The sequence below is a fragment of the Aulonocara sp. 'chitande type north' Nkhata Bay genome, linkage group LG20 (genome assembly GCF_057382095.1).
Source record: "Aulonocara sp. 'chitande type north' Nkhata Bay isolate Kocher_YH1m ecotype deep benthic linkage group LG20, A_spYH_male_GT1.1, whole genome shotgun sequence".
NCBI lineage: Eukaryota > Metazoa > Chordata > Actinopteri > Cichliformes > Cichlidae > Aulonocara > Aulonocara sp. 'chitande type north' Nkhata Bay.
Genome location: NC_141363.1, coordinates 22,127,573 through 22,375,035, shown reverse-complemented (window position 1 = coordinate 22,375,035; position 247,463 = coordinate 22,127,573). Strand labels below are relative to the sequence as shown.

General features: G+C 41.6%; 10 protein-coding genes and 1 long non-coding RNA gene across 20 annotated transcripts; 7 read left to right on the top strand and 4 right to left on the bottom strand.

Moving 5' to 3' along the window:
* Window positions 1-5,877: 5,877 nt before the first annotated feature.
* Window positions 5,878-13,563, bottom strand: LOC147305579 (erythroid transcription factor-like). Of its 4 annotated transcripts, none has more exons than XM_086277202.1 (7): window positions 12,934-13,563; window positions 11,883-12,042; window positions 11,730-11,780; window positions 11,510-11,649; window positions 7,885-8,010; window positions 7,590-7,768; window positions 5,881-7,446 (listed from the first exon to the last, which is right to left on the bottom strand). In XM_086277202.1, the coding sequence occupies exons 1-6, from the start codon at window positions 13,012-13,014 to the stop codon at window positions 7,607-7,609; spliced, it is 720 nt and encodes a 239-aa protein (XP_086133328.1). In that variant the 5' UTR covers window positions 13,015-13,563; the 3' UTR covers window positions 5,881-7,446; window positions 7,590-7,606. The 4 variants fall into 4 exon arrangements, 3 of the variants coding, with proteins under 3 accessions (XP_086133328.1, XP_086133326.1, XP_086133327.1); XM_086277201.1 differs by having other exon boundaries at window positions 5,886-7,446; window positions 11,730-12,042; window positions 12,934-13,024; window positions 13,111-13,563; XR_015126601.1 differs by having other exon boundaries at window positions 5,878-7,446; window positions 7,875-8,010; window positions 11,730-12,042.
* A 137-nt stretch (window positions 13,564-13,700) lies between these two features.
* cdk20 (cyclin dependent kinase 20) lies at window positions 13,701-18,802 on the bottom strand. Its single transcript, XM_086277199.1, has 8 exons — window positions 18,136-18,802; window positions 17,880-17,993; window positions 17,117-17,305; window positions 16,767-16,888; window positions 16,116-16,178; window positions 15,366-15,489; window positions 14,525-14,680; window positions 13,701-14,308 (listed from the first exon to the last, which is right to left on the bottom strand). Exons 1-8 carry the CDS (start codon window positions 18,208-18,210, stop codon window positions 14,117-14,119), a joined length of 1,035 nt encoding a protein of 344 aa, XP_086133325.1. The 5' UTR covers window positions 18,211-18,802; the 3' UTR covers window positions 13,701-14,116.
* Window positions 17,937-23,998, top strand: uxt (ubiquitously-expressed, prefoldin-like chaperone). Of its 2 annotated transcripts, none has more exons than XM_086277203.1 (7): window positions 17,937-18,101; window positions 19,468-19,593; window positions 20,947-21,028; window positions 22,114-22,181; window positions 22,366-22,473; window positions 23,058-23,121; window positions 23,477-23,998. In XM_086277203.1, the coding sequence occupies exons 1-7, from the start codon at window positions 18,097-18,099 to the stop codon at window positions 23,537-23,539; spliced, it is 516 nt and encodes a 171-aa protein (XP_086133329.1). In that variant the 5' UTR covers window positions 17,937-18,096; the 3' UTR covers window positions 23,540-23,998. The 2 variants fall into 2 exon arrangements, with proteins under 2 accessions (XP_086133329.1, XP_086133330.1); XM_086277204.1 differs by lacking the exon at window positions 17,937-18,101 and adding an exon at window positions 18,478-18,826.
* Window positions 23,999-30,163: 6,165 nt separating this feature from the next.
* Window positions 30,164-69,369, top strand: elk1 (ETS transcription factor ELK1). 4 transcript variants are annotated; one of them, XR_015126586.1, is made up of 12 exons: window positions 30,164-31,254; window positions 44,451-44,659; window positions 44,751-44,936; window positions 45,029-45,202; window positions 46,124-46,270; window positions 46,921-47,343; window positions 47,430-47,580; window positions 47,723-47,871; window positions 49,586-49,669; window positions 51,357-51,458; window positions 57,190-57,455; window positions 69,173-69,369. XR_015126586.1 is itself a non-coding variant. In XM_086276811.1 (12 exons), exons 2-12 carry the CDS (start codon window positions 31,230-31,232, stop codon window positions 57,286-57,288), a joined length of 1,749 nt encoding a protein of 582 aa, XP_086132937.1. In that variant the 5' UTR covers window positions 30,164-30,825; window positions 30,921-31,229; the 3' UTR covers window positions 57,289-66,466. The 4 variants fall into 4 exon arrangements, 2 of the variants coding, with proteins under 2 accessions (XP_086132937.1, XP_086132936.1); XR_015126585.1 differs by lacking the exon at window positions 69,173-69,369 and adding an exon at window positions 57,551-66,466; XM_086276811.1 differs by lacking the exon at window positions 69,173-69,369 and having other exon boundaries at window positions 30,164-30,825; window positions 30,921-31,254; window positions 57,190-66,466.
* A 1,120-nt stretch (window positions 69,370-70,489) lies between these two features.
* Window positions 70,490-85,712, top strand: LOC147305575 (leucine-rich repeat neuronal protein 1). Its single transcript, XM_086276749.1, has 13 exons — window positions 70,490-70,695; window positions 78,436-78,598; window positions 78,691-78,836; window positions 79,760-79,861; window positions 80,161-80,345; window positions 80,859-81,101; window positions 81,505-81,627; window positions 81,757-81,879; window positions 82,139-82,553; window positions 83,732-83,861; window positions 83,955-84,133; window positions 84,743-84,901; window positions 85,164-85,712. Exons 2-13 carry the CDS (start codon window positions 78,517-78,519, stop codon window positions 85,710-85,712), a joined length of 2,436 nt encoding a protein of 811 aa, XP_086132875.1. The 5' UTR covers window positions 70,490-70,695; window positions 78,436-78,516.
* Window positions 85,713-96,205: 10,493 nt separating this feature from the next.
* Window positions 96,206-135,563, top strand: otud5a (OTU deubiquitinase 5a). 2 transcript variants are annotated; one of them, XM_086276621.1, is made up of 9 exons: window positions 96,206-97,052; window positions 103,822-103,912; window positions 123,028-123,092; window positions 123,180-123,336; window positions 123,412-123,560; window positions 125,079-125,264; window positions 126,789-126,993; window positions 127,135-127,206; window positions 133,620-135,563. In XM_086276621.1, the coding sequence occupies exons 1-9, from the start codon at window positions 96,465-96,467 to the stop codon at window positions 133,751-133,753; spliced, it is 1,647 nt and encodes a 548-aa protein (XP_086132747.1). In that variant the 5' UTR covers window positions 96,206-96,464; the 3' UTR covers window positions 133,754-135,563. The 2 variants fall into 2 exon arrangements, with proteins under 2 accessions (XP_086132747.1, XP_086132744.1); XM_086276618.1 differs by having other exon boundaries at window positions 96,207-97,052; window positions 103,819-103,912.
* A 2,537-nt stretch (window positions 135,564-138,100) lies between these two features.
* Window positions 138,101-141,824, top strand: pim2 (Pim-2 proto-oncogene, serine/threonine kinase). Its single transcript, XM_086278118.1, has 7 exons — window positions 138,101-138,598; window positions 139,082-139,182; window positions 139,296-139,346; window positions 139,876-140,084; window positions 140,184-140,353; window positions 140,468-140,644; window positions 140,765-141,824. The coding sequence occupies exons 1-7, from the start codon at window positions 138,541-138,543 to the stop codon at window positions 140,935-140,937; spliced, it is 939 nt and encodes a 312-aa protein (XP_086134244.1). The 5' UTR covers window positions 138,101-138,540; the 3' UTR covers window positions 140,938-141,824.
* Window positions 141,825-144,484: 2,660 nt separating this feature from the next.
* Window positions 144,485-157,114, top strand: slc35a2 (solute carrier family 35 member 2). Of its 2 annotated transcripts, none has more exons than XM_086277131.1 (6): window positions 144,485-144,981; window positions 146,713-146,895; window positions 147,572-147,723; window positions 148,166-148,288; window positions 148,623-149,206; window positions 155,282-157,114. In XM_086277131.1, exons 1-6 carry the CDS (start codon window positions 144,918-144,920, stop codon window positions 155,307-155,309), a joined length of 1,134 nt encoding a protein of 377 aa, XP_086133257.1. In that variant the 5' UTR covers window positions 144,485-144,917; the 3' UTR covers window positions 155,310-157,114. The 2 variants fall into 2 exon arrangements, with proteins under 2 accessions (XP_086133257.1, XP_086133256.1); XM_086277130.1 differs by lacking the exon at window positions 155,282-157,114 and adding an exon at window positions 149,792-153,683.
* An 8,438-nt stretch (window positions 157,115-165,552) lies between these two features.
* Window positions 165,553-211,830, top strand: slc6a8 (solute carrier family 6 member 8). Its single transcript, XM_086277534.1, has 13 exons — window positions 165,553-167,178; window positions 182,338-182,469; window positions 185,668-185,938; window positions 186,663-186,795; window positions 194,829-194,963; window positions 195,444-195,547; window positions 195,760-195,884; window positions 199,396-199,508; window positions 199,840-199,977; window positions 200,194-200,296; window positions 200,627-200,727; window positions 201,091-201,261; window positions 206,428-211,830. Exons 1-13 carry the CDS (start codon window positions 166,821-166,823, stop codon window positions 206,560-206,562), a joined length of 2,019 nt encoding a protein of 672 aa, XP_086133660.1. The 5' UTR covers window positions 165,553-166,820; the 3' UTR covers window positions 206,563-211,830.
* On the bottom strand, window positions 200,772-215,708 carry LOC147305570 (uncharacterized). Its single transcript, XR_015126624.1, has 3 exons — window positions 215,612-215,708; window positions 206,440-206,811; window positions 200,772-201,291 (listed from the first exon to the last, which is right to left on the bottom strand). It is a non-coding gene; the product is annotated as an uncharacterized LOC147305570 (long non-coding RNA).
* A 4,327-nt stretch (window positions 215,709-220,035) lies between these two features.
* On the bottom strand, window positions 220,036-246,536 carry bcap31 (B cell receptor associated protein 31). The gene is made up of 8 exons (XM_086277155.1): window positions 246,389-246,536; window positions 242,850-242,949; window positions 240,550-240,650; window positions 239,503-239,647; window positions 230,508-230,643; window positions 221,662-221,788; window positions 221,432-221,532; window positions 220,036-220,905 (listed from the first exon to the last, which is right to left on the bottom strand). The coding sequence occupies exons 2-8, from the start codon at window positions 242,939-242,941 to the stop codon at window positions 220,879-220,881; spliced, it is 729 nt and encodes a 242-aa protein (XP_086133281.1). The 5' UTR covers window positions 242,942-242,949; window positions 246,389-246,536; the 3' UTR covers window positions 220,036-220,878.
* Between the last annotated feature and the right edge of the window lie 927 nt (window positions 246,537-247,463).

Here is a 247,463-nt window from a genome sequence, read left to right as displayed (position 1 = left end):
TGCTCTTTTTACAAAGACAGGGACAGATTCCTACTGAGCATGTGCACTGGACTAGCTTGTTCCTGCCTGGTGAAATTAATTGTCCATAGCAGCACCTCCTGCCTAATGATCCTTCGAGGCTTTGATTTTTATGAAAGCTTAATTTAAACTCCAGAACAAAATTCTGAAAAACAGTTTCTCTGTGTGAATGTAAATAACTTTTTAAACTGTGAACAGGCAGGTAGCGTACTGAAAGATAGAAGATGACACCACACCATACAGCACCATTGATAAAACTCTTTATATCAAAACTTTTACATTTGTTTTTAAAAGCACAGATTCTCCCAAAACTCTTTAAACTCACTGTTACAGATAAAGATATTTCTTCACTGAACTTTATTTACATGGTGCAACAGGACTTTCTGACACCAGAACATTCACTGTCCAAACACTTTTGACATTCCTGCTTTCTTCCTGCTTTAAATGAAAATAAAATGTTTACAGCTCAAATGTTTTTCAGGTTTTTGCAGAAGAATATATAACTGCTCTGCAGAGTAGAAAGAGCAAAAAGGAAGGAAATCAGCATTATCTAAACAAAACACGATGAACCAAACTAAGAGATCAGGTCTGTTCCAAACACATCAAGGTAGAAATGTTCTGACATTAAAGCTGCTGAAGAGCACCGAGGATCAACAGAAATCCTGTTTATCTAAGTGCTGCAGGAATTAGTCTATAAACATGGAAAACTCTTTGGTAAGATGCCTGAAATAAGCTTTTAAAATTCCACAGATGGTTTAAATACATATATGAACACTGAGCTGCTGCTTTTGAAGCTGAACGAGTCATAAACACGGGATTTTCAAACAAGCATCTTAACAAAAGAAACTCCAGGAGTTTCGTCACAGGAGTTTCAAAAAAGTTTTATGTTTTGGGAAGTTAAAGTCATGCATCCATGCTGTAGTGTGTTTCTGATTTGTTTGCCCTTTTCACTGCTTCAATACTGCTCGGTGACTAGTTGGCACCGATTGTAGGCAAGTCAACATCTTCTACGCAAACTATGACAACTGCAGCAATCTGCTTGCAACCAGAGCAATCACACGAAGGTTTTTAGTGAAGCACAGCAGACGACTGGTTTCACCTAAAAACAAAAAGCAGCTTCCAGCGGCCTCTCGCCAACCGGTCGAGGGATAAACATTTGTCCCCAGTGGTTGTGGTGGAGTCACCAACCGGGCTCTAGGTCTGTACGATTTTGAAGTTTCTGATGGAGCTCGTGTAACTTTTCGTCCAGAACATTCTTAAACTGAGCAGCTTTAAACACATTATGTAAAAATATATTTTATACATAAATAGAATTTACAATTTTTAGCTATTTATACAAAAGCTGCATTCAACAGGTTTTATATTAAAGGTGGGGAGATTTATCAGGTAAATAAAATAATATGATATAAGAATGATGGGAGTCCACAGTCCTGGATCCTCTTTGTTGTATTTCATTTCATGATGCTTCAAATGCTCTCACATGGTGAAAGGTCTGATCTGCAGGCAGGCCAGTTCAGCACCACAACTCTTCTGCTATGAAGCCATGATGCTGTTGTAGATCCAGTATGCAGTTCAATATTGTCTTGCTGAAACATGCAAAGACTTCCCTGAAAAAGATGGCAGTATATGTTCCTCTAAAACCTGTATATACTTTTCAGCATTGATGTCCGCAGACAGGAATGTTTACGATTATACATTGAAGGCATCATCAATAAAGCGCTCCTCACAGCCACAAAGCATGCGCAGTCCTGCAAGGAATCAATCATTTAGTAAATTATAATAATAATAATAATGGATTGGATTTATATAGCACTTTTCAAGGCACGCAAAGCGCTTTACAATGCCACTATTCATTCACTCTCGCATTCACACACTGGTGGAGGCTACAGGTGTAGCCACAGCTGCCCTGGGGCAGACTGACAGAAGCGAAGCTGCCATATCGCGCCATCGGCCCCTCTGGCCAACACCAGTAGGCGGTAGGGTAAAGTGTCTTGCCCAAGGACACAACGACCAGGACAGAGAGCCCGGGGATCGAACCGGCGTCCTTCCGGTTACAGATGTGCTTCCAATTAGTGATAAAGTCAAGCAGAAAGAGAACTGAGGCAATTGACTGAGTATGCGCTGCAGCCAGGGCCACGGGAACATTTCACTATTAGAAGGGGAAGAAGTTACAGGAGAAAAATCATGAAGCCGAAGATGAAAAGAGGATGACTTCGTCTTGTTGTCGATTCTGAGGTGGGCTCAGTGACTTCAGGCGCTTTCACAGTCACTCGACCTGAAAACATCCAGAGAACATCCTGTGGATTTAATAAGGACAACCTCAAAGAGAAAACTAACGGGAAAGGTGCAGAGACCATAGCAGTCACCAGGGGGCGCCCTTCACTGTAACTTCAACTGCAGCCATCCATCCTGCTCTTTTCTGATTTAAATCAAATTCAGTGGCAGATCTAGAAAGTTTTACATGGAGGCGGGGTCAAAGGAGGGGCAAGAGGTCTAGGCAGGTGGCACATACCTCTGCAGGGAAGTATGAGAAAATGCCCTATATGTAAATGCAGTCAACAAGATATCCACAAAAACCTTTAAAACTATTTATTGTTTCATCATCTCTTCTAAGAAAACAAAGTCAGGGTGATTTTTTACAAGCAAGTAGAAAAACTTTGTTCATTACCTGCAAAACTCACTGGCAAGACATTAACAATCATGCGCAGGTCAAAAGTCTATGAAGGTGGCCCTGTCCTGCCCTGTGCTCGCATCTTATATATCAAAGCAGAATAATCAGAAAATCCTCACTATAGAGGACAGAGATCAGTTATAAATAAGTTATTACGATAAATAAATAATTAAGACACATTAAAAATAAACTGCTGAAGTAGAATCCATCCATGCATCCATCCTCTTTTGCTTAACCAATTCAGGGTTGCGGGTGAGGATGAGTCAGTAAGTGGACAACTTGGACCAAGGTAGAGTGACCAGGTATCCCTCCTTACGATTTACTGCACAGCGATTTTATCCCCCTCTAGACGCTCTAGTTTCCAAAAATCATCACTGCAAGACAGACCTGTCACGAAAGTCTGGATCTTATTGAATGACTGTGAAGAAAGCAGTAAAGATCATCACGGGCCTCCTGCACTTTAACATGTCTGCATGTACGCAGCAATTCTCCACAGTGGAAACCTACAAATCACAAGCTACTCAGATGTTTGTGGAACATGAAAAACTGCCAAAAATATCCGTGTAGGTTGTGAAAATGAGAAACAGCTACGATGCAGACAAGAAAACTTTTACTGGCTGGTGGAACATGAATGTAAGAAAGGCTTTTCTCACGTGAGCTTCACAGCTGATCGATGCATCCTCACTGAAAGCCAAATGAGACTTGAACCAGACTGAGAGGCTCCTTTCATTACCAAGAAGCTCATTCAAATAAAATATGTGCTTCAAATGCCAAACTCCTGTGTCACACACACTCTTTGTTTTTTACATTTAGTTTTCTGGGATCTCGTCACAATACACACAGCCTGTGTAACCTACCAACTGTGGTGACCTGGTGACCCCTCCCTCTGTCGCCACCTTCAGGACAAACTCAGACTTCATGTCCTGGAGGACCTCTGAGTGTAGCAGTCCACTCTGAGAGAACAAGATGTCAACATCTGCTGCAGCTGTTCACTCCCCAGCCGTTTACTCTGTGTGTGTGTGTGTGTGTGTGTGTGTGTGTGTGTGTGTGTGTGTGTGTGTGTGTGTGTGTGTGTGTGTGTGCGTGTAACCAGCACTAACGGCTAACGGATGCCTCTGTGAACATCTGTAAAAAAAGTGTGGGTTTGCTGTGGTTTCTGATGTTTCATGACGTTCATCTGTACTGTTATTGCCCGGACCCCTCAGACACACACAAACAGACACACACATTCAAGGTGGTGGAGGGAGGTAAGGCATCTTTGGCCGGCCTCAGACCACCAACCGCCCTCTCTTTATCTCCTTTTTCCTCTCTTAGCCTTTTTTTCTGGCTCCGGAAAACCAGAAGCCTCCTGCGTTGCACAATTTCGGCCCTCAGCAAGCAGCCAGCAGGAGGCTCTGAGTGGGTGGGGGCCAGGGTGGGAGTATGGTGTATTATTGTCTGATAATAGCATATGATGCTCTGTGACAGGCTGAGGCCTCTGTTAGCACTGCTGACATCTCACTGTGGAGTTTGGGTGATATGTCCCATTAAACCTGCGGGACTTTCGGGGCCTCCGTGACATTCAGTGACCCCTAAAGTATTCGTAACGTTGTGTTTATTTAAATGTAACTTTACATGGAAAGACTGAGATTTTTTCCATCAGTTTACATTCAGTAATCAGCAAGTCAAAGCGTGTTTCTAGCAGATTTGATGGAAAATCAAAAAATGAAATCTCTCATTGATGAAGGTGATCAGACACTTTGCTTTGGCGGCTTCCTGTTGGCTTTGCTAATCCAGCACATGAAGACACACGGAGCAGAAACAACACACTTCAGAGTGAATCAAAAGCAGACGATCGTAAAAAATAAAATAAAATAAAATAAAGTGCAAAGTAAAAACAAAGTCAGCCGTGTTTACACTAAACAGGCTCTCTGCTTGCTACTGCTGCAGGCGACGATCTTTACTGTGTCTAATGACTTGGTGTATTAGTGATTTAACATTTTTGTGGTTGTTGTGCATTGGTTTTGCTGTTTTTATATTGTTCTTTGTGGATGATTGCTTCAGAGTCTGTCTGTTTCCAATAAGGGGCAATAAAATAACTGACCTGAACAGTGACATCAGCACCCAGAGGTCACTCACGGTCATGTTAGAGTTTCTTATGTGATTTAAAAAAGCTCAGGAAGTTAAAAAAGAAGAATGAGTGATTCATTTGGAGATTGAGCTTTTTGGTATTTCGACAAACTGGATTATATTTTTATCACTGATTGATATTATGCATGATTATGTTTAATCTGACAAGTATTTTCTGTTTAAGTTCTAACTATGCCATCCACTACATTGCTGTGCCGGCATGAACAAACTGAATAATACTTCAGATTACATTTATTCCATTCATTAATATACAGAAAACATACAAATATAGTACTTTTTAGTTCTGCTTTGTGGATATTATAAATGGAATCCAGATTGAAGGCGAAACAACAATTCTTAAGCGAGCAAAGATCCAGATACAAACAGGCAAAATAAAGAAGAAGAAGAAAGAAGAAAGTGTACTTTATTGATCCCCGTGGGGAAATTCCTCTCTGCATTTAACCCATTCACTCTGTGAAGCAGTGGGCAGCCATTGGGGGCCCAGGGAGCAGTGTGTGGGTACGGTACCTTGTACACAGTATATATATATATATATATATATACATATACATATCCTGTGGGGATCAATAAATAGATAAAAGCCACTGACATAAAGACAAGAAAGCTCCTTACCATGCATGGAGGGTTTCACCCCAAGTCCAGCACCCTGAGGCTGTACGCTAAGCGGAAGGAAGGGGGCCGGGGACTGGTGAGTGTCAGCACCACAGTCCAGGATGAGACAACGAACATCCAAGAATACATTGGGAAGATGGCCCCAACTGACCGAGTGCTCAGTGAACACCTCAGGCAGCAGAAACCCAAGAAAGAGGAGGGAGACGAGGAACCATCATGGAAGGACAGGCCCCTGCACGGTATGTACCACCGGCAGATAGAGGAGGTGGCTGATATCCAGAAATCCTACCAGTGGCTGGACAAAGCTGGACTGAAAGACAGCACAGAGGCACTAATCATGGCAGCACAAGAACAAGCTCTGAGTACAAGATCCATAGAGGCTGGGGTCTATCACACCAGGCAAGACCCCAGGTGCAGGCTGTGTAAAGATGCCCCAGAGACAATCCAGCACATAACAGCAGGGTGCAAGATGCTAGCAGGCAAGGCATACATGGAACGCCATAACCAAGTGGCCGGCATAGTGTACAGGAACATCTGTGCCGAGTATAACCTGGAAGTCCCGAGGTCAAAATGGGAGACACCCCAAGGGTGGTGGAGAGTGACCGAGCTAAGATCCTGTGGGACTTCCAGATACAGATGGACAAAATGGTGGTGGCTAACCAACCGGACATAGTGGTGGTAGACAAACAGAAGAAGACGGCCGTAGTGATCGATGTAGCGGTTCCGAATGACAGCAATATCAGGAAGAAGGAACACGAGAAGCTGGAGAAATACCAAGGGCTCAGAGAAGAGCTCGAGAGGATGTGGAGGGTGAAGGTAACGGTGGTCCCCGTGGTAATCGGAGCACTAGGTGCGGTGACTCCCAAGCTAGGCGAGTGGCTCCAGCAGATCCCGGGAAAAACATCGGAGATCTCTGTCCAGAAGAGCGCAGTCCTGGGAACAGCTAAGATACTGCGCAGGACCCTCAAGCTCCCAGGCCTCTGGTAGAGGACCCGAGCTTGAAGGATAAACCGCCCCCAGGGGCGTGCTGGGTTTTTTTATATATATATATAATAGTAATATATAGTAATATAGTATAGTAATATATACAGTAATATATATATCTCGGTCGTTGTGTCCTTGGGCAAGACACTTCACCCGTTGCCTACTGGTGGTGGTCAGAGGGCCCGGTGGCGCCAGTGTCCGGCAGCCTCGCCTCTGTCAGTGCACCCCAGTGTGGCTGTGGCTACAATGTAGCTTGCCGTGAATCTGTGTGTGAATGGGTGGATGACTGGATGTGTAAAGCGCTTTGGGGTCCTTAGGGACTAGTAAAGCGCTATACAAATACAGGCCATTTACCATTCATTTGTCAAGAAATGTAGAGGGAACATTATTATTTTTTATTATTACATTAAAGTTGAAAGTCTGCACTTCAAGCACATATTGACTGCTTAATGTAAAATCCCAAAACTCAGAGTTTCCCCACGTAAGGATGAATCAGATATTAATAATTAATCAATAACTGATCAGACTTTATGTTAAACTGAGTTTTTTCAAACCTGTTTTCTGGAACGGGTCCTGGATTTAAAGCCATTTCTAAAACGTTGAGTTTTACGTGTGTGAGGCAGCTGAAACTAAACCCAGGCTGTTAATGTTTATGCATTGGATCACATGAGTGATGAGTTCGTCCTGGTAGCTGTCGATAAATGCTGCTGTCAGAAGGAGGGGGGAGTGGAGGAGTGGGGACCCAAATGTAGGAGGCAAAATAAGATGTGTTAAATAACAAAAAGTGAGTCATTTATTGGGCTGGAGACAAGGTCCACAGTAAATACAGCCAACAAAAATCTAAAAACACAGGTGATCACAGAGGACGGCACACAGGAAGCAACAACAGCAGACACGTCTGAAAAGCTTTACCCTCACAAATTTCTCTTCAAGGTTGTGCGAGCAGCTCCTGTCTGCAGAGGTTCATGGATTTATTTATTCACTCGATTGTTCTGATAATGAAGAAGAAGGTCCTGAGCTGATGTTTTCCTCTGGTGGATTTATGAAGGTTCAAAACAGAGAGAGATCAGAGGTAATGAGATCCTGAGAATCTAAACATGCACGTTTCTTGTATTACAGTTTATCTGTGACTGAATTCTGACAATAAAACCTAAACTGCTGCAGATCGTTTTACCTGCAGCATCAGGTCACCTAAAACCCGACAACACTGCTGTCAGCTGCTGTGACATCACTGGGCTGGACACCCTTAGGCAGCTTGGTCTCTGATTGGTCAGTTTTCCTCTTATTCTTAGTGACCACTTTCCGTTTTCTGGTTTGGATTCCATCTTTCTTCAAGGCCAGCGGGCGATTCACCTGCAAACATTTAACAAAGACTCAGCCTCAAAGTACAAGGAACACCTTCTTTGCTGTTTTACTCTTACTAGAGGAAGTAAAGCATGTGGCCAGAGCAGTATTTTACTTTGTAGTACCCGGTGTAGTCTGTAGTAGAGTCCGCAGGCGTTGCAGACGGCTTCTCCTGCAGAGTTTCTCCTCCACAGCGTCGTGTGCTCAGTCAGACAGTTGACACACTGAGTTCCTTTCCTCTGAATCCTGCTCTGGAATAACACACCATACTGTTTTGAAATATATTTTGAGGTAATTTAACACAATTTTCTTTTTCAAACACGACGTTTTAGAGGGAACAAGAACAAGTTTCCCACAGGAAATCTGAATTTTTCAGTAATAAATAAGAGGAAGAAAACTGGCAGGACTTTCAGTGCATGCCCCTCATCCAGCAGATGGTGGTGGATCTGTTCCTGTTGTTCAATTATTTTCTTAAGCAAAAGCCTCAAAACCAGAAGTTTTACCATCAGAATATAAATGAAGTACCTAAAGTAAAAGTACTCAGTCTGCTGAATCACATTCATCATATTAGAGGATCAGAATTACTGATCGGTTATTGTGTCACTTTATTGTTTCAGCTGGAGGTGTTTTCCATTACTTATATGGGCAGGGTTAAATATAATAATACTTAATAAGAAGAAGAAGAAGTAGCTAAAAATTTTAAATAATGGTATGGAGTACAAAGTACATTAAAAATAGTATTTTCAATTTAATTTTATTTATACAGCGCCAAATCACAACAACAGTTGCCTGAAGGTGCTTTATGTTGTAAGATGGACCCTACAGAGAAAACCCAGCATTCATATGACCCCCTATGAGCAAACACATTAGCAACAGTGGGAAGGAAAAACTCCCTTTTAACAGGAAGAGACCTCCAGCAGAATCAGGCTCAGGGAGAGGCGGGGCCATCTGCTGCGACCGGTTGGGGTGAGAAAAGGAAGACAGGATAAAAGAACAGTATAACAGCATCTAAGTAAAAAGTAGTAGAAACGTGTCAATAAAGTAAAAGTACATTAAAATTGTGCTTCAGTAAATGTACTGAGATACATTCCATCACTGGTCTTGTCAGCAGAAATAAAAAGGTTTACAGCCTGATCACAGCTGTTTTAATGACCTGCTCACTTTTGAGTTTGTTAGTTTCATGACTGCTTTGACTGACCCAGCACAGGCGGGCGTCCGCTGGGCTTCACCTCCACTCATCTGAGTCTCTACAATGAACCTCTAGACCTTGTTTTTGTATGAACAGACCATCGGAGCAGTCTGTGCTGCAGTGTGACTGAAATTTTGTGTTTTTGTTTCTGAATCTGCGACCACGCAGGGGTCCACATGGGTCCAACTGACAAAACTGATGTCATCAAATGGTGAGCATGAAGCTCCGCGCAGACGTCCAACTTTTTAATGACTGCTTGGACTCTTTCACGCAAACATAAAGTGCACCCAAATGCCCTTTGAGCTGACTTCAAGCAGACTTCAAATAAGTATAACAGAAATAACTCATCCATCATCTATGCAGTCGTTCTGGTTTGAAACCGAATGTAACCCCTAGTTATGTGCACAAATTAGTTAACTAGCATTTAACTAATGATCTCTGTGTCTGTGCACTGCCCCTGTACAGCTTAAGGATGCTGCTTACTAATGCAGCAGCACCAGCTGCTGAACAAACGAGCATTTGAAACGTGTTCCCTTCTAACTCGAACCAACCAAATAAAAACTGTAAAAAAACAAAAATGCAAAGGTCCCGACGGCACAAACCGGAGCGAAGCATCTTTGCGTCTACGTCCATCTTTTATAAACAGTCTAGGATTTTAACCCCAACCACAATCTTTTCCTCAACCTCAGCAAACAGCAAAAGCAGAAGTAAACAAGGAGTGAAAACAAAAGTCTGCTGTGAGTGAAACCGAACACAAACCGAGCTCCCCAACGGCGCACTACACCTGCCTTCTTACACTGTTACCACCATTGCTTACACATTTACAACAGCACTCCAAATAATCGTTATCAATTAGTTTCCAAAGCAATAATTAGCTCTTAATATTTATATTTTTATTCCTCGTGAACAGTAAAAAAAAAAAAAAAAACAATTACCCAAAATTAACTTGAAGTTTTATTATAAAGTGTTAGATGGTGTTGTTCATATTGTTCATCACTGGGCATCATAAATAGTTAAGAATTAGTCTGTCAATCAGAGGAGCCACTGAGGCAGGCAGCTGTTCAGGGCCCACGCCAGTAACTTCAAACTACAATGACCTGATCTCCCTAAGAATGCCTGAGCTGGAGTTTTGATCAAACCTGATAACTGATGCGATCAATGAAAATGGTAAATGGCCTGCATTTGTATAGCGCTTTACTCAGTCCCTAAGGACCCCAAAGCGCTTTACACTACATTCAGTCATTCACCCATTCACACACACATTCACACACTGGCAATGGCAAGGTACATTGTAGCCACAGCTGCCCTGGGGCGCACTGACAGAGTGAAGAGGGGAAGAAGAAGAAAAGAGGAAGATGAGAAAACTTTGGCTTTAAACAGTGATTTAGCAGCCACACCAGGCAGAGCAGCCTGGTGTGTTTATCTCCGCAGGCTGTCACATGACTGAGTTGAGGGTGTATGGCGGGAGTCAGAGTCAGAACACCACCGGTACACTGTAGACCGAAGGAACTAGGAAATATGGCATAAATATCTTACAACCAGCCAGCTTGGTCCTGGCATCATTACTGAGCTAAACCTGGTCTCTTCCATTTCTACAGTTGCTGGTTTACTCTCTGTTTTATTGGGCACCAGTAACAGAATGAAAACTGCCATCTTGAACAGTTTTCTCTAGTTCACTGATGACAGCTGTGTCTGCTGGGGCTAACTGCCAAAGCTGTGAATGCTAACTTATGAAACTGAGACGCAAAGAAATTTGGATGTGTATGCTAAGGTACTCTGATTACTCTGATGTACTGGTGTAAATTACTGTGCTGTGTGTACTTTATTGTCCATTCATCCATTCTCTTCTGCTCATCCTCATCAGGGTCACCCATCCCAGCTACCACAGGACAAACAGAGAGACGACAACCGCTCACACGTACATTCACACGTATGGGTAATTTAGAATTCTAATTCTATAATGTGAAATAATTTACTACATCCCTTCATTAAGTTTTCTCAGAATGATTACGTTTCTGGCACCAGCAGGAAAGAGAAGGGTTTGGTCCAACTTTTAAACGTTAACTATAGGTTCAGGATTCCACTTTTAACTGATTATACTGTATGTACAACGTGCTCTGAAGAGTCCCCATGACAGGACGTCATGTTCCCGTTTGTCATGTCAGTTCAGTCATCAGAAACAAAAAAAATGATCTTTGAAAGTGATATACTTTCTCACTTATATTACTATTTTTAATGTGAATTTCTGCCAAAGGCCCCAACAGACACCAGAATCATCAATGACTGCAGCTTTGCAAGCAATTTTTATTATATAAAAGATAAATTAAAATAGATACAGATGCCTGTGAGGGACTTAATTAAAATTAAAACAATAATGTAAACTTCAAAAAAACTCTTCATATATCTATATAAAATGTTATATATAAAAGTCCTACCTGCTGTACAGTGTAGAATTTTAATTTTCTGATGCTCATTTTAAATTGGTGCAATATTATCAATAAAACACGATTTTCAAATTAAAACGTTAATACAATTTTTCAAATACGTGTGTGTCATCTTACAGCTCGTCTCTTCGGTCTCAGCAGCGGTGTGTTGTTGGCTTCCTGTCCGAGGCTGCAGGTGTTACACAGGAGTCGACCTGCAGCGTCTCGCCTCCACAGGGGGGCGCTCTGCGTCCCACAGCTCACGCACTCGCGCTGCTCTGAGCAAACGATGACAAATTACACATCAGCACAAAAGACACACACGCAGATCTACTAGCACAGGCAGGTAATTACTCACCTGGTCCACATCCCTGCACCCAAGACAGACTGTCAGGTAGCATCCAGTCACCTGCAGAGGGGGAGGAGGGTGTGTACAGGTTGCCATGGTAACTGTTACATCCAGGTGTTGAGGAGAGGAGGTGGGTGGGGAATGGAATCAGAGCATGATTACTATACAAGGATGAAGAAGATGGAGGTGGGATGTAAGCAGGGCTCGGTGACTGACAGCTGGAATCATTCAGCCAGAGGCAGGGGGTGAGGAGGAGCGAGGGAGGGGCCTCTTGGGATGTGCATGGTGATTGGAGGAAAGTGTCTGAAAGGACAGGCCCCACCTGAAAAGAGATCATATCAATGTAAGAGAAACCTGCATCTGACATCTAACAGATCAGCTCATATCAAAACTACCACAGGCTCCCTGACCCCTGAGGAGCCCGGCTGTGGGGTCAGTGACCTAACAGAAAAGGCGTAACAAGAATAAATAAATATATCATATATACATCAATATATAAATCAACTAAATATCAGATGAGGAAACTTTGTTATGTTTGATGAAGGTCAGGCGCTCTGGACGCGTCACAAAAGAAGAAACAAATAATTTCCTGTAATTACTTTTAAAATGGCCTCAGAAGGCCTCGTTCTTTGAGGAATATCAGGAATTTTTGTAAGATCAGGGCCACATTCATCGAACCGAGCTAAGCTGCAACCCCTTTAGTCCCCGGGTACCATCTCTGATACACACGTTTTTTGGGTGTTTTTGAGACATCTGCATCATCAGTGTGATTTCTTTCCCCTGAAAAGCCTAAATAAATTACACAATACTTTTTTAAACATTTTTTTAAATGCCAGACGTCGCAAATACGATACAAATGTAAAGTCATATGCAGAAATTCAAATTTCAAGATTTTTTCAAACTAATTTGTCAGATGTTTCAATAAACTCTCCATTTTCCAAAAAAAAAAATTCAATCTTCTTTCAAAGAGCTAAACGTGTGCATAAGAATCACCAAATAATTTATGGCGAGCCAAATAACATTTGTCAATAACATTATCAGGACGGCACTTTTTACTTCTGTACAGGTAAAAGCACATTAAAGCAAAAACATTAACTACTTATTCAGAAGAAAGAAAACCCCACTCCATATGTTTATTGAACATCAGATTACATACTTCCATACTTGATTACATTTTGACTCCATAAGCAGGAATATAATAAAAGACTCTCACCTTCGTACTGAAGCTTGTTTCAGATCTGTTGGACGTCACAGCAGAAGACCAATAAGCTAACGGCAAATAGTTTGACATCATCGCTGAATTTCTAAGAGGAGGAAAGAAAAATTAAAGACTGAGTGAGTGCTCTCTCTAACACAAAGGATCACTGCTCTATTTTCTGATGGTACTCACAGAGGCTGAAGAGCTTTGAGGGCTTTAACTTCCTCTGAATGCTGCTCTGGGGTCTGAAGGAGGGCGACCAGGAGGAAGAGGAGGTGTCTGACTCCTCCTACAAATTCTGACGTGGGTTTTTTGAAGGGGATTTTTTTTATTATTGAAATTTTGAGTTTCCAGTGTTTACATAGCTGTTATCATTTACTGCTGTAAACATGGTATAATATGAGATCACTGTCAGACTACTGGAGTCCAGGTTCAGCCCACAACTGGCCTCAAAAACACATCAAAAAGTATAGAAAAGAAAAAAATTCTTCTTCTACTTTTCCTGGTCTGCTGTTCCAGTTGTGGACGCTCTAGTTAAACATCGCCACACACAGTACTGAGGTCAGTGTGTGTACAAATAATCACTAATCCACAGGTTCAGTCTGCTCTTACACTCCGTTTCAGTCAGTTTTCTTTACTCTTGGTTCTGTAAGATGTCAGTGAGTGCATTCTTTGATATGGTTGTCTCAGGCACACAGCTCACGCTGTAAACACATCATTATTTTCAAGATTAATCCTCAGAAATTACATATTTAAAGGGAAAAAATGGTCAGGAACCAACCCAACTTCTCCACACTTTACTTTAAATAAAACTCACAACATGTTTCATAAACAGAACAGAAACAAATATTTTTAGAATAAAAATCTGCTTGATTTCGTGTGGGTTTTTTTTTTCATTATTCCATCCTTTTACCAAATGGAGACCCAGTGGAGCTAAACATTAATTCCTTTTAGTCGATAAATTCAGTGTGTGGAAATTTAACTGTATTAGGTCATTTTCTCACGGTTATAAGTGGTTACAGAAGAGGTTCAGGCTCAGGAAAGACCGTCAGAAATCTTCTGTGTGAGCTAAAGTTCATAAAACAATGAGGATTCAGTCCGAAGGAGAGGATTTAGTAAACTAGATAATAAATAAATATATAAAACAAGATTAACTGGTATAAGAGCAGCTGAGAGATGGTAAAGATCAGCGGTCAGTTCAGAGGCAGGAAGCGTATCCCTGTATTAGGGCAGGGTCTACCATACTGTTCTGCAATGGTAGGTCCACTGAGAAGTCAGTGGGCGGAGCCTGGAAACGTTGGCGGGGGGGTCGCCCTCCCCTTTCAGGGATGGGCAGCTCTGAGTGGTGAGCAGGAATTGGCGAAGTGAAGAAATATGGATGGAGGAGAGCCTGCAGTAAGGAGGAGAGGACATGGAGAGCACCGATCAATAATCAGGTTATTAACCTTTATCTGAGTGATAATGGGTGATAAACAGACCACAGTGATCAGGGAAAATATAACGGCTATGTCCCAAGAAATGATTCTTTATGTAAAAATGAGAGGACCTCTGACCGAGCCCTGAGGAACTCCGTTTTTAAACTTAAGCTCTGCTTCAGGTTTCTTACCTCTCTGGCTGAGCAGCGCTGTTTAGATGGATACACCAGGAACTTATAGAGCAGGTCCACTGCCTGAGGGGGCGTGTCAGGGATGATTTCCTCCAATGGGATCGCTGGATTCTCCTTAAAGGTGATTTTATTGTAATCTGGCAACTCCACTATCTCCTGGAGACAGACAGGAGAGGGATTAAAATGTTTTAACCAGTTTCACAGCCATAAAAGAAAAGAACAAGACAAAATTAAACTAAAGCATTATTTTACCTCAGCCTTCAGATAAAATCTCACACAGACCACAAAAATGGCACCAGACTTCAAACAGTTGTTGGTTTTTAGAGTAAATTACACAGGATCAATTTTAGGTCCAGTTTAATTTCTCTACATATTTATCATAATTTACTGCTAGTCTACTGGATTTCCTTTAATCTTAAAGCTAACTGGAGACCAACCAATATTTCAGGCAGATGATTGCAGGCCTATCACATATAATAATATACTGATGATGATTATAATGTAGACTATGCACTAAAAAAAATTATTTTTAAAAAATAACACATTTCGTCTTTTTAGCACATTTAAATTTAATGAACGTGGATATCGGCGGATATTTATATGCACTATGTGCAAAGATGAAAGAGTAAACACTGCCACTGAGTGAATACATGTGGAAATTAGGCATCCTCATTGTGTTTACATTTTCAGAATATCAATTTATATAAAAGGCAGAATGTGTGAGATGATAATTTGATATAAAGCTTAATAGTTTAACCTAATACAAAAAGATCCCTAAGAGAATGAATGTATATTAATGTAACGTCCCCTGAAGTGATGGAAAAACCAGTGTGTGTCTTACAGGCCAGCTGTCCTGAGTCGGGGTTCCCAGCACTCTGAGGACACAGCAGAGCTGCTCGATGTCGTTCTCTCCAGGAAACAGAGGAGACGAGTTCAACAGCTCCCCAAAAATACAGCCGACTGCCCTAAAACACACACACAAGCACTCACACACGGACTAAACAGAAAGCTGTGACTTCAGACTGCTGCTGCCCCCTGCTGTTCATCTCTGATCACTGGACCCATTTACACCTGAGCAGGAACTGTGAACACTAACAGAGTGAGTGTACGGAAGCTAAAGCTTACTCTTTCTATGTTACATGGTCCCATGTTACATAGTATGTTAAAGAATAATATATAATAAAATACGCTGATACAGGAAAAGAATACAAGCATGCACAACAGAAACAAAAGCATCCAGGTTTATTGAGTAAAAGCTAAACAGCGGAGGATTCACAGTAGATAATCAAATCAAATCAAATTTATTTGTATTGCACATTTAAAGACCAAAGTACACCAAAGTGCTTTCCAGTAAAACCATGATACAGATAAAATCACAATATAAAATATGAATTACAGATATAAAATAATTACATAATATAAATGCAGAGCCAGGTGAAAAATCACACTAATTAGCCTCGAATGCCTGGTTAAATGTAAGTCTATGTAATGTAAATCTATATAATGTAATGTAAGCTGTAATGGTCGAACAACAGCAAAAAAATAATACTGTGGGCGCTACTTTTAGCAGCATTTTCAGGGTTGTACTTACCACAGGTCGACTCCCTCGTCATACTTTCGGGCTCCGTACAGCAGCTCAGGGGCTCTGTACCATCTAAACACACAGTGGTCAAATGTAACTGAGCACATTTACTGCACATTACTGATAAAGTACTGATGTCCAGTTGAAAGTGGTGATTATTTTAGAATGAACTGAACCAGCAAGTCACATGACATGGCGACTTTAACATGATTATTATTCACAGGCGTAATGAGCACCTCAAATCTGAATATGTGAATCTGTTCTGTGACACATTTGTTCACCAGTCGAGCTTTAAAGCAAGTCTGAGTGAATATTTAAAGTATCATCTGACTGCATTTTACATGTCACCACGTGGATTTTTCCCAGCAGCACTAAAGCTAATGCTGTGTTAGTGCTACTTTACTTTATAGAGCCATTTTCTGTATTACATTCAGCCTTTTAGATACTGCATTACTGCATTTTATATACAAAAGTACTTACTTTTAGGTTCATTATATTGCATTTAAATTTTCACTCGAGATCTTTCATTTTACTGTCATTTTTCTATTTAAATGAGCATTTTGCTCTTCGTGTTTTGTACCTCACTGAGTTCTTTTGGTAAGTCATACTGTATTTTATTTTGATTAGCTAAAGCTAGCTGCTAAATAAAGTCATATTTACCTGGTGGCCACCTGGTGGCTGTACAGCCTCTCTCCCTGCTCGCTGAATAGCCGGGCCAGACCAAAGTCTGCAATCTTCAGGTGGCCTGAGGAGCTGATGAGCAGGTTTGCTGGTTTCAGATCCTGCAAACACACAAACGTCACTTTATAATGGTTTGATTTATTTTGTTAAAGCAAAAGAAACCCAAACTCTCCACATATTTCACATATTTTCAGCTTTTCATTTATTATGAATAACCAACAGTATTTAAATATCCTTGTATGTTTAAGTGTTGCTTGTTACAAACGCAGGATTCACTGAGAAAACAGTCAGATGACTCATTAATGATAATAACTGTTAGCTGCGCTCACCCGGTGCATGACATTGTTGTGATGCAGGAAGGCCACACCCTTCAGCAGCATCATCATGTAACTTTTGACCTGCGCAGGGGTCAGAGGGCGCTGGGAATTCCTGATGACCTCAGAGAGGTCAGACAGCATGAAGTCGAACACCAGGACAAAGCCCGTGCCGTGAGGAAAGACGTCCTTCAGCTTCACCACCTGAGGAGGAAGTCACAGAAAGAAGTCCTGCATCCCTTCAGACTCCAGACACTCTGCAGCTTCTTATAATTTTCTCATATAGCCTAATCTCCTTTTTATTAACATGTCTGTTATGCTCGGCTCTGTTCTTGCTGCTCTGCTCTGATTGTCTATGTTTTCCATGTACGAATTTTTGGTTTCTGTTATATCTTGTTTGTGATATCCCCCCAGCCACCAGGGGAGCTGGAGTGTATCCCAGCTACCATAGGGGAGAGGCAGGGTACACCCTGGACAGTCTGTTGCAGGGCTAACACATAGAGACAGACAACTATTTGTACTCACATTCACACCTATGGGCAATTTAGAATTACCAATTAACCTAACCCCACTAACTGCATGTTTCTGGACTGTGGGAGGAAGCCAGTGTACCCGGAGAGAACCCAGGGAGAACACGCAACCTCCACACAGAAGGGACTCATACTCAGGACCTTTTTGCTGTGAGGCAGCAGTGCTACCCACCGCACCGCTAAACACTAATCAAATTTTAAGATTAAAATGACTCTTATCTGTAAAAACTCTCTGCACATTCACTCACATGCTCGTTGTCCTTGATCTCCTGCAGTGCTTTAATCTCCCTCAGAGCCTGGTTCGGAATGCCGTCTTCCAGCCTCCTCAGAGCCACTTTCTTCAGAGCCACCGTCTCCCCTGTCTAACACACAAGAGCATTTCCATGTCACATTTCTAAGCCGCTGAGGTTAGACTCCAAATTTAATGCTGATCGGATTACACAAAGAAAAGGGGGGGGGAAAGAAATGAGGTAAGATGCAGACATAAAAGCACCAGTCCGTCACCTCAATATGTTTGGCCTTGAAGACTATGCCATGAGCTCCTTCTCCTGTCCGACCCAGAATGTTGTACTGCTCCATGTTTTCATGAGCGTGTAAAACAGCTTCAGTTAATCTGGATTTAATCTGGTCACAACTCTCACTGATTTTTTTTTTTAATTCAAAGAGTGGTTTGAAGTAAACCCCCAATGATGTACAAATTAGCTCCTTGGAGCAGAAAACCAGAGAGAGGAACGCCAACCTCGAACTTCACTCATAAATTAAGCTGTTCACGATGCTGCGCACGTTTTCTCAATAAGATATAGTTATTAAACTATTATCTTAAGCCCAGTAAAAGTTTAAACCGTTAACTTACATTCGGCTTGTATTACATATGCAACAACAAACAGCTGTAAAGAAAAGTCTCTCAGAAAATAAATCCTGAGACAGCTAGCTGTTGGCTAACGTTGCCTTGGCAACGTCTTAACTCCGATTACCCAGCTAAAATTTTAAAACTTGTCACTGTTTAACTTCTGCTCCCGGATTGACACGCACGCTTGTTAAGAAAGAAACTACAAAAACGACGATATGTAATTTTTTAATACGCATTTTCATTTAGGACGTTTTAATAATTGTTTCGTGTTACAGATCCGCCCGTGGTCTGCCATGTTTGTTTACAGTGACGTCATGAGACAGGACCACCATAGAGCCAGAGCAGGTAGAAAGCATTAGGCAGAAACAATGTTTTATTTTATTTTATTTTATTTTTGATTCTTTTTTGTTGTTCTTGTTCGCTGTTTCATTTTTTTAACGTTCAACTTTGTTTTTCACCCTAGTTTATAAAGCACGTCTTTTGAACTGTATAGAGATGTACTTGATGTGTCTAAAATTTAAAATCTGCTCAGGCAAATCCTTCTAATTTCCCTGACCGACAGACAGACTTTTTTTAATCCAATTGGGAAATTCTTTTTTACAGCAGCACGATAAAGAATAAAAAATTATTCACTCCGTACTGGTATTGTACATAACGAAAAAGGCTTTCTATTCTAGTATATTAAAAAAAAATAAAGTAAGGCTTTTTTAGAAATTCCGAATTTATGCTATCATTAGTTGACAAGCGTTTGCTGTCGTTTTGTCTTTTCTGTTCTCACTGTTCTTTGGGTTTATTTGGAAACCCGGAAGTACTTGTTCACAGTTTCTTCCCATCCGGTGTAGAGTGGCGTGTTTACGTCCTGTGTTAAGCATGCTAGCCGGAGAGTTTGGTGTCCAGAAACATTAACGTTTACGACAGAGAAATCGGGTAGTTGGCAGCTGGACTTTATCTGCAGCTCAACCGGATGTTTTTTCGGTTGTTTGTAGCTTCTTTAAAAGAGAAGACAGTGAAGAAATGTCTGCTCCCGACAATGCCACAGCTAGACCTAACGTGGACCAGAAGGTGCTGCAGTATGAAACCTTCATCAATGAAGTCCTGAAGAGAGACTTACAGTAAGAAGACACTACCGCTGATGTCTGAACACAGTTTATTATGTCCGTACAGAAAGCTTTATTCAGTTACAGAACTTTAAAAACTAAAGTAAAAGAAATGTAATCTGTAGTTAAAGTAGTGCAAAATACTTGTGTAGATAGATAGATGTAGATATGAACTCAGATTTTTTTCCTGGCAGACTTTGAGCAGGTAGTAGAGGCGATATGAAGGTCAATGAGGAGTGACTACAAATTAAAGTAATTTAAAGCTTAATTAACAGCCTAATAAATGTCAAGTCTCACAGCTGCTGATTGTATAATAGTGCTGGTGTCATTTTTGGTCCCCCTCTGTGCCTTAATTACTTGCAGACTGATTATTAAATACTTACACTCACAGGTCACTTTATTAGGAATACCTGCTCAACCCAAATATCTCATCAGCGATTCATATGCCAGCAACTCAATGCATTTAGGCATGTAGACGTTGTCAAGACAGCCTTTGCGTGCAATGTGTTTTTAATACAGTGGGATTGTCATACATGTCACTGCTGTGCCAGCACTGCAACAACTGGGTCAACAAACCAGACAGAACTGGAGCGTTTTGACCACACTAAGAGGAAACATCTCAAATACCGTACTGCTTCACATTCTGCAGCCTGTACTGCAGAGCAGAGCTCAGCATGAGCTAACAAAGTGCGAAGCACATCCAGTTATGTTAATTTACAGCTTTATATTGTTATTCTTGCACACTATGACACTAGAGTAGCTTTGCATGATTCATAGTAATCATGCAAAGCTACTAATTATTACTAAAATAATTTTTTTTTTGCCTTTGACATGTGGGTGGGCTATATTGGGGATATCTCTTCTCAATGACATCATACAGATTCAAGACTTGGAAAAGTATTTAGAGGAATCTAAGGCCTTAGCCTTTGGTTCACATGGGTTACTTGTACATGCACAGACCCGACTGGTTGTGTTTAATGTGAACACTGAGAATTTTATTAGGGTGTAAGAAAAGAAATACAGAAATTACTTTGTACAGTTACAGAACAAAATGGTGCAAAAATCTAAAAACTACACTTAAGAAGGAGCTCAGTTATATAGAAGGGATACAATAATGAGCTTGAATCTGTTGTAAGTACACATGTGTGATGGATAAGAAGGGTAGATCTAATCTTACAGGTATTTATGTGGTTCTTCAGGTTGGCATCTGACTGTTTGGTGACACAGACTAAAGAGCTCAGGTGTCTGAAATGCTGTTTGGTGCTTTGAATCAGATTTTCTTGGCGCGTTTAGGCTGTTTGAATTATTTTGGTCCATCTGAAGGCGTTAATGTTCTCTGTAAATCAAGTGACGGCTGTCGTTTGGCAGGAAGGTGATGGAGCAGAGGGATCAGGTTTATGAGAAGATCTCTCAGTACCTGCAGCTGAAGAACACCATACAGAGTCTGCAGGTAAACGCACACAAAATGTATTGTGTTATTTTGAAGGCCTGTAGGTTTTTCAGTTTAGAAAAGAAGAGATTTCCACATTAAACTGGAGATCGTTGTAGTGATTCCCAAGTGTTTGTGCTGGCTGTCATTCTCTGTTAATGTTAAACGCTTCAGTCTGCTGGTTAATGAGCTGCAGACTGAACTCTGCTGATATAGACATCTCTCTCTGTAGCTTCTCTGTGTGAGCTGTTTCTGTAATTCAGCACACTCTTCTGTGAGGAAAGGTGGAGGAGCTTATCGCACCTCCATCAATACAGCTGAGCCTCACTGCAGCTGTTTATCCAGCAGATCAATACGTGTGGCTCATTAGGCCGAGAGCTGTGAACCCAAACCTCCATCGTCTGGATCAAAGAGCCTGAAACTACAGCTGGAAAAAAAAAACCATTCAGACATTTTGCCTCCACTTTTCAGATATTTGAAAAGATACTTTTTTATTTGTTTTTATTTTATTTAGAGGATAGAAGTTTTAATTTTAGTTTTCAGATATTTTTTAAATCATTTTCATAATCATTGATGTCTGTGTAGGTTTTCAGTCATCCGGGTCATGGCAATCTAAGGAGCTTGGAAAGAAAAGCGACTCAACTTCTTTAAGTTTCTTGAAGACGTTTCATCCAAGAAGCTTCTTCAGTTCTAAAACCAAACAGTGGAGAGTCCCAGGTATTTAAGTCCTAGTGGGAGTTGTCCCATAAGAGGGTCGTTGACCGACTATTGATCGTGTGCCTCATCACACACCTTGGCTCATGTGATGTAATATTTTGAATTCTCCACTATTTGGTCTTAGAACTGAAGAAGCTTTCCAGATGAAACGTCTTCAGTCGCTTTTCTTTCCAAGCTCCTTACATATTCAGTGATATATTTTTCTGCGGAAACCCCTCCAAACAAGCCAAACTCATTCAGTCTCTTTTCTAACTGTCATGTCATGAACTTTAACCTCTAACATGCTAATTGAGGCCTGTAGATGCTGAGATGAGTACTTTTTTTCTCTGAGCTTGGGCCGCCTGTTCCACGAGTGAATGAAAGTCACACTCTTCTTTGTGTTCCTGCAGGAGGCGGGCTCTCAGCAGCTGAAGACTGACGTTGATCTTGGCTGTAACTTCTACGTTCAGGCTGAAGTGTGAGTTGCTGACACACGAAGGTCATCAGCAGCTGTTCTGCATTCAAACAGGCACAAATGCTGCATTTAGGCTAATGAAATGTGCTGCGAGACTCCAGAGAGGCTAGAGGATCCGTGCTCTGTGTTTCCGAGAGGAATTCACTTCCTGTTTAAACTCAGTTCTCGTTTTCTTCTCCTCCATCAGCGAGGACTCATCCAGGATGTTTGTGGCCGTCGGTTACGGTTTCTTTGTGGAGATGACTCACGACGAGGCTCTGAGGTTCATCGAGAAGAAGACGAGTCAGCTCACAGCGTGAGTTCATTGTCACTGTAACACTATTAAGATTAAAAGTAGGAGAAAAAAGCATAAAAAAATTAATTGTGTTTCAGATATGTTTCAAATGAAGGTCAGGATTTCACTTTGTTGTGAAATTATTTGAAAAAAATATGTTAGAACTATTTATTTTGAAATGTCCTGATTTTGTTTTTAGATATTTTTGGTGGGTTTTCTGAACATCTATGATTTTATTATTAATTTTATCTTTAGATATTTCTCAAGTATTTTTTTCACACTTAAATTTTCCAGTTTAAAACATTGATATTTTTGTTGTATTTTTTTTTCTGACAAATTCCTGTTTTTATTGTACTTAAAAATTAAGTTTTATTAGTTTTATTTTATTATTTATTTATTGGAATTATTGCTAATTATTACTATTTTTTTATTTTATATCTTTTGTAAGATTTTTTTTAATTTTTATTATTATGATTGATTATTTTTTTATGATTTGTTGTTGCAGACTAATGTCTATTAGCTAGCTCATGTTAGCTCTTTGCTAGCACTGTCACTTTCTCTGAATGAGAGATGCTAGCCATGCTAACCCTGTGTTTGTGTTACAGCTTCACTGAGCAGCTCACAAAAGACTCTGCCAAAATAAAAGCCCACATCCGCATGGTGCTGGAGGTCAGTTTCTTCTCAGGCGGATTATAGGACAGTTTTTATATAATAATAGTTTCTGTTGGGTGCAGGAGTTTTCCTCTGGCTTATACTTAAGTACTAAATAACTTGTTACTCATTTCTGAGGATTTTACAGTCAGTGAAGTTTGAACATTGAACTGGAAATAAAAAGTTTTGCCCACCTGATGAAAAATAATCAAGATCAGATTTGAATATGTTCAGTTAAAAAACTGTTTTTCAGTATTTACTGGTGACAAAAGGGTTAAAATAGTCAGATTTATCTGATTTATAATCAGATGTTAAAGAAGCAGGTAAAGAATCTGATTGGCTGCTCTTTTCTTCTTCATGTTTCCCTCCTCAGGGTTTGAGGGAGCTGCAGGGCCTGGGCGACCTGCCAGAGAGCAGAAGAGGAGACGTTTTTTAGACTTTCCCGCCTGACCAGCTGCAGAGGACGGGTTAACGAAAGCCGGCTGCTGATGTCAACGGTGTGCTTTGGGAAAACAGGGTCGAGGAGAAGGAAAGGCTTCAGGTCTAAAGCCTGAAAGTCGTCACAGAGCTGAAGAGGAGGATTAGTGCCTGAGCCTTCTCAGAGTCAAAACTCACAGTCATGAAACGCCTACACTCGACGTGACTTTGTGTCTTTGTGAAACTCGTCTGTTGAAAATCAGAGAATATTCCTGTTTTTTGTTTTTTGTTGTCTTCAGTGTCACATTGAAAAGGGGGCTGCTCAGAGATGATCCTGCAGCCTCTAAACAGACACTTTCAGTCAATGTGACAAATTCAGGTTCAAACAAACCTGATCTCATAGGTTGAAAACAATGTGACAGGAAGTGAGTGATGTTTCACTGTTTGGAGTTTGAAATAAATTGTTTTGTGAAAATGATCCAGACAGCTTTCCTTCCTTCAGTTTGTTGGACCTGTGCTCAAGGTGTTTCCTGGGCTTTCATAGAAATTCTTTGGATGTTTTACTGAATCTTTGAGGATTTCACTTTTTTTCCCCCTGACTAGCTGTTTTCTAAAGTTCTTTGAGAATGATGTGTTTATTCAGGTGTTTCAGGACTTTTAGCATCTTCCAGCCGCCTCCTGGAAACCCTGCTGAGGCTGATCCGACACCAGGATGGGTCCACATTAACGGGTGGATACTCTCCTCTCCTGGTTCTCTCTTGAGCCATCTTGAAGTTTTCTCATCTGTTTCAGTGGTAATACAGATGTCTGTTCTCCTTAATCTTCTCTTTAATGTCGAACAAGTTGAAGGCTTTAGACGCAACACCTCCTCATCCGGCCTCCACTGGGAGACACTTTGCTCTCCATTCAGCTTGCTGACAGCCGGCCTCTTCTACGGCGGTCAGCCATCCTCCAGGAGTGGGGCTGGTGACTCCCCTTTGCCAAACACGGTGTGTCTCTGGTTTCCACAGTTCGGTCCAAGTTCATGTTCTCTTTGATCCTGCTGCCTCATTCCCACCATCTTCCTCCTCGACTGCTGTTCTCTTCCTGGACTAAGCAACACGTCTTTCGCTTTGATGATGTCACGACAGGAAGCTGAAGAGGCTCCCAGACCAGCCCTGGCTGTTGTCATCACTCCCACCTGCTGCAGTCCGCTGCTCAGACAGCCTCCTCTGCCCCCCGCCTCCTCCCTGTCCCCACTTCACGCTCAGCTTTGGCCATATTTGGATCTCTGTACTGCCACACTTCTCTGGCTCTCCCCACTTTGAGCTTTTTGTACTATTCCTTTGTACGTTATTCCTCATGATAAACTTTTTACATGTCAGTAATTTTTTCAATAATATTTTTAAATGATGTTCATTCATTCTATGGACTAATAAGCTTCCAAAACAAGTTTCAGTTATTTTAATATTTTTGAAATATTTATTTTGCTGAACATGTGTCCATATTTGTCTTATTTTCTTATTGTTAGTACAAACGTAGTACAATTTTCTCTATGTTAGTACTTTTTAATTATTTCTACTTTATTTTTATAAATATGTTTCAGACATTTTACTGATTTAAAAAAACATATTTTACTAATATAATATTTATATGGAGTAATTTAAAAGATGAGTACAGCGACTGTGACTCACGTCTTTCCACCATTATTTCAATCAGAATGCTTTTGTTGTTATCACATTATAAAATACAAAAAATCGAGTGCGAGTTCTGTCTCAAAAAAAGAAAAGTCAGCAGAAGATGATAAATAATGATCAATATTAAGGTGTCAAGCATGAAAGAGACGGTGCTTTACAGTATTCGATTTCAGACAGTAACTGCACTGTTTGCCTTTGTTTTGATGGACTTTTACCTTCAACCACCGGGCAACAGGTCAAGCAGAGTCCAGAGTGAGAAAACTTCTTCTGCTCACCTTCAAGGCCATTCATAACCTCACACCTCCTTACCTGTCTGACCTGTTAAGCACCACCTTTTCTGTCCACTCGCTTTGATCTTCTTCTTCTATCCAGCTTTCTGTGCCTTCCTTCCGCCTCACCGCCATGGGCAGCAGAGCTTTCAGCTGCTCTGCTCCCAGGCTGTGGAGCTCTCTGCCCCCAGATAAAGGAAACACTGGTTCTCTCCCCCAGTTTAAATCCCAACCCAAAACCCATCTGTTCAAATCTGCATATTCACTGTGAGCCCACTGTTTGTTAATTTTATCTTGTGCTTTTGTTTTTTTATTGTTCGTCATTGTTCTATTATGTGTTTTTATCTATTGTACAGTGTCCTTGGGTGTCTTGAAAGGTGCTTTATAAATACAATTTATTATTATTATTAATCATATTTAGTGATTATAAGGTGATATTTTGCATTAACAGCTTCTTGTAGGGAGGGGAGTGTGCAGCCAGCAGTCTTTGGTAATGTGTTTGTTATTTCCTTCTGATTACCCTTTTTATCTGCTGCAGAGCATCCGGCTGTTAGGCAGTACACCGGGATGCTTTCTACACATAATAAAAGGCCACCAGCAGTTTGCCATGCACACAGTTCCTCTCCAGCAACCTCAGGAAGTGAAGTGCTGCTGAGCTTGTTAATGTTCACAGACCAGGTGAGTTTGTCAGAAATGAGGGTCCTTCTCTACACGGTTCTTACTATTAAACAAATAATTGAATAATCTTAGAAAGAAATCTTTCATTTGGGAGATAAAAGGTTGTGCCAGAACAGAAACATCCTGCTCCGAACGGGTGGAAATCTCTGCAGCAGGGTCACACGTGATCCACTGTCCACATACTTTTGGAAATCCTCCGATGAGATGCGATTGTGCGTCGAACTGACGCACAAACAGACCCTCAGCATATGTAACGATTATTGAAACAAGATGTAGCGGTGCTTGGCCATTAGCTCAGCTGCTTTTTAGAGATGCAGCGCCATAAAGAACCTGTTGCCATGGAAACTGGATGCTGAATAGAGGCAGTGGCGTAAAGAAACAGAGGGAAAGAAAGAGAAAGATGTGATGCCGACTGAATGGCCAGAGCTCGGCCAGCATGTGGTCGATTCTAGCTGCAGTCAGACAGGAGGAGGTGATTTCAGCCAACGTCTTTAGAAGAAATCCTTAATGAGAGTCGCTGTAAAACAAAATAACGAGTTTGAAATCAAGATTCAAACCCTGTTACTCTGAGTGAAAGACGTCATCCCAGTGCACTGCAAGAAAGGATCTGTGGACATTTGCTCTCTCTCTCTCTATCCTTCTTTTATCGATGTAAAACCTTCAAGATTCAACTTCAGGAGCCAAAAGCTTTTTAATCTTAGTCATTTTCGTTATTTTTATTGATGTATTGCAGATCTACAGTATTTTAGTTTTAGGTCTTTAAAAGAAATTAGAAACAGTTAGAAATATTCCGTTTTGCTTGCGATGCTTTGGGAATTTATTTAAACATTCCTCACAACAAAAAGACAAATCTGCAGCACATTGCTGAACTAGAACACCACCTGGGTGTAACAAGTGAGAAGATCTGCCTTTAAGTTTGCCATATGTTATTAAAAACAGTCTTTATACTCCAGTAAACTGCTGATACTGAGAGGAGACCAAAGAGGACACTCTGCAGGAGTGAGGCTCACGCTCACATTTGGACTTTTTTGAGCTTTTCAGGAAACAGGAAGGTGGCTTGGGTTTCCCCCAGTCTGAATTATACTTTGCTGATATATAAATACATTATCTTTGTGGCGTGGTTGATTTCCTGGCACTAACCTAGATGAAAATGGCTGTTTGGCTGTGGATTGAACACATGTCCTGCAGGCAGACGTCTCTCACATCACTCCCGAACAGTTAGACTTTTACAGTGAGAATCCTAGAGTGCAACACCCATTAAAAGTCTGGTCTCAGATGCTCACTATACTGACAAAAATCTATATGCTGACACACTGATATGCTTTAATCATGTATAGCAGGTCTGGAGGAGCTCGTCTTTAAAGTCTAGAAGCAGAAGGGTAAGAGTATGAGGTATTGATGGCCAGCTACAGCAGACGTTTTAGTTTTCACATTTGCATTTATTTTCATTTTTAGTTTGAAACAACTCTAAAAGTCACGTCCCAAAGTATGAACAGAGACCTCTTCATGCAGCTTTACAGTGTCCTGAATAATCAGACGTCTTCCAGTGAAGCTGTAAAGCTCCATCCTCGGGATCATTCCGACTAGACTGGAATGAAGAAGTGGACGCTCAGATCGCTGATGAAGTCTGGGAAAAATCTTTGGAAAAAATTGGTGGTACTTCTATAAATGCTCACGTTCAAAACCGTCCACAGACTACACTTCTCTCCATCCAGATTACATAAATTATTCAAAGACATTCCACCTCTGGGTGTGAAAGTTCAACAGAGAAAGGAACCCGATCTCATCAGTGTAACAGATTACAGACTTTGTCACCAAGGATTTAAACAGGGGGGGCTTTGTTTGGCCCCTCTTACAGCACAGTGTAGGGTGATGATTCGAGCAGTGTGGAGGATTAGCACATTTCCTACAATCCAGGAAGTCTGAGACGCCTCCAACAAGTCAAACAATGCAAAGGCTGAAAAGTTGAACTGAAACTTTTTTGGTCTTATTGATGATGTCACACTGTCCTATAAATATGTATAACAGGTAATAATGTAATTGAGTCTGTATGCTAACACCATAAATACTAACACCTAAATCCTCCTTAAGTACCTTTTTTTTTTTAGCTCTCTCAGAGACCTTGTAGTTTAATCTACCTGATGTTTTATAAAAAGATAAAATTATAATTAATTGATTATTATAAACAATATTATACTTCTTATAAAGTGAATATTATGAATAATTAGTGCTTGAGATTATTGCTGCATTTTAATTTTGCAACATGTTTGCAGTTTTAGTTCAATATTCCTTTCAGCTTTGATTTCATTTTACTGTTTACTGAAGACAGAAATATTTTGATAGCATTTTTATAATATTTTTCACTGCTTTCCTCCTTAAACGTAAATGAAAGATTACAGTAGTACTGTCAGTAGCAGTGCTCACACGATGTTTACCATGAGTATAGGTCAGGGTCACCTCATGGCTACAGCTGGTTCCTAGTGACAGACTTCAAACTTCAAAACAAAAAGGTTTTCATCTGAATTATTAGAGAATGAGCTTTTTAACAAAAATAACGTCCAGTTTATATAATTTTGTCACAACCCGGTTCTTAAGGATATGACAAAGAGGCGGACACACCTTTAAGAAAATAGTTTATTAAGAAATTAAAGAGAAACTAATTCAGCACACGGCATGGTGGCAGGGAGAGAGAAACGCGGGAGTCCCAGCCACAGATTTATAGTCTGGGAACACACCTTCCAGGTGTGTTCAGGAGCCCCGCCCACCGAAGACCTGAAACACATGTAGAGAGAAAAGCCTGGGAACAAGGGACAGAGATTTAACTGTGAAAACCTGTGAACAAATTTAGACTTACCTTATTTTATCACAGTACCTGAGATACGAGCACTATTCCCTGTTTCCAAAATGGGATTGGCCGTGCGAGCGGTTATCTTTGCAAAGACCGCAGCGGTGCGATGAGAGTGCAGATCTGACATCGATAAGATGCGTTTCACTGAGTTCGTTCAGCAAAGTTTGGCGGAGTTACTCAGAACTCCTGTCCATGGAGCGCACAGCCGTCGTGACGTCACCCCCCGTTGCTGCAGAAACGGCGCTTTCACTCACCGGAATTCAAACAAAGCGCGAAAGGATGTTCTTCAAAATAAGAGCACATAAAACCCGCAAACCTTTCATTTGAAAACGTAATTCCACACAGATTTATGATAATATTCATTGGCTGATTCGGTCACTGATTCGAGGTTTAAAAACAGGGCAAAAACCCCAAATATATAAAATAATTTTGCTAAAACCCAGACAACGAGCTGATGCGGAACTTTGAGAAGCAAGTCTGCACTCAGAAACCTCATTTTAATGGTTAATTAACCTTAATGTCAGTGGTCAATGAGACATGAAAATTACACGTGTGCACTCATCAGTCAAATATGAAAAGTTTGTCTGTTGTGAAGACTTGAGACTCCTCTAAACACTCTTTTACCTACACTGTCTTTTCTTTCTTTGTTTTTTACTCTTTTTTTCTATGAGGAAGTGTCTCTAATGACACTCTCAGGCAGAGAAGCCTCCACCAACAATTACAGCATTACAAAGTGCAAAAATATTAAAACAAGTCACTGTAACTGTTCTTTAACCAGTTAAATGATCAAAAATCTTTATATTTGTCAAGCTCTGCAAAAGGTGAATACCTTACTAGGTATTTAAAAAATGTGAGTAACTCAAAATTTTGAGATAATAAACTTAAATTTTGGCATATGGCTAGCATTAAATAAATGAATAATAAAATAAATAAGTAATAATGGTAAAAAAAAATACATTTAAATTAAAAAGTGCTGGAAACAAGCTTCCATTCCTGAGTTTAGGCAAATAATCGATTTTAAGTAATCTAAAAATATCAAAGTTACAAGGCTTGTTTAAAAAGATCTATGGTAGCAATAAGAATGAAAAACGATCATTTCCTACAGAGAGAGCGTGGGGCGCTTGAGCCATTTTAGTTTTAATCTGAAGGTACACCGGAAGTGATGCCGTTTGTGTTGAGGCTAATCTGACGAGAATGGAAGCGTTGAGGAGGCGTGTGGTTCCAAACAGGAAGAAACTGGGAAAACACGCATTAAATACGATATCCTCGGACACAGCCTACTAACAGCCTGGGGCAGATGGTACAAACTACTTTTTCTCCATGCCGGAGGCCTGTGGACCGTTCCTGGTGTACTTCTTTTAGATCTGTCCCGCAGTCGGAGGGGCTGTTTGGGGGGGCTGACGCACCAGCAGAAGCGCAGGAAGGCGGGGGGCTGTCATAGCAGCAGGCTAGGCTAGGCTAAGCCTGGCTAAGCTAACCTAAGCGCTGCAGCCCGGAGAAACCTTGAACTTGTGTAAACTTTGTGGAGTACAACACCGGAAGTAGCATCACCGGAGTGGTTAAACGACAACCACGGACTCCACAGATGAGACAAATATACACAGACGTCTATTATTTTTATAGGTTTTTTTTTCCTAAAAAGTGTTAGCCTGGCAGCGGACTTATAGCCAGTTAGCTGTTGAACACATCCAGGCTCTGGCAGAGGGACGTGAGCGGGAGAAAATCGCCTCAGTTTGCCCCATGCACATCCGCAGAATGGATCTAATTTGCGTTGTTAACCAGTGAAAAGCTATTGGACGCTAACTAACACAGTGGATGTTAATTAATCACTGAGGTATCAGCGGATGAAGATTGTTTTTTGACACATAAGAGGGACTTTTTTTCTGTTTTGTCATATCGGTTTTTGTGATAACTTCTGCTTTCCGTTAGTGTGGTTATCATGGAGGTAGGGGAGCCTGGCAGCGGCAGCTCGGAGCGGTTACATAACGCCAGCAGGCCGGTAGAGAAGCTGCTGAACGTCGCCTCCTCTTCAGCCTCCTCAGCCTGGCTCTGACAGCTGTAAACCCCCTCCAGCGCATACACACACACACACACACACACACACACACACACACACACTAACAGACTCACAGACGCACAAACAAACACAGACAGACTGACAGCAGGACAGCAGCATGGAGGTGGTGTGAGGCATCTGGGAGATAGAAAACAGCAACGAGAAGGATCGTTTTGCTGAAGATGGAGTCCAACCCACTGATTAACGGTGAGAAATACTGCTGCAGGATACAGTTGCGTGCGTGCGTGTGTGTACCGCAGTCCTGCGTGTGTTTCTGTGCACTTTGGAGGGAAGAAGCAGCAGCTTTGCAACAGGTGTGTGGAAGCTGCTGTGGCCTGCAGCTGGGTTGGACCTGAATTGTTTTCATGTTGCTGCAGGCGTGTACAAACTTGCAGCCTGAGAGAGAAAATCCACACTAAATGCTCTTTAACTATTCACAGTAGGGGGGCAGAAAGTCACTGCAGGGGGGATGGTGTGTGTTTATATGTTTACTGTTGCTACAGCACTAATACCGGTTTATGATTTGGAGCAGAGCACACTACTAGAGATTAATACAGGGGTTATGAAAATGACAGTTTCTGCTTTATTTTATCAATTCATATGAACATAAATGGAAATGCAGCATGCTAAAAAAAAACATTGTCAATCAGTAACTTCTGAGATGGTATTGCATAGTGAATCGAAATCTATTTGTACGTCTCTGCAGTTTTAATTACATCTTTTTTGAAAAGATCAACACCACTGGTTGAAATACAGTTCCAAACCATGACAGAGTCTCCACAGTGTTTTACAGGTGGCTGTAGACACTGTTGTAGCTTTCTCCTGACCTCCTTCATACATACTGATGATGATTTGACTCAGAAATATCAAATTTGGATTAATTGCTCAATTAGACCCTTTGTCAGTGATTTTCACTTGAGTTCTTGTGTAATTTTCATACATCAACCTTTCCTTTTCCATTCCCTTTCACTGCTTTCTTGACTGCCACCCTTCCACTGAGATCATTGCTGAAACTTCAGTGATCTCTCAGGTCCTGTGTCAGGTTTTTGCTGGATTTGTTTTAAGGACGTGACTTTCACATGCTGTCTGTCTGATGTAAACAGTTTCTTAGTTCTGCGAGTTTTTCTTTTGTCCTTAACTTGTCCACTTTCTTAGATTTTTCAAGGACATGCTGCACACCATGGCGAGATATAATGCAAGTGCTTGGCAATGTGGTCGAGCAAAAATACTACAGTATGCACTACAGTTTTACAGTACTGTGCAAAATGGAACAACGTTGTGATGATACTGATTGGTTTTGGGCTGCAATTGAGGTTATCGATTGCTTCCATGTGTTCTGCTTTTGCTAGTTGGCACCAGAAATACCTGTTGGCTAAATGAATGATTTTTGTTTTATAATGTACAACGGCAGTATCTATTCGTTCAAAAATGACAAAACTTCATTGACCACTAGCCAGAGCAAAAGCCCTGACACATAGCTGTGGCCCATCTGTCTGATCTGACCCATTTTTCCAATCCGATGCCAACTTTCTGGCTGTGAGTGTGTGATACAGCATACCTGTTATCAGCATTAAATTAATAAACCGTGTGTAACCTTGGCTACGTTCACTTTGCAGGTCTTAATGCTCAATTCCGATTTTTTGATCAAATCCGATTTTTTTTGTCTGCTTGTTCACACTACGAATAAAATGCGACAGCAAACGTGCTCTAGTGTGAACGCTCAAAGCGGCCCGCATGAGCAAAAGATGTCACACACAACGCGCTCTGTTTAGACCCAGACCAAACAATATTGTTTGACTGATGGCCCTTAATATAAAGACTTCGGATTTTACGTTTCCCAATTTTTGCTTTAAGTTATTTTGTTATTTACATAATAATGTAAATAACCTAATAATGATCCTTATTGCTGTTTTAGAGGAGCGGTGCTTCAAAGGATAGTTGCAGATTTCTGTCAGAATCTGCAGATTATACAGTACAAATAAAATGTTAACGTTGTCTTCCCAACAGTTTCATTGATATCTACTCTGGATGGCCAGGAAGCGTTCACGATGTGTTCTCCAGCGCTGATAATTAGCATCTGTCTTGTGTCAGTGACATAAAAGACGGATTTAATGCGACATGACTATTCAAACAGCAGTCGCTTTCTAAAACATCGGATATGTATCGGATTCAGTACCACATATGACAGTGACCCAGATCGGATTTGAAAATATCGGATTTGTGCCGTTCACACTGTCACACCATGATCGGATATGGGTCGCATAGGGTCAAAAAATTCGGATTTGATGTGCCACAGCCGCTCTATCACGTGACACATACTGCTCCGACGGGCTAAGGTTATGAGCTGAGTAGGGCTGCCACGATTAGTCAACTAGTCACGATTACGTCAACTATCAAAATCGTCGACGACTGGTTTAATCGTCGACGCGTCGTTTGAAGCTTTGTAAGATCACAAAAGACGCAGGAATAAGTAGCATGATTTAAGAGTGCAATAACGGACTGAAACAGAAGATGGCAGCACTGCATGTACAAGGATGCCAGCTGCCGTTAAACCCTGAAGAAGAAGAAGCAGTGTCCCAGAATTCATATCGCAGCCCAGCTCAGTTTCCAACAATGGCGGCAGCTAGTTAGTTTTAATATTACTCTTATTATTCTTTCTGGGTCACAAAATAAATGTTTAGCATATTTTCAGGCGAGAATGTAGCTGTGTAAACCTCAAATATCTGCTCAGTTTATCAAGACACTAGGGCTGCTCAATTAATCGAATTTTAATCACGATTACGATCTGGGCTTTCAACGATCATTAAAAATGACTGAGCCGATTATTAGCCCCTCCCTCATTTATCCGCGACACCTTAAAGGCCGGTCCGTGAAAATATTGTCGGGCATAAACCGGTCCGTGGCGCAAAAAAGGTTGAGACCGCTGATTAAGAGGACCCGAGGGAAGCTCGGAAAGCTAAGCAGAAGTTATTTGGAGAGGAGAGTGACTGCTGTTGGTTGAAAAGAGAGGTAAAAAAAAAAAAAAAAAAAAACTTCAGTGGTGTTGCACACTATTTTATATTATTTTTTAAAGTCATTATTCAATACATTGTTATTGTTAACCCTTTAAAGCCGGTCAGAGCAGCACGCTCCGTTTTGTGTAACTATTTTTAAATCCCTGTAGAACCTGAACCGTGTAAGCTAGCGCAATAATTTGTTTTGCATATGAAACCGGAGGAGTTGTACTTACATCTTATGTCATCAGCTTGTCCTCGGTCACGGTTTCCTTCCACATAAATTGCATAAAAAGCGCTTGCAGGAACAAAAACATAATATTCCAGAAACACGCTTTGCCGATCCGATCAGCTGTTCGTAACACTTCGCACATTGAAACAGAAGTCACCGCTAACTATCACATGTCCGCCATTTCCTGCCCGAAACCGGAAGTGATGTCATTTTTGCGGAAAATGTAGGTTTTTTTTACTTGTAGGCCTTAAAAGCCTATACTGGTCATGTTTGACTTTTCTGAATAGTTTCTGGGATGCTTAGAACTCGAATTGCACTGCTGGAAATAGTTTATTTTGATGCACCTGCTGTTTTCTTTGCAAATTTGCATCATAGGATTGTTTTTGTTTTTCCTGCAGTATATAAAAATTAGGGGTGCAACGATACACAAAATTCACGGTTCGGTTCGGTTCGATACTTTGGTGTCACGGTTCGATATTTTTTCGATACAAAAAAATGTTCATGCATTTTTAATTTGTTATTTATTAAAATTATAAATATATATTTTAACTCAAAAGTACAGTTTTTGAATTTAACCCTAACCCTTGTGCGTGTTTTTTATTTTGACAGCGAATGCGCACCTGCGGACCACTTATGTGCAGCCCTGGTTATTTAGCTCGTCATATTGCAGCCACAGAAATTCTTTTGTCCATGAAACCATGAAGCTGCACTTTCTTTTTGCCTCATAGTCTGATTTGTCATAACTTCTCCGTTTTGTGGTAAGCTTTTCTTTGGCTGTCACTTCTTCACCCTGACCTGTCTTATTTGGCTCAGCAGAACTGAAATGCTTTTACACACACACACATAAGCTCAGCGATTCTCTGCGCGATCAACCTCTCACATGTTTAAGCTGCAGGAGATTTCACTTGTCATGTTTGCATAGTAAGCTAACGATTAATAAGACGATGTCAGAGGAATTGGTGCACAAATTATCATCACTCACAGATCAGTGCTGTCGCTCTCTATACACAGTTCGCACGATTGCAAAGTGAAAGCAAAAAAACAAGCGCAAATTCAAACGCGACTTCAATATGTCACATATTGACAGTGGCTCACCGATGCCAATGACATAATTACCCAGCTACATTTCCGAAAGAATGCAAAAGCATTGACATATATTTTTCCTACAATAGCCCGACGGGCAGGGAAGAGATAGATTTTGGTAGCCCGACTGAAAAAATCGCTAGCTCCGGGACGTCGGGCTAGCGATATTGCAAGCCCTGTATCTGATTGAGGAATCACTCATCTTTGGAAAAGAGAGTTTATTACAGAGAAATGTCTCTTTCCAAAATAAAAGCTATACTATCCGCTTCTTCTGGGCTATATTCTCAGCAGCATAAGGAGAATCATGTGCTAACAGCTGTCTAAATGACTCGGCTAAAGTTAGTAGCATGCTTGCTTTTTTTTTGTCTGCTTCCACTTGTCTTTGCACTAGGATGATGTCGGCGTAAATGTGCAGTCATATTCGTTGTGTTCCCGCTAGTGCTTTCAGGTTAATCTCGTTGAAATTACCTTAACGCCACAACACGGCAAATCTCCGTTAACGAGCTACCGCCGATCGCTCCGTGCATGGGGCTAGACGGCCAACACGTTAACGAGCTAACTGCGCTAACACACTAGTTCACACCAATGTAATTGAGCATTGCATGGCACATTCAACATACTGTTTTACTTTAGTCCATGACTCGCTTACCTTCAGGGTCATACGTCACATGAAAACCAAAATAATTCCAAACGCCAGATCTGAATGACGTTCAATTTGCCTGTTGCAAGGAGAGCTTAACTTCTGTCTCGCTAGCTTGCCCTGCGCTCTTCCTTCTGACTATGCTGTCTGTGTTGAGCGCTCAGTGGATCTGCGCTCGACAGTGCAGCCTAGGCGGAGTAGTCGAACACAGATTCACTGAGCGCTCAACACAGACAGCATCGTCAGAAGGAAAATTGATAAAATAAATTACAAATGTTGTATTGTTCGATACATATGCGTACCGAACCGAAAGTACTGTATCGAACGGTTCAATATCGATACGAATATCGTTGCACCCCTAATAAAAATTGCTGTATCTCCAAAATAAAACTATGAAGACACTCAAAATTAATTTCCTGTTGTAAACTATTTTTTGCAACTTTTTTGTATTTAAAGTTTTGAGGGATAAACCTCTTAAATTTCTCCAAGTAGAAATATATGTTAAAAAACAAAAACGATTTTCAATTTTTTTTGTAGTTTATTGCACTTTTTTGCAATTAATGTAGTTACTATGGACTTAATGCATACATATTATTAAAATATGGGCTATAACAGTTGCATAGCAACTTGAAATGCTCCCACAAATGGCACTACAACATGTAAAAAAATAATATAAGCTCTGGCGGACTTGGTTCTATGGTAGGTCTTAAAGGGTTAAATAAATATCGTCAAATAATCGAGATCTCAATTTCAGTGAAAATAATCGTGATTATCATTTTAGCCATAATCGAGCAGCCCTACAAGACACCACATATTTTCAAAAGCGCTCCGACGTTTTCGGAGACATCTGTTACCCACCAGCTCGATAGCTAGCCGGGGGCTAGGCTCACTAGAGCCGTGAGAACACCGGACTCCCGGCAAATCGTTTTCAAACCCACTGCCGTCTTTTGCTTTCACTTAGATACCTTAAAACTGTTATTGTTTGGCTTTTTCAGTATTTTATTAGTTCCTGAGTAAATTGGTTTGGCTGAGATTAAAGTTATAGTTTTTACACAGCTGAATAAACGTCAAGGAGACAGCTGATTATCAGAAGTGTGAGATGCTTGAGAATATACTCTGGTGTCCTGTTATATTTTAGATAGCAAGGAGTTTATTAAACTTCACTGAAACAATCTGCAAATGTCATTAAAATTTAATAACCCATCAACTTGTCTTTATTTTTAGTTAGCACAGACCTTAAACACTTAAAGCTGTAAGCTAATGATAGTTATATAAGAGCAGATGCTGCTGGGGCAATAAGCTGTACGTTTTACGTTCAATGGATGCATGATCTGATTAGTCGACTAATCGCAAAAATAATCGGTGACTAGTCGACTATCAAAATAATCGTTTGTGGCAGCCCTAGAGCTGAGTTACGCCATGTTGCAAGTTTTGTGAGGTGCTTTTGTGATATTTAATGGATCGGATTACATTTTTCATTACTCTCCGATATCCGATCCAGTAATTTAGGTCAGTATCGGACCAATACTGATACGTAATATCTGATCGGTTCATCTCTAGTAAAAAGTAAGGTTTTGTTTTGTTTGGGGGGGTGTTGCAAACATAGGTTTTGCCCCCTGCTGGCCAGTAGAGCGAATGCAGGTTTAGGGCACAGACTGCAGTAAAGATCCAAGCGCTCTGGGCCTGTGTGGTTTATGAAGTGTGGCGTCTGCTTGAATTTCACTGTAAAAACTGTCATTAACACAGCCCTATCACAGACATGATGCCTACTGTTATCATGGAGACAGTGTCAGGTCTGTGATGTAATATCACCTGCTGCCATGGCAACACTGACTCATTCTGATGTGTGTTGAGCGATGCTGTGAGATGTGACATGTTTCTGGTATGATGCGTGCTGATGAGGAGTCACAGCGCTGTCAGCTGTGCTATCGGGACCATCGTGTGGTTGGATTCCACGTCATTTCAAGGCTGAAGGTCCCTCTCACAAACATCCTGTTTTTGCTTTGACTTTATTCTGAAAGTTTTGACCAGAAGTGGTGATTTGTATCTTCTGAGCTTTCAGGATGTTCGTCTTCAGTTCTTTATCTGCTGTGTCAGTCTGTGTTTTTGGAGGAAAGTACATGTTCACTGCCATGTTCCAGACACCTCTTGACTTTGTTGACTCTGAAATAAGAGAATCTTTGGGTTATCTGTTCAAGAAAAGAGCTGATTTTAAACTGTGAGCCACTTGCCAGGTTCAGAGCATCTGCGAATCTAACCTGCCTGCTTGGCAGGTTATATTCTGACTCCTCCCCTTCCTGCTGCTCTTGAAGGGGCTATCTGATACTCTTTTCATTTCCTCTTAAATAGAATCGGTGTCAAAGCTCGTATTGAAGTGCATTAATGCTGTATTATATTAAACACAGTCAAAGTTTCAACATAATGAAGGCAGCGTATATACGAGGACATATATGTGCACCAAAAGAGCTTCAGACTGCCCAAACACCCAGTTTCAGAGAGTTTATTTCTACTCTTAGGTCTAAAGATTAAGATGGCCTTAATCATCAGGCGACTAAAATGACCAAGTGGGTGTCATTTATTACCCCATTGCATTTCATACAGGAATATATACTGTTTCCTTTATCTATGACAGATGACGAACATATTCTAATGAAACTAAATCATATTTCTATTATCTTGTTTTGTTTTTTTGGCATCACAGTTTCCATACTTTATGCCATACTTGGCTGGTTTAGAAGAGATGTGAAAACTCAGAAAGTGGCCAACTGTTCACCCACACAGAGATCAATAGCAGTGATATAGTATTTGAGTAACTGGGCTACAGACACAGTCCAAATATCCCTAAAAGCAGCCTGTCTGTCGGCTCTGGCTCATCGGTTGTCGAACCACAAGCACTTCAGGGGCATCTCTGAATCTCGACTTAGAGAGACGACCTAAAATGACCTGTTTCAGTCAGGGGAAGAACTGAGGGGCTGCACCACGGCTCAGTATAAGATTTATGAAGGTTGTTTTGAACTGTGAGTCATGCAGAGCTACTGTCAGAATGGATTCCTGTTTAATTGGCATTGAGGAATTAGCCACAAAACGATTTTCAGAAAAGCCGACAGTGTTAGAAAAAGAGGTATCTTAAACTGCCATTGTTTTAAATCGTGATTTCAATTTTAAATCCATTAATCAATCAGGCTTTTTATCCGACCAAAAGGTAACAAAATATTGTTTAATTTCCTTTGATATTATAAATCATTGACAAATTAATCTTTTATATTTTTAAGCTGCACAATCAGACAAAGTTTGATTGAAGACTAGTTTCCTTTAGTAAAACCAGACACTTTCCCCTGTAACCAGAACAGTATGTTGAGATCTGACTGACAAACTGATGTCAGGAAGCAGAGAAACCACAGTGCAACAGGACGTGGTTTCTGGGAACAAACCAGTGGTTCGACTCAGTCTGTGTTTGGGTTTTTCTGTTTTCCTCTCAGCGTTTGTTCTGTGGGAACTTCAGAAAAGTCTGCGTATTCAGAATATGGATTAAGACAGAGCAAAGCTGTCATACCAGTGAACACTCTGGCATCTAGATGTGTAATAGTTTATTTTCTGAACTTGTGAACGTGTTCATTATAAAACTACGGCTGCAACTGATGTTGACTCTGGCATTTCGTTTTTCAGTTGCTCAAGTATCTTGGCTGTAGTAGAATTAAGATTACTAAAATATCAGCCAGTTTAAGTATAAAAAGCAAGGGTACCAAAAACTGAAAATGCACTAAATAAAAACAAGTAGTAGCTAAACTGAGCTTCAATTGCTGAAAATTCCTTTTTCAAAACAAAAAAAGAGCAGAACTGGAGCTGAAGATCATCAAAATGAAGAAGTGCTGAAATAAATGCTGTACAAGAGAAAAAGAGCAGAAATTAGCTCAGCAGGCAGTTTCTGATTGGTGGCAGTTTGTAAACACCCCTATCACACAAATGTGGACACGCATGTCCCCACACAGCAATGTTTGCACATAAGGACACACACACACTGTGATACACACCTGCCTCTGTGTTTCTATGCCAATCAGTCTGAACCAGGGTCTTTTATACAGTCACTGGTCTGAATCTGCTGAATTTAAATCCACCTTTCAGGAGCAGCTTGTGTCTGCATCCTTAAGTCATTTTTATGCTGCATCCTTTGTGTCTCAGGTGTCACATGACGATTTTCACATCACATCCTGTGTTGTGAGAGACAATCTTTGTAGCGCGTTGGTCAGTCAGTCACCTCTTCATTTTTGTAACTTGGAGCATTGATCTGCAGCTGTCGCAAAAATCCTACACCGAAGCTCAGACTCGTGCAAATACACAGAGTGAGATGTTGTAATCGGTTTGAGAACTGAGTCTTAGGCTACGTTCACTCTGCAGGTCTTCGTGCTCTATTCAGATTTTTTGATCAAATCTGATTTTTTGTCTGCTTCTTCACACTACAAATAAAATGTGACAGCAAACGCGCTCTAGTGTGAACCCTCAGAGAGCTCCGCATGCGCAAAAGAAGACGTCACACACAACGCGCTCTGTTTGGACCCAGACCAAAACAGCATTGTGTGACTGATGGCCCTTAATATAAAGACTTGTTTCGGACTTTACGTTTCCCAATTTTGCTTTAAGTTATAAAGTTATTTTGTTATTTACATTTGGCCTAATAATGATCATGATTGCTGTTTTAGAGGAGCGGTGCTTCAAAGGATAGTTGCAGATTTCTGTCAGAATCTGCAGATTATACAGTACAAATAAAATGTTCACGTTTCTCCAACGTTGTCTTCCCAACAGTTTCACTGGATGGCCAGGAAGCGTTTGCGATGTCTTCTCCGGTGCTGATAATTGGTGTCTGTCTTGTGTCGGTGACATAAAAGACGGATTTAATGCGACATGATTATTCAAACAGCAGTTGCTTTCTAAAACATCGGATATGCATCGGATTCAGTACCACATATGAAAGTGACCCAGATCGGATTTGAAAATATCGGATTTGTGCCGTTCACACTGTCACACCATGATCGGATATGGGTCGCATAGGGTCAAAAACATCGGATTTGATGCGCTTTCGCCTGCAGTGTGAACGTAGCCTAAGTTTCTAGTTTTTCTTTTATAAATTTTAAAATGTCACTGTTTGAAAACCATCCATCCATGATGCAGGGCTTTTGAAAACCATAAAAGATATAACAAAACTAGTAATACCTTAATGGTGTTGGGACCGGTTTAAAGTTTTTTCTCTAGCTCAAAGTATGCGGAACTAGTTACGTTTCAAAGTAGGGTGGGTTTAAAGAGGATTAGAAGATTTTTCCATTTCATTCAAACCAACAAATAAAACTCATAAAAAGAACGGTTTCCGTAGCACAAAGTATACAGAAGTAGTTAAGTGCCAAAAAAGTGCAGAGGGTTTTAGTTATGTGAAATGCTTAAACAGCATTCACATTATTTATTTACAGGGATTGATGGAACAGAAGATCAGGCAGCTGGGGGGAGGAAGAAGCTTTTATAAAGGTTAAATAAATGCGCTGCACTGTCAGCAGAGAGGTGCACGAGTCGCTCGGCTCCGGCTCTTATTTTTTAACTCATCAGATGCAGTTTCTTTTTCAGAAACCAGAATTTCTAATGGGATTCCCACCGTCTGCGGCGGTGGTTGTTATGGTCAGCTCACAGTGTGAGGGCAATCTGACTCGTCTCTGTGCCACGCTGAAACCTGCGCGCAGAGATTAGCTGCTGCATTCATTAATTCGCGCAGCGCCCTTGTATCTGGCGTAATCGTCGTCATGTGTTTGTGTGAATTTTCCTGCAGAGATCAGGTTCACGGTTTTGCTCTGCTGTTCCTGCACAAGGTAAACAGCACACCAAGAATTCTGCTGAAGCCTCTGCTCTATCATTACTGAGCAGCAGTGGTGGAAGATAATAAAGTGTATTTACCCAGGTACTGCTTTTGTGGTGCTTTTATTTCCCTTTTGTCTGCAGCTATAGCGTTGTTTGAAGAGCAAAGGCTTTTCCTTTTTTAACCTCTCAAAGAAAAAGTAAACCGTTCTACTCTGCTAGTTAAAACTTGTTTCTGTTGACGTCTCTGCAGTTCTTCACATTCACTTACATTCTTTTTGTTCTGATTTATTGAGTTTGACTGTGCCTAATTATGTGCACTTACACTAGCGAACAGTAACAGTCTGGAACGGTGTTTGATTTGGATCTGATGCTCGCTCCCAAACTTGATTACCTGGTTTATCCAGTTCTTCTTTGTTTACTATGTGGCATGCCAGCAGTGGTTTGTGGGTTGCTGGGAGGGAGGGCTCACATAGTATGGAAGAAGCTTACAGCTTATGATCATTTGGATGCTTTTCAGTTTTCATGCATTTGTTTGTCACATTTTATTGTACAAAGTTAGGAAATCTGTGTTTAAGTGGAGCCACATGTTTCCGTATGTGTAAAGAATGAATCCCAGCCGCCTCCTCATAGTAATTGATACAGATCATTCATTTTATCATGGGTGTTGGCTCAGTACTGGGAAAAGTTGGATCAGTGTCTTTAACTTGCACGGTGCAATAAGTTTCATGTACATTTGCTTGAATTATTTATTTAGATAAATATTCATTTAAAGGTTCTGCTCTTTAAATATTTTAATAGTCCAGTATAGAATAAATTAGACCATATGCAGAGTCTTTACTCTGGGACTGGAGTGCAGCTCCACAGTGACGCACCGCAGCAAGCTCGGGAAGATGGAGCCCAGTCTAGAGGAGTCAGAGCTAGTTAGCAGTAACTGGACTTTCAAAATAAGAGCGAGGGGATTAGCTAGTGATAAGCTGAACATGGATGGTGGCGTCCCCTTGGATGCATAAAAAAATACACATCCAAGAAAAAAATTTAAGATATTTAATATATTTGGGTGGGTTATCCCGTCCAGGGTCAGGTCACGCTGTGTGCTGATTGGTGATTCTGTGAATCCTGTGATTGTGCTGAAGGTCAAGGTCACATTTGTCACTTCACGTAATAACCTGTGAATCAAGATGGCCAGATGAGCTACTGCGCCTGCTTTCAAAATGTGGACATGTATATTATCGCACTCTGACCACATCACATCCCTCTCTCACAGCGGTGACCATCCCACTATAGAGGTCAGCTTTTTATTGCTGCCAACAACAAATAACTGTAAACAAACTGTAAATACTGCTAAAAACCAATAATAATCTTCAGCGTTATCATTAACATTAATAAGGGCTTCACATCCTCCTCCGAGTATCCCTGGTCCTCCGTGTGTCAGATTCATGCTGACACCACAGTGGCTGTACTGAGTGCCTGTGAGCTGATGTCAGCAGTGAACCCTCCTCATTGCTCTGTTTTTCTCTCCTCACCCTTGGTTACCATTGATGAAAGGTCTCACCATGGTGATGGTTTCCAAGGTGTTCGATAGGTTAGTTGTGTACCAGGTCAGCCAATGGTAATGAGGTTCATTTCCATGGCTGACAGGCATCTCCCTCTGTGTAATCTGTTTAATGTTGACCTTCTCAGAGGAGTCTCTCTCTGGCTTCTGCTGGAGAGTACTCATTCTCTTAAATCCCCTGACTGTGTGATTGTGTCTGACAGTCAGAAAGTATTACACTCCGAGGCTTTAAGCAAGTTTCAGCTTTAAAATGACTTATTATTTCCTCGTAAAACTGTGGCAGATTATTTTTCTGTTGTGATTTTATACCGTAAACTGATGTTTGTTTCAGGTGAGCTGGCCCACCTGTGCTCTCACCTGTCATTCATTACTCTGATGACCTGTTTGGTTTCCTGCAGCAGTTTTACGCTGAGCTTTATGCTGGATTTCTGACTGGAAACCATAGTCTCCATTATTTTAATCAGTCTTAAGTAATTGATTTAATAAACATGATTCTTCTTCAAAAATTGACAGATGAAAAATTGGGCACAGAAAGGAGCGGTGTGATATGCTGGCTAATCTGTAAGCAAGTTGAAGCCAGTGTAGCAGATGGTTTTGAATGTAAAGCACATCTCCCAGGATTGATCGCCGTTTCCTTCTGGGTTGCATCCTCCACTTGGGATGCAGACGGAGCCAACAAGGTGTTCGGGGGGCAGCAGACTGCGTAGCAGCCGTGCAGACGGTGACACTTGTGCTCCTCGTCTTTTTTATTATTTTTATTTTTTTGTTTGTTTGTTTTTGTAGGCTTGCGTGTGGCGCACCTGGGAATGCCCGGGAGTGTAGATGTAAAGCAAAGTTTTGCCTCACATGTCTCCTTCAAATACAGTTGCTGAAGTGTTTTTAGAATATTTTGAAATCTTAAATATTTATTCCTGCCAGCCAGTGAAAGAACTCCTTTCTTCCAAAGTATAACTAATAGCTGGATTTAAGTGGCATTTAAGTGGTTATTCAGCTGCCCATAAATGACTATAATAAGCATGGTCTTTATTTTTGAAACAATCCTCAACTGTCTGTCCGTGTCCTCAGCGATGGACCCGTCCATCACGCTGTGGCAGTTCCTGCTTCATCTGTTGGAGGACCAGCGGCAGCGTCACCTGATCTCCTGGACAAGTGAGGACGGCGAGTTCAAGCTGCTAGACGCCGAGGAGGTGGCCCGCCTGTGGGGGCTCCGCAAGAACAAGCACAACATGAACTACGACAAACTGAGCCGGGCACTGAGATACTACTACGACAAGGTACTGCTGATAATACTACTGTTACTGCAGCAAAACGAGTACTACGTTACCTCCAGGTCGGCAGGCTCACCATTTTTTCCCCCTCTTTCAGAATATCATAAAGAAGGTGAGCGGCCAGAAGTTTGTCTATAAGTTTGTAAGTCAGCCTGACCCCTCCCTCCCCGATGGGATACGCAGTATAGAGGAGGGCCAGAGGAGGGACGTCAGCGACTCAAACAACCAATCAAAAAGCCTTGGGGGCGTGGCACCAACTTGTCCGACAAAGGGCTTGCCCCAGGTACGTCCACACTTCCTTTGTTTCCAGGGTGTTATGAATAATTGGCTGATTGCTTTTTTTCTTTCTTTGCGTCTGTCTGCGTGGATCACCAGCGCTCGTCACCCAGCAGCTCCCAGAAGAGCTCCAGAAACGACTACATGAAGTCCGGCCTCTACTCCACCTTCACCATCCAATCCCTGCAGGCCTCACCCAATCCACGGCCAATCAAATCAGAGCTCCTCCTGCAACAAGAGCCTGTCCCCAAAGTTGATCGCACACTGAGAGAGGTAAAAAGAGTTAAATGTTACCCCCTGACCCCTCTGTGCACTTCATAATAATAATAATAATAATTCAGCGCAGCTGCTGGACTTTGTGTTTCACACTGCTTGAGGTTGTGCAGCTAACATTTTTTTGTTATTTAATTCCTGTGATTTATGCGGGTTGTGAAAGGATTTGCTTTTTTTTTTTTTTTGCAAACGTATTTATTTTACCAGAGGAGGACCTAGTCACAGTTAATAAGTGACCTGCTTCTGAAGTTGATCCAGAGTCACATCACAGCAAAATTGAACAGAAAAACGAGGTGCTGTTCATAGGAAATATTAGACACTTGTTTTCACATCACTGTCTTTGTACATTTAAGCAGTGAAAATTTAATCTTGTTGGGCTCCTAATGCCAGTCTATGCACAGATAGATGGTAAATGGCCTGTATTTGTATAGCGCTTTACTTAGTCAACGACCAGGACAGAGAGAGCAGGGGGTCGAACCGGCAACCTTCCGATTACAAGACAAACTGCCAACTCTTGAGCCACGATCGCCTCACAGCGCTTGAGCCCCATAGATAGATGGGGCTGGTTGTGTCTTCAATGACATTTGGTTAGAGTCTTTGTCAAATCAGTGTATTCTTCTTGTTATCGTTAACTTCACCCATCTTGAGGGTCGTAGTCATTATAAGTTGATTAGGAGTAAAAGCAATATTTAGCTTTTTCTCCTGTTAATGTATTATTTCTTTTTTTTTAAACGCTTTTTTTCTTATTTATTTTTCTATTTTTCAAATGGATCTCTAATACACTTTTTCTTCCTGACCCTTGCGCTGCCGTGCCATGTCTATGTCTGTGCCATATGACGAACACACGCATGTGCACATGCACTATTTGTGGCAATCAGCTGCTCTAACTCCAGGCCTTTTTTGGTGTGTCCTCCTCCTCAGGTGTGTGTGTTACCGGAGTCTAAATCCTCTCCGTCCGTGGGGAGCGCTGCGGACTCTGTTCTCCAGGTCATCGTCACTCAGACGTCTCCCTGTCCGACCCCGGCTCTCAGCCCACAGATACCAGCCAACTCCAATGGCCAATCACAGGTCAGTAAAAAGTCACGCCTGGTACTTGGTTACTTGTCCGAGAACACCTAAAGCTGGACAGACACTGTGCGATGAGCTTGCCTCATCCTACAAGTTGTGCCTCCATCGCTTGTGTCCAGATCACCCGCTGCGCTGCCGTGCTGCTCCGTCTTTTCACTTTCATTTCTGTGTTTGCGTGTGCGCAGTGTGAGAGGCTGCAGTGACGCCCTCAGGACGGCCAACAGGATTTCAAACAGGTTTGATTTTCTTACGACCAAACGATTGATGATCGGGAGCTGGTCGTGAGGTGTTTATCGCTTCTCGTTACCTCACGTATACTACACGATACACGATGAAGGCGAAATTCGGGCCGATCACCAAAACGGTCGCACGACTAAAAAATCGGCTCAAAATGAGCCAAAAATCGCACTGTGCATGCCCAGCATTAGATGACTTTATGAGATATCTCTGCTCTCAGTGACATCGTACAGATCCAAGAGTAGAAAAAACTACTTTAAACGAAGCCTGTTTTTGACTCACAGGAGTTACTTGTACGTCTACTGAAGTCATTATTTGCACCTTTGTCAGTATTCAGTATGAACATCCACCACTGGAACGTTATAAATATGATGGAAAATAACATCGTTCTCGTCTCTGGTTGACATTCCCAGAATCCTCCTGCTGCTCCGCTGAGCGACCCTCCCCAGATTTATCTCACCAACATGGGGGACCCGTCCACCCTCATCACTCTCGGAGGGGGCACGGTGAGCCCCGTCCCCCCTCCTCATGTCTCAATGGGCACACAGGGCCCACAGCAGGAGGATTGTGGGGGCCTTACCAACCCCACCAACTTCCCCTCGCACCACCCGCATGCTGCTCCTCATCAGTCTCACCCTGCCCCTGTGTTCGTTATTATCAACCCACCTCTCAATCAGCAGCAGCAACAGGTGCCGATGACGACTGCTGCTCCTCCTCCCTCTGTCGCTCTTCCTCCCACCGCCCGTCCTCCACCCATCGTCATCAAGGAGGAGAATCTGCCGTCAGAGCAGGAGCTGCTGGAGATGGTGACACTGGATGGGAAACGGGTGGAGGAGGTAAGAGGAGGAGGAAATTCTGGGTTTTTAATAAAAGTTTAACAGAAACATGGTGCTAAGGTGGTGCCCTGTGCTCTTCCATCCAGGTTCCTCAGCTGATCTGTGACTCGGGAGAGCCAGAGCCTCCCCCCACCATTGTGGAAAGCCCGCCCCCGCCCTGCATTGATGCCGGGGTTGGAGTTCAGCAGCCAGCAGAGGAGGAGAGGACAGAGGGTGAGGGCCAGGACACGCTAACAGGTGACAGGAAAGCATTTTAGATGATCTCCCTGATTGAGGAAAGGGTTTTTCTTCCCTCTCTGGGTGGAGCCCACCGAGACCGCCTTTTTATGTCTATTCCCATAATTCATTAGATTTCATTCCTGCGATTTGTTTCCTTCAGATCCAGTCATCCCCCCGGTGACGACGTCCTTGCCGGTGACCTCTCCAGCAGCTTCATCCTCGGACGCCGTTCCTCCGAAACAAAAGAAGCCACGAGGCCTGGAGCTGCCCTCCTCTCCCTCCCTGCCCCCCGGCCTCTCCCTCGATAAGGTCTGCAACACTGCTGGTCACTTTACTAAACATCACATGTAAAAGTTCAGATGTGCTTTACAAACATAAAAAAAATATTTAAAACAGAAAGTCAGGAAGACTATGGCTGCTATGGGTTGCTATGACATAAAATCAAATGTCATAGCAACCGGCGGGATAAGTGACTGGTCAAAACAGTTACAGTCACCTTTTCACCTCTGCTTTGATACCAGGCTCATCATCTAGCTGTGAATCCCTCAAAGACATTTTCTCATATAGTCATGTTTTAACATTGGAAAAATGCAGGTTTTGGTTGTGAAATGGAGAAACATCACTATGTGTGCTATGTAACAACTTGAACGTTAGACATTTATCAGATAAATTGAAGTTTCCAGAATCCTTTGAGTCTGTGATGTGAGTCTCACAGCACTTAAATAAAACGTCCAGGACGAAAAGCTTTTAGCTTTTTCTCTTAAAGCTTTTAGCCGCTCTGGATGTGTTCGTTTTCTTTTCTTTAAACATCAGCAGCACATACTGCAAATGTAAATGACTATAAGACAACTTCAGAATACAACAAGATTAGGTGTAACCACAAATTTATAACATATATCCTGCTAACAAAGAGTAAAAGTCCATATATATTTTATTGTACACATTGTAATACATATTTTTAAAGTGGCAGTGGATCTACTACAAATGACAACAAATAACAGGAATACGCAGAGACTACTGTTAAGACAGTAACAAAAATTAATTGCCAGTCATGCAGAAGTCCGTGGCCACCCCCACAGAGGCTCATTTTAACTCTGTAAAAACCCAGATATTTCCACTTCTGCATAAATAATCACTTTAAATATCTTTTATTGATTTAGGTTTTATTAAAAGGATCTTAAATAGGGACACAGCTGGGCAGTTATTTCTGTCAAAAGCAAAGCGACATCAGCAGAAAGATGTCGATGCTGTTAACAAAGTATGAAACAGTCGGAACATGCACTCCTTTCCACGCGGCAGGAAACGACACTGCCAGCCTGCCCACTGGCACTGACCGACTCTTCTTCACAGCTTTTGGACTCGAGTGTCGTTTGCTGTGTGGAGTCTGTGCGCTGACTCTGCAGGAGGAAAGGATGGCACCAGAGTCAGGGAGCGATAGGACACGCCCACACAAAGCAGGCCTGCTACGCCCAGAACGTGTTGTTTAACAAACAAATAATTTAAGTAGAGAGTTTAGTCCTCGGTGATCGTTTTAAAGAGCTCTAAAGTCTTGAATATTGTAGTAAAGCTGTGTAAGTTTTCGGGTTGCCAAAAATGTTTTTATCCAGGAAAACCCTGAAGATATTTTGTGTGCTGCGTCCTCGAGTCCTTATCATGAGCGCACCAAGATGAATGTGACACGTAAACAAAAATCTTCTCCACAGTCCATGATTCATAAGTTTAATCATTCTGCAGTCTGTTTGTTAGCTCTGTGACACACTTCTAATCGACTGTTAGGTTTGCTGAAATCTCACAGCGTGTAGGCGCTTTCACCCTGAACTCTAACCCCGTGTGAGCCTTGGCTGTCACAAGATTAAATAAAAATCCAAAAACACATCAGAGCTTTTAACATTTTTATTTATTTTCTCCAAACTATGGGATTATAGGGATTTATATATATTGTGTATATGTGCAAGTGTATGAGTGAATGATCGTGCTGTGTTTAGAGGTAAACGTGTGCTGTTGCTTCCTGTTCCTTCTGCAGGTGAATGCAGCAGTTAACAGTTTATTGGCTCCTGGATCAGCGACCAACACGCTCACCCCGACTGTCATCACCTCCCACGCTCTGGTAAACACTCGCTTGTCTATGTGTGGCACACGTGTCTTTATTCATATAGGCGTCTGTTCGCAACTTGGAGGATTGTGTCGTTCTAGCAGCGATCCTCTTTGCATCGCTGCTGCTGACAACAAGTTGACACGAAACACTTTCCTCTACAGCACCACAGACCTTGAATTCCCTGGAACGTCACTTATCTGTTGTTTTGTCTATAGCTGTTTGTTTAAATTATCTTTATTTCAAATCACGTAACACACAGCAGACTGTGAGAGTTTAGTGTAGAAAACTTCGCTCTCGCTCTGCAGGCCTACTTGTTGTTCCTAGAGTATTTAAAAGTAGAACAAGAGGCAGAGCCTTCAGTTTTCAGGCCCCTCTTCTATGGAACCAGCTTCCAGTTTGGATTCAGGAGACAGACACTATAAGCATATAGTTAGGGCTGGACCAGGTGACCCTGAATCCTTCCTTAGTTATGCTGCAATAGACGTAGGCTGCCAGGGATTCCCATGATGCATTGAGTGTTTCTTCTTCAGTCACCTTTCTCACTCACTATGTGTTTATACACCTCTCTGCATTTAATTGTAAGTTATTATTAACCTCTGTCTCTCTTCCACTGCTTGTCTTTATCCTGTCTTCCTTCTCTCACCCCAACCGGTCGCAGCAGATGGCCCCGCCCCTCCCTGAGCCTGGTTGTGCTGGAGGTTTCTTCCTGTTAAAAGGGAGTTTTTCCTTCCCACTGTCGCCAAAGCGCTTGCTCATAGGTGGTCGTATGATTGTTGGGTTTTTCTCTGTATGTATTATTGTAGGGTCTACCTTACAATATAAAGCACGTTGAGGCGACTGTTGTGGTGATTTCGCGCTGTATAAATAAAACTAATTAGCATAGAGGTGCCAAACGTGCAGCATGCATTTTAGTGTTCGGGAACAGAAATGTACCCAAAGTTCAAAGTCTCGGGAAACATGTTTGAATCATAAATAACTTTATTCATAAAATGATAATTTTTTTTCATCTTGTTGGTTGTTGTTGTTTTTAGAAATGACCTCAAAGTCATTTTCAATACAAGTGAATCAAAATATTGTTCTTCAGTCCCTAATTACATGTGAAGGTCTTGTATGTGTTTATAAATCCTCTGTGATCTGTTTTTCTCCCAATATCTCAGCCTGTCCATCAGCTAAAAGGATGGTACATTGAATTCAAACATTTTCATTAAGAACTTGTTCTTGTTCACTCTAAAACAAATTTAGAGTATATGCACATATGAAGACTTTCAAGTTTAAGTTTAACTGGCTGAGATCAGATTGAGCTCTGGTTTAGTCCATTGTTCAGTTAACCTTCATCTGAAATGCTGCATTGATATTAAAGCTTGTTTTGATGAGTCATTCTTCCTGTTTTTGATTTGTTCTGCAGTGTCAGGAGTTCTTGAATTAAAGCTTCTTCTTTTTTTTCTTTTTTTTAACATTTTCTGTCTTTAAATGTGTCATCTGCATTTGTAGAGCGGCTGATAGGAACAACCTGCATTCCTTCCACAGAAAGGAATAAAGACGGATTTCACTGTTAGATACTCTGACTTGTTGATGTAAACAGAACTGAATCTGGTTGGGACGTCCACACAGGAAGTTGAATCATTTGTCAATTGTTTTTCCTTGAAATGTTCGTTCCTGTCAAACACTCTTGGATGTTTCTGTCCATTTATCCTTCCAGACTCCGGTCCTGTTGACGCCCAGCCCTCTTCCCTCCACCATCCACTTCTGGAGCACGCTCAGTCCCATCGCTCCTCGATCGCCAGCTAAACTTTCCTTCCAGGTAATAAATACACTGAGCCCACTGCATGCAGTTCCAACATCCTGAAACACAAATCCACAAACAAATGGACGATAACAAGTGCGACAAAATTCACTTCAGTACCAAAACTCCTTCACAGTAAAATCCTTTAATCAGCTGGAAACATGTGCAGGAACTAAAAGACAATATTGTTTTGGTGAAAGAGAAAAGAATCAGTCTGCAGGTGAAGTTTGTGGTGAAAACTGAAAGAAAAGTGTTTAGAGCTGGTTCTCAGAATAAGATACTCGTCTTTTAAAATATAATCTGTCGGTTGTTCATTTGCAGAGCTCACACTGAACCTTACCTTACAGCCACATAATGCTTTGGTCTTTGTCTGTATGCAGGTTTGGTAAATGAAACCACAGCTTCAGTTTCACAGAAAATTCACACGTTTGTGCAGCAAGTTTGCAGTTCTGCTTGTCGCTTCACGCACGCCGTCATGCACACTGGTTCACGTTCAATACATCAGCAGCTGTTAGTTGGGAAGTTTAGACACTTAGATGCTCATTTACACCAGAAGTGAAATCCTACTGCCTGTGGTGATCCGCTTCATTCCTTCTGCAACAATTCATGTCTCAGTCTGCGCTGAAAAGATCATTTTAGAGGCCGTCTGTCATCATTATCGTCCCTTTATCTCTGTGTGCATGTTTTCTGTTGAGTTTGTCATTAAATAAGTTTTCACCGAAATATTTTTCTGCAGCCAAGTTTTAAACAAATATAAACATAAAAGCAGAAAAATTCTCTTATTTCCCTAAGGCTGTGTTTTCACAGCCCGGCGTAGAAATGAGTGGTTAAAAGCATAAACTGTATAAAAGATGGACGTAGCCACCATCATGTCACCCTTTGGTTTTGGGTTCTGCAGCAAGCTGCAGCTACAGACTGTATGGGTGCATCACACACAGACACCGGCTAATTAGTGCAACAAAACAGAACCACAAACTTCTTGCAGGAGCCGTACTGTAGAATACAGGGAGTGCAGAATTATTAGGCAAGTTGTATTTTTGAGGAATAATGTTATTATTGAACAACAACCATGTTCTCAATGAAGCAAAAAAAAACTCATTAATATCAAAGCTGAATGTTTTTGGAAGTAGTTTGTAGTTTGTTTTTAGTTTGAGCTATTTTAGGGGGATATCTGTGTGTGCAGGTGACTATTACTGTGCATAATTATTAGGCAACTTGACAAAAAACAAATATATACCCATTTCAATTATTTATTTTTACCAGTGAAACCAATATAACATCTCCACATTCACAAATATACATTTCTGACATTCAAAAACAAAACAAAAACAAATCAGCGACCAATATAGCCACCTTTCTTTGCAAGGACACTCAAAAGCCTGCCATCCATGGATTCTGTCAGTGTTTTGATCTGTTCACCATCAACATTGCGTGCAGCAGCAACCACAGCCTCCCAGACACTGTTCAGAGAGGTGTACTGTTTTCCCTCCTTGTAAATCTCACATTTGATGATGGACCACAGGTTCTCAATGGGGTTCAGATCAGGTGAACAAGGAGGCCATGTCATTAGTTTTTCTTCTTTTATACCCTTTCTTGCCAGCCACGCTGTGGAGTACTTGGACGCGTGTGATGGAGCATTGTCCTGCATGAGAATCATGTTTTTCTTGAAGGATGCAGACTTCTTCCTGTACCACTGCTTGAAGAAGGTGTCTTCCAGAAACTGGCAGTAGGACTGGGAGTTGAGCTTGACTCCATCCTCGACCCGAAAAGGCCCCACAAGCTCATCTTTGATGATACCAGCCCAAACCAGTACTGCACCTCCACCTTGCTGGCGTCTGAGTCGGACTGGAGCTCTCTGCCCTTTACCAATCCAGCCACGGGCCCATCCATCTGGCCCATCAAGACTCACTCTCATGTCATCAGTCCATAAAACCTTAGAAAAACCAGTCTTGAGATATTTCTTGGCCCAGTCTTGACGTTTCAGCTTGTGTGTCTTGTTCAGTGGTGGTCGTCTTTCAGCCTTTCTTACCTTGGCCATGTCTCTGAGTATTGCACACCTTGTGCTTTTGGGCACTCCAGTGATGTTGCAGCTCTGAAATATGGCCAAACTGGTGGCAAGTGGCATCTTGGCAGCTGCACGCTTGACTTTTCTCAGTTCATGGGCAGTTATTTTGCGCCTTGGTTTTTCCACACGCTTCTTGCGACCCTGTTGACTATTTTGAATGAAACGCTTGATTGTTCGATGATCACGCTTCAGAAGCTTTGCAATTTTGAGACTGCTGCATCCCTCTGCAAGATATCTCACTATTTTTGACTTTTCTGAGCCTGTCAAGTCCTTCTTTTGACCCATTTTGCCAAAGGAAAGGACGTTGCCTAATAATTATGCACACCTGATATAGGGTGTTGATGTCATTAGACCACACCCCTTCTCATTACAGAGATGCACATCACCTAATATGCTTAATTGGTAGTAGGCTTTCGAGCCTATACAGCTTGGAGTAAGACAACATGCATGAAGAGGATGATGTGGACTAAATACTCATTTGCCTAATAATTCTGCACTCCCTGTAGAAAGCCTTTATCGCCATTGTACATAAGACATATCCAAGATTTGGTGAAATATTCTGTACAGTGCAAAAACATTGAAGTAGAAAAATGAGAGAAAACAATGAAAGCTTATAAAACTATGTAAAGAATAAAGGCTGCTATAAAGAAGACACACACACATATTAAGGATTCACCATTCACTGTTGAACTTCACATTAGTTGCTAAATAATCATTTGTTTTGTTTATTTATACGAGCTCAAATTTGTGATAGCTCAAGGGAAAAAACTGAGTTTGTTTTACCCGGCGCTTGGTGCACCTGTGCTGCAGGGCAGGAGGTTGAACAGTTAGATGTCCAAGGTGAAAAGGGTCTTAAATTATTTTCCTCGCCCCGCTGAGACACCAAGATCTGGAGATGTCCTCCAGGGAGGGCAATGTGCAGCCGGTGGTTCTCTGGGAAGTGTTGATGGACGTCTGCACTGAGCAGGTCCCACACTGTGATGCATTCACTGCCTGTTCAATTGTTATGAAGGTGGAAAATATTCATAGAGGCCCAAAAGGGATTTTGCACCAGGCTGTAAACATGCCTTTTAATGCTGTAAAGTTGTGCATTTTAACATGGGAGTCTGTGCGTTAACACACTTTCAGAACGAGTAAGTCAACTGTATGAAGCAACAACTGTCGCTCGCTCATGAAAACTGACTCGCCTTCAATTTACTGAGCGATAAAATGACACGATGAAGCATCAGCGTAGCATCAGTCATATGTTCAGTGGAGACTCTGTAGCATGGTGTCCGGCCACACTGGCTTTATGTAGTGAAATTAGAAGACGATTTATGGATGACCATCATTGATGGGAGGCCCTTATCTTTACTTATTTGGCATTGAAGAGGAAAGCATCATCACAGAATCACCAAAGTATAAAAACTGGTTTTCAGGACACAAGCTCCTCTACCACAAGCACACACACACACACACACGGCTACTGTGCACTGCGGGTACCTGAATCTGATCCAGGGTGCCTGCACGCACACACATACACACACGCAAACACACACATATACTATGTGAGGACTCGTATTGACGTCAGCCTTAATCTGAATATAGTTCTAAACATGAATCCTAAATCCAGGTGTAAACCCTTTAAACCTGAAGGTCTCAATCAAAGTGAGGAGGGGCGTCCTCGCATGATCTAAGATACACACAAGTCCCCACATTGATAGATGAACGAGAATACACAGAGCTGGTTTGTGTGTCTGCAGGTTTCTGGCCCAGCTTGAAGTCCGTCTGTTATCTGTTATTAAAGGTTCAGTTCACTCAGTGCATAAACAACAGCACATTCTGAGTCTTCTCTCTGACGGAGTCGTAATAATGATTATAATGCACTAAAATACACTGCACATTATCTCGTTACAATGGGACCTGTCAGGATGTGGGTTATATTAGACAGCCGTTGAACAGGGAGCGCTTGAAGCTGATGTGTTGGAGGCAGGAAGGATGGGCGGTGCGAGGATCTAGGCCAAAAAATGTTTTAAAAAGAAGAGGGAAAAGCTTCAAATGTTAAATATTTTTTAATGTTTGCATGCCTGTGTGCACAGTTGGGTAGTTTAAGCATTTATTTGTCTATAACTAGTATCATTAAGTCATTTCGTCCTGTGTTCTGAAACAAAGGTGTTAAGTTTTCTCTGCTGTTTGTATCGTGACGCTGTGATACTTTGTCGCCTCCTTGTGGTGCAGCTAAAAACTGCAGGCTGTGAAAACCCTGCAGCTTCTCAGTAACATCTTTCATGACCTGCTAGAAAAAGCTGTGTTTTAACCCATTTTAACTCTTCAGTAACGGAAAAAGTGTTCAGCTGGTTTTTTACATTGTAAGATGAGGATTTGGGCTACAAGTGTGAAGAAACCAAAAGGAGAGTTTTTAAGCGTTCTGTGTCCGAGCGGAAATGTTCAAATATGAAAGATTTTCCACCATGTGCTCACCAGACCTCAGTGATCTAGTGAGACTATAAATAAATATCTGTTATTTAAACAGGTTGCCTCTTTATCAAGACAGACCAGTGTACAAGGGCAAAGTGTGCAGTTTTAGAGCAGGCAGAGGTACAGGTAACCCTTGAGGCCTGAGATTATGAGTACTACATTAAAAATGTAAGTAAAGAACAGGTAAACCAGGCAGGCTTAAATCATAGTAAGTACCCCTGAGTCCTGGGTTTCTCAGGGTTATGTCTGTATTTTAAGTAAATGAAGTGTCAGAATATTTTTTCAGCTTCCATCACGTGCCCAGTGGGACTTTACAGAGTTTACAGACACTGTTTGGGAGTTTTGCTTTTATATAGTTTAACCATTTCAAGTACTTTTCTCCAGAGACTCAAATGTTCGACCTTTAATCTGAAGACAAAGTGTTTAATTTGAGTCATTGTGTGATGTGTTATTCTTGGAAAAACGTAATGAGACGAGATAAACTGCAAGATCGCAAATCTCCACCAAGACACCTCAGTCTCTGGGCACGATTTACTTTTAAGGGAATAGTGTTTGTATTTTGTATGCAAACATTGTTTAAGAGCAGCATGAATAACACCAACTTATGATGTAACATTATGCTACAGTTTATTTCTAACTAGGCAGCTCATTCTCGTTTTCTTGACTATATTTTAAAGATATAAAATATTTATAGGTCAACTTGAAAGAAACCCAGATGTGTGAGGTCAGAGGTCAAATGTGACATGATACTTTAAATTTTAATATGTTACTTTAACACACACCACACTTGTAAGAATCATGGTTTCTAAGTTGAGGCGGTTTTCAACCAATAAATAAATAAAAGACTGCAGAACCAAATTTTAATGGATTGTTAACATCAAAACTTTATTCAAAGCGTTTGTGTTTACAGATAAAATGGCATGCAGGCATAAAAAGGAATCAGTTACACATTCTTCCGTCAATGTGCAAACCTTAAAGTGTTCAGAAGCGACGGGCTCAGTTTGCTTAAAAATGCCTTAAATGTCCTAGAATCGGTAAATTGGCTACTGAGGAAGAAAAATAATTCATAAACCTCATCAGTGTGCATCATGTTCTACAGAAAGACAAAAAAGAAAGTGAAGCTGAAAAACAGCTGATTTTTACCAAGTTGGCAGGATATTTTCTAACATTCCTTCAAAATAAAACGTCAAGTTTTCATCTTCAGTGTCTCTTTCTGTCTCTTCTCAGTTTCCCTCTAACGGCAGTAATCAGATCCACATCCCGGCTCTGAGCGTCGACGGCCTCTCCACCCCCGTGGTCCTCTCCCCGGGGCCCCAGAAGCCCTGAGCTCCCCGCCCGCCTGAAGCAGCTCTTCACCGGGCACAACCTCGCCCAATGATCTCCTCAACTCCTGGAGGGTCGGAGGAAAAGCCGGATCTGCACTGACTCTGAAATGCATCACTAAAAACCCGACGCCATGAGAAGTTTAGGCTGCATCGGCTGACTCTTTTTGGGTAGGTGTCATGGTTTGTGTGGGCCTTTCACTGGTGGACGCGTTCACAGCCGAGGATCAGTCAGACCCTCCGCTGATTCTTACACTTTCCAACAGGTGGGAATCTGCGCTTTGTCCTCCTTCCACCTTCCTGTTTCTTTCATAGCTTTGTACTCAAACACTATGACAGCGGGGTTTCGAGAGAACCAGATGCTTCTCTCGACTTGAACCCGACACGAGGACATAAACGGCAACTAAAGGCCACGAGAAGACGGAGGGATGTTTTTCTCTTTTTCTACTGGTGCTTTTTAAACCTGTCGTTGGATTTCTTTCTATAATATTGTGAGGTCTTTACCTTGCGATGCAAAAGTGCTCTGACGTGACTGTTGTCAAATAAAACAGCTTAACCTTGAAGATGGCTTTTATAGCCGGTCTGCTTACTGAAAACTGACAGCAAACAAATGTCTGTTTTCAAACGGTTTCTTCAGTGTGTGACGGAGGGGAACCGGAGAAAAGCTGGAGCCGTCTCTTATTTGAGTTTTTACTAAACAAAAGATTTGACTTGACGTTTTCTGGGAGTAACTGATCGCGGACTGGAAGGAGGGAACGTTCACATGTTTGTGTGTAAAAGGATCTGCAGTTCCTCATAATCTCACATTTTTTCTGATGGGATCTTTTGTTTTTTAAATTCGAGGTTATTTATTTCTGTCTTGTTTTCAATGCACCTTTCTCTGCAGATTCCTTAAAGGTTCTTGACTGTTTTTAAAACAGTCTCATCTTTTTTTCCCTCATTTTTTAAGCTACCAGGCGACTCTCTCCCAGTTGGAATTTAATTTCAGCACCAACACTGACATTTTATAAACTCACCTTCTGCTGGATTTCGTCAGAAACGACTTTCAGAGCCATTTAAGGGTTGTTGCTTTGCTCTTACTGGCCGATTTTAAAGGTCACGCCTTTCTCTGGTTCTGCATGGCCTGTTTTTTTTGTTTTTGGTTGTTTATTGTTTGTTTTGTTTCGAGTGGACTCCTCAGCAGCATTTCAAACTGACCAATCACAAAGGATGAAGATGACGGTGGACCTGAGGTTTTTCAAAGCCAAGTTCTTTCTCTATAAAAGTGTCTAAATGTGACAGATTGTATATTTTCTCACAGAGTTTAATGTCCAAACTGAACTGAAGTGTCTGTCAGACTTGATTTAAAGGTTTTACCGAGGACAGAGTCACATTCCTTTGGTTTTTAAAACAGTGATAGATGAGTTTGCGTTACTTATTAACAACTGCTTATTGTTTGAATCTCAGCAGTCATTCCAGAGATTTTATTTGAGCAGCTCTGAAAAATAAATGTTTTGTTCCAAAAGCCTTGGAACAAATCTGCAGTCATGTTGCCACAAGTTGAAAGAGTCGCATTTATTCTCCTTTCACTGAGAGTGTAGGATAGCCTTTAATATATTGAAAGCTTTTTCCGTGCAAAAACCAACAACAAAGGACCGAGTTTAATGACACTCTGTCATACCGGGGCTTATGATTGAAACATTTCAAATAATTTGATCAATTTGTGTTTAATAAAGCACCAAAAACCATAAAAAACATAAATTCTCCAACATCCAAGTCAAAGTCTACGTCCTCATTTTGTACAAACATCAGCACAACATTTCAAAATTAAAAAGGCATTAGAAAAGCATCAGATGGTCTTTAGTGTCAACCTTGGAACAAGATGACTAAGAAAATGTTTTTTTTCCTTTATGGCTTAAACGCGTATTTAATTGGATCTCTGAAGACATCCTTGATGGCAGGGGCTGATTTATCTGTTTATCTGTGTGTGAAAAAAATTTAGTTCTCTGAAATTTAAATAAAAACTAAACTTTCAGATAAAATACAAATACACAGGAACTGGCTCTAACTTTAGTCTTTGTCAGTTTGGTAAAATTTGCTCTCAGAGTTGAACTTAAACTCCTCGAGGTCATAAATAATCTGACCACATCAAATGTCAACGACCTCGTAGTACCATGTAATCCCATCACAACACCTTACTCTCAGACTGCTGGCTTACTTCTGTTTACTGAGTTTCTAAAATTTAGAGTGAGAGGCACAGCCTTCGGTGTTCAGGCTAATCTCCACTTTCAGACTCTCTCAGCTTTGCTGCTGTAGGCTCAGCCTGCTGGAGGACTTCCCATGATGCACTGAGAGTTCCTTCTCCTCTCCCACCTCTTCACTCCCTGCTGCAGATCGCAACGTTTTCTTTCTTGATTCTCGGGTGACGTATACGTCTGCCCCTCCCTCAGCCTGGTGCTTCTGGAGATCTCTTCATGTTTAAAAAGAAAAAGAAGTTCTTTCTGCCCTCTGTGTTGCACACAGGGGATCAGCTGATTGTTGGGGTTTTCTCTTCAACCCCGTAGACTCTTTTTGATTTAATTCCAATTAAATTAAATAAAATAAATTTGAATGAAAAAGGAAGAAATGAAACCTTTAAAAACTAACAACTAACACTAAACACTTTCATTGATTTAAAAACTAAACTCAAACAAACTAAAATTGAACTGAAACCTGATTAACGATTAAACATAACTGTGTTAAATGTTGTCCCGTCAGTTCTTACAGTTGGATTTGAGATTATTCAAAGATGAGCATCCTCTAATCTTCAGGGCACCGCAGTGATTTTTATCCACTTAAGAACTTTAAAAGATCAAAACTCTGCAGAACAAAGTATCAGATTATCAGTTTTAAACATTTTTTAAATCCTTGCTGGTAAAGTTTGATAATTTTAGGTTGTGAGACATGCGGTCGTATGTTTTGTTCTCTCAGCATCGGCTATGAAGCATATGAGTTTTACTGTACATGATTTACAAACAACTAGGAGGCTTCATGCATTAGAACAATGATTAGTTGGATTTTGTGCAGTCTTTAGTTTTGTTTACGGACCTTTTCCACTAATACCTGCTCGGCTCGGTTTTCAGGGTTTCCCATTAGGTGGTAGTACCTGGTACCTGCTCCATTGGGGTTCTGAATGGTCCTAAAATGTGACTGCATGTCAACAGACAGCATGCAGCAGATGGGCCAGTCAGTGGCGTCCCTCGATGTGTCATGAGAGCAAGTCCTTTACAAAATTCCAAACCGCCATTTTTGAAATCCGGCAGTGAGGGAAAGTGGCTCCACACAAACCAACACCGTGATCCGGTGATGAGGTGCAGACACTTGGCATCGGTTTGGCAGCAGGTATACCAGCGCTTCGATATCCTCCACTGTTGTGTTGTGGCGCATACGAATGACATCACAGGAATTTTGGCGGTGTTGCCACAGCAACCCCAAGGACACTGATGCGGTTGTATTATAATAGAAAACGACTGAAACAGAGTCGAGCCGAGCAGATCAGACTGGATACTTGGTTCTCTCCGATGACCTGTAGTTTCGCTTGATTTACACGAACATGTGATTTTTAAAGCGTGTTTGACGGGAACTTGTGGCAACATTGAAAACCTGCAGAGACAAAAAAAAAGTTTTGTTTTGTTTGTTTGTTTGTTTCCCCCAAAATTGTAGACAGACACTGACTCATGTTCCTCTAAAAAAAAAACAAAAAAAAACCCAGACTGTTGATGTTGTTGTTGTTGTTCGTGTTATTTCTAATGCTAGCTGTGGTTGCCACGGTAACCTGACCCGACTGTTGCCGCCCTGCAGGTTGCTGTTGTCATTGCTGTTGTTATCGTTGTTGCTGCTGGAGCTGTTAACGTGTTTCTATGCTTCTGTGTGTGACGCCAAGGCTGCAGACACACACACACACACGCACAATGCAATCTTTGTGAGGATTCATTGGAGGGGTCGGTCCGTCCATGCTAACTCAAGCTTTGCTCAGTTACTCGCTGTGATGTTGCTACTGCTGGCACATCTTGCGCTCTGGCTCGTTGCGCACTTACACGTCTTTATCACATAAATAAGATCATCTCCCACGTTTGCATCAAGGGTGAGGAGGAAGCTCGGGCATAGATACCCAGAAGGTGCAGAACATGCTCCAAGAAAACAGAAGTTAACGAAAACTTGTGTTCATATTTGAATTACCCCTTTCTCCAAATTCATAACATTACGTTTCGATATTTCAGTGACATTTCTCTTAAGATTACAGTTTAGGGTGCACTGCTGTGCCGACCACGCCACAAATTACTGCAGCATCACTGCTGTGCTTTTTACCAGCAGCATGGTGTCATTACCAAATCTGTAACTACCTGTTTCTACTTGAAAAGTATGATGGGGGAAAGAAAATACTGCACTAACTGAGCTAAGAGATTTTTGGTGGCAAAGGTGGGCCCACTGGTGGTAGTCTCTATGGGAAGGGCTGCCAAAAGAAATGCACAGTCATCCATATTTCTTCTGTACAATACTATGCTTTGGGTTGCAGACCGGTTCAGAAAAAGGCAAGAAAGCGGAAGTTGCTTTGCTCCAACAGTGTTTAAAGTTCAACAGACAAGTTGGAGAAATTTAGGCAGGCGTTGAAGCGCAGCAGGAGCTGCACTTTTCTGCACTTCCACTAATGGCCAAAGTGAGTCAGTCACTATTGACTCATGTTCAAATGTCCAACTTAGGTAAAATGGTCTTTGCACCTAGAGCAGGGCGATATGGCCAAAAATATTTATCACGATATATATTTGAAAATTTGCGATAACGATATAACCGACGATATAATTGATGCGAGACAAAATACAACTCCACAACATTACTAGCGCAAAAAGACAACCTTCCATTTATTTTCACTTAAACAAGAAGCTGGTTTTTATGTACATTAAAGCTTTATAAAAATGTAACAGTGCAAATGCAAATTCCTTGCTGAAAGTTTAACCAAAAGGCATTTCCAGTAGAAATGGGCTGACATATCCTGAGCATAACCATGTATAATATCCACTGAAGTTAAAAAGAGGTGCTTTGCAACATTAAACTGCAGTGTGCAGTACGCATTTTTCGGACCATAAGGTGCACAGGATTATAAGGCACATTAAGCGAAACAAAGCAGTCAGATAAATCAAACTTTATTAAACTCATTCTTCTTGCTTCCTCCACTTCTGTACCATTGATTCATTAATGTTGAATTCTCCGGCAGCTGCTCTATTCCCATGTTGTTGCAGTATATTAATGACTAACCTCGTATTGTGGATGGATTATCTCAGTTGTTCTCCTGACTGAAGTTTGGTCCGTTTACAGCATCCTGCCATGCGATTGCATTTGTCTCTAACCATGAGGAACCTTAACGTTAACTTTTATAAGTGGAAAAGTGTTAGTGTTGGTCCTCCAGCTTCACTGTTTATGTTATGCTAACATAGCTGTGTCGCTAGCGATCACGTAGCACATCATTATATACCAGCTAGCCCAACTTCAGTAACCCTACAAACGTCACTGCTGTTTAGTTTCCTGTCTTCATTTATGTTGGAAGTGATAGCAGAGCTGTACGTTTGATTTTTTTTCAGAAATCTCTCAGTCAGAACATGCTATACCATGCTTAGGTAACTAGCAAAACTAGCGAGCTAACTTCCGCTAGCTTCCTGCTAACTTCTAACTCCGTTAAATGTAATAACTTTTGTTTTCATGGATGCCTGGAAGTTAAACTTTATAGTTACACCTGGTAAAGCAGCAATGCTGATCGTTTTATTAAAGATGAAAGAATTTAGACAGTTTTTAACTCTAAGTGATGCTGCAGTGTTGTTTGACCTGAAGAATACGGAGTTTAGGACCCAGATTACTCCCAGATTTAAGAGCATCTTAGTCCGACAAATATGACAATAACGACGGCCGCTTGCATGTTCTGCAAAAAAATGTGCTTTGTTGTGTATCTGACGGACAAACACCAAACCAGTTCCACATCACTGAAGTTGCACCATTTTTACAAACCAATTCTGGTTCATCTGTTTCACTCAACAATCGGCCATGTGCGTATGAAAACAAAGGCACTGCGCATGCGCGTTTTACTCCCATTCTATCGCGATATTTCATTTTCCTATCGTTGCCTAACATTATACCGGTATTACCGTGAACGGTATAATATGGCCCAGCCCTATTTGCACCCTACAAAATATTATTGTGAAAAATGTAATTTGTTTTGATTTGACAGATGTTCCCCTCTGCTAGTCGTAGAACTGGACCTGTCTTGTGTGTGCTGTTGGCACTTTTTGGATTATTTTTAATGGAAAAATGTGTCTTTGTTTACAGTCAAATGTAATGGCAGCAAGTATCAAGTATCTAAGCTTTTAGGTTCAAGGTTGGTTGAGCTAAGAGCAGTGCAGTGTCTGCAGTGAGGTTCAGGCTGAGGACAGGGGCGCTCTGGATTTGGACAGATGGTTCATAGATGAGAGGAAAAGCCCGACTACCCAACCTTTCAAAGGTGGGTCCTCACAAGGTTGACCCTCTATTTGGTTCCCACAAAGATAGCTGTGCAAGCACACACGCGCACACACGCACACACACACAGCTGGAGCGTCAGGGACTGAGTGAAGCTCGTATTCAGTGTTTCCACCTTCACTGAGGTTATTCTGCAACTCGTTAAATACCTGAAACATCTTTCTTTACTACTTAATTTTTTTTACAATGTGAAGTTTAAAAAGGAACAAAAAATCTGATTCAAGATAGAGGTTCTAGTTTTCTCTACCTGATCCAAGCTGGAACCATCCTTCATCAGCTCCTCTGAATTCAGCCTCAGATCGGTCCCTGACGGCGGGATTTCCCAGCCTTTGCGGCGACGTAAACGCAGCACCAAGCCATCGTGTTCGACTGTTCTCTCTTTACAGCATGACTCTATTTTTCTATCAGAGATGATGTGTTTATATTGCGTATAAGATTTAAAGAGTGATGAAGCCTTAAAGATTTCAGCTGCAGCAGAAGAAAGATGCATCCTCATTTAAAAAAAGAAAGAAAGAAAAAAGATACTACCTGTTGTGTATCTTTCTTTCAGAGCATGATGATGAAAAATAAGCCATTTATAACTTTGTGTATCGAGTTTTGGACGCAGGGTTTGAGTCTGACATGTTTAACTTCAAGCTAACCTTTCTCTCACCAGCAGAACATGACGAATGTCTTTATATCGATTAGAAACTGCTTTGCATTCTGGGTAATGTCCAGATTTCTGTTTTTGAAACTCATCACCATCTGAGCGAACTTGACGAGGGGTCTGCTTTGCAAACGCTGCCTGTATGCAGATGAAAGATGCTTGCAAAGTGACATTTGAGGAAATACTTCACCTGCAGGCCTTTAAGTCTTAAAACAATATTTTCAGACGTCTTTAATTCACAGAAGTCTTAAACTGTCTCTCTCGAATGTGAATCACTGAAAGGAAAGCACGTTATGGAAGAGGCAAAGCAAACCCCTGCCTCCAGTTACATAAGGCATCTTTTCACTGTAGGGGCAAAGTGTTGTAAAGGTATCTGCCTTAACAAAGTTCTTGGGCGCTTTCTCCAGGTTTAAAGAATCAGAATCGAAGCCACTCAGCGGTTCCTACCCCGAAAAGGGTTTCTGTAGAGTTGGTTCCTGAGATCTGAACATGCGAAGATTGAAAGCCAAAACAGCCAGCTGGTTCCTGCAGTCAGAGGCGGTCTGTGGACATGTACTCAGGATTTGGTGATGAGTTTCACTTCATAAACATCATCAGTTAGATTTTCTGCTCTGGGTTCTTGACATTTATAAAGGAAGCCGTTCCTTAAATCCAGTGAGGAACATCTGTTGTTCCTGAGCTTTCTGTCTGTTCACTTGAGGCCTGGAGTTTTCTCAGTGGTTTTCATCTCATAAACCAAAAGTTGTTTGGGTTTTTCACGTTGACGTCCAAAGCCTGGACAGACTTTGCTGCCGGTCATTCTGCATTTGAGCGTACCGTCCAGCTGCACTTCAGAAACTGTTCGTGTGCAAACCAGCTCAGTGCAACTTAATGAATCTTTGTCTTACTGTAACACTGTTTAGAATTATAGTAACTTTGATATGGTAATACATCTAATGTATGACTTGTTCAATGACAAAACATAACATGAAAAATGAATAAATATCCCCGCCTCTTTTAAGACAGTGATTTCTTTTTATAACTAATATTTATAATCTGCTTCCTGTTATCATATGTATGTATCTGCTTTACTTTTTAGTAATTTAAATATGAAATAGGTCATTCATGCTGGGAAGTATGAGCAGCTTCTTGTTATAATGACAAAGATAGAATAAAAGTTTTAAAAAAGGCGTAAAAAGAGAAATTAAATGATGACGGTTCTGGTTTTCACCGGGAAGAGTTTTTTGTTATAACAACAACTGCCTCCTTATGTCAAAGGTTTGTGGAAAATAACTCGAATTTAAGCTTAAAATCTTTCTTGCCAGAAAAGTTTAACATTATGCAAAAATTAAAATTTTTAAATGCTGTCATTCAGTTACTTTTTTTTAATTTTGCAATTTTGAATTAACATTTGCACGTCTGTCGAGCGGTTTCATCCTTTGGTTATTGAGCCTTAATTGCACAGTTTAAATTTCTAGTCTTGAGGGCAAAACTAGCAATTTAAACTTAGAGAAAGAGTACTGACCCATGATCCTTTGCAGCAGAATGACAGACAGAAAGCTCCGGAAGCCGATGGCTGACGCGCCTCCTAATTGTAAAGAGGTTTTCTGTCCACAGTTTGTGTGGAAATCTTCACTGTATATAGACACAAAATATAATCTGAACATATGAATTTGCTATATATTCTGTACCATGTGACAGGCCTGACCAATGGGCTGGGGGTTGTTAATGACGTGTTGTTCCTGTGGCCTGTCGTTGCTGTCAGATCCTGCGTGGCCCCTCCCCTCCTCGGCTGTGATTGGCCATGGAGTTTATTGATGTAAAGTGGCGGGGCCTGCTTTTATTTTTCTGAGATAGAGTGCTACATGTTTAACATGTTATTTACTGGAACCATTTAAAAGAAAAGCTATTTTTTATGGACGTGACTTTAGTTTTTGTTGGTGTACCATGTTATGCTGATGATTCCTCTTGTTTTCTACAAACACACATGCACACACACTGGGAGGACGGTAATAAAACTATTTTGTCCTGTACAGTTTGTACTGTCTCATTTATGACTTTTGAATGCTAAGCATACCTGGGCACGGGAAGCCGTTTAGTTCAAACTTCTAGCATACATGTTGAGTGCTTGTGATGAGTTACCCTTAGTTAAAAAACAATAAACTTCAGATTTAGAAATGTAAGAATTCTGAGAGGAAACGCTCGCTCAGGATTTTGCTGATTGTTGCATTGTGGATCACTGTGGATGTGGGGTACTTTTACTGCACCGCTTTAATGCCATGGATTTAATCTCTGCTAATGCTAGCGCTAACTCGGGCCACCTCACTTGCCGCTCATGTGACACGCTCCCATTTCTCCATCAAGAGTCTCCCAGTGGAGGTTAGAGAGCCGGAGGCTGCAGGTCCCAACCTTAAACCAAGTCTTCACAGTTAAAGATAAAGGTTTACCAGGACCTCTTTTTGTCCCCACATGTCAGTGTGATAACAGACAAATGTCCCCATAGCATCAGTAATGCAAGTACACACACTTTTCTGATGGGAATAGTGAGTTTTAATCCAGACTAATCTGGATTTGAGAGGCTGCAGGATTGTTTTCACTCAGCAGGAGTTCACACCGAGTCTCTCACACACACATAAGATGCTCTGTGTGTGTGTGTGTGTGTGTGTGTGTGTGTGTGTGTGTGTGTGTGTGTGTGTGTTCGCCTCAACCAAATTTTCAAAGATAAGTTTTCCATTTTATTGTTTACACTGAACTTTGACCTGATTTGTCATAAATCTCCTGCAGATAACAACATGAAGGCTGATGACAGTTTATGTGATGTGTGTGTGCGTCTTCTTACACACACACACTGATTCTCAGGGTACAAGCTGACACACATTTACAGATAAAACAGGTTGGAGGAAAAACCTACTTTGCATTGTGGGAGAATTTGGGTTGAACTCGAACGAGGAGGGAATCAGATGTCGGTGCTTCCATCCAGCTGCAGCTCAGAGGTTTAATAAAACATGAATCCATGCTTTACTTTTTATTAAACCTCTGATCCTCTGAACATGAGTTCACCTCTGGTCAGGAAAAGAGCAGGTGGAGTAAATCCTCCTGTTGGCGTCCTTAAACCACACAGAAGAAAGGACGAGCCTTGGAGCTGTCAGTGGTTGGTCTTGTTGTTCTACGGTAGACGCTGATCATTTATTCCAGTATGAACAGAGATTAATGGAGGCTCTGAGGAGATGTAGCCCAAAAATGTATTTTCATCATCGATAGAGGAGAACAATTGCAGTTAAAGCCCCGAGTCTCATAGACCTCACATTACCACCTTACAGCATTTTGATTTGAAGCATGATAGCATCAGCTTCAACCCCCAGCAGCTGCTTCCTATACACACACACGCTGGTTTAACTGTACTGCTAATGTATGGTTACTGTTTTCTGCAAGGTGCAGTTTTTATGGTCTAATTAGCTTTCATGTTTAAAAAGAAAAGATTATTGATATTACATCTCTGAAAACTGAAACAAAAAGGTTTGAATAATTATCTCAGCAGTTTGACCCCGGCTCGCCCATATTGGCTAAGAAGGTGAACACAGGACTGCTGGCGTTTCTTTTGAGGAAGTGCTTTTAACACTAAATATTTGCAATTGGTTTTTGTTTTGTTTTAATTTAAGTCATGCTTTCATTTTCATATTCATCTCCAACAAAACGGGAATTTTTTAAATGATGTTTTATCCACAAATTGAGAAAAGGTTATAATAGCAAACAGCAAGTGTCATCAACTAGACGTTCACCCAAAGAAAGGACCCAAATGCATACCAAATAAATAACAAACAAATAACAGAATACAGAGCGGGCAAAGCCTTAAGTAAATAATAACCACGGAGGGTCAGTGACTGGGACGGAGAGGGAGTGGCCTAGTAAATCAGGTTGCAGGAGCGGGCACAGAAAAGGCATCAGAGGAACAGGAGGGATTCTGTAACAGACGGAGAGGCAGGAACTTCACAATCATAAGCAGGTGAAACGAGAAGGTCGGAGGGCAAAGAGATGGAGAATATCCAGGTGAGATTGAACCAGGGAATGCAACACCTCCAAACACAGGGAAAACAGAGTTACACGAGGAAGAAGCAACTAGCATGAGTCTCAGAGGGTCAGTCTAGTTCTAGTTACCACACTAGTGAGCATAACAAACTGGTGAGGAAAGGCAGGTTGCACAGGTTTAAGTAGCTCTCCTGCTGATTGCTTGCAGATGGAATACAGGTGAGGCGCTGGCCCCACCCAAAAGGGGAGGACCCACAGCCACAGATGGAAAACTCCCACGGACCATGACAGGAAGTGAGGGGACTTAATCCAACTGAACCACTCTGAACTTGAAACTGCTCTAAAAGGCTTTTATCAGTAACTTTTGTGACATCAGAAACCTGACTGGATCAAAGTCTCAAGACTTTATAATGTCCATCAGAATCGGATTTAAAAAAATAAAGATATTTAAAAGTCCTGCTGAAACACTGCTTTGTCAGTGTTTTAAAGATTTAAGTCTGATATGACGAGAAGTGTTTGGTGTGGATTTATTTTTTACTGCTCTAATCTGTGACAACTCCTGACTGATATTAAATTAGCTGATATTTGTGTGGAGTTTGGTTCATATCTGTGATCAGAATGACGATCAGTCTTCTTTTATTCTTCAGCATCTTGTTTTCTTTTTCCTTTTCACCACCGTTTAAACGTCTTCATCATCTCCCTCCTCTCTGTCCAGTCATTTTTAAAGTGAGCCATCGTCACCTCGATGTCCTCATCCTCGCCTTCGCTCCATGTACAGTAACGCTGACTCACCCTGAGGATTTACTGGATCAATGTGAGATCACTCATGATGTCAGCAGGTGTCTCGCATTACTTTGGTTTCCTCACAGTGTTGAGTGCTGGACGTCCGCAGAGATCAGAGAACCTCGCTGGGACTCGCAGTGGAAATTAAATAAAAATGCAGTAACTAAAAGATAACTGTGGATGTTTCTGCGTGTTTATATTTGATCCTTTTTCCATTTTTGATTTCTTCATGTTCTCACCTTTCTGTCTGCATCTTTTCTGGGGAATATCGAGGCGTTCCCAGAAATAAGCTCTGGGTCTGTCGAGGGATCGCCTTCTGACTGGATTGCAAAAAATCCTCAGTTGGCTCCTTCTGATGTAGAGCAGTGGCTCCTCACAAATCTCTGTGGCTTTTTTAATACTAACAATTTCTTATTTACTTATTGCGTTACAATCCTAGAATTGTTGCTGGTATTATGAAGGCGATAATGATAATATTAATTCATTTATTCCATTTTATCATGAACACATTTGCTACATGTGATCAATCACAATTGTAGAACTTATCAAACTTTTCTCTTTTGTTTGTTGTTTGATTCGTTATCAACATTGTTTGTTTGTTTGTTTGGTTATTTTTTTATACTAAATAAGAATAAATACAAACAAAGCCCCCAAATTGTTTTGTTTTATGGAGGAAATGAAGCAATGTGTTGTTACATTGTTGTTCACTAAAACTAAAAAACCTTTTAATTTCAGTGTATTTAATTTATATTTATAGGCACTGATTGAATTTCCATGAAATGTCCCAATAAAAAAGAGATGAAGTGCGATGTAAGCTATAAAGCACTGACATCATGCTTAGATACTCTCTGTTTAACAGTAAACTCTTTGCGTCTGATGTGTGACTGAAGACATTTTGACTTGTGAAGTTTCAAACTTCCTGTTTAAACTTTCTGCTGGTTCGTGCCTCAGATCAGACAGCACCACGGAGACACCACAGAAGAAGAAGAAGCAAAGTAGAGAGAGATAACAAGGGGAGCGCAGACTCTCAGTCATTAGGTGAATCTGGAGCATTACGTCATGTCAGAAGACACCCACCCTCCCCTTCCTCCTCATCATCATCGTTCACCCTCCTCCTCCTCCAGCGCTTCTGTGCAGCATCCGAGCTCCCTGATTGGTCCCTCGTCCAGTGGCCTATAAATCCCATTGGCTGATGGGAAGTCAGCTGCCGCGGACCTGACAGAGGACAGGAGGGAGAGAGGGAGGGATCCTTCAGATAAAAGCGCCAGCAGCAGCAGGACTCGGCCCGCCCTCATCTGGATCACCAAAACATCAGCGGACCGGAGAACCGCCCGCTTCTACCGGACTCATTCCGCCCGGGCTCTGTGAGGCTCTGCCCGGCTCTGTGAGGCTTTGCCCCGGGCTGTGTCTGCAGCTGCGGCTGGGAGCAGGAGAAGCAGCAGGCGGAGGAGCAAGGTGAGAACATGGGCGTCTGTCCTCACTGGAGCACGGAGCTCTGCAGGGACACCACAGTGAGACGGAGGGACGAATCATGAATCAAACCCGGGTTTAATCCCGGGTACTCACCTCAAAGTTTAGCATTTCTTTATTTTCACAAAGAAAAAGAGTCGCTGCTGCGAAACACGAGCTTTGTTCCTAAATGAGCCGAAATGCAGCTGGATGCTGATGACACTGAGTGATAAAGAGAGAAAAGATGAACGGGACTCTAATCAGTCTCTGTGTTTACCGCACTGTGCAGGGAAAGTCAACTTCAGTCTTCAGGCATTGTTAATTTTTAACTTTAAGAGTTTTAGATATAAAACATGACATCAAAACTACTTACAAAAAAATCGGGTCTCGTGTGGTGTCTTTTTAAAGTTTATACAGGTGTGTTATTCTTGTCGTCTCTTGATTGTGCTACACAATCATTTTATGAAGTTTGGGTTTCGAAGCAAAAGTCCAGTTTATTCAGGGATCATGGGAACTGTAGTCTTTGCTATAAAATGAGTAGAAAGAGTGTTTTTGAAGAAACCCTGTCCCTGGCTATCCAAAGACTGTATATAAAAGATGGAAATTGTCAGGACTTCTCATTTAAAAAATGTTCCAGCAGTACAAACATGGTTGAGAGGCCTGGTTCAGTGATTTTATTTAGCCGCAGTTTCGTCTTTCAGCCCGTGAGGTTGACGCTCGGTCTGCAGTGCCTCCACATTTTTATCAACATTATTATTCCAGATGTTCTTGCAGATGTATTAATAAACTGTGTTTGCTGCTTTGATCCGTCTGCACTTTTTATGGGCTGATTGACAAAGTTTTAAGACTTGGTGTCATGGTCCCTGGTATTTTTGTTGTGTTTGTTTTTACAGTTGTTCTTTTTCCTTCTTTTTATCATCTTCCACACCTTTTATTAGTATCACCTGTTTGTTCCACCTGTATGTGTAGCTTGCTATTCCTCTTTCCTCCGGTTCCTTTTATTAGATTCGAGTTTTGTTTGTTGGATTTTGTGTTTCTTGGGGTTCTTTTGACTCCGCCCCCAGTGTTTTATTGGCGTTCAGGCTCGTGGGTTCAGTTTCAGGGTAGCAGTTTGAGTGTGGGCCAGGTGTGCAGTTTTTGTGGTGCTGCTTTAAGACTTTAGTCATTCTTTTGTTTTAATTAGGTTTGCATAATTTATTGTGTTGTGGGTGAGGTTGTTGCACCACTTAAAGTAAAAATATTTACTGGGTTTATAATGTAGATTTGATGTCATCAACAGTATTTTTGAGTCTCACTCCATCTCCTTGCATGTGTATTTTCAGTCTAATTAATTCCCTAACGATGAAACAAAACACTAATTTTTTTCGAGCTATTTAAGTTTATTACAGATATCTCGTGTAAATGTTTTACCCGTCAGTGGCAACTCTTTTCTTTAGTCAGACTGGCGTTTCAGTGTCGGGCCAGCAGCAACTACTTTCTGGCTTTTTGTGCAGATTTTAATCAAAATCCATCTATATAGTCGTCATCATCCGTCTAAAACGAAGCTCCCTCGTCTCATCTTCCTCGGGAGACGTGAACCTCTGGCATTTTGATGCAGATTCAGACAGAAAGGAGGATGACTTGACTTATTGTTGCATAATAGATTTTTCTGAATGAAAGTAGGTCAGAGAGTTTCTGCACTTCAGTCGACTTGGTTTCACATCCACAAGGTTTCCACAGCAACACCGACTCAGCTTTATGTAATCACCTCTTACCTCTTCGACTCTCAGTTAACCCTCAGGTTTATTTTCCACAGAACGACTGCAGCAACACGCTCGCAGTGATTCAGACAGGTTAATCCGTCCCTTTGTGGTTGTTTTGTGTCTCTTTGTGGTTGTAGAGCAGATGAATTTAACCGAGAGACACTGAAAAGTCCCTGCAGCAGTGCAGAAGAATTAATCAAAATGCACATTCAGTTACAGTTATGGCTTCCTGTGATTATGAAAACTAGATAATTGTGTTAAAGCAATTACTCTGATGCATTCCTTTTCACAAAGTGCTCCTGGTGTGTCCCGTGTTATAAATCAGCTGCGCCTCCTTCCTCCTTTCCTCGGTTAGTGAAGCATCACCGTCTTGGAGTTTGGGATGAGACATTGTGAGCAAGGGGGTGGGTCTGACTCTGAGACGAGCTCACACACTCGTTATGTAACAATTTCTGAGTGAAACACCATCAGCTAATATTCATACTCTAAATCACAGGTGTCGAACTCCAGGCCTCGAGAGCCGGTGTCCTGCAGGTTTTAGATGTGTCCTTGATCCAACACAGCTGATTTAAATGGCTAAATGACCTCCTCAACATGTTTTGAAGTTCTCCTGAGGCCTGGTAATGAGCTAATCATTTGATTCAGGTGTGTTGACCCAGGGTGAGATCTAAAGCCTGCAGGACACCGGCCCTCAAGGCCTGGAGTTCGACACCCCTGCTCTAAATAATCCTGCTTTCTTAATCTGGAGAATGACCAAAATTTTAAAACGAGAGATGTTTCAATTCAATTTCAGTTTCAATTATAAACTGAACTTTATAATTTAATCAGACCAACCTGACTGATCCGTGAGGTCACTGGTCGAAGGAGCCGAGTGTCCATAAACTTTGATGCAACCAGATGTGCTGCCTCCTACTGGCTGTTAAAAAGAATGCAGGTTTAAGGCACTTCAAAATTAGGTTGACTATTATGACAAATCTATGGCTTTGAAGACTTCATAAGAGCTCAAACTCGGGCCTTAGCAGGCCGTGGCAGGTTTGCTTCAGCTCAAGCCACGATGACCAACAGAGAGACAAAATGGCAAATTTTGGTAACAGTTTATTGTTATAGTAGTTAAATGTAAAAGTAGACAAGTAGTATTCAATGATATCCACTCTAGAGCTCAAATGACAGCTGATTAGCCCATTATTTGATTATTTTTTTGCAAGATTAGTACATTTACAAGCTTTATTTAAGCAATTCAATTAAAATGTATTCATATTATTTTCTTTAGTCCAAAATCACAACACCAGTCATCTTGCTGCATTATAAGAGTTAACATCTGGCAACAGTGGGAAAGAAAAAAATCCTTCTAACAGGAAGAAACCCCTGCAAAATCCACAGTGAAGGGGGGGGGGGGCATCAGTCTGCTGTGGCTAGGGATTGAGGGGAAGAGGACTAAAAGGTTTTTACTTTTTAAATCTCTTTTAAATCTCACATTAACCCTTATTTAACCAGTCAAGTCATTAACAGTGCATTCCTGAATGGGTTGGAGTTCTTTATAAAATTCATTACAACAATCATGCAGAGATGAGTGGGCCAACATTCCTCCACGGCGCTGTGAAAGAATCATTGCCAGTTATCTTCAATGCTTAATCAACAGTTGTTGCTGCTAAGCGTGACCCAACCAGTTATTAGGTTTAGGTGGCAATCACTTTTTCACACAGGTAATAAAAGCAGTGATGCACAGTCAGGCATGAAGCATTGTAACCTTAATTTCTGTGAAATGCTCTTCAGGCTGATTTTAAGCTTTGGGTTCATACTTAAACACGACAAGAAAGATCTCGTGTGTTGTCATTAGGATAGGAAGTTATATCAGCGTGCAGGAATGTTGCACAACATTTTTATTGTTAAATGGTAGCTGTAGTGTAATATATCTCAGGACATGTTACAAAGCAATGTAAGAGGTACTGCAACAAAGTAGTTCATTTATGGAGTAATTAAGTAAAGTAATGTATTTTTTCCTACTTTTTTGAGTTCAACCCCAACAGCATTTAGTACATTTGTAAAAAGTGAAAAACTTTACACAAAATGGGGACATTTTCTTAAAAAAAGTTAATAGATGTTCACAAAATAATAACATCAGTGAAAAGTGAGGACATTTTTTTTTAAATTGGACATTTGTTGGAACATTAGAACAAGAGTAGACCTTTTAAATCCTATCTGAGTGTTTAAACATTTGTTTAGCTAAAATCAGGCAGGTCCCGGATTGGCATTATGTTTGTGATGGTCCTTACAAAGGCAGACGTGTGTGTGTGTGTGTGTGTGTGTGTGTGTGTGTGTGTGTGTGTGTGTGTGTGTCACAGTTCATTAACCAGCATCTCCTGCTTTCCTCCAATCACAGCCTGTAGAGAAGGACAGTAAATGAGGCACTCACAGCTGCTTAAATAATTAATATCAGCTCATCAATATTCCATCTGCTCAACAGCAAAGGGGCGGGGGGGTGTTCAGATGTTGGAGCAGAGAGACGAACCTCCTCTGGTCTGTCACTAACCAGAAGGAGGAGGTTCAGACATTTGAACGATCTGTCAGACAAATGCTGACATGTTCTTACCGTGCTGTGTTCAGGTTTGATGCGTTCATCGCAAATTCATCAACAAACCTTTGAACTTAATGAGCGATATTTAATAATATGCTAATGAACTAGTGGCAAATCTGCCCCACCCCCCTGTGCACCTTTTGTCCCAGTAGCTCTGCTGTCTGACTCACTGCACATTATATCCTCACAAAAAGCTTATTAAAAGGCAGAAAGCCACAGACAATCATTACTGTTTGGAGTGTATTATTATGAACCAGCAGCGGACTGAAAACACGACTGACTTCCAAAGTCAGCATTTATTTGGGGTTTTATGAGAATTACTGCAAAAACAACCTGAAAGCTTAATACAGACATGAACTAACCACAGATGCTAGACTGCCCGGCTGTTATTAGAGAATCCTTTCCTTTTACTGATAATACTATTGCACATTAATTGGCTGGTATTCAGCCCAGGGCACATAGAGTGGCACAAAACTAAGATAAATTGCTAAATTAATTGTTTACACCAGCTTTTAGACTATGAAAGACAGTATCAAGAAAGAACATGGTATCAATAATATGACCAAAGAGAAATAAAATGGCATTTTCTTCTGTTTTCTCACAGGAAAGCTCATATTATCCATAAAATAATAGTGTCCTGCTAATTCATACTTATTGGTTAATCAAGAATTTTGAAAATGTTGGCACAATAACTTCAATTTATTCACAGAAGCACAATTAAATCAGTCCACAGCATGAAGGAAATTACCAGAAATAAATGTTTACCCTTCCCAAAATGTGTATTTTTGGTCTACAGCTCCATAGGACCCAAAGTTCTTTGATATAGTGAACTAACCAGAGCCCCTTGTAGTATTTCCCATGATGTTCAAGCTGATTTTCTGTGTTCATTCATCTCTCTGATGATTTTTTTTTTTTTTTTTTAAATGATGTGCATGCTGCCTCAGGGGAGGACAGCAGGTAGAGGCTTATTTTGTGTCCAACCTACCAGCCGTGCTTCATATCAGCCTGCCACAGAAACACACACACTGTTTGAAGCCACTGTTTTAAAGACTCGAGTTTTTCCTTTTTGTCCTGTTTGTTTTTAAGCAGACGCGACCACATTAGGAAAGGAGCGAAGAACTGGGGAGTATGAGCTGAACCTGAAAATAAGATGACTTCATAGAATGATTTCAGTACAACTGAATGATGGGCTGTATGTGAAAATTGAAGTAGCTTCCAGGTATGAAAACTGAGGCCTACATGGAAGTGTGATAATCGTGCGTTCTTTCTAAAAGCTAGCAGGCAGCTGAAAGTGTGTTCGGTATTATAGGACTCGATGGGAGGAAAAAATTGTAATTTTCAACTTTGTTTTATTTTAATGCCATTTTAACATCTTATTTTTAATTCAGTCTTGTTTTTGCTTTTTGAAAATGTTTTGTTTTAATTAGTTTCAGTATTAATTTTAGTCTTTTAATTATTATACGGTAGTATGGATGGCATATATAAGATGGAAGATTTAGGAAAATCAGGACAGCAATTACAGTAAAAACACAACTTCCTGATAGCCGTTGACTCAGTCTTGCAGTCTCAATAAACATGCCCATCATGGCCTCATCAGGCAAGTTGGAATACATTTTTTACCAAAGTAAGAAATGCTACAACTAAGGACATTTTCTCTGTATTTTTATTTTAGTGCAGTTTTCCAAGTTTACAAAATCATTCCAGTTGAGCAAATAAATAAATAACTAGAGAATTTAAGGTTTCATATATGATAAATACAAACATTAGTCTATGTTACACACATAAAGTGCATGTGATTATATTCAGTGTGGATTTGGGACACAGTGAGAACTAACTGGACCAATCAGGGGGCGGCACTGAGGTCAATCCCTCCCCTTTGTCCTGCTATGTCACTTCCTGGCTGGTTGCCATGGCACCAGAGGCAAGGTGTCCCCATTTCCTATCCCGCTGTGCGTGTGTGTGTGTGTGTGTGTGTGTGTGTGTGTGTGTGTGTGTGTGTGTGTGTGTGTGGGCAACATCAACAGCAGCACGGCTGTCTGGTTACATTAACAGAGGCTGTGTGTGTGTGTGTGTGTGTGTGTGTTCTTGTATAACTCATGTTGTGGGGACTCAACTTCTTCACATTGAGGACATTTTAATTTGAAGACCTGATTTTGGTTTCATTTTAAATTAGACCGATATATTGATGGCTCTTTTATCCTATTCTGTTCATCTCAGTGCAATGTCAGAGCTGCTACTTTGCATAAAAACACGCAAAAACAACCTCAGTGGTTTCTTTGCAAACAAATGTATAAAATATAATAGAGAAAAATAATGAAGACCAGAGCTGGAACTTGTGCAATAAAACTGTAGAGTAAAACAAAGAGTACTTTAAAGTTGTGGCCCCAGTGAATGAGCGTGAGAGAGTTTAATGTCCTCAGAAGTGTTGGAAACAGGAGCGAGTGTGTGTTTTGGGATTGGCTGGTCGGCTGCAGACACACTTTGATTTGATCCTGTGTGTCACCAGGCCGCTGCCCCCTCCTCTCCTCTGCGTTGTCAGATTAATTGCTGCTGTGTATTGATGGATGCTGCAGCATGAGTTTGACACAGTTCCTGCTAATGAAATATTTATGTTTGTTTGCGAATGTGTGTCACAAGCTGTAAACAAAACACTGGCTTAGCCAACATGATGCCGCCGACTGGTTTATTCAAGCTTCAGTTTTAGCTGATGCTTGAATAAACCACGTTCCTATTTTTTAGGAACGTGGTAGGGTAGAGAGTTATCATCTGCCACTAGTAAGTTTGGTTTACTAGTGACAAATGTACCTGTGCATAAACTGTACAGATACATTTTAATAAATGCAACTACAAATCACTCAGAGACTGAGATTACCCATAATGCACCACTGAACGACACAGGAAATCATTCCTGTACAACTCCTCCATCTAAAGCGCAGTACACAGTGTAATAGCTTTACACCCTTTATATTTACACATCCTCTACAGAGAAAATAAGAAGGGCACCTCAGTTTCAACCATATATTTTTAATTTTTTTATAATTTGTATATATTTGAGCTGTTTTGTTGTATTTTGTAACTTTGTAATATATTGTATTGTTTAATTTAGGTTACTCGGTTAATGTTCTCACTTTCTCTGTGACCACGTGCTTTCCTCAGGCATCAATAAAGGATTCTGATTTTCAAGTGGCCACTAAAGGAACTGCAGCGTTGTCACTTTAAAGTTTAGTTTTTCATGCTTGGTCTGTGACGGTTCCACATTTCTGCTGTTACAACATAATCAACCCAGGTGTTTTCACTTACTCAACTTCTTTAGAGACATTTAATTAAATTCTAAGCTAGGCTAACTAATGATTAACTGTATCTGCTAGCAGCAACTTCAACAGAGTAAATTCCTTTAAAAAAAAAAAATTCTATCCTTTACTTTTTCAGTATTTGTGTAGATGAAACTCCGACCAGCCATCTGGAGGCACGTGTCATCGCTATTTATCCTGCGCCACAGCCCAGTGCATCATGGGATCTGAAGTTCTCTCCATTCTCCTCCTCTCCCTGGTTATAGCATCAGCGTGTGCTGAAATGAGCGGGACCAGCCAAGGTAAAGATTAGGATAAAGGATGCAAATGGACATTTAATGATCCGCAGATGTTGTTTAAAGAGAGCCCTGGTGCATGTGTGTGTTCCCTCCAGGTGGCGCTGTGCTGTGCCCTCTGCAGTGTGTATGTGAGACGCGGCCGTGGTACACCCCACAGTCTGTGCATCACCAGGCCAGGACAGTCGACTGCAATGAACTCCATCTGCAGAGAGTACCAGCCAACATCTCTGCTGATACGCAGGTAACAGCCCTGCATGGATGGACCTCCATGCAGAGCCTAAAAATGAGCTTTTACAATACATTTCTTATTATGTATTATGTCTCTAGCTTGCCTTCAATTTAAAAGCCTGCTCATACAACAGTGTCATAAAAATGTAACAAAAAACAACTTTTAGGCTTAAGTGTGAAGCAGCTTGGTTCACTTATTGCTAAGAAATATTAATAAAACACTCAGACTCCTTGAGTCATGGGCTAAACAATGTGAGAAGTGGCTGTCAGTCACGGGATGCAAACCCAAAGCAAACGTTGCTCTATCCTTTTTGTGCTCTATTCGGGACCATCATTTACCCAAAACAAAGCATGAGACTTTGAGCAAGTCAGACCATAAACTCATCAGGAACATTTTTACAGTGGTAATAGAGCAGGGGAGCAATAGGCTCATTTCCCAGACTTCTATCAATTTTTCAATGGCAACCAGAGGAACCCCACCCCCCACCCTCCTTGCTGGCTGTTAGCAGGTTTAATGCATTCATGCACTTGATTCACTTTTCTGGCCTACATACCTTTCAAATCCATCACTATATATAGTGTATGGTTGTGCTCTTTTGACCCTCAGGGGTGTCTGCAGGCACACAAGGATCAGACAACACCGAACTACTTACAAAGATGACAGAGATTTATTGTGAAATTTGATTGTTACATCTGCTCTAGTTCATGAACCCAAAGAACAAGGTAGCGTCTTTCTCAGTTCATGCCTGCAGAGAGCATCGCTTTGGGATTGAATCAAAAGGAGAGTATTTTCTGTTCTTGACTAATGAGACCCTGCATACATTAACATAAACTGGGGTTCTGACTCTGACCTGACTCTAATGAGCCAGTTGAAAGACTGACCAGTCATTATGTTGTTAATATATTCTGAATGTGATTTTTCATCATTCCTTTCAGGTGCTGCTGCTGCAGAGTAACAACATCTCCTCTATAACTACTGAACTGCAGAGTCTGACCAACCTGACAGAGCTCGACCTGTCTCAGAACCACTTCACACAGGTATGCGCTTCTCGATTCTCAATATTTATCCACAGTCTTGTTGAACAGCAGGATACAGATGTCAGTAACAGCTGGATGAAAGCTTTCAGCTGCTACATATTCACACGGGGTTCGGCGCAGTGGGTAGGTCTGCATGTTTGATTTGAGATCAAATCTTTACACCAGATGCCGGATTTTGCTTACAACTTGTAACTGAAGTGAAAAAAATGTGGTTTACATTTATCTGCATCCTGGTCCAACTTGATAATCCGCTCTAAGTCAGCTTCATACCGAAATACTGTCTCTTCTTGTCTGTTCAGGTGGGCTCCATGGGCCTGTCCTCTCTTGGCCGCCTGGTGACTCTGTACCTGGAGGAGAACCACATTGAGGAGCTGGAGGACTTCTGTCTGAGGAATCTCTCCAGTCTGGAAGAGCTCTACATCAACCATAACCACATCTCTTCCATCGGACCCAAAGCCTTTGCCGGCCTCACCAACTTGCTGCGGTAATCGCCACCACCACTTCTTCTATCAAACCTCATTCTGACTGTTAACTTATCCCAGAATCTTGCAGATGACCATCAGAACTGCATATGAGATGAATAGAACCTTAAAAAGACCACCAGAGCCAGCTAAAGCCAGTACACCTTTCTCAGTGAGGACTCAGGAGGTAGAACGTGGGGGTTTCTCTGAGAACAGAATCATAGCAGACAAAATCTGAAGGCTGGATCTAGGAGTCATCCATCTCTGATGTTAACTGTCGAAGATCTGGGCCCAGCAAATGTGAAGTTGGTCGTTGTTCATGTCAAATTCACTATACCGGTAGAAGTAAGATAAATAAGATTAAAGGCAATTTAAAAAAACACCAAAGACCAATATAATCAGATCTTGAAACTTCCTAAAGGTTCACTAGGTCACTCTCAGGGACTACATCCACCCCAAAACTTTCAAAAACCTGTCATGTTGCTACCATTCAGCTTCATCTGAATTAATTCTCTATTCTCTGATGTTTCTCCTAGGCTCCACCTGAACTCCAACCATCTGGTGGCTATCGACAGTCGCTGGTTCGAGTCTCTGCCATCCCTGGAGATTCTGATGATTGGGGAAAACCCTATCCTGGGTCTTGAGGAGAAGAACTTCTTGCCTCTGTCTCGCCTCCACAGCCTGGTCCTGGCAGGAATGGGACTGGCCTCTGTTCCCTCTGCTGCTTTCTTGGGCCTTGACTACCTGGAGAGCCTCTCTTTCTACGACAACCGGCTCAGGTTCGTCAGCACAGGACCCCTAGTTTACTTTCTCTTAGCCTGTTAGACCTAGCTATAACCCTGTTATTAAGTAGACTTTCCTGTCTTAAATGCATAAAGGGCAAGAATAGAAGCAATGTGGTGACCAGAGAGCATTGAAAATGGCAACTTGTAGTTGTTGACAGATGAAATAGCCATTATCAAAGGAAAATGGTGATGTGATTGATACGAGTGGTAGTGAAGGATACTGTTGATGTAACAGGGTGGGGGGAAAGTTGTTTTAAAGGGTTCTCAGCAGTCAGAGCCTTGAATGTCCACTAATAACACACTTTTAGCTTCAAGGCGATGTACAATGATTAAATAAGGTCTCAGTTCCATAACCTTCTGCCACTGGAGCCATGGCTGAATTTCATTCTCATGGCAGGTCTGTTCCTCGCGATGCTCTGAGCGTGCTCCCAAACCTGAAGTTCCTAGACCTGAACAGGAACCCGATTGGTCGAGTCCAGCAGGGAGATTTCCAGAACCTTGAGCACCTGGAGGAACTCAGGTTGGCTGGAAAACACAAAGTAGAGATCACGTTGTTCCAAGCTGTTGGAGTTTTCTGGCTTTGTTTTTCACCTTAGGATGCTGCCACGGTTGCACGTTGTAGTAAATGCTGTGTTGTGTTTGGCTTCAGTCTGAACAACATGGAGGACCTGCTGATGGTGGAGCGAGCAGCTTTTCAAAACCTTCCAGAACTTGCCAAATTGGAGCTCTGCAACAACCCACGCCTCTCTTACATGGACCCACAGGCCTTCAGGTGAGTGTCTAACGGTCTCTGAGCCACCCCACACTGATGTTATGTTTCATTTTTACATACGTTATGTTTTTCATGAGTAAAAGTGATTTTTATTTTTATTTTTTGATTTTGTACATTTGTAACTCCTTCAGCTGTTGTCTCCTCATCTTCTTCTTCACATTCTCCTAGTTCTTCGTCTCTTCTTTCTTTTCTATCTGTCCATATTCTTCGTTTCTTTTTCCTCATTCAATGTCTTTTGTTTTCGGTCTTCTGCCCTCAGTAACCTGCCCTCCCTCCGGACTCTCCTCCTCCATAATAACCAGCTCAGCCTCCTCTCTGGAGACCTCCTCTCCTCCCTCCATTCTCTTGAGGAGGTTTCTCTTCACTCGAACCCTCTTCGGTGCGACTGCCTCTCCTCCTGGGGGCCTCACCTTGGCAACCAATCACACCTCAAGCTGCTGGATTCCTCCATCACCATCTGCTCCTCCCCGCCTCACCTGATCAGTCAGGAGCTGCAGGAGGTGGTGGCGGTTGGATGGGGCGGAGGAGGTACCAACAGCTGCCTGCCTCACATAACTCCTCACTCCTTCCCCCCGACCATAAATGTCAGCGCAGGGCAGCCAATTACGCTGGAGTGCTGGGCAGACGCCGACCCCGCCCCTCAGTTCTATTGGGTGACGCCAAATGGTGACAAGGTGGGCAGAAACTTTTGTGTGTGTCCAAGTCCCAGAGAGAAACACAAAGCTTTGAGCATTTTCACTTCATTGATTTCAGTTAATCAGTTATCACAACAGACAGTGATTATTACACGTTACTTCCTCTTCATGCTGGACGTGGTGAATAAACTCCCCAGTGTGTCGTTCCCTCTGCATCTCCACTGTTCTGTCTGTTCCACTGTATAATTAGCGATTAGCTAATAACAGAGCTACATTAATCAAGTGCAACATTAAGTTGTACTAAATGACTCACTCCAGCAGACACAGCTTCAGCGTGAGAGCATGAGACACCCTGGAAATGGGTTTAAATCACCACAGCGACTCAATCTCCTGCCATGTACATTTACAGCTTTGACATCTGTGCCCTGATGGGTCGTGGGAGTCACTTACTGTCATCGTCCTGGGTCATTTGACCCGTTTTGAGTTTTCTTGTATGTTGATGTCATTTTTGTATTATGGTTTATTTTGTTAGTCTTGAGTTTATTCTTTATTGCCTAGGTTGTCCTGTTTAGCTCCTTGGTTATTAGGTTCCCCTGAGTCTTTGTCCTCTGTGTCCCTCTCTGTGTGTCTGGGTTTGTGTGTCTTTGTGTCTTGTTTCCCTTGTCTTCCATTTCACGTTCCCCCCTCTATCCTGTTTATCCCACATTTCCCCAGCCTGTCATGTCCCTCTTGTGCTCTCTTCATTCTCTTGGCTACTTGTTCCCCTCTCGCTCTCTGTGTTTTGCCCCCTTGACTGTTCCCGTGTTCCTCTACTCGTGTTTCATCCTGTCTCCCCGGTCCGTCATGTGTTCCATGTCCTATTGTCACAGTCTACGTCTGCTGTTGTGTGTACGTGTACCCCAGCTAAAATCTTTTCTTAACCCAAAACAAGTATCTTCACATGACATGAAGCAAAAATTTTGAGCAATGGCATCTGAAATAGAATTAAAGGTTTATTTATCCAAACAATTTATCATTAAGAAAAAAAAGCTCTGGCATAAACTGAACGTACATTTAATAAAAACTGAATGTGCCCATTCCTTAACTACCTGATGTATACCATATTTAACCTAAAAAAAAAACGAATTAGTCAAATAAATTCATGTAATGAGTGAGAACTAAAAAAGTGCATGATCCTGTGAAGAGACACCAAAGAGTGACATTATGAATCTGCTCAGGTGAGCTCAGAGGCAGTGGCTTCACCAATCATATCAGAGGAGGGGCGTGGCCTGAGCAGGAGGAAGAAGAAGCATCGGATGTCAGATCCTGGTGCGCTGGTGATCGAACACGCAGAGCCATCAGACGCAGGTCAGTCTGAGCTGCAGGCTCAAATCCAGTTCAGTTTAAAGTGGATTTTTAATTTGGACCTTCAGTGGCATAAAAGCTGCTCTTCTCTTACAGGTGTGTACACCTGTGTGGCTTGGAACATCGAAGGAGCAGACACCAAGAGTGTCTCGGTGTTCGTAGACTCTCAGGGATATGCCGGCTCTTGGTCTGGTGGGGGGAATGACCCCAGCAGAGAAAGGACCTGGTTGGGGAACTCATCCAGTGGTGCAGGGTCTCTGGTGGTGCTCGCTAAGGTACGTTTTGTCCTTCATGTGCTATACGAACAGGTGTAGGTGTTATTAGAAATATGCTGTGAGCTCTTAATATTTTTCCAGTTCTTGCACTAATTCATCTATATCTTCTGCATCTTCTCCTTCTTATTATTCTTGCCCTTTTCAAGTTCTTCATCTTCTTCTCTTTTGTTCTTCGTCTAGCGTGTGATTTTTATCCATATTTTCATGAAGTTCTTCTTCCTCTTCTTCATGTTTGCCATCGAGTAGTTACTCCTCTTTTGTTTCTTGTTATTCTTGTTCTTCTTCTAGCTATTTGTTCTTAAAGTTGTTCTTCTAGTTTAATTATTTGTCTAGTTTTACATCAAACTTACTACTTATTTTTTTTCTACTTCTGCCAGTTTGTTACGTTATTCTTCTTCAGGTCTTCTTCTGGTCCTTTCTTCTTCTATAATTTATTCTTTTTCTAGTTCTTCAGCTTCTACTTCATCTAGTTTTTCTTCTTTACTTCTTCTGGTTATATTTTATTCTTCTAGTGCCTCCTTCTATTCTTCTGCTATTAAACTATCTAATGCTCCAGACAGTTTGTCCTCCATGAATCTGGTGATTCACTGTTTCTTGTTTCATGTGCAGGTGGTTCACGCACAGTCTGTGGTGTTGGAGTGGAAGTTATATCCCAGCGGAGGAGCTTCAGCTGTGGGTTCAAACCATCATGACATCCCCGGCCCTCTTCCCCGGTGGACCAGTGCAACCGTGCACATTGACAACCCTCAGATCAGCTACACGGCCAAGGTGAACATATCACCCAATGACATTACTGCTGGAAGTCGTGAAGCCATCACAGGAGTTTGCATTTACAGATTATTTTGACTCAGCTTTAACTAAGTTTGACGCGTGGCGTGGGAAACACGAATAATATAAACTTGCTATCAATCGCTCAACCTGTTCGGGCTCTGTCATCAACACCCTATCTTATCACACTCGGTTTACACCCAGCAGGAGGCACTCGATGGGCTAATTACATTTTCCTCTCTGCCTCCCCCTCCCCCTCCAGGTTCCAGTCGACGTGCAGGAGTACAACCTGACTCATCTCCTTCCTGCCACAGAGTACCACGTCTGCCTCACTGTCTCCTCCTCTCCTCCTCACCCCACCTCTCCTTCTTCCTCTCCTAGAACCTCCCCTACCCCTCTGTCTCCATCCTCCTCCTCCTCCCTCCCCTCTGGTCCTGTCCACACCTCCTGTCTGAACATCACCACTAAAGAGGCGGGTTTCTCAGTGGAGCTGGTGGCGTCGCGGCGCAGCAGCGTGGCACTGGCGGCCGTCATGGGCTCCATGTTCGCTTTGTCAATCATGGCGCTGCTGGTGGTGTACATGGGCCGGCGCGTGCAGCAGCACAAGTCCTGCGGCCACTCACTGAAGAAGTACATGCAGCACGCCACATCCATCCCTCTGAATGAGCTTTACCCGCCGCTCATCACGCTGTGGGAGAGCGAGACCGAGAAGGACAAAGACGACAAGGAGGAGGAAGACAGGGAGGGAGGAGCGAGGGGTGAGGAGGCAGGGGGGAGTCAGATCGACACCACAAAGACGTACATGTGGTAGCTGAAGGAGGGTGGAGGGGGAGGTTTGACAGACACTCGGGGGGGCAAGAGGACCACAGAAGTGAAGCTGTATGGATGAAAAGGGTCATGTGACTCAGCGAGGAGCCTGACAGTCAAAGAGATGACGGCGAGGTCAGGTGTGTGAACTGATTAAAGCAGCAGGACACCCATCTCAGCTTTCTTAAGGGACTTTTTTTCATGCTTCAGTCCATCTATTCCAAACCAGCTCACTCCCGCTAATCACCTCCCATCATCAGCCGTCAATCTGATCGATTTCCTTTCTTCCAGGTCACCACTTGCATTCCAGGTAGACTCAGCTGTGTAGGTGCCTTTAAAGTCAGTTCATTTATGCAGTTTAAATTGAGTTTTTCTCAAATCATCAAGCGGCAAAAGCCAAGTTATGAAAAACTGCAGTTCCTCTAGTGGCCACTTGAGGCCGGCTCCACCGGTGAGTCCGTCCCCATAGACTCCCATGTTAAAATGTCTACTTTTAGAGCAGAAATAAACATGTTTTCTGCCTGCCACAAAAAACAGTTTTGACCTGTATGGATAGTTTCCCCCTTCAATGGAACCATACAGAGGTTCTTTTTTAAAAACTCCTTCATCTGGATGATTTCAAGGCCTTAAAATTAGGGTCATGACTGTTTTGTCAAGCGTCAGAAGCACAGAGCCTGGAGCCACTTGGTGTCTATTAATCTAAACACTTTCAAAACCAAAGGAAAAAAATGTGGAGTCCAATTTTAATCACAAATTTATTTTATGTGGGATAAAAAAATTTCTGTCTGCATTTTTTTCTCTCAAATCTGCTTTTTAAATAATGATAAAAGTCATCCAGTGACGTTGACATGTGTAATGACCACTAGAACCAGTCAGGAGCCCAGCAACAGTTAACCGCAGTGGTTCAGCCCAGAGGTAATTAAATAAAGAGTTGACTTTTCGATTAAAGGAACGATCTGAATACCAGAACTAAAATAATATGAAATACTATCGAGTGCACTTCAGGCCGGCCGAATGATTAAATTTTTATATTTTATCGAGTTTGAAGAATCTTAGTATTACGCTGTTTTTAATATCAGCCAGGACTCGGAGAGAGCGGGGAGAAAAAACTCCTTTAAACAGGATCTGACAGGATTAGGGATGCACACTTCGACTGGCTGTGCGTGCTGGGATCTGTGCGAGGATGAAAGTGGACGTCTGGTTTGTGTTTCGTGGCTGAAGCATGAAAAGAGGATGAAAGTTTCAGTTTTGGGGGGTTTTCTTTTCTCAAAGCATCCTTCTTATTCTGTCAAACCGGAGCAGCTGAACAGTCTGTGGGACAGATTTAACACAGACACATTAACAGGAAGTCGCTGGATTTGTTTCTCCTCAGATCGGCTTCTCAAACGGTGGGTCGGGGTCCTGTTGTTGGGCCGGCAGCTGGTTCAAACTGGGCATTTCTTCAGAGGAAAGCCCAGTGAGTCCGGATAGTTTCACCTCTGCCCCCTCCCTTCTTTCTCTCCCTGTCTCGTCTCTGTCAAGCACACTGACAGTAGCTCTACTGTTAAAAAAAACGGATTATTGTAATTTAGTTCATCTGATGAACACAAATGCAGCACTAACACTCAGCACAGTGTGCAAGATCTCACTTTAAATATCTTCAGAGACGGTTAAAGGTCCCGTATTCAGGTTCACACGTCAGCCTGATGAAAACGAGTCTGGTGCTGAACTTCACACAAACCTCTTTCACAGCAATGAAACAGATTTAGGGTTTTGTTAAAATTATCTCATTTGTAGCTTTCCGAGTGTGACAGCGATGCTCAGAAGTTCATCAGGGAGAAGAAAACGCTTTTAGAGACGCACTGATATATCCGTCTGTTATCGGCTCAGTTGACTGATGCTGGCAGATGAGATTTCTCAAAGACCAAAAACCTGTTGAGTCAGCTTATTTTAAACATTTCCTCAGAACTTCCCAACAGCAGCGTCCATGAAAGCTGTCAGAGCGTCAGTCACTGAACTCAGACACCTCGCACCCTGTTTCATGTTCTGTTTTGGTTTCATGCTAAAAAAGGTACAGGACGTAACTCTGTTGATGCTGGCTGCGTCTGCTGGTGTTGTGACCTCAGTGGGTGGCGATCTATCAGTGTTTGAATTAACAGCGGGTAATTAATGAACAGATTCTCTCGAATTCACTCCAAAAACACCTGAAAAGTCATACATTTTTAAAAACTTATTGAATAAACTAAATGAATAAAACCAAAAACAGGACCGCAGGTCACAGCCAGAGATAAAGATGATAGGAAAACAACATTTGGAAGGTAAATACGCCAGCAAACCGAGTGCTGTGAACAACCTGCAATAGGTTTTCATACTAGAAATGACCCGACCTTAGATGACCTCTGACCGTGGTCCTGTGGAGGTTTTTGTACTCACTATTGTGGTTTGGACGAACAAACAAACCTTCAGACATGCCTTGGTGTGCTGTTTGCTCACCGCTCACAGCTTCACGTCGTGCAGCAGGTGAGAAATGGTTTGATTTGGGGCGGCTGGGGCTCAGGAGGTAGAGCGGGTCAGCTGCTAACTGGAAGGCTGGAGGTCCTTGAAGTATCCTTGGGCACAACAGTCGCCCTCAATACATCCATCAGAGTGTGAGTGTGTAACTGTTAGGTTATAGGCCTCTGGTGTGATTGAGGATAGTAGTAAGAAAGCACCATGAGCAATCAAATAGAGTATAAAATTCCAATAACCGGCTTTCCCGCCTCCTTTTAATTGAGTTCAGAGGCTTTTTTAAATGAATAAAACGAGGAAGTCAAGAGCAGGTTCACCTCCACACTCAACCTCTAAGATTACTCTAACGAAAGTAATCTACTTTAGTTACAGTATCTAAACTTGTTTCAGTGCATCAGCTTGTCTGCTATTTCTGTATTCAATGTTCAGCTAAAGGCACTCCCACTGAGTGTGGATCCTGAACCTGTGAGAGGAATTGTAACAGCAAAGATGGTGGAAGAAGTTTAAGTTATCTACTTTTCTAAAACCTTGTTTCCGTGTAAAGTCAGCCAAGCTTTAAGTGTTATTCATCAGATTTTACTGGTGATTCTTTACATGCAGCTTTTATGCCACGGTGACCGTTAAAGATTGCGTTTCTTTAGATAATACTTCAGGAAAACTGCCCCAAAAGATGCCCGAGGTGTTTCTGGGTGGATGCTGAGTGGCAACATACTGCGTCTCAAACAGCTTCTTACATACTTCTAGTGCGATCTTGTCTGATATTGTTTATATAAATATAAACAATATTTATGTTTTCCAGCTGTACTTTTAGAACTTGATGTCCATCCTCTTTCAGGTCAGCTTCAAACCAAACACAAGACTCCACTTCCTGTCTGAATACAGGACCTTTAATCCTCCTGAAACCCGTCGCCGGACACACTCGTCTTCATCAGCAGCATGAATGCATAACCTTTATATATTTGACTGCATCGGGAGCAGCGCTCTGCGCACAAACACTAACGGTGACCGTGTTCTGCTGCTGTTTGTTCGCTAATGCAGAGCTGTAATCTCTTTTCTATCATGTGATGTCCTCTGGGTTTGTGGGTGATGCCGCACCGGGAGGCGGGTACTGCTGCATGCCTTTGCACTCGTGTTTAGGACTGTTTGTATAAAACCATGTCCGTGTGACAGCCTGCAAACTGCTGGAGGAGCGAGGATCCTGCATTACGCTCCGACTCTGACCACAAACACTCTGCTTTCACCAAAAGTGACTGAAATGCAGACTTTGTGCTTAAATTCAAGAGCTTTCAGAACAAGATTACGTTCATTGTTTAGGAATTACAACCATTTTTTACACCATCCTCCAGAGGATCAAAAGTAATTTGACAAAGTAGCAATTTTTAATATAAGAATTCTTTTTCATATTTGAAAAATTAGGAAGTCTAGGAATAATGCTGTGTTTCCGTCCTTTGTTCCGTTCGTGAAGCCTTTGAATTAAAGCTGAAAGTTGCTCTTCAGTCACGTCCACTGTGGTGACGTCCAGAAACAGGAGAGGCAGATCTTGGGATTTTCTTCTCATAACTACAGGAGAGATTGTTTTGGGGGTTTTTAAGTCTCTGATCTCATAACTGTGAAGCAATAATGTAAAACTATCCAGAGGTAATTATGAGATCTTCTAATTCTAACATACAGAGCTTAATATTTCGTTTCAGTCATCTAGTTTGAGTAGCCAGACAAATAAATCAGGGGGCAGAAAATTGATCAATCGTTTTGATCGGCCAGTTTTTCTTTCATTTTTATTTCATTTTTTCCAACCTCGACGTTTCTTGTAAGAGTCAAAGTAGGATTAATATTTTTTAAGCGGTAACGAGAATTACAGAATTTCTTCAATCTGTCTCCAAGTTTGGTTTTCTTTGGTGAATGCAGAGTTTGCCTTCACTCAGATGTGAACACGATGGCTGTTTGTGCCATAAAAAATGAATTTAATAAATCCATAATCCCAAATAAACTTTGTAATAACTGATGGACCAAGACCAGACCTCAAAATTCAAGAAAGTTGAGCTGCTGTGATGGCCGTCATGTCACATGACCAGTGGATCACAGTTTGATTGGTTTGATTTCAGACAGAGCTGATTCCCTGATGTTCCCGATCTTTAAGATGACTTATGATGCTCAGATTTTGGGGTTTGATCTTCTCGAATACTCGAACAAATGTGATTTAAATTTGTAAACTTTTATTGAGAGTCAAAAAATCAATTCTCTCACTTTTACACCTGAAACAGCAGTGGGACAGGTTCACCTCGTGTGTTGATCCTCCTACAGATCCTCAGTTTGCAGGTTTTGTTGTTCAGACTTTCAGCCAAATATTCCCTCAGCTGTCTGTCAACCAAAACACTTCAGGAACAAGCACCCAAAGGATGCTCTGGGCATTTCAAAGAGTATGAACTGTATATACAAACATCACATGCTGTTTTAAAGGTGTCTCTCTGGTTCTGCACTGTGATGATGTTCTGCTTTAAACTGAAGCCAGACTGAGATAAACTCTAAACTAAAATCTAAGATTTTAACCACAAACTCAACATTTCTGCACATTCCTGGTTTCAGATTTGTCTCCAACATGCAAAGTGATCGCTGAACATTTTTCTCTTTGACCTTCAAGCTTTTTTTCTTGGAAACTGCAAAATGCAAACCTCACTCAGTGAACCTCACTCTGAGTCTCTCAGACACAAATGTAATTTACTGCTGTTTTTTTTAACAATCTTTAAAACAGACGATTGAATCACCAAAATACCAACTGAAGCAAAAACGGCAGCCCAACACTGTGCACCACCGCCAAGGCTAAACATGCCCTCCTTTATCCATGATTTGAACCTCTGGATCCAGAAGGACATCTGGCTCTGGCTCTGGTTACTTTGTGAAATTTCCTTGAGAGCATCAAGCTGTTACCTCCCAAATTCTCCTTTGATGGATGATGTGAAATGTGCAGTTTTGTCCATTGTCCCAGTGGTAAAGAACGCCGAAAATTCCTGGCTCCGGATCTGGATCAACTCCAAAAGTTATCCAAAAGCTGAACTGTCAGTAAAGTTTAAATGCAGATCCATTGATTGTTTTTTTTAAGCAATCCAACAAACAAACAGACAAACCAGGCCAACTGTGTAACCTCCTTGATGTTTGAAACAGCAGAAACAAGAAGCAGCTCACAATAACCTTCTGTTCATATTTACAAAACCAAAATGTTTGTTTGTTTGTTTTGATTTTTGCATGCAGCTCAGGTCGCTCACCGCGAAGAAACAGGAGCTTGCTCCATTTGACGTCCCTGTTATGTTTTCCCATCAGAAGTAGGAATGTCAAAGATGTGTGTTTTCTTCATGAGCTAATCTCAGCTTCCTGACAAATGTTTTTCTATTTCTGTCAAACAACTCCTGGACTTTACTCTGTGATGGATTGGTCACCTGTCCAGGTGTACCCCACCTTCTGACCAGTGACAGCTGGGAAGGGCTCAACCCCCCTGTGACCCTGGATTAGATACATGGTTAAGTAAATGGATGGATTTGATGGGTCTTTCTACTTTTTTGTCTAAGCCCAGTTTAATGAAAATAAAATACACCTCGTGGCTGTTGCAGTTATTTTTTTAAATTCAGATGGTTAGTTATCTCCTAGTTTAACATCTCCTGGTCTCTGAATGCTTTCCTTTGTTAAACATGCGCATAAAATAAAGCCCAATAACTGTGGACATGTGGCTCCTGCTGGCTTTTGAAAATCAAAGAATCCGAATATGTTTTGGTTTTGTAAACGTGAACAGAAATCTGAACCTTTACACCTGATAGAGTTGTTGGGGGCGCCCTCTGGTGTCCATCACAGCAAACAACAAGCAGAACCAGCGACTCGTCACACAGCTGTTCTCATTAACCTCCACACTTATATCCAGGGTATTTTGTATAAAGTGCATCACTCTATATTTCAAGAATTGCTTATATTATTATTGTTATTGTTATTATTTACTCAACACTGAGCACCAACTGTAACTAAAGATATGTGTGTGAGAGTGTGTGTGGGAGGGGAAATTATATAAATACACTTTGTCACCTCACAGCCTGCTGCCTCTTTATTGTTTATACACTTCATGATAACATTTAAGCATCTGTTTGATGAATGATCCTGGTTATGATACATACATAAACAGGAAGTGGTGTTAATTCTGCACAATTAAACAACTGAAGAAGAAGGATTCAAAGACCTCACATGTATTGTCATAGATTTTACATAGATTTTAAACATTTCCATTTGTCAAGTGTAAAATATTGATAGATGGAAATATTGACACCCAGAATGGCTAACCGAAGGCCGGACAGTCCTGATCATCAAGGACCCCCAGAAGGGACCGGTCTCCTCCAACTACCGACCAATAACCTGCCTCAGCACCACGTGGAAGCTCCTGTCAGGCATCATATCGGCTAAGATGAACAGGCACATGGGTCAATACATGAGTGGGGCACAGAAAGGGATGGGCAAGAATACCCAAGGCGCAAAACACCAGCTACTGGTAGACCGAACAATCAGCCGAGACTGCAAGACCAGACTGACCAACCTGTGCACTGATTACAAGAAGGCCTATGACTCAATGCCCCACAGCTGGATACTGGAATGCCTAGAATTGTACAAGATCAATGGGACCCTGAGAGCCTTCATCAGGAACTCAATGGGGATGTGGCGTACAACACTAGAGGCCAACTCCAAGCCCATAACACAAGTCGCCATCAAGTGTGGGATCTACCAAGGAGATGCTCTGTCCCCACTGCTGTTCTGCATAGGCCTGAACCCCCTCAGTGAGATCATTAACAAGACTGGCTACGGATACCGACTACGGAATGGAGCAGTTGTCAGCCACCTCCTGTACATGGATGACATCAAGCTGTATGCCAAGAGTGAACGAGACATCGATTCACTGATCCACACTACCAGGATATACAGCAATGACATTGGAATGTCGTTCGGACTGGAGAAGTGTAGTCGGATGGTAACAAAGAGAGGGAAGGCACACTGAGGCTGTATGTAAGCGGAAAGAAGGACAGGCCCCTGCACGGTATGTACCACAGATAACAGAGGTGGCTGATATCCAGAAATCCTACCAGTGGCTGGACAAAGCTGGACTGAAAGAGCACAGAGGCACTAATCATGGCAGCACAAGAACAAGCTCTGAGCACAAGATCCATAGAGGCTGGGGTCTATCACACCAGGCAAGACCCCAGGTGCAGATGCCCCTGAGACAATCCAGCACATAACAGCAGGGTGCAAGATGCTAGCAGGCAAGGCATACATGGAACGCCATAACCAAGTGGCCGGCATAGTGTACAGGAACATCTGTGCCGAGTATAACCTGGAAGTCCCGAGGTCAAAATGGGAGATGCCCCCAAGGGTGGTGGAGAATGACCGAGCTAAGATCCTGTGGGACTTCCAGATACAGACGGACAAAATGGTGGTGGCTAACCAACCGGACATAGTGGTGGTAGACAAACAGAAGAAGATGGCCGTAGTGATCGATGTAGCGGTTCCGAATGACAGCAACATCAGAAAGAAGGAACACGAGAAGCTGGAGAAATACCAAGGGCTCAGAGAAGAGCTCGAGAGGATGTGGAGGGTGAAGGTAACGGTGGTCCCCGTGGTAATCGGAGCACTAGGTGCGGTGACTCCCAAGCTAGGCGAGTGGCTCCAGCAGATCCCGGGAACAACATCGGGGATCTCTGTCCTAAGATACTGCGCATATATATATATGTATATATGTGTGTGTGTGTGTGTGTGTGTGTGTGTGTGTGTGTGTGTATAACTTTTGAAATCATGAGCCAGCACCCCTCCTGGCCTTGAAAACAGCACAGGATAAATCCACTCAGTATCCACTAAAATAACCTGTGAGTTTTCACTCCTGACGTTTCTTTTGTTGCGTGAAATTTGTTTTGTTATTGCATATGTCTGTTTGGTTGCTTCCTGTCACTCTCAGCTCTTTGAGATAATGTCATCCTGAACTTGTTCTTAACTGGGTCACAGTCACAGCGGCAGCGCTGTTTCTCCTGACTGTAATAAGCACGTCGGCCACACGGTGGCGCCATCAGGGCTGCACATAAAGCTCTTTTTTAAATAAACAAAACAAAGCGATCAGGAGTAACTTCTGGTTCGTTTTGGTTTGTGAAGCTTCTCCCTCAGGATGCCGAGCTGAACGCAGCGGTCTATTTGTTCTCCATCACTAACTGATTCCTCTCCTCTGGTTGCTAGGCAACACCTACATGACCTGTTGTCAAACATCATTGTTCGGCTGTTTTCTTGCTTTTGTCTCAACCAGCAGTTGTTGCCGTGAATTATGTCGCTGTGTAAAGACAGATGGCCAGACTTTTCTATACATTTTATATAGAGAGAGATAGCTCTCTCTCGCTCGCTCTCGCTCTCTCTCTCTCTCTCTCTCTCTCTCTCTCTCTCTCTCTCTCTCTATATATATATATATATATATATATATATATATATATATATATATATTTTTTTTTTTTAGTCAGTCTGTTTTACTGCCTGACAGGAAGAAATTTGTGTTCTACTATTTTCAATAGGGTTAAGTTACGACAGCCAATGACGGCCTTTGAAAACAAAAATGCTGTAAAAGAAACAATCTAGGCAAACAACTCAGAAGGGTCGAAATTAAAGATTAAACTCATGAAATAAAAATGAGAAAAGCTGTATTTTATTGGATCAAGAACCAACTCACTTTACTTTTTTCATAAATGTACCAGTTTTCAGCAGTTTTCTTTTCTAAAGCTTAACTTCGTGCTCACATTCAAATTACATGTCTTATCTAAACCTGGTAAAAGTCACATCATTTAATTCTGTTCTCTGAGGGAAAATATGCCTTTTTAAAGTACAAGGTATATGTATTAGTAAATATCTCTGCAACAGAATGGTGACCTCTACAGATGTACCCCACCTATCCCCCCACAACACTGGGATGGGCTCAGTGGATGGATGGTTAGATGAATAGGGTTTTCCTTGGTTCAGATATCAAATTGAAACATTTTAAGTCAGAGCCTGCCAGGCAGTTCATTGGGTTATCTCTGTGGAGTTTTAGATTATGATGTTATGCAATGTGAACTTGTGTTCCTATTTATCTGAAGACACTTCATATTTCTGCAATTGCATTTAGAGTAAAAATCAGGTGTCCATATAGAGAAAAGTTCAGAGAGAAAGTTCCTAATAATAAACTGCAGATCTGCAGGGCCCATCTTCTGTGTGAGAGCTTATGTAGCTCAGAAAGTCTCCAGCTAGCAAACTGACCTGAAATATTTGGTCGTGAATCCCATCCTAACCCTTTCAAAATTACACCTACACAGTTTTGTTCTGAGAAAAGTTCTCATATCACACAGCAAGAAAATGTCACATTTAGATGCAGAGAGTTCAGATTAAAGAGACACTGAGAAAAAAGGCAACTTATAACTGCAGGATGTTTTTTCTGCATTTACATTCAAAATATACTAATAATACATACTAAATAATAACACTGATTACATACTTTTTGCATACTTAACTGAAATGAATAAATTGTATAACGTAATGTAATTGTTACTTATAATATGTATGTAACTTTGTAATTTCAAAATGTTGTCACCTCTTGGCCAGGACTCCCTTGAAAAAGAGGTTTTTAATCTCAATGGGACTTTTCCTGGTTAAATAAAGGTTAATAATAATATTACTATAAATTGCAAAAAGTTATATGTAAAAGCAATTCTATATTTAATTTAATTTATTTTTTTAATTAAGCTCATTATTTTGTGTATGTATTTGTTTGTCATATCAAATGTATTATTAGTAATAACTATATATTTCTGCTATTATTATTAGTAGTAGTAGTTGTAGTAGTAGTAGTATACAAACAAAAGATTTTTTCTAATAAATAAAATATTTATTATAAAGTTTGGATTTTAAAATAAACACGGAATAAAAACAAAGGTCTGGTTGACGTCCTGCCGTAAACGTGCCGTGGCAGCCGTCCCGGACGTGACGTCATGTTGTGTTGATGTTGTGACCGGACGCGCTGTGGACGGAAGAGGGAGACGCGTTTTGTTTTTATTCAACTAAACCGTTGAAAAGGAGCAGAAACGTCGCTTTTGTGTCCATTTCGGGTCGATAAGAGCCTTAGCTCGGTGATTGGTGCCAAACGGCCGGGCCGGAGGGCGAGTAGACCGTCTTATTTGATCTAGAAAGGGAGGACTTGTCACCCTCTGACCCCCTCCCTGCTTCCTCCACACTCTCCACCATGACTATTCTCCCGAAGAAGAAGCCTAGCTCCGGGGTCGGCGTCTCGGACCACGCAGATGACAGCGATCGTCGGACCGGCTCCGACCCTCACCAACATCCTCACCCGCACTCAGGGCGAACTGGAACCCGACCGAGGGCTTCCCCTCCGCCTTGGTCCTACCAGCCCGCTCCACCCTCCGCCAGGGACGACAGGCGGAGCATTGAGGCGAGCTCCCGGCCGCAGCAGGCCTCTCCGCCGCCCGTCGGCTCCGTGTCCCCTGTGGGGCCGGGCGATGGTCGGGACAACAGCGGCGGAATGGTTGCCGGGTCCCGCGGAGAGCTCGTCGTGTCGTCCGGCGTCGTCGGATGCGGCGGAGGCATCGGCAGCTGCTGCTCCGGGCCCGGGCTGAGCAAGAGGCGGAGGCAGGCAGGCACCTGCTCCGGTGGGGTGGTGGGGGCGCTGGCCGGCGGAGGCCAGCCCGGGGTGACCGGACCGGGAGGTGTAGGGTCCAGCCAGGACACGGAGGAAGGAGCCGGAAACAACAGCGAGGACGAGTACGAGAACGCCGCCCGGCTTCAGTCCATGGACCCGGCTACTGTGGAGCAGGTAGGACGCTAACGCTAGCTAACATTAGCAACAAGGCTAACGGAGCTGCTAGTGCTCCTGCACAGGTGATTTCCGGCACTTTTACCAGAACTCAGGTACTTAAAGACCGAAAACAAAACGTATAAAATCAGCACAGGCCACTAGGAAGCAGAAAATAAGGATTTAAGTTAACTTTAAGAGGGAAGAAATTGCTGTTATTGTTCGGTTTTACGCTTAAGCCCAATGAGTCGTTTCCCTCCAGAGGCAGGCTGTGGGGACAATTGGTGGTGGTGGAGGGGGGAGGGGGCGTTCATTAAGTAACCTGCTAATCATGTCTGCTCACCTGAGGTCTTAAGAGAAACCCGTTTGGGGCAACCATAGCAACAGCACGGACGTTTGATCACCTGGCAGTTAAACATTTACCCCAAAACTAACCACAAACACACTCTAGGCACACATTTAAACACTGTTAAAGAGAGCTGCATTTGTCTCCATGGCCCATTCAGGTGAGGCTAAAATAAACAGCCAGATGTTCCCAGATTGGAAGGATAATAACTGCTACATACACGTTTTTGAATCGTAATATTACGCATATGAAATATAAACTAAGAATTAAAATATTTTCATGCCACTATTTCCAGGACACATTTTTGTCAGCTCTCTGTTGAATATAATAACACCAAACGCTTATTTTACCTATTGATTAATTTCAATTAAATGTTTTTCTTTGTTCAGAAGTCGCCCATGTTCAGGGTTTGTTTTTTTTCTTGGAGAATGTGATGAGGTTTTGTACAACTCTTTACCGAGATACTTGACTGCATGCTAGAAATTCTAAACACGTTTGTTGGACACTTGTACTATGAAACAAGTTCAGGGTACGGATATCCTCTCTGTATGTTCTGTAACCTTAACATGGATATTATCAATATACAAAAAAAACAACAAAAAGTCAGAAACACAGGCAGGTCTGCAGACAGCTGAACACCTGATTTTTACAAAGAATAGAAAACTGTGAACAATATGGTTAAACGGATAATACAGACTGGGAGTAACACAGCTGCTGCAGACAAAGCAGCAGATTGTTAGTATGAATGTGTGCGCACTTTGGCGTTTTTGTCAATAAGACTGGAAAAGACCTGCTATGGTAATAAAGTTAAAGTCTGTTTGAAGCCAGAGAAGAAAGCCGACTGTGTAACTAAACAGACTTCTCACAGCTCTGTCATTAAGACATGAGCGAATTTGACTGATTAGAATTTTTGTTCAGTTAAATCATTGTTTATATGTGTGTAAGAAAGTGTTATTCTTTCAGCTGCTGGTGGTGTTCAACAGTCTGAGAGTGAGTAAAGAATAAATGTAAAAATCCTGAGGTGGTTCATCCACTGACTCGGTCTCCATGTAGACTTGATAAAAGGTCTACAAGTACAAATAGGTTCTTTGTTTTAGGATTATACTTACAATCATAGAACAGTTAATTAAAAAAAAAATGTAGTCAACCAGAGGCAAAAATCAAGTAATTATGTTGTGTCTTAAGAATCTGTATTTATTCCTGATGCTCATCAGGAAAACAAAGACTTTAAACACTCTTTCTGCAGTGCAGTGAGATCAGCAGGATCTTCCAGGAATGGTGACGCTGTTTCCTGGAGAACTGATTCGTCACTAGGCGGTGATTTCATACCTCTTGCTCTCTTATCGTGAACATGGAGCAGGTTAGGTCTGCAGCCTAGTTGCCATGGCAATGGTAAACCTAAGCTTAAGATGTTAACTGCCTTTTTAACACTGAAAAGTCGGGATTAAACCAGAAGTTTTACTTGACTCAGTGTCGGGGATCCACAGAATGACAAACTGAGCCTGAACCGAAGCACTCTGCAGGGAGGCTTTTAATTTGAATCTCAAGCAGAATAGATGTTTGATATTTACGGATCAATAACGCGACTATATCAAGCAGAAATGAACTTTGAAGTGCTACTCAGTTTGATGTTGGAGGTGTTTCAGATTCAGTAAAAAGGACTAGATGTTACAGTCCCTGGTTGCTTTAAATGGAGATATTTCTAAGTTATATCCGGTCTTTAGTATTTTCTGGTGCAGGTTAAATAATTTTTTCTTTTGCTTTGATTTATATATGAAACTGTTGTTTTTTCCTTGTATTTTAAGTCGAGTTCATCTCTTTACAGCAGTTTGTTTTTTGCCCCTCATTAAATCCTCAAACTCGCTTCTTAGTTCAGATTGAGCCAGATAAAAAAATCTATTTGGAGGGAGTGATAAGGAACAGCCTATTATAAAATCATCCACATCTGATGGAAGTTCTCTATTTTGTGTGCTTGTTAGTTGTTTATGTGTTTGTTTTGGTGCAATAACTTTGTATATTTAAGGAAACCTTGCAAAATGTTACCTTCAAGATATGATAACAAGTTAGTGGCCTTCCAAGTACAGGGCACAAGTCAATTCACCTCATTTTGTTAGCGTTTTGTAGTCATTATACTTCATAACAGGAAATGCTGAAAAACACTTTAAAGTTTCATTTTAAAAAAACTGCAGCCAAATCAGTTTTGTTTCACAGTCTGCAGACAGAATGTCCTTTCATTTAGAAATTTAGATTGATTTTTCTGTAACCAGCTCTGAGCGTCAGCATCATGGGAAATGTCATAGTTTCAGTAGAAAAACGGCGCCAATTTCAAGTCAGTTTTTCACCAGAGAAAAACCTCAAGGGTCATATATCACAGTGGGACATGGATGGTTGCTTATAACAAATCATAGCACATGAAAGGTCTCTCTGTAACCTACATTTGCCAAACTCATTTTCCTAATATAGAAAAGTTACTGTACCAAAGAATTTGCTGATTACGAGGATGTCAGGTTGAATTAGGGATGGGAGTCGGTAACCAGTTGCGTAGAGAACCAGTTCCCAGTAGTCCAGTTCCTTGGGGCTGTTAGTCTGCTTGTCTGTCGATCACACTTATCGGTTCGTGCACTTGTGCTACGATCAGTTTGTGTGTCGGAGGAGGAAAATAGTGGTGCAGGATATGGTCATTAGTTTTATTTTTACTGCACAAAGAGTGAGTGCGGTGGTAAAGTGTAAACTGCAACGCTAACTAGCCAAGAACCCAGAGTGACTTAAAGCTGAGTGAACACTGACCCCAGCCCAGCAGACACACCCTGAACTTCAACAGGTAACAAACTGATGAGCAGTTTGCAGCCTCCGTTTGTACCTGTTCATGTCTCTACAGTAGATTCACCGTGGTGATCGCTTTAAAGTCTGTTTGTGCTGGTTTTCATCTTTGCTGTTGGCTTTGTTTTCTGCTATAAGAGGCTTTGTCTAATACTAAGAGACAGATTATAAGTGTGTCCTCAATAGGATTTGTGTTGGTGTGTAGGTCTGCAGTTTCAACTGTTAAATGAGAAATTACCTCAGGCGGTGTGTTTTAGGTCATTTTACACAGTGACGTGAAACTATATAATGAATTACTTTCTTCTGGGAGTAATTAAGTAATGTACTGCATTTTTACATGTTTAAGAAAAGTGTCCTGTGTAATGTGAGTAATAATTACTTTTTGAGTGATCATAACAAAGAGGGGAATTGCGTCCACACAGCATGCAAGTAATTTGTATGAATGTAATGTCTTTGATGTGCTGCTTGGTGATGGTGGTGACTCAAAGAGGAGCCAGTGAGAATCGACAAGTCATATCGATAATGATAAATAGAACAAATAATACTTTACAAAAAGTTAAAAATAGCCCAGACGAAAGAAGCTCGATCGAAGGAAACGTGTGAACAAAACCGGGCAGTTCAGCAAGTAAACCTCTGTGTAAAAATCTAAATAAAGTACATTAAAGTGCTGCAATGAAACACAGCAATAAAGTGGCGCTAGGGCTGTGCGATATGACCAAAATCTCATATCCCGATATAAGACATCTATCGTCCGATAACGATATAAATCCCAAAAATGTAACATTTTCTGTAAATTCTGTAAATCTCGGGCAGCTCGACTTGCGTGAAGTGTTTGCAGCTGCGCGTCATGTAGCTGGAGTCGAGTGTTTTAACCGATGCATGAAACTATACATTTTTAGACATAAGTTGTAACAGCCTCCGTTTTCTTTGTGGGTATTTATTACACGGCGTGCTGCGGGTAGGGCTGCACGATTTTGCATAAAATGAGAATCACGATTTTTTGGCTTAGAATTGAGATCACGATTCTCTCACCATTTTCTTTTCCAGTATAAATATTTATTGCACTTATTAACTGCACATCAACTTCGTAACAGTTGAGACTGAACATAAAAACAATAAATAAACATAAAAACAATAAATGTCTCACGTTTTGTTGTTGCTGCAAAATGTTGTACTGCTTGAAATTCGGTCTCCACCGTTGCTCGACGCTGCGTGTATAGAGCAGGTAGTGCAACAATAGAAAAATAGTTGTGTTGATCATTTTCCTAAATCCCTCGTTTTGCACAGTGTTGATGGAGCCATATCTTTGGTCAGGTGATAAGTGATAGCCTCCGTGATTTCTTTGTGCCTGCGGGAGGTCGACGGGTATAGGGAAGCGCTGTATAAGGTTCCCGTTATTGATGTTTGGGTGGTTGACCGGGACGGATTTTCTCCTGTCACTTTCTTGTCATCCCTGACGTGCTCTCCGTTGTTTTTTCCCTGCTAATTTTAGCATCACACGGCACAGCTTCTGTATCACGTGGTATAAGGCTCCGCCCTTGTCATTTGTTGAGCAGGAAGAGTGAGCGCTTGTTTTCATGCAGATTACGTCCCGGATCAAAATGCGGTACAATCGTCGTCGTCGTCTTTTTTTTTTTTGTTTTTTTAATCGTTGTCATTTGGAAATGAGATCGCACATAAGTATGAATCGAGATCGCGATTTTCTAACGATTAATCGTGCAGCCCTATCTGCGGGGAAAAGCCTGTTCTAACGTTTGAGTCTAAGGTTTATTTTTTAGCATCTGGCGGCTCTTTTTGGCTTCTCATCCGTAAATAATCTGCATCTTTCACGTGATTCAGTTTATTTTGAAAAGTCTCAACAGGATCTTGAGCTTTATTGTGAAAGGTTTATGTGGGTGGTTTTACCGTCGTTATTGCTAAAGACAACACATAAAAACAGGCGCTTGTCCGTCCATAGTGTGGTTATATTAAATATAAGAGAAAGAGAGAACTTTAAGAAATTAATATAGCCACTACAGTGACCATCAAAACGTTTATTTTGCGTAAAATGAAACACAGACGTTTTTATATATATCGTTATATGGAACAGCCCTAAGTGGCCCTGTAGAGGCCAAAGCATAATAAAACAGAATTGTGCAATTTCTTTAATTCCTTGTGTCTCTTTCACATAACGTCTCTGGTTTGTTGTTGTTCTTCAGACGTGTTGTTGTATTAAAGTGAAAGCTGAGGCCGATGCCACGCCGCGGTCATGCTTTTTACATTCGTTCTGCTCCCAGCCTGCAGCTTTATTCTCAGAAATCGGAGCATTTTCTTTGCCTGAAGTGGTCCGACCGGCTCGCACAGCAGCGATCGAGCACTGACAGAACGAATCCGTTCAGAACTCGTCTTGTGACATTTGTGTCCTGCTGTTAAACCCAGCCAGTTTTCAGTCCTGTTCACGAAGCCGTCGCTGACTCGCACTTTCGGTATCGGTGCTTTTTATAACCTGTTTGTGTTATGACAGATGTCCAGTGTTAAACATGTTATTGTTTTTTTTAGCCTTTCTTCATCTGACTTTAGTTCATGGTTTCACTTTTTGTTTGACTAATGAGCCAAGTGTGACTTTTTATTTAAAGAGGAGCCATTATGCTAATTTCCAGCTGTGTGTTTTTTATTCTTGGACTCTACTCTAGGGCCTGTGAGGGATGATTACACACACAGGTTGAGGCGAACAAACTTTCTTACCTCGGTTGACACAGATTTGTCTGTTTTCCTGCTTTTTTTGGACCTGTATTTAAGTTTGAGTTAATTAAACCCTGTTTAAATTAAAATTAGGATTATAAATTATATAAATGATCACAGTCATAGCGGAAGTCCAAAACATCTCTACATTTTAGAGTAGCTTTGCATGACTCACAGTTCAAAATAAGGCTTATGTGATTTATCCTGGTCCTCGGTGCAGCTCCTCAGCTCATCAACAAATACAGAATATAATGAACCTGTGAGACATTTTAGACACATAAACAATAAAAATGATAAATATGGTAAAACTGGGGTTAAAAGCACAGCTATGTTTGTGATTGTAAGTTTTATTTCTGTACTTTTAGACTGATCCTCAGAGAGGGAAATATCAGGGTATGTCGTGATTACAGAAGTGTAAAAGTGCACATGATAAGGAAATAAACTGTTTTTAGTTTTGATTATTTGCTTCTTCTTCTTTTTTTATAAATTAAAAAGCATCCTGTTCAGCAGTGTCTCAAAGAGGAGTAAGTAGGTATTTAGGGCTCCTGAGATCACCTGAACATCCGCAGTGTTAGAAACCAGTGTGTCTGCTCCACTGTTATTGATCAGCATTAGATAACTGATGATCAGGATGGGAGGAGCTGCTTTTCCCTGCAGAAGATCTCATTCATTTGTTATGTCCAGCCACTAACCCTGGAGGACTTGAGCACCATTTTCCTGCTTTAGCAACCAAACGGTGAATTTAATTATTCTAGAAAATAACACAGCAATGAATCAATAATGGAACTGAGCAAACTGTCCTCTAGGTCCTCACATATAATGCTGCTCAGGCCCAGTTCACTGACTCTGTCTGTGTGTGTCTGTGTGTGTGTCTGTGTGTGTGTCTGTGTGTGTGTTCAGCAGGAGCACTGGTTTGAAAAAGCTCTGAGGGAGAAGAAAGGATTTGTGATCAAGAAGATGAAGGAGGATGGCGCGTGTCTGTTCAGAGCTGTCGGTGAGTAATTAAAACACACACACACACACACACACACACACACACACACACACACACACACACACACACACACACACAGCGTTCTGGTGTCTCCTGAGCTGGTTCCCTGCACTTCCTCTGGCTGACAGCAGATGGCAGTGTTGCAGTAGGTTTGCCCTGATGTGTTTACATTTTACATATAACACTATTTTCAGCTACGAAGCTGAAAAAGGTCTTTGCTGTGTGTTAATTCTCTTGTTTAAGCTAAATTAATTTCATATATTATGTTTTTTTATTTTACATTTTTACATTTTTTAAAAAGATTTCACCTCGATTAAAATGATTTAGCAGTGTGAGAAACAATCAGGACATAAGAAGCAGTCATTGGTGATTAGGTGCAGTAATCATAGGGTGATCTGATAAGTCAGGTAATTTCCCACAATCGTGTCACTTCCTCTCCATGAACAAAAGAGAATGCTGAGCAAGAAAAGAGGTCACACAGTGATCGTTATTTAATGAAAAGCTGTTTAGAAAACCCTGTGGTAATTACCAGGTAACTGTAGCGCTGTAGATAAGGTGGAGCCTTACCAACAGCTGCGAAGCATCAGGTTTTACACAGAGGTGTAGCCAGGGGTGAGAGTGTGATTTGAATAATAATTTCTATCGTAGGTATTACATGAGCCATCGTGGTTACTTCCCAGCCATTAGCCAGTGTTAAGGTGGAGTTTGGCAAGTGTTCCAAAAGAAAATCAATTTAAATTCAAGTTAATGACCCCAGCCAGTTTGTCCTGTTACTCAGCAGCCACATCGAAGCACATCTGGGCACTTTGCTTTGAAATGTCGTTTAAATTAACATTTGTTTCAATCAGCATGAAATAAAAAGTGCAGATACAGAATATCCAGTTAAGATCAGATTTTCAAAATTTATTTTTGAAAGTGAACTGACTCTGCCCAAAATAAAGGTTTTAAAAGCTTTTCTTACTGGCAGAGAACTGATTCACCTTCATGCTGTGATTATTTTTTTTTCTTCCTCTCTGCTTGTGAAATGTAACCTGCTCCAGAGCAGGTTATGTCGGTAGCACACACTACCATCAAAACACACCAGCAGTCCTGCTCTGCAGTCCTGAGGTCATACTGACACAAGCCTGCTGCTGGGGCTGCTCTGTTCCAACAGGGGGTGCTCTGATGCTGACAGACTGTTCTTTTGTATGAGTGTGTGTGTGTTGGAAATGTGGGTCACACTGTGAAAGATGAAGGTTTCTGTGTGTGTGTTCCTGTAAGCCACACAGAGGTCCTTTCAGTCGAGTCCAGGTTGTCTTTCAGGTAGAGGCTATTGTGTAGCTGCAGTTATATCATCGCACTGACCCCGGCCCTGTGTGTGTGTATGTGTGTGTGTTTGCGCTGCCTGTAAGTACCTGTAAACTCACACCTGTCTTCCTGCTGTTAGATAATAAACTCTGGTTGTTCCTGAGTTTCACCCTGTCAACCAGAATACACCGAGCCTTTATGCTAAAAACAAAACCCTCACATCAAAAATCACTCTTTTTCCTTTCGTTTTAAAATGATCATTTACATGCAGCACAGAGAAGCTGAAGTTGCTGTTTAGTTCATTAACTGTATATAAAGGATGGACGTAACCACAATGGGATCAGAGTGTTAGACGGAGTGTTGTTATGAAGCCTCGATGACTGATCTTTGTTGTCGCCGTCTTGGTGTTTTGTAACCAGAAGTGAAGAGACGCTCTGACTGTGATGAGTTGTTGGCTGGTGAGGACACTCAGGATAATCCTTCCTGACTGTAATCGTCATCTTCTTTCAGCTGTTCCCTTTAGGGGTCGCCACAGCGGCTCGTCTCCCTATCTCACCCCGTCTCTACCATCCTCTGTCACACCAAGCCTCTGCGTGTTGTCCTTCACCACATCCACAAACCTGCTCTGAGGTCCTCCTCTTTCCCTCCTGCCTGGCATCATCACCACCCTTTGTCCAGTATATCCACCATCCCTCCCCCTAACTTACAAAATCAGCTTTGTTTTTTGAAATAAGATTTGAAACTAGCGATTGAGCCTGTGACATCAGCAGGAAAGTGTTTGCAGAGAGAAAAGGAGCCGGGGCCTGTGTTCAGAACTTCTGAACAACTGGTTTTTGCTTTGCAGCCCATAGGAGCCCTCTACTGGCCATTTAGAAGAAGGCGGGTTTAAGGCACGTGTTTTGAGCCATCTTTCTAACAACACAGAGGTTAGCACTGTTGCCTCACAGCAAGCAGGTCCTGGGTTTGAATCCACCATCCAGCCAAGGCCTTTCTGTGTGGTGGTAACATGTTCTCCTCTTCGGGTACTCTGGCTTTCTCTCAAAGTTCAAAGACATGCAGTTAGTGGGGTTGGGTTGTTTGGTGATTCTAAATTGGCTGTAGGTGTGAAAGTGTTCGTCTGTCTATGTTAGCCCTGCTGCCCTGGTGACCTGTGCATAGAGCTGGGCGATAGAACGATAACGATATGTATCGCGATATAACTTTTACTCGATAGAGAAATTAAGCTATCGCGATAGACCTCGCCGCTCTTGTCCTCTTAAAAAAAAAAAAAAAAAAAAAAAGGTCAGCCAATCCAAATTAAGTAGCGCAGAGCCGAACCAATCACAGCCGCAGCGTCACGTCGCGTGACTTGTTACTTACAGCACAAGTGCCAAGCCGCACGTGTGTTTGTTTGGGAAGCAGCCAGCGGGTAATGGAGCCAGCACGTAATAGAGGAAATGAGTGTGCCGACTAGAAAAATCAACCGAGCGTGACCGAAGAGAAAACAGATGATGGTTCCAACGCCGGAGAGATTGTCGAACGGAAGAGCCATAGAAGTTCCGTAGTGTGAAGGTATTTCGGCTATTTCAAGTCTGACAAAAAACAGAGTAGCGTGCACTGTAAATGTGCCGAAAGCAAGTCTGGAAATACAATAAACTGGTGCATGCGTCACACTGTGCGCCACGTTATTGTTTCGGTGAAATGAATTTCTACAATACTGTTACTGTTAATTCTACTCTCTGCAGTGTTTAAATGCTTACATATACACACAGTTACTGTCCGTCCACACATACGACTCGGTTCTGCTTCTATGCCCCAGCTTTGTTTACTTTTTCCCACCGAGGCTTCTAGACTTCTGATTGGCCAACATTTCTGCACGGTTAGGAATCTAGCGCCACCTGCTGCTTTGGCATGTTCATAGCAGCGTTTTCCTTCATTTCTGCCTTTATGTGTGGACGGGATTATTTTTTAAAACTAAAACGGAAAATCTCAGTTTTCAAAAATACCCGTGTACGTGTGGACGTAGCCTCAGTCTCTGACTGGAAGCGCTAATTCGTCATTCGGCTTTTGTCAGACTAAAGTAACTGTTACAACTGTTTGAAAAGCTCAGCTATACAACAAGGAGAGATTGAGAATTTCCTTTTAGTTCTCAGTTTATTTGATATTGACAAAAGTTAGTCAGTTTTGTCTGATCTTCTGTAAAACAAACTAAGATTTATTTTTAGAATTAATATTTTGTTTCTAAGTGGAATTGACAATTTAGTCTGTTTCATTTGTTCTATTTTGAAACTTAAACGCTTTAGCGGCTGCCTTTTGTGTAGTTTGCAATATTTGCCTTTATTTATCTGAAAAAGTCTCATGTTCCTTAAGTACATCTACCCTGTTGAACTTATTATGGGAAATAAATATTTAAATCAAAACAAGCTGCTGATTATTTCACATTTTACTTGTGAGCAACGGCACATTTAAATCTTACAAATATAGTTATTTGGCTTATATCGTGATAGATATCGTTATCGCCTGAAATGAAAAAAACATATCGTGATATGAAAAAATCTCATATCGCCCAGCTCTACCTGTGCAGGGTGTGCCCTACCTCGCACCCTGTGGCAGCTGGGATAGGCCCTGAATTAGACAAGCGCAGGAAAATAGATGGATCTTTCTAATAGCCAGCAGGGGTCGACTTTAGTAGTTTCTTGTCATTCTAGTAACTCCTTTAGAAAACAACATTTTTCTTGTAAAATAAAAAAATATTTCTTGGTTTCACACTCGGAGCCACCCTTCTCGTTTTGTGTCCACTTTCAAAACACCACAGTGGTGATAAGCTCAGCTCGAGGCTTGACTACCACTGATCTCACAGTGGCTCCGCCCATCTTTCAAACACGGTGGATGTTTTAGCTGCAGGTGCTGCAGTGGTTAATGGAGCCTGACCAAAGGGGGAATTTCAGAGCAGATTCTGATCATTTTTTTCTTTTATGGAACGTAACCAAATACAACCTGAATAGTTTTTACCGGACCCAGAAGGGTCGCAACCTCGGAACTGGAACTTGATTTCATATTCGTGTTACCTTCCTCTCCAAACTTATTCCCACATAATGGGTCTACCTCCGAAAGGTGACTGACGACAGACATCAGCATCAGTGCTCAGACACACTGAAAACCTGCAACACATTCACAGAAAGTGAAGCTTATGTTGTTTCGTACTTCAGATAGGGGGGAAAAACCCCGATATAACCGATGTATGATGTCGGGCGAGCGCGACAGAGAGATGGTCGTGCGTATTTTTTTGTTTCTTTTTTTTAGGTTAACGATTGTGAGGCGATGGACGTGCACCTTAAAATGACACGTGCAATGAAAGAAAAAAAGTGTCATGTTTCATTTTCTCTTAGTCCACTTGTGGCTCATCTCGCGTCTGGTTTCAGAGGCTGTTTCTTCTCTCTGATGCATTTCCCAGAAGTCACCTCCTCTGGTGCCTATACGTTTACTTGAATGTCTTCTTCGCTTGGTCTCTTGTTATTCTTACACTTACCCGAACCCCTCTGTCAGCGCGATCACAGCGTACAGAAAATCCAGTGATTAACAGACGAAGTATTTATTGTTATTTTTTGACCCATATTTGAGCCTAATATAATAAAGCAACTACAGATGGTCAAACATCTGGAAAACCAGATGTGCAAAGATTGCAATCTGTATCGCATTGGCTGTTATGTCAGGGAGGAGCCTCTGGAACAGCACACAGCTCATTGGTACGCTGCTGCTGGGTTTAGGATACCCGAGTTTATGGTCAGAATTGTGAGTGTTGGGATGTTTTCTGCGGTTAAGGTGAGCCAGCATCAAACAACAGAGGCCATTAAAAGACATATTTTACAGTCCACCCTTTGCCCTTAACATCCTCATTTCTTATTACTTGTTTATTTGTTTGTTTGTTTGTTTTATTGGGGGGGGGGGGGGTATTCCCCATGAAAACACATGTTTTAAAATTTTTACTTTAATACTTGGAGCTGCAGTGATGGTCCAGCGTCAAACTCCTGCAGTTGGCCTGACCAGTCAAACGGTTATTTATTATCCTGTTTTTCTTTTAATGTAAAGAAATATAAGTAAACATTCACATTTAATCCATCTGCCAACAAAAGAGGTGATGAACACCCTGGGCAATATTTAAAAAATGATCCACATCCAGGGATTTTCCAGGCTCAAAGTTGCAACTACACATGAAAGCCATATAAATATGAGTTGCCCACATAATATAGGAAATGAGTCTTGGTGATTTTCCTTTGGTGGAAGGACAAAATCTTCCCTTAACATGCAGGAAAAACCCTGAAATCTGCTTATTAAATGTGTAATGGCACTACAAAAGCACAACACTGTCATATTTAGCGATATAATAATAACTACATATATTTATTTTACTCTTTGTGTTACATCCGTTTATATGCCTGTATAGTGATAATGGTCTTACCGCATACTTGACACCTCTGGAGTAAAACTCGCACTGTTCACGCACACACAAAAACAAAAACACACAGCTGATCTCACTTTGATGTGTTAAACCTGCTTTCACACCTTGAAGACCACTTTCTGTTTCGGGTGGGCAGGTGTGTTTTTGCGTGGGTGGGTGAGAGTTGTAGTTTCCCCCCTCGTTGCTGCAGGGGAAACGGCAGCATTTCGCATCAATGGCACCCAGCCCGAGGGGTTGTGACCGTGCCACGGGATGATTTACAGGAAAGACAATGTGGCAGAAAAAAAACAACAACGTTAATTTAGATCTTTCAGAGAGTTGTGATGCTTGAAGTGTTTGCATTTCAGGTGACTTTGCTTTCAAAATAAGATTTTAACATTTTAAAGATGGAGTTACCGCACACGGTTTCAGGTTAGATCAGTTTCCAATCTTTTATCATTGCAGGTTTGACTCCTCCTAATGTTCAAATGTCTCAGCGTTCCTACCAGATCCAGCAGGAAGAGACGTTTTCTTCTTTGTCTCAGTAACTGCTTGTGATCCTTACATTAAAGTATTAAAAATACAGGAAAAGTAAAATGTTGATTTTAGTGCAACACTCATGTCAAAACTTTATGCAGTGATATAATTGTTTTGATATTTTCCCTGTATTTGAAGTCAGCGCTGAAATGAACCCGAGTGCTTAAAGTTACAGCACGATAAGATTAGATCAGTTTCTGACGTGTGCGACTCACTTGATAAAGTCGGCGTGTGATTTTGTCTCCCCGTCGCCTGTAAAGGTTTTTGAGTTCATTTTAGGTTCAGCGAACTCCTCGGTAACTTTTCATATCAAATACTCCACAAAAATCCTCGACTTTCACAGAAATGTCGAAAAAATGACATTTTTTTCATTCCTCTTTCTTTAATCATCTCATGACCCGTCACGTTTATGAGGTGACATTTAAAGTGTCCTGCCCCCCAGTAGTATTTCAGATGTGAATAAAATGAATAAAACCTTCAGTTGCAGCAGTCAAAGTGTCCCAGATATTTTCATTCACTTTATCTGCATGAAATTTCAAATATTTAATATTTTCTCCTCTTTTAAAACAAGCCCTGAAAAACAATCCCGATGGAAACAGATAGTTACAGGTGTTGCCGTCCTGGTGAATGTCCTTCAGGGGAAAAGCCAAAACGTCTCTTGCGTTTCACCTCTGTGCATGCAGGAACGCCTGATGCTGATGAACGACCTGTAAACACAGTCGGGTGTGAGTTCACATTCCTGCTGGGTCATTAAAAATGGCAGACATGCAGGTATTTCTTTTATTGGCGGGATAGTTGCAAAGGAAAACTCCCACAGTTTGTTGTTACGGAGAAAAAGTTGCAAAGGTTTGGCACGTCTCTTGTCCCGACTCTGTTTGTTGTAGAAACAACGCTGAAGCTCTAACATTTCTCGCACGTGCGCGAATCGAATGCCAGCTCGGAAATTTGCCTTGACAGTTTGCTCTCTAACCTGCTGCTCAGCTCACAGTTTTCACTCCACAGGCTTTATTTTTCCACCAGATTGTTGGAAAATCTGTCTTCTTTCAAACAATCTTAGCGCCTCCTAACTGCCCACAGAGCTCCATTTTAGTAGATATTGGATTTAAGGTGGAAAGCAGAAACAATCGCTCTCTCAGTCCCGTGACCACGTTTAACACTCGGAGCACAAACAAAGCACAGATCTGTAGAGCAACGTCTTGTTTTCAAACCACATCGGTGCCAGATGCAGTTTTTCCCTAATTAATCGCTATGGAGACTGTAACTGACAGCACTCGTCAGTTGATGAGCTATGATTGATTTGGCTTCGATCGATCGCTTCTCTCACGCTCTCATTGGTGGGTTTCTTGTGATTGTGTGGAAATGCTAACAGTAGGTTCAGGAGTCGCACCAGTGATTTCTCCAGAAACCACATCAACAGCCAAACATCCCGAACAACACCGTGCACAAATGTTATGGATTTAACTTTCTTTGTCATGTGATAAAGAAAGAGTGCGTGTGCGTGTGTTCAGCCTGTTCAGGTGACTTTGTCTGGTTGTGTTTCTCAGTTGTTTGCTGCCTAACAACATCTGACACACACACACACACAGAGGAACAGCTGATACCAACACACCTGACCTGACTGCATGCCAACAGCAGCTGCTGCTCAGCAACAAACAGCTGATCTCAAACAGTGTCACATTTATTTATTTATTATGTCGACTGAAAGTTAATGGCTTTAAAATCTGTACAGTACAGAAAAAAGCTGCCTCCAGCATGTGAGCTGGACCTGAACCATGCAGAGTAAAGTTCAGACGGCTGAGACACGGTGTGTGTTTCCACTGACGACACATTCCTGTGTGTGTGTGTGTGTGTGTGTGTGTGTGTGTGTGTGTGTGTGTTTGCTTTTTTTTAAAAATTTAGACCCACGTGTTTGTGGGGTTTTTCTTTCTCCAAATATTAGGAAACGTCTCCCATGTCTGACGTTGTTGTGCAACGGCCGACTGGTCGCAGTCGTGCTCCCAGCATGCTCTGCAGCTGGTCGTGGTTAGTCACAGGAGTGGAAAGCAGAGTGTGACGAGCGTGTTTCATTGCTCAGCTCGCATGCGTCCAGTTTCACTTCATGTCGGTTCAGATCAGCCGACTGCGTTTAATAAAAAAAATAGTGAGTGTCATTGAATGCATCCACAGGTGGATTTCAGTTTTCAAAGCAGCAGCACCTCGTGACAGGCGGCTCATCCCAGCCTGTGCTGCAGCCGGGGCTGGTTTTACTGCATGTTTACTGCAGTTTCCTCGACGCTTTACTGTCAGCGATGAGATCAGGACAGAGTTAGGTTTATAACCCAGCAGGTTTGGCTTGTTAATCCAGGAGTCAGATCAGAATCACGAGGTGTTTGTTTGATTTTTAGCTTCAAAGTGTTGCTTTTCCACATCGACATGTCTGGCATAGATGTTAAACTCAAACAGAGCCATTTAAAAAATAAAAAAGCAAAGCTCAAGGTTGAATCCACTCTGTCATTTGAGTTACTTCAGGGTTAATGGTAATTAACAAGATTCCCAGCTCATCAGTAGCATTGACACGCAGACTGGGGGGACTGAGTGGTCTGATAGGATCCCAGCGTCTCCCAGCGATCAGAGACACTTTGGCTCCCAGGTCTCCGACAGTCTTTTCCAGCTGTGAGTCGCCACTCTCCTCCTTGACTCAGCACTTTGAGTCTCGACTCATTGTTTTGGCTCACACAGCTGTTTGTTGCTCACATGACGTGACAGTCATGTGTCCCAGCTGTCACAGCGTGTACCGTGAATGGAAAAAGTTCTGCTGCAGAAGTCGTCGACCTTTCAGCCAATCAGGTGACCGAGTCTGTGGGTTGAACTCAGAGACACTTTGGCACTTTTTAAAGTTTAGATGATTTGTACTGTGGTAGCTCATCTGTTTATGTGGCTGTGTTTACGGTGAGCAGATCCCAACAAACAAATGCGGGACAAAACTGTTATCAGGGATTTTACACACAAACAAACACAGAAATGATGCAGGTTCACGTTATTTAGCACGTGAACAACAAATAGGCTGAATTTACATGTCCGAACGAGCTCTCGGGCACGTAAACGTCATTCAAAGTTTAAATCTTTTGTAAAGCTTTAAGACTTTTTTTTTTGTCTGAATTGGTGTTTTAAGTATCGTCTACACTTTTATTACAGTTCTGGTTTGATAACATTTTTGTTGAACTTTATTCTGGAAAAATCATTTTCCCCATGGTTTCATGCCTGCACCCTCTACATGCACGAGGTGTACTTCAAAGCGTGGCCATTTTTGTCCTCGTTCACTTGTTGTGATAGGACGTACATTTTTTTTTTAATTCCTCAGAAGGGCAGCGTGTGCTCAGCATACAGACACATTAAAACACAGCTTATAAAGTTCTGTTGAAAATCGGGAGTGGTTCTCCTGCAGTTATTTGATTATAATAATAAACACCGTGCCCATTCTTCATTGTACAAACGTGACTCGTTACCTGCACACATCCCGTTAGCTCTTATTGATGCTGATCATTTAAATGGAATCATTGACACACTCGGAAATTTTCTGGTGGTGTTTACGGTTCTTTGTTCATTCCCTTGCAAAAGTTTACATGTGCTCTCTTTTTGAAGTGTCCTCTGTAGTTTGACGCATGAGTCACACCTTATGAGAATCACACGGTATTACTTCATGTCATTGTGCAAAATTAAACTGAATAATAACAGCGGGAAACATAAATGGAATTCTTTCACTGCAGCCAGCAGCAACTTCTGTTTTTTGGCCCTCTCCAAAGACGCAGATTCAGTCGCTGGTCGGTCCAGCTCGAGTCAGGATGCCTGAAAGTTGAACTTGAAGAGTTGAGATGTTTCTTTGCTGAAGCTGTGGAAGGATCGGGGCCCTAAACTCTCTCACCGTCTGAATGATGATGTTTGGGTTGTCGCAGCAGCTAGACTGGAAAGAGGTCAGAGGTCACCTCTTTCCAGAGGAAGTGTCTTCACGAAGAAACCTCACTGAGGGGCACAGGGAAACTCTGACGACCTCCTGCTGCCGATGAGTCACGCAGTGTGTGTTAGAGAGAGAGAGGGACTTGTGTCAGAGTGACCTTTGACCTTGTGTTACTGTAAGAGCAACGTCTGAGTGTTTGTGTCCAGACAGTTTGTGTAAACATGGGAGTATGTGAGGTGGAATCTCCATAGTTTCTACATCTGTCTGTGTGTGTGTGTGTGTGTGTGTGTGTGTGCAGTCTTGAGTTCATACTGGACACCCGTCGTTTGTTCCAGTTTGTCTGGTAAACTCCAAACTTGAGTCCTGATTAGTTTTCACAGTCTGTGTCTTCATTGCCTGAATCTGGAGTTACCTGCAGCACTGACGGGAACCTGAGCTACAAATACAGAGATTGGCTGACTAAGTGATATATTTATTAATTTTAGTCAGTTTGTCTTAATAATAATGGATTGGATTTATATAGCGCTTTTCAAGGTACCCAAAGCGCTTTACAATTGCACTATTCATTCACACACTGGTGGAGGCAGCTACGGTTGTAGCCACAGCTGCCCTGGGGCAGACTGACATAAGCGAGTCTGCCATATCGCGCCATCGGCCCCTCTGGCCATCACCAGTAGGCGGTAGGTGAAGTGTCTTACCCAAGGACACAACGACCAGGACAGAGAGCCGGGGGATTGAACTGGCGACCTTCCGGTTACAGATGCGCTTCCCATTCTGTGTTTCAGAAAATAAAGAAAATGTTAAAACATATTACAGTGTTTAAAAATTCAGATAAAATATGAAGAAAAAAATCTATATTCTGAGATATTAAAAAATACTAATAATTAAAAAGCTAATTTATAGTGTATATTCATATAAAATAATTTTATAGAATCATATTTAGTTGTTTAAAAGCAAATAATTAGCAAAAATACAATGTTTAAAAAAAAAAAAAGTATCACAGCTGATGTTCATGGTTCAACTATGCTGTGATAATCCACATCTGTACTAGTACTCAGGTGCATTACCACAAAAAAGTTGCAACTACCCAACTCTTTCCTGCATACATGAATGTCCCAAAGAGCCAAACGAAAAACACTGGTGTTTAAAAAAAAATGTTATTCGGAGTTTCATTAATTCAAAGTCTAACAGACATTTTTAATGGTCACATGGTCAAAATGTAACAGTAACAGTGAACCAGGAAAAATTGCTGACTGCACCTAAAAATGTGGAAGAAGTCAGGTATCTTCAAAGTTTGCCCAGATGACCCCAACATAACGCTTAGCGACCAATATCAAAAATCTCAGTGAGTGTAGAAAATTACTTTCCCGTTGGTTTTCATCTGGAAATTTACCCTTCCAGCATCAGGCGACTCAATCTGGATTCGTTTCTCTGGGATTCTGACTGTTACGAGACTGAGAGTTATAAAAAGTTGTGGAAAGTTACAGAGATTGTATAACTGTGTGTGTGTGTTCAGGTGTGTCGGGCATCCTCAGGTGTTTACACCTGCCGTGGTTTCATGCGCACATTTTTTGTCATTGTGATTGAAATCATTGTTGTGTACCTGCAGTAGGGCGGAGCTGTTGTGTGTGGACCAGACGTCAAAACAATAAACATGGTTTGCATTTGTTCCTCAACAGCCATCTTATCTGTTTGACCGTGATGTTTGGCATCTTCCTGAAAGATCACTTACGGTTATCTTCTTCTTGGTCCTTGAAGAGTGTTGACAACAGACACAAGATGCAAATCTTTTTTTCTGCCCATCTATTGAAAAAAAATGTGCAAAGTATTAACAAAAAACAAACTCTGAGCGGCTGTATCAGGAAAGAGAAGGAGGATACTTCCCCACCAAAGACTGTAGTTCCTACAATGGTCCAAAAGGAAGTTAACGTTACAGTATATCATTGACTGTTTCAAAAAGCTGTCTGTCTCCACCATTACATCCCCACTGCTCTCTGAACTTAGCATTTGGAAGCCTCTAGGGTTTTTGGTCTCCATCGTGCTGAGATCAAGAAGTGACAAAAGGGTTATCCGCTAACCCGACACAAGTCGGTAAACGTCCAACGTTATACTTCATTGGAGAGGTTTTCACTCACGGTTGTCATAGTTTCACTTATTTATGTTTAGAGGCTCATCACTAGGGATGGGTATCGTTTAAGTTTTTTCCGATACCAGTGCCAAACCGGTACTTTTGAAACGGTGCCGGTGCTTAAAGAATGGAGCACAAAATTGGTCCAAAAACCTCTCATGTTCAGCTGTTTTTTTTTTTGTAAAAAGATAACAATGTTAGCCTTTTCTGCAGCTATGGGGCATATATGGTATCACTCTTGGCTGGAAGCAGTGCTTAAACAATGGAAAAAAACACAAACTTTATCCAAAAACCTCTCATGTTTAGCTGTTTTTTTTTTTGTAAAAAGATAACAATGTTAGCCTTTTCTGCAGCTATGGGGCATATATGGTATCACTCTTGGCTGGAAGCAGTGCTTAAACAATGGAAAAAAACACAAACTTTATCCAAAACCTCTCATGTTTAGCAGTTTACCTCTTTTTCTTTGGTCATTTTAGCCTTTTTGGCCAGGGTGAAGGGAGCATCTGCCATCAAACAAGAAGACAGCCGCATGTAACTATGATGATGTTTGCTAGTTCACCTTACATGCATTAATGTAATAACGTGGTTAGCCTACTCAACGTAAATTACACACGAACAACATTAAGCTACTCACGCAGAGAAGAACGGCTGCTGCTGCATCATCATCCTCATCATTTCTGCTACACTGGCAGGGTTAGGGGCCAGGACTCTCCTCTTCGGGTTTTTGGGGGATGTTGCTAACTCCGGGTCCGATAACAGGCAACCCACCCGCAGTAGATGTGCACGGTGTGAGGTCTCGCAGCAGGCTATCAAATACAGCGCATTTCTCAGCTTTTAAAAAAAACGCTATGCGTCGCCAGATGTTTCATTGGATTCGAGGTGTTACCTCCTTTGACAGTATCACAGTATCAGCTTAAAGCACTTTTTGCAGGCTGCTGAGTTTGCATCTTTTGCTGTGAAGTACAGCCAGAATTTTGACCGCTTCGCCTTGGACATTTTTAATCTGTAGCTCTGCTCTTAAAGAACGTACGTACCTGGCCCCGCCTACTATCCTCGGAAACGTAAAATGATTGGCTAGAATCTAAAGTGTATCACAGCTCAGGAAAAAAAAGCACCGAAATGTGTGCTGCTTTTCGGTCTGGTTACGACCGTTTATGTCAGAACCGGATACTGGTACCCATCCCTACTTATCACTGACTTAGGACCGGTCAGTGACCATCAGCCAGCCACTGCAGGATGGTTGCCAGGTGGTCAACTAACCATAGGAAAGACATTTTTCTGTAAAGGGAAAATGTGTTTTCTGTGGTTTCTGCAGGTTGAAATTGGTGCAAAGACATTGTTGCACCAATAACCTCCTTGCGATTGCTTTGGGGCTGCAGCAGGATGCTGTGATGCCCTGTGGTTTGTGTGGAAGAAGCTGACTTGTCCTCAAGCGCTTGCCAACTACTCGCTGAGTGGCAGTGAAACTGCAAAGAGTATGACACAAACCGAAAATGGAGAACGTTTCTCTCCAGAATAAAAGTTTAGCCTTACCACTGAAACCGCCGAGTTTCAAAAGACACAGCTTTTATTTTGAAATAGAGCATTCTTCATCTGTGCAGCATCCTGATAGAAAAGTGGAAAAGCTGCAGGAATGTTTCCTCAGTTTCACTCACAAAGTTCAGTCTGATTTTAAGGTTTCCATCTCAATTTCACTGACACAAGTCTAAAACCTGCTGCAGGATTTAAAAAGAACTCAAAGACCTGTACAGAGTGACTGTGTGTGTGTGTGTGCGTGTGCGTGTGCGTGTGCGTGTGTGTGTGCGTGCGTGCGTGCGTGCGTGCGTGTGTGTGTGTGTGTGTGTGTGTGTGTGTGTGTGTGTGTGTGTGTGTGTGTGTCATAAGTATAAAGCACCGCTGCTCAGGTCACGGTCACCTCAGCTCGACAAACAAGTCTTTTAAACTTGTCAAAGTGTCAGGTCGGCTGGAGCTGGTCACTCAAAACCGACCCAGAGTCAGTGCACAGACACACACAAATACAGACACACAAATACAGACACCTACACTGAGCTGTGAGGAAATTCCCTCTTAACTTTCCCCTTGAATTCTCTGCAATCTCCTTGTGAATCTCTGAGTTCATGTTGCATTATTTACGAGTAAATAAGTGACTCAGTGTCTAAAGAAACAACACAGTTAAACTTCTGCAGAATCAAAGAAAGGTCAGGCTGCAAGTGAAGAATGAAGGCGTTTTTGAAACATAGTAAGAAATACTTCAAAAATAGAAGAAAACTATAAAACAAATCGTATGAAGAATACGAAAACCAGTCAGACAATTATACCGGTAGATAAAAATTTGTCAGAATTTGACATTTTAATTGGATTCACAGCTCTGAGGGTTGAAACAGCTGGATAAACAGCTGCAGGGAGGCGGACGTTGTGGAGCGAGGTCGTGGAGCGCCAGCTCGCAAACACAAAGAAGTTTTTGGGGTCAGTTAACTGCAGCTGATCTGAACCACTCGTAAGTTTACCTTCAGGTTTTGAACATATTAAAGGACCTAACAAAGTCGCCGCACTTCTCTGTTTGAGGTCGCCTGATGTTATTAAAGCTGACCTCTGACTGGAAGTTGAGGTTCCTGCTTGACAGTGAGCTTAATTCTGCAGAAGGAGGAAGGACGTGAGGCCCAGCGGCCCACACGTCACGTCACTGTGGCGCCTCTGTGGTCCGCGGCCCGCTTCCGAATGTGTAAAACAGGGGCGGAGCTTCGGAGCTGATAAAGTTCTGCAGAAGAGATGGTGACGTCCCTCTGCTCTCTGATTGGTCAGCTGGAAGCTTGATTACCAAGATATGAATACTGCTACCAAGAATGTTGGTTCTGCTAATATTTTCAATGTCTGATATTTCTAATCAATAATAACTTGTTTTTATTGATCACTATGAACAAATACTAATAATAATGAGATCTAATCAGCAGCAAGAGGATCTACATTCCTTCTGTCCATGTTAGTGTCCAGCTGCTGGTAATTTAAAGCTTGCTTCTGAACTTCAGTACCCAGAAGCCTTTGCTGGTGTTGGCGGTCAGGGTGGAGTCAAACTGCGAGTTTCAGATAAAAACTTTATCGACAGCAGTGGTGTAACAAACAAGACGGACACGGTTCTGTGAGGGCCCACCTCTTTCTGAGAAAGCTGTCCAAGCTGACCAATCACAACGCTCGCTGTGGTTTATGTGTGCGTGTTTGTGTGTGGGTGTGAGTGTGTGTGCATGTGGTTTATTATTAATTCTGCAGAAGTCTATCTGTCGTGGTGTGTGTGGTATTTCTCAGCAACCAACTCAAATTCGCCCTTTTGTTTCCTTTTCCTCTGCATCTTGTCTCTGCTCATGTCTCCTACCTCATTTCCTTGTGTCCTGCCTCATCTCCTTGTCTCGCATCTCCTCTCCTAGCTTTGGTTTCCTCTTCTGTTTTGTTTTTCTGCCTTATTTCCTTGTGTCTTCTATCGTCTCCTGTTTGTCTCCTCCTATGTTTCCCTTCTCCTCTTGTTGCCTTCTCTTCTCCTTGTTGCATGTGTCCCTTCCTCTCCTGGTTTTCTGTCTTTTGTGCTTGTCTCCTGTCTGCTTTTCTTGCGTCATGCCTTTGTTCAACAAACTCTCAGATGCACCTGTTGCTGCTGAAAAACACTGAACCTGCACAAACCATCTCGCTGCCCAAGCCAAACTTGGCTTCCAAGGCTTCACGTAGGCAAAACGTGGTCCAAGGGTGGTTACTGACCCAGTGACCAACAGATCCTGGCGATCCTGCAGTGAAAGGGATGCAGTTTAATGCACCTTGATGCTTAGCAATAAAATAGTCTGAAGAAACGTGCAAAGATGGACGAAGACAACAGTGGTGTGAAAGTTCACGAGATCTTTTGCAAACTCTGCCAGTCAAAGTTGTGTCTTTTTGGATGAGCTGCAATGAAGAAAAGGTGTAATGATATCAAACATGTTTATTCTATCAAAAAAAGCCTGAAATTAGACAAACTGACGGAGTTTTTGGAGTTTGCACTGTCATTTGTACCAAACTGTCACAACTTTAGCAAAACTGAAGTTTTGCTAAATTTTATTGCAGCATTAAACACGTGTCTGCATCAATACAATCACATTAAAAGTCGTTTAATCCCAGCATGAGTCAGTGTGGCTATCTGCAAAAAAAAAGAAGCTGCCCTTCTTTTACACCATTTTTCTGAGAACTTGTTGGTCAGTAAACTGTGGTTTTTGTGCATGTGTGACTAACCCGCGGGTTAACCTCGCTGTGCTCCAGATCCTGCACCGGGGTGCATGCCACTGCTCTGAGTGGGAGATTACTGGGAGATTCCCTCTTGAATGTTTCTGAGATCTATATATACAAACACACACACACACCTGCTGCTGCTGCTCAGCCGTGTGTGTGTGTGTCAGATGTGTTATGAGTGTGTCACTTTGCAGTCATACCGCCATGTTTATGCACAAAAACACGAAGCAAACCGCTAGTGAGAAAAAGGAAGTCATCGGGGGGGTTCTGAGAATTACTGCGGTGACAGATCATGTGACTTTCTGTAAACTGAACCGAAATGGGGCTCATTTACATCCCACCGCCATCTCAGACAGGAAGTGTGTTTGTGTGACATTATTTTTGTTTGTTGACTTTTTTTCTGCTTCTCTATTTTTTTGACATGTAACACAAAAACTGGCTAATAAACAGTGAAAATAATCTACATGTGAAATCAAAGGGAAATGAGCGACAGATTGATCAATTAATATTGTTTTAATTTGTTTTTAGTGTTTTTAGGTTGTTGTTTTTTTAATCCAACACTTGGCTTTGAAGTCGGGCTTCACAGACTAACTATTATGCATCAGTTGTCAGCAGCATAAGTTTTGTCACATCCTTGCAGCACTGAAAGTGTTTTTTGCTTTTTTTTTGACCAGTGCAGAAAGTGCATTGCTTCTGTGCAGACTCAGGACCAGCTGCAAAGGGCCGTGCAGGCAGTGCAGGGGACACTAATGCTGCAATTATGGCTGCAACATTGGTCCTTTGCTTGCATGCACAGTTGTGCAACTATAATGGCGGGCGCTCAGGCCACCCTGGACTCGCCAGTCCTCCTTAGCTTTTTGTTCCCTTTCCACACAAAAGGTCAAATCAAAATTTTAAGGCACACATGTTGTCATATCTGCACAAAACAGTGTTTATGTCCTCCGATTACAAGCATTCCTGAATTATTATTATTATTATTATTATTATTATTTTGAATTGTCAGATGAAACCACTTTTGAGCGTGATGCCTGCAATTGTTCTACTTTGCAGTAATCCTCACTAGCTTATAAATTATAGATCAGTGCTCTTTTACAGCAGACAAGGGTTTTATCAGAAGGGATGTTTGGTTTCCAACTGTCTCTTAACTAACACCAAGATGGTGTCTTAAGTCTTTCCAGCCAATGACGCGCTCAGGCTCCTTACATCAATAGTATGAGGCTATAAAATGTAACTTTTACAGTAAATTGAAATGTCTTTTTCTGCAGCTAGAGTAGTAATGTTTGGTGAACACAAAAATCACAAAGCGCACCTGAACTTGGCTTCAAACGCACTATTTTGGAGCCACGTCCTACAGGATAGTTGTCATAATCTAGAGCGTGAGCTGAAAGAGGAGACAGAGTGATCATAGAGGCATTTTCAAAGTTTTCTGCTGCAGTCTCCGTCTCTGTGCAATTCAGGAATCTCTGACCTCCTGCAGTGATGTATTGACTAAATGCCGGTAACACTGACCTGCTCAAAGTTTAAAAAGAATCGAGAGCTGCACCACAAGCCAAAACCAAACCAGAACACAGCCGTTCTCATAGGTTGATATGACCTTTGTGCATCCACTGCCATTTGCAAAGTTGTCAACGTCAAGCAGAAACTTCCAGTAAAACTTTCCACACTGAAATATTAGGCGGCCCGAGAGGGATTCTTTAAAAACTTTGCGTACATGAATGCATGCAATCATGCATGCACATGAATTAAAACAGTTTTTTTTTTTTTAAAAGCTGCAGAGGCCGAGAATGAGGACTGAAAAGAAGAGACAAAGCTTTGCGTAGTCTTAAAAAGACAAAACAGGGTCCATACTCCAATTAACAGACTGCAACAGTGCATGATGCTCTCATTAAAACTAACCTCTCTCAGGATCGCCTAAACCAAGCTCACTGTTCTGAGTGAGTCCAGTGCTAACGAGTGACGTCAAAGGATCACAAAGTAACCTCACTAGCCTCAAGTGACTAGTGGAAAATTAAATCCGCTTCCTCGTGGAAATCACCTACAGTATTCCTGCACATCCTGAAAAAATCTTAAAAGTCTTTAGAATTCATCCAAATATCAGTTTTCTTAAATGCTGGAGCTGTCACAGCGACAGGTCTCTAGTGATTCACAGCAACAGGACAGTTAATTTTTTTTATTGGAGTAAAAATGTCTTCAGTCATTCAGAAGTCTTAAAAGTGCTGAATCCGTTGGTAGCCTGGATGCTCGTGTCGTTAGCATGTCTGCTGGCCGGCAGTGAGATGGAGAAAATCAGCCATCATTGTTAAACTGACCCTGCACATGTATGCAGGCATTTCAAACTGACTGAAATCAAGACAGAGAAATTAGTTTGCTGGTGGTGGATGCGAACAGCGACGCGCCCCTAATGTATTCGTATTTTTCAGTATTTTTGGTTGTTGTGAATTAGTTATTAGTTTAATTCTGAGTGGCATTGATAAAAACCTCTTAAATCTGTTTAATGTTCTGGCAAATTACCAGCATTTATACTGAATCCCAAATGAATTGACTCTTCCTGTGTGTCTGTGTCTCAGCTGATCAGGTGTATGGAGACCAGGACATGCATGAAGTGGTGCGGAAACACTGTATGGACTACCTGGTGAGTAGACGCGTCCTTTTTTCCTCCTCCTGTGTTACTCTTACAGTTCGAGTCTGTGTTTATAAAGTTTTTGCTTTTGGCGTTCAGATGAAGAACGCAGATTATTTCTCCAACTACGTGACAGAGGACTTCACCACATACATCAACAGGAAGAGGAAAAACAACTGCCATGGCAACCACATCGAGATGCAGGCCATGGCGGAGATGTACAACAGGCCAGTGGAGGTTTACCAGTACAGCACAGGTGAGTCGAGAAACAACCTTCATCGCCGTCAGCCAGTCGCATCCATCTAACAACCTCCTCCTCCTCTTCCTCCAGAACCAATCAACACTTTCCACGGCATCCATCAGAACCACGACGAACCAATCAGAGTGAGCTACCACCGCAACATCCACTACAACTCCGTGGTTAATCCCAACAAGGCCACGATCGGGGTTGGACTGGGACTGCCCGCCTTCAAACCTGGGGTACAAAAACCAAACTCGCTTAGCACATCAGACTGACTTTAGTTATCCTAAAAGTTGGGAAATCCCAGTTCTGCAAAAACACAACAAGTAACACAATAAATAAGTAGTAAAGCTCAAGAAAGTAGAGCATGACAGATTGGTAAATCAAGCGAATCAAGCTTGATTTTATACACCTGTGGCCAATGAAGTGTTTGAAACACCCGAGTTCAACGATTTGGATGGGAGAGCGAAGACTCCTGCCTAATCCACCTCCATACCATCAGAGATGCAGGCTTTGAACTGAGCTGCATGGTCTCTCGCCTCCATAGCAGGACAAAATTCAAGTTGTCTGACCACAGAACAGTTTTCCACTTTGTCTCAGTTCAATCTAAATGACCTTTGCCCCAGAAAAGATGGCGGCAGCATTTCTGGATCATGTTCACGTGTGGTTTCTTCTTTGCAGCTTTAACCTGCATTTGTTGTTTGAATGGCACAGAGAACAGGCTGTGTTCACAGACCGTGATTCCTGGAAGTGTTCCTGAGCCCATGCACGGATTTCCATGACAGAATCATGACTGTCTTAAATGCAGTGCCGCCTGACAGTCCAAAGATCACGGGCATCCAATATTGATTTTCAGCCTTGCTTTCTGCGCCAGAAATTTCTCAAGATGATGTACTTCAGCATGCAGAGTCCAGTTTTTTTGGAGACTGGTGAACCTCTGTCCATCTTTAGCTTTAAGAAACTCCGCCTCCCCAAGACGCGCCTTTTACACCCAATCGTGCTGCTTACCTGTTGCCAGTTAACTTAATTAGTTGCAAGCTTTTTCTCTCAGTTTAAACAGTTGACATGTTTTCTGTGTTGTATTGTGAATAATCGAAGGGTTTGCTGGTTCCAAATCATTGCATTCAGTTTTTGATTACACGGCGTCGGGGTTGTTGCGGTCTCACGCCGTCTGTTTAACGGGCCTGAGAACAACTTCTTGAAACATGCCGTTTATATGTACAGTAGAGGGGGCAGATCAAAGCCTACAAGTCTCAAACTTGGCAGGGTTTTTTGATGAAAACTGTCCTGTGAGTGCTGTTACGAAACATTCGTCTACAGCTCCAGCGCTTCAAGATTTGTGATGCAGAAACGTATTTTTATGTAGATGCATGCCTGTTTTCAGTTCAGCGACTCTTTGAAGGCGCCGTTTCCGTCTGTGACTCCATATCTCTGCTGCTGTGTGGTTTCAAAATGACAACAGAGATACGAGATGGTCTCAAATGGATGCTCAGCCCCCCTCTTTACACTTTATAAAGACGTACTGAGTTTTATCACCTTAGCTGAGATTGTCTGTATTAACCGTCCTGCAGGCAGAAGTAAAATTTATGAAGGACTTTAAGTTTGACACATTGTGCCTTGTTTTGTCTCCTTTTCCCAGTCACTAATAAAATCTGACCAAATCTAGGGTTAAAGAAAACCGCTGTTCTAGCTGATATTTAGCCTTTTAGCTCAGGGAGTTGTGTGTGTATAATAAATATATTTCCTCCTCCTCGCAGTATGCGGACCAGTCTCTTATGAAGTCGGCCATCAAGACGTCAGAGGAGTCGTGGATCGAGCAGCAGATGCTGGAGGACAAAAAGAGGGCGACGGACTGGGAGGCCACCAACGAGGCCATTGAGGAGCAGGTGGCCCGGGAGTCTTACCTGCAGTGGCTGCGGGACCAGGAGAAACAGGCCAGACAGGTGGGACGGGGGAGCCGGGCCATGAATATTCACTGAAAATTATTTGACTCAGAACTGTGTGCTTTTATTTCACTTTCGAGAAAAACCTGTTGTTCTAGCAGCAGAATCCTTAAACCATCCGCCCTGTTTTCGTAACTGCTTATGTAATGTAGGAATGTGATGGATTTACTTTCATTTTTAATGCTTTCAGACAAACCATACAGACAGATATGAATCGTGCTTTCAGCTAAACACCAACTCAGTCGATGGTCATTTTAAACAGGACCCACAGTTGGACCTGGAACAAAAATCAGATTGCCATAGGTGACCCTAACCGTCACTCACTGTCGGGGTTAAAAGGTTTTGAACCTTTTCACTTTAATTTGTCGCCATCATTTAAAACCCCACAGAGCCAGCTGGCTAATTTGTGCTTTTCTTTGAAAGAAAATTATACAGCAGTTCATATCAGGCCACCAAAACCATTTATTTACCTCATTCAGCCAAACGACAGATGAGCTCGTGCCACAGCGAGGCGACAACACTTCGACCGTGCATCCGTAATTTACAAGAGTCGCTGTTCCTCCTGCAGTAGCAATCAGACCTGAATCAAACGTGCTCGTCCAAATGAACTATAAACTGCGACTTTTGATGGATTGTGAGCCACACAGTTGCTTTTGTCGACCATGTATGTCAGATACAAAGACAAGGATACCAACTACCCATACCCATCATTTCATTCACTCTCCCACACCCGGTGTTTAGTTTGCATGTTCTCCGTGTGCTTGTCCCGGTTTTCCAGCAGAGCATCGATTTCTCCCGTCATAAAAAAACATGCTTGTTAATGCTCCCTTTGTCGACCCACTCCTGCAGGAGCTTCCTGGTTAAACAAATATAACTGATGGTCAGGTGGAGGTGTTTTCCACAGAGTGAGACGCCTGTGAAGCAAATTGCCTCAAATCCCCTTAATAATGAGTAGGGTTTTTCCTTTTTTTTATAGTCGGTAGTTTCACTTTGGAATACCAATGAAGGTCCTTAAAAAAACCAAAAAACACCAATGTTCAGAGTTAAAATATGAAGAAGCTGCTCAGCACTGATTTGTTATATACAGCAACGACTGAATTAAGAAGATGTAAAATGAAAGATGCAAGCAGTATGCAGAAAAACTGCTGGATATTTAAATCTGGAAGATTTCTTGTAAACTGCAGGCTGACACAAACCTTCTTCCCTGTTTCTAACAGAGATATCTGCAGCATTCAGGGGAAGTTTAAAGAGGAGCCACAATATTCAATTAATATGCTATATTCTGATAGATTAACAGGATATACAGTAAATCAGCTGGTTATTTGTGGGCCTGTAAAACAGAAGAAATAGCCATTTATATTTGAACCTACTGACTCAGTGACTTAAAAAGCATCAGTTCTGTCTGCTTTAAACCGTCCTGTCAAATAAAGGCATGAAAAATAATGAAAAAAATGTCTTAAATTCAGTTTAAGTGGATGAAACTTTGCTGGTGTAACAAAAACCAAAACTTTTCTCTTTTTTCAGCCTCGTAAGGCCAGTGCCACCTGCAGCTCGGCAACAGCGGCTGCTTCCAGCGGGCTAGACGACTGGAGCGCTCGGTCACCACGGCAACGTGACTCAGACCCCTCCCACTCTGACCTCACAACTCCCCCATCAACCAACAACAAGCCCCCTTCCCCTGCAGGAGCTGCCCTCATCCTGAGCAAACCCCCCTCCCCCTGCGCCCCAGGTATAACACACACATATGTACCTTGGCTCTAAGTCTGCACACTAAAACGTACCAATCTGCTTTATGAGGACTTAATTGTGTCCACACAGTGTGAGCTAATGTTTTTTCCTGACGTACCTGTATGTATCTCGGCCTGTGCAGGTCCCAGTAATCAGAGTCGTCACCATTTGGAGTACAGAGCCATCATGCAGGAGATGTCACCTACAGCGTTTGGTAAGCGTCACACACACTCATTCACACCTTTGAGGACCTTATTTTTTATACTGTGTGTTCCTGTGACGTGAGTCTGTCACACGGCCCTTTACAGGTCCATTCCATAGAGAGGTTCAGACTCCACGTTCACACATGTAAAACTGTTTGTCATTTCTGAATGGCCCAATCAGACTGCAAAAGCTGCAGTTCCTCTAATGGCCACTTGAGGAAGTTCAATCAGTCCCCACAGACTTCCATATTAATATGTCTAACTTTACAGAAGAAATAAACATGTTTACAACCTCATACAAAACAAAGTTTTGGCTTCTATGTATAATTTCTTTCTCCATGGCAACAATAATTTTTATATAGAACTTCCTCCCACAATCATTTTGTTAAGGCTCGAAGGTTTGGGTCAACGCTGGTTGTGCTTTGCTAGCTGTCTGCTAGGCTTCACATCCACTAACTGAAGTTTGTGCTGTTGGCACCTCATGAAGCGTATTTACGGAAATTATCTGACAAATAATATTACTTTAGAAAGCTGTCTGATAAAGATGGACATGGCCACCGTGACATCACCCACTGATCTGCATTTTGAAGACTTAACATTAGCATGCTGGTGTTTTGGAGCCATAAGTTGGATTTGGATTGTAGGGTGGAATACTAATTTATCAGCAACTGTAGTCATCAAGTTGTCAGCCATCAGCACAGACCTCCTTACAGTAAGTCATAATATTTGTTTGATAACTTAATTTAAAACTGCTCCAAAAGTACAAACAGTAAAAAAAAAAAAAAAAACCACGTCCAGTTCAGATAGCCACTGGCTACAGTTCCCTGTGCCTGACAGTCATGTGTGGCCATGTATCTGTGACTCAGCATTTAAAGCAGGTCATCCACTAATAAGAAAGTCAGGGGTTCATTCCTCAGATCCTCCACTCTGCATGTCAAGTGTCTTTGAGCAAGATACCTTGATGCATGCATCGTAATGTTTAAATAAATCCGCTTCCTCATTTATGAGGCATAGAAAAGTGCTTGTATGAATGTGTGTATGACTGGGTGAATGATGCTTTGTGGTAGAGTAGAAAAGTGCTACTCAAGTAGCCGTCCATTTACCATTTACTCTTAACCATAGCTTCCATTCAAAGGAAGCATGTGCATTTTCTTTGCACATGTGTAGAACAAATCTGGGTCAAATGCTGTTAGCTTAGTAGCATTAGCGTGCTAAGTTCCACCCTCCAGTCTAAATATGGTCACTTCTGGTTAAAAAAACCCATCAATGTCGAGGCTTCAGAATGCAGATTGTAGACACCAGTCGGGGGCACATTACAAATGGTGTGGTCCTAGTTTTGCAGAGATGTCCCTCCAAGGTGTAAGTTTCCTCCTGGTCCTCAGAAAGACGGCTATAACCGTACACTCGTGTAGCTGACAGTCACTTTGTTTACAGTCAGTCCTCAACAGGAAGCAGCTGAGCCGTGTGTGTGTGTGTGTGTGTGTGTGTGTGTGTGTGTGTGTGTGTGTGTGTGTGTGAGGACGTACATGCTGTTGTTGCTATGAAAAAACACACAGTTTTGTTGTTGTTGCTGTATGTGTAACAGTGTTATCACGTTTAACGCACAAAGCTGAATTCTGGAGTGTTTATCAAAGTACAAGATGATATTTAACTCATCAGGATGTCTCTCTGTGTGTCTCATATCAAATTGGCAATTACATGCAGAAACACACTGCATGTAATTGCCAATTTGACCCCATTCAATTACAGATCGTCTCATTTATGGCAAGTTTTTAATGACGGCTTTGGTTATGCTTCAGTCTTATTTTACAGTATAATAATAGCTTAAGCAGGATAAAACGGATATGAACAAAACTGAACTTTGAGGGCGTTGTTTGAAAAAGGGTGGGAAATTGCAGCATTGTTATTTAAAAAGTCACCGTGTTACAAAATGTTAAAAATTGCAATAATATCGTATCATGAGTGAGGTATTGTTATAATAACTGTGTCATGAGTATCTGAGTCTCCCCTGATCCTGCTTTGACTGTTAGTTAAACTAAAAAGACAACGACACGTTTCTGTCATCGCGGTGAAGTGGCGTCCACTCAGCGCTGCGAAATCTGTACGCCAGCAGTTTAAAACAAGAAGATCGTAAAGTAATATCAGGACCGCTTTGCTGAGTCATTCACTCCATCTACCTAACACACAGTTCAGCTGTTGGTGAGCCGTGATTTCAGATGTTAGTCACCGAGCCTTTGTAAAGTGGAACATACTGCATTCATGGTGCACACTACTTACAAGTGCAACACATTAACCTCATCTTCTGTCATATATGTACGGGCCACTGGTTCCTGTTTCTTTTAGTCGGGTCCCGATAGTTCCCAAAACCATGTTTGTGTCAACATGTATGTAGACACTGTTATTACTTATTTGAAGCGCTTTGGTTAGTGTCATGATGGTTTTTGGAGCCATGAGTGAAACATTTAGATGAGAGGGTGAAGTGTTATCAGCTAACTTGAACTTGCAAGCTGCAATTAAAGGACATAGATTCCTGCTAATTAATGTTATGTAACTGACTAATAACATAATAAAACTCCATTCGCCTAAAGTGAAGCACAGATGTCTTTGATGTTATGTTAGCACAGTTAACCACACCGCAGATGCGATTTTTTTTATCAGTTAGTTTCATTAAAAATGCTCTCAAAGACACCAGCAACACAAATATGGTGACAGTTCAGTTATTTCAATTGGTGAAAGCAAACTTTAGCATTTAGGAAGGAGCATCTACTTCGCACCTAAAGTGGCCTCGCCCCTAATTCTAAAAGATGCATGAGTTTGGGGCAGAAGAGTTGTCAGACCTGGTGGCTGTGGCTGAGAGGGGGGTCACAGAGTTATCCACCTCCTGTAAGGCTCAGACACACAGGTGAGACAGAGTCCTCAGGCAGATCGTTCAATGAACGATGTTTTTTTCAAAAACAAATCTCAGAGAAAGTCACCCTCTCACCTTGTATTGAACTTATGGTAATGTAATCAGTTAGCTTCAACTGGTGCCAATAAGTGCTGTCAAAAGCCAAAGAGGAAGAAAAGTTACAATTTCCTTCCAGAAGCAGTCAAAGTGGCAGAAACTTGAGTGGTTTTGTCTCTGGTTCTTGAATAAAACAAACTCCACCTGATAGCAGAGCAGCTATCAATGGGGAAAGATACACACTGTGCTAATATAAATTAAGTACATAAGAAATCCTGATATCGGGCTTGATTAAACTCGACCTATTCGCCTTTTACTAGAGTTGATCATTAGCTTATTTGTAAGTTCATCACAAGCTTCCAAACATGTGTTAATGAGTTTAAACTAAAGATGGGCAGACCGTGACCCTCCCAGAAGCAGCTCAACTGACAGAAACTTGAGTGGTGTCTTTGTTTGACCATTTTCTCCTCAGCTTTACATGATGAACAATGTAACTGAGAGCAGGGGAGATAAATGAATGCAAGTATTTCCCTGAGTAGTTCAGCTTTAAATATGCTTATTAGCATGTTCTGTTTATCAAAAGCTTCCTAACACATGTTAATGAGTTTAAACTAGATGGCCAGGCAGCGAGGGACCACTCCTAAAATTAGTTAATCAACACTTGAGAGTCATTGTCATCGTTTGATCAGTTTCTCCTTGAGAGTGTAACCAAGAGCAGAGGAGAGAAAGTTCGGACTCACTGCGCTGAAATAAAACTGCTGCATGTAAATTGGTGAAATTACATGAACAAATTTTGGTGTCTTGTGTTCATTTGAGACTCCGATCAACAGCAGGTTTCACTGACCACATGTTTACTGCCGCATGCTCATCTTTAATTGGCCAGATAAAATTCCCAAGCGATTAGTCATAAAAATAAAGTAAATCTTTGTTTTTGTGTAAAATCTCACTGCCCTCTGCTGTGCTTCTGTGTCACCTCCTCCAGGTTTCCTGACACGCTCACAGCTTTAGGAGCTTCGTTTTCAGTGGTTCAGAACTTGTTTGTTTTTTAAAGTTTAAAGTTTTGACACATCCCGGTGGAGCTAGATGGATAGCGGTGTGCATTATCGTTTGAAAGATATTTGTTTGTGTTTATGGCAAATGCCAGATTAATGCAACCGCAGCAAAAGAAGTCACAACTGCAAAGATAGAAATAACAAAGTGCTCTGTAACAGCAGCACTCAAATCGCCGCAAAGTACAAGCAACACATGCCTGGATTTGTCCAGCAGAGATGGACCAGATGGTCGTTCTGCAGGCGGGAGACGTCCCGATCGTAGTTGGTCGTATTCGCTTTTCCATCACCTCTCGGGACTTGCTGACTCTCGTTACTGTTGTTGGCTGTTGTTCCTGCAAACTCAGGGAGATATTTAAAACCTCATTACATTTGCTCTGATTATCAGAAAAGAAAAAGACAAAGTTGAAACCCTCTCTGCAGGAGTAGTTTTTCTACCAGCATCAAACTACTCAAAGTATAAGCATTATAATCATTTCCTGTAAATCTGTTTAACAACTATCACTCTCCCTGAATTTTCACAATAGACTGCAATACGTTCACCGTTCACAGCTGATAGACAGCCAGCTTGATTAACTGGGAACTATTCAGCTTTTGTCAGAGCTGATAACAAACTGTTTGTGCATCAAAAGCTTCCTGACACGTGATAATTAGCTTAACACCAAAAGATGGATAGACAGAGACTGAGCCCCACTCCCCAAAAATAAAGCAGAAACTCTGACTGGACGAGCTTTGTCTCCATCTGACCAGAAGCTACAGACACACTGTGAGACTAACACAACTTTAAATGAGGGCGAATGACACTTTCACTGTGTTGAGCTCAGTCATTTAGGTAAATAGCATTAAGTTGTTTTTAGTGTCCATATGTAGTCTTCAAACTGATTTCCTCATAAAAAACCACTGCAGGACGTCACATCTGAGGCCAGCGCTCAGTGCCCAGCTTATCCTTATAGTAACCGATACCATTCAGGGAATCGTGCTTCATTATTTTAGGCATTTTTGTTAATGTCACTGTTTGTTGCTCTGCATCACCTCCTCCTTTCTGACACTTTCACACCAAACCTGAGGGGATTTTTCATTTCTTTTGTGGCTCAGCAGCCACAGGTCTGTCACTTTAGGCGTTGATTAATTCAGCTGTTTGTTAATTGAGCTTTAATTCAATTTTGACAAACTTATGACGACCCGAGCTTCTTTGACCGTGACCTCATCTGCTTTTTTTATTTTTTTATTTTTGAAAGAGCCTCTTGTCTTTTTTGACACGGTGCCCTGCTTTGTCCCTTTGGTTTTGAGGCTTGAACAGACCCGAGCACCCGAAACCTATTCAGGTGTCGTTGTCAATGTCTCTGGCTTTTTATTAACACCGTTCACGCTCAGCGGGTGTTTAAGATATGATTTTTCAAACTTATGATGTAGAGCAGCAGTCCCCAACCTCTTTTGCGCCACGGACCGGCCATTAAGGTGTCACGGATAAATACAACAAAATAAAATGATACGACCAAGACAAAAACGGTGGTATTCTGTAAATATATAATAAACGCGAATTCACTGTGTAAGTGTGTTTATTATTAGCAGCGTCCTCCTGAAATGCACCAACAACATTGAGAGTAACATCCTCCTATCTGCCCCTTAATGCTCTCTGGTTGCTATGGTAACGCCTAAAAATGTCTTTCAAAATAAGACACAACTACAACACGGGAAAAGACCCAGAGAAACAGAGTTAACAACAAAAACACTGAAAACCATAAATTTCACACCCGAGCCACAACTCTCGCGGCCCGGTACCAAACAACGCATGGACTGGTACCGGTCTGTGGCCCGGGGTTTGGGGACCGCTGATGTAGAGGACAGCCCATGGGCTCACACTGCAGAGACGTTTGGTCAGTTTTCATCGCGTTCCTCCTGCCATGTCACCAAATGACACGATGAGCATTTCAACTTTTACTGAGAACATTTTGACCCCATACCAAGTCTAACATCGTGTATGGCTAAACATGAAAGCTTATTATAACACCTGGGAGAACAGCCACACTGTTAATTTTGCTGGAAATAATTTGGACTGTCTTTAACTCTCAACACTCCCTCTGTCTTTGTTTGCATTGGGACCTGAAGGAGCATCTGCACATGAAAAAGGCAAATGATGTCAGACTTAACGAGCAGATCATGTTGCAGATAATATCTGGGGTGTTCATATTAACTGTCACCATCATAAATTAAACCTTGCGCGCTAAAAGAACCCCAAAGTGCTTCAGACTGCTGTGAGTACTGTCACAAACAAAAAAGTACTGTCCCTCAGCTGGCTTCCTGAAGCTAGCAAATGAAGTAAGGTTTGTTTCAGAGTGTGAGAGTTTTGATCTGAACTGCAGAGGTGGATGTGAGCAGAGCAGGTCTGTGTATTAAAAGTTCTCATATGTTTTGTGTGTTTGTGTTTCAGGCCTGACAGACTGGGAGGACGACGAGATCCTGGCGTCGGTGCTGGCGGTGTCTCAGCAGGAGTACCTGGACAAAATCAAGCACCAGAGCGCCGCCATGCATCGAGAGAGAGAGCCATCACCCGACAGCAGCTGATAACTGGCCCGATACGCACAAAACAAAACAAAAAAACGCGCACACACAACAACAATGACCCTTCAACCCCAGCATCCCAACCCCACCATTACTCTCCTGCCCCTCCCCCACTTCACCTCTGACCCACTGAAGGAGCTCCACCAGGGAAAAAATAAAACATCCAACAATGATGCACTTTTTTTTTTTTTTGGTTCCTCATCGGCTCATATCTCTCTGTTTCCACTCCGTCGACTCTCTTCCCTGCTTCCCATCTCACTTCCTCTTCCTTGCCTCTTTTTTTTTTTTTCTGTCTTTTCGTTTCCTGGTTACCACTCGGACGGAGCTCGGTCTTAACGCTGACTCGGCGTCAGCTGTAATTTGTACTTTTTGACATTTAAACATCGTTCTGGGCAGCTTTGAATTTTAATCCTCGTGTTTAGGGATGTACTGAAATATTGGCGGGAGATCTGCATCGCCTGCTGCCGACCTTACTGACTGCCGTTTGACGGCGTTCAGCGACGACAGCGGCAGACGTTTGCGCATTTGTTTCACTTCAGTTTCGTCCAGGCTAAATGTATAAAAAGTAGTGATATGAAGAGCTGAAAGACTTTAAGTTTTGATTCAGTGAGTTTTTTGTTGTTTTTATACAATGAAGGTTCCTTTGCATAAATAAAATAAAATAATTAATAAAAAACTTAAATAAACAAACATTGGTATCAGTATCAGCTGTAGGACAAATTGTACTTGTAAACATTGGCCCAGAATTTTGCAATCGGTACATTTCTACTCTTTGAAATCAGGCCGTTAGCTCTGCAGCTAACATCATCATTGGTTTGAATGAAGAACGCTAATCAGAAGTGGGGGGAAAAAATGGCGGCCAGTTGGTTGTTTGTGCGTCAGGGTCCTGGAGGCTAACGCAATTACCTGAAGTCTTACACCACTAACAAGCTATATTTACAGTTAGCTTAATTAAAGAAGGTGTGTTTGTTAGCTTTTTTTTCCCTCCCCACTTATCGTAGCACACGTTATGCTAGTTAGAATTGTTTCTTTGGCCCTTTTGTTACTCATGCTGGTAGCCATTCTGCGTCAGGGAATGACTGCATTTTAAAACTTGATCATGCTAATCAGGATTGGAAATATTTAACAATGTTAAGGTTAAGTTAGCATGCTCGTCCGTGAGCAGGCTATCACTTGAAGTCTTACTGTTTTAAGGCTAGGTCATTAGCAGCGCTGCTAATAAACGGAGTCGCTGTTAGCTTAGCAATCAGTAGCAAAGTAGTAATTTTTCCTTCTGGCAGTTGTTTTGCGTGAAGATTGCTAGTCCCATAATCATTGTGTTTAGGCTAAGTTACCCAAAGTCTTTAGCGAGCAAGCTATCACACAAAAAAGTCTTATTATGTTTTAATGCTAGCTAAGCTTAGCTTGGCTGTAAAAAGCCAAACCAACCCTCCACCGCTACTGGCGGCCATTTTATGTCGACACATTTACTTTCTAAAACAGAAAAAGCGCCCCCAGCTTCACGGCCTGTAACATCCCCCCACAACCCATTCCTCTTTTTGTCTTTCTCCTCTTCCTCCTCTACCTTCATCATCATCATCGGACTTATTTAGCTGCATGTTTAATTGACCACGACCAATATCATCATAGAGAAAAGCGTAAAAAAACCAACAAAAAAAACCAGAGAAAAATAGAGAGAATTGTCATACTTATCCTCTTAATGATTGATTACTGTTGTTATTATTAATAATATAAGTTTGTTTTATTTTATTTTCTCGTTTGGGATGAAAAAACTTTTTCTTGGAATAAAAAGAGGAAAATGTTTCTGAAAAAATGTGGTTTCTTTTTTCTTTTCCTTCTCCTTTTCACTAAAGTGTAGCCAAAGGCTACATTCACACTGCAGGCGAAAGCGCATCAAATCTGACTTTTTTGACCCTATGCGACCCATATCCGATCATGGTGTGACAGTGTGAACGGCACAAATCCGATATTTTCAAATCCGATCTGGGTCACTTTCGTATGTGGTACTGAATCCGATACATATCTGATGTTTTAGAAAGCGACCGCTGTTTGAATAGTCATGTCGCATTAAATCCGTCTTTTACGTCACCGACACAAGACAGACACCAATTATCAGCACCGGAGAAGCGCCCGAGAAGACATCGCGAACACTTCCTGGCCATCCAGTGAAAGTGTTGGGAAGACAACGTTGGAGAAATGCAAACATTTTATTTGTACTGTATAATCTGCAGATTCTGACAGAAATTGCAACTATCCTTTGAAGCACCGCTCCTCTAAAACAGCAATAAGGATAACTATTAGGCCAAATGTAAATAACGAAATAACTTTATAACTTAAAGCAAAAACGTAACGTCCGAAACAAGTCTTTATATTAAGGGCCATCAGTCACACAATGCTGTTTGGTCTGGGTCTAAACAGAGCGCGTTGTGTGTGACGTCTTCTTTTGCGCATGCGGGCCGGTTTGAGGGTTCACACTAGAGCGCGTTTGCTGTCACATTGTATTTGTAGTGTGAAGAAGCAGACAAAAAATCAGTTTTGATCAAAAAATCGGAATAGAGCACTAAGACCTGCAGAGTGAACGTAGCCAAAGTGATGGAGGTCATTCTATTATACGTATAAAAACACCAGAACGAGAGACAGGGTAATATACCGAAAGAGTGGAAAGATATCACAAGTTTGAATCCAGATGAGAAGTTGTGGTTTAATGATTCTGCGATGGACCTAAATTTACTCTTTACCCTGTAAAGAAGACACTTTTTGACACAGGACTTGTATATCAACAAAGACGTGGTTTGATGAAGTTCTGGGTTTTTCCAATTGTAGCTGTATTAAGTCGTGTAGGTAGAGGTCACCCTCACTAACTTCTGACACAAACCCGGTCCTTTTGTTCTGGACTGAAATATGACAAGAAGCAGTCAGTTCAGAAAAGAGAAACAACAGTTAACCTTGTCTCACAAACACAAAGTTAAACCAACAAAAAGCCAACACTATATTAGTGTGATTAACTAATGCAGCTTTCTCTCTGACCTCTGTGTTCCTCTCTGATTTACAAATGAAACAATGAGTTCCAGTAAGAATATGAATCATTGATGTTTAAGAGCAGTTGCTTCTGTTTGCTTTTTAGCACCTCAGAAACATGAGAAAGTTGGGGGGGGTCAGTCAGCATTTTGAGAAATTAACTCGAAATTTTAAGTTATAGATGGCAAAAAATAAAAATCAGTGGCGGAAGCAAGCTGCCATGGACTGGTGTTAGAGCTCGGCCATCATGTAACTACAGTGCTGAGTACTTATCCTCTGATGAGGGCCACAAAGTATTACTAGTGAAACTGAGGTTTGTGAACAAATTCATCAGATCACGACTTGGATGAAATCTTTTTCTGCATTAGCAGTGGAGTAAAATCTGCTTTGTCCTTCTTACAGTCCTGTGATCCATTATGATCCATTTTCACCAGTTAGCCAGAGAATGAGACGGTACTCAAAGAAAGGTCAGATATGGAAGAACAGCAAAACTTTTTATTTGAGGCAAAGCTTTCAGTAGCTTTTATTAAATTTGACTGGTGGTTGTAAACATGCATGCTACTGCTTTAAAATTACTAACTTCTCAAAGCTTTCTGTGTTTACTTTTACCCCCCCCCCCCCCCCTTTACAGGTAATTGAACCAATAAAAAAAGTTGTTCTCTTTTAGTCCAAAGAAAACGGATTAAAACAATAAATCAGCTGTATTTACAGCACTTAGACAAACACACAGCACTTATAATAATAATAATAATAATAATAATAATAATAATAATAAACTTAATAAGCATAAGAGCATGAGCACTATCAGCAGCAAAGGTGTTTTAAGCTTTTAAAAGAGGCGCAGGCAGCGTTTTTTATTTAAATGTGACAGTTTGTATGTTCCTGTAAACGCCAAATTAATTTGTAAAAAGCCCTGCAGGATGGTTTAAAGTCTAAGAAAGGTTTTAGCTTCGTGCTGGGGGAAAGTTTAAAACTTTTTAAAAATCTGACGTCAGTTAAATGATGGGATTACTTGATTCTGTGGTAAGAAGCTCAGACTGAGCAGCTTCATTAGGTTCAGGGGCAGTCTGCGGTCCTCTCGGACGGATTCTTGGCACTCACTTGTCTTATTTTGACCTTCTCGTAATTATCGCTTTCACCGTTTAAAAATACCGCATTTATAATGAGGCGCGACCCCAGTCAGCAGGTAACAAAACTTCGTCACTTTGACAGAAGCTCAACAAAACGACTCTTTGAGGAACTGCTGGTTTCGGTGTGTGCGCGCGTGCGTGTCCCTGAGGGGAAACCGCCCCGCTCTTTCCCGTCAAGATATCAGCGCGCGCTTCCTCCGATAGTTCGTTGAAACAAATTCTACGAATTCTTCTCGCGGGATTTGAATATTCATGAAGGCGCGACTTGAATGTAGCCGGTTCAAAACATTGAGCACACGGCTCCGCTGATTGACACGGCTGATTGGACAGTGAGGGCGTAGTGGGCGGGGCTGCGTTAGATAGCTTTAAATAAGGAACAAAACACTGTAGTAGAGCAGCGAAGGCGGTCAACAGAGACGGAGCGGGTTACCAGGGTTTTGACTCTTCTGTGAACGCGTTTCCACCGCATTAACCAGGAGTAAATATATTTAAAGGACTTTTTCTTTGACTTTTCTGGGATTTTAAAAGCATAACGCTTTAATCGGTTAAAGACGGAAAATCATCATTAAAAATCTGAAGAGCTATTCCGCCCACAGAAGAATGGACTTTTATTAACTTCAACTAGACGGAACACTTTATAAAATGCTGGATAAGAGAGCCATGGAGTTCGACTTGGAGGAAGAAGTCCAAGGAAAGAACGGTGAGAACTACAAGAAAGGTTATATGTGTGATTAAACATGTCAAATAAGGACGTGTAAACTGGTTTAATTTGCCTCCAAAACGCAGTAGCTGCTTTTGCACGCTGCAGCCAGACTGCATGCAAAAAAACAGCGATTTTAACAGCCCGCTCAGGGGCTGTGAAACGTTTAAAAAACGCTGAAATTTAAAAAGGGAAACCGTTAAAGGTGGCGCCTTTAAAATATTATATATTAAGTCCCGCTGGATTTGTTGGAGTGCATTGGTCCGACATTATAAACGATTATTTCGGTTATTTTAGTTTAAGAAACTGGAATATCAGACAGATATCCGAGTTGTAAATTAAAAATAATTGTGCGCAGTGACGTTTTTTGTGTACAACGGTAGAAATCTTAAGGTATTTTGAGTTTCTGTTGTCTTGTTGGGGGATGTACGGTCTGTAAGTGTGAGCCATGCACTGATGTGACCCTTGTGTTTTGGCCCTCAGTGAAGGAGCCCTTCCTCAGTCAGTATCGCTGCGGTCCTCTCCTCGGCAGCGGAGGCTTCGGCTCCGTGTTTTCAGGCCAGAGGCTCTCCGATGGACTACAGGTAAATAATACCCGCCTGTGTTTGTTCATTATAAGAGATGCGCCTTTTCTCCGTTATTATTGCTCGAGAATTCGATTTTTATTTAATATTTTACTCCTTTTTTGTCCATCCAGGTTGCCATTAAGCAAATTGCCGTTGACAGAGTTCAAAAGTGGACCAGACTGGTGAGTGATAATTTATTTTTAAACTAAATGTGTACCAAAACGCACGAGGTGTTTTGAGTGACGCCTGTAAACAAAGCTCAGATTGTTTAGCTCCGCCCTCTGCCGGTGGCTCAGGTGAACTGCAGCTGTGGGCGGTGGTTGGGAAATGTGTAACGTCACGGTTTGGTAAATGACACCTCAGGATTTCCCCACTATCACCACCACCTCTTTATTCATTATTATTCATTGCGAATTCATTTGGGTTTCCCCACCAAGGCAAAAAACACCTGAAGCCACCTGCAGGCGAGGATTCAGGGCACAAAAACACCAGGCTGGAGTTTCTGATTTTAAAACCCAAACGTGTGACTCAGAAAGTCCTGAAAACAGAGTCAGTTAATTTGCATACTAGTATCAGTCACTGTGATTTCTGCTATGACTCATTTTAAAACTAGAAATTAAAAAACAAAAACAAAAATTAGGACATGATCTACTTCTACTACTACAGATTATTTCTTTATAATTTATCAATCTTCCTCTTTCCTCCCCCCAGCCAGATGAGGTCAATCCTGTTCCGATGGAGATTGCTCTGCTGCAGCAGCTGTCAGAGGACGGGGGCCACCCTGGGGTCATCCGCATGCTGGACTGGTTCGAGGTGGAGGGGCGGGGCTTCCTGCTGGTGATGGAGAGGCCGCCGCACTGCCAGGATTTGTTCGACTTCATCACGGAGAGAGGAGCGCTGTCAGAAAGCCTCGCACTCAGGTTTGCGCTCCCGTCCGCCACCTTTGAATGATGCTACTGCGTTCTGCTGAGGTCACTGACATTTTCGCTAACGTCCTGGTTCTTTGTTCTTCCCGATAGGATTTTCCATCAGGTGGTCGAAGCGCTTCGATTCATTCACTCCCGCGGCGTCGTGCACCTGGACATCAAAGACGAGAACATAGTGATAGACACGAGAACGATGGATATCAAGATCATAGACTTCGGGTCGGGGGCGGTGCTTAAGGACACGCCGTACAGAGAGTTTCAAGGTACCCAGTCACTCTACACCCATAGCTTCTTCTCAACCTCCCCCTACAAAACCCCTCTCAGTGCCTCCAAGTTTCACGTTGTAACCCTCCTCGTCTCACTTCCTGCGTCCTTAGGAACTCGGGTCTACAGCCCCCCTGAGTGGATCGCATCGCAGTGCTACGAGGCCGTCCCCCTCACCGTCTGGTCTCTGGGGGTTCTGCTCTTTGACATGGTCTGCGGCGACATTCCCTTTGAGCACGACATGGAGATTTACAGAGCCTGCCCCAGTTTCACCAGGCGGGTGTCAAAAGGTGAGCATCAGGTTCTTCTCAACAGGAGTTTCCTCCTGACTGGGGTTCAGGGTCACATGACCCCCTCCTAAATATGTGGTCCAGTTTTTCACATCCTTTCTCTTTTGTTTTTTCCACCAGGATGCCAGTCTCTGATTCGCTGGTGTCTATCCTTCCAGCCGGAGGATCGTCCCACTCTGGAGGAGATTCTGTCGCATCCCTGGATGAAGGCAGGAAATGACAAAGAGGAGGAGGAAGAGGAGAGGGGAGGCCTGCGTGAGGAGCACGGCTCCCTTCCCTGTCAATCCCTTTGAAGTGTCAGGACTCTGGACTGTTAAGGACTTTAGGATCGTCGATTGGGCGCGTTCCTGATCCGTTTCCTGTTTGTCACATTAAACCTGGCGGCACCTTCGTCTGGAAGTCATTTATCTCAGCTGGTTTGCCTATTTATTGATTATTTATTTTGGCCCAGGGTTTGTTCCAGCTGTTCCGGGACTGAAATTTAAAAGTTCGGACGGACAACCGGCTCCCCCTACAGGACGGAGGTCACATAAGTAATCACAACGGAGCTGCTGCTGTGATGGAAGTTGCTGATCTGCAGCTCTTCTGATAATCTTTCAGGTTGTTTGAATCGACTCTGAGGACGACAAACACTGACTTTATTTATTTTATTATTTTTATTTTATTTTTATGTGCCACAGAAGAAATTCGACACAAACACCTGCTGTTACTTTACACCGTGAAGCTGAGTTTTTTGAGGTGATACTGCTTCACTTTAATCTTAACACTGTTTTCAAAGGAAATTCAGCCTCTTTATTTTAATTTTTTAATTTTTTTTTTTAAGCTGAAACCTGCAAGCTGTGACTTTTTTTCAATCACGCTTCAGGTCACTGAGTCACTCTCAGTTTCAGCTTCGATTTATCAGTAAAATGAAAATTCTGTGTTTTTAATATGGAAAAAAGACTTTTTCATTTTCTGATGTGAAGGTGGGGATTTTTTTTTTTTTTTTTCCCACGTCCTGTTTTTGTTGCGGATGTGCTGCCTCTGTAGATACTTATGTATTCGGTTTTTCTATGGTGAAAAGAAGAGAAAGTGAGTCATCGGGGTCACTTGGTTCAGTTTATTTACATTAAATAGAGAGTTTGGATCAAAAGCAAAACAAAACCGATCCAACGTTTGAATAAAAGATTCATTCATTTCATCATGTTGTTCTATTTTTTTGTCTTTATTTAATAATAATAATAATAATAATAATAATAATAATGGATTGCATTTATATAGCACTTTTCGAGACCCTCAAAGCGCTTTACAATTCCACTATTCATTCACTCTCACATTCACACACTGGTGGAGGCAGCTACAGTTGTAGCCACAGCTGCCCTGGGGCAGACTGACAGAAGCGAGGCTGCCATATTGCGCCATCGGCCCCTCTGACCATGTGCTCAGAGCGAACCTGCTCTCACCTGTGAAGACAACGCAGTCCTAGAACTGGACCTCGTAGCTCTTATGTCAACTCCAAACAAGCTGCACGACGCTGGGCTGTGAGCACAGAGTCTGTGTCTGAGCAGTGCTTTTAATTTGCTTTTTCATGTAATAAGCTGCTGCACCAAAACTAAGCAGTTAAATGTCGTTGTTTATATTAAACACTCCTATTAGCTCAGGAGGACTGTGAGGTTATGTCACCTTAGTCTTGTGTCTAAGAGCAGAGATCAGTGTCTGTGAGTGCTGTGGGAGGTGAAGTGGTTTTCCTCGACCTGCCAAAGAAGCCCCGAGGTGAAGCTTCAGAAGAAACTGGTTTGAAACTTGAAGCGCTTGATTGGTGACTTGTTAAAACTGGAAATGCTGCCTCGCTGCACAACATGCAATCAAGAAGAGTTACTGAAATGCACATGAGGTGCTTTACTGCATTACTTTAAGTATGTACTGTACAACAATCCAGCAGGAAAAACTACTTTTACAAAGAGAAACATGAAATATAAAACAATGAATATAGGTATACGTCACAAATATGACATAAAAATGATAACAAGTATTTTTTTAGTCACTTAGTAACTGTAGTGACAGAAATGTCAACAAACTCAAGTGCAACTGTAAGAACCTTTGAGACAAAGTTGTTAATGATATAATTGTTGAATACAAATTTAAATTAATAAGAGGAAAATTCAAAATTTGGGATTTACTGAATTAAAACTGTGAGAGGGAAATTTTTAAATTATCAAATCAAAAACGTCCAAAATAAAATGAAATGATTAACATTAAAGATAAAACTTTACATTTTAATGTAGAAAATCAAATCCATGTAAATAAAAACAGTGCGTGATTACAATGAAATCAATTAAAATTGATTGATTGTAATTAAAAATCGAATAATTATGAGAAGCAATCATGGATATGTCAGCTGCACAATCTCCTGTTTCACCACAACCCAAAGATGCTGTGTTGGACTGAGATCTGCTGCCGGTGGAGGCCGTTTCGTTACAGTGAACTCATCGTCATGTTCAGATGATTTGAGCTTCATGACACAGTGTGTTATCCTGCCTGACGGACCAATCAGAGGACAGATACAGTGTGGTCACTACTCAGGTAGGCAAACAATGGTCAGCTGGGCCTACGTGACCAAAGAGTGCCAAGAAAATATCTCCCACACCATTACATCACCAGCAGCCTGACGCACTGATACAAAGCAAGATAGATGCTTTCATGCAGTTTAGGCCAAATTCTGACTCTAACATCTAAACAATACAGCAACAATAGAGCTGCTGTAGCTCGTGCACTTCAAGGTTCACCGTGCTCTACCCTCACAGATGCTCTTCTGCATACCATGCTTGTAACAAGTAGTTATTTGAGCTACTTTTGCCTTCACCTCAAAGCAGTCTGGCCTTTCCCCTCTGACCTCTGACATCAACGAGTCGTTTCACCTGGATATTTTCTTTTCTATAAACCCTGGAGATGGGTGTGCGGTAAAATCTCAGCAGTAGCCCATCTGGCAACTATGCCACATTCAAAGTCAGTTGAATCACCAGTGTTACTCATTCTGATGCTCAGTTTGAAGGTACAGGAAGCAGATACAAAGAAAACATGAAGAATTAATCAAACATGATGTTTTTGTTGGAGTACCAGCAGAATAAAGAAGCAGAGAGGAAATTATTTGATTAACAAAATTTTCTCCCAAAGTCAAAAACCAACAGACTTAAAAATTCCTTTGTCCCACACGCCATCAGACTGTTTAACTCCTCACTGGAGGGGAGAGGGAGGAGAAACGGGACAAGGGAGGGCGGGAACAACTGAGTTGTAGGTGCTTTTCTACACTGTGCAATATTTGCAATATTTGTTTTTTGTTTTGTCTGTTTTTCTTATATTTGACTGTGCAATAATCACTGTGCAATATACTCACTCAAATGAGCAATCCTATTTATCCATATTGTATATTCTGTATCTATATATGTGTATATATGGTGTATTTATGCTTATATCCTTACTCTCATTCCCCTTAATGTATCAGTAACATGCAACTTCTTTCGGTGCTTTGCTACTGGAAACTGAATTTCCAGGAGGAACCCACCCGAATCGAATCGAATCGAATCGAATCTAACAGTTTAACTGTTTTTTGATTGATCAGGTTTCTTATTAAATAAATAAAGTCATTTTAGTTTTTATTTTAAAAATCATACAGTAAATTAAAATCCAAAACAGCAGACTGCAGTTCATAAAGGTAATCTTTACCCGTATGTGTGTTCGTTCATTGGATAAACGTCTCCTCCATGTTTGACCAGGAGGTGGCGCTGAACACTCAAACCATCTGACAGGCGAGGTCCCACCAGCAGCCAATAGGAATGCTCCCTGCTAAACCTGGAGGATTGTTCGTCTGTTGGTAGAGGAGGAGAGAAGGATGTCTCACTCTGACAGTTTCTCTGGAGCTCCTGGTGTCGGGCAGTTTGTGGTCCTCCCTTCCTGCGCCCCGTTTTCTCCCACAGCGTGAGACCTCCTGCTCGCCGCTCCTGTCTCTGCAGCTGTAGTCTCTTCAGTTCCTGGACACCTCACATATTACACGAAGTATTTTTCTCCTCCTGATGATCCCGGTGGGTCCTCCGGTTGTTCCTCCGCAGCCTCCTCTCTCCTCCAGCCCAGTATTTGTCGGACGGCCCCGGCGCTTTAGGCCGCGCAGTACGTCGCGGAACGGGAGCTCCGGTGGGGTCTAAACTGAGAGCGGGGCTAGCTGGTGGGCTAACGGAGTGTTAGCCGAGCAGGCAGCGGTGTAAGGGCTCGGTTCGCAGGGCAGCACAGGGAGCGCAGCATGGCCGTGGGGGACCTCAGCAAGACGGGAGAGGAGAAGACAGCGACCCGCGGTCAGAGTGAAGGTGAGCAGTCCTCGGAGGGAGAGCCGAGAGCTGGGATAACTTCACACGGCCCTCACGGCTCCGAGCCTGGGTCAGTGGGTGAATAAGACTCGGAGGGATGGAGAGTTTAAAACAATGAAATTGAACTTAACATAAATTAAATATAATAAAGTTTCTCGGTCTGTTTTAGCAGAGTGGTGGAAGCAAGCTAACTACCTGCTAAGCCAACCAGAGTAAACAGACTTAACGACGACTTGAAACTAGTTAACCAGAAAGATTAAACTGTGTGCTAGCTAGCTAATGGCGATAGTCAGGTGTTTATTAAATAAAACTTTAGGTGATTTTAAACGAGTGAAAAACAGCAGCCTCAGCAGGTAGCGGCTAACTCAGCAGCTAACTAGTCCGTGTCTGTTAATGGGCTCTTGCCTGGCTGCTAACGCTAACACACTGCCATGATCAAGGTGCAGTGTGAAGGTGTGTTAGTGAGCGACGGCTGGTGACGTGGACTTTGAGTCCAGCGGAGTTTGTGGTTTACACACACACACACACACACACACACACACACACACAGCACACCTCTGCAGAGAACACACACTCCATTGTGCTCACCCCCCTCCCCCTTAGTGTGTGCGTGTGCGCGCGTGTGTGTGCGTGCATGGCCTCGCAGGCCGGGCCAGCCACGGAGACCTCAGAGCCAGGTGCACTCAGGTAGAAACTTCCAGACACACCCTTGGAATAGCAGAGAACCCGTTCTAGCTGATAAACGGCTCCGAATTGTTTAAAAATGTTGACAAACGTCACACCTTTGGCACACCTGAGTGGCTTCACATACATTAGGACAAGAAATAGACACAGCATGCAAACAGCCACCAGAAGAAGTTCCAAGGAGGAAAAACTGGTCTACTGTTCCATACTTCCACAACAGACGTATGTTCCCACTGGGCCCCTGTGGTTTTACCGGTCTGCATGAAGCTGACATATTCATTACTGCATACACAGAAAAGCAAACAGCTGTGTGATGCTCTTGTTGAGTCTATGCCATGAAGAATTAAGTCAGGTATGAATGTAAACAGGGGTATTAGCAACATGTGCTTAATAAAAAAAAAAAAACCTGTGCTCTTGGTAACGAAGCCTGCTGGGCGTGCAGACATGAGTGAAAGCTCACACTGTCGAGTCCTGCACCACCAACACCACCACTTTCCTTCAGTGTCCCTCAACAAGGTGAAGGTGATGCTGCCTTCCTCCTCGGCTGTTTCCCATGGCCATCTAACGGACCGCATTGGACCATTTGATGGGCCGGTTTTGGCCCCCATGCTGCATGTTTGACACCCCTACAGTACAGTGTTAAAGTTGCTTTCAGATGGAAGTAAAAGATAAGAAAGCTGCTCCTGAGAATCAAGTGAGTGTATTACTGATGGATTAAAAACTTTGCACTGAGGTTTAATTTTCCATTAATGGTAAGCCAATCAGTCAGCCGCATCGTGGCCTGTGGATGCTAAACATGCATCGTGTTAGGCCTGCAGCATATGTTGCCATGGTGATATACCACGCTTATTTTATTTAATGGTTTATTAGTTCATTTCATTTGTTCGGTCCACTCAAGTTCTGTTTGGTTTCTTTGTGGCCCACAAAATACCCCTGATGCAGTCACGTCATCCTAAAGCGGAGCACCTAGACTTTGCTGCTCTTTTGTAAAATCTCTTCCTCGTATGAAAACTGTGGTGAGCCTTATGGTGAGCTCTTGTCCTGTAGTTAACAGACGGTTGAAGTACATCAGCCTGGCTGTCCTCGTGGTCCAGAATGCATCGCTCATCCTCAGCATCCGGTACGTCCGCACGTTGCCAGGCGACCGCTTCTTCACCACGTCGGCCGTGGTGATGGCGGAGGTCCTGAAGGTCCTGACGTGTCTGGTCATCATCCTACTGCAGAAGAGACGTGAGTAAATCCTACTGAGCTGCTTTTTTGGCTGTGGAGTTAGAAGAGTTAGTTGTAGCCTCGCAGGCTTTTGTAGCTGTTCTTGTTTGAAAAAACTGCATCAATTGATTAACTGATCAAAAATACTTAAAAAGATATAATTGATTAATCATCTTAAGGAACTTAAGACATTTTATTCCTGAACTGTACATGCCGAGCTTCTCTTTGCAGTGTTTGATAGACAAAAGAATTAATTTATTTTAGGAGATGATATGAAAATGAGTTACTTGGTTAATTACAGGAATATTCTTTGCTTGTAGCAGTGAGGGACGGCTTTAAATTCAAATAGTGATTTGATTTGGGTGGAGTTAAAACAGCCCTGACCAACAAAGCAGCAGCTTCCTCCTGTTCTAATTATTCATGCTAAATAAATACTCCAAAAAACTAGTATTTCTATTTAAAAACTAACAAGGGCAATTATTTACATTTCATTATGTTTAACCCCAGTTTGGGTATAAGATGCAAAGCAGCCTCCTAACACTAGGGGGCAGCACCCCATCCCTCAATTTTGGGCTACTTACTCGAGCATGGCTTACTTTTTATTGCTGTGATCATAGACCTGAGCTGCTTTGGAGGCTACGATCAAAGATCAGCAGGCACAAAACCAGCCTTTAGCTCCGCCCCTTTCTCTCTGCAGTAAACGTGAAGGAGACGGTGTACTTCCTGATCGACGTCATCGTGGTTCAGTACAAAGACACTCTGAAGCTCGCCGTTCCTTCTCTCATCTACACTCTGCAGAACAACCTGCAGTACGTGGCCATCTCCAACCTGCCGGCCGCCACCTTCCAGGTCAGACCGCGTTCACAGAGAAGGCGCTCGAACCCGCCTCGTCTCTGCATGTCTGTTCTTATCGAAACAGCCGGGTGATTAACGGGTTTGTCGATTGACCGAAACATTTGGCATCTTTTTATAAACTGAAAGGTTTAATCAAACCAATAACGGTGTTCTGGATCTGTTCTGTCATTTGATTCTAGTAGGACATAATCAATATTTCAACAGGAATGAAACTTCTAATACTAATTTTATTTTATACTGTTCATATTTTTGGCATTTTTCAGATATTTTAGGAGCAGTTTTCTTTACACGTTATTATCTTGAGCTGCCAAGTTCTTTAATAACTTGTAAAACTTTTAATGCACAGACTTACAGACACTGAGATTTAATAAATGCTTCAGATCTGTGTACATTCGATTAAACACAGTTAAATGGTGACTTCCTTTCCGTCCCTCAGGTGACCTACCAGCTGAAGATCCTCACCACGGCTCTGTTCAGCGTGCTCATGCTCAGGAAGTCTCTGTCCAGAGTTCAGTGGATTTCTCTGCTGCTGCTGTTTGCCGGCGTCGCCATCGTGCAGGTGAGCTACCGCCACCTGCCGTTCCCCAGAAGCCCTGAAATTTAAGTTAACAAATCAGGCGGCTGCTTTGTGTAGCCACAGTTCACAGAGAGGTTTAAGAGTAAGTGTCTCTGCGGTTTCTGTGGCTCCAACTTTTAATGCTGAAATGAGCTGCTGCGTTTGTGGCGTAGGTGAGGTGGCAGAGGGGGCAGAAAAATGCGGTGGGAGGTGAATAAACAGGGATGGGCGTAGTTAAGCTCTTCAGTCGTAATCGTGTGGGAACCTTTCAGGGACGATGTTCCCCGTAAACATGAAGCCCGGCTCGAACGCTGACGCATTGATCATCTCTCTGCAGGTGCAGCAGGAGGGCAACAAAGAGGCGTCGGTGAAGGACACCTCCACTCAGAACTACACCGTGGGCTTGGTTGCCGTGGTGATCAGCTGCTTGTCGTCGGGATTTGCCGGCGTATACTTTGAGAAGATCCTGAAGGGCAGCTCCGCCTCCGTGTGGGTGAGGAATGTGCAGCTGGGAATCTTCGGCATGGTGCTCGGCCTGCTGGGACTGTGGTGGAATGATGGCGCCGCCGTTGCCGAGCGTGGCTTCCTGTTTGGGTACACCAGCATGGTATGGTGCGTCATCTTCAACCAGGCGTTCGGTGGGCTGCTGGTGGCCCTGGTGGTGAAGTACGCCGACAACATCCTCAAGGGCTTCGCCACCTCCTTCTCCATCATCGTCTCCACGGTGACGTCCATCTACCTGTTCGGCTTCCATGTGGACGTACTCTTCACTGCAGGGGCGGGGCTTGTCATCGGTGCAGTCTACATGTACAGCCTCCCCAAAGCGCCTGCCGGCTCGGCGTCCGCAAGCTCCTCCTCCTCCTCATCTTCCACGTCCGAGAAGACGGACATAGACGCAGAGATGGAGGCGTTTCTGCCAAAGTCAGTGCTGGTGAAGTGATTCCTGTTTCTCTCTGCTCTCTCTCTTTCGGGCATCTCACTTCCTGTGTGCTCTTGGCGGGGTCAAAGGTCAAACTGGGCATCTATCAGAAAGAAAGAGGTTCATCTGCTGCTCACTCACCTGCTTCCTCACCCCTCTGATGGCCTCCCGAGTCATCCTCCTCCTGACGTCCTGCTCGCCTTTTCCACACCTCCTCCTGAGCTCAGCCTTCCCTCCTGGCCTCCTTCTTTCCTTCACCTCCTAACCTCCTCGCCTCATCTGGACTATAGGATACTGCGCTTTCTTCTCCCCCTTCCTTCTCCTTTCTCTGCACCCCTGAACAAAAAACACAGACCTCCTTGCTTCCTTTCTCCTCCTCCAGTAATGTAAAGGAGGAGAAGATGGCCTCCTCAGACCTAAAAACTAAACCACATGCATTGTGATGCAGAGGAGAGCTGCTCCCTCCTGTATCGTCCTCCTTTTTGGAGGATGAGAGGGTGAGGAAGGTTTGGGTTTTTACCCCTCTCTCCCTCTCTTCTATCCTGCTTTTTCCTCCTAATCACTAATCTCTCCTCTCTCCTCCTCAGAGCTCAGGGAGGCGTGTCTCCTCCCTCTGCTGTCCACATCACAACCTAACTGCTCAAAGCACAACGGCAGCAAGAGGAAGAGGAGGAGGAGGATGAGGAAGGAGCCGCAGAGTGTCAGAAACCCTCACCACCCTCAGTCTGTTTTCTCCTCCGCGGCGTCTCGCCAGCTCTGCCTTAAAACTCTTTAGTAAATGAAAAGAGAATCGCCTTACGCTGAATATCGATCATATGTTGATTATTGTTGTTGCTGGTGGAGGACAACGGCAACCGTAGTCTGATGGAAAGTTTTCACTGTGGAGCCCCCGTACATTTAAAGTGTCCTGTTTAAATTCCACCTTAAAACAGGAAAAAGGGACGGTTTCTATGGGAGCCCGAAGTGTAACTTTGAATAAGTAATTTACATGTTTGTATACAAAATGTACAAAGTAGCTTGAAGTGATGTAAGAACTTTTAAAATTCAATACACATTTTTAACCTAAAGGAAGTTCAGTGAAAATCACAACAATTTAAAATAAAAACGCAGCATTTGTAAATAAAAGTCACAGAAATGGAAGCAGAATCGGAAAGTTAAAATTGAGAAAGATAAAGTGATAAAAGTGTCATTATGAAATGCAAGGAAGACAAAACTACAACATTTAATTAAATTCAATCAAAAGGTACATTAAAAATTCAACGTTTTGAAAGTTGAAAGTTATTTAGTCTTATTTTATTTTTCTGCAATAATCAGAAATGAACTAAAGTCATTTATCTGGGCTGTAATGAGCTTTTGGCTCATTTGTAATCGTGTGTTGACTAAAAAAGCTAAATATGTGGAGAAATCATAGTAATGAAGACTAAAACCCTAAATAATTCTCTGCTTTTGTTAAAACCTGCTTCCTTTTTTGTCTTTAATTCCCAAATTGCACAAATTACCGCCCTTTCCTTTTCTCGGCTGCACAGTGAAAACCTCCGGGGTAAATCGTTGCTCCTCCGGGTGCGTCTCCGCTGAGGGACTGTTTGTGTTGGTGCCTTTTCTCCTCATCTGTACAGAAGCCATACGACTGTGTTGGTGTAAAGTTTGCGGTGTACAGTTACGGGACTGTCCGGGAGGCTTTGCTTTATCTGCAGCTCCCGTGTCGGCGGGGAATGTGCTCGTTGATTGGAGCACCTTTAAACTACGATCATAACGTGATGTTTGTTTGTTTTCGCCAAAATGTCCTGCCGCAGGCGTCTTGTTGAAGTAGGCGTCCTGCGGTGGCGTCCTGAATGTTTTTTCTGCTCCTGTTTGTCTCGATCATGTCGAGGCGGTTGTGGGTTTTTATCTTTGTGTGTGTGTCTGAGCTGCTTCTCGGTGTTTACGTCGTTCAGCTTTGGGAGGAGAGGTTGAGTCGTTTTGGTCTCCTGATCTCTGCAGCAGGTTAAGATTCTGTGATTACAGCAAGTTTTGTTTTTCCTCACATCCACCACCGTTGCCGTGTAGCAGTTTGCCTCTGTTGTTGTTCATTTAAATCCTGCCAGCACTTGACGTAACCCCGTCTCTTCACGCTGGCCTGTTTGAGCCCCCGATTGGACTGATCGGTCCGTTAACACTCTCCGTTATCAGCCAATTACATTAGCCATCAAAACATCTGTGTGGAGAAAAGAAAAAGCTCTAAATTAAGAAGGAGCTGGAAGGAAAGCTAGCTGCTCCATCTTTAAAGTCTTTATACAGGCACAGCATTTACTGAACTACATTTCATTTAAAGCAGTTTACAGGTTATTATTGAAAATATAAATCTACTAATAAATTCTACTAAAATCTTGTTGATTAAGCAGCTTAGCATAAGTTTCCGTGTGAAGTGAGATGGTCTGCACTTCAGGTTCTTGTAACTGCAGCTCGTGACAAACTGCAAGAACTGTTACTGATGCTTATATGAAGCGCTATTCACTATAACTGTTTCAGGCTCCACAACACACTATACATGTATGCAGTGGGATGTGGTTATGGATGGAGATGATTGAAAGTTGCTGCTCTCATGAGTCGGCAGCGGAGTCATGTTAACACCACCCACCACCAGTTTGGGCTGCAGCAGCGCCCCATTGCTCTCTCTGTGCAGCAGGAAGTGGATACAAAGGGGAAAGAGAGACGGATGCTAGCATGCGTGGTTCTGTCACGCTCGGTTGTGTCAGAGTAAACACGTATAACCAAATGAGACGTTTGGCAGGCCTGTGGATGCTAACCTGCCTGAGGGGAAGGTGCACTCTGCACATTAATCTGGCTTCGTGTGTGTGGTGTTAAAGTGCCACACATTAACGTCTTGGATTTGTTGTGCGTTCCTCGCAGCAGATCTGTAAAAGCTTCTTACTTAAAAAGGTTTTTTTCCCCAGTGGAATATTTTTCTTGAAAATGTTGCCAGTTTACACTAAAGAAGTTACAGTTCTCCTCACATACAGTTAAACATAAACCACTGATGTGTAAAGATGACAAACTCGCAAATACAAGTTCACTAACTGAACCTCTGATGTTTTTATTGTGTCAGAAAAAAAACCTCAATTAAACCTAAAGTGGGATAAATGTAGCTCACAGTCTGTGAATATTAGGAGCTCGATCATTTCACGGGAAACTGACCTGAGGACGGAGAAACGCGGAGACACAAACACGAAGCCACATCTCCCAAAGCATAAAAATGAACTTTAATTATTTTTCCGATTTCTTCTCATGATGATTGAAGGCTCTTTTTCTGTTTCCAGTGTGAGATTATCAAAATCAAACTGTGAAGGGACAAAAAAACGTTTATTTTCAGTTTTTGTAAAACAAGCAAACAAAAAACCTCCAGCTGACACTTTCTCTCTGGAAGTCTGAAATTAATATCTATCATACATAATAATATATAAGCTGTTTTTATTTAATGTGGGAATCTTTGGGGTGGTGGTGAATGAAAGGAAGAGGAAACCCAGCAGGAAGCTTCAGATTTCAGCCAGAAGAAGCTTTTTGTTCTAAGCTCTTCTTAATGACATAAATTTCTAGTGAAAATGAGTCCTTTGAGTTCTGTGCGTCTAATAAAGGATCATTTCTGCACTTATTAAATGTTATGAATTGATCGTTGTAGATGATCATTTTAATCTCAAACTGACATTAAAATGTCTTTATGTAGATATCAGCTGATTTATATCAGAGGAATTATGATGGGATGTTTATTTTTCATTAAACATCACATCATAAACTTTACATCTTTTTTTTTTTTCAATGTTTTCTTGTGAAAATATAAACTTGAATCCCAATTTTCTCTCTTGCAGTGGCTTTTTCCACCTTTTTAGAATAACAAGACAACATTGATTCTTCTTTATTCACTCGAGGTAGAAACAGTGATAAACATCTACTTCTGCTCTGTAAAATAATCCTGTCACATCTTACAGATTCACAGAAAAATAACTTGTTTGTTCCTCTTTACGTTTACTTTACCTTATTTTTTATCTAGATTAAAAACTAAAATATTGCAAATTATATAAAATAAATTTTATATAGAAAATGATATTGACACAGGCTGATATCACTTTAATTACATGAAAATCCATATTCATTTTATTTGATTTTTTTTCAGCACAGGCTGAAACGCAGATACTCCAAAGTCAGTTTCCAGGTTTTCTCTCCGCTGACGCTCTGCAGCGCCTCCTGCTGGCGGTTTTAAACCACATCCTCGGATCAGATCCTGCTGCGGTTGTTTCCCGAGGTTGGTTTGTCCTCGGTGGAGATCTGCCTGCAGGATCGGGTTTAGTTTCCTCTTCCTGTTGGTTTGAGTTTGTGTGAAATCTGTGTGAGCTGGTTTCATCTCTGATCTGTTTGCACTTGATTGTTGATTTGTATCAATGCCTCTGAATTTGTAAATACTTCCTTTGGTAAAAGTTTTATATAAATGAAGACATGGACTAAAAACTGTGCGGTTTGTCTTAATTTAAAGATCAGTGATAGTGAACGACACACAGTGTCTGCTCTCAGGTTCGAGAGAGACGATTTCTGACAGTATTCGGAAAACTTCGGGAAAAATCTGGGAAATTAGAAGATACAATCATGGAGGAAAAAAGTCTGGACTTCACAAGTCTTTGACCCTCTGTGGGAGTCGGCAGGTAAGGTGTGATATTCCAGCCTTTTATTCCAAATATGGAGACTTTAGTCTTCTTTCTCCCAGTTTTCTCCCAACAGTGCTCCCGATACTCCAGTTAGGAGAACGATTAGTGTTCGGTCTTCTGGAAATCCTCCTCTGTATAAAGTAACCCAGCTCTGTCAGAGAGAGAGAACAGAGCGCAGGGAAAATATGAGAGGCTGGTTTAAACCAACAACACTGTATTTAAACATAAATATTAATATAGAAATATTTGTGATAAGTTTTGAGTTGTTTTTTTTAATTTATGAAAACCTGGTAAAATTGCGAAAAGAACATTTTAAATCTTTTTTTCTGTCTAATTTATTACTTTTGGATATTTTGAGGGTTTTTACAGCTTACATTTTTTTGAAAAACTGTTTATTTTTTATACATAATATAACGTTATAAAAGTTCTCAGAAGTGATCACTCTCTTTATGTGGACATGTGGGGGAATCGGTCCTCAGGTTTAGTTAGATCCACGAAACTTTAACAGGCTAAAGAATTTTGTTCGTCCTTCAGTAAAATGATTTTTTCCGGTAGCGCTAAAAACACCGACTGTAGGGAGATAAGTGACGGTTTTTTAAACGCTTATGGTTAAAGCCACCTGTAACAGTACTGTTGTGTAACTGTAACTTATTTTACCTGTAATTAGTTTTACGTACACTGACCCAGAGACTAAGTTACATGTAAAGAAAACTAACTCATTTGTAGTTGAAACGACTTTGAGATGGTCTGATCTTTCTGACATGGTGTGCGATCCCGCTGGAAGCAGCCATCTAAAGATGGAGCACTGTGGCCGTAAAGGGATGGAGATGGTCAGCAGCAGTGCTCGGGCAGACTGGGGGATGTTTGTGCGGGAAAATCCAGCAGATCATCAGATTCTTAGAAATACTCAGATCAGCTGGTCTGGCACAGAGTCACGTACTTCCCCTTTCTTCTTCACTCTGATGCTCAGTTTGAACTTGAGCGGGTCGTGTTGATCATGTTGATGTTCGACAGTTTGAACCCCGAGTTCTTGGCTCATAGAGATTTCTTTTATATACTTTTATGTAATTACTAGAAACTTTGACCATATTTCATATGAATCTCCAAAAGTTGATTCTGTTCATCTGGACGTAGCGTCTGTGAGCTACGTCCAGATGAACAGAATCAACTTTTGGAGATTTACTTACCTGGATGATTGAGCATCCAGGGATTTAATGTGAGCATTCAACAGAAAACAAGGTCAAACACGAGTCCTCATTGAGTAAAGCTTAAATACTGCAGTGCCCCTGTGATGTAATGAAAAGAAGATTTGAAACATTCAGCGTGTGTTGTAGCAGCCAGGGTGATGTCTTTATCTAACCACCTCCTCCTCCTCCTCCTCCTCCTCTTCTATCTGTTCTGTAGGTGTCCAGGTAAAGAGAAAGGATCCTGAGATGGACCCCTGCCACCACCTGCCTGCTGAGATCCACACATTTCCGAGTACCCCCACTTTCACTCAGAACCACAGCACTCCTCCTGCATCTGCTGCACTAAAGCTAAAGTACTGTAGTCACAAATATTCCTCTCATAGTTTTCAGCTGCTTCTCATAAAGAAAACACTCCAGTGTGCACCATTAGGTGATTATTTGCCTTTAACACAACAAGCACACTCCAACAGCCGATAATGAACAACACACCTGTGGGTTGTTACGCTGTGACACTCATCCATATTTTTTATTCAGCCTTTTAAAGATGTCAGGAGCCAAAGAATAAAACTGAGTTGATGGACTGAATCAAAATGAATTCATTTCAAAAGTAAAGGCAAAAAACAAACAAACCCAAAAACATTTCCTCCAGGAAAGAAAAGTATAGAAAAACCTATTTTAAAAAAATCTAAAGGGAACATTATGACACTAAATCAAAAATATTAAATACTAATACTAAATAAACACTAACACAATTTTTTTTTGTAAAGAAAAACCTTTATTTTTTAAATAAAGCGGTCTATGTCATTTCAAAATAAAATCATTTGTCATTAAATCTGACAAATTTTTATTTTTTGTATTTTATTAAGTCAATTTTTTTGTAGTATATAAATTTAATAAAGAAAATAAGTTTAATATTGGTGATTTCAAAACTGATGACTGAATATTTAGTTTATTTTAACTTGAAAAATCATCAAAGTTCTTTTAGAATAAAATATTATATAAAAAAACACAAAGATACAGGATATGAAGGAACAACATAAAACAAAATGTTATACTTGAATGACTGATTAGGGATTAATTCAGGCTTCGGGTACTGAGGGGAGCTGAATGGTTTGTAATGACCACGTTTGTTTGATCGTGACCAAAGGAATCGTTTTTTGGATGCGTTGGAAAGTTTCAGCTGATCGAAGCATAAGAACTAAAAACGTTTCCTGTACGCTCGGTTTGCACCGACTCGCAGTGATCGTCTGATAAAACAGGAAAGATGAGTTAAAAAAGCAGCTCATAGATGGAAGAGAAAACCATTTCTCTTAAATCAGATGCCAACATGAAACACTAAACACTCCTGGTAACCGCGAGAACGTCATCAACACGTCAAACGTCTTTTTGAAGTCGCTGATGTTCATGCACAGAGCGCCTCTCTGACTCCTTTTCATTGAATGTTGCTGAGGATTTCTACGAAAAGTGCCTTTAAGTGACCGTTTACAGCGTTTCCTCCTCAGCGTGCGACAGTATTTTATGCTTAACAACTGAAAGTTCGACATGTTGTAATCGTATTCGACTCTGTGCCTTAAAGATTTCTCTTTTTTCTGAGATGTTAAAGGAGACCTGTTCTGCTTTTTTCCTTATTTCATGTCATTTTAAATCCAAATGCCACATGCCGAAGTCCTCTACGCCGCAACACTTCGTTTTTTAACAGGAAGTGCACCTCACACATTCTTAGTCCTTCCTCTCAATAGGCTCCCTGACGTTGACCAATCAGGAGAAACCAAGCTTCTTGGGTTTTTCAAACACAAAATGAGCTGAGTGGGCAGTGTAATGCAAAGATGAATTATTTTATGTGAATCATGCAAAGCTACTCTGATAGAGTTCCAGAATAAAAGCTGGAAATAAGCTGAACAGGTCCTCTTAGAGAGAGATCTGAAACTCTTGAGGCCATTAGTTTGAATTCTGTGAAGTGTTTTCATACTAACTGATGTTTCCATTTTTTAAGATATGACAGAGAAATGTTTAAAAAAAAATCTTTGTGAAATTAAACTGATGAAAACGTTCAGTGCCTTTTCATTTCTTATTCAAGAAAAAATCGATGATGTGTTTTTAAAGGTCACAGTTTTATAGACAGGCCCAGTGTTTTTTTTAGAGGCTCAGAAATATTTGGGAAAGTCTCGAAGCCTCCACCCTGGAGATGCAGTGGTTTGATCAGATCGTGAGCCATGTCTCTTATTCTCCGTACTTTCCTTGTTTTCATTCATTTCATTCATCCACAGATTTTTTTCCAGAGCTGTGCCGACTCATTAAAATGTTTTTCTGGGATGTTTGTTCTTGAGTGTAACGGTGGTTTGCACCGTTTCACAAACCCTCTGTATTTCCTGTATTCATGAAGGCATCTCAAAGATGCTCATCTTGATTGATTGATTTAAAGATCTGAGGCTGTGCACATTTACAGATTTACCAGCTAGTATATTTCTCTGTTTATGAGAAACAGAAACTTGAGCTTAACAAAACTTAATCAGCCCAGATTTGCTCATTATAGTGTAAATTTAGACTTCTTACTGCTGAAATGTAATAGCTGGAGTTTGACATGTAATTTGTCTCAGAGCCACCGAGGGGCGACAGAGGACGTTTTTTGAAAGGGAAGGAGGATGATGACCTTTGGAGATTCAGCTCCTCACTGCAACATGAATCCAGATTTTTATCACAAATGGAAACTTAAACAAATCGAACAGAGCCGCCTTCTCATCCGGACTGTGGCTGAATCTGTGGGAAGCGTTATAAAATCCGGGTATTAGGACAAGCCACAGTTTGTGTCCTGTGGTAGCCAAGACCTCCTGGGGGATCATATAAAGCTGTTAATTTAAATGTTTTACATAAAAACAGTTCCTGGTAAAAAGGGTATTTTTTTAAGATCACAGCAAGTTGACTGACTTGATTGACAAAATATCCTGTGTCATTTTTATTCAAATATAACAACAAGAAAAAAATGTTGAAGCGATGCATATTTATCTTCAGACATCTTATGCTGTTCATCATCTGTTTTCAAATGAGGTCATCGTTGTCAGAATGCTCTTCTCTTCGCTGGAACGAAGGAGCAGAGCATCTCTAAGCCCAGATCTTGTCAAACATGAAGCAGATGCGCTGCAGCAGCAGAAGACCACACTGGGAGCTAAAAACTGGAAAAACATTTTCTGCTCCGAGGAGCCGATTTCTGCTCCAACATTTGGATGTTTGGGCGAAAATTTGGTGTAAACAACATGAAACCATCGATCCTGCTTTGTAGCAACAGTTCAGACTCGTGGGGGTACTGTCTTGGCACACTTTGGGTCCCTAGTAACACCTAAGCATCATTTAAACACCACAGCATGCCTGAGTCCTGTTCCTCACCATGTCCATCCCTTTATGACGGCAGGGTACTGTCCTCTGATGGCTGCAGGATGACGCTCACAAAAAAACTCACAAAACTCAGATTATCTCAAACCGTTTTCTTGAACGTGACGATGACTTCGCTCTACTCAAACGGTCACTAGATCTCAAATTTATATAATAATATTTACCTCAAAAGTTGATTCTGTTCATCTGGACGTAGCGTTTTCAAAACGCTACGTCCAGATGAACAGAATCAACTTTTGGGAATTTACTTACTTGGCTGTATCAAGACATCATAATATTTAATTATTAATGTTGTCAAATGCTTTTGTTACGTCCCTCTGCCGCCCCTAATCTCCTCAATGTTTTCAGCTGGTGCTAATTGGCCACACCTAGTCAGGCACACCTGAGGCAAGCTTCCAGAGAGCTCACTTGTCTTTGCCTTGGTGGCTCCAGTCATTTTAGCCAACCTGCTATTCCATTTTAAGAAAAAACCTCTTCCTACTAACACTCTGGTATTCATCTTTTTTTTTATTTATTTTTTTTATGTTGTGGCTTTTGAGCCGGGTTGTAACACTTTTAATGCAATTCAATTTTAATTATACAGCGCCAAATCACAATGACAGTGGCCTCAAGGCGCTTTATTTTGTAAGGTGGACACTACAATAATACATACAGAGAAAAACCCAACAATCATATGACCCCCTATGAGCAAGCACTTTGGCAACAGTGGGAAGGAAAAACTCCCTTTTAACAGGAAGAAACCTCCAGCAGAACCAGGCTCAGGGAGGGGCGGGGCCATCTGCTGCAACCGGTTGGGGTGAGAGAAGGAAGACAGGATAAAGACATGCTGTGGAAGAGAGACAGAGATTAATAACAGATATGATTCAATGCAGAGAGGTCTGTTAATACATAGTGAGTGAGAACGATGACTGAAGAAGAAAAACTCAATGCATCATGGGAATCCCCCGGCAGCCTACATCTATTGCAGCATAACTAAGGAAGGATTCAGGGTCACCTGGTCCAGCCCTAACTATATGCTTTAGCAAAAAGGAAAGTTTGAAGCCTAATCTTGAAAGTAGAGATAGTGTCTGTCTCCTGAATCCAAACTGGAAGCTGGTTCCACAGAAGAGGGGCCTGAAAACTGAAGGCTCTGCCTCCCATTCTACTTTTAAATACTCTAGGAACAACAAGTAGGCCTGCAGAGCGAGAGCGAAGTGCTCTAATAGGGTGATATGGTACTACAAGGTCATTGAGATAAGATAGGGCCCGATTATTTAAGACCTTGTATGTGAGGAGCAGGATTTTGAATTCTGGATTTAACAGGAAGCCAAAACAGGAGAAATCTGCTCTCTCTTTCTAGTCCCTGTCAGGACTCTTGCTGCAGCATTTTGGATTAACTGAAGGCTTTTCAGCGAGTTTTTAGGACTTCCTGATAATAATGAATTACAGTCGTCCAGCCTGGAAGTAATAAATGCATGAACTAGTTTTTCAGCGTCACTCTGAGACAGGATATTTCTAACTTTAGAGATGTTGCACAAATGGAAGAAAGCAGTCTTACATATGTGTTTAATATGTGCATTGAAGGACATGTCCTGGTCAAAAATGACTCCAAGGTTCCTCACAGTGTTACTGGAGGCCAAGGTAATGCCATCCAGAGTAAGAATCTGCTTAGATACCATATTTCTAAGATTTTGATTAAAAGTTGCAACACCTTCCCAGGAAAGCCTCTCCCACCTCCTTTGTTCTTTGAAACCACAGAAAAGTTACAGTTTATGTTTATCAGGATTGGTGATGAGCTGGGCCTCTTCCACGTGTGGAGGCGTATAGTTCCTATAGTTCCTGGCAAAGTTTAGTCAAATTCCCTTACATAATGCCAGAGTTACTAATGAGAAAATGTCACCCATCAGGGTTTCATTCAAGCATTGGGCTGTGTTGAAAATAAGAAGTGAGACAAAGAGAATGAGACAGCACTGAACTTAAACTACAAAGTCCTGACTACAAAAAGCTAATCTGAGGTCCTGGAAGAGACGACCAGTGGAAAAAGAATCCAAGGTGGTAATTTTTTATTTCAAAAAAGGAAGAAATCATGAATCAACCTGCTTTGGTGACATCAGATACACTGAAGAAGAGATGACAGTCTTGTAGGATGGACACAAACCGCTGCTCTTTGCTGCCCTCCTGGCTGATTGTTCTCTAGTTTTGCTTTTTATCAGCGTCCTTGTCACGACTGCAGGTGAAAAAGTGAAGATTATGGCACGAACAGGGTGATAATCTCATCTCTTCTCCTTTCATAGAGGATACTCCAGTCTGTCCTCCGCTAAAGGAGGAAATAAAAGATAATAAAAGAAATTTAATTTGTAGTTCTAAATAAACTCTAAATGCATTTAGGACGTTTTTTACTCACTTTAAGTCCCTTCCACGATGTTATTTCTCTCTCCAACAACGTAGGTTACAATTATATTAGCATGACCAATTATGCAAATTAGGCGATGACGTCATTTAGCGACTTTTATGACAGCCAATAGCAATTTTCCTTACTGAGGAGTTGGCAACACTGGTCGTTTCTATGGTATATCGTTTATATCGCTCTCCCCTACTTCAGGGTCGTGCCAGTTTGTTAGAATCCTTCCTCAGAAAAACTGACTGCTCGTGTCCAGCCTGTCACTTGCTGACGGTTCCTTTCTCCTCGGGTTTCAGAGTTCTTTCACAACACTGAATTTTTGTCACAGCTACTTCACAGAGTTTAAGTATTAGTCAGGGCCTTTCAGAGGCCAACAGGCTGAGGCTGTTTCTCTGAAACGCAAGTGTCCACAGAAAAACATCCTGGGTCAGAAGCTCCAACCTGCCTCTGGCAGTGATAGATGTTGTTACTGTTTTCATGACCACGGTGTACCCATCTTCTGATGGCTGCTTCCAGCAGGATATTTGCTCACCTTTGGCCTCCTGACAAGTGGTCACCACATGTTTTACCCTGAACGGCTTTACTCACTCTGGAGATTTGTTTCTCCGGCTGGAATTAAACCAGCAACCTTTCGCTTGCCAAGTGAATATGTAACCAGCTACACTGTGGCGCCTGCTTCAAGCAGGATCAGCTCAGATCAAACTGCTTTCTGGGTGTTCATTGCAGTCTTGTGAAAAGCTGTTAAAACCTTTTTTTTTTTCGTGGTTAAAATGGATTTTTAACTGTTTCTTTTATTGTCTTTTTATTTATTAGGCACCTGATTCTCTTACCTTTGGTACGTGCAGGAGCAGGAGATTCACACCAGAAATGTGCAGCTGATAAATCTGCAGCATCTGTGTGACGCTATCATGTCAATGTGGATCACAATCAATGTTTCCAGCACCTTGGAAAAAGTGGCTGGTGAGTGCATGTTACATTATACCCAGCTAGAAGTACACAACGTGTTAAAAAATAAAATAAAGTGTAACGCAGGCCCGCAGTGATCTTCTAGAAAAAGTTTTTATACGATTCCTACAGAAACTTTTCCTCTAAACAGAGCCGTTAGAGGTTCCTCAGAGAACCCTCTCTTAAGTTCAGAGCAGATATTTGATTAAACTCAGCTTCAAGTTGTTTCCTATAGCGTCTCCTCAGTATTTTAACCTCATCAATCAGTAAGTTACAGATGTCACAGTCCTGCTCACGTAGCCTGAGGATAAACGGTGCTTTGAAATAAAAATTGCATCACGTTCAAGTTGAGGCCTCTCGCACCTCGTTTTTACCTGAAACTACAGCACAGTTGCGGTTAAAGGGACTTAATAAGAAGTTAGAAGCTTAGTGCTGAAGAACGAGACTGGGGTGACGATGGATCCTGTTAACTTGGATCTGCTGCAGAAACTGGATGGACTACAAATACTAATCGTAGGTCCTTCACCTCCTGTTCTTCTCGTGAACCACCAGTGGAAAATACGAGTCCATTTCACGTGTTTGTGAGAGGTGAAATGGACAGAGAAGCAACACCTTGTGGAATCTGTGCGAATGATTGTAGATGTGAAGAGAAAAGGGGGTCAAGCCGGTACCAGCAAGGTGTGCCTAATTAAGTGTCCAAGTATATCACATAGAACAGCCTGCCACTGAAGTTTCAAGTCAGAAGGTCGTGTCCTGAACAGCGTGATGGTCTCCTCTCATTTCCTCTCATGAAGGATGCTTCAGGGTCTTTCTCAGAAAACCCAGCTGTTGGTCTCCAGTCTGTCACTTTCTGACAGCTATGACGTCGTTCATTTCTCCTCAGGGTTTCACCAAGTTCTTTCACAACATCAGGTGTTTTTCACAGCAACCTCACACGGTTTCAAGTGTTAGTCAGAGCTGTTCAGACCACTAACAGGCGGCGCCGTTTCTCTGAATCACAAGCATCCACAGGAAAACATGCTGGAGCTGCTCAGAAGCTCCAAGTTCAGCTTCAGAGCTTCTCACTCTGAAGTAAAATGAGAAAGCACTTATTTATCACCTGTTCGTGGTGGAGCTAATATTTTCCATCCAGCGTTTTTTTTTCTTTTACATAAAACAAACGAATGAACAAACAATCCGCTCCTCTCGATCCGCACGCAGCAGTGCACATCCCAGTTCCCGTTTATTTCCTGAGATTTTGATCTCAGCTTGTACAGTTTTAATGAATGAAAAGTTGGTTGGGACCAAAGCTGTTACATTTTTAACTTTGAGTTGGGTTTAGTTGCAGTTACATTCCAGAGTGTTTCTTTTCTTTTCAGTTTACTTTTAGCGTTTTAGTATTTTTATTATTAGTGGCAGGGGCAGATGCAAGACGTTCAGGACAGATAAAGTACAAATATAACATTTGCAGCCTGGCAGTGTTGGAATGAAACATAATGTCCCGGAGGTGTTCTGTTAGATTTATGTCATGCAAGCGTGGGGGTGAGTCGGTGGTGTCAGTTCCTTCAAACTCCAGGAACTGCCTGCGCACTCCTGCCACATGATGAAATTTCTGAAGTGTTTCTTACAAGTTTACCCTTCCCTCTCCTCAGATGTATTTATTCACCTTCTGTGCCTCTAAACTTTTATTGGGGCTCTGCAGCCCCCTGGTGGTCTGTTGAGTTACTGCAGGAACACTACCTTTGAGACCCCTTCCAAAGGATCTACTGCCAGCATTACAATGCCAGATGCCTCAGGACACCCCCAGAGGTCCTATGTCTGTGCCACACCATACCTGGAAAATGCCCCACACCTCCCCCACAGTGTAACTGAGCCACCAGATACCCTCACTGTAAAAGTCAGATCTGTCAAAGGGGCCCAGAGGCCAGTACATAGGAGTGGACCCAAGCAAAGACACCAAACAGAAACAGTGATTTACAAGTTTATAATAAACACAAAGATAGCAATGAAGGCACTCAAACAGAGGGCGAGTGTAGTTAGACTTGGGAGGAAGGAGTGAATACCAGGAGGTGAGAGGAATATTGATCTCGGGGGCTCACTGGTGGAGGTAGAGGTCATGAAGCCTTGGGGAGGAGAACTAAATGAGTGTCTGAAAGGTGAGTGGGTGAATGAGGTGCCAGCCTTATCTTCCTGATGATCCACAGGCGGGGGAAAATGGTATGTAGTTTTGAATCCGAGGATTAGACTGCAGAGACGTGAGGAGAATCTTGCCAATATGACCAGCGTCCAGGTAATTAAGCTGCAGGTGAGCAAAGCGGTGGTGCAAAGCATAAGCGAGAGCACAAGAAGCGCTGAGGCCTAGTTATCACCATGAGGGAGCTGACTGACTGGTGGAGAAATGATGGCAGTGCTGGTCTCCTAAAGTGCCTCAGTGATGTCAGGTGAGTAAGGTAAGGTGAGGAACTGAGAAGGCTGACACAGGTAAACACCGGCAGGCAGCGGAGAAACACCAGAAGCTCACTCGGATCCTAACAGGCTGAGGGTTTTCCGTTAAATTGTCACCTGTCCACATGTGAAAACGTGTGCTAAAAACAAGCCGACGCTCAAGCGTCAGGCTGTAAATCTGACACTGTCAAAGCTAAAATGCTAATGTTGAGGCTTCAAAATGCAGAGACAGCAATAGTGGCTACATCGATATTTAAGGTCGAGTCTGCAGATACAGATACTGTCCTGTGTGTCTCCACTCTCCCCCTCTGCACATGTCTGAACCATCTCAGCCTCAAGAACTTTGACTACAGATGCCACCACCTTACAGTCTCCTATCACTTTCAGACCGCACACTCTGCATAAGATATACTACACCTGGGTGCACCTTCTTCCTCTCTTATACCACTCATAGTCCTTAGATTTAGATCTCCTCCACCACCCTTTCTTCTCTCTCACTGCCTTCTAACATGACTTCCCCCTTTCCTCTTCCTTTGTTTTGGGCTAACAGTAGCACAGTTTTCCAATGAAAATGAATGCCTAATTCTAACCCTCCTAAACTTAACCTAATTGTAACCCTGACATTAAACCACTTTTTGAGCCTCAAAATGCATTTTATCCCCATAAATGACTGTTGGTCATCTACTAAAGGTTGGTCATCATGTCCTAACCAGTGAGAAACATTTGCTCAAAATAATTATTTTCTAAAAGCAGTTATCTTTTTAATATTAAAAACGTAGGTCACTAATTCAGTTTTCCATACTTGTGTTTATAGTGAGTGAATTATATTGATGGGGTGTGGTTCGGTCATGCAGGAGAACTTCAAGCCTTTGCACTAGTTTCTCCTCCCTGAAGCTTTTTCCAGCTGCAGGTTTGGTGCTGACAGCTTCAGGTTAAGCCACAGATCACTCAATCTTCACGAGAAATGTGGCGTCTGGGATGTGAATTAATCTGAGAGACTCCTCCAGGAACACGGTTACATGGTTAAAATGATGCGAGACACAGAGGGTAAATAGAAGAGGGAGAAAAAGCGACGGGGAAGGAAGAGAAGAGGTGAGAAAGATATGAAGGGAAGAAAGGAGTTAAAAAGAAGGAGAAGTGAAAGAGAGGGGGAGGATAAGAGGAAAGGAAGGAAGGAGGAAAGGAGAGAGGGCACAGGGGGAGAAGAGCGAGGGGACAAGGAGGAAAGTCAGAGAGAGAGGGAGGTAGAGATGGAGAGGGGAGGAATGGCAATCGGGGGGCGTGGTATTTGTCGTGACGTCACACAGAGCGGCAGCTTCTCCTTTTAAAGCCGCTGGTCCCTGACGGACTGACAGACTTTAAATACCGACTCCGCCGGGATCTCTGACAGCTCTGCGCAGCGGGACGCACTCTCCTCGGTCCGGACGCGCTCTTCCTCCTCGGATGGAGCTGCTGCTGCAATTCCTCCACAGTCTGCGTCGCCGCCGGGACTGAAGTCGTGAGCAGCTCCGGTTCTTTTTTCTTTTTTGATTATTTTTTAGGGGAATAATAGGACTGTTCTCGGTTCCGCCGTCCTCTCTGTCTTCCAGCAGGCCGCCGTCTCCTCCGTGACTCTCTGTTCCCATGCGATTCTTCAGACTCACATTCAAGTGTTTCGTGGATTGTTTTTGAGGTCGCTGTCCGATCGTCGGTGTAATTCCCTTTCTTTTATTTCTATTCTTATTTTATTTTTCAAATTAAACCCCTGTAATTCGAGAAACCCCCCCCCCCCCCCCATTTTTTTTAAACAATAGACTTTCTGGATTTGTGACCTCCTTTTTAAAAAAAAATTAAAATAAAATAAAAACATTATTAAATCATCTGAAAAAGAGTTGGCGTCATAAATAAAAGACCACAGTCTGGATCCTCGGCGGCACAGAGGAAGAATCACGTTTCTTCTGGTTGTGAGTGAGGAAGAGTGAGAGGGGCCGAGGATAAAGGTCCTGACCCGCTGTCTCTGAGTGACTGTTGGTCTGTAACTGGCAGCTGGCTGGTTTAGTGGGAGTCTGAGAGGAGGTGAACACGAGGTGTGGAAAACTGAGACTGTGAGACTAAAAGGAGAAGAATAACTCAGTCTTTAAAGAGACAAAACCTTCAAAATAACAGCACGCTGAGGGGGACTGGTGTTTTACTGGTTTATGTGGTACCTGACTGGTTGCTTGGACTTGAGTTTTGGGGACTTCTAAAAATACAAAAAGCCAAATTAAAGGGAAAACACCACCCAGCCTTTGCTGACTGGTATCTGAGTGCTTTTTGGACTGAGAAACTGACTTTAAGGATTATAATCTGCAGGAATTAAAACACTCTAAAGTGGGAATCACAGCTGATTATTCCTTCTGGTATCTAACTGGTGTCTGGGTTTAGGAGTGATTTAAAAAGACTGAAATCTGAAGAAAATAAAGGGATTCTAAGTGGGAACCATTGCTGACTATTCCTACTGGTCTGACTGCTAGCCTGAGTGGGAACTGTGGGGAAACACCTGAACAGAAATAAGAGATATTGCAGACAAAACCTGCAGGAATTAAAGGGGATACAGAGGCTGAATATTTGGAGCACTTCCTGACTGGTTCCCATTCTGTGAATGATGGAGAAGCAGGCTCTTCCAGCCTCCTCCTGCTCTCTGGTTCTCCTGGAGGAGACCAAAAAGAGCCCCATAACTCTCTCTAATGGGGGCGGTGGCAGTGGTTATGCCCCTGCGGCCGCTAATGGCAGCCTCGTCCCGCTGACAGTGGCGGGGACAGGCGTCGCTGGTGGAGTGGTGGGCACTGCTTGTGTTGGACAGGACAAAAAAGGTGGTGTGGTCAACGGAGCGGGGCCTGGTTACCAGGAGCGGGAAACCTGGACGCGACAGATGGACTTCATCATGTCCTGCGTGGGCTTTGCTGTAGGACTCGGAAACGTGTGGCGGTTCCCCTACCTGTGCTACAAGAACGGAGGAGGTGAGATGCACCACACACACACACCTGTACGGGGCATGTGCACATCCTCACTTTACCTAATGGTTTCTGCAAGATTGCTGTGAGACAACCAGTGAGACAGACACTTTTTTACTGGTATCCACAAGCACAGATTCTTAGATTTGTGCTTGTGGATACAAACTGTCCAGTTTTCGTGCTCTTGGATGTGAACGGGAATGCTTATTTTAATTTTATAAGCAGATCTTTTCCACAGCTTCACGTTTGTGTACATGGGTGTGAAGATTTTCCACTTTTAAAAGTTCACATTCGAAGGCTGGACACCACCAGACATTTTTTAGGGATTAAAACACACATGCTGCATGTTTGAAGCTGTACAAAGAAGATAAATAATAGCTTAAGAGAAAAATGAAAGCTTTAAAGTCTTTTCACTTTAGAAATGAGGTGGGCCAGCATTATCCCACTCCCCAAAATGACTCCTCCTCTGTGTTTGTGCTGATGTCAGAGAATATCCAGAATTTTATCCTCCTCACAGGTCAGTGTAGGTTTCAGTTCACCTTCAGGTGAGTCCAGGACAGAACAGGAAGTTCAGTCTAACTGTGGCGTGGCGCTGGAGCTGAAAAACATCAAAAATAAACTTTTCCTTTCCGAACTTTTCCTTATGTCAGTCAAACCAGCTGTTTGAATCTCAGATTATTTTACTGAATAATTAAATTTGTAGCTGATGGGGGAGGAGCTAAAATACCAGGGGGCGTGGTTTGCTGTAGAGAGGCTTGGACTCGGTTTCTCAGTGACATAATTGGCTGCATGTGTTTGGATGGTGGCAGCGACATGTGTGTTATTGATCAGAGTGACAGCAGCAGGTTCAGCCGATCAGCTTCCAGCACAGTAACGTGTGTGTGTGTGTGTGTGTGTGTGTGTGTGTGTGTGTGTGTGTGTGTGTGTGTGTGTGTGTGTGTGTGTGTGTGTGTGTGTGTGTGTGTGTGTGTGAGAAAAGAACCACAGCAGGCATAGAGGGAGATACTGTTACTGCACGTGATGCCTTTTACCATATATAATACAACTGTGTGAGTGTGAGTGTCTCGAGTTAACTGACTTTTATTGAGCCTGATGCTCCTGCATGCTGCTGCAGGGTACATTGTAAACGTGAGGCTGGGCATGGACGCCTGCGTGCACGTTGTCACCTTCTCTCCAGTTTGAAGAGACTCAGTGAAATGTAGGAAAGCAAGACTTATATTCAAAGGAACTTTATTTCAAAAGAAAGGAATTAGCATCACAGGAGAAATGATTCAAAAACATGGATAAACCCAGGAATCTCCAAGCCTCACATCCAGTGGTGGTTACAGTTACACATCTGCACTGGTATTTAAATACCAGGACTGTCTGTCGATAATCTTAAAAGAAATCTAGTTGCTTTGAGCTCAGGCGCTTTAAAATTCAGCAAATCCTCAAATTTTAGACGCATTAATCAATAATCTAAACGTATATCAATAAAGTCACAAAAACGTTTGTAAAGCTTCGTTTTCTGTTTTGTTTGATCATAGATTTATAAATTGATTACAATTGATTACTTTATTTTTAAGTCACTCCAAACTGAATTCTTTTGGGCTCGTTGGACACTTACAGATGTGGTTTTAGGCGTTTTTCTCCCAGTTTAATTAAAAACTATTTAATTCAAATGAAGGTTTTTTGGGAGTAGAGGAGGTGTCAGCAGGTGGATTCATCACCTCTGTTTGTTCTGTCAAAGCTGAACTTTAGCAGCAGAGAAAGAAAGGAGAAAAAAGTTGGATCCTTTCACCTGCAAAGGTCTCGTTCACACAGTCGACCAGTCTGAGCTGGACGGAGAGGAGGAGAGACGGGAAAGGTCTGAATGTTCGCAGAGAGGAGGAGGAAGAGGAGGAGGTCAGGCTTAAATCACAGAGAGCGAAGAGAAGAAGTTCAGCTCTCACATTGCAGACCGTCGTCATGTGACTCTGTAAAGGTCACCTGCTTCACATCTGAAACCAAAGTTAAAGGATCATTCTGGCGCTTTTTCAGCCTTGTCAGCAGCCTCAGTTATTGCCTTCGTCTTTGAGAGACGACTGTGTGTTAACAACTGTTTAATGGAAACCACAGGGTTCAACAGAAGACTGTAAAAGCTGTGTAATGATTAAAAACACCAGGTAGAACATCTCAGAGCTGATTAGGTTAATTAGTAACATGATTGTTAATGAAAAAAAGCATTCCAGAGACACTCTAAGCAGGACCTGTTAGGTTTTTATTTCCAGCTCATTTTAACATTTTAACTGCTAGAGTAGCTTTGTGTGACTCACTGCTCAAAATCATCCTTCTTTGCCTTATACTGGTCCTTGTCACACTCCCTGGTTTAGCTCCTCTCCCTTTTAGGCTAACTTTCTTTCTTCTGACTTTTGCAATCAGGAAACGAGAGAAAATGGCAAACAATAGCTTAAAAAGGGAATGTGCGAGTCTAAGAAGACTGTCAAAAAGGCCACGAAACCAAATGTTGTTCAGCAAGTCAGCAGAGAAAGATAAATTACATTCATTTGTCCTAAGAAAACACAAAAAGCCAAACCTGTCACCTCCATAGATGGTTTATTTTGTAGGATGCATTAAAATTTCAGATGACGTCTCCACATTTAGTTTGTTTCACTCTGTGTGTAAACCTGGTGACTTTGTGCACCTTCAGCTGATTATTGTAACTTGCATGCAAATCACGGTGTAGCATTTCATATCAGAACACGAGGTAAACGCACTGCACACACGCTCCATCGCGTTTGGTCTGAACGCATCATTCCTGTGTTTAGTCGCTGACTCTGATTTAAGATGTGCAATCAGCACTTTATGCACACGTTGCACCTCTGAGACGTCCCCATCAGGCGGACATGTGATCAGTGTTGAAGCCGAATCTTGAAAACTGTAAAGACCTGATTTTCCTAAAGGTTGTTTTCTCCACAAGAAGGGAGGGGCCATGCAATCACTTCTGTCTGCTCGTTTGTTCGTTCACAGTCTAACATCCACAGTTTTCAAGATATCACGGTTAAATTTTCTATGAGCTATCAATAACAGCTCGACCAACATAAAACTTTATATTACCCATAATGTTTTATGGATCATCTTCAAACTTCACAACAAGACCTCGGGAGGTGATTTTGCAAACATCCCACACTGCATGAACAGACAATAAAATGTCAAGTTTTTACAGTTTATAGAAGGATTTTAGCCAATTCTGCTTCAATCAAATAGGTAATAATAATAAAATAAAGTTTCATGGTTCACATGAATTAGGAAACAGCTTTAGTTTCTATTGGATCATCTCGACACTTTAAATCAATACATCAGCCATTGATCGGCATAAACGCTTTCTTTGATCGGATTATTTTTTTTAATCCTTGTAGTGTCCTCGGGATTCCCATACACTTGTTTGCCATACACCTGGGGTCATTTTTGACCTGAGGACACACAAGGGTATACACCATTATAAGACACAAAAAGATTAACGTGCTACACTAGATTTCCATTTTACCGATGCTGACATCGGCCCTCGCCATTCACGCTCTCTTAGTGCTCTTGTGTCGTTTCTGTAAACCGGACGGTCTTGTAATGTTATTGCATATTCACGATCAATCAGCCGAATCGCTCATTGTTGTAACTTGTCTATGGGAAAATGCGCACATGCAGTATTTTGTGTTAGTGCGTGACACTCCCTGCAAACATGTGCAGCTCTCCTTTTTTTGTTTAAAATATTTGTTGCTGTTTATTCCTCCTGTTAATCTTTAACAGTATCTGGTTAAATTATTCATTCAGCTTTACAGTCTGGTCTGTAGCTGTTTTATCAATTTTTCCGCTTTATTCTTTTAAAGCTGTTCTGAGGAAGAAGGTTAAATATTCATAACTGATTTCGTCTCGATTTGCTGTTGCGTAGACTAAGCTGTAGACTAAGGCCAGGTTTTTGTAGCTACAGTATCCGGACGACCCATAAACGTGTCACATGCAGACAAACGCAAAGTTCCTGTTTCAAAAAGAGGTCGGCTAAAAAGACACTCGCTGATGTGCAGAACCTGCAGAATCGCTCATCCAGGAAGCTAACACACACGTTATGAATTAAATATTCCCAAATATCTTTGTGAGATACGTGTTTGAGTTTTACATCAGACAGACAAAATTTTATAAAACAATTGTTCGGCCAGCCTTTGGTTTTTTTTAAAAACACTGCTTCAAGATCTTGTTGTTGAGGGTTGAGGTTAGCTAGAGTTAGGTCAGTTTAAGATGACTGAAGGTGAAATGAGGTGAATCTTGGATGTTAAGAGGCTTGGCAAAGCATTAAATAGAATTTCTAGTACAGATAACGGTCACATGAGAAACTTTTAGCAAAAATGAGAAAACTCCTCATCCGAACGACCTCAAATATGGTAGTGAGCTCACCCTCGTCCCCAGAGAGAAACCTGCCTAGTTTAAAGTGGATCAGATGAACGGTCATCGAGTTAGACAAAAAGGGACAAATGGCAGTTTCCTCCATTATCAGTAAGGGAAAGTTTCTATATGTTAAATAAAAATGTTTTACAGGCTACTTTCTACTTTTATCTGAGTAAATGTTGTGTTTTACATCCTTCCTTTCACTCCTTTGTGTCCTTCCCTCATTCCCTCTGTCCTCTATCCTTTTCTGTCCTTTCTGTCTTCGTTGTCCAATAAATCCAAGTCACTTAGATTTATTATCCTGCAGAGCGTGTTCATGCTGCAGTCACCCTACCAAGGACAGACACAGACACACACACACACACACACACACACACACACACACACACACACACACACACACACACACACACACACACACACACACACACACACTATCATTCTCTGCTTCAGTGATTATAAAATGACCTGCAGCTCAGTTTCATCTTCACAGATCAGTTCTGTCCTTCAGATCGCTCGTCCGTCTGTGTGCGCCTCTTCTGTCTTTGAGAGGACCGGCTGTAGTTTAAAATATTCTCAGCGAGGACATTTTGTCCAAGCTGTTGTTTGTGAACGTTTGTGTGCATGAGAAGTGGATCATTTCAAGGTTCAGTTTGGTGATGAATATTATGAATTCCCTTTCTCTAATTCTTTCTGTAGAATTGAAAGGGTTAAGAAGAGGGTACCGGGATCCTTGAGGGCATTCTCCGAGTGCCTAAAGACTTACCAAAGGTCAGTGAAAATGTGCCAAGGGTCCTTGAAGGTGTTCCAGGGTACCATTGGGATCTTTCAAAGAATGACTTCTAGCTTCCACAGATCATTGAGGAGGATGCTGCGGATGTTATACGAGACATTTCAGTGTTTTAATTTTAGAAGGACATTGAGTTGAAGGCAGAAGACCTGGAAAGGTCAGTGAAAATGTTGCAGGAGTTCTTGATGGTTTTCTAAGGGTGCTGTTGATTTGAGACTCCATAAGTCCTAGAAATTCTCCCAGGGTTCAACCAAAGGCCTCCAATGGTGCTGCTGTGGTTTTTGGTGGTCCTGGGAGCATTTGCAAGGTTGGTTGAGATTATACTAGAACCTAAGAAAGATTTTTCTGGAACATTTAGGTTTTCCAAGGGTCCTGCAAAATGCAATTATTTGCTAATCATTTAAACTCTGTATATCTGATAAATAAACAACATATCAAATGCTGGAAAAGACCCTGGAATAATAAACAAACTGCATAATTAAGCTTGTTTGGAAACAGGGAGGTCAGCTGTTTATTTGACCATTCTCCAGTTACTGCAGTATTGATCTGCTCTGTAGTCAAGCAGTCTGATTGATCTGATCAGAAGTGATTGTTCCTGCTCTGCTTCATGTCTCCATGGGAACGTTTTTTTTGGTGAGGTGTCAGGGTCGGAAGTCAACGTTGGATACAGATTTTGTGTGCGGGTGTGTTTCCCTGCCAAATGTGACATCATCATCCCTCTCACCACGTGGACCTGAGATTAACAGGAGTGGCCTGTAATCTTTTAATCCTGTTGACAGAGCTCGCTCCTCCTCCTCTCCTCTCCTCTCCTCTCCTCTCCTCTCCTCTCCTCTCCTCTCCTGGATTCAGGAGACAGACACTATCTCTACTTTTAAGATTAGACTTCAAACTTTCCTTTTTGCTAAAGCATATAGTTAGGGCTGGACCAGGTGACCCTGAGTCCTCCCTTAGTTATGCTGCTATAGGTGTAGGCTGCTGGGGGATTCCCATGATGCACTGGGTGTTTCTTCTTCAGTCTCTGTGTGTTTATACATTTATACACCTCTCTGTATTTAATCAATAGTTATTATGAATAATCTCTGGCTCTCTTCCACAATGTGTCCTTTGTCTCACCCCCACGGCAGATGACCGCCCCTCCCTCGTTCTGCCGGAGGTTTCTTCCTGTTAAAAGGGAGTTCTTCCTTCCTACTGTCACTAAGTGCTTGCTCATAGGGTGTCATATGATTGTTGATGATTTCTCCGTGCTATTGTAGAGTCTTTACAACTAAGCTTGATTAAGCTTTATAAACAAAACTGTATTGAATAGAATAGTTAAAATGTTCATGTTCACTTTTGAAGTGGTTGCAGATGGAGGGACTTTTAGGATGATCTTCTTTGAAGTCCTGAAACGTGCAAGTCAGAGTTTCCTGAAAGAAGTAGTAATCCTGAACATCCTGAACATTTCTTCAGGATGTTCCAAAGGCTCAACGTGGTCTTGATGGTCCAGTACAGAAATTACTTCCATCAGTGATGAGGACTTTTTATAATTTTTTTTATGAAACTCATATAAACCTCGATTTAGACACAGAATTGTTTGGTATTTGATTTCTACAATATTTTTCTTATTTTTTTACGGCCTTCAGCTGTTCGTTGAGTGATGTTATGGATCTTTCTCTCTGCTCAGTTAATGTGGGCGAGTCTAATTTCAGCCGAGCTGAGGTTAGAATTTGGCAGCTAGTGTTTGTGTGATGTCACTGAGGCTCCTGGTAAGTAGACAGGAACCTGTTATCTCACTGTGTGTGTAGTTTTATGCAATCAAAGTGACTGAGTCAATTAGCTGGAGGTTTGTGTTTGATATCAGCTATAGAGAATTTTGAGCTAATTAATGATACTTGGACCAGGTACTACAAGGATAAAATCTATATTCCTATTTTAATGAACTGTTTCCATGTGAGCATGTATATTATATACTTTCACTAAGTCATGTGCAATTATTTAATAATAATCTATATCTTTCCCTCTTTTTGTATTAACTAGTTTAACCTCCAAACAAAATCTATAATAATAAGAAATGTCACAGTTGTGAAAGAGACCCAAAACATTTTTACCAGACGTGTTCAGGATGTTTCTATTGACAAACCAAACGTCGGCACTGATGTTTCACTGAAATGTTTCATGTATGTCAGAAATAAAAATATTTGATCAGTTGGTGTTTGCAGTTTGGAAAATCAGTTGAATTTAGGCTTATCTCTATTTGATTTTAGCCTGCTATAGTCACTCCCACTTCTCGTGTTACTGAGCCTTATTTAAGTAGCAAACATAATATCTGCACTCACACAATAATTGACCTTTTATCGGTGAGTTGGCAGATTGAATAACAGTTCATAAACCTGTAATGAGGCCGATTTGGATGATACTTAAGCTGCTTTCACACAGTTGCCCTTTCTCATACATGGCAGATAAGAGGAGATGGTCCACATCACTAATGGAAATGTTACAGTGAGCTGCTTGAGCAGACCAAGCTGAAGACGAGGCTGCCTCCTGGGCGCCTCCTGGGTGAGGTTTTCCGGGCATATCCCACCGAGAGGAGGCCCCCAGGCAGACCCAGGACACACCGGAGCGATTATATCTCTCGGCTGGCCTGGGAAACCCTGGACAAGCTGGATGGATGGAAGTTTAAATGTTTGTCTAAAAGGTCAACATAGCAGCAGACAACCACAGATTAAGAGTGTTGGAGTGTTTTTTCTCAGGTGTGTTAGTGAACAGTAGAGACACATAGACCTGCACAATTCATTCAGATACGAATTGGAAGTTATCAGGGCAATGACGAATCTCCTGCTCTGTCATTAGCCCTGTTATCAGTCTGTCAGTCCCTCAGCACGTCAGTGCTTAGCCCACTGACTTACCTCGGATTAACCAGCTTAGCTAGCTAACTGTAGCGCTGCAGCTTAGCGAGGTAACTGCAGCTGTGGCTCTATTTGTTTCTGACTTACTTTCAACTCTGAACTGACCACGTGTGGGACACGTTAGGTGACGCTACCACAGCACAGGGTGATATTATGCCCTTTTTCACGTTGGACCTTTTAACTGTCAGTCCTGTGGTTACTCATGTAATCATCCTGAAATCTTGGTAATTGATTGAACTGCAAACAACTGCACAAAAGCTAATATGTATTTTTTTTAACACAACATGTGACTTTCATGCAACGAGCAATAAGCATTTATACAAACTTTACACATTTCTTTGATGTTTTCCCAACGACATAACATAATGTCTGCCTCTAACATTTTGGTAATGTGTTTCCATGTGTAGCTACAGTTTTGTGCATGTGTGTGTCTGCTGTGGGTTATCATCAGTTTGGCTAAATGTCAAGGTAAAATAAGATTCTAGAATTATATTCTAGATACAGAGAGGTCAAAGGCAAGATTGTACAATCTAATCAGTAGTCAAAAGCTGGACTCTTGAATCTTGTCATTAGCCAAAGATTAGACGACAGAATCTCATCAGTGGTAGAAGGCTGGACTGAAGAATCTCGTCAGTAGGACTCTTGAATCTTGTCAGATTGGTTAGTTTATGCACTGCTGGCGACTTCCACCATCTCTGATGCTATCAGTCTGAAAAATCGATTCTCACTGACCGGCGGTTCATTGTCAGCTAACTAAATGACCTGACAGACAAACTCGGCCCAGCTTACTTTGATCGGGATTTATCTGCGGCAGCTCTAACTCAATTTGAAAATCAGAATCTCCATAGAAGATGATTTAAAATCGAACTGTTGTTTTAGAATAACTTTACTTTCGCTAGCTGGATCTACTAAACCGACCGAGCTGCTCAATGCTGATAATTGTTCAAATAATACATTTAATTTTCTTCTAATGGTATTTTCTCAAAAAGCTTTTTCGCTTTGATCTGACTGCACATCTCCTGCAAACTGTATTCAGTCTTCCTTCAAAATAATTTTTTTTAATGCGTAATCTGAGTTTTGGCCAATAGAGTACAAACAATCTGTAAAAATGTTTTGGAGCCGTCAAACGCCTGGAACTTTAAAATTGAAATGAAGCATCTTATTATCACATTGCTTAATGCAAAGTTAAGTTGGTGTGTTTCAGTGCAGCTGACTGTGATGAGGCTATAGTACTCTGTAATCCCATTAACACTGAGTTACTGATGAGCTAACAGCATTACACCACTTAGCTCTGACCGTGTGTGTGTGTGTGGGGGGAATTTTTAGCGAGCTGCTGGCATAGCCGACCCTCCCCCTTCCTCCATCCTCTCTCTCTCTGCAGTCATGACTCACTAGCAGCTTGTGTGTTTTCATGCTAAGCTAACCTTGGCTAACACAACAGAACAGTGTTTGACTATGAGCGGCAGCAGGCCTTCGCTAACCCACGTTGATTCACTCGGGCTTGCGTCATTCATCAGGTTGGCGTCATTCAACCTGTCGTGCGTCTCATACGTCATCAGCGGTGATGTGAGCTGCATGTGAAGCAGCCTCACTCTGAGAGCTGGTGGTGTGCACCTGTTTGTGTGTCATTGTGAGGACCAGTGGAGGTTTTAGATATTATGAGGACATTTGTGAAAAATGTGGACGGTTTTGGATAATGAAGATATTTGTCAGCACAGTGGACAGTTTTAGAAAGTGAGGGCATCTTTGGAAAAGGCCTTACATCAAAGGCCTTGTTGGATAGTGATAGATATTTTTTAATAGTGGGGATCAAGTTTAAGCTATTGTGAGCATTTTTTTTCCAATTATTGTGAGGACATTGGTGAAAATTGGACAAATCTTGTAGACATGTAGATTTAGATACTGCGAGGACATTTGTCAACATTGTGAACAGCTTTTAAAAGTACAGACATTTTTAGGGAATGATGGATACTGTGACTTTGTTTTCCGGAGGACATTTGTGTGGACATCTGTGGATATACAGTTTTAAATATGTAAGCTCAACATTTAGTTGAGCTGTTTGAGGGTTCAAACCTATTTTTAGGCTATAGATTAGAATACTAGCTATGCATGGTGTAAGCCAGGGTCCTCACAGTGATAGAATAACACATACAGTGGGGCAAAAAAGTATTTAGTCAGCCACCGATTGTGCAAGTTCCCCCACCTAAAATGATGACAAAGGTCAGTAATTTGCACCAGAGGTACACTTCAACTGTGAGAGACAGAATGTGAAAAAAAATCCATGAATCCACATGGTAGGATTTGTAAAGAATTTATTCGTAAATCAGGGTGGAAAATAAGTATTTGGTCAATAACAAAAATACAACTCAATACTTTGTAACATAACCTTTGTTGGCAATAACAGAGGTCAAACGTTTACTATAGGTCTTCACCAGGTTTGCACACACAGTAGCTGGTATTTTGGTCCATTCCTCCATGCAGATCTTCTCGAGAGCAGTGATGTTTTGGGGCTGTCGCCGAGCAACACGGACTTTCAACTCCCGCCACAGATTTTCTATGGGGTTGAGGTCTGGAGACTGGCTAGGCCACTCCAGGACTTTCAAATGCTTCTTACGGAGCCACTCCTTTGTTGCCCGGGCGGTGTGTCATCCAGCCTCGTTTCATCTTCAAAGTTCTCACTGATGGAAGGAGGTTTTGGCTCAAAATCTCACGATACATGGCCCCATTCATTCTGTCCTTAACACGGATCAGTCGTCCTGTCCCCTTGGCAGAAAAACAGCCCCATAGCATGATGTTTCCACCCCCATGCTTCACAGTAGGTATGGTGTTCTTGGGATGCAACTCAGTATTCTCCTTCCTCCAAACACGACGAGTTGAGTTTATACCAAAAAGTTCTACTTTGGTTTCATCTGACCACATGACATTCTCCCAATCCTCTGCTGTATCATCCATGTGCTCTCTGGCAAACTTCAGACGGGCCTGGACATGCACTGGCTTCAGCAGCGGAACACGTCTGGCACTGCGGGATTTGATTCCCTGCCGTTGTAGTGTGTTACTGATGGTGACCTTTGTTACTTTGGTCCCAGCTCTCTGCAGGTCATTCACCAGGTCCCCCCGTGTGGTTCTGGGATCTTTGCTCACCGTTCTCATGATCATTTTGACCCCACGGGATGAGATCTTGCGTGGAGCCCCAGATCGAGGGAGATTATCAGTGGTCTTGTATGTCTTCCATTTTCTGATGATTGCTCCCACAGTTGATTTTTTTCACACCAAGCTGCTTGCCTATTGTAGATTCACTCTTCCCAGTCTGGTGCAGGTCTACAATACTTTTCCTGGTGTCCTTCGAAAGCTCTTTGGTCTTGGCCATGGCGGAGTTTGGAGTCGGACTGTTTGAGGCTGTGGACAGGTGTCTTTTATACAGATGATGAGTTCAAACAGGTGCCATTCATACAGGTAACGAGTGGGGGACAGAAAAGCTTCTTACAGAAGACGTTACAGGTCTGTGAGAGCCAGAGATTTTCCTTGTTTGAGGTGACCAAATACTTATTTTCCACCCTGATTTACGAATAAATTCTTTACAAATCCTACCATGTGGATTCATGGATTTTTTTTTTTTTTTTCACATTCTGTCTCTCACAGTTGAAGTGTACCTCTGGTGCAAATTACTGACCTCTGTCATCATTTTAGGTGGGGGAACTTGCACAATCGGTGGCTGACTAAATACTTTTTTGCCCCACTGTATGTGTGTGTACGAAGCATACGGGCATTATTCTCTGAATGGACACAATGATTACAGCTTTTTAACGATCTAGAGCATTATTATTATTATTATTTAAAGATGACCTCAACTCAAATATTTGTTGTTTTAATGAGCAGGTATTCAATCAGGCTAAATCCACAATTGCATTTTTATGATTTTTCTTTTATAATGAAGGTTTTAATGTTGAAATATAATGACCTGAGGTGTGTTTATTCAGGCAGGGTTTTCTCATGTTTGTCTCACAGCTGTACAGGCAGGTTACATTTTAAGTGACATAACCTGGAATGATGTAACTGTAGCAGCTGAGCACGGTGCAGTCAGCCCAGGTTAATTCCTCACTACCTCACATTACCTGCTCCTGTTCTGGCTTATAGCAAGCTCTACCGTAAAAACCGAATCAGTGGCCGTGCTTTGCTTTAAAAGATGGCTGGTCTGGTTAAAAGACTTGCACACCCTGGACAGAACAGTTGATCAAGGTCGTACAGTTAGGTGGCACTTCAGATCTCTTCATAGAGAGACGGCAAACTGAAAGAGTTTACTATGAACTTGAATGTTCAATATTTACTAATATTTTTTGTTTTATGAAGACGATTGAAGGATTGATGGGTGGAGAATCTGAAATCAATATGTTTTTGTGCAAAACAGCTAGACAACGCGACTTGTTTATTTAACTTAAACAACAAAACTGTTAAAATCCAAGATTAAGGATTAAGATTTAATCTTCATGAAATTTAAAGAAGTCCAGTCATTTTCTTTCAAGCTCCTTAGACAACCATGACCCGGATGACTGAGAACCTTCACACACGTCTTTTTTTTGTTTTTTCTTTTCCAGAATTCTAAAATTAAAGTCAGAATTCTGGGGAAAAAAAAAAAGACATGTCCACCTTTCCATTTCCAATGAGGATCAATGAGCTGAGGAAAATCTCGTGGACAGTCAGTGGTGCTGACAGTTTAAATGTCATTAAGTCAAATATTTGCAAAGGTTTGAGGGACAACATAAAACCTCATTATGTCTTGAAAAGAACCAGAGGCCAAAAACTGAAGGGTAGCATTAAGTTTTGGTCCCGTTGCTCTTGCACGACCTCTTTCTAGTTGGAAGTTTTGTGTTTTCTTTATTTTATTAAACAAATTAAGAACAACATTCAATCTGCTCTGATAAGGCTTCCCTCTAACGTTCCTGTAAATGAACACAACCCAGTGTTTTCTCCACACACTCTGTTCTCAGTCGCTGCTCTTCTTATCAGAAACTACTGCAGGCACATCAAGCCCAAACTTTGTTTTCATCTTAAATAATGGTCCAATTAGCAGTAAACAGACTACTGAAAGATGTAGTAAATCACATTAGGCTTATTCATTCAACGACTTTCACCAAGTGATTTCTCTGAAGGGAAAACTGCTATAAATAAATAATCAATAACCATAGCTTTCCCTCACTGCTCTTTACTGTGCATCTTTATTATTTCACTCTGCAAGTAAAGTCAAAGGAAGATCAATATTGAAATCTCCCACACTTCCATGCACGTTGATTACATCAGATGCAACATAACAGGTGTAGCTGGGGTGAAAGTGGGTTGCAAAGAAGCTTGCAGCTGTGCCTGATCTAGCTAAATCAGCTCAAGGTGCACGTGCTACTCGAGCTACCTTTGCACAGTACTAAAATCTCCACATAAAACTGATCTTGTGACTCACAGGGAGTTTATTTTACCCTCCTCTTTGTTTAAAACTTTAACCACATGTATATTGAACACTGTTATGACAGGAAAAACATCTGAATAATGTTTAATGTTGTGGGTTCAATTTCATGTGAAAAATAATGGAAAAACTTAATGTTGTGGCTGCCATCAGAGTGCTGCTGTGGGAGAAAGCATCTACACTGGTTGTAAACATAATAAAGTACCACTGAGCTGTTCCCTTAACATTGCAGTTATGATATGATGATAGTGGCCACCCCTCTTTCTCCTTGTGTAAGAGCTGAGAGCGTAATGGCAGCCGCTGTTATGTAACTGCTGGCACACAGCACCCCCCTCTCTGCCCCCTGCTCTCTCTCTCACCCCTCCAGTGTCATGCCAGTTTGATTCCATTCATACCAGTTCCTGGTGGCAGTGTGACCCAGTTACCCCTTGCTGTTTGTGTATGTATATATATTTGTGTGTGTGTGTGTGTGTGTGTGTGTGTGTGTGTGTGTGTGTGTGTGTGTGTGTGTGTGTGTGTGTGTGTGTGTGTGGATCCACCATCACGCCAATTAAAATACCAAAGTCGGAGCGAGAGAGTGAAGAGGAAGCATAATTGTTCATTCATGTCTCTCGCTGCAGTACAGAGTGAAGGAGAGGAAACTCATTCATTCACTGTTTCTTTAGATCCATCAATAATTCATCACTGCCAAAGCATTAAAATGTGATTCTAACATGTACGGTTCATGTTACACTTCATTCAGTCACATTAAAACATCATACAGGAGCCGATTTCTGCTCAAAAGAAAACAAATGAAAGATTTAGTCGTTAAAATGTTTGAGAAGCAAAATAATTTTGTTTGATTTTATGATTATAGACATGCAGCTGAGCCTAACATGCAGAAATGAAGATTTATTGATTGATTCAAAATAACTTTAAAGAAGATTATTGCCTTTTTTGTTAAAACATTAACATTTGGAGAATCTCAAGTAGAAACAAATTATTTATGACTGAATAGTCATAGTCTTTATTTTAGGTCAGAAACTTGTGAAATAATCAAACAAGATAGTTTATCTATCTCAACAGCTCTAAACACAAGTTACTCTAATTCGCTTTAGTTTTTTTATATCTCAGTTAAATAAAATCCAGTGCGACAAAATCAAAAGGTTAAATATGTTTAAAATTCCATAAAAGAAAGTCCAATTAAGCAGAAAGCAATAATTTAATAAAGCAACTCCAGAAATAAAAATAAAAATATAGAAGGGAAAAGGTGATTATGACAAAACCGAACGGCTCTATGGAATAAAATGGCTCAATAAGGCAAACATCACAAAAGTCTTTGCGTTATTAAAAAAAATCATCCACTGTGCAGATGTAACGCAGGCTGAAACTGTGTGTGAGGCTGTAAACATGCTTCCACTGTGAGGGTTTCAAGAAGACTCGTACTGACCCATTCAGGTGGCTGTTAGAAGAACTGCAGGTTTTTGCTGAAATTTCATGAACAGGAAAACTGAAACTATATAATAAGCAGCGCATCTACATGCTGTGAGAAAACTCTTGATTTTGAAGAAGATTTTCTTGTGCAACAGTAACAGAACGGTTAGAGTTTTCAGATGTCTGAACGTCCCTGAACACGTCATCACCGATGACTCTGTCTCCCACAGGTGTGTTTCTGATCCCCTACCTGCTGATTGTGTTCGTTGGAGGAATCCCCATCTTCTTCCTAGAGATCTCTCTCGGTCAGTTCATGAAAGCGGGAAGCATCAACGTCTGGAACATCGCGCCGCTGTTTAAAGGTGCAGTACGCCACAAAGTGGGACTTTACATTTACCAAAACAAAACACTTTAGTAGGACTTTAACTACTTTTACATTTTTTTTTTTTTTTAAGTGAAATTTTATAATTCCACCTCTGCAGCATAGCCTTTGGAATATTTGGCCCATTAATCTGATCATGGGAAGTTTTCTTGCTGTGTATCAATGTGTGTGTGTGTGTTTTTTGTTTTTTTTTTATTACCATTATAAGATTTGATCAGATTATAAATTCCACTGCTAATCACTGCATTGTCATGCTTTTCAGTGAATAATAATGAGATATGCAGCTGCAGAAGCCTTAAAATCCAAACGAAGGAGATGAGTTGGACCTAAATTTACAGAAATGTTTGAAAACCAGAATGTCTGTCATAGATCAAAGGACAGAGCATAAATACAGTCATGGTTCGATTGTTCACAATCACAAGCATCTCATAAGTTTTCCTTCCCTGTTTTTAATTTCTGAAGATTTCGTTATTCCTAAAATCCCCCACTGGGGAAAAAAAAGTCCTGGGTGTGCCGCTGCAGACTCTGTTGGCTTCAAGTGCAAACCTGTCGTCAGGCTTTACAAACAGACCAAAGATATTTAAGAATTTTACATTCAAAGACTGAATAAAGGCACCGTGTCGTCAGATTTAGGTCAGTAGAAATGTTGTTGGCCGATCCTTATGAGCGGGTGAGTCTGACACGTCAGTCTGTGAGCGCACATTCAGCTTTCTGTGGAGGTTTATCTGCAGGTGGTAATCTGAGATCTGCTGTACGTGACTCCACACCCGTCTGGAAAACTGCACACACACACACACACACACACACACACACACACACACACACAGACTGTGCATTTGTGAATGTGCTCGTTTCCTTTAACTAAACTTGACCTTCAACTTATCCTTAACCATAAACATCTCTTTACCATAAAATTTTATCATTTATCATGATGTCCTCATAATGTGACTATTTAACTATATTTATGGCCCCACAACACGAGTATTACACACACACACACACACACACACACACACACACACACACACACACACACACACACACACACACACACACACTCAGTAATAATGCACGTCTTGTACCACTTAATAACGCTTGCACACTGCATTTTTCAGAGGGCTGATCTTTACAGGGGACCACATGACTCTTCGGCTCTATCAGTAGCTAACTTTACTACACCGGCCTCCCTTTGACCTTTAGTGCAGTATTGACAGAGCTCCGCCTTCACATTCATTCAGTCTGATACAGTTACAGGGAGCAACACCAACAGTCAACACCAACAGCTCATTCATCTGTTCTGAGAGTCTCAGCAGGAATGGAGCTAAATATGGAGCAGCAGGAGGAGCATGAGGATGCATGTAGCAGAGCAAAGAACGAGCCAATCACAGGCAGATTTAGTTTTATATATTAGAAAATACAAGGATGGACCTTAAATAAAATAAAATAAATACATTCAAATAGTAGCAGACAGATGTCCAAACATGCATGGAAACACATGAAAAGTCAATATTTGATATAAACACGTTTATTCTGCAGCTCTGCCTGAAGCCCTTTTCTTCTAATTTCTTTATGTAGTCTTTATGAAGCGCCTTGAGGCGACTTATGTTGTGATTTGGCGCTATATAAATAAAATTGAATTGGATTAAATGAAAAGATGAGCAGCGTCTGATCTGCCTAAAGGTTGAGTACTTCAGCCTTTTATGTCTTTGTGAGTTCAAGAAGATTTGGAAACATTTCTTTCTACTTTCAAACCTGTCATTTTTTACATTAGCATTTGTTTTTCAATGTCCTCTATAATTTTCTGTAGATTAAATTTCTTTACTGTTAACCCAGGGGCGAGGGAACTCCAGGCCTCAAGTTCTGATGTCCTGCAGGGTTTAGATGTGTCCTTGATCCAACACAGCTGATTTAAATGGCTAAATGACCTCCTCAACATGTCTTGAAGTTCTCCAGAAGCCTGTAATGAACTAATCATTTGAATGAGGTGTGTTGACCCAGGGTGTTAGACCTGCAGGACACCAGCCCTTGAGGCCTGGAGTTCCCCACCTCTGGGTTAAGAGGCTATCATGGGATTAATTTTTGTATTTTTCCTCATATTTTCCTAAAAAACTGACTAATATCATGCTGTAAATTCGATTTCCCAAAATCATTCAGCACAGTTTGGCAGTAATTTTAGCAAAAATGGCAAAAACGTTGCTGTTGTTTGTATGTAGTCACTGAAAAATCCCGTGTGATCAGATTTTGTCCTCACACAGAAACTGTGGGTTTTTCAGGTTAGACCGTTACATGTGTGTTGGATGTGGTTCAGTTTATTGTTGGTCGTCAGAAAGAAAACACGTGGTGCTGGGATGTGGGCCACCTTCAGCTTGTGTTCAGTTTAATAGATAGAGTTCATTTAATTCACAGTGCAGTCTGGATTTTACTGACACGCATAAACTCAGAAATGTTTGTACAAACAGAAGCTCGAGTCTCTATGAAATAATTATTTATTGTGCAATGAAAGTCATCAAATGTACAAGAATAGAAACAAAAATGTTCTGTTGTGTGCTTCAGTCTTTGTATACTTTATGTATAGCAGCAGTCGGATGGTTTATACAGGCTGAAGACCAACAGTGTTTAACAGTGTGTCAGAATAGTCACACAAAAACTACAAAGTATAAAAGATAAGAGAATTTAATAAGCCAGTCCTGCGTCAGATTGGCGACTTGTCCAGTAGCCTGCCTCTCAGTCTGTGGTAGCTGGGCTAGCCTCCCACACGACCCTGATGAGGATAAGCAAAAGAGGATGGATGGATAGTTCAACATCATAACACATGTTTCAGTCAAGTGCATGCATGCAGTTGCAGGCTAGCTCTCAGTGCCCTGCAGTGTCAGAGAAGATTAGGAAAATATCTTTGTTGCATTTACAGAAGAAACAACCAAAACAGTTTTGTGAGGATCTGTTGCAAAATGACACATTTTCTTTGATTAACCAGGAGAAAGTATGAGTGAGCATCTTTATGCATCATACACCAGCAAGAAAAAAAGAAGAAGCTGTAAATGGTGACTAGACTTTAATGACCCCAGTCAGCACAAATAGAAACAAAGAGCTTTAATGAGCTTATGCTTTCATCTCTTTCTGTTAATAAACGTGTTGTTTTCCACCTGCTAAACTCTCCCTGTGCTCTCGTCCTCTGCAGGTCTGGGTTATGCCTCCATGGTGATTGTGTTTTTCTGTAACACCTACTACATCATGGTGCTGGCCTGGGGCTTCTACTACCTGATCAAGTCCTTCACCGCCACGCTCCCGTGGTCCTCCTGCAACAACGAGTGGAACACGCCCAGCTGCATCGAGATCTTCCATCACCAAGACTGCAAAAACGCCAGCTTTGCCAACATCACCATCGGCAGCAGCAACATGACCTGCGCCGACCTGGCCGACGCGCGATCGCCCATCATCGAGTTCTGGGAGTGAGTTTTAAATCTGAATGTTTCCAACTATTTCCTATTACTGAGGTTTGTTTTATATAAAATTCACAGAAGTATTTGTGACGTGTTATAATGGCTGAATGCAGCTGAGAGCCACAGACTAAGCAGGGAGGTAAGAATTAGAGATGGACTAACACATTGTTGGTGTGAATGTGATGACAGAGAAAATAACAGCAGACGTGTCCTGTAGTTATAGGTGAGAATGAGACGCTCACAGATGTGATGTGCAGCTTGTGAAGCTTGCAGCTCCTTTAATGGCCACTGGAGCTATTTTCAGCTCTTCGATCATGATGAAGGCTCACATGTGCTCCTGTTCGTGGTGAGGCTGTGTCGTCCTGGCACCTTATTAACACAGCAGAGCAGCTAATGAGGTGAAGAGATGTTTGTCAGATGACTGAGCTCGTTAGATTTTCAGTTTCGAGTCAGTCAGCAGCGCGCCGGCTCTGAGGAACGAGGTGGCGATGATGTTAAAAGACTGTGAATGTTGTAGGAAGCGCTGCTGCTCTCAGCCAAATATAGAGTGCAGTGTGTGTGTGTGTGTGTGTGTGTGTGTGTGTGTGTGTGTGTGTGTGAGAAAATAGGCCCCCTTTAGTCTTTTTTTTAACATCTGCACAGTGTTTTCCGCCAGCTGTCTTTTGCTCCCGTGGAAAGCACAGATCTGCTCTGTGACTCTGACGCTGGGCTCTTTGTGATCTTCTCTGCGCAGAAACAAAGTGTTGAACATCTCGTCTGGTCTGGACGAACCGGGGAAGATGAACTGGGAGCTCATTTTGTGTCTGATGGCTGTCTGGGTTCTGGTTTACTTCTGCGTCTGGAAGGGAGTCAAATCCACCGGGAAGGTAAAACGTTGTTTTTTAAATGGAGTCCCAACCTGTGTCTAGCACTTTGTCACCTTCCCTGTTATATAACATATTAATATTATTATTATTAACTGAGGATCAGATCAGAACATCTGCATGTGAATGAGTCTGTGTCCAGATTATTATAACGAACCAAAACCAATTAAAAATCATAACTAGATGTGAAAAAACCCCACATCCAGCCTGAAGAGGCTTTGGTGCATCTTCGATGTCTCACATCGATTGTTGTCTTGTCTGAATTTAAAAAGCCACTGTTTGAATAATTCTTTACAAAAAGAAGTCGAACAGAGAAGACTTAGTGCTTCCTGTTGTCATCCATGTCCCCTAACTAAGACAATATGTGTGAAACTTTGTTCCCTGAAACTAACTGACCATCCTGAGTTAAAATGTCATTACCACATCACACTGTGACGAAGGTGGAAAAAATACGGGACTGTTCCTTTAAAACTACAACCTTCAAACGACGTGTGTGTGTCATCGGATTGTGATGACGAGACTGTACACGGTGCCGTCAGATGGCAGGCTAAGAGTTGCTATGACTACCCTAGAGGTAGTGGTGGTGGGGAGGAGAGTGTGGGGGTGTGTGAGGTGGCGGCATGTGATTGGTTGTCTGGTAGGAGGGCAGCTGACTGCAGTGGGACGTGACTGAGAGCCACTCGGAGAGCGAATGACCCCCTTTCCTGTACTGTAGGAAAACTCCACTCGGGGACAAACGGGGACATAAAAAATCTGTCCTGGAATTCGACCCAGATCAGCAGCGCAGGAGCACCAAGCTCTCTCTGCATCACTGATAACCATACAGATGATTTAGCTATGAAATCACACAAACTTCATTTAAAAATTTTAAATGGTTCAAAAAAAACCATTCTCACTAAAGTTCAACACACAGAACTCTGTAGTTATTCAGATAGTCAAAATGATCTAAACAATTAAAGATTTCATTTTCTTGTTTTATTTTCGCTTGGAAAAAAAACAGAGTGTACTTTATGTAAACAAGGTCTGGTGGCCCTAAAATGTATAATGTAGGCTAGATTTTGTGTTAATGTGTTGGTCTTAAGTAAAACTAAGGTGTAACACTGAATTGATTGACAATTTATACTTTATATTTTAAAAAACACTCAAATGAAGTGGGGACACTTTTGACCCCTGAGGACCACAGGTGCAAGGAAATCGGGAGCACATTATGAGGGTTAAACAGCACCTTTAAAAAGAGAGTAAGGTGGGGCCTTTGCCTTTAAGGTCTGGACAAAAATAAAGACGAGACAGGAACAGAAAGAGAGAAGGACAAAGAAACTGTGCTGGAGTTGGTGAAGCCCCCAACCACGTAGAAAGTTTTCTACATGAGGGAAAACTACTAAACGTGCATAAACACCTAACAGTAACACAGCTCACTGTTACCAGTTAGAGGCCCAGAGGAGCTTATTAGCCACGGCTGCGGGGGAACACCCTTCAGAGTGGCCACGCCCCTAATCCAATTATCCAGGTTAAGTTATTACAAATAAATGAACCTTTGAAAGAGTAGGCTGTAAACATGTTTATTTTTACTGTAAGGTTAGATATTTCAGCACTGCTGGAGTCTGCCTCAAGTGGCCATGAGAGGAACTGCATTTTTGGTGGCTTTGATTTTCTTTTGACCCTGGATCTGGTTGTTTGGTCAGCAGTAGGATGATGTGTCGTCTCTTTTGGTCGAGTGTACCAAATGATGAAGATGCCAGAAAGGAGGAAATCCAATATTAGGGCAAAGAGAAGAAAGAGTAGCTAGTTTGCTAGTGTCTCCTGAGGGAAATGTTACCCAGCCTTCTGGTTTGCACTGAGATTCATGACTGTGGTTTCCTAAAGATTACAGAGGACCTGTTATTCTATGACTGTGCACAATGTTTTGAACATGGGCAGAAATCCTTCTGAAAGACCTCTGGTGTATAAAAGTGCACTTCTCATAAAATAAAACTAAATGTAACATTGAGGCAAACAGCTGCCAAACAGAAGCAGCCTGACATCAGAGCCTCTGACGCTGGAAGCAGACAAACACAAATGAGCACAGAGGAGTGAGTCACGCCTGTTCGTGTGCCGACTTGGCAGGAATAATATTAAATGAGAATAGATGAGAATAAATATTTGAAAGCCTGAGTGCATGACTGCCATTTATCCCAAAACACCACCGCTGATGCACAGACAGAACTTTATGATACATACTCATAAAGTTTAGAAACAGAGCAGCCCTTTGAATGGCTGTTATCATTCCTGCATCACCAGCAGGCTGTCTCTTTCATAAACAAGGAGGCTAATGAGTTTTAATGACTTTAATTCATGGTGGACCTGATGGTAAACTAAACGGGAATAATGGGAATGAGAAATGAGTGTTTCTACTTTGAAAGATGAACAAATGTCTCTCCAGATAAGCAGGAAAGGTGACATAGATTCAGTGACTTTTACCCAGGTGGCATCTCAGCAATGACAACGTATTCCCAAGCACCAGCTTCAAGGTCATGATAGTGACGACTTCAAGTAGATTTTATATGCACTTGAGTACATAACCTCTTCAGATTCTCACCATTATCTGGACTGCTCTCCATTTATCATTAATGGGAAAGGATGATAGGACACTTTTGAAGTACAAGCACAGGTACACAAAGTGTCTTCTCTCCATGGGACGGCAGATAAGAGGTATTCAAGGAGCTGATAACTTAGAGTACATAACAAATTCAATTCAATTCAATTTTATTTATATAGCGCCAAATCACAACATAAGTCGCCTCAAGGCGCTTCATAGATACAGAGAAAAACCCAACAATCATATGACCCCCTATGAGCAAGCACGTTGGCGACAGTGGGAAGGAAAAACTCCCTTTTAACAGGAAGAAACCTCCGGCAGAACCAGGCTCAGGGAGGGGCGGGGCCATCTGCTGCGACCGGTTGGGGTGAGAGAAGGAAGACAGGATAAAGACATGCTGTGGAAGAGAGACAGAGGTTAATAACAGATATGATTCAATGCAGAGAGGTCTGTTAACACATAGTGAGTGAGAAAGGTGACTGGAAAGGAAAAACTCAATGCATCATGGGAATCCCCCGGCAGCCTACGTCTATTGCAGCATAACTAAGGGAGGATTCAGGGTCACCTGGTCCAGCCCTAACTATATGCTTTAGCAAAAAGGAAAGTTTGAAGCCTAATCTTGAAAGTAGAGATAGTGTCTGTCTCCTGAATCCAAACTGGAAGCTGGTTCCACAGAAGAGGGGCCTGAAAACTGAAGGCTCTGCCTCCCATTCTACTTTTAAATACTCTAGGAACAACAAGTAGGCCTGCAGAGCGAGAGCGAAGTGCTCTGATAGGGTGATATGGTACTACAAGGTCATTAAGATAAGATGGGGCCTGATTATTTAAGACCTTGTATGTGAGGAGCAGGATTTTGAATTCTGGATTTAACAGGGAGCCAATGAAGGGAATCTGCTCTCTCTTTCTAGTCCCTGTCAGGACTCTTGCTGCAGCATTTTGGATCAGCTGAAGGCTTTTCAGTGAGTTTTTTGGACATCCTGATAATAATGAATTACAGTCGTCCAGCCTGGAAGTAATAAATGCATGAACTAGTTTTTCAGCGTCACTCTGAGACAGGATATTTCTAACTTTAGAGATGTTGCACAAATGGAAGAAAGCAGTCTTACATATTTGTTTAATATGTGCGTTGAAGGACATGTCCTGGTCAAAAAATGATTCCAAGGTTCCTCACAGTGTTACTGGAGGCCAAGGTAATGCCATCCAGAGTAAGAATCTGCTTAGATACCATATTTCTAGGCTTTTCAGGGCCGAGTACAATAACCTCAGTTTTATCTGAATTAAGAAGCAGAAAGTTAGCGGCCATCCAGGTCTTTATGTCTTTAAGACATTCCTGCAGTTTAACTAATTGGTGTGTGTTATCTGGCTTCATGGACAGACAGAGCTGGGTGTCATCTGCATAGCAGTGAAAATGTATGCTATGTCTTCTAATGATGCTGCCTAAGGGAAGCATGTATAATGTAAACAGAATTGGTCCTAGCAAACCATCCAAAATTTATTTTGAGCACCAAGGATCTGATTTTTAATGCACATAAGTTAAAGGAAGAACTTAAAGTCTTACAGAAGATATGCAAATGCTGTTTTTTGTTAATCTCTTACAGTAAAATTGTGAATCTCTTGATGTCTGATGTTAACAGGACAAATAACAGAAAAACCATCAGGATACAGGATGGGTTTAACTGGAACCCACAAATAGAACTTTTTCACCTTAAAAGGTTTTTAATATTTTCTTTGTATGTTTTAAAATAAAACTTCATGGTGTTAAAAAGTCTGAGATCAACACTGAAAACTCTGCTGTTTTCTATTTGTTTCGCTTTAATCCCAAAATATTTACTTCCTGCTGAAAACGCAAGCTGACCGTTAAGTCTTTGACAGATCTGGAAGAATTTCAGGATATCCCGCTGTTTGCTCCACCCCCTTTTTCCTTTAATGTCAGCAGTATTAGAGCTGCACGAACAGTACCAGCTCTAATCATGTTGTCCTTGCACGATCTGACAACAAAATAAAACTACTTCTGCAAGCGCAGGAAACCGCAGGCGATATTCTACAGCTGATTCATTTGGACTGTGTTGTGATTTAGAGGTAAAGTGTGTCTGATGTGCTAAAAACAGGAAGCTGGCATCTGATATGATCCATCTCCACCTCCTGGCTTCTCCGCTGTGTTTGTGCTGTTGGAGCCTTTTGAAGCATTTTTAATGGAATCATCTCTTGGCTGGCTGTGCAGCAAAAACATCTGTGCTTGCCATTCAAATGCAGAATCCAGAACCAATGGGTGGTGTCACAGTGGCTATGCCCCCCCTTATACACAGTATCTGGCTCCAAGGAGTTTTTTAGAGTTCAGGTGTGCAGGAAAGCCCAAACGAGCCAGCAAGCTTTGGTTTTTACGCAGTTCTCCGAAGCTTTTAGTTGTGTTACAGCTCTGCTTTGGATCCAGGGTTTGAGAACTTTGTGCACCACCCTTTTACTAACTTTCAGTCCAACAACAAAAGTTCCTCTTTTCTCTGAATAACAGTCAGACTTGTGACACTTTCTCTTAGTTCTGCTTTAAACGCAGGGCACGGGTGTTATCTGAGCGCTGCTTCAGTGGAAGGGCTCAGACTTATTTCGTTGATTACCTGGAAACAGAGATCAGGACTTCTTTTGTTTCTGGATATTTTCATTTATTTCCGTGTTTACATAAAAATGTGACAGACCTTTTATGTGCTCGCAGACTTTTTGACCCAGAGAACAAAGGGAAGTGAATCATGCTCTTTGAAAACTAACCAGCTGCTGTCAGGTGGTGTTAAAAGCATGATTAATGGGAAGAACATCTAACAGTGTAGGAGTGTTTCTGAAAAGCTGGAACACAGTGTTGCTGTCGAGTTAAAGGTCGTCATAACAAGCAAACACACATCAGTTTTGTTATTACTCCATTTTGAAAAGGAAATCGCACTAAGCTGCTGCAAAACTAGAGCACGTAAACCGCATTAACCTCTGACACACATCTGTAAACACACACTCGCACACCCTCGACACACACGTTCCCAGGATCAGATAAATGGCTTTTTCTTCTCTTTTTTTTTCTTGTTTTCACTGCTTCAGTTTAGGGTGTTGCCAAAATGACCCAATCAAAAACAGCTTCACTTATCAGACTGAGCATGTGCAGTAGAAACCTCTGTGCTCACCTGAATAGAGACGAATCCAGCAGCTTGTTTCTGTGTTGCATTCATGAACCCCGTGTCCTCATATTATCTGGGTCAGCTGTGTCTTCACAGCAGTTTGATGAAGTGAATGTAGAAGATGTTCAGTGAAAGGGCTTTTAAGTCTGCAGGCTGGACTCTGCAGGAACTTCCTGTTGGTTTTTATTTAATTATAGATAGAAATGTTCTGCCGTGATCCGGGTCAGGTTGCAGAGATACCCAGACCTCCTCCAACTCTTTAGGGTGGGGTTCCCAAACTAGCAGCGGCTCTACTTTGAGCACCTCATGAATGAAAGATCATCCACACAGGATGAGAGTAGTAGTGACGTAGCAACCGTAGACCATGTGATGTGAGTAAAAATCTGAGGAAAGAAGAGCAGGCGGGTCCAAAGTTAACGTTTTCTCTATGTTGAGGTAGGCAGCTGCCAGCGAGACATGGTGATAGTGCTGATTCAGTTATGATGGGGGGTAAATACACTAAAGAGCTGCCTGCAGAACTAGAGCCTGGGATGTCTGCTAGCAAGGAGATACATGAAGAAGTAAGAGCGCTGATGCTTTCCAGAGGAAGCTGTTTTCACGCTTGTACTCTGAGTCTTATTGTTTGGTCACGCTGCAACCAGGCTGTGACAGTTCATTTCTTACACGGTGAAGAGAGGAAAGTTTGTTTTGGTCCCTTAAATGTGAAAAACACTCAAAACCAAATCCTAACATGTTAGTTTTGGGACACAGGTTCACACGGTGTGACCTAAACGTCGAGCTCCATTCATGGGGTAGTTTACACACATACGGTATCTCTTATGTAAGAGTCTGTGTGTGTTTGTGTTTTTAGTCTCATGGCAAGTCAAGGCGCGTTCGCAGGGCTCTCAGTACCACCAGAAACATTATCTGCTGTTTGTCTTCAGCAGGAGGCTGAAAGCTGAGCATCAGGTCAGAGCAGGGCGAGACAGCCTGAGACACACAGAGAGAAAAGAGAGAGAGACAGACAGCCAATCCAGTCACAAAGGCAAGATGTCTGCTCTTAAAGGAAACATTCGTTTGAATTAATTTTAAAAACCCACATTTAATTGGGCGTAATGTTCGACTTTTTCATTGTAGATATTAATCTTGTTTACAGTAAAGTAAACAGGCAGAGCAGACAGTAGAGACGAGTTCTGACATGATTACGTGCTTGACTGAAGTGTGACCTCGGAGTATTTGATAGTGAGAAATGCCCACAGTCACCTTCGGCCCCAGAAAATAAGATCGCAGTGGGATTAAAGCTGAAGTGGAGTCTTGGATATGTGGAGCCACAAACAGACCCCTGGGTGATGGCGCGGTGGCTACATGCATGTTTTGTCTTTGTTACTATGAACATGTTTCTGTTACACCCTTGTCCTTACATCCAGAGATTTCTCTCTTTAGTGTCACGTGACTGTCGGATGAACAGGCTTCTTTAAAAGACCCAAAGTGAGACGACTCGTTAGCAAACCGGCCTACAGATCCTGGCATTAATCATGCTGCATATACAGAGATCTGTTGATTTATCAGTGCGATCAAATTTATATCAGTTTACATAAAAGTATCAGGATTAAAAGAACTCCCCGTGATGAACGAATGCAATGAAAATGAGAATAATATGCCAGAAATGGCTGAATAAGCAGAAGATCAAAAGGTCATGTGCGAGCTTTAAAAATATGAATCTCTTTGAGAAACGTTTCAAACAGACGACTGAAATGTTTTTTCTTATTCCTTAACACACTGAACCGAACGACCTGAGCTTCACACTGTGAGTGTGCGTCAACCTGAGAAGGTGCTCCGCTGTGATTGCACTGACACTCGACCCTAACTGGGACCCGGCGCTCTCCGTGGTGCTGAAATGCCACATTCCTCCGTGTGTGTGTTCTGTCTCAGCAGGTCTCAGATCAGGTTCATTTTGCTTTCCTCTCATTTGTTTTCGTTACCTGATTCTCATGGATTTTTTTTTTAATGGCAGAAACCCCCTGGAGATTTTTAGGTCAGGAAACAAAACCCCTTCTTCTTCATTCCCCCTATGTAACACAAATTCACTTACCTGATTTTGATTAGGTAAATGAATTTGTGTTACTCCAATTCTGCAAACATAAAACCGTCAAACGCACGAAAGTTCACTGTGCATTTATCTGCAGGTGAACAATGAGACAGTCTAACCTGCTTGTTTCACAGGCAGGTGATTAAAAACAGACAAAGAGTTTCTAGTTGAAGCTTTGACAGACTGATGGATTCAGTGAAAGAAGTGTGTGTTTTATGATAGTATGGTTGTGTTTCAGATTGTGTACTTCACGGCCACCTTTCCCTACGTGGTCCTCATCATCCTGCTGGTCAGAGGGGTGACCCTGCCCGGAGCCTACGATGGCATCATGTACTACATCAAACCCAACTGGTCCAAACTGGAGGAGGCTCAGGTCAGTTCATCATCCTGAAATCTCACTTACAGGCAGACTTTGTCATTGCATGGGGCAGTTTGAATCACTGGGCCTCTCCTTCTGACATTAAAGGGTCTTCATTATAAAATTATGAATTTTAGTTTTTGTCATGTGCGTTCATGGTGAATACACCAGCAGGATTGTCTTTAGGTTGTTTAGGTAGAAGTTTTAAACCTAATGTAGGGAGTAGAAAACCGAGATATTTGTGTTAAAACATAAAAGTAACAAAGTGGCGTAAAAAAGAAATACTCAAAGTACAGATACCTGCAGTATTTGTACTTCGTTACTTCGCTCCTCTGTTGGGGTGGGTGAAGCACCTGAAAGTGCACGAGTGGGAGGTTTAAATCCAGTTTTAGGCTGTCGGGCTGGCTGTTGTTTTTTATGGCTTGAGCATCCAAGATGCTGCAGCGTTTGTCATTAAATGTTTGCATCAAACATCAAACCCATGTGACTCCACAGGTGTGGATAGATGCTGGCACTCAGATCTTCTTCTCCTACGCCATCGGCCTTGGTGCTCTGACCGCTTTAGGCAGCTACAACCGCTTTAACAATGACTGCTACAAGTACGACACACACACACACACACACACACACACACACACACACACACACACACACACACACACACACACACACACACACACACACACACACACACTTCACCAACTCCTTCAACCTCAGTCATCATATCTAAACCCTGTGAATCTTTAAATTTACTCCACCTTAAACCTGATCGTGACCTTAAGCACCTTGTTTCCTCTCCTCTTCCTCACAGAGATGCCTTCATCTTGGCGCTCATAAACAGCGGGACAAGTTTCTTCGCTGGCTTTGTGGTGTTTTCTATTCTTGGCTTCATGGCTGCGGAGCAGGGAGTCGACATATCGCAGGTTGCTGAATCAGGTATTTACTCACACCGGACCTGTTCTAATAATTTCCTCCAATGCACTTATTTATTCTTGGGCTCTATTTTACACGATTCACAGTGTAAATGATTATTTTAATACGCTGCCCTTCAGTAGACCTTCAGTTCATCTGCTGTTTTAGCTCCTCCCTATAAACGCTCTCAAAAAGCTAACATCCATCTGATTGGCAAACTTCCAGAAGCCTACAGAGGGGCAGCACTGAGTACTGGTGTCCATGCTGCGCAGAAAGAAATAAGAGCAGGCTGAAACCTGAGCTTTGAGCTCATGGGGATTACTTTTACATAAGTGCACAGTGCTATTTGAACCATGTTCAATATAAACATAGAACATAGTAACATTATACACGAAACATAAAAAAATCAGATCATCTAAACAAACGGTGTCGTTGGTGGTGCTCTCCTATTTCGACCCCAAAGCCTCTGAGGCTGGTTTAACAAAAATGCATCATACTGAGCTTTAAATATAGATGGTAACTGGACTGGTTCTTACATAGTGCTTTTCTACTCACTGAGCACTGTGTGATAAAGTGCAGTCACACAAGCACTTTATCTAAGGTTTTTTTAGTGCTTCTATCTAACATTCACTCACATTCACACTCCGATGGGGTGCATCAGAGAGCAACATGGGGTTAGTATCTTGCCCAAGGATATTTGGCACGTAGACTGGAGGAGCCGGGGATCGAACCACCAACCTTCCAGTGAGTAGGTGACCAGCTCTACCACCTGAGCTGCTGCCACCCCACTGTGCTTTGGTTTTCCAGCATAACGAGGGTAACTGTTATGCTGGAAGTCAGATTGTTAGTTGTAAAGACGGAGGATGAGCAGCATCTCTGTATCACTTCTCGGGAGGAGAAATGAGACCAAGAGAGTTTCACTGTAACGATGCATTAAAATACAAAAAAAATATCCAAATCTTTACTCTCTGTCTCACACTTTTGGATGTGCTATACATTCATATAGAAGCAGCGCTTGCATCCACTGTGGTGCATGTTCCAGCTTTGATAATCCTTGTTTTAAGAGCCAATCACAATCCAGATTCTAGGAAAAACAGGAAGGGGAAAAAGCGTCAGGTCACATGAGGTCAGCTGATAATTGTGTAGCCTCGACGATTTCAAATGGTGGTTATAAAAATAATGATTACAGAAGGATTCACTGCACTGTAATGAAGACCTGAATGAACCTGTGTGTGTGTGCGTGTGTGTGTGCGCGCGTGTCAGACTCCAGCCAGCAGTGTGTGTATTAATAGCTAAGCATCACGTGACGTGGCATCACAAACACACCGTTATATTTAGCTTGTCCACAGAAGGCTGCAGCTCTGAGCGGCTGTTCGGATCAAAGCTTTTCATTCAAACTTAATGAAGACTTTATGTAACCACAGAGCTAATGTTTACAGCCAGGTGAGAATAGTCACATGACAGTTCTTTGGCTATTTACACCTGGCCTCTTCAGCCCCCAGATAAAGAGCAACAGTCCTGGTGGAGGCGTGGTTGTGATAAATATACAGTTTATGATAAAGGGCCAAGAATTCTGAAAACTGCAATAACTCAAGAACAAAGCGACGAGGATTTTCAGTTTGATGCTGTTGATGTGTTCAAGAGGCTGAGCTGTAACACTGTTAAACTAAAACTGATCATTTTTCTGTCCATCCATCTGATGCCCAGATCTCCAGCTCTTCTGGAGGGATACTGAAGTGTTCCCGAGCCGTCTGATAGACACGGTGTCAGCCTATTTCAACTCTCCCACTTGGAGCAGTAACTCCACCCTTTTCTGACAATCATACTCTGAGACTTGGAGGTGCTCAATCTTTCAGTCCGCTTCATTTCTGTTGTTCAGATTTATGAGCAGTTGAGAATATTTAGGTTCATTTAAGGTTCAATAACATCAGCGTTGCTGACTCACTGATTTATGGTTGTTATCGACCCTCTTATTTATGACTTTGGTCAGGTGAAAGCAGCGTGATCGATATTATTATGGAGATTTTTAAAAATCTGGGCTGGTAATAATCAAAATGAGTTTTATTGTATTTCAATTTCTCATTCATAAATTTTCAAGCCTCAGAGGTTAAACCAACAACACTACAACAAAGCCTCGTCCAAGGTGTGGCATTAAAAGCATCTTATGGTAAAGTACAAGTTAAGATTATATATACACTTTATCCCAAATTATCATGCACTGTTTATCAGAAAAACTGGGATGCCAAATCAGTCAACACACCCTGTAAGAAACTAGCTTCAATAAGCTATAATAGCTCAATAAAAGTAATATAATAACGTTTAATAAAAAGGCTCAATAAGGTGAAGCTTGTACAACAGAAAGGAGCTCGGTCATACAGAAATAAAACTGCTTTATAAGTAAAAGATTAAATAACATTCAGAAGAACAACATTCAAACCAATCAATCGAATAAAGTTATTCTTTAATGTAAAACAAACAAATAAACTAAAACAAAACAGAAGATGGATCGCTGTGTTCCTCTCATGTGTGACTATAATGAGATGTGCATTAATGAGTCACTAAAGTCTTCATCATGTTCTCATTTCATCTGCCTGAAAATATTTTCGTGTACCTCTCAGGAATGGTGTGTGTGCGCGTGTGTGTGTGTCTGTGTGTGTGTGTGTGTGTGTGTGTGTGTGTCTGTGTGTGAGGACAGGAATCTTTTTATTTAATCTTGCTGTAAAAAGAACAAAAGTAAATCCAATTTACTGAATCCAATCTGACACGTCTATACTGGTTTAAAGTATTAGCATCTGTGTGTGTGTGTGTGTGTGTGTGTGTGTGTGTGTGTGTGTGTGTGTGTGTGTGTGTGTGTGTGTGTGTGTGTGTGTGTAGTATTAACTGTCGGATTATTTAAGCGAGGCCTTTCACCTCACATGCGACAGCTCTCCAGTGCATATTTCTGTGCTGCCTGATGAAACACGCCGTGATTTGTCCTGCTGTAAATATTTGTCCTGCACCTTTTAATCTTTCTGCATATCAGCAAATTTATTTTGTGGTATTTGAAGCTGACCATAGCTGAGCAGATGAGACTTTTTCATAATCAGGACAAACAAGCATTTAAAGTAGAACAACCTACTTTCAAAGCTGGATGTTTTATGATGTTTCTGTTACAGCATGATGACGTCAGCCTGTTATTGCTTCATTGTGACATCGCAGAGTGTTGTGTTGAAAAAATAAAATGGGTGTTGTACAGGTCTCTCCGCGCCCTTTCATGTGATACAGTACGTGATATGGTCAAGTCAACCTTGATAGTGGATACTAACAATGACATCATGGTCAAACGCTTAGCCAACCAATTTCATATTTATGACTCTTTTCTTTTAATATTTATACTGTAGAGCCAGAAAATGAGCTGGTGGCGCTGCAGCTTTAAATTCTGCACACATTACATCTTCTGTGCACATGTTGGAAAAACATGCTGTATGAGCCAAACCTTGAGCCGCATGTTAAAATCCTGTGAAGTCTCTAATGCCTGTGTTTGTGTGTGTTTCAGGTCCAGGTCTGGCCTTCATTGCATATCCAAAGGCAGTCAGTCTGATGCCGGTGGCCCCGCTGTGGGCGGCGCTCTTCTTCTTCATGCTGCTGCTGCTCGGACTGGACAGTCAGGTGACCAACACACTCTGTATCATACCTTTAATCAGCTGCGCATTTTCTCAATAAGTTTGCAGGAGTAACATGGAAATATAAATATCTATAAATATGGGTGTCATGTGGTTATAAACTGAATTTATGATATTTCCCGCAGGATTTTGGTAAATGTTTAATAGATCAGTGGTCCTAATGCAGAGCCTTGGGGGACACCACAGAAGCAAATGATTGGAGAGAAATTTTAACTGGTTTTCAATATTTTACTTGTATTCAGCTTTATTCCTCCACTTCTGTTCAGCAAAGAGACACTGAAGACACTGTATGTCTTTCTCCATGTCTGTCCCTGCAGTTTGTCGGGGTGGAGGGTTTTGTTACCGGGATTCTGGATCTGTTTCCTGGAAAGCATTATCATCGCTACAAAAGGGAGATTGCTGTGGCGATATGCTGTTTACTCTGCTTCATTATTGACCTCTCCATGGTGACACAGGTTGGATGAACAAAGACTTTTCCCTCAAAAATTTAAATTTTTGATGATTTATACCATTTTTAAATAAACTGTCTTTTCTTACTAGCTCGTAGTAACAAAAATGAAAACGCATAACGTGTGAAAGAGCTTATGAGAGAACAAGAAACACTTCAGCTGATGAACTGGTTTACTAAATCGACACTGTTCACTGAGCCGTCTGTTCCTCTGTCTCTGCAGGGAGGGATGTACGTCTTCCAATTGTTTGACTACTATTCGGCCAGTGGGATGACTCTGTTGTGGCAAGCATTCTGGGAATGCATAGTAGTTGCCTGGGTCTACGGTATGTAATAAACACAAACACACAGTGTAGTGCTTCATAGCAACGTGATTGTAAATAGAGCCTTTGTGAAGTTTGTCAGTGAGGTAACCCATCTCAAAATAGGTCTGAAAATCATCTCAGATGATGTGATATTAGAGGTCACGGGTCAACGTGTTTTTTGTCACAAGCTAATATAAAATACAATATCACAGAATAATATGGCAACAAAAGACTATTAAGCTTTGTCATAGTGTGAATACAATCATGGAGAATTTCTAGTGTTTTATGACGTGAGTGGGGAAGAATCCTCAGCATCTTCCTGTCTTTGACTTGCTGATTAATGAACTGCAGGTGCTGACCGCTTCATGGATGATGTGGCTCGTATGATCGGCTACCGGCCTTTCCCCTGGATGAAGTGGTGCTGGTCTTTTATAACTCCATGTGTCTGCATAGTAAGACTGAACAACACTATCCCATCCAGAAATAGAAACCCACAACCACACACACCAGTTTTCCTCCAGGCTATCAGGCACTAATACCAGTTTATTAAGAGCTGAGCGCATACGTACATTTTTGATTATTGTAGAGGAACAAATTCAGAAAAGATTTATATTGATTATACACTTATATTTACCTTTTGCTGTCTCTTGAGCATACAGCAGAATCATATTAAAACTAACAGGCATAGACCAACATTATTCATCAGTTCTGCTGTGACAACATAATGAAATCTCACAGTATCAACACCACAAATCATGTAAATGATGCCAAATATGTGCCAATCTTCCTCTTTAATCTCCCCTTTCTTCCCGTAGGGTATCTTTCTGTTCCACCTGGTGAACTATAAGCCCCTGACCTACAACAATGTGTACGTGTACCCATGGTGGGGCGAGGTGATCGGCTGGTGTCTGGCTCTGTCCTCCATGCTGTGCATTCCTGTCAGCCTTCTCTACAAACTCTTTAGAGCCAAGGGAACCTTCAAAGAGGTAAGCGCCAGCTCACCCTGGACGTGCACGCTGAAACAAAGGGTTATGAATGTATTTAAAAAGCATAGGTACAGACTTACCTCACATGCAGACTTTAAATTGACCTAAAACTGATGTAGTTACTATCCAGATAACAAAATTAGCCGAGACCACAAAAAGTTTTACATTTAGATTTTATAAGGTAAAAATGTAAAAGGCAAACCTCAGTCTACCTGAAATTTGGTTTAAAATAAGGTTTTATGTAACTGTAATGTATGTCCCAGCGCTCGTAGCTCGGTATGAAGAGCAGAACATGTGACTTAAACTAATGCAAACACTCCTATTGAGTGACAGCAGAGGTCATTTCTAAGATATCACATCACGCTGCCCAACTTTATATAGAGTCGTTGTTGTAACATAAGCACACGTGGTGACACATGTTACCCTTCAAATTCTGGGAAATATACCTTAAATGAATAATAAAACACATGCAACATTACAGATGAATTAATTAAACTTTTCTTCTCTGAACGTTCTGGTTTCTAAGCTTGTTGAACCAACTTTGGCTAAGAATTTTTATTTTACAGTTAATCACCTGCTACAGTTTTGCAGAACAATTAACTTTAACGCAGCTGTATTAAATACAAATAAGTCAATAAACATGCATCATGCATCATGATAAGCTCAAGGATCTGGAAGTGACAGGTTAAGTTCGATGGAGAGGGGAGAGCGAGTACAGTTGGACTGGTGCTGTTGTAGAAAGTCTGGAAACATCGAGCTTTCTAGCTAGCACCTACACCTCTGCTGAAATGGGTTAACTTGACTTATGAGTGTAACAGAGGGGCACATAGAAGGTTAGGTGGTGGATTGGTTGGAGAAAATCACCAAACTACCGGTTGCTCCCCTGAGGTGCTGGCTGCCACTAGTTCTCCTTGACAGATAAGTTGTCATCTTCCATGCTAATTTTAGGTGACCATGGCCATCAGCTAGTGATCAAAGCAATCACAAGGATGTTTTAGGAACAGTATTGTCTTTGAGACCTAGTGACAGACTGCAACCTCTTACAACCAGTTGGAGGATAGCAAGACATATTTTTGTGACCGAGGCCTCACTAAGGAAATTTTGTTGGGTATACGTCTAGAGACACAAAAAGTATTTGCTTTGAAATGGAGATAATTTAGTTTGCACAGTCCAGGTCAGCATGTCTAACTTCTAAACAGGAAAAGCTTTAATCAAACCAAGCGATTCCTCCAGATCACATGACTTGCAATCTGTGTGACCACGTGTTTGTATGAGGTGCCGTAAGGGACATTATTACTGAAACGCTCTCACACACACTACTGAAACGCTCTCACACACACTACTGAAACGCTCTCACACACACTACTGAAATTTTAGCTCTCACACACACTACTGAAATTTTAGCTCTCACACACACTACTGAAATTTTAGCTCTCACACACACACTACTGAAATTTTAGCTCTCACACACACTACTGAAACGCTCTCACACACACTACTGAAACGCTCTCACACACACTACTGAAAAACCAAGGCGTTTCAGTTGAACAGGAAGGCGTTTCAGTTGAACAGGAAGGCGTTTCAGTTGAACAGGAAGTTAATTCTTGACAAGGAAACTGAAGGAAAAAGTGTTAGATTTCAAACAAACCACCACACAGATGTCTACTCAGCAACCTGTTAGTTAGGGGTGGGTTTTTATAATCGATTTATTGATTAAAATCGATTCTGGCTTGGATAACGTGAAATCGATTCATTAAAATCCTGAATCGATTTTTTAATATAAATTTATTTTACCCGAAATGCCAGAATCTCTGGTGAAACCTCACAAAATTTCAACAACCACCAAACAGCTAAGACAGTAAATGAGAGCAGGTACACGGCTTCTGCACAAAGACGTAAACACACAGCGCGGATCAGAATCAGTGAGATGTCGCCTTTCTCACCCGACAGCACGGACACGGTCGGGGCTGAAAGCCGACAGCTCGCTGACTCTGATCTGTCGGCGGGTCCGCGCTTTGTTTTCACGCCGTTTTTGCGCCGATTCTAAAGCTGTTGGTTTGATCTCTCTCCAAACAATATTGACTGAACCAGCAGCAAAAGATCCAAACTGCGCTTCACATAAACATCGTCATGAATTCCCTCACTGTTTTGCTTCCACCACGATAAAATCGCACGTCATGCACAGCCCTCTCTTTCTCTCTCTCTGTACTTCAAGAACAGTTTCCCGTCTAAAAATCTGTTTTCTGTATTATTCGCTTGCTTGTTATGCACAAGTCTACTGTTGTTTACAGCGCAGTCGGCCGCTGTTTTTTTTTTTTTTTGTTTCATTTTACATACTTCCGAAAAGAAAACCTAATTTCTGCCATTCAATACTGAATAAATTTAAACTTTTTAAAATTATGCAAAATGCAAAACGTTAGCCGTGTCTCTAATAAAACCGCTGTAACGTCAGAGGTAACGTTCATATGTTAATGGTTTTCTTTCGTTTTTGATGTACTGCAGAATATTTTTTATAAAATCCCAGGCCAGGAAAACCACCTTCATGTTTTTATGTGTTTTATCTTCAGCTACTTTGACACAAAGGCATCTGCTGTGATGCTCACACCTTTGATAAAGTCTTGCGTGTGTCAGCTTCCTTTTTTTAAATACAAAAATATGTAAATGTACTGATCTGAATTATAATATTTCTGACTGTCAAAATTCCCCATAATCAAATCGAATTGAATTGAATCGAATCGTGGAACAAATCGATTCTGGACCTTAGTGAGACAGCTGCATTACTTAACAATATATTAGCCTCAGCATAAGTCAAAATTTAGAATAGCGGGAGACGTGCATTATCCTGGTTATTTTTTTGGCATATGTGCTTTTTGTCTTTTTTTTAGCAAAGAAAAATATCTTAAAATCATCAAAAAAAAAAACCAGGGAGAGAAGGCTTAGCGTTCCTCCATTTAGCACAATGGATATGATATTTACTCAAAAGTATTGTTAAGATATTCATTGTGTGTACTCATGTTGTACAGTGTTTAACTGCATTATGGTTACTGTGGTTTAACAGAGACAGTATTTTAGTTGCCACCACAAGGAGGCACTGTTTCATTGTAAGAGCACGGATGCTGCGTCATCACGCCCCTAAAAAAAAAAAAAAAAAAAAAGTATACCACAACGAAAATGGCACCCATGAGAAAAGTTTTGCCGCGTGTTAATGAGGAATAAAGTTCCCAAAAATATTAAGGACATTTTTGCCTCCGTCGTCATTTTCCTTCGAGTTGATCGCTGTCGATGCTGCAATACTCAACAAGTATGATGATGTTAATAATGTCTGAGACATCCAATGCTAGATGATCCATATAAAAAAAATTATGATGTAATTCAAACAGTGGCACATCATTAATATTTAGGGAAATCCAATTTTTTTTAAGTTGCACCAAATACATTGTGTGATAGGGCATAGGAAAAAAAAAGATGTTCTAGGGTTTCATTTTCATCAGTACAAAAAGAACACTGATCCACCTCAAAGCCAAATCTCTTTTTTTAGAAATTCTGCCACAGTATTAGTTTTGTTTAAAGTGTGTTTCTTTAACTTTAGGTAGAATAGGCTATTTCATAAATTTTTAGTATGCTTTATCCAGTGTATATGAAATAACTAAATTAGAACCATGCCATGTAACCATTCTGTTGTAACTATGAAATATTTTGTCTTTGAAGAAACTACTAACAAATTTCTTATTGCATTTTTATCAAACAGCTGACATTGCCCTAGCAATAAATTTGGGAGCACTGATGAGAAATTATTGTATATCATAAAAATTTTAATCAAATGAAGCAGAGGCAGTGGGACCAGTTCACAAAATTTGTTATATTCTCTTTGAGAACAGTTTAGACAATATTTTTCTGAAAAGTCTGTGTAACTTAGAATGACACCGTTATCATCCAACAAATCTTTTATGAATATAATATTTTTGTTCAAACCAGTCACTCTTGAAAATTGATTTTTGATTAAGTGTTATTACCCTATTATTCCATAAGGTTGAATTATGGGGAGAAGTTGTGGGTAAATCTCATTTTCCCAAAAATGCAACGTCTGTTTTGGAAAGTTTGATATCTTTATGGGGATTTTATTTGCCGCAAAATCACATTTCAAAATAAAGTCTAATCCTGTATACTATTTTATTAAACAAGAATCATGGGATGTGGAGCTAAGTAGAGTCTGGCTGTGACAGACAAGATTTTAACCATTTAATTCTAAGGGTGCCAACCATAAATTCCAATTCTGGAGTTTTGATACCACCTTTATTGTATCCCTTCACAAGCTGAGATCTTTCTATGTAATGGGTTTTATTCCTCCACAAAAATTCGAACACATTTCTATTTATGGTTTTCATGGTATTTATCGTTTTTTTATTTTTTATATTGTTTACGTGGCGCAAAAAAGGTTGGGGACTGCTGTACTAGCAGGTTGCTGAGTAGAAATCCTTGTAGTGTTTTGAAATATACCACTTTTTCCATCAGTTTCCTTGTCAGGAAACAACTTCCTGTTCAGCAGAAATGCCTCTGGTTTCAGTAGTGTGTGTGAGAGCGTTTCAGTAGTGTGTGTGTGAGAGCGTTTCAGTAGTGTGTGTGTGAGAGCGTTTCAGTAGTGTGTGTGAGAGCGTTTCAGTTGTGTGTGTGAGAGCGTTTCAGTAGTGTGTGTGTGTGAGAGCGTTTCAGTAGTGTGTGTGTGTGTGAGAGCGTTTCAGTAGTGTGTGTGTGTGAGAGCGTTTCAGTAGTGTGTGTGTGTGTGAGAGCGTTTCAGTAGTGTGTGTGTGTGAGAGCGTTTCAGTAGTGTGTGTGTGAGAGCGTTTCAGTAGTGTGTGTGTGAGAGCGTTTCAGTAGTGTGTGTGTGTGTGAGAGCGTTTCAGTAGTGTGTGTGTGTGTGTGAGAGCGTTTCAGTAGTGTGTGTGTGTGTGAGAGCGTTTCAGTAGTGTGTGTGTGTGAGAGCGTTTCAGTTGTGTGTGTGAGAGCGCGTTTCAGTTGTGTGTGTGAGAGCGTTTCAGTAGTGTGTGTGTGAGAGCGTTTCAGTTGTGTGTGTGTGTGTGTGAGAGCGTTTCAGTTGTGTGTGTGTGTGAGAGCGTTTCAGTAATAATGTCCCTTACGGCACCTCATATGTTTGTTGATGTCTTGCAGCGTTGGGCCCACCTGACCACTCCGGTGTGGGGAGCCCATCACTTGGAGTACATGGCCCCGGATATCAAGTCCTTGAGCTCCATGTCGCCTGGCATCGATGACAACAAAGTCATCATCTTCGAGAGTGTCATGTAGGCAGGACTCCATCCCCGTCCATCCATCCACCTCCGACCAGACAACCGACAGCACCACACTCGACCTTCAGCTTTACCTCCAACCCATACAGAGGCCTCAGAAAGGACTCGAAGTGATTGATTAGATTTGTGGACTGATTGATTGCCTTTGCCCTTCGATTAATTGATTGATGGGTCTCCTTGGACCTATTGATCAGTTGGTCTCTTCATGTCACCAAAATAACCAACGCTAAAGATTTTTTTTTAATACCTAGAAAAGAACAAAACAGAAGAGGAGTGACACAGCTCCTTCAGAAAGCTTCATAATTCCAACAACCACGAACAACCGGGAAAAAGAAATACTCTCCATGAATGTGGATAAAATGCTAAATAAGGGTAATCTAAAGTTTTCACTACAGGCAGAATCATTTTGTGTTCTCTAAAAATACAAAACAAAAGAGTGTCTGCTGTCGAGGTCGAAGTCAGAGGTCAGTTTTCCTCCATCACCAATGATCGGTAGTATCAATGCTCTTCTCTCTGGGTGGGTGGGATGAAACGTTAACTAATAAACTGCCATTACATACAATCATCTCATTAAATGTTAAAGGGACTTGTGCTCACTGATTTTTATTTTAAAAAATGGCGGTTTATTCACACAGACAGAGTTGTAGACAGACAGACTGACTGACCCCCAGAAAATAAACAGAGGTCATTTGCTTTGCAACAGGATTTAATAAATGACAGGAAATAGTCTGAGACGCAGTCCCGTCATCAAACATAAAAATGGAAGAAAAGATCAACCGAGAACCAGAACTATCGGGTTGAACGATCTCCGGGACTGGAGAGTAAAAAGTTCAACCTCCTGTTATCAAGCAAACCAGCGGTCCAGGAAGCCAGACTGTGCTCGGAGTCCTGAAAACACCCTCAGACACCCTTTGAGCACTTTGATTGTTGAGGCCCAAATCCTAAAACTCAAACTGATGCCCTGATTCCTTTTGAACGTTTCAATATATCGGTGCAGCTCTGCTGAAGCTAAATACTACAAATCACCAGCTTTTTACTACTGATCCCAGAACAGTCCTGGCTCCTGAGCAGTGTCGTGCTTCTCTGACCGCTGACCTCTGATCTGCAACAACAGATCTGATCTCAGAGGGAAATGTCCAGAGAGACTTCAGTCAGAGTTATAACAAGGGCTTTAAATTGAATCCAATCGAAAACAATTAATAAGATCAGTAAAATCTCCTCAGAGCTTTTAACCCCAACCAGATGCAAACACACAGATGCCGTCAGCTGTTGAAACTGATTTGAAACTAGACTGAAATCTCACTGGATCTGACCTTTAACCCTTCCCTGTCATGTGTCTGACCTCCCTGTGAGGAGGTTCAGGCCTGTGTGCGAATCAGGTCAGAGGTCGGGCTTCGTTCAGTGTCCCCCAGGTTGACTGAAGTGCCAAATGGGGCGCTGCCCGCCCTGCAGGGCTGATCCTAGACCAGGACTCCAGGCTGCCAAAATCAACCTGTTAGCTCTTCTCTCTGCCTCGTCTCTGTCTCATCGATGCTGCAGTCCTCCATCCAAACCTCACTTCTTCCTACTGAACCACTGATGGTGGCACCTTCCATCTCACATTCTCAGTTTCATACGCCTAAACTTTTCCTGTGTGATCAGAGTTCATATCATTCTAGCCATTTGTTTTAAGGGCCTCCCTTTGGGTGTAGCTCCTCACAAAAAGCAACGCTGCCTCTGTATGTGGTTAACCTCGTCTCCGCACAGTAATGGAAATTAGACATTCACACTCTAGTACGTAAAACCACCAAGAGGTCCAATATTAGAATCTATCACAAAACATTTAACAGGTTTCTAAGATTCCTCAAGAAAAAGAAATATCGATGTGAGATTGGTTTGAATAAAATACTTTCTGAATTGAAATAAGAAAACTAGCATCAATAAAATGGTAATATAAGTACATCGGTGCTCTTCCTTACACAATGCATCGACTGAGTAACACTAACTCACATTCATGAAGTTAGACTGCAAAATAAACTAAAACAAGAAATCACTCACACACTGTCAGTCGTAGACAAATTTATGTAACTGTACACAATTAAATATTATTTGTGTAAAATTAACAGCAGAAAATGACAGTAAGGGGTCATTTGTATTGCTTAAACTGATAAATATGATTTAGCTGGGTGCTACACCTTTTTTTTTTTTCTTTAACTGAAATTAGCACGGGGCTAATTTCTAGTGTTAATGATTTTATAACGTTGGAAATGTGTGAACCCTGTGCAAATCGTCTGCACAAAAAAGCCCCATACAGATGAGCAGACACTAAAGTACTGACACACTTCAAACAGTGTTTAAATTTAAGAAAAATTGCTGAAGTGAAATATGAACCTCAAAATTAGCTACAAAAACTATCAACAGGACTTCCACTGATTTGCTTAGTGGACCCAAAATGCACCTTTAGTCTGGAGACCAGAAAAAGACCTGATTTGACTTTAAAACCGAGTCCGTGTTCACCTGCCGTCCGGTCAGCTGGTGGAGAGATGAGAGCCGGAGGACTCAGTGTGGTGCCAAGCATTGCCTTACATTGTTGTCTTAACTCTAGAGCCTGAACGGTTGACTAGCCAAACCCAGAGCCCTACAGGACGTCCTGTGTATGGCTCTGGTTTATATCAAACCAATCAGCAGTCTGCGGGGGCGTGTCTATAACTCTGTCTCCTAGTAACCCCTCACCATCCACCCATCATGGGGAACTATAACAATTAGAATGTCAAATATGCGAAAATTACCTACATTTGCACATTACTGTAAAAAAATAAAAAAATAAAAAAATAAAAGAAATAATGTTGCTAGCACTTTAAAAAAAAGAATCGAATTGTTCACGTTTAGCTGGCAAGCACAAGCAAAGCGGTACCTCGAGCTTCAGGCTACCTCACTCCTCATTCAGACTTTCAAAGCAAATTTCTTTTGGCTTTTTATGCAAAGTTTTGTCAGCAGTACCGGCTGGTAGCAGGAGGGGATTGTGGGAACCTTTACAGTTCTCCGACACCAATGAAAACAAAAAGTCATGCTTTAAAACAACTTAAACTGGGGATTTTTATGTTGAATTTTTTTTAAAATTTAATGTTGCTGATACACACTGATACTGCGAGGCCTTTGACCAGGTGTATGACTAGCTAACGTGAACAACCAGCGTAGGGCGGGGCTATTATTCCGGCGGGCTTGCTGCGATGCAGTGATATGAAGACTGTCGAGGTTTCGTGTGGATCTGAGCAAACTTCAAAAGGGAATTGTTGGGTTCTCTCTTTTACTGACTTCTAATGTTCAAAGTGCTCAAGTGTTTGAAGAGTTTTAGCTTTAGATGATTTTTATTCTTTGGGTTTTAAATCAATATCAGTGTTCTCCCAACGACCCCCCCACGGCTCTCACGTCATTACTTGAGTTTGATAGAAAAGTATGACAAACAATCCTTTAAAGTAAATTTGCTGATAATTGCTGTAACTGCCATTTGAAGTAATTAGGAAGCTCCTGCCACTCACTGTCTCAGTATAGTGAGGTGGTCAGGCCTGGAGTGACAATGCCAACATGCGTGCAGCTGAAAAGATAAACAAAACAAACACTAAGATACTCCACCGGTTAGTTTAAGACCTTAATTACAGCCAGATACCCAAGAACGTGAAGAACAGCATTAGCAGAATCAGCAAAACAGACACAAATCTGGTTTCTGTATTTAATCTCTGGCTTAAAGCCCTGTTCAGTCAGAACGGATGGAGGTTTTTAATCCAGTCAAATAAACGAGTCGGATGAAATGGTTGAGTTCAAAAACCTGCATGCTTTACAACAATGATAACAGTCGCCCTCTATCATGTTTGGTTTATGCAAAGTAAGAAGTCAACATAGCATAATGGACACAAACAAGACAAACTCAGTCATTTTCAGACCAAATGGAAACCTAATTATGAAGACCAACCAAAGGGACTTAAAAACAGTATTTGGGCTGTAAAGTCAAACATCATCTGCATAAAAAAAATGCTTCAAAAACACAATTCTTTGGATTTGGCATGACTTCTACTATTCAATTATATCAATACCTCTGATGTAAATATATATTAAAAGTTTGATGTTTTAAGAAAAAGCCCATAGTTAGCCTGAGAATCTTCCCGTTTTCTTCAGAGTCAGTGACCTGAAAATAATTGTGCTTCTCGCTGAGAAAAACGTGAACAAATCAAAAATAAGGGAACAAAAAATAATGTATAAGAGAAAAATAAAGAAGGGTTTTAAATTAGAGAAAGAAGAGGAATCCTGCTCATGAGGAGCTTGTTGTGGTTGGAACTTTTACAGTTACTACCCAAATACACAAAAGACTCTCTTACAATTCTCAAAGAGAAAACCACCTTAAATGGGGTTTAAGGGAAAGAGTGCAGAGCTCAGATGAGCCAGTTCCCAGAATGTTTAGGATTCATCTGTCGATCAAACTTTTCATATTTAAATGAGAATCTAAAGCGAGGATGCCTTTTGTGCAGCGTTCTGCTGCAGTGTGCTGGGACGTCTTCTAGGAGCCAAAACAAAAGTCATCAGCTCAAAAATACTTCAATACAAACCCTTCTTTCAGTTATTGTACACAACTAATTCAAGAATGGATCAAAGACAAAAAGTTTCTAATTTTTAAAATGTACAGATGACTCACTAAGTTATCAGTAACTAATGTCACTGATAACTATTTCATTAGTAAAACTAAGCTTGCAGCAATAACCAATCAAACTCACAGTTTAATGTTCAATGTTTGATTTTTTTAAAAGTTGTATTGTAGTGTTCTCGTCTTGTTTCCGGACTGGAGCCTGGGTGGGTCAGAGTGTGAAAAAACAAAAAGAATCTACAGCCATTTAAGAAAATGAACATGTATGTTACAAAATCAATGTTGTTTCATGTCAGTTTGTGTGCTCTTCTGCCAAAACACATGTTGTGACAGAGTCATTAATCCAAAACTGTGACTGGAAACGGCCAGGCTGGATGCTGTAAAACACACCTGCACAGGTGCAGGGAGGTGGCTCTTTTTAGTTTTCCTCACTCAGGCTGAAGTGAGTGATGTCACAGGTGATGGTGTGAACTGAACATGCTATGCAAACGGTTGTGCTTCAGCCTGCGTGTTTCTGGACGAACAATCAGACATTCAGACAACAAAAATGACCCAATCTGGATTCTCACAGTGAGAAATGTTCTGGTCTCATCTGGACTGAAGCCACACTTTACTATTTTTTTTAAATAAACAGTAACTGATGTAACTGACCTTTTACATATCAAACTTTTTAATGCCTGCCTGTTATTTTCATTTTCAGACAAGTATTTAAAAATAAAAAACAAACAAACAAAAACTGATTTTTAAAGAGTAAGAACTAAAATAAAGTAAAAATAAGTCAAACATCGATGTGTTGTACTCAGAATGTGAAAATCTTTAGCAAATTACTTTTATGCAGCATTTTGAAATGCACATCCAGAATGTATCCATAGTTAAATTTTTTGAGATCTTTTTTTGTGCCGAAATTTTTAATGCTAATTTGCAGTTGTAAAAATTAAATCAGAAACGTAGCATTAAGGACGACAGAAATCACACCTGAAACTTGGTGATGGAACAACTAGCAGAGCAGAAAAGGCTCTTATGTTCAGTTTTTAAGTTTTATATTTTAATTCAATAAAGTTAAAACTTTTAAAATCTTATGAAAGAGAACAGAACGGATGCTTTTTTTACATTTAAATTTTATCCCTGAACTTGTCCATGTTGCTCTGACTGTCCGATTGTTCACTTCAGGTTTTTGATAAATGATACTTCGCTCAGCTGGTTTCCTTCAGTGGAGAGCGTTTATTTCCCAGAATCCTCCTGCTGTTCTCAGACCCATATAAAGTAGATAACACTCACAGCAGAGATGTTAGCAGAATGTTTAGCGGTTATTTTACAGCCGATAAGTTGCCAAAATATTTAACATCCAAATAAACCAGAACTACGGAAGCCTAAAAGGGAACACGCAAAGAAACGAGATGATGCATTAAGGTTTCGTTTCTTGACGGAACAGGAAGGTTTTCTGGGAAAAGCAAATAACTGGTGCTGTGGAAAAACAACCAAAAATATCACTGTGTGAAATATTTTTTTGGGAAGCTAACCTCAGGTGGGATTTTTGCAGCAGTGGAACCAGCAGGAGGCGCTCTCCTCCCCTGGGAAATGTCATCAAGTTTGGGTTGGAAACAGAGACAGAGACCCCTGACAATTAAAACCTGCTGAAATCAATTAAGGGTTCAATAAAAACACTGACGTGTACACAAGATCAAGCTAAAATTGGAAGTCAAGTGAGTGAAATGACTGTCACAGTAGCTTCCACTGAAGGCAAAGTACAAAACCAAACAACCATCCAATCACAGTCAGGCAAAAGTACCGTAGCTAAACATCATCTCATTAACTGAACCCATTCACTGTAACATAACAGATTCTGAGTGAACGTGTACACGCAACAGACAGGAAAGACTTCAGCCAGCAGGTCCTGCCTCTGTCCCAGCTCAGACACAGCTACATGGTGCCCTCAGTGTTGTAACTGTGTCTTTGTGATTTGTGTAAACCACAGTCCTCCATACATAACTGTAGAGCAGACTCTTGATTAAGTAGCTTAACGAAGTAACTAGTAGTCGTGCTAATGATAATAACGTAACTCGGGGGCTTCATGTTAACGAGTCACCAGCCAAAAATTTTGCAGAGTCAATGTTAAAGAGTTAACTTTGAGCCCTGTCGGTGTCACCTGTGTTTCATCGACCTTTGACCCCTGCGAGGGTCTCCATGCTGCCAGCTGCTGTGATCACTGTGCTCATTCACCACCCAGTAAACTAACAGCAATAAAACTAATGTCACAACAAACAGCTGATCTATCTGTGTGGTTATTGGAGTATATAAGGTCCACTGAAGGAGAGTTATTAACTGGTTACATCCCACTGGTTTAACGTTCACATTAATAAAACTTCACTTCTTTTATTCACACTTTATTATTTTGTCAATCACAGACTCAGATTTTCAGGAACCTAAAGCAAAAAACAGACTGATTCAGTCAATGGACGTCTCTCTGTGACCAAGAGGAGAACATTTCATTTGTTTACATAAAGACAAACAAAAGTTAATGATAGAGTTCCACAAGGTTCTTTGCTGGGGCCAATACTTTTTCACCATCACACTTCCCTCACACAACACTGCTCTACAGCCAGAATGCTTCTGCCCCTTATGTAGTCAAACATTGGTGACTGTGGCACTGAAACTGATGCTTTAATCTATTAGTTGGCTCCAGTTTTAATGGGATGCTGCTATTTCAGTGCTGAAAGTGAAAGTTTTTAACTTAAAGTGGGAAAATGTCTTCATATACATCATAACGCCTGAATTTTAGAAAAGATTAGATGCTAATTTTAGATGGCCAGTCTTCTTAAATAACTCATTCAACTTTAATGAAATTATGATTGTATTAATTTTACTATAACAATTAACAAATGATAACTTTTCAACCTTCTGACCTCATATGTGACCTTGTTAGTATCCTTTTTAAAGCATGTAAAAATACACCACAGGTAATGTTTTTATTTTTCTTCCACAACAAGCTTTTGAAAGTACTGTTCTTGAGAGATCACTGGACGGACTTGGGAATATGTGGCATAAATTGGATGGATTGATGTCTTCTCATCCATACACAGACACGTAGCCAAGTGATGAAACCAACATATCTGCATGTATAATATTCTGGGTAAATGCTGAAACTGATGCTTTGTCGCAACATCCTACCCTCACACACCTTGACTTTCCTGGCAGCCTTTGAGAGGGAATAATTCTCATAATTTAATATTTTATAAGATGTCTACTCTATAATGACATTCTTTTTATGAATAATTACAAAAAAGGTGACATATCAAACGACAATTAAAAGGTGAGAAGACAAGAAGCTTATCATTTATGACTAAAACTCATCTAAACATTAAATAGTTTGGAATCGGCTATTTTCAATGTTATATTTTTGGATTCAGCTCTTCAAAAAAAGAATAATGTTATCTTGGAAGTAGATGTCTTCTGAAAAATTGTTGACAATTATAATACAGCCAAACACAACATACAGTTCCTTCACTCTGCAGATGACACCCAAGTCTTTATGCACAAGTCTATCTAAGACAGTTAAATTACAAATTTATAAAATATCTGTAGCATCTATCTGTAGATGGGGTTGTTTGTAGTAGGGCTGCCACAAACGATTATTTTGATAGTCGACGTAATTGTGACTAGTCGACTAATCGTGGCAGCCCTAGTTTGTATTTGATGTAGCACAGACTGTGGAAATTCCCATTTTTATGTCACCTACTGACTTCTAAACTTTGCATTTTGAAGCCTAAACATTTGCAATTTGGCAGCTACCATTTTATTTTTTAGAGTGATCATATTTAGACAAGAGTTCTGAATAATTTGTTAGCAAACCACATCCACCATACTAAGCACCAGATTAGTCAAACTAAGTAGCAGCATTTCACTCAGCAGCGCTGGGAGGCAGACTTGTTGGGCAGTATGTGAGATTATTCCATAAAAATGATGCAGAAAGTACCAGCACAGTGAAGGGGTTCAGTTCCAAACTATAACTTTAAACCTTAACATTACCCATATGGATAAGTTATTAAGAAAACTAGCCCATTATACAATTGCTATGATGGGAGAAATAAGCCAGAAAAAAACAAGAACAACAAAAACAGTTTAAAAGAAGAAACATTTGCACCTGGATGTAAACATGTTATTTTCATCTCTAAATTTATATATTTTAAAATAAGAGTCTGTCTCTATTAACTCCAATGGAGGCAGCTTCAAGTGGTAACTAGAGGAACTTCAGCTTTGAGTACTTGTATGGTAGCTTAATCTTTCAGCCCTGCAGGTTGTTGCTTATACACTGAAGCCACTCTCGTGCACTGAAATGTCCTTGGCTTTATCCATGAGCACACAATTTAAAAAACAGTTAAGAACTAGACAGTATTTCAGTGCGTCACATTTGGTTTACACTAAACTTCATTACCTGTGTGCTGCTCCAGGTGAACAAAACAGGAGGCAGAGGGCGGAGCTGGACCAAACCATCTGCTGTCACCACATGGAGGAGGGGAGATATGGTTTTATGTCAGGGGTGAGGGAACTCCAGGCCTCAAGGGCCAGTGCCCTGCAGGTTTTAGATGTGTCCTTGATCCAACACAGCTGATTTAAAGGCTAAATTACCTCCTCGACAGGTCTTGAAGTTCTCCAGGGCCCGCTAATGGACTGGACATTTGATTCAGATGTGTTGACCCAGGGTGAGATCTAAAACCTGCAGGACACCGGCACTTGAGGCCTGGAGTTGCCCACCCCTGCTTTATGTACTGAGTTTGGTTATTGGCCCATTTCAGTGCTGAACAGCTCACCTGTAAGTCTCCTTCTTCTCCCATTGTGCTCCATAGTCTCTCACTTTCTGGTAGTGCATATCATGTTGTGAAATCTTCCATTTTCGACAATTTCCCACATAAAATAGGTTTTATTTATTACACTAGAGGTCTTTAAACTGAGGGTCATACAGCCCCCACAGGTGGGGAGAGTAAATATAGAATTAAGAATGAATGAAGTTCAATGAATCCGACTTCTGTGGGGAAAATAAAAGTTTGCAGAAGGACTTGTTTTGGCTGCTCTGCATGCTCTTCTTCACTACATCCATGCATAATGTTTGCGGTCTTCCTCTTTTCCTCCTGCCCTGTCCCTCCTCTTGCTCGACGTCATGTCTTTTTGTCAGTGCACTATGTCCAAACCATTTATCACAGCAGGTCTCTCTACCACCTTGTAAACCTCTGCTCCACTCTTGCTGCCACCCTTCTGTAACAAATTGCTCCAGACACTTGTCTCCACCTACTCCACCCTGTCTGTGCTCTCTTCTTCCCCACTCTCATGCACTGTCAATTGCTTTGGATGCTTGATATATTTTAAACTATCTCGAGCCGATCCATGACAGCCACTCCAATCATAATCAGATTTAAAATCAGGATTTTCAGAAAGAGTTTGAGAAGCAGACCTCTAAATTGTTTAGGTAAGGTAATGGAATATTAAAACATTATTAAAATATTAAAACTCTGGGTGTACGTACGCTTGCCTCAATGATCCATTAAAATCAATCATGGTCTACTTCTAATGACTTCACTGATTTGAAGATGTTTTTTTGTGTGTAATTATTTTATTTAAGCTTATTGAAGCTGATTGCTTCAGTAAATTGCAGCCAAACTGTGTCATCCATTTACTCTCACAAGGGACACGGCGTTAAACTGGTTCGACTTGGGGGTGACAAACACCACTCGGACAAATTTTGATCTATTTTCCTTTTGTTATCCAAATTTATTCCAGATCATCACAGAGCTCTTCTTACTCAGATATTGTGCGCCACATCTGTAATTCAATCTGCCAACAGAGTGCAACTGGTGACCTGTGTGAATATAAAATGACACTTTGCATCTGTTGAGCTTCAAGTGTGAAATCAAATATCTGAAAACGCTTTTAGAAGCTCAGCCTGGCTGTAACTGATCTCTCTCACTCTCACTCACTCACACACACACACACACACACACACACACACACACACACACACACACACACACACACACACACACACACACGTGTCGAGCAGCTGCTAAATATACCTTTAAGTCGGTGTGCCCTCCACTCAATAATGTGTTGATCCTGGAGACCAGCATAGAAAAAAAAGGACTAAATGTTTTATTCAGTTCAGTTCAGTTAGTGTCTGAGGTCATAAACTGCGCTTCATTCAAAGTTTTAAGAATTTTCCTGGACCGACTGAACTTCAGTTCTTGAATTCTAACAGTTGTCAAACAGGGCTGTCAGCTGTCTGCCAACCGGACTTTTGCACTGCTGATGGTCTCAACCTCATTAAGAAGGCAAGAAATACCACAAATGAGGCACAAAGCACAGATGTGAAGTGAAACCATCTCAGGTGACTTCATCATGAAGCTGACTGAGAGACGTTCAAGGGTTTGCAGCGCTGGTAACAAAACAAAGGGCGGCTACTTTCAGGAATCTATAATATAAAACATATTAAGACTTTTGCATGTGTTCGTTCAGTTTTGATGCCTTCAGGAAGAATGTACAATTTAAATATTCATGAAAATAAAAGTTTGTGTCCAAACTTTTGGTAGTATATTTGTTTGTATTAGGGTCCTGGTACTCAGGTTTCACCTCTCAGTCCAAAATACACACTTATTAGGTTCATTTAGGTTCTCGAACTTTTTCACAGAGACCCCACAACGTTTCTCAGTCCATTACAAAAAAAAGGTTTCAAGTAGACACCGAGTGGTTAAGAAGACGGATGGATGGTCAGAGGCTCGGCCCAAAAAGTCCAGTATTCCACTCGTATTTAACAGATCACCGTATGGCCATCTGTCAGTTATTGTGTCAGTGTTATGAGGCAAAATCCTGTGTGTCTGAGGAGAAGCCCAAATCTTTGAGGACATTTGTTCACATTAAGTTTCTTAACTCTACTTTCAACCACAACTGCGTGCCAAGTCCTGTACGCTGAACCTAATTCTATCCCATCAAACCTAAACCCTGAAACAGACACAAACTTTTAAGAAAATGTTTTTACTCCGATCAGTTTTTCACTTAGTCTTTGGTTTAGACTTATGGCAGAATATCCTTATAGCTGTCCTCGTTTCCAAACTGTAACTTTATGACTGTGATCGGTCTTGTTGTCCTCCTGTGGTCATGTGATGTGTTTAAGAAACATCTAAGAAAAGTAAAGCAGGCTACAGTCCATGTTAAAGGAGATTCAATCAGATGATATTTAACGAAACACACCAGATCTTCAACCAGCAGGACATCAGATTTTCTTTCAAATCCTCTGCTGTACTGCATGCACTGTGGCCATGAAAGCAGCAGGTCTGTTGATCATTATAAATATTCACTGAGGCCTGAACGGCTCAAACACAGTCTGAACTTCCAGGAAGCAGCTGACAAGAAATACTGGATAATCTATGGAGAAAGATGAGCCAGCGGGACGGTGGGAAGGCTCGGCCGTGCGGCTCAAACCAGTTTCTAATGCCAAACGCCCATTTAGACCAACAGCTGCCTTTTTAAGTGTGAAGAGGAGGTGAAGATGCGACACCAAGTTTAGCCACGAGAAAGAAAAAGAATCGACACAAAGTTTGATCTGAATAGAATCGTCCTGATGAAGGGCTGTCGGAGTTTCTGTCAGTTTATTGAAGGTTGTGACTGAAACAGAACAAACACATGCAGCAGATCTTAAACCACTGATTGAGGTGGTAACGCTTCAACTTACAGGGTCTGCTTCCAGATCACTTCCAGGAAACATTCCTCAAATTTTATTTGCTTCTGAAAAACCTCCGACTCCTTTAGAATCAGAATGAGAAAGTTTTGACGTTTTCCATTTTACTAAGATCCTGAATTTGATTTTTTCCATTGGGAGAAACAATTTATTCTATTTTTTACAGGAAAGAGAGTGAAACGTTTCACTGCATCAAAAAACCCACGAGTGATTCTATGTTAATGATATTAAAGTATACGGCCATAAAGTTCAAATTCTTCTTCAAATGGAGGAAAAAAAAAAAGTTAGCCTCACTCATAAAATAGACGACAGAAGCTTTCATAAGAAATTAAAGAACATTTTGTTCATTGTGGGTTTAACAGAAGAAAAAAAAAATTACTGTAAAAAGAAAAACTCCAGATAAATTGTAGGTGATTAAATAAAACACTTTCATCCATCACCACGAACAGTTTGTTTTACATATTAATATTTAGGGGATCGCTCCTTAACCCATGTCAACAGAGCGGTCACAATATGGTTGAATTCAAACAGAAAATATTTTTCTTTCTGTGACGTCACTCAGACACGCAGCCTTTGAGATTTGGAGACTAAACGCACTTTAATTGCGGTTAAAGGCGAAAAGGCTTCAAAATAGTCCAAGTGGAAATGTGGCAAAATGAGATGAAAGAACAAAATAATGCATTAAAATATCAAAAATGTGATTTTAAAAAGTGCCATTAATTGCAGAATAAACCTCATGAGAATTAAAACGCAAAAACAAAACCCGAGTAAAGTCGTGAAGTGACGCTCGTACATGAGAACGATCAGAAATCGACCCACAGCCAAACGGTAAACTGAGGTGAAAGCTGCGTCCACTTTCCCCCAACAAAAGCCAAGAAACCAGAAGTTCCACATAAACAAGAAAAATGATGATTAAACCTTTTCAGAAAAAAACCTGCTCGTGTTTTTAAAGAGGGATAAGGTGGCGACTCTGATCCATCCTCAAAGATAAACGCACTTTTTCCTTCAAGCAAAGAAAAAAAAATGGTTTCATGATCAGCTGATCATCAGCCCTCCTCCTATCACTAATTTCCTTTTTTTAAGCCTATAAAAACCTGACATATCAAACCCTTTTGCACCACACGGGGTCTTACTGTTGTTGAAATCATCCATGTTTATTGTGACACGTCATTAAAGACACAACAAAAATCTGATCACACCACACAAGCAGAACAGACACGGGTGCCTTTTCTTTTCTTTTCTTAACATTTTGTAATGAATAACCGAAAGTGGAGCATCAAACAGCTCCAAAATTTAAAGTGTGTGTTCAGCACACGGCTAATAGTGACGAAGAGTTCAGGCAGAGTTCAGGCAAACCAGAAGAAGAAACCAGGGGAGACGCCGGAGTCTTGTTTTGCTCGTAATAAGTGATCTTTGCTGCAGTTCCAAACATTCATATTCACAAGAGTCTCGATGGAAATTACAGTTTAAGAAAGAAGGAAATCTGACGGCACAGCCATCCTTTGGACTTTTTTAAGCATGTTTTAAACCAGAATGTGCAGAGAGGACTAAATGCTTTTATTTTGGAATGAAGATGATCTTTTCCTGCAGGGATTCATTGTTTGGATTTACTTTGCTCCAAAAATGTTAATCAGGGAATGTCCTCAGAAGAAAACAGTTTATGGAAAGTGAAGGAAAAGGTCAGCTGTTTAAAGGACAACAGAACCCCAAAGCTGGCCTTTAAACAGCAAAGTGGACAGAAGAGAGAAAAACAGAAACACTTCAGAGGTGTAAACAGTGACACAGGAAGTCTGACAGTAAACCGACATTCTTATGTTGGAGCTCAGACAGTCTGATTAACCAATCGCAGCCATCGGTGATGTCAGCTGGCCCAAAAGTCGGTGACATCACATCGCGGAGGTGGAAGCAGAGGCAGCAGACAGTTTACTGAGGACGGTGATGAAGATGAAAGAAGCCGGGAACCGTCGATGTCCTCCTCAGTCTGATTTCTTGTCGCTCTTCGCCTGCGGATAAAATACATAAAAACAGCTGATCGCCATGACAACATGCAGCCAAACCATGTCATGAGCTGCTGTAACTGTAACTGATCTCACACACACGCTAAATATCGCTGTGCCCTCCGCTCAGTGTATCCTGGATAATCCTCGTTTTCAGACCAACGTTAAAGAAAAGAGGACTAAGTATTTTATTTATGGCCTCCAGTGAGTGACTGAGCTCATCAACTCATCAGTAAATGTTTACAGAGGTCAGCGCGAAGGGCCATCTCTCCCATTAACCTCTACAGGACCAGAAACCTCTCTTTTGCAACCTCAGGTATCGCCCCCTGGTGGATAATAGAAGTGAATGCATGTTTAAGCAATGACTCTAAACGAGGGCCGTCAGGGGGCTCTGTGCCTTGGTTCCTGCATGCTTTTGCCTCTTTTTTAAATTCTTGTTTTGGAGATTTTAGTGTGTGTGTGTGTGTGTGTGTGTGTGTGTGTGTGTGTGTGTGTGTGTGTGTGTGTGTGTGTGTGTGTGTGTGTGTGTTACCAGGAGTTTGCTGTGCTCTTCCAGCAGTCTGTCGTACTCCACCGTCAGGTTCGCGGACTGTTTCTTCATGGCACGAACGTCGTTGTCCGACTTCTGCAGAGCTGTGAAACAAACAGATTTCTCATTTTCACTCAGATCTCATCTTCTCTGTCTCAGTCTTCCTCCTTTAACTTCTTCTCCTCCTCATCTCTTGTGGATTTTACCTACTGACTGCGTTTCCTCCACCTTACCTTTCTTGGTGGCTTCCAGCTCCTCCTTCAGGCTCTTCACCTCCTCCTTCAGAGTCTTGTTCTCCTCCTGTGGTCCTGGTCCTTTCTTCCCAGCCTCCGGCAGCTCAAGACCAGCCTCACGCAGTTTCTAGAAAAACAAACAATATTTTTTAAAAAAGGAGCCCTTTAACATCTGCCAGATGTTTGCCATTTAAATTCTGGTGCAGATCTGAAAGTCTCCAGAGAGCTGAAAGAAGCCTAATACATATTTGAAATCTTTCCGTTTGACACAGATAACTCCAAACTTTTGACCCAGTTTGAGTCCAGAGAACCGTTACAGCAACACACCGGCTGTGCACCGCTGCTTTATACCACAACTGTGCTCATTGGTCCATACCTGACCTTTTCATTCATCAGGAGCTCGGTCATGGCTGAAGGTTTTGGCAGTGACACATATTTTGTGTTTCCTACTTCGCAGCCTGCATTTAAGGGCTGACCACAGATTCTTGACCACTTTAAAAACTTCTGAAATGCTGACTAACGGAGATTTTGGGAGAACAAGTGAATTTGGAGTTCGTTAGAAAGTGGCGCTTGACTCTTATGAGCCAGACGTTGACTTAATTTAACACTGCCAACAAAAAACAAAACAAATAACAGCAGCTGAAATCTTAACGACCCGTCTGCAGCAAACTGCATTTCCTCCAAACTAGGGGTGGGCGGTATAAACCATATATGGTAGAAACGATATAAATTTGGCCAACGGTAGAGATTTTGACTATACCGCTCTACCATGAGTTGATGGTGTCATCAAGCTGCGGCGGATAAAAACAACATCATCTGCAAATCATGCCGGCGACAGTAATAGCAAAGAGGCAAAGCAGTTCTGGAATACGGGGAAAGCAAAAACTGCGCTTCCTCCACATCCGTACCATTGATTCATTAATGCTGAATTTTCTCGCAGCTGCTCTATTCCCATGTTGTTGCAGTATATTAATGACTAACCTCGTATTGTGGATGAATAATCTCAGTTGTTCTCCTGACTGAAGTTTGGTCCGTGTACAGCATCCTGCTATGCGATTGCATTTGTCCTTGACCACCAGAGACCCTCACGTTAACTTTTATCGCGTGGGAAAAAGTTAGCGTTCATCCTTCAGCTTCACTGTGCTAATGTTATGCTAACGTAGCTGTGTTGCTAGCAATCACGTAGCACATCATTATATACCAGCTAGTACAACTTCAGTAACCCTGCAAACGTCACTGCCGTTTAGTTTTCTGTCTTCATTTATGTTGGAAGTGACAGCAGAGCTGTACGTTTTAATTTTTTTCAGAAATCTCTCAGTCAGAACATGCTATGTCATGTTTAGGTGGAAACTAGCGAGCTAACTTCCTGCTAACTTCTAACTCTGTTAAATTTAATAAATTCTGTTTTCACGGATGCCTGGATGTTAAACTTCATAGTTACACCTGGTAAAACAGCAACGCTGATCATTTTATTAAAGATGAAAGAATTTAGACCGTTTTTAACTCTCAGTGATGCCGCAGAGTTCGTTTGACTTTGGGACCTGAAGCGGACGGAGTTTTGGATTACTCCACAAGCCTCCTGACTATGGTAGCCGTAACGCTCCGGCAATCCATCAAGCGGTGCGCCTTCATAGCTTACCAAAGTTGTACTAAATATTTTTTGATAGATTTCTGTGCACCGTGTACTACATAAAATCGGTTCGAGGTCAGTAAGCACAACCAGATTCCTACATAAGGCACACTGTCGATTTTTGAGAAAATTAAAGGATTTCAAGTGTGCCTTGTAGTGTGGAAAATACGTTATACAGAAGAAAAGAATATATTGCGATATATATCGTTACTGCACATGCTTCAAATTATACCGTGATATGGATTTTAGGCCATATCGCCCAGCCCTACTCCAAACTACTCAAGAACAATAATTCATGCAGGGTGACGTGAGGAAAATCAGCGTTCGTGCTCGTTTAAACATTTTCAAATTTGATTCACGCTGCATTATGAAACCATCACTGTGTGTGTGTGTGACCAAAGTGGTGGTGACATCTTCAGTTTCCATTTCTGCTGAGGAAGGAACTGGAGTCATGAGGATTACTGGATTTATTTCATTTCATAATTCATTCGACCAGTTTTGTAATTTCTTTTTTTTTTTTTTTAAAAGCAGACTGTGGAAAATCTTCCTGTGACTTGCTGTAAGCTGGAAACAGACAGAACCTAATTGAGAAATATTCAGAGCATCAATAAGTTTGTCAGACCGACGCATTGGCGTGTTCGCTCAGTGTGACGGAGTTAAACAGCTGCTGAGCTTTAGTCCTTTAACTGACGAGGCCATAAACCCTGGTTTCACTGCTCTGAACTGAACCCGATGGCACGATGTCATCAGACCGACGCACCAAAGATCACAGAGCAGCGAGCGGTCGAGTCACAAACCATAAATTTACAGTAAAAGTGAAACACGAGCAGCTTTTTTAAAATGTAGAAACAGATGTAAAAATAAAAAGGCAAGCATTATAGGAGGTTAACAAGGTTATTACAGTGAACTAAACTAGCTGTGACAAAACATTTTAGTTTTAAAAATACACTTTTGAAAAAATTCCAACTGTATCATTATTATTGTTATTATTATAATTATTGTAGGGTCTTGACCTTACAGTATAAAGCGCTTTGAGACAACTGATTTGATGCTATTATAAATCTAATTGAACTGATTTATTTTGTGCCCTTCAATTAAATTAATTTCCTCTCTTGTAATTTTGCTAGTAAGTATTTTTGAGTCATTGACATGACACAGCTTGAGTAAGTTTAGGGTCAAACAGTGCTGTATCTGTCCAGCAGAGCTTTATGTCACAACACCACTGTAAGGAAATACATGTTTTCCAGAAGTCTTGAGCCACCTCCCCATTTCTTTATAATCTGCTTCAAAGGAGACAGACGATCTTGTAATATTTTAAAGTGCTATTAGGCAAAGCTCTCCTGGCTTTCTCAAGACCTTTCACATTATGGTCTCAGGAAATTGGCTTTTTTCATTCATTTGTGTCCTTGCAATGAATAAATAAATATCAATGTGAAAACCGGAAAAAAGTAGAGGACAAAATAAGAAGCGACAAACCTAAAAGACACTGAACTATACAGAGCAGATGGAGAGGAGCTGGAAGTCTTAAAGAAACAGAAAAAAACCTCCTCATCTGAAACTGTCTCAGTAGATGGACGCTTTCAGGAAGCTGTTCTTAGGAAAGGGGAAACCAGGAGAGAAGGGAGAGGTACTCCAAATTACACAAGCACTGAACTGAGAGTCAGCAAAAACACATCTTATGGAGTAAGGAGTCACATTTTACATTTTTGCTCATCGATATGTACAGAGGAGAGGGGTGCAACAGTGAGCGTCTGCAAGTCTCTGAATGGCAAATCTTCATTTTTCAGCCTCACAACGATCCCAAACAAAGCACAGGGATATTAAAAAAAAAACACACAACACCATCAGGCAGGGACTGGCCTCCCCAGAGCCTGAACTTCAACATTATTGAAGCAGTGTGGGATCACTCTGACAGCGAACACAGCAGCAGGCACCAGCGCCCAAAGAAGCGCTTTGAATGTTTTTCGGGGCGGCTGTGACACATCGACAGCTACATGTATTGGCAGCTAATCAGCTTGTTGCTTATTCTTTCACTCACTGCCTGTGGGAACAGCCCTTTCTCTCCTGTATTCGGGTACAGCACATTAACATTGAGGCTGCTGGCAGGAGTGTGCTACAGCCCTCCTCTGTGTCTCTGTGCCAGGCTTTGCCCTCATAGATTATCTCTACAAGAATGTGACCTCCTGCAGCTCCTCTCAGCTCAGGACTCCCTCTAAAAAATTCTGTCAGTGGGAAAGGATAAAAGCTTTTAATCTGCTGCTACAAACAAAAGCAGGAATGCAACGCTCTGAGGACTTTTGGCAATTTCTTCCTCTCATGTTTGATAAACACCGACCTTGAACTCTTTGCTGAGTTAATTCTTTGTCTACACCAAACCAAAGACAAAATAACTCAAAATAGGTTTCTTTTTTTAAAGAAAATCCTGCCTGCTTCATGGACCCACAGGGAAAAAAAAAGATCTTACAGAGCAAATAAATGATCTCAGATCTGCAATTTCGACATTAGTTAGTAGTTAGAAGTCCCTCTGCGTAATTACATGGAGCAGAGCAGGTGCCCAGGATCATCTTACTGGCCTTTACAGTAACACACACACACACTCTTGTTTTGATATCTTAGTGAGGACATCTCATTGATTCTTTCCTTAGTCGCTTACCCTAACCACCAACCTAAACCTAACCCTTAGCCTGACCTACCTAACCATAACCTAATTGTAACCCTGTCACTAAAACCACATTGAGTTTCAAAAATGCCGGGCACTTTTGTCCTCATAAGTGAACGTTGGTCCCCACAAGTAACGCAACATTACAGTTTTCAGTCCTCACAAAGACATCTAAACAGGCACACACACACACCTCCCTCAGTGTAAACTGTGACCTGTGTTTGCAGTAAAGTGACTCCACCCTGACAAATCAGTGAGTGCTGCACGACCACTTGCGTCTTCCTGTAACTCCACGTGTACGTTTGACCTTTGGGGCTGCACACACACACACACACACACACACACACACGCACACACACACACACACGCACACACACGCTGGGTCTTAAGAGAAGACTCCTTGGAGCAAAACATCCTAACAAAAAAAAGAAAAAAAAGACGACCACAGCTCGTTATGAAATCTGAGAATCTCCTGTGGCCTACTCAAACCTGTGAACACATGAGCATAACATCAAGTTTTTACTTATTAGTGTTATCACCGATTCATTTAAACTTTTTTGTATTACTGACTCTTAGATGAGTTTAAGATTAAAAAAAAAAGGCCAGAATCAAAGTATAACATATCATTTTTAAATATCACTGCTGTCTTATTGTTTTTAACATTATAAATGACTTCCCTATGCCCATTACAACAGTACACTTTGGAAATGAAAATGAGATGAATTAGTTTTCACTCCGACGAGCATCTGACACTTTCTGATCACAGTCACTGAGAAAGAAGGCATAAAAGACAAAAGACGGGACCACTTCAACATCAACACTCTGACTGCAATTAGCAGAAGGGAGGCTTACAGCTGCTTGTGTCAATCACAGCAGTTTCACCACTTCCAACATGACGGTTTATTTAAAACAAACAAACAAACAGACAGAGTTATGAAAGAAGAAACCTGTCCCCTTTGGCCAAAACTGCGTCTGCAGCACTTCTCTGTTTCTGCTGTAAAGCTGGACACTTTAATATAGGGCTGTATGGGGAGGACTGACTTACTTCTACAGCCTGCCTCGAGTGGTTATTTACGGAACTGCAGTCATTGCCATAAAGAACATTTATGCTCAATGAGGGCAATTCTCAGCCCACGTCATATATTTAAAAACTCAATAATTTACATTGGAATACTTTTTAAAAAAATCTTAAAATATGCATTTTCTCTTATTTTACTATTACCTATTGCACAGCTGCCAGAAAGCTGAACTTTGCCTCTCTGGTTGATGAGATCAATCAGCGTGTTGTTGGGAAACATTCAAGGGAGTTTATAAAATCCTTGTTGAGTCACTGAGAAAAATCCCCGCTGCCGCCAAATATTCCTGAAATGTCGAACGTGTAAACACATTCATGGAAACCAAACCCAGAGATGAAGTGGAGTTTGATGAAATAACGTCAGGACCCTTTACCACAGTTTACACACTGCCAAAGTTTCAACCTCGGGAACGTTGCTTTGGATGGACAGTTTGTCCGTTCCTCACCTTGGGACACGGTCAATGAAACAATGTCAAACATGGATTGTGTGTGTGTGTGTGTGTGTGTGTGTGTGTGTGTGTGTGTGTGTGAGCACAACACAGTATAAGCGCGAACAGCACCTGATAAACTCTTATTATCAATCATTGAGGTTTCTGCCAGAAAACCTATTAGAACCGGCTACTGTGATAGCGAACCAGGATGGGATTCAATTTAATAATGCACAAAGTGAGCTAGCACCCCTATCTGTCCAGAACTAACAAACTCCTGTCTAAACCTAACCCTGCACCACTCCACTATTTCAAAACTCAGATTTAGTCTTTCAAAGACTTTTCAAGAATTAAAACGATGTGAATATACCACTTTAACCAGACAGCTGGTTTACCCTTTGCTTTAAATGCTTAACAGCTACAACTTTAACTTGGTTACATCTTATTAAACTAACACGAGTCAAATTCAATGTTAGTGATTAACATTTTTTGTTATTAGTCAGCTCTACTATGTATCATCATGACTCAAGCAGGACACTCAGTGAGCGGCACATTTCTCTTTAACAAACAACATCTACAGCGTCTGTGCTGCAGACCTACTACATGCTAGTTAATCTGCAAGTGAAGCTGCAGTGAGCAGCTAACTCAGGGGTGGGGGAAGTCCAGGCCTCAAGGTTTTAGATCTCACCCCAGGTCAACACACCAGAATCAAATGATTAGTTCATTACCAGGCTTCTGGAGAACTTCAAGACATGTTGAGGAGGTCATTTAGCCATTTAAATCAGCTGTGTTGGATCAAGGACACATCTAGTCCCCGCACCCCTGCACTAACTGAACAGTAGAAGGGACCACAGTTACTGTTAGCTGAGCACCCTCTAGTGTTCCTGTCTTGTAACTACATCTCAAACTAAACGTGTGATCAGAAATAAACATCTGATAGAAAAGAGACACTGCAAAAATGCTAAAAACATTTTCAGAGTCAACATTTCTGTCTTAGCAGCAGTTTTAGCAAAGACTTCGATAACCTCAGCTGTTCTGGGGTCGGGGCACAGAGCCTTCCAGCTTGTCCTGGGCCACCTCCGGCTGAACACGCCTAAAATGCCTCACTTAGTAGGCATCCTTGTCAGGTGACCAAGGAGCAGCAGATCTACTCTGAGCTCTTTACACTTTCTCTAGAGAGGAAACTGAAAGCCAGCAGCTGATGTTTTACTGAGAGAACCTGTATCCCGGGGCGATCGTGGCTCAAGAGTTGGGAGTTCGCCTTGTAATGTTACATCCACTGAGGTTGTGGCCCGAGAGGCCTAAGGACACACTAGCAGGAAATAAATCCCATAATGCCTGCAGGGATACGTGTTGCCTTATTGTGAAGCAGGAAGGAGAAAACAAAAAATTCAGGGCTCATTTCTGAGATTTACAGCACAAAATCTGCCATGTTGGTGCAGAAAAGCAAAGAGATTTGGTGCCTTGTACAAATCGGCGTGGTGACTCAAACTGAACTCTGAATGTGCTGAATCAATTTCCAGATGAAGGATGACGCTTCCAGTCATGAGCATGTGATGTTTGCATCAAACAGGAGTGCAACTAGAGAAATCAGCACAAAGAGGATGCACTAGAGCAAGAACACATTGAAACTAACATGCAGGATAAAATTTAACTGTCAGGGCTGGGATGGAAAATGGAAAAGCAGCTGAGATAAGCCAAACTGCAGCTTCTCAGCCGTATAAAACAATAACTGGCTCACAAGACAAAGTTTAAACTCCAAAGAAGAGAAGCAAACAGTCTCCTGCACAAAAATGCTCCACCGCAACCACTTCAAGAAACCCAGGAGTCATTTTTATTAAGTTATGGCTCCTGTGGGGTCTGCCTCTCAATCACACAGACCTAAAAATACTGCCTTTTCCCGTCTCTGAGCGGCACCCAAAATTTTTTAATTGTTGTAGTTGCTTTTAGAGTATCTTGCTCTATAAAATGTGCCTGGCATGCTGTGTCTGTTCTTCCAAAACTCAGGACTGAAACTTGGGAATCCGCTTCTTCCAGTCTGGAGTTTCTGCAGAACAGTGAAGCTGGATGGAGTTTTATTATGAAAGACATCTCTTCCAGAAACAGCCAATCCTCAACCACAGAACAGAACCATTTTTACCAAATATCACCATGACGGCAGTGTAGGGATGGGTACCGGTATCCGGTGCCATGATGGCACTGGGTCTGACATAAACGGTAGTAACCAGACCGAAAAGCAGCGCACATTTCGGTGCTTTTTTTCGGTGCTTTTTTTCCCCTGAGCTGTGATACACTTTAGATTCTAGCCAATCATTTTACGTTTCCGAGGATAGTAGGCGGGCCCAGGTACGTACGTTCTTTTAGAGCAGAGCTACAGATTAAAAACGCCCAAGGCGAAGCGGTCAAAGTCTGGCTGTACTTCATAGCAAAAGATGCAAACTCAGCAGCAACAAGTGCTTTAAGCTGATACTGTGATACTGTCAAAGGAGGTAACGCCTTGAATCTGATGAAACACCTGGCGACGGTGTAATTTACGCTGAGTAGGCTAACCACGTTATTACATTAATGCATGTAAGGTGAACTAGCAAACATCATCATAGCTACATGCGTCTGTCTTCTTGTTTGATGGCAGATGCTCCCTTCACCCTGGCCAAAAAGGCTAAAATGACCAAAGAAAAAGTGGAAAACAGTTAAACATGAGAGGTTTTTGGACAAAGTTTGTGTTTTTTCCATTGTTTAAGCACTGCTTCCAGCCAAGAGTGATGCCATATATGCCCCATAGCTGCAGAAAAGGCTAACATTGTTATCTTTTTACAAAAAACAGCTGAACATGAGAGGTTTTTGGACCAATTTTGTGTTCTCCATTCTTTAAGTACCGGTTTGAGCACAGTTTAAGCACCGGCACCGTTTCAAAAGTACCGGTTTGGCACCGGTATCGGATAAAACCTAAACGATACCCATCCCTACGGCAGTGTGACCCATGACCTCTGACGACTGGTTTTCTACCAGCAGAACTTGAAAAGCTCAAAACTCTGTGTGCGTGTTTTTTTTCACCTCTTGCAACATCTCGTTGTCCTCCATGTATTTCTTGGCGGCATTGCTGGCGCCCTCCGCCTGCTTCTTGAAGGCTTCGTTGGAGGCCATGAGTGAAGCCTGCTGGGAGAGCAGAGTGGCCAGGCGACGCAGCAACCTGCAACAGACAAAACATCAGTATGTGATCACACTAAACAGACTGCTTATCAGCCTCCTTTAATTAGATAAACGTTTCAGCATCACCTGAAACTCATCAGTAAACATCCTGGAGAGTGGGCAGTACCCACAGGAGAACCATTAAATATCTTCCAAATGAACGAGCTTTGAATTTTGTGAATTCCAGCCATCGAGTATCCAAAACTAGTGATCTGTTTTACAAAACATCTACCACAAGATATTCCTGTTAAAGAGCAGATTCCAGGGGTTCATTTATATTTTCCACAGAAAAATTACATAAATGTTGAATTACTTAAAAACAGAGTTGCCTAGTATATCTGCAGGTATCTTTTAAAGAGGAATAGTAAACCATGCATGAGGTCATCTGACCGCAGCTTCTGAACAGAAGCAACAACGCAGTAAAGAGATTTTGAAATCATCAGATCAGGATCACCATGTTCCCAGTAAAGAGGTCCGGGATTATGACATCACAAAGTCAGGAGTCGCTTCACGCATGGATACATGTATAGTAACACACTGTGACCCCTGACATTTCCCCGCGTGCTGTGTGAGGCGTTCGTGCTGTGTGTGGCGTCGACAGGCGGTGATGTAATTGTAGCTCACTGTGGGTGGAGGGCGGGCGGGTACACTGAATATCTGCCCCCATTCATGTAAGTTGTGGGAGAGAATCACTGAGCTGCAGCTTTGGATTAAAGGAGTAGTCCAGAGTTTATTCTGAGCGGGCTGGAAAGTTTCAGAGCACTTCTGCCAACATAGTTATCAGACAGAAAAATAAAATGAAAGTATGAACCGTGCGTTTCCTCTCAGCTCACATCAGACTCCAGACTCTGAGACTTTTGATGTGAAAAGATCCCCACCTGCTCCATCTTTGGTTGTGGACAAAATGACACGTATTGAGATGCTTTTAGTGCACATACAGTAGGTTAACAAGCAGACAGTTTAGCATTTGATTTTAATTGAAATAGTATTTTCTACTTTTGCTTTTAATTCATTTTTTTTAAGTCTTCACAACAGTTTGCCTAGTTTCAGTGTTTTTGTTATGAATAACCTATTTGAATGAAACATTAAACACAGGAATGTAAAATCAGGCTTCTCCTGCAGAGATGAGTAACAGGATGCTGAAATTTGAAGCTGACTTCACTCTGTAAAAAACCTGCAGATGTGAAGCTTGCTGGGGGTAAATTTACCACCTCGGTGAGCAGTTACCTCGTGGCTGCTGGTTCCCCATCATGTGAGGCTGAAGCCATGTGCCAGTTGAAAATATCTCATTGGTGATGCATTCAGGAACATTCTGACAAACAGCAGAAACCAGCAGGTTCTGTCTGTGCAGTTTGACTCACACTCAACCTGCAGCTATTTTCAGGGTGTAAAACTTCCCCAGCAACACACAGCGCTGACAAAATGTCAAATACACACTGACCAGTTTCTGTGAGCTGCAAAAGTGACCCAATACACATTCACTCTGATCGATTATGCCCAAAAAACAGTCTCACTATTATTTAGGGCTGCCACAAACGATTATTTTGATAGTCGACTAGTCACTGATTATTTTTGCGATTAGTTGACTAATCAGATCATCATCCATTGTACGTAAAACTACAGCTTATTGCACCAGCAGCATCTGCTCTTATATAACTATCATTAGCTTACAGCTTTAAGCTTTTAAGGTGCAAACTAAAAATAAAGACAAGATGATAGTTTATTAAATTTTAATGAAATTTGCAGATTGTTTCGGTGAAGTTTAATAAACTCCTTGCTATCTAAAATATAACAGGACAACGGAGTATATTCTCCAGCATCTCACACTTCTGATAATCAGCTGTCTGCTTGACGTTTATTCAGCTGTGTAAAAACTATAACTTTAATCTCAGCCAAACCGATTTACTCAGGAACAAATAAAATACTAAAAAAAAAAAAAAAAAAGCCAAACAACAACATTTTTAATTTATCTAAGTGACTCATATATATTTAACCTGAGTAGCGAAAGACAGCGGTGGGTTTGAAAACAATTTGCCGGGAGTCCGGTGTTCTCACAACGCTAGTGAGCCTAGCCCCCGGCTCGCTATCGAGCTAGTGGGTAACAGACGTCTCCGAAAACGTCGGAGCGCTTTTGAAAATATGTGGTGTCCTGATAAACTGAGCCGATATTTGAGGTTTACACAGCTACATTCTCGCCGGAAAATATGTTGAACGTTTATTTTGTGACCCAGAAAGAATAATAAGAGTAATATTAAAACTAACTAGCTACCGCCATTGTTGGAAACTAAGCTGGGCCGCGCTATGAATTCTGGGACACAGCTGCTTCTTCTTCTTCGGGGTTTAACGGCAGCTGGCATCCTTGTACATGCAGTGCTGCCATCTTCTGTTTCAGTCCGTTATTACACTCTTAAATCCTGCTACTTATTCCTGCGTCTTTTGTGATCTTACAAAGCTTCAAACGACGCGTCGACTATTAAATCAGTCGTCGACGATTTTGATAGTCGACGTAATCGTGACTAGTCGACAAATCGTGGCAGCCCTAGTGCTAACTAAAAATAAAGACAAGATGGTAGTAGGGCTGGGCCATATTATACCGTTCACGGTAATACCGGTATAATGTTAGGCAACGATAGGAAAATGAAATATCGCGATAGAATATGAGTAAAACGCGCATGCGCAGTGCCTTTGTTTTCATACGCACATGGCCGATTGTTGAGTGAAACAGATGAACCAGAATTGGTTTGTAAAAATGGTGCAACTTCAGTGATGTGGAACTGGTTTGGTGTTTGTCCGTCAGATACACGACAAAGCACATTTTTTTTGCAGAACATGCAAGCGGCCGTCGTTATTGTCGGACTAAGATGCTCTTAAATCTGGGCGTAATCTGGGTCCTAAACTCCGTATCGTTCAGGTCAAACAACACTGCAGCATCACTGAGAGTTAAAAACTGTCTAAATTCTTTCATCTTTAATAAAACGATCAGCATTGCTGCTTTACCAGGTGTAACTATGAAGTTTAACTTCCAGGCATCCATGAAAACAAAATTTATTACATTTAACGGAGTTAGAAGTTAGCAGGAAGCTAGCGGAAGTTAGCTCGCTAGTTTCGCTAGTTACCTAAGCATGATATAGCATGTTCTGACTGAGAGATTTCTGAAAAAAATCAAACGTACAGCTCTGCTATCACTTCCAACATAAATGAAGACAGGAAACTAAACAGCAGTGACGTTTGTAGGGTTACTGAAGTTGGGCTAGCTAGTATATAATGATGTGCTATGTGATCGCTAGCGACACAGCTATGTTAGCATAACATAAACAGTGAAGCTGGAGGACGAACACTAACACTTTTCCACTTATAAAAGTTAACGTGAAGGTTCTTCATGGTTAGAGACAAATGCAATCGCATGGCAGGATGCTGTAAACGGACCAAACTTCAGTCAGGAGAACAACTGAGATTATTCATCCACAATACGAGGTTAGTCATTAATATACTGCAACAACATGGGAATAGAGCAGCTACCAGAGAATTCAACATTAATGAATCAATGGTACAGAAATGGAGGAAGCAAGAAGAATGAGTTTAATAAAGTTTGATTTATCTGACTGCTTTGTTTCGCTTAATGTGCCTTATAATCCCGTGCACCTTATGGTCCGAAAAATGCGTACTGCACACTGCAGTTTAATGTTGCAAAGCACCTCTTTTTAACTTCAGTGGATATTATACATGGTTATGCTCAGGATATGTCAGCCCATTTCTACTGGAAATGCTTTTTGGTTAAACTTTCAGCAAGGAATTTGCATTTGCACTGTTACATTTTTATAAAGCTTTAATGTACATAAAAACCAGCTTCTTGTTTAAGTGAAAATAAATGAAAGGTTGTCTTTTTGCGCTAGTAATGTTGTGGAGTTGTATTTTGTCTCGCATCAATTATATCGTCAGTTATATGTCAGTGCGCCCCAGGGTGGCTGTGGCTACAATGTAGCTTGCCATCACCAGTGTGTGAATGTGTGTGTGAATGGGTGGATGACTGGATATGTAAAGCGCTTTGGGGTCCTTAGGGACTAGTAAAGCGCTATATAAATACAGGCCATTTACCATTTATATCGTTATCGCAAATTTTCAAATATATATCGTGATAAATATTTTTGGCCATATCGCCCTGCTCTAGATGGTAGTTTATTAAATTTTAATTAAATGTGCAGATTGTTTCGGTGGAGTTTAATAAACTCAGCCGATTTACTCAGGAACAAATAAAATACTGAAAAAAACCAAACAATAACACTTTTAAGTTATCTAAGTGACTTATATATATTTAACCTGAGTAGCGAAAGACGGCGGTGGGTTTGAAAATGATTTGCCGGGAGTCCGGTGTTCTCACGGCTCTAGTGACCTAGCCCCCGGCTCGCTATCGAGCTAGTGGGTAACAGACGTCTCCGAAAACGTCGGAGCGCTTTTGAAAATATGTGGTGTCCTGATAAACTGAGCAGATATTTGAGGTTTACACAGCTACATTCTCACCTGAAAATATGTTGAACGTTTATTTTGTGACCCAGAAAGAATAATAAGAGTAATATTAAAACTAACTAGCTGCCGCCATTGTTGGAAACTAAGCTGGGCCGCGCTATGAATTCTGGGACACAGCTGCTTCTTCTTCTTCGGGGTTTAACGGCAGCTGGCATCCTTGTACATGCAGTGCTGCCATCTTCTGTTTCAGTCCGTTATTACACTCTTAAATCCTACTACTTATTCCTGGGTCTTTTGGGATCTTACCAAACTTCAAACGACACGTCGACTATTAAATCAGTCGTCGACGATTTTGATAATCACGACTAGTCGACTAATCGTGGCAACCCTACTATTATTATTATTATTATTATTGTGCTAAATTTTGTAATTTCAGTTATTAATCTAACACACTGGGGCTTAATGATCTTTTAAATCCGCAGTATTTACAACAAGAATTTTCTTGACTTTTCAACAGAATTCAAATGAAATACAATTAACTGGGGACAGAACAGCTGAAGAGGAGCTGGAGAGGTCATCTGGTAGAGAATTACACTCAAAACTAGTAGGTGATTTAAACCACAAAGGCTGTCTGTGCAAGGGCAACAGTTGGTTTCTGACAGATTCATAGAGGAGATCTGAAAAGTAGCCAAATGGAGACCAACAGCCTGATCACATGGTGCTGAAAGGGGACCAAGGTGAGAGACTCAGCGGGACGCATTCACTTAGACCAAAGAGTCTTTGTTTTGCTCAAGATTAATCACACTGGGTGACTCTGGGCATTTATGGTGAGGCAAATATGCACTACTGTAACAACGAGAGAAAACAAAATTTGCCTGAAAAGCCACACCTAGAAGTATGTTCTCCTTATTGATCTGTGCTGCTGTGTTAGCATAAGTAAGGCTGAAAAATATGTTAACTGTTAATAACACCACAGCTCAGCGGATGGTGCAGAGTATTGTAAAGGTATTCGAACACGCAGGATGATACATTACTTCTTAAGTAGTTAATAAGCAATGTTTTACTTCTGCAAAGGCACCAAGTGATTGTTTTAGCAACATCACTGTTCATGGTTTAAAATTCCCTCACTGCTTTTTCCCCAGCCTTGAATGTTTACTATAACAACACGGAAAATGTCGAAAAAACAGTGCATTAGTCAGGAACAGCGGTGGATTATTCCACACATGTCGCTGGATGCCATATTTGTTGCAGCAGGAGGGTGTGTGTGTATAGCTAGGTTTAAGTTTGGTGTCTTTAGCGGTTTAATAGATACATCAGGTTGTAAGTCTGATTTATCTTCTGCAACACCACAGCAGCCTGTTTGGATCGGTGTGTAAACTGCTTCAAGGTGACCAAAAGTGGAGTAGTTTACACGAGGAATAAAAGAGATTTCTCCATCTCAAGTGTCTCTAGGAGGAGCGACTGTCTGTTCCAAATACGGCTGTCAGTTACTTCACAGGCCTGAAATAATCTGACCAGGCAGCTGCCAGAGCTTCAGCCTTTCCAGTCTTCTTCTTGGCTCAGGCTGGAAATTCTTGAGCTGGAGTTCCCAATCACAGCGGCCTGGCAGCGGAGGGCACGGTCTAAACTTCCTCCTGGCATCTGCGTTACAGCAGCTGTCGCATCACATGCTACGCTGCCACAGTGAGTCACAGAGCAGCAGCTGCTGCACACCAAAAAGTACCCCAGAAGAGCAGCAACAAGAAGGACGTGCTGCTGCCCCCTGCAGGCGACCAGGGGGCACAGAACAACTCTGCAATCAAAACTGCACCAAACTGATCTGTCCTGATTTATTGTCACTTAGACCCACCAGCTGTAGGTCAACCAAGATCCGTCAGGGTCACATGACCACTGACTGCTCAACTAAATATTTAGAAAGATTCAAAATAAAATCTCACACAACACTCACGAGAAGCCAGCTGACTGTAGCAGCAGCAACTCAAACTGAACCGTCAGCAAATAATTGTTATCAATAAAATACGCATGCAAATGTCATAAATTTCACCAACTGCTGCGTCGTAAGTAAGACCCTCTAAGGTTCAAGTAAAGCTGCAAAACTAATATAAATCTCTCAAATTATCTACAGGGTGTTGATTTGAGAGCTTGCTGTATTTTACCCTCCCGTAAAAAGACGTAGTCTTAGTGTAAGATCAGTGCATTCAGATCAGGCTTTTTATGCATTCAAATACTGTGAAAACTCAGGATTCAGACAGGCTGGTCTCCAAGTCACACTTTGTTTTGCAACTTTCTGATGAACACAGGAGACAAATTTCAGGTATTGACAATAACTGTGATACATACAAAAAGTAAATACTACTTCCAGCTGTTCCTTTTAGGGGTCACAGCAGATCATACACCTCCCTCCTCACCCTGTCCCAAATAAGACACGATATCAGAAATGATCTAAGACAATGGATCTGAGGATTTCACCTCAGGAATGAAGGAATGGGTAATTTCAGTTTTTCCTGCTGTAAAAAGGGAAATCTATTTATAGATTTCGCCATCCTCACATACTGACTTCTTAAGTCAGTATGTGAGGATGGCGAAATGAAACAAGCCTTCTTCTTTGATGGACTTCACTGGTAACTTTATGGATTTTCAACCCAACAACAAGCCGTCAGACCAGTAACAACATGCCATGTTGCTGAAGTCTGAGGTTAGTTGTACTCAGTCACGTCTGACTCTGAGTGGGTCAGCCAATCAGGCTGCTTCGCACCTGTGAGGTCTCTGTCCAATCTGGATGGGGATTTACACTGTACAGTGGAAACACACACTGACAGACACACACACGGTCAGCTGCTCATTCTTTCCGCCCGACTTTAAATTCCTCTGAGTTTAGATCAGTCGGCCTGTTGGGTCTATTCTGGTGCGACTGAGTATCCCACTGCAAGCTCGCTTTAGGACAGAAGTTCAGAGAGAAGTTCAGCTGCACGCTGGTCCTAACTCCCATATGTGGTCGTCTCCTCACTCCTCAGTGCACCGACGACCCTTTCGCTCTGTTTGCATGCTCCTGTGGAGGCTTCGACTGATTCAGCACTCCCAAGCAATCAGCCTTAATTAAGGGAAAGTCGGCTATAAAGTCGTCCCAACAATGATGAAGGCTTACTAATAACACTCTTACAGTGCAGCATCCACTCTGTGTCAAAAATGGAGGAAACTCAACAAGAGTCTGAGGAATCTTCATGGCATTAAATCTCTTAATTTGCAGTTCTTTTCGGAGTTTGTGGTGAATGATTTCACCGCTCACACAGCTGGAAACAATTTTACACTTCAGCTCCTGATTTTAATTGTGTTGAAACTGTTAGATTTAGGCATTAAAAACCACTAGTTTCACCCCCATGCGACACTTAATTGGATAAATGGTTAACAGGATGGCGAAGGGGTGTAGAAAAAGTTACTGGTTTCACTGCTCTGGTTTCTTTTACAGCAGGATGACAGACTTTGGTGGAGAATGTGGACAACATACGTGCTACAGACACCAAAACTATTACTGCTGAATTACAACAGAGTCAAAGTCTGTAACACAAAAAGTGGACACGTGTCCAACAACACAAACAGACTTCTGTATTGTGACAATTTTAGCACAGGATCAGGCAGCTCTTTGCCTCTTTTAAAACTTAGTACGCTTATTTGCATTGTTTGTTTTATTTTGGATCTATTTTTGAAATATGTTTTAATTTAATTAATACTTTTTTAATGATCTAACAAAAAACAAGGAATAAGAAGACCGTGTCTTTAATTTTAAAAATTGCCGCAGTTCAGAAATGTTGCACCTTCTTTAAAAACCCTGAGCACAGCTGATCTTTTGTGATCTCTGAGTCTAAGCAGAGCTCGGCCTGGTTACTACCTGGATGGGACACTGCCTAGGAACTAGTTTACAGCACCTTATCTTACCCTTCCCTTTATAAAGAGACTCTTAAGTGGAAGTGGGAGGGCAAAGAAGATGAAACCACCTTTTTTGTGATTGAAATGGAAAAAAACTAAACAAAAAACCCACCGGAAAACCCACAGAGCTCAGATCTGTAACGACAGCCCATGGAGGAGAGTCGGTCTGGCTATAATGACACACAAACAGAATTTAGACTCCATGAGGTCGAGTAGTCCAGATGCACGAGGCAGCATCATGTATCGTTCCCATCCTGATCCAGAAAGTTCGATCAGATATTAGTGGCGATGTGCCGATCTATGAGGCCGATCTGGTTCGACCGTTTAGGTCGTTCTCTGAGCAACTATCCGATTGCTAGCACAAAAGCTAACAGCTGTATCCTTGGTTTAAAGTCTTTCCAGTGAAGTGAGGCTACTGTGGCTGATCCTAAAACTTAAACAGCTTGAGGTGAGGGGTGTGTGTGTGTCTTACAGGCAGAGCAGCAGGGCGAAGCCAGCAATGTACTCGTTCCTCTGTGCTCTGAACAGCTTCATGTGGATGTGCTCGATGGCTGTCGGGTGGTTTGCCAGATCCACCTTCTCCGTCACACTGTACTTCCTCACCTCACGGAAAGCATCTGTACAGGAAACACACGGAAACGTCACCTTTCTGCATCTTTAATTCACAGTAAACTTATTTTGTAGCTGCACTGTAGCTCTGCTGCTTCCCTGCTGGCTGAGGTACAAAGTCGGTGCTTACTGGGAGCAAACACTGTCCTACCACACACGCACACAACAGAACTGATTTCTGGCACAGGTACTGAACTGTTAATGGTTGATGTTTTTAAAATCCGAACTTAAACAACTGCTTAAAATAATTATTATTAGTAGAAAACCTCTTGCTCTAAGTAAACTCTCTGTGAGGCCGTTGGCAGGAAAAACCTGGTTTATGTTAGAAGCTAGTTCAAATCACGATGTGTGGTAAACCTGGGCGGATAAATGTGGCTACTGAGCAGAGAAGTACTGGATATACTGTCACAATACAACATGTAATTACAGTTGTACTTCCTAAACAACATTTAAGCATATGAAAAAATAAAGCTGTCTTTCTGCACAACCAAATGAGTAGCTTCTATGTTTAGATGGAAACATCTCGAATCCCTGTGATCTGCGATCCCTGTGATCCAACTACGACAGATGTTATGTATCTGGGAAAATTTTGCAGTTACTTTGATGCTTTACAAAATCACAGACTGATGCCGAACTTTAATTTAGTTTTAAATGTTATAAAAGCCACACATTATTTCTGCCTAACACTCCTTTGATAAAGAGTTTGGCAACATTTCATCAGCTGGACTCTGAACACGCTGTTATTACAAAGTAAGGAACTGATGGTGCCATTGTTTACCCGTGCTTCATCAAACTTGATTGAAATGGAGCTACAGCAGCGTCCTCCACAGACTGGAAGAATGCAGAATATCGACTACACTTTGGCTAAAGGCCACCTCCCAACCAATCAACAAAAGCACTGCAGACGTACCGATGAGCAGAAAGACGAGGATGGCGATGGCCACCATGAAGGCGGTGTTTCCATAGAGAGTGATGGCCTTTATGATGCGAGATTTGAAAATGCTGTTCCACCTAAAAACACAACAACCAGGAGAATAAAACACAAATCAGTCGGCAACTTCAAGAAGTTCACTTTTATACATTTTTACATTATAGAGACATTAGAGTCACTTTTCTTTTCTTTGTTTATTTTTTAACTCTTTGTTTGGAGTAATCTGAATGAGTTTTTTGTTATTTTATGAAGCCATTATTTAATTTTTAAATGTTCTGTTGGACACTACTGGTTCTGCAGGACAGGAACTGAACTAATTAAAATCCATCTTATCGCATCTTTTGGGAGCCAAAAGTGATCCTAGCACGCTTGAAGTGATGGGAAAAAAAAGGAAGAGAGCAGAAGAGAAAGGATGGACGAATGAATGGTGATCTTAATGTTTTACAACACAGCAACTAAGCCTGGAGCTCTAGCCCCCTCTAGGGGCCAAACAAAAACAGACATGAGCTCAACTGTGCAGTGACCTCTGCAGGAAGCTGGTTATTAAGAATATAGTTAGTACAGTTTTATATTTATTTTTATTTAGTTTATATTATATAGAATTTTTTTTTTTAATTTGCTTTAGTTTGAGCCATTTTCTAGAGTCAGTTCTTAGTACTTTTAGAACTTTTAACAGTTTCAGTTTTGGGGTTTTTTTTCCATATGAGGGAGTGGGATACACCAAAGTTTCAGTCTGAATAACCACGTTGCTATTATATAAAATTGCACATTTTCATTTTACACAGTTTAAGTACAATTTCATTTTGTTTTATTTTTATTTTTGTTGTCTAAAAAACAAACAAAAAACATGTCGACACCTTGTTTTATTAAATTGTAATTATGGTTAGCAACAAAACTGTAAAGTAAGTTGAGTTGTTGTTTTCCTGCTTCCATCTGTGGAGTCATGAATCAAGAACAATGATATTGCGGTGTGAAACTGACTAAAAGGGACAACAATATTACTTATCCTTGTTGTTTCTGGGTTAATGTACCATCCAACAAACGCAACTGTTGCTCAAAGCCTACATAGGCAGAGGTCATGTTATTGCATTTATCCATGTTAGGTTACACCATTGCTACAAACAGTCAATCAGATAAAAATGATAAACTTTCTTTCACATATGAAAATAACAAAACAAAGGCTATTTTTAATTCTTGATATCTAGTCAGATAAAATAATTTAAAAACTCCTCTATGAGGTCTAGCACTAAAACTTCTCTACTTTTATTGACTTTTTTCTTTGTTGGATTTCAGCTCGTATCAGCGCTGTGCCGTGTGTGCAGAGTTAATCAGAGCTCATCATTCGGCAGTCAGGAGGTCTTTTAATGTGATCACAGTCACACAGAGCTGCTCTGTTTGAGGACAAACTGAACTCTGCTGCTTCCATCAGCGAGCTTCACGCTTCTCCAGCTAAAAATTAACGGCCAAAGCTTCCTCTCATGGAGCCAACAGCACACGGACACAATGTTGTAAATGCTTTGCATTGGCTGCTTTAAACCCAGATGGGCCAAGATTTATCTCGCCGTCTGTTTGTCGTGTGACAGTATCGAAAATCCATGATTGGGGAAGTTTTCAGCAAGGCAGAGAAAACATTCAATATCCAGAATTGTCTAATTGTCTGTAATTTTTCCCATGAAAGACACATCCATCAGCAGGGTTGTTAAAATGTCTGATTTCTATAGAGGTACTTTCTTGTGATTGTGATACTTTGTTTTGTTTTCAAGGTGTACTAAACTACAAAAGGATCGGTGTAGGGATGCATGCATCAAAACTGGTCCCCTACCAGCCCAAAAGCTCGGCAACAATGAGCCGACATTACTGGTTGTGTCATGTGCATCTGTGAAATCACCACAGCCTTATCACCTTTCCCTCTCTGTAAAGTGGCACTCTGAGCTCCAGCTGATACATCAACTCAAACGACGGCAAGCATAAACTTGGTGGAACAAAAAAGTGTCAACAGTTTGGAGATATTCCACACTGGTGCGCCAACACCTTGTTTGTATGTTTGCAAATGTTTTTATTGACTAAACTGCGGTCAAACCCAGCTGACTGACAGCTTAGACGATAATCTCTCTCATTTAAAAGTGAAATGGATTGAAAGTCATTTCTTTCCAGCTGCTAGTTTACTACAAACTAGTAGTTTGTACTGGCAGATATCTTAAGCCAAGGTAACGCTATCAGATTTGAGCTGGAAAAAGCCTGATGCCAAGACAGGTGTGTGTGAGTCAGGTGTTACCCACCTCTTGGGTGAGATGAAGGGAATGCAGAGCAGCAGAACTAAGAAGACCTCAGCGTAGAGGAAGGTGGCCACCGCAGTCCACTGCAGACTCATCCTGACTTCTGAACAGGAAACACAGCAGGTTCACATGTCAAAAACACCATCACATGGCACTTGATCATGACATCTACAGTTAATCGTTCTCAATAAGCAGAAGAACAGAATAACTACTTTATTGCCATTCACAACGTACAGCAGTTAGTGCACATTAGAACAAACTGTATGACTTTAATCCACCCAGTTATCAGACACTTTCATCCATCAGTGCTCTGGCTGCCTCTGGCTGATGTGCTGCTCTGATGTTTAACATATTCATTTCATCAGATTGAGAATTAACGTGATAACATACCAGTCACACAAACTACCCAACTGACCGAGGCAGGAACAGTGTGCTCTGTCACGTAAAACTCAGACCCTAACAAAACTTTAAATCCAACAGTTAAACTGAAAGTGGCAGTTTCACAGCACCTCTGCTTAGCACCTATTGCATTTTAGCTCCTCCTGGTTTGCAGCAGTACCGGCGAAAAGTGTGAAGCCAACCGTCTTTCTTTATAATTTACTAGGAAAATTGGAAATACTATAGATACAAAACACATGCAAACATAAGTATATTAAGGCAAAAAAAACATTTGTATTAGCTTGAAAGTCAATATTTGCTGTAACTGCCTTTATTATTGAACACAGCCTAAACTCTAGTCAGCTTTCTTGTCATTCAGGTCTTCAGGAATGACTCAAGGAAATTCAAAGCTCTGTTCTGGATGTTAGCTGGTTTCTGGGAACAAACTTCCAGAAAGCCTCAGATCAGCTGAAACACTCAGTTTATTTAAATCCCGGTTGAAGACTCACCTGTTCTCAGCTGCATTTGAATAAAGCACCAAATCCACAGTGTTTTACTTTTAAGCTTAAATTTCAAAACTTACATTTAACTACTGATTTTATCTACTGTTCCTTCCTTTTTTTTTCTCCATTTTAAATCATGCTTTTTATTTGTTTCTGTTTTTTAATGTCTCTGTAAAGCACTTTGAATCACCTTGCTGTTGAATTGCGCTATATAAATAAACTTGCCTTGCCGTTTGTTCCACGCTCTATAAAGATGATCTCAGACTTCAATAATGTTAAAGTTTGCTTTCCAGGGAGGCCAATCAGAATCCAAATCCCTTTATTGTCATTAAACATCAGACATTCAACAAATACAGAAGCAACTTCCTGTGAGCAGCATTTAGAATAGATCCATCCATCGCAAACACACAGAGACAGACAACCACTCGCACTCACATTCACACCTGTGAGTCAATCATTAAATTCAGAACAAATAACAATAGAAACAAATATAAAAATACAAACAACATAAATGCAAAACGTTTATACAGATGTGCAAGGGTGCTAATATGCATGTTGTTGTGTGTATGCGTTGTATGCATGAGAGAGGTGTGTGTTTTGAGGTGGGGCATGTGTGTATCTGTGCTCAGTATGATGGCTTGTGGAAAGAAACTGTTCCTGAGTCTGGATAGACCTGTAGCCTCACCCTGAGGGCGGCAGGCCAAACAGGTGAGACCAGGAATGGGTGGAGTCTCTTGTGATTGCCTGTGTAGATGTCAGTAACTGACATCTATTTTATTTTTACTTTTAGATGCATTTTATTGTATTGATGGTGTGTTTGAGATCTTTGTCTTACTGAAAAATGAATCCAGTGGTGAACCACACACTGCTGGCTGAAACGCTCCAAACTATGACAGTCTCCACTGTGTCTAACAGCTGGCTGTAGACACTCACTGTTGTACTGCTCTCCCAACCTCCAGACAAAAAAAATTCATATCTGGATCCATTGCTCCATAGGAGTTCTTGTGTAATCTGCCTCTGACCTTTCTCCCAGTTTCCCTTCCTGAAGAATGGCTTCTTGACAACCAGCCTTTCATTGAGACCATTTCTGAATTCACCTGGTAGACATACCGGTAGCTTTTTAGGCACGACACTTTGCCCAGTTTCCTCACATTTTTTTAAGGACACACTGCACCTTGTCATTTGATTTTTGGGGTTTCCTCTGTTTTCTTGTATTATTGTAGGGTCTGTATTTTACAATATAAAGCACCTTAAGGCAACAGTTTTTGTTATTTGGCACTATATAAATAAAATAAAACTGAACTGTCAGCCACGTGTAGCCACAACACTGGCTCATCCCTTGAATTAGGTGCCTTTTTATAATGAATAGTTCACAGGTTAGAAAGCCAAAATAAAATTATTTGAAAATGGAGCATGGACTGGACTGAAAATGAGTGAAAAGGCAGAACAAACATCCAAAGAAAAACATTTGAAAGATTGGAAAACTATTACTTTAACACCACTTTGAAAAAGTCTGACTCTTTGGAAACTAAAGAAAAAGAAGCGAGGAGTGGCTCAAGACTTTCACATAGTTCGGCATGAAATTTAAAAAAAGAAAAAATGTAAATGGGTAACTGTCATGTTGCTGATGTTGTGGAAGCCAGATTTTCACAGATCATACTTTATAAAAAATGTTACAACCCCATGAAAGTGGATTTTCAGTGTATGGCTTCTTTCAGCTAAGCTTAATGACATTTTTCTAAAAATGCACTCCTAATCCTGTTTTAAGATTAAATCTAATAAACTCATTTACTTCTTCCACAAAACTGAAAAGCAACACAGCCCACTTTAGAGCAACCCGATGGGTGGAGGCGGAGGCTTCTCCTTATTCTGAGATTGACGTCTTTGTAGACGATCCCTGACAACAATACGTGAAAAAGACAAAAGCTAAAACAAAATCTGAATAAAGCATTTGAGTGTTTTCTTTGGCTGTGTGCAGTGTGAGCACTCGTGAGGGGTTTGCTTTGCTTCAGATATGGCAGCTCAGAACAGCTGTGTCATTGCGGCTCCGCAAAAACTGCAGAAACACAGCGCAGCATCACGCCTCCTTACACATTAAAACACTGATAACGCCCCTCATCGATCCCACAACACTGTGCTCCCTGTTACAGCTCACTTCAGCCAACAAACCAACCCACAAAGATTCACTGGCAGTACATTTTACCAGCTGCGACACTCTCAGCTGTCTGACCTAAAAACTTTACTCTCCTACCAGCACTCATTTCACATCTTCCCAATTTGCAGACTCTCCAGTGAGCAGATAAATTTGCAGGTCTGTGTATCTGCTGGAACTAAAGTCCATAAAATGAACTATGTGCTGGGAAGTAATTAAATTTGTTTTGTTTTTTTACATTAGCGAACTAGCATGCTAGCTAGTTTCCCCTTACTAGTTACGTTTTCTTTTAGAATTACCCAGGTTATTACTGAAGGTTCAGTCTATTTTCTGGAAAACCGAGCATTCTGTTTCAAATTCACATCTATTCCAAGCGCTTGTTTCCAAAAACAAGTCACTTATTTCGCGCCACTCGCTGAAGCTAACTGTTGGTTGCTGCTAGGAGCAGTTAGCCTCGGTAAGCTGGAAAGAATCGGGGTGCTGATTGTTAGTGAACAGGTGGGACTCACCTTAACAAGCACCGCACACAGGCTAGGAGATGCGTCCGCACTGCACTTCCAGGAGCTTCAATTCTCCACTGACTCTGCTGTTAGCTGCTAGTTTAGCCTCCTGCTGTAAACACTTCCGGATATTTTAGTGCCAGCTCATCTTGAAATATGATTGGACACGGAGCCGGAAGAGCGGAGTCACGTGACCTATCGTTGCGTCACTTTATTGTTCTATAGTAATCATTGAATGAATTTATAATTATTATCTTTTTGTACCTCACGTGATATTACATCTTTTGTTGAATGAAAAATACCATGCGATAATTCCAGTTAATTCCTTTAGTAGCTTACATTGCTTTTTAACGTGATAATTAATTGCATTTCAATTAATTTGAATGTTTTTTAAATTCACCAATTATTGTGTAAATTTTTATTTTATTGTTTGGTACACATGACCCTCATAACAACATATTGTTGGAGGTGTATGCACATAAGCCACGAATTAATGAAATACTACGATCTGCGTGTAGTCTCTGCACATGAGATTTTAATCTCTGAAAAAAAATTAACTTAAATTTAGACCACCATGTTTTGTAGCATGTTACATTTTATTTGTATCAGATACGATATACATATAAAATATGTAGTATACAGATTAAACGCTCATTTAATTAGTAGTTCCTTAGTCTATCCAACAGAGGGAGACACTGTCCATTAAAATCAGGCCTGTTTCAAAACAAGGACAAGAGCCTGCTCTGTTGTTCTATTTCCACAGGTAATTATTTACATGTGGAACTTGTATTTAAAAAAATATTTATTTAAATAATATAAATGCAAACAACTATGTCTGAAGTATATCAGATTCACATTAGTTGTTTGTTTTTTTTCATTGGCCTGTGACTGGATAAAGACCTGCATGAACCGAGGGTCCCATGGCAAAAATGTTTTCTCATAATCCTTACTGATCTTTAGTCAGCTGACTTAAAAAAAATTACAGCTGACTTAAATTACAGCTAAAAAAACTAAAAATAGGATGGAATAATTTGGAAATCATTAAAAGACAATATTACACCTTTGAAAATACTGGACTTTATTG

What these genes read in the sequence shown, in the direction of transcription:
- bcap31 (XM_086277155.1), bottom strand. Translation starts at nt 242,941, where the DNA reads ATGAGTCTGCAGTGGACTGCGGTGGCCACCTTCCTCTACGCTGAGGTC. An exon ending in ACAACGAGATGTTGCAAGAG is followed by an intron (nt 221,789 to 230,507) that starts GTGAAAAAAAAC and finishes TTGTTTTTCTAG; the next exon opens with AAACTGCGTGAGGCTGGTCT. An exon ending in AAGAGCACAGCAAACTCCTG is followed by an intron (nt 220,906 to 221,431) that starts GTAACACACACA and finishes TTTTATCCGCAG; the next exon opens with GCGAAGAGCGACAAGAAATC.
- elk1 (XM_086276811.1), top strand. Translation starts at nt 31,230, where the DNA reads ATGGAGTCCAACCCACTGATTAACG. An exon ending in ACTCCAATGGCCAATCACAG is followed by an intron (nt 46,271 to 46,920) that starts GTCAGTAAAAAG and finishes TGACATTCCCAG; the next exon opens with AATCCTCCTGCTGCTCCGCT. An exon ending in GGGCCAGGACACGCTAACAG is followed by an intron (nt 47,581 to 47,722) that starts GTGACAGGAAAG and finishes TGTTTCCTTCAG; the next exon opens with ATCCAGTCATCCCCCCGGTG.
- slc6a8 (XM_086277534.1), top strand. Translation starts at nt 166,821, where the DNA reads ATGATGGAGAAGCAGGCTCTTCCAGCCTCCTCCTGCTCTCTGGTTCTC. An exon ending in GTGCTACAAGAACGGAGGAG is followed by an intron (nt 167,179 to 182,337) that starts GTGAGATGCACC and finishes TGTCTCCCACAG; the next exon opens with GTGTGTTTCTGATCCCCTAC. An exon ending in ATCGCAGGTTGCTGAATCAG is followed by an intron (nt 195,885 to 199,395) that starts GTATTTACTCAC and finishes TGTGTGTTTCAG; the next exon opens with GTCCAGGTCTGGCCTTCATT.
- slc35a2 (XM_086277130.1), top strand. Translation starts at nt 144,918, where the DNA reads ATGGCCGTGGGGGACCTCAGCAAGACGGGAGAGGAGAAGACAGCGACC. An exon ending in TGCCGGCCGCCACCTTCCAG is followed by an intron (nt 147,724 to 148,165) that starts GTCAGACCGCGT and finishes TCCGTCCCTCAG; the next exon opens with GTGACCTACCAGCTGAAGAT. An exon ending in CCGGCGTCGCCATCGTGCAG is followed by an intron (nt 148,289 to 148,622) that starts GTGAGCTACCGC and finishes ATCTCTCTGCAG; the next exon opens with GTGCAGCAGGAGGGCAACAA.
- LOC147305575 (XM_086276749.1), top strand. Translation starts at nt 78,517, where the DNA reads ATGGGATCTGAAGTTCTCTCCATTCTCCTCCTCTCCCTGGTTATAGCA. An exon ending in CTCTGGTGGTGCTCGCTAAG is followed by an intron (nt 84,134 to 84,742) that starts GTACGTTTTGTC and finishes TTTCATGTGCAG; the next exon opens with GTGGTTCACGCACAGTCTGT. An exon ending in AGATCAGCTACACGGCCAAG is followed by an intron (nt 84,902 to 85,163) that starts GTGAACATATCA and finishes CTCCCCCTCCAG; the next exon opens with GTTCCAGTCGACGTGCAGGA.
- uxt (XM_086277203.1), top strand. An exon ending in AAGACGAGTCAGCTCACAGC is followed by an intron (nt 22,474 to 23,057) that starts GTGAGTTCATTG and finishes TTTGTGTTACAG; the next exon opens with CTTCACTGAGCAGCTCACAA. An exon ending in ACATCCGCATGGTGCTGGAG is followed by an intron (nt 23,122 to 23,476) that starts GTCAGTTTCTTC and finishes TTCCCTCCTCAG; the next exon opens with GGTTTGAGGGAGCTGCAGGG.
- LOC147305579 (XM_086277200.1), bottom strand. Translation starts at nt 13,014, where the DNA reads ATGATGTCAAACTATTTGCCGTTAGCTTATTGGTCTTCTGCTGTGACG. An exon ending in TGAGACCGAAGAGACGAGCT is followed by an intron (nt 8,011 to 11,509) that starts GTAAGATGACAC and finishes GTGTTATTCCAG; the next exon opens with AGCAGGATTCAGAGGAAAGG. An exon ending in TCTACTACAGACTACACCGG is followed by an intron (nt 7,769 to 7,884) that starts GTACTACAAAGT and finishes AAATGTTTGCAG; the next exon opens with GTGAATCGCCCGCTGGCCTT.
- otud5a (XM_086276618.1), top strand. Translation starts at nt 96,465, where the DNA reads ATGACTATTCTCCCGAAGAAGAAGCCTAGCTCCGGGGTCGGCGTCTCG. An exon ending in GTGTCTGTTCAGAGCTGTCG is followed by an intron (nt 103,913 to 123,027) that starts GTGAGTAATTAA and finishes TCTGTGTCTCAG; the next exon opens with CTGATCAGGTGTATGGAGAC. An exon ending in GATGTCACCTACAGCGTTTG is followed by an intron (nt 127,207 to 133,619) that starts GTAAGCGTCACA and finishes TTTGTGTTTCAG; the next exon opens with GCCTGACAGACTGGGAGGAC.
- pim2 (XM_086278118.1), top strand. Translation starts at nt 138,541, where the DNA reads ATGCTGGATAAGAGAGCCATGGAGTTCGACTTGGAGGAAGAAGTCCAA. An exon ending in TTCAAAAGTGGACCAGACTG is followed by an intron (nt 139,347 to 139,875) that starts GTGAGTGATAAT and finishes TCCTCCCCCCAG; the next exon opens with CCAGATGAGGTCAATCCTGT. An exon ending in TCAGAAAGCCTCGCACTCAG is followed by an intron (nt 140,085 to 140,183) that starts GTTTGCGCTCCC and finishes TCTTCCCGATAG; the next exon opens with GATTTTCCATCAGGTGGTCG.
- cdk20 (XM_086277199.1), bottom strand. Translation starts at nt 18,210, where the DNA reads ATGGAGCAGTACAACATTCTGGGTCGGACAGGAGAAGGAGCTCATGGC. An exon ending in AGATCAAGGACAACGAGCAT is followed by an intron (nt 17,306 to 17,879) that starts GTGAGTGAATGT and finishes CTTCCTCCTCAG; the next exon opens with GTGGTGAAGCTGAAGGACGT. An exon ending in CGACTCAGGACAGCTGGCCT is followed by an intron (nt 14,681 to 15,365) that starts GTAAGACACACA and finishes GTCTGTCTCCAG; the next exon opens with GAGATAGTGGAGTTGCCAGA.